Source organism: Pezoporus occidentalis, unplaced genomic scaffold (genome assembly GCF_034315485.1).
Source record: "Pezoporus occidentalis ecotype Australia unplaced genomic scaffold, CSIRO_AGI_Poc_V1 ctg2, whole genome shotgun sequence".
NCBI lineage: Eukaryota > Metazoa > Chordata > Aves > Psittaciformes > Psittacidae > Pezoporus > Pezoporus occidentalis.
This window is the reverse complement of record NW_026913855.1, coordinates 7,115,594-7,403,951: the sequence shown is the minus strand read 5'-3', so window position 1 is coordinate 7,403,951 and position 288,358 is coordinate 7,115,594. Positions and strand designations below refer to the sequence as shown.

The window sequence follows — 288,358 nt, the reverse complement described above, 5'->3', positions numbered from 1 at the left end:
ATCAGCTGATAAGAGTGAATGAAGGCCAGATGGCTTGCCTCAACAGGGTGGAAGAGGGACTGGTTAATTTCACAGTTCTTTTCACCCTGAACAAAGACTCTCATTAGCTCTCATTTACACATCAAAATACACCAAAGTGAGAAAGCCTCTGCCCCACCACCACCACCACTTGTGACAGCAGCAACCAGTGATATGGCTACAGTCTCACCTCCACATCTCCCAAAGTAAATTTGGCATTTGAACTCCTCCATAGCAGGGGAAGAGAATGACCTCATTTTGCAGACAAGTCAAGAGGCATGCTCCTCTTTCCTCCCCAGAGCAGGGGTACCTCTTTGGTAATATTTGCACCTTCGACTATATCAGATGATCAGGGTGAAACTAAGCTTAATGAGTTGATAACCTGGAGGGAAGGAATGCCATCCAGAGGGACCTTGACACGCTGATGCCAACCTCATGAAGTTTAACCATGCCAAGTGCAAGGTCCTACACCTGGGTTGGAGCAATCCCAGGCAAAGCTACAGGTTGGGCACAGAAGGGATTCACAGCAGCCCTGTGGAGAAGGACTTGGGGGTGTTCGTTGATGAGAAAATGAACATGAGCCGGCTGCAGTGTGTGCTTGCAGCCCAGAAAGCCAACCGTATCCTGGTCTGCATGAAAAGAAGCGTGACCAGCAGGTCGAAGGAGGTGATCCTGCCCCTCTACTCTGCTCTTGTGAGACCTCACCTGGAATATCGTGTGCAGTTCTGGTATCCTCAACATAAAAAGGACATGGAACTGTTGGAACAAGTCCAGAGAAGGGCCACGAGGATGATCAGGGGACTGGAGCACCTCCTGTATGAAGACAGGCTGAGGAAGTTGGGGCTGTTCAGCTTGGAGAAGAGAAGGCTGCGTGGAGACCTCCTAGCAGCCTTCCAGTATCTGAAGGGGGCCTACAGGGATGCTGGAGAGGGACTCTTCATTAGAGACTGTAGTGACAGGACAAGGGGTAAGGATTTAAAACTTAAACGGGGGAAGTTTAGATTGGCTATAAGAAGGAAATTCTTTCCTGTTAGGGTGGTGAGGCACTGGAATGGGTTGCCCAGGGAGGTTGTGAATGCTCCATCCCTGACAGTGTTCAAGACCAGGTAGGACGAGGCCTTGAGTGATATGATTTAGCATAAGGTGTCCCTGCCCACAGCAAGGGGGTTGGAACTAGATGATCTTACTTTCCTTTCCAACCCTAACTATTCTATGATTCTATGATTCTAATTGCCGATCAGTTTATTCCATTTGAGCTCAATTAATCATTGGTTAGCTTTGGATATTAGCGCTAATGTAGTACGTGAATATATCAGTGGCAATTCCAAATCTCTATTTCTGATGCTTCAATAAACTGCAAAATTTGTGGATCTGTAATAGTGAAAGTTCTTATTAAACACAACCAGACATATAGTGTTAAATTGGTTATAATCAGAAATTAAGCCTAGCTCACCCAGTCCCTCTGATCTCTAAGGACTGGCTGAAATGCAAAGGGTTTTCTTTTCTGTCAAATCTCTATACTCTTAAAGCAACACCACCTAATGACATGGAAATCATAGAATAGTTAGATACAGTTTGAGTTTTGAGTAGTTTATTCCCTTGCAAAATCTGAACATTACATTCTTGGAATCTTGGGCCAGGATCCTCAGTTAGTGTGAGATATCACTGCTCTTCCAACCACATATGAATTCCCTAGGAAGCAAGAGACTAACTCTTCAAACACTTCCCACACTACCTGCTTGTATAGTCTTCCATTCTACCAGATAGAGGATTTCCTCTCCACTCTTTAACCCATTCCTTAATTTTGATAATCCTAGAAAACTTGGCCTGGGACATAAGAAAAAAAAGATTCTCCCTCCTTCCCCCCCACAATTATTGATACGGTTGTTTCATTTGATCTTTTCCTCTTCCTTCATTAAGTCCTGTACTTTAGCAAAACACTAAAGCATTGAGAAGGAGAAAGTAGTTGCATCCATGTTATTGTAACTGCAGTTAATATATTTTTAAAAGTTTATTATTTTGTTTTATTTAGGCTGATTTGAAGAATAAAAATATCAATTTAATACCTCCAAATCTTGAGATGTTTCTATTTGGAACTATTTTAGGTTGAGAAATTATTTTTGTCACATTTCTAAAGTATTTTTCAATTGTGGCAATTTTTGTGTTGAACTTATAAACGGTATTTTTAAAAAAAATAACTGTAGTTACCTGCCTTCAAAACAGTTACATTGTTGTTTGCTTCTAGATTAAAATTAAAATTCCTGGCTATCTCACTGCAAGCTTTTACCCTCTCTGAAATTCATCCTCCTCTAAACCCTCATCTAAGTACTGTTTTTCCCAGTTCAGTGAGGTTAGAAGACTCCACTGTCTGACACGACCCATAAATAGGTTTAATTACCTTGCTCTAAGTACTTGGAGAAAATATGCCATCTGCTTAAAATTCCCTCTGTCCAATCAGTTCATGCATTTTTTTATTTTTTTTTTTATTCCAGAAAAATCTACTTTATGATAGCGAACACAGGAGCCAATTCTTAGGTAATTTTTTTTGTTTAACAAAAATGGCAGCTAATTTTAAGAGTGTTTCATGATACAGGAGAAACATGATCAAATGGAGGTTTTGATTTAGCAAGTCTAAAGGCATTAATATTTGCCTTTCTGCAGAGAAAGGTGCTGTGTTTCTGATAGACAGACATGTTAAGGGATCACTGTACAGCCTGTTTGTTGCACCTACTGCTTCTAAAAACTATAGTTTACATGCAGTTTTTTGCTACAGAAATTACTTAATTTATGAGCTGTGAGCTATGGCTTGCTGGACTGAAATATTCCAACATTTCAAAGTAATTTTTATTGAAAAGTTACACTGAACTGTGTAGTGTTGCAGAATGACTCTAGGAGCAGGACCATAGAGCCCTGGAGGACTGTGCGAGCAAGGCAGGGGGTGGCCCCCACAGGCAACCGGAGACCGGACATGGGAGGAGAACGTGGAGGAAATTGTTTGGGGCTAACCAATACTGTTGTGCCAAGGAGGAGTGGCTGAATACCACTCCTATATATATGTGAACTGCGTCACAAATAAAGTAGAAGTTGCTTATCACCCATATTGGGTTGGCCCGTCTGCTTCTCCTCGCCGCTTACAAATGGCGCCCGAACAGGGACGCGGACTACAGGGCCCTGGTCACTGGGGACCCGGATACAGGGCCTCGACTAGCGGGGACCCGGATACAGGGCCCCGGTTAACGGGGACCCGGATACAGGGCCCCGGTCACTGGGGAACCAGATTACAGGGCCCCAACTAGCGGGGACCCGGATTACAGGGCCCCGGTTAGCGGGGACCCGGATTACAGGGCCCCAGTTAACGGGGACCCGGATACGGGGCCCCGGTTAGTGGGGACCCGGATACAGGGCCCTGGTTAGCGGGGACCCGGATACAGGGCCCCGGTTTAACAGGGACCCGGATACGGGGCCCCGGTTTAATGGGGACCCGGATACGGGGCCCCGGTTTAATGGGGACCCGGATACAGGGCCCCGGTTTAATGGGGACCTGGATACAGGGCCCCGGATACAGGGCCCCGGTTTAACAGGGCCCTGGATACAGGGCCCCGGTCGATGGGGACCCGGATACAGGGCCCCGGTCGATGGGGACCCGGATACAGAGCCCCCGTTGACGGGGACCCGGATACAGGGCCCCGTCTAACGGGGACCCGGAACGGCGAGTGAGCGGCGCCGGCGGCAGCGGCCGGGAAGCGCGGGCAATGCTGCTGCGGTGGCGTGATGGACCCGGGTGCTTGGACTAACCGAAAGGAATCCGGGGCGAACCAGACACTGCTGCGTCGGGAGGCCGATCCGGAGACCGAGGTTACAGGACGACCCAGAAGAAGACGATCCGGAAAAGGCTGGCCATGAAAATGGACCGAGAGGTAGCCCTGGACTTATTACAGTGCTTTTTATAAAAGCGGGGAACTGAGCCCTGAGCTTTTTACAGTGCTTTTTATAAAAGCGGGGAATTGAGCCTGAGACTCTAAAGCAGCTAGCAGGTCTAGTGGCTGTAGGGAAGGCTAAGGGATTTTTTGTAGATCCTAATACAGTTTTTGAGGAGAGTGAGTGGCGAAAGTTTGGTGAAGAACTATTTGACTCAATGCTTAATGATGATAAAACAGCAAAGAAACTCGTTAAACCATGGAGAGAAGTAATAAACTGTATAAAAAGTTACAAGGTGGAAAAGAAAACTGCCGCTGTAGCAACGGAGAAACTAGGAACAGACGTCCCCGGTCAGTTGAAACCGGGGGAAGATTACAACTCGTTTCCCCCAGCTTGCGGGAGCACAGGGTTTCCCACCCCCCCCTCCTTTTCTCCCCCTCCATCAGAAGGTGCCGCGGAGGAGGTGTAACCCCTGCTCCCCCACCACCCCAGTTCCGAAAGTAGGGACTTTGAAAAGGACAGAGAAAGTATATTAGAAGGTATACGCATGATAAATGTCGAGGAATCCGAAAGAAAGAGGGCGGTGCCTCGGCGCCGGAACGATTGCGGCGCCATTTTGAAGCACGCAGTAGAAAATAGGGATCATGCGCTAGCGGGAGATTTAAAGGAACTGCGAGCCTCTCCAACCCACTCTGCCCTAGAGTGAAAAAATTTTTAACTCAGTCACGGAGGAGCCAGGTCTGCAGATGGCTACATACCGAACGGGAGACATCTGATAAGAAAGACACAGCTGCGAGCAACGGAGACCCTGAGTTTGGCACAGGACCAGTCCCTGAATCCCCTGAATCCGATCCAGATTTATATCCTCTGCTTCCAGACCCTGACTCTTCGTCTCCCGGGTCGGTCTGCTCAGACTCACTGGCCCTGGAGACGCCCAGTTGTGACAATGGGTAACCAAATATGTGATCATTACTGGGGAATTTTCTGCAATGGGCATCTTTGCATATCCTGTGTTTACTACACGGCAGGGGCTAAAGAGTGGGAAGCTCTTGATCTCAAAATAGTTAAGGAGGTCTGACAAACAGTGACCACGTATGCGTTAAAATCCTCTTATACTCAAGCTGTATATGTTATGATTTTTTCTTGCAATTGACAGGGGGAGCCCATACAGTTTCTCTGTGATACTCATGTACTAGAAGTTGGTAAATATAAGTATGTCCAGGTTTATATCAACCCTTGGAGACCTCTGTAGATACTGCTGGCCACTTCTTCCAGCACAGGCTGGCCACCTGTGTCGGAATGAGTGTACATTTTGGTCAGTATAAAAGCCCAAGCCTCATACAATGTGGGGGAGGCAGAGCCTCTGCAGGGACGCCCGCTAAGGTTGAGCCTGCCACCTCGCACTGCAATGATGCTTCTCGGAGCTGGTTTGCTGTTAGTCTCCACAGGGTCCTTGTGCCACGTTCTGTACGTGGGACTGTAGTGGGAGTAATGATGGCTTTTGCAGGGACTAAAAGAAAAAAAAAGGGGGGGGGGAGAGAGTAATGATGCTGCACTTAACCTGTCTAACCTGTCTACTTCTCAAGAACTGAAGAACTGATAACCTGGAGGGGGTATATTTGTGCCCTCCTGCCTACAGGTCCATGGTGACTGTCTGCAAAGTTTGTGAAGCCCTGCCATGAGCTGGACAGACGAATGGATAAACCTGATGCCTCAGCTACAGGAGCTGACCGTGATTACCCCAAGCAGAATGAGATAGAGGAAGAGAAAGAACAAATAACTGCAAAACATCACTTGGGGGCAACTGAAAAGTAACATCCTGAATATGTGTGCTTGTAAAATAGCTATTATTAGAGGCTGTGATTTTGTGTATAAAACCACCTGTATTTACTAGCTAGTTGCTAATAAGAAACTGCACCTTGTATTGTATAGATTTGTCACTTGTAAAAGAGATGTTAGAGTATGGAAATTTGCAGTAGCTGCTAGAAAATGCTAAGGCAAAAGCTAGAAAAAATTTAATACAATGGTAGTGTTATAAAGCAGGTGATGGAACAAATTAAGAGGGGGGGAGAATTCCACTGGTAAGAAATTTCTTTGGCTAGTCCCTCACTGCCATCAGCATCTTCAACATGCTGCTGCACCCTGTAATAGTTACTCTGCTAATGTAAATCTGTGTGTGCCTTGCTGTAGTAGCAACTTGTTACTGGATGAAGCAGGTGAAACTGTGCATTGACAACAAGGTGCAAGGACTGAGGCTGACCAAATGCCTGCTACCACAATCAAGGGCAAGACAGGGTTGGCTTCTGTGTTTGCCACCAAGAAGAACCTTTAGCTCCACTGCTGGCTGCAACCCAGCAGGCATGGAGCGGTGGGGACACATGCCATGCCAGACCTTGATGTGAAGGAACAGAGAGCTATACAGCCTGTTACCAGGGAGCCATACAGCAGAAAAAAGGGGCAGGCCCAGCAGCCTGTAGTTGGCATATGTTGGAGATATAATCTAGCCCAGATCCCCTGCTCAAGTAGGGTCACCCAAACCATATATAAAACATAAAGGGGGAATATGTGGAGAGAGTGTTCTCACGGGAGAACGCATAATTGGTACATAAACTTTGAATAGTCCTGAAAGATACAGCAAGGCCATGAGAGGCCTGAAGAAGCTTAAGCAAGCAAGATAAGAGACTGGAATTCACCAAGTTAATGAGAACTGTGAACTGTTGGCAAGCTTTCAAGGTTGAGTTCCCACACCTGTGTTTAACCAATTATATGTTAGTCACTAAGGGTCTTCAAAACATGTATCCAATCATAATATGCCAGATCACTGTAAGTGCCTCAGCCAGGGCCTTGGCTCAACTAAGCAGACTGGGTTGCTGAGTTGCTAAGCAGACAATTCTACATCGAAGGCAATTTCTGATTTGTTTTAATGTTAACTGTAAGACATGCAACACTGCAGAACCTTTTGTTGCTGGAACAGGGACATGGATGTGAAGAGTTTGATGGAATGTCTTGTATGAGTCTCTCTGATAATGCTAATTCGATGCACGCACAGCTGAGAACCCTGGCTCAGCTTACCCAGCAATAGTAAATGAGCAATATCCTAAGAATAACTAGATGGTTGTCTTCACGGGGCATTACAGGTTGAGTCAAACACTGCTGTTTAAAGTATTGCACTTATGTATATTGTTAGGTTAATCATCGTAGCTATTAGACTTGCTTATAGTTGTGTGATAAAACAGGTGAACAGAATAACCCACAATGCCTTGCTCGCACAAAGAAAAAGGGGGGAATTGTTGCAGAATGACTCTAGGAGCAGGACCATAGAGCCCTGGAGGACTGTGCGAGCAAGGCAGGGGGTGGCCCCCACAGGTAACCGGAGACCGGATATGGGAGGAGAACGTGGAGGAAGCTGTGTGGGGCTAACCAATACTGTTGTGCCAAGGAGGAGTGGCTGAATACCACTCCTATATATATGTGAACTGCATCACAAATAAAGTAGAAGTTGCTTATCACCCATATTGGGTTGGCCTGTCTGCTTCTCCTCGCCGCTTACAGTGTAGCACAATCTTTGTAGCATCCCATCATTTGAGGCATTCTCTGTGGGGTCTGTAGTGATGTTGGGGAACTACAAAAACCCCAAAGCATCAAGGGCTGATTTAAGATAAGATTACAGAGCAGTCAATTTATGCTCTGTAGAGAGAAGGTGCTTGTCAGCTACCTTACGCATGTGGTAGAGGGAGTTTAAAATCCTTTAACCAAAACTGACCTGTTAGACATTCAGGAAACCAATACCGTTAGATAAGGTCCATTTAGGACATTATCATGTGGTACCAGCTCACTTCACTATGTAACTCCAAACAAGTCTGAAGATAGACACAACTCCTAACCAGTAACAAGTATTTACATGGGCTTGGCAAAAGGCTTGTGAGCTGTCTTGTGTCACCTCTGATCAAGAGGATGACACATTGTTTGGAAAAAGTGAACCCAGTTACATGCAAAAATGCTCCACTATCTGATGACTTGCATGTAACTGAAACCTGCTTAGCTTACACTGTTCTATTAGGTGACAAGGCTGATTTTATCAGCGTTTTTTTTTTTTTTTTAGATTTTTACCTGAAAACAGATTTATGAGGGGTACTTTTAAGGTATAGTTTTGCACTATTGCCTGGTAGTACAGCTCAAGGGAATGTTTTCTGCTTTTACTTTAATTAAACCTTCCTATAAGCTTTCTGCCTTTCAATTATTTTAAAATATGTGACTACAACCAACCCAATATAAAAAATGTATTCAATACAGACTCAGTGGACATGACACTGAAGTACTGCTATTTTCTAGTTAAGCCAGAGTCTGTAACAAAACAGTCCTATAAATTTAGCTTAGAATGTAAAAGAAAAACACCCCCCCCAAAAAAAAAAAACAAAACCCCAACACACAAAAAAACCTTTAGGCAGAATTCTGCATGGCTTTTTGGCATTCTTTCTGTGCAACTTTTTTTTCCATATGGCCAAGTCTGCCTGCATTGCAGAAATTTAGGCTATTAAGCAATAAACTACCTTTGCATGCCAGGTTGTCAAAATGATGTTTAAATTAATTATAAACAATGGCTTTGCTATCACCAATGAAGCCAAATGCATGCTTAATTTAATTGAAAACATCAGGAATGAAAAATGGTGGCTCATGCCCTTTATGACACTGGCCTCTGTTTTTTTTTTTCTCCTGCAATTACACTATAGACTGTGAGTGGGCACGGAGAGACTTTTTCAGTCCATTCTTGCAAAAAAGTTCCCTATACAAATGCAAGAAGTTCAACACAGAAGGAGGAATACTTACATGTTCAAAACGATGGAATAAAATTAGTAGACTTGGTCTATGGTCCCCATCTGATACTAATCAAGAACTGCGGTATAGATGAGAAGCCTTATAAACCCCTTTCAAAGTGCATAGGACAGAGTAACATTGCTAACTAAAAATAACCACATCAACAGCCTTACAGAAGATAAAAATGTTATATCACATACACACTCTGCATACTTCTTTCTCCACCTACCCTTTCCAAAGGGAATCATGTATACTATAATATTCAGATTTCTCTATTTTGTTCCTTTTTTTTTTTTTTTTTTTTTGTACACATACTGAAGAGTTAAGAGGATATTTTGATTGGGAAAAAGAGGCAGGAGCATTGCTTATCAAAACCTTAAAAACACTGGCTATTTCCATGAATATAAAATCTTATTCCAGCATCTCCAAAAATAATTAGAACAAGAAAAAACCCCAAACACAAAATCTTTCCTCACAGGAAAGTAAGTGCACACATTGTTTTCCACTGCAATATATTAATGACCTCTCTGGAGTTCCATGTCCAAGAACCTAAGACCTAATTCCAGGAGGGACATAATTTCCTGTTGGTACCAGAGCTAAGCCTGCAACCATCAGTTCTTTCTTCTGTTTCCCTTAGCAACAGTGGAAGTACTTCTCATTAACCCTGGAATTTCTTATATAAACACACTTTGCTCTTTTTCTCCTTTGTATTTGTCCTACCTCTTGGCACTATTTATTTGCTGCAAGAAGAACATATTTGGTAACGCTTTCTAGGACACTCCTACTCTATTCTTACCCATTCCCCACATCTGAAAAACTGGAATTTTGGTCCTGAAACCTATCAAAATACCTTTGACAAAAGCCTGTGTTTTATTCATTATTATTTCATGGAGATAAAAAAAACAAAAACCAAAGAAAATTGGTTAAGGGCAAATATTTAACAAGCCTTATGCCAAAAATATCATTCTGATAAAACAGCAGCTAATATTACAATTACAAAAATGTTTTCTTTTGGGGAGGGTGGGGTTGTATATATACCTATATACACACCCATGTATGTATAGCCATACGTATATGGCAGTTTTATAGAGAATCCACTAAATGAAGATTTTTAGGGTACAAAAATATAGCACAATCAGTCACATACACACTGTAGTTTAGATTTCTTAGGAGATTCCTTGGGAAAAGCTATGTCAGGAGGTCAATTTGCCCTTTGCTTAACCTGCTATGTTCCCTCCTATTTGGGTCTATCAATGCTCTCCAGTCAATAAAATCTTGCACACAGATATCCAGTCCTGGTCAAACATCCTGAAAATATGAATTCCTTTTGTATTAGTCCTGCACCTACAGTTTCGCAGGGCAGAACACAGAGATATTAGAAGTTTTTCTCTACATCAACAGCAGATTTTAATTCAATGTATTTGCAAAGGCATACAGTAATTCTTCTGGGTATCACACCTGTCTAACATGTAAGATTGGTTTCTATTAAGCAAAATGTAAGAGATTAGTATTTTAATGTAACTGTCTACAAATGTTCTGCCAGCAGCCTGAGCAAGCATCCTGTAGGAAGTGAATAGGAAGTGCTTTCAGAGGCTGCTGCTCTTGACTAAGGCTCTCAGCTAACGCTGGCTGCCCTGTGCTGGCAGGGCTGAGGTCTGCCCTGTGCTGTTTTGTCATGCCCCTTGCTGACAAAGGGGCAAGTGGGAATACAGTCAAGAAAGGAATGCTTTAAACAGATGCTGTCCATCACTGTAAAGAACCAAATGTATGACCACACCATGGGTTTATCTGCACTTAATGGTCAAGATAGAGGAGTAATTGCTATAATTTCACTTGCTATAAAGGCTGGTATTTATGGTAACACAGATATCAGAATTTCTGTAGCTGTGAGCCATTCCCAGCTAGACCAATGATGTCAATGTTGTTAGAAAGTTGATTGAAATAATGAGGATGTCCTGAAATGGTAGGTGATTAACCAAATTCTGTCATAAATAGTTTTCTCAGTACAGTTTCTATTATCGTTTGTGATTAGTTAAAAGGATATGGAAATTGATATGGGACACAAGAAAGAGCATGTTTCATGGTAATGTTGGGAAAGACACACATCCCTGAATAAAAAATATCATGGATATCACTAGAAAGTGTTAGGGCACCACTGAAAAATAAAATTAATTTAATCAACTAAATCTAAATTCTACATCAATATTACAGATAAATGTTTGCTGAAGTTATTCACTTTGGCAGGTGTTTTAGAAGCAACTTATTTTCTTTAGAGCTAGAATTCTGTATGACCGTGAACATCTGAAAAAAGGCAAATGGGTTTACATCTTTCTGCTGCTTCCTATGCTGTGCTAAGGACTGTGCTTTACTTAATGCCTGTGTAAATACAGCAAACAAGTTAGCTAAAGATACAGAGGAAAAAACTGGACATGGAAGTCAGCCAAGCCTGCCATAAGCAATGACTTAATGAGGAGAGGGAAAATGAAACAATGGGAAAACCAATCCAGTCCTGCAAAAGCATTATTGTTTCAAATAACATTATCACTAATGAGGGGTAAGTGGGGCATTTTCTTCCTGCATTTATAGGTACACATCAAACTTTATTACCTAAGTAAGGAAGCATTACTTACTTAGAGTACCCAATTTAGAAGCTTTTTCTTTTTTCCATTGACCATGCAGAGACCCCTAAATGAAACACCTTTTTCAGAGCATTATTAACATTACTGAAAATATAGAATTGCCATAAAATATATCTCACACATTTAGTAAACCCCAGATTTTCGCAGAAATCTATATCGTTTTACTGCATTAGAAAGAAGGAAATCAGTTCAAAAGAGTTGTTGGGATTTTTCCTATAAACTTAATAGGGTGAGAGAGACCCATTTTTATTCTCATCATACAGATGCACACAGCTTAAGTCATGTTCAAAAATAATAATAAGCCTCAATATTTTTCCTACTTGAGTGGTACAAATGATGGTGATCATTTTTAAATAGTCTTTAATAGTAAATATTTAATGTTGTTTAATGACATCTTTAAATTTACTTGTCTTATTAGCAGCTGCCTTGCAATCACACCTGTGCTTCTCTGGACAAGAGTGCAGAGCAGAAAATGGTAGGATCCACATGCACACAGTTTTGAATGAGAGAGGTTTACCTGTCTGAACAGATATCCAACACGTACATTTTATATTCCTCATATCTAACGGGTCTGATCTAATGGGTGATCTAACAAGTCCGAGTCATGGGTGGTAGATAAGTGAATAGATGAAATCTGCTTTTGTTTTGCTTTTACTGTGGCTAGAGCTGGTTTTTACCTGTAGAAAAGCTTCCTTAACACCCTTCTTTTCATATCTGCCCCCACCATGTTATGTTTAGGTAAAAAAAGTATAGCGCCACTCATGCGTGATATTAAATAAATATTTGAAAGTGTAGTGTCATCTGTGGCTGAATCTTAAGAATGTTAAGTGCTTTCTGTTCTCAATGTGTTTATCAGGAAGCAAAGATGTTCAGAAATTTTGGGGATCCAGTCCTGCAAAGAAGAATATTCCCATGTTTATGAATATCTCTATTCAACTTCCTGTTCTGCCAGTACATCTCCTCTGACCTCAAGCACGGCCACTTGGATAGGATGGAAATGCTTCACATGGCATTATCTGACTTTTACTAGCCTGACTCCCCAAAAGCAATTTTCAAACCTGAATCAGGTGCCAACTCCTTCTCTAACAAGCGAGAGAAGCTGTTCACTTCAGGTGGCATACTGAAAAGACAAAATACGATGTGGGCAAACAAATAAAGTAGTTGGAAATGCAGTGAAGCATCTGAAGTAGCTCACTTCATGTGCAGACCTATCTAGGTAAAAGATCAGACTTCTGTGATGATAATGAAGATTAAATCAAAAGGTTATATAAGCACAAAAGATGAAACCTCCTGGAAGCCTTAAAATTCTTCAACTCGTTAGGGCTCTGATAAATATCTAGCTTTTGTAAAGTTCCTATTGATGAGTTTATTTATAAAGATAAATAGCTTTCTCAACATGCTAGATTTTTAGTATACCCATGACATCAGTAGATCCATTATCAGGTAGGTATTAAGAGAAGCATATTTACCACTAACCTATAGAAACAGAATGTCAGTTACAAGGCACAGCAATTTATTAAGAGCCCCTTTTGCAGCAACTGCTTTTTGTTTTGCAAAAAGGACTTAAATCTTGGACATGAATGAGGCAAAGATGCAAATAGTGTGCTGTCAAAAGAAACATGCTACTTCCTCCTGAAGCGCATGATTAGTGTTTCACAAATTCAGAGTTACAATCATATTGATACGCTTAGTTCTGTGTCACTCCTTATTCATGAAAAGAAAAATAGAGGAGAATTGAAAAAAAGTTTCATTTCCTTTCCTTCTTTTTTTTTTTTTTCCCTCAGCTTTCTTTTGTGAGCCATATTACTCAATGGAAAATGGAAAAAGTCTGTTGCCATTTACATCTCATTCGTTTTTAGATTTTTTTATAGATGTTCTGTTTACTTTCCCATTGATTTGTCAAATGTTATTAGTTTCTTCTTTTCTTTTCTTTAACTCGCTACAGAGAAGAAATTAAAATTTGCAGACTTAGAATCATAGAATCATAGAATAGTTAAGGCTGGAAAGGACCTTAAGATCATCTAGTTCCAACCCCCCTGCCAAGGGCAGGGACACCTCACACTAAACCATGCCACCCCAGGCCTCGTCCAACCTGGTCTTGAACACCACCAGGGATGGAGCATTCACAACCTCCCTGGGCAACCCATTCCAGTGTCTCACCACCCTAACAGGAAAGAATTTCTTCCTTATATCCAATCTAAACTTTCCCTGTTTAAGTTTTAACCCATTACTCCTTGTCCTGTCACTACAGTCCCTAATGAAGAGTCCCTCCCCAGCATCCCTACAGGCCCTCTTCAGATACTGGAATGCTGCTAGGAGGTCTCCACGCAGCCTTCTCTTCTCCAGGCTGAACAGCCCCAACTTTCTCAGCCTACCTTCATACAGGAGGTGCTCCAGTCCCCTGATCATCCTCGTGGCCCTTCTCTGGACTTGTTCCAACAGTTCCATGTCCTTTTTATGTTGAGGACACCAGAACTGCACACAATACTCCAAGGGAGTTCTCACAAAAGCAGAGTAGAGGGGCAGGATCATCTCCTTTGGCCTGCTCCTTTTTGAGGTCACACTCCTTTTGATGTAGCCCAAAACAGTTGGCTTTCTGGGCTGCAAGCACACACTGCCAGCTCATGTTCATTTTCTCATCAACCAACACCCCTTCTCTGGGGAGTCCTTCTCTGCAGGGCTGTCTTTGCCCAATCTGTACTTGTGACTGGGACTGCTCCAAACCAAGTGTAGGACCTTGCACTTGGCATGGTTAAACTTCATGAGGTTGGCATCAGCCCACCTCACAAGCGTGTTGAGGTCCCTCTGGACGGCATTCCTTCCCTCCAGGGTATCAACCAAACCACACAGCTTGGTCTCATCGGCAAACTTGCTGAGGGTCCACTCAATCCCACTGTCCATGTCACTGACGAAGTTTTAAACAAGACCGGTCCCAGCACCGACCCCTGAGGGACACCACTCATTACTGGTCTCCAGCCGGACATTGAGCCATTGACCACAACTCTTTGTGTGCGGCCAGCCAGCCAGTTCTTTATCCACCGAGTGGTCCATCCATCAAATTGATGTCGCTCCAATTTAGAGACAAGGATGTTGTGTGGGACAGTGTCAAACGCTTTGCACAAGTCCAGGTAGATGACATCAGCTGCTTTACTCCTGTCCATCAGTTCCATAGCCCCATCATAGAAGGCCACCAAATTGGTCAGGCAGGATTTCCCCTTAGTGAAGCCATGCTGGCTGTCACCAAGCACCTTGTTCATTTTCATGTGCCTTAGCATGCCTTCCAGGAGAATCTGCTCCAAGATTTTGGCAGGCACAGAGGTGAGACTGACTGGTCTATAATTCCCTGGGTCATCCATTTTCCACTTCTTGAAAATGGGGGTTATAGTTCCCTTTTTCCAGTCACTGGGAACTTCACCTGACTGCCATGAGTTTTCAAATATGATGGACAGTTGCTTAGCAGCTTCATTCGCCAGCTCTTTCAGGACCCATGGATGGATTTCATCAGGTCCCATGGACTTGTGTACGTTCAGGTTCTTAAGCAGATCCTCTCCTACAGTGGGCCCAAGGTCTTCATTCTCACAGTCCCTGCATCTGCTTGCCAAGACTTGGGTGGTTTGGTCAGAGCCTTTGCCAGTGAAGACCAAGGCAAAGAGGTCATTCAGAACCTCAGGCTTCTTCAAATCCTGTGTAGCCAGCTCTCCCGATAGCTTCTGGAGAGGGTCTGTGTTGTCCCTAATCTGTGTTTTATTCACTACGTACCTATAGAATCCTTTCCTGTTATCCTTAACATCCCTAGCCAAGTTTAATTCTAACTGGGCTTTAGCTTTCCTAACCTAATCCCTAGCTTCCCAGACAACATCCCTGTATTCTTCCCATGCCACTTGTCCTTGCTTCCGCATTTTATAAGCCTCCTTTTTCATTTGAATTTTCCTCAGGAGCTCCTTATCCATCCAAGGAGGTCTCCTGACCCTCCTGCCACACTTCCTTCTGGTTGGGATGCAACACTCCTGAGCTTTGTAGCAAGTGATCCTTGAATATCAACCAACAGTTTTGGGCCCCTCTGCCCTCTAGGGCAGTATCCCATGGAACCTTACTAAGCAGGTTCCTGAAGAGGCCAAAGTCTGCTCTTGTGAAGTCCAGGGCAGTGAGCTTGCTGCACGCTCTTCTCACTGTCCTGAGGATCTCGTATTCGACCATCTCATGATCGCTGTATCCAAGGCTGCCCTGGAGAGTCACATTTCCAATGAGCCCTTCCCTGTTGGTGAGCACGAGGTCAAGCACGGCACCTCTCCTTGTTGGCTCCTCTATTACTTGCAGAAGGAAGTTGTCTTCCACACAATCGAGGAACCTCCTGGATTGCTTGTGCCGGGCCGTACCGTCCCTCCAAAAGATACCAGGGTGGTTGAAGTCCCCAATGAGAACTAGGGCCTGTGAGCATGAGGCTGTTCCTATCTGTCTATAAAGTGCTTCATCCACAGGTTCTCCTTGATCAGACGGTCTGTAACAGATCCCCACAGTAATGTCCCCCATTGCTGTTCTGCCTTTAACCCTGACCCACAAACTCTCTGTTAACTGCTCACCTGTCCCCAGACAGAGTTCCATACTCTCCAGCCTATCCCTAACATAAAGGGCAACTCCCCCTCCCTGCCTGCCAGGCCTGTCTTTTCTAAGGAGCCTGTAACCTTCCATTCCAACACTCCAGTCATAGGAGCCATCCCACCATGTTTCTGTGATGCCTATTAAATCATACCCCCGTAGACGTGCACACATCTCTAATTCCTCTTGTTTGTTCCCCATGCTACGGGCGTTTGTACAGAGGCATCTGAGCCGAGCTCCAAATGAAGCCGGCTCATTGGCTGAAGCAGCTGGAATATCTCTACATTGCTCCGAGCATTTATTATAGGTGCTGGCAACTGACTGGGTGTGCTGGGATGGAATGATGCCCCCCTCCCCCAACACATCTAGTTTAAAGCCTCCTTGACCAGTCTGGCAAGCCTCCTACCAAAACTGCTCTTTCCCTTAGACCAGCTCCACCAGCCCCCACTAGACCTGGCCTACAAACATGGGTCCAAGACACCCAAACCCCTGACTATGGCACCACCCTTCTAACCATTTATTTATCTGGCCAATCCTCCTAGCCTTTTTAGGGTCCTCCCCTGTATCCTGGAGAATTGACAAAAAGACTATCTGAGCTCCAGAGCCCCTAAGCACCTCCCCCAGGGCTCTGTAGTCCTTCTTTATGTTCTCCATGCTACTACCATCTATATCCCTAGCACCCACATGGATCACCAGGAGTGGGTAATAGTCAGTGGGACTTACTAGAGCAGGCAGCCTCTCTGCCACATTCCTGATCCATGCCCCTGGTAGGCATCACACCTCCCTTGAGACGGGGTCAGGCCGACAGACGAGTGCTTCTGTCCCTTTCAATGTAGAGTCCCCTACTACTACGACCTGCCGCTTTTCCCTGGCAGCACCAGTAGAGATCTTCTTTACCAGTGCATCAGCCGGTTGTTTCTGGTGGGAGTGAGTTTCCTCATTAGCCCCCTGCAGGACAGCAAAGCGGTTCTGAGTGGGGACAACAGATTTATGGGGGAAGCCCCTTGCTTTTCATTGTTCTCTTCCTCCTTTTTTTGTTGTGGGGTTTTTTTGGTTTGGTTTTGCTTGTTCTTTTTTTTTTTTTTTTTTTTTTTTTAATTGTTGTTTCCCAGCTGTGTTAACAGCCTCCTTCTTTCCTGCATGAGCTAGACGGGAACCTTGTGGCCCCTGCACAGTTTGGGCCTGGAGCAAGCATTCCTGCTTCCTCTCAGCTTCCCTGACATCTTGCAGCCTATTGACAGCATCCCGCAGCTCAGCCACCTGCTGCAGGAGGACCTCCACCAGGGAGCACCGAGTGCAGCCCTGCCCATTGTGCACCCTCCCCTCACCAGACCAGTGCAGGCACTCTACACTCCGAGCTACGTCTACCCTGGATGGGCAACCTGTAACATATGCACAAACAAAATCATAGCTTTTAGATCCTAGTAGTTTATTCTGTAACTAAATTATCTTGTAGAGATGTCTGTGTATTAGTATGATAATGCTTATTAGGTACACTTGTGCTTTTGAATGGATGATAGTAACAAATTGACTCTCATGCAGTTTTGATTTTCTTGCTCTCTTCTCCATTATAATTAAAGATTACAAATGATTAGAAAAGCACTTCTTTTTCCCTACTAAAAATGTTCAGGAAATTAGACGTTACTTTAGATTAAACTTTTTCTTAAACCCCATAATATTTCTTTTTTTGTTTTTTACTTGAAGTATTGCACACTCCCCTCCATGTGCAGGTTGTTTGTCTAAACTTTAGCTCCTGGAAGATATCACTTTCCTGCCTCATCTTTCCTTGCCTATGGTATAAGTGTATTTACAAGCATTGCCTGTCCTACAGACAATTGCAGGGAGATGAGAAAGGAAAGTGCAGTTTCAGAGAGGAACAATAATATTTTGAAAGAGATTTGGATTTTCAGGAGTCATTTCAAGTTCAGGATGAAAGATATCTGTGAAAAGCAGCTTTCTACAGGAAAAGCCTTACCATTTTCATCCATCTGTGTGGATGAAAAAGATTACTTGGACAAAAGCACAGAGATCCCTTGGGCCAGCCAACATTGCACTTACTTAAGAGCCTTCAGATAATGCCTGAATTAAGCCACAAGGTTTGTTTCACCAGAGTCTTGCTGATATGCCTCATTCTAGATTTGGCTTTATTTTCAAAACATAAACTGATGAAATGGAACTGGCACCTCATATTTTGCTTTAATCAATCAGCAAGTTGGCTGAATTCTTTTTCTGATGGTTTTACTACTGTAAGAAAGAGGTCCTCCATCACTATACAAAAATAAATGAGGTGAACATCTTCAGATGTGCATTCAAATATTTACTTCATATTATCTGTTGGAATCCATTGCCACCTACATACGAATGTGCCATAGATGCATTTTTTGAATGATTTAGTAATTTTTCTTCCAGAGTTGGCTTGGAAAGGACCTGTTTTAAGAAAATTCAAAAATATGAATGTAGAAAAAACAAAAACAAAACCATAAACACTTCCTGTTGCATGTGCAGTGAAAGAGTATGCTGTCAGGCAGAAGTTGCCCATGCATTTTCAAGCCTATGTATTCCACACATGCAGGTTTTATAGACTTTTCTTTTTAAAACTTCGTTCCTCAGCTAGCTTTGCTTAATTTCCATTAATTTTAGCAGAAAATGGGTATATATATCTAAAGATGACATGTTTGCCTTTAATGACTATCTAAAATTAAAACCGTTAAAATTTACTTGAATGTAACCATTGGACTTTACTTTTAGTAAATTTGCTCTCAGTCATTTCTTTTAAAATAAATTTTATATTATAATTAAAACAAGACTTTCTGAACTTTACATTTATTTTTTAATTATTCTTTCCTTGAAAAAAACATATGAAAATCCAACCACTCTTCAGCAAGACATATGCTTTAAGATTATGAATACCAATTTTAATTTTAAACATGACTAACATGGATTTAAAGCAACTGTGGAAAAGGACCTAGAAGTATTAAGTGCCAGATTTTTGATGCCTAGATTACAAAATCTTTGACTTCTAGTTTAATAATTATGAGTTTATAGGCTAAATGGTTGTATAGATTATCAGCAGTTGAAATTCCATGTTATGTCATCAGCAGTGCAACTGATCTCTGCATTTGCAACATAATTTTGGATCTTAACATTGCTTTTGGAATTTGACAAAATTTCAAGAGACCAGACTAGAATGTCCCAGAAGATTAACACCATTTTCGTCTGCGAAGTTAACTTTCATGACGTTTGCACCTCAGCCAGTATATTTACCAGCCTAGAGATCTGACAGCACAGTCAGGAGTCCACCTGGTCCTAAGCTGGTGTGTTGGGTGCTACACAGCCCATTCTTTACACATCCAAGCAAAACACCAAGCAAACAGATGCCTTGAGTTCCCCTGAGGACAAGAACACTGTAAAGTTAGCAGCTGGTCTCTCTAACAGTAGAGAAAGAACAAGGGAAACAGGCATAAAAGGAAGCATGTGCTTTTCTCACATCACTGACATCATTTGAAAGTGGGATGAAGTCTCTCTTTCATTCACTTCCCATGTAAGGCCTTTTCTTCATGGCTTAGGAGATCCTGCTATCTTTACAACTGGAATAATGCATCAGTAGCATACCTGATTGTGTGAAAGACATGCAAAATAACATCAAGAAGCTTTCTTCCCTTTGAATTCATGTGTATAGAAAGAGCTTGGAGAGTTAAGAGAAAAGCACTTAGCTCAAAACACTCTTCAGATCAGACATCATTTTAGAGGCACAGAACTAGCATCCCATTTAACACATTGGAGGGAGGCTGGGAAAAGGACAGGAAGAAAAGCTTTTAAAGTATCTACTTACTTACTTTCAATTTCCTCAGAAAATGAAAAGACAAGGACCACAATAAAGCCTGTCACAACAATTTTGAAAGCTGTAAAAGCTACATTTTCCTTTTAAACAACTCCTTTGAGCACTCCATGTTCTCAACAAGGGTAATCAAAAGATAAAGCTTTTACAGCTTCTAAAATGCTTGTCCCTGTTCCCTCTTTACATAGATCAAGGATAGTAAGGAGGTAATTACTAACTCCCTAGAAAAAAACAGCCTACCAAGAGCTTGAAAATTAGTGGATATGCTGTTTTTTTTCTTTGCCTCCTTCCTTAATTTGCTAAAACAAATGGACTGAAGAGGGCTTTTGAAGGCATTGGCTCTTCACCTTTGTCAAACAGTTATTTTACAGAAGTTAATTTTTCCCCTTGATCTTGCTTTTTAGATTACTTACCTGCAATGCCCTATCAGGACCTAGAATTGACCTACTTGACCATAGGAGAATCATCTCTGCTTAGATATTTTTTTCTAGTTCTTCAAAACTTATTGTAATTGAACCTACCTTGCCTTTTCACTAGGCACCAAGGAGTGGACCGCTTCAGGCCTGCAGTGGTTCAGGCTTCTGCATCACCAAATCTTAATTTTTTCCTCTAATAAGGTCAAACAGTATCTGTTCTGCAAACTGGCTGCTCTTCCTCCTAACACAGTGCCCACCTACAAGCTTCTCCATCGGGGAAACACGGTCTCACCAACTCTGCAATACCCACAGCACCTATCTGCTTCTCTCATTACATCACAGTCCCAGCACTCTTTGCAGAAGGCCATGCCAAATGCTTGATCTAAGTTACTGCACAAATCCTGTCCATTTCTCCTTCTCTTTCTCTTGTTAACAGGGAGGTTATAACACCATGAATGGGTTCCCTTTTAGGACAGAGACAGTACACGGGCAAGGTTTCTTCCTCAGCTCTTCATCTATTAAACCGTCTCCCTTGGAAGGTGTCACAATACTTGCAAAACCATCACTTGTTGCGTTTACCATTTTGTGTAAGCAATGCCCACACAAATAGATGAAATCATACATAATAGACCATACTATTTTCTTTGTCTTAACTGACAACCCTACAGAAACCTTATTGGTTTTGGTTTTTTTTAATCTAATCTGGAACTTGATCTGCTGCTACTTAAGAATAATTAAATATTCAAAGCCTGTTTGCAGAAAACAGCTTCTGCCATGAAATTTGCAAACTGCAATGCAGATAAAATTGGAATCTTTAGCAAGCCATATGAGTGACACACATACAGTTTCAGTTATGATTCAAGCCTACAGATCAAGCCTATATGAAATGTCTTGCTGTATTGCCTTTTATGCTAGTATCCAGAAAACTGTGCCATTAACAGCAGATTGCAAAAAACAGATGATAGAAAGGCTCTTTTCATTACTTAAATATGATCCTCAAGCTTTGATGAGATAATCAAACCTCTTCACTTAACTATGTCCTTGATAAAAACCAGATTAGTCATTTTTGAACTGGTGCTGGGGATGCTATTTCCATAATTCATAAAAGGGGAGTTCTCATTTCTTCACCACAGCCATCTACTTCAAAGCCAAACCAAACAATAAAAAGCATTGAGTGAAAGTCTGAAATATGGAAAACAAAAGGAAGGATGCTACAATTACTGCTCCCCATAACATACAACTCAGTCACAACCCAGAAGCTCTAGAAAAAGGAAATCCCTGGAAAATGCTGAACATTTCTTAATATTTTTCTGCTGAAGTCAAATACTCATCCCATCTGAGGGATAGATCAGTCCTGTGTAGTTTTGACTATTTACCTCATCCGGAAATGAAATAGTTTTGTTATAATAACTGGGAAATGTTCCAGAAACAGAATAAAAATTTTCAAATGAGAGGGAAGGGAGTACGAGGAGAGGAAGAAGAGAAAAAATCTAGGAGGAAAATCAAAGAAAGATCCATACCCAAGCAATCAAAGAGTAAAGTAGAAATTTGGTTGGCTAAGTGGTCAATAAAAGGCAAGATACAAAACAGGGTGCAGATTTGAGTAACAGAAGACCAGTGTATACAGAAGAAATAAAGAAAAAACTAACCTTTTTAAATGCAGAAGGATCATATCTAGGGCTAAATGCATGTTGGACATTTCAAAGCAACAGTGGATTAGTGCTAACAAGGCTGGACTACAAAAGTATTAAGTCAAATAATTACGGTTTGTAGACTAGGAACTACAAGCAGTACTGGTTTCAACAGATAAGCCTTACACCCCAAGGGTTTTTTGTATCTTTTATTCATTCTGTGTGTTTCTCCAAAGGGAAAGAAGCTGTCCAGACTCTTTACTGGTGGCAGCAGAGGATGGGGCACTAGGTACACTCCTTCCCGATGAATAACACATCATCATTATTCCCAGAATGTTCCTGGGGAGCAGCCTGACTCCCCCCTCCCCAAAATCAGCTCCCTAGCTGATGTTATGGATCATGATGCAGGGAAGTGAAAATACTACAGAGCTGCTCTCTCACTGATGCACTTTAACTATTGATTCACACATTTCTGGAGTTTTAAATTATAGAAATCAATAACTAGCCTATACTTGAGTTGGATGTGACAGAGGCAGGAGGTCTTCATAAAAACCATTGGAAAGCGACACTAGTAACACAGTAATTTGGAAAACCAGTAGTGCTTACAAATAGGATGCACATTGGATATCAGTATACATACTTTTTTGCGTGTGTGTATGAATTATCTCAATTCAATCAGCACATACCTACCAGAAACAGCTGAAAATAACAAGTCAAAGCTACCAATCACACATTTACAGAAGTGAAATAGAAATAAAAATAAGTTCTTTATAATAATATGGACTTAGCAGCAACACCAGACAGAGAGATGTGAAACAAATAATAAATAAAACATATGTGCAAAGAAAAACTACACATTTTCCTGGGGTGCTCATAGTACTCAGACTTTTAGGAAAATGTATACATCTTAAGTAAATCACTTATGCCCCTATGTTCCATAAGTAAAATAATTTCACACTTTTTTCCCTAATCATTGGGATGATAAAGCTGTACTTCCAATTACAGTTTTCTTAAAAAGTAAATCCCCAGTAATATTGTGAAACATCTTTTATGCTGAGATTGAAAACACAATGTGCATTGTACCCAGAAATATTCTCCATTCAATCCCAGTAATTTATGCAGTTAAACAACTTTCCTAATACAACAATGGCCGTAACACTTTTGCTTAAAATGCTCTTTGAAATGCAGTTGAAACTAAACAAGTCAGGCAATCTATAGGCATCACAGAATAATGAGTTTCCCAAGCTGTGTAAGGCAGCAACTAGCTTGAATAATGAAAAGATGATGGTGTAAAGAAAAACTACTATTATAATATTTAGGTAAACATATTCTTACTATTTACTATTTTTTAACAGAGTTTTAAAACCAATTTTTAATAAAATTCTTTATTATTTTGTTTGCTTTTGATTTTCCATACCAAATTGAAAAAATACAATGGATGAATTTTCCTCAGCTAATATTTTTTCCTGAAAAACTGAAATAATTTTTTTTATTTAAAAGATCATGATTGAAATTTAAAAGACTGTGCCTTGAATGAATGTATTTTTTCTTATTCTGAAGATGATATTAGAACAAATATAGCAAGAAAAATTATAACAGAAGTCAGAATGAAAAAGTAATAAAATTTGTTTCTTTTTTGAAAAACTGACTAAAATTGTTTGTGTATTTTGACGTATTTATTTCAGTTATGTTATGGTTAAAATTATTTTGTGACAATCATGCTCAATTTGTAAAGAAAAAGTAATTTAAAAATAAATTTGTCTTTTGTTATTCATTTTTTTAAAGCTTAAGTTAATTTTTGTCCCCCTACATGAAAAATGGTTTTAATAATTTCTCATGTGCTTTATCTTTGGTCAACAGCTCTAGTGTTTTCACTGTTTTTTCTCACTGAAGTGTGCTCAAAGTGCATGAAGGTATCTCTGCAATGTTGTTTACAGAAAACATATCCAATTGATATTACAGCACAGAATCACAGAATGGTTTGGGTTGGAAGGGACCTTAAAGATCATCTAGTGCCAACCACCTGCCACGGGCAGGAACACCTCCCACCAGGCCAGGTTGCTCAAAGCCGTGTCTAACTTAGCCTTGAACAGTCAGGGATGGGGCGGCCACAACTTCTCCGGGCAACCTGTTCCAGTGCCTCACCAGTCTCACAGTAAAGAACTTCTTAATATCTAACCTAAATGCACCCTTTTTCAGTTTAAAGCCATTCCCCCTTGTCCTATTATTACATGCCCTTCTAAAAAGTCCCTCACCAGCTTTCTTGTAGGCCCCCTTTAGGTACTGGAAGGTGTACATTTTCATACACTGTTTAAAAAGTATTTTATATGTTTTAAGCTGGCAATACTCTTCTAAGTAATATTGACTCCAAAGAGCACTCAGGATTTCATTTTGCAAGTATAACTGTAGTTTTCTCAGAGTATTAATTTTTAAAATGATACTGCCTCTGAAAATTTATTGAGCCCAGAGCATTCCTTCAGGGACTTTTATTTTTATTGAGTGACAAAATTAAATCAAAAGTTATTTCTTGCAGCCCAAAGCAAAGATGGCTTTACTTTTCTTAATTACCCTGTTTAATAATTCAGGACAAAGTGAAGTGCTTAGCTAGGGATTGTCACAGAACTGCAGTGCCTCCAGAAGAGACTGCAAGGTGATTTAGCTTGGGTTTGCCTCTGCTTTATTCCCTTCCCTGGTTTTATTCCTCGGCTGTACCTCTAGGTAGACTGAAGGAACAATGTCTCAAGCAAGAGAGCCTTGTGTAAGAAACAATGGAGAAGCCAAGAAAAAAAAAAGTCAATGGAGAAAGAGAACTGGAAATCAAGATCATAATGGGTTGCCATTTTCTAGCTCCTTTTTGATCTCTGTTAAATCCTTTGAGATGCATCTAAAACTGTGATTAGGATCAATTAGGACTAAAAAAAAAAAAATAAAATAATCTTTTAAAGCCTAAAGATTTTCCCTCCATTTTTGGAGGATGCCAATTCTCGGAGAAAGGGTTCTTGGAACTGAAACTTGCTGGAAAAGCTTCTCAGATCTAGGCTTGCATTTCTCTTAAAGACAAGAGACAAAAGCACAGCAGCTCACTCATGAAGGCATTCCTTATGTCTGGGGAACCTGTTAGAAATACAGATGCTCTGCAGGCACATTTGTGTGTCCAGTGTTGCTGGATAGGCTGTTTTTCCTATGAGCAAGCATGTCTGTTGGAGGAGAGGAGACATCAGCATAGATTTCTGGGTATATGCCAAACACAACTTGATTTAGCTTTTCATATACATCCCTACAGAGCTTATAAAAAAAGTTGATCCCTTTCCTCATAGATCTGTACCAATAAACAATTCCAAGAGGTTTCTGCTCCAAGAAAAAGTAAAATCAATGCAAACTCTAATAACAACATGAGGAAAACAGCATCGGGGACAGAAGCTGGTCCACTGAAATTTAAAGTGTCTGGAGCCGTTATTCCAACTCTGACATGCAAAACCATACAGCACCACCTTGTGAGCATCTCCTAAAAATACTCTTAAAGAGACTTAGAGGTATAGTTGGGAGCACACTGATCAGACCTAGGGCACAAGTAGCAAAATGAGCAAGGACTCTGAAGCTTGGATTCAAAACACAGAGTGTGTATAGAATCAGCTTAAAAAAGTTCAGTCAAAAAAAACAAACAAACAAAACAAAACACCAAAAAAAATAGGTGGTATTCTAAAATAATTCAGGAATTAATGAAGACCAGAAAAAAATCACTTCTATGTATATTGAATAAGCAAACAAATACTGTGAGTGTTACTGAAGTCCTTCACCATACAGATTACCAGCAGTTCTTCTCAATAATAACTGTATCTTCAAAACTGCCGTATTTCTGACCTCACAGGTTTTTGCACTGTTTCTTTACAGCCTGTCTGACAGAGGAGGTATTAGCAATGTTTTTTTACAAGGGCAAAGCACTTGAATACTCCTTATATCCCCAGAAATAATATGTATCATATAGCCTAGAATGACATTTGCCTCCCCCCACCATGTGCCTCCGTCTGCATTTTGGAAATGACTACCATACATAGTTAATTCCTCAAGTGACTGTCCTCCAGCATCTTACTTTCATTTTAGCAAAACCTATGGTTTTGTCTCCTTTGACCCTTTGTCCAAGTACTTGTACTTCTTCCCATCTTCCATAAACTACTAAGTTTTCATAGTCACACCAACTCCTTTACTGAACTCTGCATGAATCACACTGTCTCAATTCATTTGCCTGGATAATTTGGTTTTTTGAAACACAGGAAAGATAAACAGGCTCCCGATCATGAACTCATGTTCCTTTTCACTCTGTTCTCTGTGCCTTTAAAATAAAATTATAGACATAAGGGTAATTAATCTTTGTGTGCCACTGAGGTCAGACTAAAATGCCAGCAGATGCCCAGAAAGTGCATCAATAATATTGTCTCCTGATGCAGCACACCTTGGAGCAAGGGATGTATTTAGATGCGCTAGGGTCTAGAGGGTGCTGTTGCACTGAGCATCTAACCGCGGTTTTCATACAGCTTTGAAATCAGGCCATGTCCATGCTTTTTCTGGGTCCTATAGCTGAAACTCAGGATATTTACTGCCATTTGTTAACAAATCCAAATACTATTAGAGAAGTATAACTCACTTTCAGTCTTGTAAAAGGGAAGATGAGCTGATGGCAGCTTCATGGCCTTAATAGCAATCCAATTTCTATTTTATAAGCCCGCAAGTAGAACATTCATTTCACTGTCTGCTAGCAGCTGTAAGTTTTAAGCATCATGGGAATTATAAGATCAAGTCTTGTTGTAACAGTCTAGCACTTTTTTGTTGGTCTCATTTTTTATAATCATGAAGCATAAAGAACAAAGTTTGGCATTTTCTGCTTCTCTTACAGGAGCCAATATTATTAATGCTACCCTCAAAGCAGGAAAAGGTGGCAGAGGAAAGTAGTCTGGTTCATAGATGGATGACAAGAAAGAAAGAAACAATTAAAAAAATATTCTTCAATACGTATTTTGCCCTAAATTTTCAAGAAGTAAGTTACTATTTTCATGCTGTCTTGCTCAGGTTTCTGATATAAAATCATAGAATCATAGAATGGTTAGGGTTGGAAAGGACCTTAAGATCATCTAGTTCCAACCTCCTTACCATGCACAGGGATGCCTCACTCTAGACGGTGTCAACCAAGACTGTGTCCAACCTGGCCTTGAACACTGCCAGCGATGGAGCATTCACAACTTCCTTGGGCAACCCATTCCAGTGCCTCACCACCCCCACAGTTTATTTCTTCTAGAAATATATATATAAGCAAAAAGCTTTCTTCTGTTTCTTTCTACCAGTTCTGGGTGGAAGATGGCTTGTAAAGCAGAAGAAATATATATGCTGTAAATCCATGCTGTGCAATATATAGAAGACCCAGGTCTTGGAAGATTTTTTTTTTCTGGAAGGAGATAAGAAGGAGGACGAATAGGTTCCCCTTTCTTCTCCACCTCCCTGCCCAAATAAGATGGTTCTGAAGAAGCATTTGAAATACACAGCTGGTATATCTTAGAGGCTTAAACCAGGTAGTAAGTTAAAAACTCATTTGAAACTGTATCCTTCCCTCCTCTCCCCCTCTAATAATTCATCTAGCTTTATGACAGCAAGGTTAGAACAGCTGTTATCTGTACATTAAACTGACAAGGCTGAAAATCCATCTCTCACACTATTAATGGATTTACATTTGTTTTTATTGAAGAACAAAAGATTCTGTCTCATATATAAACATTTTCTTGTGATTTTTTTGTTTTTTTCTTTGTGTTTTGTTGTTATGTTTGGTGGTTTTTTCTTAAAAGGTGTTCACATCCCCAGAGTCATGAAAGCTTATGCTGCTTTTACATGATGTTTTACAAATTTTAGCTTATTATATTTTGATACTGAAGATTTGCAGGACATACATGAATTCAAAAGAGAAAGGTGAAGACTCTGCACTGCAGTGCTCACAGGTCTTCTCTTTGGAGCCCATAGTGCAGCAATGAGGGACTGAGAACATTCTGGCTACATAAATTGTCACACAAGTGTGCTATGCTGAATTGCTTTCTTGGTAGAGATTTTTGCCATGAAGACATGATAGCATCTGTGTGTTGTTTTCTTAAGAAATGGTAGATGAATGCTAAATGACAAACAGAACAAAAACATTTTTTTTTAAGTGTCAGTTTCATGTTCTTCTCAGTACTGGTCTAGATATATAGGAATAAAAGAGCCCTGTCTGACTGATGGTAAGAAACATGAAGTATGTGAATCTACTACAGTAGTCATTGAGGGACCTCAACAACCATTGTTTTCACATTTATATGAAGGTGAACATGATAACAGCTTGCTTACTCGCTGCGTAATTTGGTCTGAAAAGAACAGAGATTATTTTTTCACACACTTTTCAGTAGGCTCGTACTTCAAGCACAGAGCATTTTATGCTCATTTATTTGTATCCCCTATTAAATGTGGTAATTTAAAGAAAGAAGCTTTGTGGAACATGAACTTTGCCTGTTTGAGTATTCAGCCCCTTTCATCACACATACCTTGATGATGACAGAAATCCTCTGCAAACCATGCTGTACAAAAATGAGTCGATACAAGAGATTCAGTTCACTGAATTCAGGACCAGCACAGTCATAATATAAATACGGTGCCTAAATTAGTACAAATACAACGTCTAAACTTAAAAAACAAATATTTTAACATGTTAAAAAATAAATTATTCCAACAACATGCTCAGCTTGGTAAAAAAATCCAAAGACAACTCTAGATTCAGCACTGAATTCAGAAAGACAGCAATTTCCATTATGACTTTCTGAAGTATACATTTTGATGTCTGATTGCTGGGAATAGGGGAAGGTGAAAGATGACTCAGCTCTAGAGAGCTAGTTTATTAGAAGTTTATATGGGGACAGCTGAAATGATAAGCTACAAGATCAGAAAACTGAGGTTTGCCCATCAAGGCAAAGGACCAGTTTTCCACATAAAGGAAGAACACAAATGGCTGTACAGACAGCAACTCAGTAATAATTTGTTACTGAGGAGCCATACACTGTTCAACATACCAAGACTAGCTTTTATGAGCTTTTTGGGATGCTTTAATTGCAATAAGATGACTTACTAGCACCTATGCATTCTCATCTAAAACAAATCAGAAACAAAGCTCAGGCTAATATAAGGTGCTCTGAAGTTCAGCTGAAGACTTCTAATCATGACCGAGCTATGCTACCCTGCAGTTCTTCTTTTGACAGAACTGTAAGTTCCATTTATAAACACCTCTTTTCACTGATGCATAACTTCACCACAGACAATTCTCCAAGAGCAAGTCAATCCAACTGGTATATTTTTCCAGAGCTCAGCCTGACCCATGCTGGTGACTCTGCCTTTACGGTGAGATAGGCCTGCTTCATGTGTCTGAGTTGTGACAACAGCCAGCCTTGCTTAACATTCTCTCCCAGTTCCAAGAAGTCTTCACAGACTGTCAACATCCCCCTAACCTTTTAGTTGCTCACTGTTTTTTGACCTTGGCTTTGGTGAATAACCAGGTTTGCAATGATGTGTCTGACATCCTATTTTGTTTGAAGTGGTGGATCTTGCCAGAACTTTGACTTTCCATTGAATTTATTTAGCACATTTTGATTGATCTAACTGCATTTCACAGTCTACAATAAAATCGCAGTTCTGTCGTGGTTTAAACCTAGCCAGACAGCTTGTTCACTCACTCCCAGTGAGTGGTGCCGGGCTGGAAGCAATTGAGGCCCCTGTTCCCCCCCTGGGGGCTCTCACCTTCCCCGCTCCCAGAGGCATGAGGGAGGAGAATTGAAAGAATGCAACTCCCACGGGTTGAGAGAAGAACAGTCCAGCAATCAATGTACAACACAAATCGCCACCGCTACCACCACCGACAACAATGGTAAGAGAAAATAACAAGGGAAGAGAATACAATGCCACTCACCAAAAAACGAGTCCAACCCAGAAGACCCCATGTCCTTCCGGGTAACTCCCAGTTACCTCCCCCACTCTGCCCTGGGCATGACGTGCTGTGGTATGGAATACTTCTTTGGCTTGTTTGGGTGAGGTGTCCTGTCTCTGCTTCCTCCCGGCTTCCCCTCCTCCCTGACAGAGCATGAGGCTCACAAAGTCCTTGGTCAGGGTAAACATTACTTAGCAACAACTGAAAACATTGGTGTTATCCATGCTGTTCCCAGGCTGAAAGTCAAAACACAGCACTGCACCAGCTACCAAGAAGGAGAAAAATTGACTGCTACTGCTGAACACAGGACAAGTTCCCCAGAACTTGTATCTGTGGTATAAGCAGTTTCCTTTCATGGTTTTAACTCCTACTTTATTTCATATGTTTTTACATATTTATGCCAGCTATAGGTGTAGAACGAAATCAAAGCATGCATATAGTTATGACCTGTGGTAAAATATTTTAAGCTACTGATAGAGAAACCTATAAAGAAGGAATGCCAAAAGGCACCACACAAGTGGAATTTCCCTTCTCCCTGACTCCGACACTCTGGGATTTGATAAAGAGATACTGTGGATTTCACTGTCCATGAGAAACCACAAAGATAGGATATCTGGAACAATGTTTATAGAGAGTTTTGCTGTGGTATTACATTGCTATAGTAACAAAACAGATACAGACCTAATTTGAAGCACATTTTTTTGTTCCGAGAAAACTTTCCCATCTTCTGCCTGTCTTCCTAACTCCCTGAAATTTATTATATAGTGCATCTGACCAAACAGAATTCCACTAACTCAAAGAAACCTTTCAATATTAGTGTATGAAATTGAAATGGGAGATTATATTCAGTCACTAGACTTCAAGAATGAGGTACAAAATGAAATGATGACTTCAATACATGAGGATACACACTGCACTTCAGAGGATGCCCATCTAGCACACAAAACAATTGCCACAATGCTGAAGCTAAAACATTTGCTACTGTAAAACACAAGTATTTCCAACAATGAAGGTGGATAAACATGAGAACAGATTATGGCAAGAGCCTTACCATTACTCAAAATCTTTTTATGTATACTGAATACCTTTGTAAGACATAGGCTGTAGTGCAGTGTCAAGGTAGTAATCTTAAAACTGAAATTTTATGCTGGTTCTACTAGAGCAAGAGACTCAATAGGAGATAGGTAAAAGTCAAGTAGGCTGTCTGATTTTCTGAAACATTTCATATTTTACCAACTGTAACAGAAAAGGGCTTGTGATGCCTGCTTAGAAGTAGTAGACTGTTTCCTCAGCCCTCACTAACCTCAGCAGCAGAAGGAAGAGTTTGAGACCAGTGTCCTACCAAAATGGAAGGCAACATATTTTATTTAAAAAAAAAACCAAAACAACAACAACAACAAAAAAAAACAAAATCCCAGAGAGAACTCCAAACCCACCAAACCCCCTAAAAATGCCCAACAAAAAAAACAACCAAACAAAAAAATCCCCCCCTCCAACTACCTTTCTCTGAGAGAGCATCACTGTGAGCTGAATAGATTGCTTCCCAGTACAGATGGCTATGTCTGCTGCTCCCTCTCCCAACACCTGCAGTTCACTTGACAGAGCATACATATTCCATACAGAAGTAATCCCAGGAATGTTCTTAGCATGTGGCATGTGAATTTTCTTAGCCTAAGGATGGCATGTGAATTTTTGCAGCTGTAAAATGAGATACTTTTGTTTCCCCTCATTTAAGGGCAGCTCAAAGGCACCCAGAAATAATCCTCAGAGTTAAGTATCTTCCAGTAGCTCTAAGCATTCTTTAACCATATATGCCTTATCTGGACAGGCAAGCCAAGTAAACATAATTCCCCAGATTAAACCCTTTAGTGATTTTTATTCTGGGTGCAGAAGATGGTTTGGATAAAAGGAAGAGGAGAGATACCAAAGGACAAAAAAAAAAAAAAAAAAAGGAACAGGAAGGCAAGGATAAGAGGAGAGAAGAGCAGACAACCTATGCATAGAAAAAAGATAGTCCAGACTTCAAAACTGGTTATCTCCAGCTACAAACACCAGTTTAAATGAGGATAGCTCTATCATTCAAAACTCCTCATCTTCCTTCCTAGCAATTCTGTGTGGGAAGAGACAGTTTGTTAGGGAGTGGGGGGGGTTTAGTGTGCTGGTGGTGTCCTGATACAACCTTCTTGAGCAACTCCTTGTGAGCCTGGGTTACCATACAACTGATGGCAGTAACCCAGGCAGGTCCCTGCCTGTGGGAAGGAGAAAACTGGTGGGAGCTTCTGCAGGCATGGTCACAATGTCACCCTGGGACCACCTGCTTGTCTCAGCCCAGGCTCCTCTGGCAGCAGAAACAGTGGGATCCCTGGCTAACTGCTGCCACTCTTTCTGAATGCTTCCCTCGAAGCCTGTCTATGCAGGTTTCTCTGGGGCTTGTGGTTTACAGTCCCAGTGGTCAGTATGACAGCTTGGGGAGAGTGAATTCAAGCAAAGGCAGCAGTTGTAGGTAATTTGTCATGCATAGAAAGAAAGCAGGGCAGGCAAAGCAGATGTCAGCTCCCACTTCCAAAACACCTATCCTTATTTGCCTTCTTTACACAAGATGCTTCTGCTGTTTGGAGCAGCCATGACAACTTTCATATCTTTTCTGGATAGCTGCAACAACAGCAACTGTCTGTGAAGGTCTGGAGAAGGGCCTATGCTACACATGGAGTTCCTCAAGACACTAGAACACAGTTTCTGAGAAAAGGCAGAATTTTCTAATATTTTTTCTAGAATTTCATATGAGTTTACTTACTCCTGCTGATTTTCCACAGACTGATGGGATATCATCTCCATCTTGCTTCTACAGAGAATCAAAGCGGTGTCAACACATTGAAGCTTTCTCTTTATAACTTCGTCAGTCAGTCTTAGAAGCACTAGATCACCTGGTTTTGATAGCTCATCAGATGCAGCCATCTGCAGTTTGCAAGATAAGACCTGCTAAGAAAGAAGAGGAAGGGATGAGAAATATAATGAACCTCATGGTGCATTTAAATTGTCTCTCTCCCCACATTTGTATCAGGGCATCCTCTACTGCCATTTTCCATCTAGTACTGAAGTAGCAATAAATGGAATGGTCTCAGCTACCAACCAGCAAGAAGGACCCTGTTTTGCTATTGCCTGATAATTTTTAAACAGTCTAAATCTGTTACACACATAAATAGGCTGTCACTGCCACACACTTGCAGAGCAAGCTGTAATCACTTGAGTTGCTGGGAGTTCTGCAGGTTGTCTGCCTCCACCCCTTTCTTGGGTTGCACTTGCTTCTTCCTATAAGATTCAGAGCAAACAAACTAAGCCCTGCAAAGATTGTTGATGAGAGAACAAAAAACATTTACTATATTGTACATTCTTTGGGGCTGTCTGGTTCTTTACTGCAAAGAGCTCATTTTGAGAAAAGTCAGGCCCTGCCTCCTACCCTCCAAGAAGAGTGCCCAAGGAAACCCAGAGATATCAAATGGCAGCCTGCAGTGTTTCTGCTGTAAACAGACTTCACTTTCTTATATGCATTACTATAGTGTGTGCTAGAATAAGCAACTAGAATTCTTCTCAGAAAAGCATCCTTCATATCACCTTGTCTTCAGGTATGCCCCTTTCTTAGAAATAATGCTGATAAATCCCATCTAATTCAATCCAGTTAAATTTTTAAGCGTGCGTCTGCACCCAAAAAACTTCCATTGTTTTTATGCTATATTAGCGGGTAAACTAGAGAAATTATCTTGTCACCCTATGAATTTAACTTCCTGGCTGCAAGAAAACCCCTACTACACTTATATGCACAAACAAGCAGAAAGTGAGCTTGGCATATATGAGGCTGTCTAGTTCACCAGTACTGATCTCAGAAGACATGTCAGCTGGCCACTCTCATTATAGTCATTAGAAAGGCAGGTACTGGTTGTGCTCAGTAGGAAGCATAGAGCAGCACACAGATAGTTATGGAAATTAAACACTCTGCCAAAGGCTTCAGCCTGCTGTCAGCTCTGGCAAGACTAAGCATAAGCATAATTAGATTTTCAGTGTCACAGCCTAGTTAGCTCTCAAGCTACACCTTCTCAAGCAGAAGGAGCATCTGATTGTAACTGTGTCAGCACCCAGCAGGGTGTGAAGTGCAGCACTGCATTTTAAGGATCAAGTAGAGCAAGGGATAGATATGCCTTTCACATATGGCACTGAATGCTCAAAACGTCTTTCTGATGTGATGGAGAATTATCTTCAACAGAATTAACTCCCATGGTTTATGAAGGGAAATTTGCCCGTGTTTATTGGCAAACTTTTTATGGGGCTTCAAAGTCTCTGGTAAAGTCAGAGGAACAGGAGGCATGCATTTTCCTCAGTCACAGATTATTCCTCCCTGTAGACCTAATTTCACAACTGGATTGCCCCTCCAGGTCGCCGCCAGGGTGCAGGCTGCTTCCCTTAGGTGCCCTGCAGCTCAGGATGTGGCTTGCTTATTCTTCAGCTTGTCACAGGAGATGCAGTCCAGTGGGGAGACAGCTGTATTGCCAGCTTCTCTCTGAAAAGGTGTTTGCTCATTAGCAGAGGGGCTTTACCCGCACTCCAGCTCTCCCTTTGCATAAGCTTGGCTTCTTTCAACCAGAACTGAATGGAGAAAAGGAGCGTGCAATGCTGTCAGCCTCTCCTGTCGGTCTCCAACTCATTAAAGCTGTGCTATCCAGTATATTTCATTATAGCATTCGTCTGAAAATGATTTTATTTTTGTCCCTGACATGAAGCTGACACTACAGTTCTCATATGAATGGAACAGGATGCCAATTTCTTCTCTTTAGAAATGTTACAAAAGCCTCTATTACTTTCATATCATGGATAGATTAGTACAGGCTTTTAAACCATTTTCATTAGATTCTGCATTGTTAAAACCAAAGAACTGGTAAACCATTTTCCAAAGTATTTGAACAGCTAGTTTTTATTAAGATAAGGAAATGGGACACAACAGGGCATTCTTGCCATTTGCATCTGAGTACACATAATTAGAAGCAAGATTTATTGTATGTCCTAAAAATGTAGAAATGCATTGATTAAAGAACTTCATGAAGCCTGAGATTTACTTGCCTTAGACCTTTGACATCAAAACATATTGTAAAACATGCATGCTTTTAGTGTTTTAACGATATTCCTCTTCAAAATTTGGCATAAATGCAATTTCCTTATTTTGTGTTTTCTTACTGCCAGTTTCTAACTATCTAAGCAACTGAGAAAGATGCAGAAATTACAGATAAGTGATCTGACTTGCGGTAAAGAGTTCTTACAGAGAAAGCTTAATAGTTTCTACTCTTAAAGTTTTGCAAAGAGAAATCAAATTATAATTTTAAGTATTCAGTATCTGATTTGTAGTAAGAAAATGCAGAACAATTTAGAATACTAAAACTTTAAAGAGTTCTTTAGATTAATGTAAAAGAAATGCAACGAATAAATGGATTTCAATTAAAGTTTCAGTGAAGCTGACTGCCTAATTTGCTTAAATGCTTAAATCAAACAGTATAATAATGATTCCAGCAAATCTGGCATGTCTTGTTTTCACATCAGATGAGAGGCTTGTTTTGGAAGCCATTTAGTTAAGCAAGTTGTTCTTCTGAGGCCAAGAGTAATCAAACTACAGTTTAGAAACCAAGATGCTCAGGAGGTCAGTACCTATTGTTTCCTTTTGTATGAAAATAGTAAAACAAAACCCCACGCAGCTCAGACTCATTTTATTTCTGCTTGTATGGCCTGGTTATGGTGATACATAACTGAATAAAAACTGCATAAAAGCAGGTTCCTCTGACCTGTCTCTAATAATCAGTCCAGAGGGAACCACATTTCCTATCTCTCTTACACAGATACCTTTTTCATCTGTCAGAAACACGCCACCTTTTTGCAATTACAGCTAGCTCCAGCCAGCTCTTTGATGGTAACTGTCTAGTTATAGAATCAAAGGGACAGACCAGGCATTCAAGTAAGTATTAAAATGCTAACATATCCATTCATACAAAGCAAATAAGTCAGATGGCAGTTCATCTCCACAGACACCAAACTCTTAGGTTCCACACTCAGGTTACCTTTGAGCTTGCAAATTCTTACAAAGTTAAACATGGAAAACAAATACTCAGAGAGATAAGGATGTGGCAACACTACGTATCCTCTTATTTAGAAGAAATTAAATGTGCCCTCCAGCTGTTGGCAGCCATGAAGAAAAGTTTACTGCCTGTCTTACTCTGAACTTTTCCCACTGGGAATGTAACAAAGGTTGGGTGGGAACAAAAGCATCCTTTTAGATTTATCATAAAAATTCTGTAGATTATAAATTACTATGATGCAATATTTCTTTCACAGGGTTTCTGTCTCTGAGAAGAAAAACTAAATAAAAATACTTTGAAATAATTTTCCTCAGAATCATTTTTTTGAGGAAAAAAGTCAGCCTGGTCCGACCAGGCTTTTCATTAGCTAAGGTTGTATGAAACTCTATGGTTATATGAAGCATATGAGGTTATATGAGAAGATGTAATTTTTTCCATTCATGGTGACAATGATTTCAGTAAGATGATGAAATCTCGACAAATTGTTTTAGATTAATATCTACATAGCAGGGTTTATATTTTTTTAATTAACCACTGATTGATTTAGATATCAAAATTATCCTGAATTATGAAATGAGAACATTTTAGTTGTTAGAAACTACTTTCTTTAGGCAGATATCTGTATTTTTCTCCTGAAGAAATTTGATATATCACACAAAGACTTTTATAAGTAAGTGCTAAGTTACATTTTCAACAAGGAGAGGAAAGCAGAGAAAGGATAGCCATACATTCTGATGTAGCTAAAGCTCAGCCAGGGGACGACTTCCCCATCACCCCATCCCAGTCTCAGGCCCTTCAGCACTGGTTCCCCCCTCAGATCTGCTGTGTGAATCATCTTCCTTAATGATGTGGGCAAGCTCAGATATATTTCCTATCCTCTGAGTCAAGAAGCCAAAAGGGGAAGGCCCAGTCACCAGCAGGGTACATTTGTCATCACTGGTCCTGCCTGCTGTGAAGCAAAGGCAGAACTGTTTACAGCTTGACTTGTTTTCCTAGCACTATCTTTGCAATATTACTGTCTTATTAAAGCTCACCACGAATTTTAAGTCAGTGCAAGTAATCTGTCTGGTAGACAATTCAGAAATGGGAAAGTGGCCTAAAGCACTCGAATTACTCATGTCTTATTTACTAATTTGGACATGTAGGTCTGATTTGAGACAGTTAAGGCGCATTCTGTCAAATCCAGGCACAAAGAAAAGTCTCCTTGTACTCCAATGACACATTTCAGGGCCAGCTTTCCACACTCTGAACCATATTTTCCAGAAGTTTCCACTCCAGCCATGCATTCAAGATGTTAATTTCTTCAATCTCAATTTTGGGAAGACTAACAGCCTTGTAAACACTGAAAATACTTTTGGAGTGGAAATTCTATATATTCAATTAGCTTTCTCAACTGGAATTATTTCACCCTCTACTGTGTGGTCCAAATTCATGTTTGAAAGGTTATTTATTATGAGTGTCACTTGCATGTAAATAGAACAGAAAGCAGAAAATAGAATCAAATGTGATCAAAGTTTGATAAAAACAGAAACACTCAACCTACAGAAAAGACAGACATTATATTAGTGCACAATTATATAAAAAGGTGGTTAGCCACAGATTAAGACCACTGCAATTAGTTACTGTAAGCAGAACAAAGCCATGAAGCAAAATTCCTGCAGGGAATACTAAAGTTAAACATTAGCAAGGGAACTTCATTCACTGTAAAGAAAGAAACTGCCAAGTTGAATTGCAGACTTGTGATAATTGGCTGGGCCAGACATCCAAGGGTAAATGAGGAGTAATGGAATCAACATCATCCCCCCAACCACCCACATACAAAATACGAGGAAAGAATAAGTAATCTGTTTGCAGCTTCAGAGTGGCAGAGTCAAGATGAGTCACAAAGAAAAAAAAAAAATCTTCCCTAAAATGAAAAAAAAAAAACAGTGAAACAAATCCACCCAAACCCACTTATATAAGTAAATGGCTTTCCCAGAACAACAAAGATGAAAGAGAAAACACAAATGAGTCATGACTTGCATTGTTTACTGAACACATTGGTAGTGAAAGGTGCTGTGATAATTCCCTGGTAAAATATTAACCTGGCTTCAGGCTTGTGAAGGAAGTTTTCACAGTTATGGATTGCTTTAAGCTAAAGCATCACAAGATGAGTGATTTATGACACCTTCAAAGAAGAGAGATATATCTGCATTTTTAATATTGCAAAATGTGATATGCACATTCAGGTAAATATTGAAGACCCATTTTAAGAAATAAAACCTCAAGACACTTCTTTTTCTTTTTTTTTTTCCCAAAGCAGTATTTCTAGCTTTCAAAATATTCTGAGAGTTTCTTGCAGAAGTTAACAAATTAGTAGTTCTTATGTAATACTATAATTTATTCAAATTAGCATTTTGTGTCTAAAGCCTTAAACTGAAAAATTTACCCTCATTCTAACAGAACCAGAGTTCACAAAAATAAATTTGCAAGACCAGAAGAACTCTTTTTTTTTGTTTTTTGTTATTTGTTTTTAAACCACGACAGCAATCACAGAGGAAAAAATAAAGAGTTTTGAAGTTGTGAAAGAATTAAACAGCATTTTGGGAAAAAAAATCCATATGATAAGAAGAAAAAGGGTTAGAGAACAACTCATAACTGTTGCCATTAACAACTGAATGTGTGTGAAGTGGACAGAGGCAGAAAAGAGACAATGCAACCTCTGAGACAGTGCTTGGGATGAGAGGTTCTGGAGAGTGGGAAGCATGCTAAATTAAGAATACTGCTGTAAAAAATGACAACATTCAAGAACTTTACATGTCTTCATAAAAGTTATTTACAGGCTTTCATAAAGACAGAAAAGGTGCATTAAAGATGTCCTAGCCACATATTGAAGTGCTATCCGTCAGTGTTACAACTTCTAATAGAAGCAAGAGTTAAACATTTGTAAGAGTGATCGTGTTAATGAAACTAAATACATAAATAACATATAAAAAAAGGAAATATATAGTCATATATATAACTAAACCAAACTGGATGAGTCTGACAAAGTGAATCTTTCTGGAATTAAATCACAACATTTGATGCTAAAGGTTCAAGCCACAGGGTTCTAGATTGTGGTGGAAAAAATGAAGATGGAATTTCTCCCATGTATTTCAACTAGCATAAAGAAAGATTTTTATTTCTAAAGACATTTAAATAATGCTACATGTTGAAATATAATCGTAGTTAAAAAAAAAGGAAAATTGAGCAATTAATGTTTTTGATATATATTCTCACTGCTTCATAATCTATTGCCATTACCACCCCCACCAACTTCACAGCAGGAACTTGATCTTCATAATTTATCTTAGAATTAAATGGAATCTAGTGTAATAATTCTAAATTTAACTTGATATTCTCAGGGCATATTTTTTTTCTATACCAAACAGTTAAAGACGTTGATTAATAAGACTCAACAACGCCTTCATAAATCCGAACCATGATTTTCCCACGATATTTGATAATTCATCTCAAGTACATTCTTATGTTGATAGGAACCTGAGATTTGGCATTTGTCTTCTACCACATTTGATGAGGCTTGTATTTCTTTTACAAACCTTGCTGTTCACTTTAATTCGTATGGTTGCCGGCATCCATCAAATATACTGCATCAGGTATATTTCCATTAACAGATCTGATTATAGGGAAAAAGTAAAATTAGGTAGACACCAACACTCTATAAAGACAGTGATAAGAAAAAGAGGGATGTTCACAGTCTGTAGAAGAATTTATTTTGTTTATAAAATAAACAGCATGATAATCTTGAAATAACTTATGAGACATGCTCTGTGTTCTTTCTTGGCTCTTCTCAATTATTTTCAATTTCTGGCATTTTAACTAGTTTTGCTTATGACCACAGGTAGTATTTCTTAGAAAATATCAGTTATCTCAAGGGAAAGAGAGCTATGATTATGTAGATTGGTCTCTACAATTAAGGTAAATGTTTCCTTCTCACAGAAACTGTTAAAAGGTACTTTTACAACAGACCATGACTCTCTAGTACTCAGAACATCAGTTCTGCACAGGAAAACTGCAGTAAAAAGTGCAGTGAAAAGCAGTGTAATGTAATTAGGGAGGAGCACACATCTGTAGCAAGGACAGGCAATACCTGGAACTTAGGAGACAATAAGTAACTGACAGAAGACCAAGCAAATAAAACACAGAGTCAGACAGCACATCATGGTTAGCAGCCCCTCATTTGACAGCACAGCTAGAAGAGAGAATCAGGGAAGTCCCAAGAGCTGGCTGTAGAGGACCTCCCCAGTACAGAACAGCTCTCCCAGCTGGGCGAGGTGGCTGGAGAGGAGCTGGGTGAGAGGTGAGGGCAATAGCTGTACACAGCATTGAGAGCACAGTGACACACAGCTCAACAGCTGTTCCTCTACCTCAGCCTCTAAGAATGTGTCTGAGTCCCATCTACTAAGACTTGCTATCAGTCACAGAGATTCCACCAGCTGTAAAAGCGTCCTAGAACTGCGGGGTAAATCACAACCTAGACCTGCACAGTCACCTTTTAGACACTATGTTTTGTTCAGGCTGCTGTGAGCAACATCTCATATCCTCATAATTTGATAGCTGTCAGAAATATGAGCTAGGCCTAGTTTCCATTATCATCAGGTAAAATGTCTTTCATTATGTTTAGGAAGACAGGAACTGAAGGAGTCCTGAGTAACTGAATGATACCCTGTAACAGCTTTTCACTGCTGTATGTACATCTTTTCATCAGCTAAGCGAGTTACATTGTGAAGTTAACTGTGTTTTTTTTGTAGGGTATTTTTTTTCTGGTCGGTTGGTCTCCTGCAATGGTTAAAAATGAACCACAATCTTGAAAACTCATTGGAAAGTACTGCTATGTTGTCCAGTGTTTCACAAAAGATCCAAATAACAGAGAACAAGGAAGATTAATTTAGTTGGAAACACATTCTGCAATATAAATGACATCTGAGATCAGGAAGACAAATTCAGAACAAATGGAAACAAGAAAATACTGTTTGGAGAATAAATACAGGATGATAATGGTTCCAAAAGCAGAACAATACCTAGAGCGAATAAGACTGGATTTATATACCATGTCATAGGGATTGATGCCAAAGGGAGATGTGCTTTATTTTCATATGCTGTAACTGGCACTTAAAGGCTCACTACAGAAACATACAATATCTGAAACTTCAGTGCCCATCAAGCTGAGAAGTTAGACATTATTGGCAGCTATTAGATTTAGATTTATTTTTTTTAAGCCTGGTGTTAGGGTCTTTGGAAAAAATACCTTTCAATTTATGACAGGCTGTAGCAGTTCCCTGAAAATAAACATGTCTACTAAGACCCAACTATCTCACACCAAAATCTTATCTAAGAGGTGCAGAAAGAGGTGCCTCTGACAGGAAATCAATTGTACAGATGTGAGCTAAATGACATCAAAGTTTTCTCAATACAAATATTTGAACGTACTTGATTTTTATGACATTTGTGTAGAAAGCACAATCCATTCTTTTGCTTAGTTCTTAGCAGGCTCAGATGAAAGATGAGTTAAAAAAATCTGCTAGGAATTGATGATTAAAACAAGGCATCTAGGATGAAAGTGGAAATGTTAGAAGAGTGCAAACTGTGTGGAGCTTCAGTTAACATGAACCAAAGCAAAATTGGTTCAGTTAGAAGTGAAAACTAACCAAGCTACAATGATTCTAAGATATGCACAGTGTCACAAGTTCACAAGGTGAATCACAAATTCACGTTAGATATTAAGCCTGCAGAGCAAGATATGTGTCTAGCTGAAGGAAATGAGTGGACTGAAAGTGATGGGACCACTTGATTTTATGCAAAACCTATCTCTGACAGAAATTTGCTGAAGTACTGAGAGTGACATAAAATTGTTATGCTGAGCTCTAGTAAGTGACAGAAACTCTCCTGGTAGTTCCAGCAGCACAGATGAGGGCTGAAAAAATATCAGAGTTCAGATTCACTACTTCATCACAGAGCTCCAGAATGACAAAAAGAGTGTTAGGAACTGTGATGTAGTTCAGTTAAACACATTATTCATCATAAAACAGCACATGGCAACAGAAAAATGTTTGGAACATTCAAATAAAGGAAGAAACGTAAAATTTTAAAAGATGAAATCTGAAAATCAGAAGCAATCAAAGTAGAATGTGATTTGAGTATTTTCTAACTAACAACACTATCATGTCTGTGTGGGGTGGGAAGTTGGAGGGGGGATCCTGAACTGAGTAATATAAGTAAATAAATAATAAAAAACCCCACAAAATTAAAATGAGCCTAATACATACCAAATCGCTTTGTTGTGCATCACAGGAAGTATTTTTTAAGCCAAGCAGACACATATTATGAAAGAATAAGACATCATCTTCTCAAAGTTCAAGAAGAGGTGAAGGCTAAGAAAGGAGTCAACCATTTTGTCCATCAAGGCTTGAGACTAACAATGCAGCCAGGATGTATTGACAAAGAAAAGCCCCAGGTCATGAGATTACCAGCTGATTATTATTATGGTTTTACATATCATAAGAAACTCTATTTTGTACTGACTATTAGTTGTTCCTGAAAGAAATTTGGAGGTCACTGTACTTCCAAAGACCAGGGCTGCATTGTTCAGTGGCTCACAAGTTCACCATCGCAGTCACGTACAGCTGAGGCAGGAAGCAGCCCAGACTGAGTAACTGCAGAACAGCTTGTTAGCTCAGCATAACTCCCACTAGAGCTGGTCTGTGCCTTAGCAATAATAGCATACATGAAGAACAGTCATAGGTGCCGTTTGGTTTGTAACATTAATTTACTGCTAGCTTGACCTTTCAATTTCCTATTTTAAAACATAAATTTGGGTAGTAGATAGCAAACTTCTTAAATTGTTCTTTTTTTCTCCTTCAATTACATGATCTCACAATTGTATCTCCCACTTAAGCCAATGACAGCTTGACTTAGCAATAATAAATTTCTTCAAAAAGACTTTCAAAGGTTCCACCAGCTTATCTGACACACAGATTAATTTCTTCTTTCCTGTCACAAATTAAATGTCACAGTGGCTTAACCAAAAAGAAGAAAAGACTTGAACTTTCTTCTTCATAGCCTCCCCATTATTTCTCCCAATTTGGTCCATTTATTACATATGCCCTTCGCAAGAGCACTGTCCCTGCTTTTAATAGGATACCCCGCATGGGCTAAGGATCACTGGAGCAACAAAAGCAGAAGCTTGTACAGCAGCAAGCTGAATAGATGTCTTACTAAGTCCTGCTCTGGTTTCTTCTCCCCTTGGCTTTGTGTGAAACCCCACTTCACAATGTCTCCTAAGAGGAAATTTAAAAAAGACTACCCACAATATAAAGCATTTGTTTGCCTTTTGTTTGTGCTGCTCAGGGGAAAGAACTGGTCCATTACTTTGCATATTAAGCAGCTGGGTTCATCCTATTTACTGATGGCAGGTTGAGATGTCATAGGCTTATAAAATGGGCATGATGGAGAATAAAAGATGCTGTTAAAAGGTTTTTATATGTATACATTTAATATCTGGGTAAGCTTGTTAGTAAATGGAGAGAAAACCACTATTTACCACTGTTTATTTCAAAATAAATTATAGGAGACTATGATAAAATAGCAACAAAGACACACTGTGAGTAATTTTTCCTAAACATCAAATCCATTCAATAAAAATCGTGTTTGCATCATAGGAAACAAAAGCCTATGGAAGCAGAATAAGTGCACTGGAGGACCACAGATTAGATGGTATTAAACTCTATTTCATTGGAGCAAAAAAAGAGAAACAAACAGCACTCTTAGACTCACAGACAAAAACATTTCCCAGAAATTGCTATTAGATCCTGACCTTCCACTAGGACTAGCCAGTATGTGGTTCTGTGCTGAAGGGACAGTATGACAATCAGATGAAACAGCACAGAAAGTTCAGTCTGTTCAAAAAAGAGGTGCTAGTACCCAATAATCCACCCGCAGCTGAAGGGACAGCTAGGCTGCATGTAGAAAGTACCTGGTGGTGAAAGTGGCCACCCAGCCTGACCTGCTGGCTCCTGCAAGGCTGCAAGCAGCATGCTGCGTGAGAGGAAACCCAAAACCTTACTTACTTGCCTGCAGTGGTCTGCAGATCATGTCTGGGACTATATTGATTTTGAAGATGCTACAAAACTCAATTTATTTTCTCTTTAAATTGAAAAAGAAAACCTTTAAAGAAATATTTTGTAAATATATTTTGTTTTGAGTTCTCATTACAGTGAAAAAGAAAAGTCATGTTTGGTATAAAACTAAAAGGAAAAGATTTCCCTACTGCTTTTCAGTTTGGCAGGCCAAGCTGAACTTATAGAGCTTACTATGGCAGACTGCAGTAGCAGACTGAAAAAAATAAAGACACATCAATTCAAGGTACTGAAGCTTATGCTAAACTCACAGGTAGTCCTATACGCTTACAAAGAATGCATACTTTATTTAAGCATGCATTTAATTTTTTAATTTCTTGTGAAACATAATATGTCCCATTTTCACATTTAAAAAGATTATTTTTGAAATAACAAATGGTCTAGTGGGAGGTGTCCCTGACATGGCAGGGGGGTTGGAACTAGATGATTTTAAGGATCTTTCCAACCCAAACCATTCTATGATTCAATGTTAAAATCATTGCTATTTTGAATTATTTATTTATCAAAGCCTAACATTCTTTTACGCTAGAATATTTAGAGAATTTATTTTAGGTCAGAGTGTTCTGCTGTCTCTGTCTGGAGTCTGTACTCTTGATCAACCTTAATGATCCTTCATAACTGGACTTTCCACCAACAGACTTCATGAATCCAAGCATGTGTTTTTCTGGAAAACAGAAATTTAGATGTGCAAGTGATAAATTGCTATGTTTTTAACCGAGAAGCAGAAAAACTGATGCCAGGAAACTTTCTGGGTTTGAGTCACCTTTTACTGCACAGTCTTGTGAAATCTAATAATATAATCTGGCCACATTAATTGAAGTGAAGTAACAGCAAGATAACATCAAATTATGCCTGTAGGGTTACAGCAAGCTTAACAATCATAAAACATGTCTAATTTTCTGATGGCTTTTGAAATCTCTCAGTTTGCACTGACTTTAATAGGGAGCAAAGTCTGATTAATATGTCAGGTGTGAAGACACCAGTTTTTGTTTATATTTATGAAGCTATGTAATATCTCTATATCCCTCATTTTCATTCTTTCAATTGTAGGGGTGGGGGTGGGGGGGTGGGAAAGAGGTGGGAGGTGGGAGTGGAGTAGAAACTGTGTGGCTGACTGGGTTTAAACCACAACAAGCACCTATACCTGATACCATACTTCATACTTGCCATAGGTTCTGAAAAAAGGAGAACTAAACCGCACGGTGAAGAGAGCTCTGTAGGCAGGCAAAGCTGAGACACGCTGGGGCCCTGGAGTTACAGGTGGAGTCCAGAGCAGCGATTTGCAGTCAGAAGGCATGCAGATGCCCTCAGTGTCAGGATGAAGGGTCAGAGCTGCAGTTCCCAGGGACAGCACATAGCGAGAAATGAGAGAGTTCAGCTGGAAACAGAGATTTTGAAAGCAAGAGCTCTGCAATTTCCTCTACAAGAAAAAATTAGTCAGAAGGACACAATGTACTCAGAAGTATAATACAGTAGAATTGGAACCTCTAGAGGGAGGAAAGGATTTTTCTGTTTTTATTGTGTCCAGGACTAGCAAAATAAAAAGCTTCAGTCAGAGAAAAGCAGCAGAAAACAGCTTAATCGTAATCTCTCTGCTTTTCTGTTATGAACAATCTAATGGTATCATTCACTTTGAAATTCAGCAGCCTTTCATTATACCAAGCAAACCAGGCAGACTGCTATGTTGTGTCACATCTATTTTTGCACAGGACCAGTGGTTCTTCCACAACAAGTGGATTACAGTAGGATATTTCCTCAACACCCTGTATTCCAATTATTCCTGCTATCACCTCAGAAGCATTAGAAGGTTAGGGAGAGGCAATGACATAAAGTATCAATGCTACAGTAAGTATTTACTCCAAAAGGGTTAATCCATCATGCATGATTTTCAGTTTTTTGGCTGTGAAGTGTCATCATTTCCCCTTGACTACTTCTCGGCTTAGTTTTCACAGTTTCCATTCTTAACCTATTCTTGATGCTGGACTGGTCTGAAGAAAAGGGAAGCAGAAAAATTACCATTTTAGCCTAAAATGCCTGGATAGAAAAAATACTTTAGAGATCCAGCAGGAAGGGAGATGCTTCAAGGAAAATCTACATGTCCTTGTTATTTTTGTTTAGTCGGGCTTCCCAATGGCTCTAATTTGCAGCTCTAACTAGCAATAAATCTGTGGTCTGAATTAACCTTGAGCATCCCAATCACATCTCTCTGCTCCTGTGCAGTTCTGTTAAGTGTGTGTGAAATCTGGCTATAAACCCCCTTTATCAGGCGTTCAAAGTCACTACTGTCTTTTGGAAACACCAAGGGAAGCAGTCTGGGCCACTTATTATCCACCCTTTTACCAGCAGAAAGGAAAAAAGACATGGGACAGAATCACAGCCTTGATTTATTGATAAATTAGGGACAAAATAATCCCCAAACTGATTTCTAAATATACAGCTACAAAATTGTTCTCCTGTAATGCACAGGATATTAATCATTAATCATAACAACTATATATATCAGAATCAATCTCTTGCCTGTTCCCCTTCCAGGTAAGAGAAGAGCTCTAGACCTCTGCCAAGATGCTTCATTTTCCCATGGCAGTTTTGCATCTTAGGCTGCAAGTGAGAGCTGGCACATTCAGTAACAGTATATAAAATACTCTTGGGAACCACCATGCTGTACTGCTTTTTGGCTTTTTTTTATTCTTCAACACTTACACGTTCTTACTCACATTCATGCAAGAGAACAAGTTTTAAAGGAAAAAATACTGAAAGAAACAAGGAGTGTTATATTAGCATAAGGTTGATTTACACAACAGCAGAAATGGAGAACCTCTCACTGAAAGAAAGAGAGGAACACCAAACTTACTGGTCTGATACAGGAAGGGGCATAACAGTGGGTGAGCAAAAGCCTGGAGCACTATTGACAGAAAAATCCCTAGCAAGGGGCACAGGAATGGCTCTGGAACAAAAAAAAAAAAAACAAAACAAAACCACCTCTCTTGCCCAATATCAGAATATCTCACTTCCCAGAAAGTAAGTGTGTGTTCAAGAGAGATGATGCAGAAGAGACAGTGATTGCATTAGCAAGCAGATGTAAGAGTGGAGCCATCAAAGGTTTCTCACCAGTGTTGAAGAGACACGTACTGCGGTTCCAAAAGTACCATCAGGGAGCCTAAAATGAAAGGCTGCAGCACTCCAGAAAAGCAGGAGGCACAAGCACACACAAAATATCGATACAGAAACTGAAGGCAAAGCTCTAATTAACCTCTTGTCTGTCCCACTCTCAAAGAAATTCACTATTTTGGAAGCCTAGGGACTACATGGATAGCTCAGTATAATGATATAATGATTTCAAGTAAAAGAGAGTTAACCCCCTCCCTCCAAAAAAAAAGAAAAATAAAAAAAATTTAGTTGTTAAGCATGCTCATGATTCTCATTTGTCTTCATAAAGCACTTTAAATCTTTGTCTTCAGAGCCTCTCCACAGTCATTTACACTCCCTTGTTTCTCTCCTATGGTCTGTATCATTTGAATTTCAGACCCCCTCATGTTCATAAAGAAATCTGTACTTGCAATAGCTCCTGGGTGTTTTGCCCACTTTCTAGTCAGCAGGAAGGGTAGCTTGATTAATTTATAGATTTCTTATGTATTTGAATCAAACAGGAAAATTTAATTATCTTCATTGTACACTTAGGTCTGTAAGTACTTAGTTCAATGATTACTCTTAACCTTTCACTGAAAGATGTTCTGGAGACTAGACAAACTTCCTCTGAAATTGCTGTCTCCTACACTGTGTGTATCCTTACTTCAGGCGATTGCAGTAAGACCTGATGTTCCCCAAAGTCCTAGTTACAGCTGGAGGACAGCCTTCTGAGATAGTTCATATCAGTTGCGGGGGGTCTCACAGTAAATACCTTGTGTCTCTGTGTCTAGAGAGGTTACAGTGCAAAACTTTCCCATGGGATCTGATTATAACTACCAATCAGGTGTTGTATTTTGTGCCAAATGGAGCTTTATCAAGGCATGCTGTTTCAACCCCATATGAAGTAGCCTTAAATACATCTCCATGGCTGCGCATTATAATTGAATTTTTCAAACATCACTGTTCCATTCCAGGAATACAGAGATACTCTATTTGACTAACATGCTTTGCTGCAGCTCTCTTTATTATGGTTTTCCCTCTGTCCTAAATTCTGAGTGTGAACTACACAATATCTGTCTCAAAAATAGTGCTTTTACTTTTCTACTAATGGATAACTAAACCCACCTCCCTCTCTGGTGTTTAACTGATTTCTAAACAAAGCTAAGAAAGTATGAGAAATGGTACAAATCTTATTGTATGCCTTTTTTTTCCCCACATTCTTTGGGTGACATTAGCACATCCCTTGGAACAGAGACTACAGTTTTTGGTGACACAGACCTTTTGTTTATCAAGTGGCTAAGATGTTCAGAAAGACACCACAGAATCATAGAGCCATTTAGGTTGGAAAAGGTCTTTAAGGCTTTTGAGTCCATCTGTTAATCCAGCACTGTCAAGTCCACCACTAAACCATGCCCCTAAGTGCCATATCTACACATTTTAAAATGTGCCTCCAGGCACAGGACTCAATCATTTCCCTACACAGCTTGTTCCAGCGCTTAAGAACCCTTCTGGTGAAGAAGTTTTTCCTAATATCCAGTCTAAGCATCTTTAGTGCAACTTGAGGCTATTTCTTGTCTTATTGCTTGTTACCTGGGAGAAGAGACTGACACCCACTTTGCTACCACTTCCTCTCATGTAGTTGTAGAGAGGAATAAGGTCCCCCTGAGCCCCCTTTTCTCCAAGCTGAACAACTGCAGTTCCCTCAGCCATTCCTCATAAGATTTGTGCTCCAGACCCTTCACCAGCTTCATTGCTCTTTTCTGGATCCTACTCCAGCACCTCAGTGTCTTTCTTGTGGTGAGGGACCCAGAACTGAACGCAGGATTTGAGGTGTCTCACCAGTGCCGAACATAGGGAACAAACACTTCCCTAGCCCTGCTGGCTATATATTTCTGATACAAACAGAAAAGACTCCCTTTCTGGTTCATCTGGCATAATATGTGCCTGAATGCAAAAGCTGATGACAAAAAAAAAAAAAAGAGCCAAACCAAAAAAAACCTAAAAAACATCCGGAGTCATTTCACTCCCACTCATCACACCTGGGAAGTTTTTCTGCGCACAAAGTTTATAGTTCCATTCTTCTACTCCTTCATTGCATATGGAATATTCTCAATTAAGTTTTGCTCATTCGAAAGCTGATGAAGCTCAGACTGTGCTCAGCAGGTAATTAAATTTGTTGGCTTTCAGACTCTGGCAGGCCCTTAGGGGATCAACACAGTAGAGGACTGTATCACCCTAAATTAAGGTACCTGGCCTCTGTTGTGACCTAAAGGTCACATTCTTTAGCTCCATACACACAGCTCACTGGGAGACAAAGGCCATGTAAAAAGGCATCCCAAATAACTGCCAGGTTGAACAGAGCAGCTTGTAGACTTCATCTAGACAAAGCAGTAAGTATATATCTGAATTCTTATTCCTTCACCCAACCCTCTGCCAGAGCTTGTCAGTTTTGTTCCATCATACAGCCAGAGGCCTCAGCTCTGAGTGAGTTTCTGTTTAGGGCATGGCTGCATTTCAGACCACCAGTTCTGAATTCAGATAAACAGAGGGCATTGTGACACAAGGCTTGTGCCCTCTTGACAATAATACCTCCTATGTTTACTGGAACCAATGAACTTCTCAGCTTTCTGGCAGATTGACTATAGAGGGAGCCTGAGACTATGTAATGAAGTCAGACTGGGATTTCTAGGTAACACGTGCAGAGGTCTATCTGGAAATGAGATCAGTTACCTTTCAGAGGCACCTTTCTCTTTCTTCTGCCTGAAGAGGGAAGCATGGATGAGTAATTCAGTCTACAAACCTAACTTTTTAAAGTGTAAAGTTAGGACAGCTGTTTCTTCACTGTTAGTCATTAGCTTCACACACTGCACAGCTGCCCTCTGGCTTCCTTTTTCTTGTTAAAATTTATAGTCAAGCAGACACCCCAAAAGTCAGCAGACTCATACACTTCTTTTAATGCAAAACATTATTTGAAACATTCAATATTGGTAATTACTAAAAAAGTGAAAGACAAATATTTATTAAAAGATTTGCCCCTATCTCAGTCCTTTCACTAGGAATCTGTATTGCTGGTTTGACCTTGGCTGGAGGTCAGATGCCCACCAAGCTGCTCCTTCAATCCCTTACTCAGCAGGACAGGGTAGGGAGAAAATAAGAAGGAGAAAAACTTGTGCATCAAAATAAAGTCAGTTTAATGAAGCAGAAGCAATGTTTGCACATGCAAGCAAAGGAAAACAAGGTTTATTCTCTGCTTCCCATCAGCAGGTGAAATCCAGCCACTTCCCTGCAAACAAGGCCTCAAGTTCATGTAGCGGTTGCTCTAGAAGACTAATGTCATAATAATGAATGTTGCTGCTCCTCCTCCTCCTTTCTCTTAGCCTTTATTGCTGAGGAGGCATCATATGGTATAGAATATCCATTTCAGGTTATTAGTTTGGGTCAGCTGTCTTAGCTGTGTCCCCTCCCAAGATCTTAGCCACCCCCAGCCTAAAGGTAAGGAGACAATGTTGGAGAGACAGCCTTGATGGTGTGTGAGCACTGCTCTGCAGCCCATAAACACTGGCGTGTTATCAACACCTGTCTAGCTATCAGAATATTTACTATTATTTACCTATAAATACAAATATGCTATTGGGTTTGCAGGGAAGGTTTTGGTGGCAGGGGGCTACAGTGGTGTTTTCTGTGAGAAGCTGCCAGATGCTTCCCCTGTGTCCAATAGAGCCAATGCCAGACAGCTTCAAGACAGACCTGGCCAAGACTGAGTCCATCAGCGAGGGTAGCACTTCTTGGCTGCACAACTACAGCCAGGGAGGGGAGTGAGAATATGTGAGAGAAACAGCTCTTCAGACCCAAGGTCAGTGCAGAAGGAGGGCAGGAGGTTCTCCAGGTGTCAGAGCAGAGATTCCCCTGCAGCCCATGGTGAGGCAGCTGTGCCCCTGCAGACCGTGGAGGTCCAGGTTGGAGCAGATAATCATCTGCAGCCCATGAAGGACCCCATGCTGGAGCAGGGGGATGCCTGAAGGAGGCTGTGACCCTGTGGGAAGCCTGCACTGGAGCAGGGTCCTGGAAGGACCTGTGGCCCCTCGGAGAGAGGAGCCCACCCTGGAGCAGGTTTGCTGCAGGACTTGTGATCCATGGGGAACCACACTGGAGCAGTATGTTCCTGAAGAGCTGTAGCCCTGGAAGGGATCCACACTGGAGCAGTTCACGAAGAACTGCAGCCTGTGTGTCATGTTGGACAAGTTTGTGGAGGACTGTGTCCCATGGGAGGGTTCCCACACTGGAACAGGGCAAGAGCCTAAGGAGTCCTCTGAGGAGGAAGAAGCAGCAGAGACAAGAAGTGATAAACTGACCACAACCCTCATTCCCATCTGCCTTGTGCTTCTAAGGAGGAGGACGCAGAGAAAATTATGAATAAATTTGAGCCTGGGAAGAAAGGAGGGGTGGGGAGAAGGTGTTTTTAAGATTTTTAAGATTTGGCTTTATTTACCATTATCCTACTTCAATTTGACTGGTAATAAATTAAGTACATTTTCCCCAGGTTGGGTCTGTTTTGCCCATGACAGTAATTGGTGAGTGATCACTCTCTTTGTCCTTATCTCAACCCAAGAGCTTTTTGATATATTTTATCTTCCCTGTCCAGCTGAAGAGGAGAGGGATGAGCAGCCTTATGGCAGCCTGGTGTCCAGGCAGGGTAAACCCACCACAATATTAACTAGTTGTCCATAGTCTTTTGATCTTTAAAATGCTTTCCAATATATTCAGCAGATGATTCAGACTTTGTTCTTCAAAAAACATCTTTTCCTCTCCTGGCCCCTCCAGACAGATCTCTGCTTAACATTCCAGCTGTCAAATTGCCAGTCACTTTGCTGCGTACTGTTCTCTTTTCAGAAATAAATTAAATAATAAGGTTCCTTGGAGTACATTTTCATACAAAGGGAATCTTCAGAAAGTATGCATGAAACTTAGAGCAGCTGTCCTGTTAGACAGTCTGCAGATTTGAGAACCAGTAGTGAGAATCACTTGAAAAATAACATAGAAAGATATTTGGAAATTACAGACAGGAAGGTTTTGATCAGAGAGGAGGATCAGGAAATTAATAAGTAATAGGAAATCCTACTAATAATAGGATCAGCTCTGAATAAAAGTATCTGATGAAATTGCAAGGCAAAAATTAAAAAAGATTAAAAAAAATGAAGAGACCTCAATGGAATTCTGAGTTTGGATTAGGAAGACTAAAAGAAACTTCTGCAACATGTTTAAGATCACCCAAAAGCACTTCAGATATCATTATCCTGATTCCTCTTTTGTGCAAGTAATATGAATGATTGTCAGTTTCTATATTTGTGAATTTTGTTTTAAATATAAAGCTATTGCTAATTCGCTACAGTAAGTTAGTGAATGTGTAGCAAGCTAGAAAATTAATTAGCACCTGAAACAAACAGGTCTTAAACATTCCAGTTACATGAAGACAGACTTTGGTATCTGGCCCTAAACTCTGGTAACATTCCTGAGCTTTCCTACCTGAGATTAAGGCAAAAGTATTACTGCTGTCAAAATAATATTTGAGACTGTATTTCGCTACCTAAAGCTATATCCATTTTCAGGGTATAATTTGAAGCTTTTGAATTCTTATTTTAATTTTAATTTAAAAGTCTCAGACTATTCAGTTTGTAGTAAGTAAAAAATTATGTGTAATAGACACTTGCCTAGAACAGAAGTTTTTTATCGTTCCCTAGTATTGTTGACAAAGGATCATTCTGGTCCACATTTGTCTTAGGTTTAGTAGTAGTGTAGATCTCTTTTGAAAGCAGTAGATGGTAGAGCCCATTTTACTATACTTCAGCCAGGCCATGCCTTCTCTGTGTTGACAGTTGTTTTCAACTTACCCACGACTGAGACTAAGAATGTAGTCTTGCAATCATCCTTAATTAGCTAGCAAAACCAAGTGACTTCAAACAGTCAATGGGAAGATAAGAAAAAGAAGAGAAGCCTTTGTCTGGTAGTGCACTTCAGTGACACCTTACACATAGTATTAGTTCTTGTACATACTCACAAATTACATGTTTCCAACAAAATTGTTTTGTACTAAACACAGTGAACAATGCCTTAAATGACTGTTATATTTTAGCTCTGCAAAGCTTTTGCCCAATATAGAAAACTTTTAAATATTTCATTTATTTACATATTGTAATAGTAATAAACAAATCTAATACAGGGAACCTACTAGATCACATTTATTTTCCTTCAGTATGGATTTTGTGTTATCTCAGAAGTATTGTAAGTAAAAAAAAAAAAAAATCAACTTTTTTTTCAATACAGAGAAACTGAGATAAATTAACCCTAATAAAGTCAGCATCTGCAAATCAAGCAAGGAATTTAGCCCATTCATGAGAAATCCAGACATTTTTAGAAATGGTTCTAAATTATATAACAAGGTCACGAAACACAGGATTCCCTTAGAATCATAGAATCATAGAATAGCTAGGGTTGGAAAGGACCTTAAGATCATAAAGTTCCAACCCCCCTGCCATGGCAGGAACACCTCACACGAAACCATATCACCCAAGGCCTCGTCCAACCTGGTCTTGAACACTGCCAGGGATGGAGCATTCACAACCTCCCTGGGCAACCTATTCCAGTGCCTCACCACCCTAACAGGAAAGAATTTCCTTCTTATATCCAAATCTAAACTTCCCCTGTTTAAGTTTTAACCCATTACCCCTTGTCCTATCACTACAGTCCCTAATGAAGAGTCCATCCCCAGCATCCTCGTGGGCCCCTTCAGATACTGGAAGGCTGTTATAAGGTCTCCACGCAGCCTTCTCTTCCCCAGGCTGAACAGTCCCAACTTTCTCAGCCTACCTTCATACGGGAGGTGCTCCAGTCCCCTTAATAGAAACTGTGTTAAAAATTTCACAGTTCACCTGTTTGAAAGAAGAATTCTACTGAAACTATGTGAAAGCACCTCCCAGATGGCCAAAGAGGACCTGTATCTGTGGTACTTCATATTCATTGGTGCTGTCTGAAGATTCAGCTTTAAATTCTGAAGCACTGTTTAATGTTTTATTTTCTTATCTCATAAGAAACTCTGCTTTGAAAAATACAACTTCTTTGTCTTGCAAGAACTGGAAATCTTTTTTCCAGAATCTTTGTGTACATCTCAGATCACAAGAGGCAGTGAAAGTCAAACAACATTAATGTACTTACAGAATTTGACAGAGAAAATAATTTAATTTTTAATCAAAAAGCAAGAGTTCATTAAAAATTAGCTAGCTATAACTGTGAAAGTTTATCCCCACACTTGGGTTTATGCAGTTGCAAGTAGACCATGGTGGGCAGCCTTTGGTGAACAACTAGCAAGAGCTTTGAAGTGATGTTATCTGCACCTTTCCCTATGGGAAATTTTTGGAAATACTAAAGAATTTTTCAGTCTCTGCAGATAGCATTCCCTTTATCACACTTTCAAACAATGAACTTCTGGCATAAAGGTCTGCTATACAAGATGCATTAAAGAATTTGCAAAAAAGTACTTCCTACTTTTCCTGTATTTGCTCTCACCAGCACCTTTCTTTGTGGGCTGCAACACAGTTTGCACTATTCCCTCTGCACCTTTAAGAAAAGTGATTAAACAAACAGAAAGCAACCCACCTCTCTTTCTATCACACCTGAGCTGTACGAAATCCCTCCTTTTCCTGTGACAGTTCCAAACTGTTTCCTCCTGCCTGTCCCACCATTCTTTCTGGCTATGTGTGCTCAGCTGCTCCCAGATAAGGATGCCTCTGATGGGATGCACAGGAAAATTGGAGAAAATTTTACAGAAAGGATTTTTGGAGAAAGAATAATATACAGCCTAACTGTATATTGGAAGAAAGAATCATGTGAAGAAAATAAATAAAGGAAGGTTAACGCAGAGCTTTCTGATGACTGTTTAGAATCTGACTTTTAAGATCATGCAAAACTTGGATAAATAGCACCTGGACCCTTGAGATCTTTCAAATGGTCACTCTGACATTAACAAGAAAAGAAAAACTGGTGGGATGTCATAAGAGAATATTGCAATTGGGATTAAAAACCTTGGTGCAAAGGTTATTTTCATTTTCATAATGTACTTTCTGTATTCCCAGTAACTATATGTGAGCAACAGTAGCATTTAAATGTCAGAGGTGAAATCCAGACTTCACTGAAGCCAGGTCAGAATTCATATCCACTTCAAAGGGACCAGAACTGGATCAGAGACTTTTGTAAGGAGGTTTATAATCTCTAATGCATCCTGGTATTCCTACTACTGTTCCTCTACTAGTATTTCATAAATGTCCTTCAAAAACTAAAGATAATCAGAGAGAAATATTCCTTCTTATCATTTTCCACAATGCTTTGGAAATAAAGATGAAGCATTCTGACTTTTATCATTAAATAAAGAAGCCTTCTGTTGTGGTTTAAACCCACTCAGTAAATCAGAACCACATAGCTGCTTGTTCACTCCACCCCCGGATGAATGGGGAGGAGAATCGAAAGAATGTAACTCCCACAGGTTGAGATAAGAACAGTCCAGTAACTAAGGTATAACACAAACCACTACTGCTACCACCAATAATAATAATGATAAGGGAAAAAACAAGGGAAGAGAATACAACCACTCACCACCCACCGACCGATACACAGCCCAATCCGAGCAGTGATCTAACCCTTCCCAGTAACTGCCCTTAGTTGATATACTGGACATGACGTGCTGTGGTATGAAATACCTCTTTGGTCAGTTTGGGTCAGGTGTCCTGTCTCTGCTTCCTCCTGGCTTCCCCTCCTCCCTGGCAGAGCATGAGACTCACAAAGTCCTTGGTCAGAGTAAACATTACTGAGCAGCAACTAAAAACATCAGTGTTATCAGTGCTGTTGCCAGGCTGAAAGTCAAAAACACAGCACTGCACCAGCTACAAAGAAGGAGAAAAATGACTGCTACTGCTGAACCCAGGAAACCTTCTTAGGGTTTCTGTACCAGTGCTTTAATAAACCACCCCCACCACAAAGCCCCAGAGATTCCTGAAACAGGAAGGGAGAGGGAGAGTGAGATAACTTTCAGAGAAATTACATTCATTTCCTGAAAAATTATTGTGACAGCATATCACATACAGAAGAAAATCATCTTCCACTATTTCAGTAATATAACTACTTCGCATTTATACAGAAGCTTTCACCAAATGATCTAGGTATTATTTAGTATAGAAACTCTTTGAGATGGTGTCTACCATACCTTTGTAAAGCACTTAGTACAATGGGATCCAATATGTTTGAAGGATTTAAGAGCTAAAGTAACAAATATTTCATCTCTAAATGAAGTCAAATAACATAAAATTCTCAAAGAGATGCAGAACTGTCAACCTTTTTTAATTTTTGTTTTACAGACAAGAAAATGGGACACAAGGAAAGCTAAAGCAGTTGAAAGAGGTTATCATGATTCTGGGGGATCATTTAAGGAATCTGTTGTATTGCTAGGAATGTTTTGCAGAGCTCCCATTCCTCTGGGGCTAAGCAGAGGAAAAGTTTTCATCAAACCAAATCAAACTCAGACATGCTTGAAAATTGTCAAAGACTTCAATATCCAAAAATGGATGAGAACGTATTTAAATTGATGATGCTTTTGGGAAAAGCATTACACTTAAAGCAATCTATTGCAGACTTATTGTAGTTAACAATGCAGTTCTATAGGGATTTTGTAGCAGAAGTTCTAAATTGCACTGATTTTCTGGGCAAAATTCAAAAAACAAAGTATATGCTTAAGAGCTGAAATATATTTCCTACTTTTTCACTTCTGGCTCTATTGATATCCTTGTGGTTAGCACATGGAAGTATGTTGGGAAGGTTTTACCCTAAAATGCACGTAAGGTTCCTATCCTTAAATGGTGCAGACATAGTGACAAAGAAAATATGGATGCTAATGATAGATAAGTGAATTAACCACTAAATGCAGTGCAAATGACTTTTTTCTTTTTTTTAAAAAAAAAAAATCATTAAACAAGAGAAGTTGCTGCTTTTCTGCTTATTTCTTAAATTCCTTTAAACTGAATTTGTGTTGCTGGCACAAAACATTAAAGACTCCCTCTTCATACTGCCTTAATTGTTCAACATATTTAATTATAAATATTCAACCATTTCAAAGTTGAAATTCTTACTAACTTCAGGCCATTTAATCTTAGAATTCACCTTGGAACTAAGTTTTCTTTGTGTTTCCTATTAAAAGCAACAATAAATGGAAGCTCATCTTAAGCTATTTGGGTTGGTAATGTCAAAGCATTATGTGACCACTGAAGCATAGTAATGGCCTGGAACAATTACCAAGAAGTCCCTCAGGAGCTGATAAACCTACCCAATTTCAGAGACAAATGCTTTGTGCATTATAGTTCATGGGATAGAAAGCTGTGAAAATCATTCATCACCTACATCTCCAAACTGCAGTTCTTTTAAGACATGTAGAGATACCAGATAAGATTGCCAAAAGAAGTACATTTTCAGAAAGAACTGCAGTCTGTTCTGGAAAGATTGCTGGCTATTGGTCTATGCAAAAGAAACCCCCCCCAAAAAAACCTCAAAACCCAACAGTTTTATTGCTAAAAAATGTTGCTACTTCTCATTATTTCATCTAAATTGCAGAGGTTTAGTTCAAAGAGGAATTAACCCCTGACCTAAATTGCAAACTCAATAAACTACTACTGTGCCTGTGGCATATAAAACAGTATCTAAAGCTGCATCAATCGTCAAGGGTCATGCTTGAGAACTTTTCTGTTGTAAGACAGGAAACACAGCAAAAACAGTCTTTCTAATGTTACCTACTGGGGAGGTGGCCACCTTTCTTTTTCTCATAGATGTAGAGCTTGGAGAGGGCAAAACATGTTGAATGGATAGTCTGAAGACGTCACCCATGAAACTAAACATGTAAGCAAAAAGATACTGTCTTTTTACAGACATCTTTTAGAAGTGCAGCTGTTTAGTATTACCAGAATAAAATTATTTACCTAGCACAAAATATAGAAATGCCTGCCTTCCTTTGACGTAACCACCTCTCAGCAACTAAAATGCTGAAACTGCACGGCAAAACAATTGCCAAATAAATGCACGTGTGACATATAGGATTGGTTTTGGGTTTGTTGGGTTTTAGCAACTGTTAATGTGTTAGTCTGCTAGATGGAGAGGTTTGTAAGTTACAGAGGTTTATAGTTCTATTGTCAAAGAGCTGCTTTCATTCCTGTTTGTCAGGCACTGAACTTATGTCCCTGGCCACTCTTCAGTAACCACAGCTCTTCACGTTCAGCTACCCTGAAGGTGCATCGTATGTTGCAGTTAACATCTATCATAAAGACATTTGGCATTTCTAAATCACTTCTTTCCCTGATACTGCTGTTACTCGCATTAATGCTCTGGAGCAGCCATTTTGAGCAAGTGAGACTAAAACATTTAGGGAAGTTCATTATTAGGTAAGATTTATCAGGTACAAAGATTTTTCTGCTCAACACTTCAGGAGTTCCAAGGTAGAGGGACCTGGCCTACAAAAATGCTTCCCTCTCAGATCTGTCTTTGCCTTTTGAATTAGAAGATTCCAGATTCTTTAAAGGCTTTTAAGAGCCTCAGTTAATAAAAGGAAAAAGGAAAAAACAAATGCAAAAAAGGCAGGACCTGCATTCTGCAGTCCCAGCATCTAATACGGAAAACAAATTTCATCTATTTTGAAAGATACACCAAGTGCTACCTCCTTGTGTCAACTTCAGATTTTCCTTCATGAAATTGTATCAGAAAATCTCCTCAAAATGGGGTTATGAGCTGAAGCTGGAGCCATCTGGTCACTACTTGCTGTACAGCTAACGGTTCACTTCGAGCCTAAGTAGCTACCAGATTTAAATAAGGAACATTACCATGCTGAGTTGAGGTTTAGTTGATTCCCCTGCCCACCAAATTGCATCTAATCTTTTTGAGGCTGGTCCTTCATTAGAAAAAGAAGCTGTGAAAACCTCTGTTACAAGAAGACGCATGATGCCTACAAATCAGAAAATAAGTGAAAAAGCATATACCAGTGCCTCTTTTCTTGTCTCTGTTGTCATTATTAGAAAAGTAACGTTTACAGCTGAGATTTCTCTGTCATTAGTAAAGGCACTGCAGTAGAATAGAGCAATGTCAAAGACATCATACTTTCTGTATGTATTTTTAATTCCTGCATTAGACACCAAATATAGTAAATCAGGAAGTTTAACTGATATGCTTTAGGGAAACTAGAATAAGAAAATACGATGTGTACAATGTTCAAGTTGAGAAACTAAATTTCAGAGGACAAGAAATATAGCCCAAGAGGAGCTCAAAGCTCCTCTGCCTTATAGTCTTAATGATTTTGTATTAAATTATATTTTTCCACAAGAAAATTGGTTCTTTATTTCTTGGGGCATCACAGAAAGGTAAGAAAGGTTGTGAATATGTTTTACCTCCTCTTTCCATGGCCTGCAGGAATGATGAGGCCCTATGAACATCCATTTTCACAGTGTCTCATAAGACACTTACTGCTGTATCCACAATACTGTGTGGGAGGGAAAGGCTGTGGCTCCGGAGACAAATTCAAAACTCTACTTTCTTTGCATACCCAGATGCATAGTGTCCTGTTTTTTTTTTTTACAGCTGCTCAATTTCCTCAGTCTCCAAAGCAGCAATACCAAAAGCCCATCGGTACCCTCTCCTGAGGTAGTCTATGCCGAGGATGCATGGAGCCTCTGGACCAGTCACAATAGGATGCTTTTGCCATTCCCTCCCAGTCAGGCTGATTTCAGCCTCCAGCACAGTCAACTCTTGGGATCCTCCTGTCACTCCAGAAATATAGATGGGTTCCACCCCTTGACAGCTTGATGGCATCAGGGTACACTGTGCACCGGTATCTACTAGAGCCTTATACTTCTGTGGGACTGATGTGCCAGGCCATCTGATCCACACAGTCCAGTAAATCTGATTGTCCCCTACCTCCACCTGGCTGGAGGCAGGGCCCCTCTAATAGTCATCACAGCGTTGGACACTTAAGTCATATTGAAAGGTATTATTCTTTGTTCTCACAGGAGCTGGAGTAAAATCAGCTCCTCCACTCCATCTGGGAAACTGCTCACCAGAGACTGAAGCCGTAGCTCTCATGGGACGATCAGTCTTGGCCCTTGCTCCCCTCTTCAGTTCACTCACCCGTTCCTCCAAAGCTGAAGTAGGTTTTCCATCCCACTTTATCATGTCTTCTCTGTGATCCCGCAGGTAAAACCATAGGGTAGCCTGTGGTGTATACCTCCTGTATCTCCTCTCTCAAACAATATGACGCCTTTTGTTAATAGCTGAGACGTGTGTTGGTACACGTGAGGAGCTGGATAAATCAGATAGATCGTCCCTCAATTGTTTGAGGTCCTGGGACAGTTTTTCCACAGCTGAGATGATGGAAGGGGTGAGATTGTCTTTGAACTCTTGGAGTTTATGAACCATTTCATCCACTGTTAGTGGTACTATGTCATTCCAGGTTACTGTTGCCAATGAATGGGCATATGATGATGGTGCATTCCGTGTAAGTTTTCACCACATGGGTTGTATACATTCAACTTCGTCTGGATCTATGGGTATATCCCTGTTATTCAGTTTGATGTGATAGATCATCTCTACGATGGCTGATTCCCTCAGAGACTGGCTGCCTCCGTCTGAAGTAGACCACTTGGCCAAATGACTCATAACATCATCCTTGTACGGAAACCTTTCTTTCACAGCTGCCAAGAGCCTCCTCCAAAGGCTGAGGGACTTTTTCTCTCTTGCAATTGCTTTGTCAATTCCCCCTTCTCTAGCAAGTGATCCCAGCTGCTTGGCTTCTGTACCTTCTAGTTCGTGACCATCGGCCCCATTGTCCCAGCATCAGAGCAGCCAGGTGATGATGTGCTCCCCTGGTTGACGGGCAAAATCTTTTCGCATATTCCATAGCTCGGTTGAGGTCCAAGGTCAAGAAGTCACCTTGTCTTCTCTTCTTTGTCATGTGATGATGACTCCTGATCAGATGCTAGACCAGGTGGTGAATACATTGTTTCTTCATCTTGCTTCACCCTTCTTGCCTCTTTTTTGCTTTTTCTCTTGCATACAGGGGCAACCAATATTGGTATGAATTGGTCCTCTGGTTTGGCTGCAGTGATTATCACTGTGGTTTGAGTAGCGACTGTACTTGTTGCTGGGGGTGGTGTAGCTGCTGTGCTTGGAGCTGGGGTAACCGCGCTGTCTGTTGCAGTTGAAGTTTGAGCAGCTGCTGTAACTGGGGTAGCTGCTCTGTTCATTGAGGCCAAAGTTTGAGTAGCTACTTGTTGCTGGGGGTGGTGTAGCTGCTGTGCTTGGAGCTGGGGTACTGGGCTAGGTGAAGTTTGAGTAGCTGTGCTGTGGGCTAGCTGTGCTGTTCATTGCAGCCAAAGTTTGAGTAGCAACTGTACTTGTCACTGGGGGTGGTGAAGCTGCTGTGCTTGGAGCTGGAGTAGCTGCGCTGACTGTTGCTTTGTCCTCAGATCCACCGACATTCTTTTCCTTTTGAGGGTGCTGGATAGTGTTGAACAAGGCCCTGTAAGCGTAGGCCAAGCCCCAGCACGTTGTCATGATTTGTCTGCCTCTAGTATGGCCAGAATGACCACACACCTCATTTAAGTGTTTTACGAATTCTTCTGGATTTTGCAGTTGTTCGGTGGTGAAATTCCAAAGTACTGGAGGGGTCCACTGACCTAGATACTTGCCCGTACTATCACACACACCCTGCCACTCATGACTGTCCAGCCTCAGGAAAAATCTGTTGGTCCTCCTATATTGTCATTTGGCCCCGGACAAGACCCAAACCTGACTCTGCTTAACTCTTGAAATTAGTCATGGGCAAAATACACTCTGTATGCATGCCAACATGGTGATCCCCATCATGATCAGCAAACAAGTCTCAACAGCATTAAAAGGCCATTCAAAAACTTCAAAACTCTCAAATGATGCTGTAAATGGTCTGGGAGGCCTGGCAGATTGACTACATCACACTGCCACCAACCCGCCAAGGCAAGCGCCATGTGCTTACCATGGTGGAAGCAACCACTGGGTAGCTGGAAACATACGCTGTGCCCCATGCCACTGCCCGGAACACTATCCTGGGCCTTGAGAAACAGATTTTGTGGTGACACGGCACCCCAGAGAGAATTGAGTCAGACAATGGGACTCATTTCCGGAATAACCTTATAGATACTTGGGCCAGAGAGAATTGAGTCAGACAATGGGACTCATTTCACACTGGAATAACCTTATAGATACTTGGGCCAAAGAGCATGGCATTGAGTGGGTATATCACATCCCCTACCATGCACCAGCCTCTGGGAAAATCCAACGGTACAATGGGCTGTTAAAAACTACACTGAGAGCAATGGGTGGTGGAACTTTCAAGCATTGGGATACACACTTACCAAAGGCCACCTGGTTGGTCAACACCAGAGGATCTGCCAACAGGGCTGGCCCAGCCCAGTCAGAACTTTTACATATTGTAGAGGGGGTTTACAAAGTTTTGGCGCCCAACGTGGTGCATATGAAGAATTTGCTGGGGAAGACAGTCTGGGTAATTCCTGCTTCAGGTAAAGGCAAACCCACTCGTGGGATTGCTTTTGCTCAGGGACCTGGATATACTTGGTGGGCAATGTGGGAAGGTGGGGAATTCTGATGTATACCTCAAGGGGATTTGATTTTAGGGGAAAACAGCCAATGAACTTAATTGTATGCTGTTGCCTGCTGTGTAATACTTTTATAACCCATCAACTAGATGTCTCCAGGTCACCAGCGACTAGCCCTGATTTCCCTCCAACCATCATCCCAACAGAGAATGAACTTTGATAGAACCAGATGAGTTCTGCAGTAAAGGAATGATCAGCATCAGCAGGCAACGATCCAATACTGCACACAGTCTTTACTGCCCTGAAAGATTGTTACAAGAGATGGAACTTGACATCATGGACTGAATGGACTCGGCAGCATTATAGGGGTTGGTCCATGCATGAAGAAAATGATGTCTTTCTCTTGGTCGGTGTGTCTATATGGATGTATATATGTGGGAGAGTGATGGTATATTGAAAATGTGGGCTCTGAGCATGACGTGAATGCTATGGAATAAGGGGTGGATACTGTCCTGGGTTTAGCAGTAGCAGACAATTTTTCTCCTTCTTGGTAGCTGGTGCAGCACTGTGTTTTGACTTTCAGCCTGGGAACAGCACTGATAACACCAATGTTTTCAGTTGTTGCTAAGTAAAGTTTACCCTAACCAAGGACTTTGTGAAGCTCATGCTCTGCCAGGGAGGAGGGGAAGCCGGGAGGAAGCAGAGACGGACACCTGACCCAGGCTAGCCAAAGACATATTCCATACCACAGCACGTCATGCCCAGGAGGAGTAACTGGGAGTTACCCGGAAGGACATGGGGTCTTCTGGGTGGGACTCGTTTCTTGGCCGGTGGTATTGTATTCTCTTCCCTTGTTATTTTCTCTTATCATTGTTGTCATTGGTGGTAGCGGTGGTGATTTGTGTTGTACATTGGTTGCTGGACTGTTCTTGTCTCAACCCGTGGGAGTTGCACTCTTTCAATTCCCCTCTCCATCCCTCCGGGAGCGGGGAAGGGGAGAGCCCCGGGGGGGGGGTGTGCTCGATTGCTTCCAGCCCGGCACCACTCACTGGGAGTGAGTGAACAAGCTGTCTGGCTGGGGTTTAAACCACGACTCATTTCCCTGAGGAGCTCTTCCTGGGACTTCCTGAGCTGAGACCATACTTCTAAATGACAGTTAAAAATTAAACTCAGTTTGGAATAAGCTAAACTTTTCCATTGAGCATCTAAAATTGTATCCCTTGAGCATCCCAACACTTGCATAGCAATCTCAAGGTTGAAGTAAAAGATGGATGAAGAAGCCTTACATGTTAAAGATCAAGATCCATGAATGATGAAACATCAAAACCATTCACCAAATGGTTCAAATTAATTCAAAAACAGGTGGCTATGCTGGCTGTGTTTGATTATAAAAATGTGGAGTGATAAGTCTTCCCAATGTACGTCTGGTTGCAAACTCAAATGCCCAGTGATAATACAGATAAAAGTAATGTCACTAACTGCTTTAATACTTGTAGCATGTAAAAAAGTACTGCCACAGCTGTGAATTATTTATTGGGAAATGCCAGCTCATATCGATCAGAAGTTAACTTGAGAGAGGAGATGTGCTTATATCCTAGTTAAGAAGAAGATAAACTTAGAGTTTGGGAGGCTTAGCAAGAGGAAAGAAGGTAATCAGGCAGCCCAGGACACAAGTGAGCTTTCCTCAAGAGCAGTGAAGACTAGGGTGAAGAGCAGAAGTGGCAATGTGTCTGGATCTCAATGGGGTGAGGCAGCCATGGCAATGCTTTGGGAATCTGGTTACTTCCAGGCAGCAGCACTTCCTCCAGCAGAAGATGGGGAGGAGGTTACCAACCAAAGAGACACATGCACATATGTACACACACATTTTATGCTGCCTGCAGAAAATATGCCTGCATATCTTAAGATGTGTAAGCAAACTGGCCACTGCCCTCGTCTCCAAAGCATCTCCCTATCAGGACATCAGGTGGATTCCAATTGGAAAGCAGCTTCTGAGAACAGCCATTGCTGTCCTATGGCAGACCATGGCATTGTCCACATGGGGTTAACATGAAGCTATCTTATCTAAAGCAGTGGCCATCTAAATCTCAAGGGGCCCTATTCTCAACAATCTTCTCACCATGCTGGTTATCCTTAGCACTAGAAGAAGAAGCATGAGGTAGGTGACCTAATAATGGTACAGTTGGTTTCTGTTCCCTCCCCCAGTCACATCAGTGACCAAAATATCATTTGGCATTATCCTTAACTGCACTAGATAACCTAAGGGGGAGGGGTGGGCACAGTCAGGATACTTCTGCTTTCTTTCTCTTTCCAGTCCCATAAAATTTACAGTTTTGATCTTGTAGTTCTCACCCTTTCATCATTCTTTATTATTTCCAGTATTCATTCAGCTTTGCCCAGGCCTGTGTCTTTACAGCTACAGCTCCACACTCCTTTTTCTTTTTTCCCCTTTTTACTTTTTTTTTAGGTGATGGGAAGTGACATTTTATTTAGTTAAGAATGCTTTTCTAACTGGAAAACCAACAGGAAGAGTAAGCCCTTAAACAGCTAGGGAAGGCAGTAAGTATGTATAGCACTGCTCCATAATACTTCTCCCATTTCTAGTTATTTGCAGCTCAGAATTTCTGAACTGTATGCTGATGTCTGCCATTAGTAACAATCACTGCATTTTAGTTCTGACAGTTTGGGCAGTCCTTCCTTGAAAACATGTACGCTTTCAGCATCCACAGCTCTCTTTGACAGTAAGTTTCACAAGTCTACAGCCAGCTTCCATCGCATCTTCTGAATCCTGCTTGAATCAGATCCATGAATTGTCCTGTATTGATTCCACTGAGAGAAAGAGTTTGTTCCTTATCTATCTTTTCCTTGCCATGCATCTATTTATTGACATTCCTCTTAAATACTTAGGGACAGGGTTTATTGTCACAGTAATTGAAAAGAATTAAAGAGCAGAAGTCCAAGTCTGAAATACAAAGTTTGGCAGGTACTTTTATCTATTAATTTTATGGTAAGAGAGTATAAACAAATCCCTGCTCTATGACTTTGAAACATTTTCTGTCTGAGAAATTGATTTTTCTTCAGAAAACATTTTGCTCATTAAAAGTAAAACAACAGCCCTACGCCCTGCCTCAAAATGCCTCTTTCTAACTAAATTTCATTAATAAGACAGCATCTTATTCACTTCATTGATTTTACTCCCACAGACAAATAAAAAAAATTACATTTATATAAAGGAAAAAAATTAACTCCTAGTCCTATTAGTGTCCATGGTCTTGTTTTTCAATATTTATATGCAGTCAATTTGTACGGTGTAAAGCATCACGGTCATTTCAGTTCTACACAATCAATCACATTTCTTTCAGAGCTAAAATAGCTGTGATGAAGGGACTCTACGAAGCTCAGAATGTATCAGGTGGTGCACCATTTTATAATTCTGTATTTGATAACTAAGACACCACATGTGGCAGAGATAACTGAGATTTCATGAAGTGAACACAATATTTGGATACCCATAGGACATTTGAGTATTCAGAATATTTGGATACACAAAGGATCCTAACTGCAGCATCCAAAATCAGAAATGTTAAGTTTTCTCTGGCTCATATTCAGAAGTAGGTAAAGCCTTCTGAAAACGTCAGTAAAATCTGGCTAAAAAAATTTAGTATGGCTACAATTGTTAAATTTGGCTAAATTTGGGGGCTTTTTATGATACGCATACAGTATACAAAACTTCATACTTATTTTAGTGCATATATCTTACTACTGACCAAGCTCTTACTGGGACAGTAGCTCTGATATTACTGGCATAAAAATATATTTCAAACAGGGCCCATAGCAAGGCCTGTAAGACGATGAAACTTTAGCTTATAATTTGAACTCATGTCAAACTAAGTTACTGAGATTTTGCCTCTGAGTTTTGGTCAGTGTCCCATCCTCCTGAGCCAGCCAAGCACTCTCTTTTTCTTTCAGGGAAGGGAGCAGTCTGGGTCACCAGGCTCCAGCAAGGTAGTCACAAATACGTGATTTCCTGCAGAAATGATGGAAGCGTCACAGAGATAGATCCTCCAAGAGGCCAGAACCAAATTTACATTCCAAATCCATACGTAAACCTCCTCTGAATCACCTGGCTGTTGAATATTACATTCCTGATGTGCCAGCAGATCTTCAAGTGTGAGAGGAGTTGTTTGAAAAGCAATGTAGATGGGTCATAACTTGCTTCATCTGACCACTCAAGGATTCACTATCTCAGTCCTTTGCCTTGGACAGTTTGTAAGCGATGAATAGTCCCAAACTGAGCAATGCTCGTGTGCACTGGTACACAGTTCACTAATAAACAGTGATATATTATACAGTGATCTCTCATGGAATACCATCCAATTTGATCTGGAGGCAATTCTTACTGAGACCCATAATCTTTGCCTCAGAGAGGAAAATTAGGCTGCCTGTATTACTTGTGAGCATTGCATTTCCATGGGTGAAACTGAAGACAATAATAAGAAAGAAATTACATCCACCTCATCCCCCTGGTAAAAACTTCAGGATAATAAATAAAGATTTATTTCTACCAAACACAACTTATTTGTGTTTGTCTTCATTCTCAGCCAGTTGTTGTGGGGTTTTTTTTTCAGTTTTCCTGTGTGTGTATCAAGATAATTAGAAGCCTCAGTGATAATTTATGGCACACACTGTAAGATGACTTTCACTGCTTTAATGTAAAATCACACTAGTCAATCAGAACTTGGCATGCTTATGCAGAGGCAGTTAAATCTATGTATAGATTCTTGTTTTCCAGAAAGCTTTCAAACTCCCTTTGCCCGGCCAAAATTGGAAAAGTGTAGAAAGCAATTACCCCAGTAGCAGCAATGTAATTTTGCATTATTATTATTATTTCATACCCCTTCTTTTCTCTCCACTTTCAAGTTGAAAGCCAAGTTTGATTGTTGTTGTTTTTTTAATACACTACCCTTCAGGCTGTACTAAATACAACTTTAGAAAGCTTGCTAGATTTTTTTTATGTGCTTGTGGGGTGTAAGTTGAACTCTGCATGACCTGTATTAGCATAAGAAGAAATCTCAGAAGCACACAGAGAGGTTATCTCAAGAGAAGATATTTTCATAGCAAATATTATCTTCATAATATCATTTAATTCCTCTGCTCTTCAAAATGGTTGCTGCAGATTATTGCATGAATAAAATGTTTTGTTTATGCTCTGCTGATACTGGCTGTAGATGTATTTGGACTTCTGCTGGTTTACTCACCCACTGCCCTTTACAGAGAATAAAGCTCTAACAAACCATAACGTGTTTGTTTCAAAAATATTTAAGTATGGCAAATTGCACACCTATATGATTTCCAAGTTTGGTTTTGCCACCTGGAAACCTACAGATAATATTTTTTATTGATGCATGGCACAACATATGTAAGATTTAAGATGTATCCTTACTTACACCGCCAGCAGAGGCTGCAGGGTCTGTGGGTCCCTCAGGGCTGTGTCAAGAAGGATGTGCAGGGATCAGATCTCAGCGGTAAAAAGCTGACTGCAGTTTCTGCAGAAAGGACTATCTGAAAATCAGGGAAAGTGGATCATTCTGAGGATTGAAATAATAGAAATAGGATGGAATTCAACAGTATGAAGTTCAAAGTCATTAATTCAGAAGCTAATAACAGATTTTGAAGCGCTAAAGTGAGAGCTCTTCAGCAGGGAAGAGCCAAAGAGGAGAACATTTTCGAGTTGATTAGTTCATCACAGGAGGTAAAAATCCCAAAGGAGACACTTCAAAGCTGTGGACATGAAAAAGGGAAGTAATTTAGGTGAGGTGTTTTCTGTGGAATTGAACTAAAATGTATAGAGCAATGGAACGTCACCTGGAATGGTGCTTACAACGCTGCTGCCTGCCATGTTGTACCGGGTGCAGGTGCCCATGTGCTGTCCCCTGTCTGCAGTGGCCGGTGCTGCCCGGTGCCGGACACAGCCGGTCCCAGCCGGCTCCAGCGGCCCCACCGCAGGGCAGAGCTGAACCCCTGAGCCACGGGCGGGCGCCTCGGGGAAAGCCTGGGTAAGGAAGGGCAAACGGTGCCCGGCAGCCAGGGCTGAGGGGAACCGGGTGAGAAACAGCCCTGCGAGCCCCGAGGGCAGAGCGGGAGGAGGGCAGGAGGGGCTCCGGGCACCAGGCAGAGATGCCCCTGAGGCACAGGGAGGGTGGACGGTACGCTGGAGGAAGCTGCAGCCCAGAGACAGCCCACGCTGCAGCAGGTTTATCCCGAAGGACTGCAGCAACTGGGAAGACCCCATGCTGAAGCAGAAGAGTGTGAGAAGGAAGGAGCGGCCGAGAGGAGCTGCTGGCCACATTGCCCATCCTCCTGGTCTGCTTGGGTGACAGGTGGTAAAGGAGTCAGGAACGAAAAGTGAAGTTGAAACTGGGGTGACGGGGCAGGGGGAAAGTTGTTATTTTAGTTGGTGTTTTTGTTTTTCACTAGCTGAATCGGTAATTATTTTAATTTGCCATAAATCAAGTCTGTTTCACCTGTGATGTTAACTGGTAAGCAGCATCCCTGTCTTCAAGACCCAAAAGTTTTCTCATACCTGTTCTTCCTATTTCCTCCCCTCATCCCACTGAGGTGTGGAGTGAGCAAGCAGCTGAGTGGGGATTTTGCTGTTGGACAAAGGCAAGCCCACTGCACAGGCAGTGGCTGATTTAGGGAACTCGGATTGATGGCAGATCAGAAATACAGAAATACACCAAGTGTGAAGAAGAAAAACTGAAACAAGTTAACAGCGTTTGCAAGGGAACAAATGGGTAAGAGAGCAACTGATGAATACATTATGAACTCGAAGGAGGTGATTTTGAATGCACAATTCTGAGAATGTCTTCTTCTCAGAACAGAATGAGCAAAACCAGGAAAAACAGCTAGGACAACAGAACCATTTGAAACAAGGAAAAAGCCCAGCCAGGTAAATTCATAACCTCGCTTACCTGACAGTATCTGTATTAGCAGTAGACAGTTCCTGTGACATGTGAAGTGTCCGTAATGAGTGAAAGAAGTATTTCATCCAAAGAAAAAATCATAGGATACTTGAAACATAATTGAAGGGATCAGAATATTAATTTTAAATATGACATAATTTCTGGACAAACAAGGAAGATTTCATCCCTAAATGTACATTTTCTGAGAGCTCCTTCCAGTGGGATTGAGACTGCAATTTTATTCAAGCCTGTAAGCAATACAGTGTATTACAAGTAACATCGGGACCAAAGTTCTTCACCAGAATTCAGCTTGAAAATAAAGAAGCCCCAGTAACTATGTTGTGCAATAGGATCAGTTTAACAACAACAGCACAGTCATTTTAGAAAGTGTACTCTGCAGATCTATTAAAGGCATAACTGAAGACATTGTTGCTGTGCATTCAACAGTTCCATCAGTGCATTTCTCCTTGATTCCATATGACATGTTTCAGTTGTAAAAGGGATCTTGGATCATCATTCAAAATCCATTCTACTGAGACTAACTATAGCTTCCTAAGTTCTTTTTTGAGTCTTTTTCTTTGTTCAAAAAAACTACTTAAATGATAAAGAAATGCCCCTCTTGAAGAAAGACATTTGCTTCAAAAGTTTTGTGTGTTATATTACAGCTAGTTATGGGGAAAGAGTGGAGAACTCTACTATGAATTCCCAGCTCAAGCAAAGACTGCCTTCTAGGAGCCTGAGCAAAGCCATTAGCCACTTTTCTCCAGCAGAAGTGAAAATGTAAATCCATACATGTGTAAAATGCAGATGCAGGGGAACACACCATGGTTACATAGCATGACTAAAATGCTAAGTGCTAAGATTAGATCCCAGATACTTAAAGAAAAACTAATTTTCTTAGATTTTCAAATAGAAGAACAAAGCTTCAGCAAATTGAGTGTGGAAAAAACGCTCCACTGTCCCCACTCTCCAGCAAGCTGCATGAACTTATTTATCTCCCAAAGTACCAATTTCTATGGCTCTCTGCTGGAAAGCTGCTAGAGCTATAAGCAGACAGAAACTGATCCCGTTACTCAGAAGGAGCAGAGTATCTGAGAACAGGAAAATTATCTATGTAGGAGGTTTGCTGTCAATTTCAATAAATTATGCTGTAGAAGATAATACCAGAAATGAAGAAGTCCTCTTTAATAATAAACTCCATTTTAAAATGTATGTGTATATATTCAATTTTATTTAGCTTTATACAATAAATGTGTAAGAGCTGCTAAGGAGGCTCAGAGCTGCTAAAAATCTGAAGTATGCTATTTTTAAAAATTAGATTTCTAAATTAAATTTAGAGCTTAATGGGGTCACAACTATCTTGGCTAGTCTTTGTCCAAATAAGTGCAAAAGAGAGACACACCATTTTTGGAAACTACATAGAAACCATTGAAACAAATTCTCTTCCCCTTGGGTTGCAAATATAATTGAAATTGTTAGTTTTAAGACAACTGGGTGTTCTGGAAGTAACGTACAGAAACACAGCCTCTTCAGAATTCAGATGTGTTTAAATTAGGTGTTTGGTCCTTATACAGCTTAAGGGGAGAAAAAGAGACTTTCAAGATAATGTTCAAAGGACCTAAGGTAGTATTTGCTCTTGTGCCACTTTCCACTGGAATCTCTCTGCATCCATAGACTACAAAGAGACCATCTGGAGCCAAATACCAGAATTTACAGTCATATAATAGGTATAGAAAGTAAGGCAAAAAAAGACCAAGTGAGATTTGTGTCTTGTTCAAACTGACATCAGCAATTTCTTTCATTATTGCCAGAGTATTTTTGCATCATGTCCCATCTCCCTCTGTGGGAGAGGGAAAGGCCTTTAATAGCATCCATTGGATTTTTTATAGAGTATCAATTTAAGCACTTTTTTTTTTTTTCCCTTGAGCTTTAATCCTCCTTCTTTGACTTTTTTTATTCTTCACCTGGTGGAACCAGGCAGGAATGTATTATTGAAATGTTTATAGTTTCCTCCAGAAGAAAATAAGTAGAGTTAATGTAATAGATGCGTTTCAACATCTTCCACACTGCCACCCTGTGATGTGGCAATATCCTTTACTAAAGCTGAGAAAATGTAACAGTGTGTGTTGCAAGAAGAGTGGTGGATGGAGTGGCGCAAGGGTGTAGGAGACCTAAAATCTCTGCTGCTGGCCTTCCAAGGAACTTTGATGCACAAAGTCAAACAACTTTCTTGTTCTCCCTGTAAGTAAATTGAAGTTAAAGACACTGAGAGCCACCTTCATGCTCTGTCCTGGGTTCAGCAGTAGCAGTCCTCCTTAGTAGCTGGTGCAGTGCTGTGTTTTTGACTTTCATCCTGGGAACAACACTAAAATAACAATAAGGGAGATAACAAGGGAAGAGAATACAACCACTCACCATTCGCTAACCGATACCCAGCCAGACCCGAGCAGTGACCTAGCCCTTCCAAGTAACTGCCCCCAGTTTATATACTGCATATGACGTGCTGTGGTATGGAATACCTCTTTGGCTAGTTTGGGTCAGGTGTCCTGTCTCTGCTTCCCCTTGACTCTTGACTTCCCCTCCTCCCTGGCAGAGCATGAGACTCAGAAAGTCCTTGGTCAGAGTAAACATACTGAGCAGCAACTAAAAACATCAGTGTTATCAGCACTGTTCCCAGGCTGAAAGTCAAAAACACAGAGCTGTACCAGCTACTAAGAAAGAGAAAACTGACTGCTACTACTGAACCCAGGACATGCTCTTTGACAGAAGACCAAATGTTGTCACAGTTTTATGATAGCCTGAAAAGTTAACCACCATTGAAAGATCAGTTTCTGTCTGGAGGAGAATCCCAGGAAACAGACATCAGGCTCTTCATTGTATGTCTTTTTTTTAATGAAGGAACAAGCAGCTTGAGGTAACAAGCCCTTTCCAAGAAAACTAATATTTAATATAATCAATTAATTCACTACTTACCTTGGTAAAATCAGGCATTGAATATTAAAACCTAAATTATTCTTTAAATTTAATTTTGACTTTTTAAATCAGAAATTTCTGGGGCTTCTAACAGTTTTCACTGTGTTTTTATACACCTCCAAAGGTACTAAAATTAGAGACCTGAGGTCCTTTTTATAATCTGTGGAGAGAAAGTAGCATTTCAGACTGAAATGGAGCACATAAGTTAGACACCTGAAAAAGTGAACTGACTTCAAACAGTAGTAACACAGGGGGCTGACAGATACAGAGAAGGGGTTTACAGACTCACCAGCCACATTCTTTCCATGTGATGGCATTGCCCTTGCAAAGCTCATATGCACCTGAGGTGCTTAGGACAAATTAACACAACCTGAGATCTCTGTGGATCTGGAACCTGGCAGTGGGTCCCATCAGCTAATGCCACACTTCAGAACAGAGGACAGTTTGTCTCTAATTAGGATATATTTTCTTCTGAAGCAGAGAGCACTTCTTGCTTACAGCACCCAGCATCTAAGACCAAGGAAGAACTGAACGTTTAAACTGAATTCCTTCTTCATTTACATCAGGTAAATCTCTCAGTGAATCTTTACATTGATGCTGGCACTGTGAATGTTAATACTGTACCTGCTTCAGGCTGGATGCCAGTCTAGAAAATAAATCCATGGCTAACTGATGCTCCAGGGAGTAATTTCAACTTTGCAAAAGGTACTCTCAGTCATCATCTTGAAAAAAATAAAACAACCCAAACCTCAAACATTCAATTGTCTGTCTAGCAGGCGTTTGAAAAATCTTGTTGTTGTAGGCAATAACTGTAACAAAGAACAGAATTACTGCTTGTGGAGTGGGAGGAAAAAAGTTCAAAATAAATGAATACTACTCATCGGTTGCAACAACCTTTATGAAAAATCTGTTTTCTGACTCCAGAGAACCCCTAATCAACTAATAGAGAAGCATATGCTCTATTTTAAGCTGTGCATAATGTAATGGATAGCTATAATTACTTCAATAGAATAAGAACAGTATCAGTGAATACGTACTGTAAGTCATGCAAGTTAGTTATTTTTTCAGCAGTTGGAACAGACAGATGATCATGTTTGTTAATATTTCACATTCATAATTATATTTATTTACCTACTTACAAACTGGTATGAAGTGCTACTTTCCAGCCAAATAAATCACAAACTGTAGATAACACAAACATTGTACAGAAATATGAATTACACGTGAATAGGATACAAACATGAGAGGGATGGGGGACAGAAAGAAGTGCTCACTCTTCATGATTTAAACCAAAATTCGTCCAAAGGCTTGCAAGTCTTTGCTGCATGTTGTATACACTGTAACATATCCACCTAGTTTAATATTTGCCAGGAAAATCACAAAGCCCTCTCAGGCTACAGCAGCATATAATCTCCTTGAATGTTTTCCTGAGCTCCTGACTCCGGAATGCATAGATAAGTGGATCGATGATGGAATTGCACATGATGAGGATGAGGTAGAAGTTAAAGTGGGACATGAAGCACACACAGTAAGGGTTGTAGGGGCAGGAGATGTAGAAAATCAGATGCAGGAAAAATGGAGCCCAGCACACAACAAAAACTCCAATCAGGATGGTGAGAGTGATGGCTCCTTTCATGTTGGCCCCTTGGCGAATAGGGCCAGTCCCTGGAAGAACAGCAATCTTTTTGATATGTGTTCGAGCCATCATAAACATGTGGACGTAGAGGGATGCCATGAGAATGAGCATAGTGAAGAACATGCTAATAAGGCAGATGATGACAACACTGCTGTCAGAGTAAATGATAAACAAAATGCCTGAGACGGTGCAAGCAGCCCATATGCATGTGATGATGACCCCTACGCGCTTCACCGTCATGATATTATGGTACTGGAGGGCATAAAATATAGTAAAGTACCTGTCCACTGCTATTGACAGAAGACTGCAAATTGATGCAAGCAAGGAACTGCAAATCACTGAGTCAATAACATTGTCAATGTTTATGGTAAAGCTCTGTGCATCTGTGTCTGTATTGTTTAGCAGCGTGATGACAATAGTTTCTGATCCATTAGATACACTCACTAGCATATCAGCCACTGCCAAGCTACAGATGAAGAAGTACATGGGTGAGTGGAGGTTCTTGTTCTTGGCTATCGCCACAACAACCAAGACATTCTCCAGCAAGCTGATGATGCCCAGAGTCACAAACACTTCAGGGGATACAAAGAGTTGCTCATAGCAGCCTCCTGAGGAATGGCCCTTTCCATTCAGCTCGCTGGCACTTCCATGCAGTCCATAGCTGTGGTTCCAGAAATGGAGAGGCTGGAGTGTCCCACGGGGCTGGGTGAAATTCATCTTATGGAGATCCACTTTCAGTTTCCTGCTTTTAAAACTCCTGGTCCCTTTGCATTCCTTTGAAAACCTTCTTTGACTTTTCAGCTTGGGAAGCAAATTAAAATAGCTAGCACCAAGGCAGGCAGCAATTCAGAAGACTTTGACTGCTGTTGCAAAATAAGTTTTCAAACACAGAAATTCTGATTTACTTTCTCACAGACGCAGTTTCTAATCATCATCGCATTTACCTTGGTGATCTATGTCACAGAGTCCCAACAGTCTGTTATTTTGCATCAGATTCTTCGCTATGGTTAGATCCCATTTAGTTCACTGGTAAGCTGCAAGACTTTTTTGTTCCCTTCCATTAAGAGAGGCAAACATAAAATGCCCAAGTGACAGCTGCAAAGCAGAAACTAATTTCAAACTGCAAGCACTGGTCTCACTGTTAGACAGTGCATGCCAGCTGCCTGTTTTATGGTGTGTGGAGGAGAAAAATATTCGGGGCAATCCCCGCCTCTGCTTTGCCTTCTAGCCAATCAGGCTGCAGAGCCGCAGAAAGCAGAAGGGCTTCTGATTCTGCAAATCTCTGAAATGTCAGACAGCGCAATAGATTTGGATGCAGCGTGAGCTACCAGCAGCTGCAGGAAAGCAGAGGGGCTGCCGGAGATTTGTTTCTCTTCTTTAACTTATCAGAATAGTATTTTAATACCAATTTTTAGTTAGCAATAATACAGGACTGTACTAGCAATCTTACTGCATTCCTGCAGCTGAACCGATCACTTTTCATTTTTCAGACTGTGATTTACTGTGATTTACTCCTGCCCCTTCTGGGGCACATAGGTGCTCTGCCTTGAAAGACAAGGAAGCAAGAGAATACTTATTTCCTCTCAGTTCTGTCTCCCAGATCTCCTTTGCATTGCTAACTTTTCTATGCCTTAGTTGTCATTTGCAAGATGTGTTGTTACAGGGTTGCATTATACTCTCTAAGCTTCTCATAATTTTAAAGAAATTGAGGCTATATAAGGACCAAAACCAGAAAGGAGCTAAAGTCACAAATGGCGTCATAAATTTTCCAAGAAAGGAGTTTTCCCAAGGTAATAGCCTTCTTTATTGTCTTATTTCCAGGAATGAAAAGATGATGCAGTTGCAGAAGCCCTGTTGCTATCAGGAATTAGAATGTTGGGCAGAAAAAGAAAAGTCAGTATTTAGAGCAGATGAAGGAAAGCAATGGGAGACAAACTTGCATTCTGTAAGAAATGGGGCTTATCCAATGGAAATGACACAAAAGCATCAATAAACCCCTTAAAAATCCACCCAGAGGGATGTCCTTGTGCTTACCCAGAATGAGCTGAAAGGCAGCTTGTGTGCAGTATTTCAGGGAAAGCCCTTGAGAAGAAGGAACAGAATGCCAAATGAATATGAAAAGACAGGGACAAAAGTTGCTTTACTGTTTCCTCTTCAAGCATTGCAATTGAGGATTGAAAAACAAATTTACTGAGCAAAGCCTAAAGTACCAGTGTGTTTTAAAGGTATGGAAGCTATAGGAAAGTCAGTCATTACACCTGAGAGTAATGTTTGCAAGGAAGTTGTTTCAATGAACATTCCCAGTCAACTACCAGGAAGGCTGTGGAGAAGTCTGTATCTGATGCAAGAGACTATTTTCTTCAACTTCTCAAACTTTCTATATCTTCTATGCTTTAGCTGATTTTAAGATGAGCAGCAATTAGGAACATGGCATGAATGTGGAAGCACAACTATCTATACTCAACATCCCAGTACCAGGGTGAATTGTGATTTTCCTTTTACATTTGGATCTGCTATAGATCTATGGTTATAAAGACCTATATGAGCAGAAAAGCCTCAGCCAATTATTTCTGGACCTTTCCCTAGACAGATTGCTTTATAAAGCTGAAACATAAATATCTAAGGCAAACAAAACAACTTGCAGCACAGGAAATCCCATATTTATCAGCTTGGAAAACATCTTTCACCAGCAGCATCCTTGCAAGGAAGGAATAGCTTGCTGCTGAGAGTGTGAAATTTACTTTCCTATCAAGACATAATGTAAGCCAGGATCCAAAAAGATTTATTATCTAGTTACTGATCCCTGGGCCAGTATACATTAACTCCTGCAACAGACAGGACTTACATGCCTAACCCTTAAGCACATAGCTATAATGTGAGATCAGTGAGAAGATTTATATCAAGACTGATGTGGGAGAGCAGCATCTCCCCAGACAAAGTATTTTTCTGTACCTGCAGCCAGAAATGTGCAATCTTCAAGTTATGCCAGGGAAACAGCCAGTCAGTGTCCCTTCCTCCATAACTCCCCTCCATGCTGGAAGTGCCGTGGTATAAGGATCTCTCACCTACTTTGGTGATGCCAGGGCAAGAGAAGCTGGCAAAAATAGAGAGGAACTACCTCCAGCCGATACTGCCCTATTTGCTCCTGATGTCTGTCTGTCTACCCCTCTTTTGCCTTTTCCTTTCTCTGAACATTGTCCCTGTTCCCATCCCCATTTTTCCATTTACTATGTCTCTTCACCCAGAAGCTATCCAGATACTTTTCTGTGCTTGATTCTTCTCTGGATGTGGTCATAAAAATGCAATAGCAGTTTATAACCAAGTAAAGAAAAGGACATTTTCCTACCCACAGCCATCGTTCACCTCAAAAATTTTACTTATGCTCTGTATTCTTGGGTCAAATTTGTTTTGGTGTATTAGCCATTCATATTTGGGGGATGACAGTACATGACTGGAAGCAGTAGACTTATGGTAGCTTAGCAACTCAGTTGAAGAGGTGATATACTATTAGCGTGCTCTGACTAGAAAGTAAAACAAGTTACATGAGCACTTTTTAAAATGAGAGAAGATATATGTACGTCTAAATGTTTCTGTGGAAGAAAATGGATACATGTCTCTGCCTCCCACTTACCAAAAATCAAACCATATAATGTTAAAATCATTCAAAGGATCCTAATTCTCTCATGCCTGAAAATATGTTAATATTTCAGTCTCTTTAGTCATAGATAGCAGGAGTATTGCCTAACATATATTGCCTAAAATGTTTCTTAAATTTTAAAAGCAAAACCTGAGCTATTCTATCTTTCACGAGTGGAGGCTGGCAGTCTTTTCAGCACCATGGAAAACCAGCTCTGGCTGCAGAAAATCATAAACTGGAAAGAATGATAGTAAATATGAGGTCCAGCTCTTACAAGAAATGAAAGATCCATGAAGATTTTTATACCAGCCTCCCCCTTTAACATAAAAAAAATGCCCATTTAAAAAATTCCTCCTACACAATTCCCTCTTGTCCTATGTTCTGTTTCCAGCTACAGCTACTCCTGGATGCCCATCCTCCAAATAGGGTTTAGCTATCTTCACCTCACAACATTTAAAGAGCCTAATTATTTTCTGACAGTTTCTTTTGAAACTCAGAAGAATTCATTCACTGGAATCAATAATAAACAGATAAGATCCCAGTAGTGATACAGGAAGATGGGCACAGTCATAAGCAGTCTCTATAGGTCTACTATGGAAGAAAACGACAAGTAGAGGAAGTTAGCACAGGCACTTCCTGGCTCAAATGCACAGTCTGAGATCTGTTTGAATTCTATGTCTATATTGGTCAAGCAGGGAGATGGTATTCACCACTCCAACGGTTGTCAGTGAAAACAGAAGGGGTTGTGAAAAGCATAGTAGAAGGAGTAGCCAAACAAACAGATTATTAACATTCAGTCATTCCTGAGAGTTGTGTGTGTGTGCCAGCACTGTGCAAAATGTAAATGTTTCATTTACATGTGCAGGCATAATCAAAAGAAGTTTTTGTCACATGTGCTTGATCCAGTTTTTCAGTGTCCATAAAGCAGTAAAAAAGGCTGTAGTATGCTTTAGCATGCCGAATTTGAAATACAAAATGAGCTGAGCAATTTAGCTTTGGAAGCTCCTACGAGATTTTAGGCTGCGTCATATCTCTAAACTACAGCAAAGGCAAATTCCTCCTAACTCTCAAAATACTTACCAAAAATGGCTCAAATAATGCAATGTACTTTTCCATCCTTCCCACAGATGTCATTGGAGGAAACATTTCTTTGATTCTTTCTAGCTCTGGTAAATTAGCATGTGATCGATACAGAGACACTTGTTTGTTCTTGTGATTTGGATTGGTAGGTTTTTTAAAGTAGGTTCTTGAATGTATTGTTTTATTTTCCAGCAAGTCTGATATATGCATGAAAAGACATATCAATACAGACCTGATTATCATAAACTTCAGGTGCTATCCTGTTTAAATTTATGATGTTTATGATGAAATATAGGATACAGAGAGAGCTGACACTGATTTTGGGTGAAGTAAAGGTAATGTCTATTGCAGATAGATAGATAAAAAAATCCACACAGGAAAAGGTCACTAGTTCGGCAGTATAGAATTTGAGATCTCTATGTGTAATGTTACTTCACAGGCAAAAATATGATTGTAGACCAAAAAATTACTATTCTTTGTGCTTGTACATACACGTTCTAAGACGGTGTAATGAATCGGTGGGGTTATTAGTCAATCAAGAATAAATTGTGGAGTCAAGCTTCTGTTCAGAGTCACAAAGATGTTGGTTGGATTAGACTTCTGGAAGTCACCTCATCCAGCCTCTGCTTTGAATGGGATTACCACCAATACTGGATTATATCAGCTGTGGCTTTGTCTATCCAGGTCTTGAAAACTTCCAAGAAAGGAGATCCCACAACCTCCCTGGATAACCTATTCCTGTTCTGCATTGCTTTCCCAGTTAAAAAGCTTTTCCTAATCTGAATCAAAAAAAAGACTATTTTACACACTCTACAGAAGAGGCAGAGGAAACTGCACTGGTAAAGGTTGTTGAAGAGAATGCTAAAGTGTGATCTAATAGATTATTCGAGTTTAATAGCTAATGGAAAAGAAGGTACAAAACTTATAGGGCCAAGCTCCTCTTGGTAGTGCCAGGGAATATAAAAAAAAGCAATCACAGGTTGTGGTTTGGTTACACAACCTAAGCTCCTGCCCATGATGACAGCCCTTCAATGAACCATCTTCAGTTTCTCCACATCTCTCTTGAACTGCAGGGGCCCAAAGTTTAACATTGTTCCAGGTACAGCCTTGTCCATGGCAGGTAAGTGGGGATAATAACCTACTTCAATCTGGCAGCTGTGCTTTTTCTAATTTGGAAAATTATTTCTTATATTCAAGTTGACATCCAATGTAACCCTTCTGCTGTCCTTTTCAGTAACACTGTTACTCAAGCAGTCAGCGCCCATTGCGTAGTGATGCATGGGGCTGTTCCACACATGCAAAGAACTTCGTACTTCTTGTTCACTTTCATAAATATTCTGTTGGCCCAATACTCATGTCTCCCAGCATCCCTCTGGATCAAATCTCTGCTGTTTAGTGTGTCCACATTCATCCTCAACTTACTACAATCTGCAAATTTGTGGATGGTACATTCTTTATCAACCTCCCTGTTAGTGATGAAGATATGGAACAATCACTCCCAGTAGAGACCTGAGGGTACTCAATTTATTTCCAGATGTGCTGGTTTTGGTTAGGATTTTCTTTATGGTAGCTAGTATGAGGCTATGTTTTGGATTTGTGCTGAAAACAGTGTTCATAACGCAGGGATGTTATATGTTAGTACAGTTAGACCTGTAAAGTACTTTCACAGTGTCAAAGCATTTTCTGCCTGTCACCCGGCCACACCAGTGAGTAGGCTGGGAGTGCACAAGAAGCTGGGAGGGGACACATCTGGGACAGCTGACCCCAACTGACCAAAGGGATATTCCAGACCATATGATGTCATGCTCAGCAATAAAAAGCTAGGGGGAGAAGGAAAAGGGGGATGTTCAGTATGATGGTGTTTGTAACCATTCCCCTCAATTAATGAAGACGTACTTTCCTGGAGATGGCTGAACACCTGCCTGCAAGTGGGAAGTGGTGAATGAATTCCTTGTGTTGCTTTGATTGTGTGTGCAGCTTTTGCTGTATGCACTAAATTTTCTTTATCTCAACCCATGAATTTTCTCACTTTTACCCTTCTGACTCTGTCCCCTGTCTCACAGGGGGAGAGTGAGTGAGTGGTGACGCTTAGTTGCCAGCTGGGATTAAGCCATGACACCGGCTATTAGCTGAACTGTTGCCCAGTGTCCGTTACTACCTTTTGAGAGCATTAGTCCAAGCAGTTTTCAACTCATCCGTGACATGCAAATGAAAACAATGGTCAGTGGGAAGCTGGCCCAATATATTTTTGTCTAGCCTTTTATTTTGGAGTCCTGATTACCCTGTAATTTTTGTAACTTAATTTTAACCTTTCTCACCTGAGGTGAGAACAGTTTTTAACCCAAGGAGCTTCAGTTTTGAGAGCAGGAGTCTTTGTAGCTTGCCTCTTTTCCTCAGGTTTGTTAGAAGAGCAAGAGGACTCCTGCCAATCTGTCTCTGAAAGTACAGAAATGTATATTCTGCTGGCAAATGATACATTTGCACTAATTTGAAGATGCTATAAATGTGCAAAACCAGAATGTTTTCCATTAAAATGGCATGAGGAGCACAGAGGGTTTAAGCACTTAACTGCTTAAATCCATTCTCATTTCTATTTTAGGTGATCGTTGTTGTGATCATGGAGATCGTTAATTTGCAGTCAATGCAACAATCACCATCCTTATCCTAGTCTTTTCTCCCCCATTCCCTCCTTCCCAAATAATCAATTTTCTTTTACTTGCTCGTAGATTTACTTCCTTGTCTGTTCAGACTCATCTGAAGCACTTTGTTCAAATGACTACACAATCTCCTTAGTGTTAATATTGCTCTCCAAATAGATTTCTAAAGACATACAGCAGCATGCAGGATTAAGTACAGATTAAACATTGTCACTACCCAGATCAGCAAGCAAGAAAAATATGTAATCCTGAATTTATGATTTCTGTGTTTTTTCTATGGAAAAAAAAAAAAAAAAAAAAAAAGAAAAAGAAAAAAAAGAGCTGTTAACCTGGCATTTCTTTTGTTCATGGCCTTTATATATTAATACAACAGAGGAAATACTTCTAATAATTATATGTTTTTCTTCACTCACTATATGCTCCCAGATTACTTTTCAGCACTACCCTTGATTCTTTCACTTTTGGTCATGAGATCATTTTATATTATGGAGTTATGTAGTTTAGAATGATCTTCACTTTTCCACTTTATCATATCCAGTTTTCTGCCATAATGATATTCCATGTTTTTCTGTGTGAGAGTTGCAGTAGCATTTTATTCTAGAAGAGAAAATAATCTAGTCAGTCTGGCTGTCTAACTATGAAAGCTTGAAAAATGGTATGTCTCATTATAGTTGAATAAGGAGTACAGAACCAAGGCAGAAAAACTGACAGATCATCATTTAGTGACAGTCCAAGGCTGGGAAAAAGCCACCTTCATGGCAAAAAAGCAGCTGGTTTGGATGACATCAAGTCACTTCAGTTTTTCAGAAAAGTCCTCAGGGTGGAGGTATAACTTACATGTGATGGAAAGTTACTAACTAGCTTCCAGTTCACCTCTGAGGGTAATTGTTGTTATTCCAATGGAAAAGTCACATGGCCACTTCCTCAACTCACACTGTAAGGTAACTGGTGTATACATGGAGAAAGACTGGCAGGTTTGAAATTCATTTATGAAGGACCCTCTGTAAATTGGTATTATTTATTGTCTGAGCTAAGGAAGATATCAACAGCTGTGGTCAGTGTGTGCACGATCTCATAGTGCTGGATGGCACATGCTATAAAAAGCTTGTGCCTTCAGAGTTTTGGGGCTGAAATCCTTGGATGATTCAGGTGTGGGGGGTGATGACATGCAGTTAATTCTGAACGTGTGATAAAAGAAGAGGGAATATTACTCCTACAGAAATCACAGTCTGACAGCAGCTTGATGCAGAAAAAATGCATTAAGGAAGTACAGTTCATTTGCTCCAAAATAAACTCCAAGCAACCCAGCATTTAAAATGCAGTGTTGTAAATTTATGCTCCCAATGGTTTACAGTTATGGGGATTACATTTGCATCCAGCTGGTTAGTGCTTACTGTCTATGGCTATAAGAATGACAGTCTTTAGTTCTATACCAAATTCCAAATTCTTTGTATTGTTTCACTTATACATTGATTATCTGATTATGCATTTTCTGCATAGGAAAAGTTCACAAATTACTAGGCTACCACTGTTACCATGACATCATTTCTTTAGTACCTTTAGAGAGAGTTGTGCGCATAGCAACTGGTGTTCAAGATACATACTTTATGTCCAGAGGGGCTTAGATATATACAGTTACTGAAAACCAGATTATTTTAATCCTTCCTGAATGTTCTTCACACACACACACACATGTATATATAAGAATATAAACCTCACCTCTATCCCACCTCCATGTGGTGCAGCCATATTCTGTATTGCCTTGTGCTCTCTCATGTAATACCACATACAGGAGGTAGGAATTAGTCTTCTAAAGAAAGTCTAAAGCAGCTTGTGCTCTGTTAATACAAATGGTCTCCAATTATGTAGCTGCATAGTTGACATTCATGGCTTCTACCCGTTTTGATAGCCCCTCAAAACACTAATTTTTAGCAGAGATATTGGACAAATCCTGGGCAGAGTCTACCAGTTCTATAGGGAGTGCTTAACCTCCTTTTGACTTGGTTTTTTCCATAGGAATTAAATTGTTTGAAAACAATTAGAAATACTGGAGTCATAGTGTGGTGTAAGACATAGAGGCACCAAGTCATATGTCAAATGAGTGAGTTAGCCAGCAGTGGTGTCAGGATAAGATTAGACTAAAGGACAGCCTGAGAGTGCTGTCTTGAGGTAAGAGCATCTTCATTGACATACAATCCAAAACAGTCATTTTTTTCTGAGAACTCATGCAGAAAAGGAAAATACAGAATGTCTAGACTTTTGAAGAACTATAGTGTGTCTGCAGTGACCTGGTTTCTTGGCAATCTCTTTACCTCAGTCATTAACATATGGTGACAAGAATACCCCATTTCATTTTGTGGCAATTGCTGCAACACCTGGAACTCTCTTGAAGACCTCTGATACTTAAAAAAGTCTGAATTAGAAAACTGTATTGATAGTGAAGCTAACTCACTGGAAAGCAGAGATATTTTATTTCCAAAGCTCTTATGAAAAAGTCATCTTAGAAAATGCAAGGACATAAATCAATTCAGGTTTTGAATAGCAGAGGTGGTCTATGCTAGTTCATTACTCAGAACTTCTAGTGAAGGGCCATTTTTATTAAACTCAGGAAGAGCCTCCTTTCTTTTCCTTTTAGGATAAGGAAGCCTGAACTATAAATTGTTTTCCTCCCTACTACTTGGGTAGAGATTGGCTGGCTGTGAGAGGCTGATAATTTTCTGTCATAGCACTTTCAAGGAAAGAAAAGGGTGAATGGCTATATGACAGCAGTGCAAATAGAGTAGCTCTTGCCCTTTTGGTGTTCAAAACTCCATATTCTAAGGTTGTTAGAAAAAGAACAGGAGGGAGAGGAGGCAGTCACATAAGTCACCCACCTTGTCATGAAATGGTGCAAAGCAGGATGGCTGGAATATCAACCTGGCCTAGAAGATGCTTTTTCTTCAATGGAATAGATAGCACTGATGGGGGTCTAACTACTAAAAGTGAATTAAAGATTGATAAAGGCTCAAAGGCAGGTTTTTTTTCTAGAGAACTGCCACTGAAAGTACATCATCTTCAAGACCTGACGAAGAAAATCCCCAGAGGCCTCAAGTTAGACATGGAATCTTTTTATATATTAGTAATATTTCATCTGTCTTTGTACTGTCTTTGTACTATTTTGTTGAAGCTAAATGTTTAATTGAGAGATTAGAGGGTTAACTGAAAGCTTTGGTTGTTGAACAGGAATAGCCACAGTAGTGGTAGTGGATGCTGTGTCCAAACAAACATTGCATTGTTGTTTTTTTTTCCTTTGATTTTGGTCTTGGACCCAGAAATCATAGAAAGAGATCTTGGAGTTTGTAGGTGGAAGGGAGACAAATGAGTTTAGGCTATCCAAGAGTTTATACTTGAAACAGGTGAAGACGACCTTCTAGTTATATAGCAGGGGGTGGGGAATTAAAAATAAAGTCTGTAAAACAAAAAGGAAAAAACAGGGGTATCTTTGCTTGTCTATGAGACCCAGTTTGCTTAGACTTTCCATAGACAGCTGTTGTAAGCAGGGAAGAAGAGGTTAGAATAGTAGGAAGATTTCCACACCCCTTGCTAGAGCCAATACTTTCTAGAAGAACAGGGAAACAGAGAGTAACAGAAGATCCTGACATGCCATATACAGACTCTACAATGAATAAGGCAGTCTGCAGCCATGTAAACTAGGATGTCCAGTGACTTGCAGGCAGATTTATTCAGTTAGCCCTTTACTCCAGAGTGAATTTTACTGTAATACTGTGTGAGCAACAGAGATGAGATTTTTTTCTCACATAATGATGTGCAAGAACAAGCTAGAGAATTGTAAACATGGGATGAAAGTGAAACAATGGCAATTTAAATGTGTGTCACATTTCCTTTCCACTGAAGGAGAACAGAAAACAAGCTAAGATTCCCTCCAGGGACTGCTAGCCTGAACAAACATACTGATAAGCCGGTGTCCTGCACCTTAAGATACTGTGCATTGCTGCAGATAACTAAAAAAGTATCAAAAGAAAAAAAAATTGAAAAGACTTCAGAAATTAGTTAGGTAAAGAGCATCAAAGAAAAATTTCAAAAAAATTTTAAAACTCAACAAAGAGCCAAAATGATTTTTCATCACCCTGGGAAGCTTTTAAAGTCTTACTCAAAATTATCATGGTATATAACTACACCCTGAGAACTGTCTGATCTAGATTTCTTTTTGAGAAAGGCAACAATTTACAGCAATTATCATTGCCAATATTAAATAGAACTTCCTTGGCCTCTTCTTTTTAACAACTTTGAGTGGTTTTACTGGTTGTCTTCAAACTCAGTCAGATACACTATCTACATAAACTCAGACCACATCTTACACGTATTCCTAAAAAATTCTTTTTTATCCTTCTTTCTTTAATAAGTGAAATTCAGAACTTCTTTGAAAGAAATTAATCAAGTAATTTTTTTTCTCTGCCTAGAAAATTTCCTTTGTAATTTTAGAAAATGCTTATCAAAACAGAAGGAGAATAGTAAAATACAGCTGCAGGAGGGAACTAGCTGATTTGTGTTACTAAATCTATCTGCATTATCATATGCTTAGTCACAGAAGAATTCAGTTATAATCACAACTTTGCATCATGGCCAAAAGTACAGAGAAAGATAAAGGCGCAACACTCACCCGAGACAAAAATCACAGTTTCAAGAGAACTTTTCAGCAACATGGAGTACCTCTGCTTACTTCAGATTAGAAAGAGCTGTTCTTGTGACTGGTAGAGCTTCTAAGATCCCATCTCAAACCCACAGAGGCTCTAAGAAGCAAGGAAAGTAAGACAGGGGAGGAAAGCAGCCTTAGCTTCAGCTGAGAACTACTGTGGGAAGGGTGCAACCTTCCCCCTCAAGTTCTCCAGGTGTAGTTAGATGTCTCTCATCTATTGGGAAAACACTGCTAAGTCCTGAAAGACTTTTATTTTAAAATAGCCCTTATGAGCAACTCTCTGTATGGGTAACAAGTAGCATGAAAAAGATTTTCTGCAATTAAAGGAATATAGCAAACTCCTTGTGAGGGCCATCAGCTTCTTTTCCACCTCACCTTGTACAAAGTCCACACAAATGACAGCTAGCTAGGTTATTAAAATTCAAGCAAGTGATTTTCTGCATTAGTGTGATTCAGATCACTCTGAGCCAGAAGAGAATAGTTTTCTGCGCTGGGGTCATGGAAGACATGTAATTACATTTCAATTAATTTAAAGGATGGAAAAGAGAAACAAGGTTGAAGTTGTGTAGGTCTGTTTTAACTATTAGATATGAGAATGTGCTCCCATTGCTTTCTATATGAGAATATCTAAGAATTTTGTATTACACAAGCAAATGATTTAAAGGCCACTGGTGTTTTAGTTCAGTTGAATAGCAGAAATCCTTCTCTCATTTGAAGAAAAGATACTATTTTCTTTAAATTTGCCCTACCTCCCCAAAGACAATCTTCAATGTCACAGAATCGATGAAAGTAGTAAGATGAAACCTTTCTAATGCTTTTAGAAAGTCAGTGGCACGAAGGGCAATTTTTTTTAAAAAGTGTGTGACTTCCAAACAGTCTATTGCTCTCTGCAGAGCAAGTATCTGCAAAATTAGTGGACTGTCACTTTTAATCACTGAATTTGATATGAAGTGTCTGATATGTTTATGTGAAGGAACCAAATGAACATGGAACCCCACTATCCCAGACACTCTGCAAAATACAATCTCTTTCTTTTTCAGAAAATAGTTGGCATCTCAGAATGGATTATTTTTTAAAAAGAAAAGTAATCCTTGCCTGGCATCTACAATCTCCAGCTAAACTACAAATTTTTATTGCACACAGTCTCACGAAATACTCAATATGGTGCAGTTCTCACTATTTTTACCATTTTAGAGCACTTCCCAGGACTAGAGACCAACTTGAATCAAAATTCAACAAGACAAGCCATTTAAAGGAAAGGTCAAACTTCACAGGAGGCCTAACTTTGTGGTGTCTTTTAGTAGCTCCATCACACAGCATATTCTGTCTAAAACAGGGTTTCCAAGCCAACACTGCAAAGGTTAATGGCAGACAGAATTAATAAGCTATACTTCAAAGCAAGAAGATTCTTGAAAAAAACTGTATGTGCTTTTAGGAAGCTACTAAACTCTCATAAATATTCCAGTCTAACTCAGGGCTTTTTATTGATTTCTTTTCATGCTTTCTAACCTAAGGAGGTGTCCCCTTTTCTGCCTTTGTATGGAAAGTTTGTAACCTTCACCGGGGGTTGCTATGCAGACTGCTTTTTTAATTCAGGCAGTAAATACACTTTATGTTTTACTTGTGTGTCTGAATTTCTTTCATTTGGTACATTGAAATGACATAGAAGTGGTAATCTCTGGACAGAGATATCAGCATTTCTCACTTTCCCGTTGTTATATTCATGCAAGAGTTGTATAATCTCCTTTTAAGTTATTTCATGCACAGCAGGTATCATAATTTTGGCTGACACTACCTAGGTTTTCTGCTCAAACAGAGACACTTTCTGGAGCCTGTTACAAATTTTACTTTTAAACTTTCATTTGAATAAGTTCATTTTCTGAAATACTAATTCAGTTCCCTAAGTTCTTCTCAAACTTTTGGCAAGCTTATTCTAAGAAATGTAAGTTAAAAAAACCCTATAAAACTTTATTTGTATTTACCAATAGTAATGCTCTGAAACTTTTCAATTATATACTTTTTAGAAATGCAATGTCTTCTGTTGAATATATTGCTAAAGCTCACCTGTTCAATGGAAATATATTCAGTCACTCAGCAATGGAAGCTGTCCAGAAATTGATGGCAACTTTTTACCAATTCGTTAAAATCTTGCCTTTAGAATCTATCTTACTTACAAATCAATTATCCAAAGTCTGCCTTTGACTGCTATCTTTTGTTCAAGCGAGGACATACAAAACAAAAAAAAGAAAGATCAGATTCTGAAGTGTATGTTCCTATTTATTTTTCCAAATAGCTGAGAAACCAGTAATTCATTCTTAGTGAAAAAGAGTATCATTATTCCTTTCTTTATAAAAATATTAATTTACAGTGAACATGACAAACTTTTGCCAGATATAGTATTGCACTTTCCAAAGCAACACAGGCTAAATGGACTGAAATTATGTGTCCCAAACAACTGTTCAAGCCTGATAAAGCCTAACTTTATGTAAATACTGTGTGATTGATGGTTTGGGATGAACACACAAAATTCCACTAATGCACAAATTATTACCTTCAAATCAGAATTTCAGAGCAATAGACTCTATGATATTTAATCTCTTAGCATAAAGCTGGAATTGTGCACATAAAACAGAGGCTTTGTGTTAAAATTAGTTTCTGCCTCTCAAGGTAAGAGTTTTCTCAACTTGGTCTTGAACTGATTTAATATCATTCCTTATAACTCTTTTACTGCACATTCAGATAATATGGAAAAGTACATAATTTTTTTCAGGAAGGATGAATATTGCTTCATAAAATACTTTATTCACTGAAAAATTCTACCTCAGATTGGCCAAAATTATCCACAAAACTAATGAAGTAACATTAATACTGCCTGTCAAAAACATTTGATAGTAAAAAAAACTACATTTAAATATATTTTCATTTCCCATTTCAAAATTTTCACACTAAAATTGAACAAATTTTATTCTTAAACAGGAAATTAAATTTAAAAAAAAAAAGTTTTTTCTTCTTAACTTGCAGTGTTTGGGCAAATCCTGATTCCTTTTTTTCTGCCTTGAAGTTCTGGTTCAGTCAAAACAACCATCAAAACCCTGTAATTATTCACTGTATAACTCTGAGCTGATCAGGAAAAAGTGTGAGAAGTAGCAAAATGTACCCACATGTTGATATTTTTTTAACTTGCACATTTTAGTGTGCAAACTTACATACGTTCAGGGCATTCAGTAAAAATTTCTGAAGTGGCCCATATCAGCTAATCCAGACAGCATCTCTGAAAAGACGGAAACTAATCTGCTGTGGCTGTGCTTCACTTAGTAGTGACAGAAGACCCATTGACCAGGGCATGGCATCTATAACAGAAACTAAAGCAAGAAGCTGTACGTGCAGCAATAGAGAGATCACAGAGTTTTCTTTTTTTTTTACTTTTTCTTTTTTGCTTCGTGTACAGTCACATGCTGAATGCACTGAATGCTCTCCTTTTCTCTTTTAAAGGAATTCCAAAGACAGAATAGCTGGTTGTGACTCAGGAAAGAGGATGAAATAATAAGCTGTTCAGTCTCAAAATTCATCCCTGAACAAAATCATCAGGGTTTTTTTCCGGATTAAGGTGTTTCTCTGCTAAATGCCACCACACATAAATGTATTTATCCATCTCAGGAATGCATATAGAGTATGGGGACGGCAGTGGTGGGCAGTGGCTGGACACAGTTTAGCACAGACAGCTTTCACAGTAAGATGGCTACCATGTCCCAGATCTGCAGTGTGTTGCTCTTGTAGCACAGGACGCATTAATCTAGCAATAGCAACATAGAGTTTAGAAGGATTTGGCTATCACCTCACCCTCACAGTCAATTTACTTCTCCATCTGGATCCTATGTTTTCTCTGTCTGTGTGCACCTACCATGACCACTTAGGATGCAGAAAAAATATCTCTGATGCATTTTTTGCCAGAGGTAGTGCATGTTAACAAGGCATAGACTCCAGATACTCTTTTGCCTACTATAGGTTAGGTTACTTTAGAAAGCAGACTTAGTGATTATATCCCACTGCAAGATTCTCTTTAAAACCTTTAAAAGCTGCTAGCACAAAATATCTAATAAAAGTATTTTGTATAACACCATGAGCTAGACTGCATGTCACAAAAGCTTCCAACAGAAGCTGATTCTTTAGTGATAATTAACAATAGTTTTATAAAGATTCAGCTATCAAGTTCAAATGCAGTTTTCATGCAGAAAACACTGCCTGGTGGTAGTTAATCACTGCTGTTAAGGTGCAGTCAGACCAATTTTCCCAGCTGTTCTTGGGCTGGGGTAAATGGGTGGGATCAAAACCAAAACAGTCATTAGATTTTTAACTGCTTGAGGGGAACTTAATCCATGACTGTAAAATCCAAGATTTCTTTGGACCGTTTGCTGAATATCAAATACTGATCACCATTGATGGAGCTTTATTACACTAAACAGCCTTAGATCATAGAATATCTCAAGTTGTAAGGGACCCAAAAAGCATCATTATGTCCAACTCCCTGCTCCTCACAGGACTACCGAAAACTGAACCGTATGACTAAGAGAATTGCCCAGAAGCTTCTTGAACTCTGACAGAGTTGGTGCCATGACCTGAGGACCACTTCCCTTCCAGTGACCAACCACCCTCTCAGGGAAGAACCTCTTGCAGCCTGATGCTCTGAGGACTGACTTCAAATGGCTCTATGATGGGGCTCCTTTTGTACCCTGGCTGGCCTGTGTTCAGCAGTAGCAGTCATTTTTCTCCTTCTTGGTAGCTGGTGCAGTGCAGTGTTTTGACTTTCAGTCTGGGAACAGAGCTGATAACAATGATGTTTTGGTTTGGCCAAGGACTTTGAGAGCCTCATGCTCTGCCAGGGAGGAGGGGAAGCCAGGAGGAAGCAGAGACAGGACACCTGACCCAAACTGACCAAAGAGGTATTCCATACCACAGCACGTCATGCCCAAGGATGTAACTGAGAGTTACCCGGAAGGGCTGGGACTGCAGCCACTTGGAGGTGGTATTGGTCAGAGCTTCGTCGGGCTGGGGGGGGTGAGTTGTCAGTAGGCTGGTGGTGAGATGATGTATTCTCTTCCCTTGTTATTTCCTTTATCATTGTTATCATTGGCGGTAGAAGCAGTGATTTGTGTTATACTTTAGTTACTAAACTGTTCTTATCTCAACCCGTGGGAGTTGCTTCCTTTTCGATTCTCCTCTCTGTCCCTCTGGGAGTAGGGGGAGGGCAAGAAGGGGGGGAAGTGAGTGAATGAGCTGTCTGACTGGGTTTAAATCACGACACTGGCCAAGTCTGAGCTGTGGTCAAACATGGCCATGTAGCCCCCATGGGCTCAGGACTAAACTTCCTGACCCTGCACCCACTGACCACCACCACGTAGGTGGGACAAGAGCTGTGCATACAGTAGGCTCTCCAGGGCTCTTGTCTGTGGTGGGAAGCTTTCACGGGCTTTTGTTTGTCTTTGTCAGGGCTTTGGTCAGGGTGCGTGTACCTGCCACAGGCACAGATATGCAAATAGCATTTCTAGATCATTTCCTGGAAGTCAAGCCAAGTACTGGAGAATTTAATGAGAAAATTTTCAAGTTAAAGTTCAGTGAAGCATCTAAAATTAAACATTGCAAGGTTTGCTGGTCATTAAAATACTGATTTGAGTAAGCTGAAGATAGATTGCTGATTTTGTAAATGCTCTAGATAATCCTACTGTTCAGAGTAATGGAGTCTGTACCTGGCAGAGAGAAACAGACTGGAGCTGAAATAAACTAAAAAATCACTTAATTGATTAACTGATACCTAGATTCATAATTTATTGAAACAAAAAATAAAGCTCTTTTTTTTTTTAAGACAGATGACCAGAAGTAAGGGATATAGATGTCAAAGACCAAATATTAACAGTGTTATAGATCTGGGTGAAGAATGTACTTTGTGATACTCTTCAACTAAATAACTCTAAAATTATTGCAATGTGAATAATCACCTACTCCAGCATTGGGCAAGGCGCAAAAAAATAACCCCAACAGGATTATTCTGATCTTCACTTCAATCTACAAATACATAGCTTTTAATTACTTTACCCAGTTAGCATGTTTATAGGTGACTTCTACATAGAAAGAAATATTCAAGGTTCTCTGTAATGATCAACAGCAGCGGTGCTCATTGCAGCTCGTCACTTTTCTTTTGCCCATGAATGATCTCTCTGCACATTGTCCCAGATGGGAAAAAACTTCAGGAATATGAGTGGTGTAAAAAATGTGAAGCTGAAGGCAAGCACTGTTGTGGCTGATGAAAAAAAACAATACAGTAAAAGAGCAGACTCTACCTTCTGAGACCCGAGATCATGTTAACAGCAAGGTTTGAGAGAAAGGGGGAGACTTACCAGCAAGTTATATTTTATGATCTTCAGATTCATTCCTTTTTTTTTTTTTTAAGGTATTAGTAAGGTGCATGTCAGTTACTACCTAAAGGTTCTGTGTATATTTTGATCCCTTAATATATGAGGCGTTGATGACTTTTGTTGGTTTATTCAAGGTTAGGCACATAAACACCGCCTGCTCCACTGAGGACTCATGAGGTAGGAAGGAGCCCTCAGGCATCTTCAATTCTCTCTATGCATCTATATTGTTCCTGACAGACAGCTCTCCAACCTGTGTTTAGGTGGCTGGCAGTGACTGATTGCCTATTCTTACTTATGATTCTGATTCTTATGCAACATTCTTATTGTGAGAATGTTGTTATTCTCACAACTGTTTTCCTAAATCTTTGCTGCTATAATTTATGGCCACTGTTTTTTTTTTCTCACTCTGGACCTGAAAGCAGCTGGTTTAATCCCTGTGCAACTGCCTCGTATGTTTTATATTTACCTATTGGATTTATACCCCTCATTAGCTTTTCTTCTTTAGTTAATTCATTCAATCTTTCCTCATGGGTTATGTTTTCTGGACCTCTGGTCATTCTCATTGCTGTCCTCTGGACTTTCTCCAACTGGTCTGCATCTCTTTTGAACTATGAGTCAGCAAGGTTAATGAAATTTGGATTTATGCTATTGCATGACTGACGCTTATTTCTCTGAGCTTATTTTGCTAATGCTATTAATCTATATTACACTATTCAAAACAATATGAAAGGTTTGTCTAAGAAGCTTACGTTTCTTTTTTGTTTGTATCGTGAATGCATAATGTTTAGAAATCATCTACAACAATCATAAGCAACAATTAAAAAACAATCATTTCATTAAAAAAATAACCAGGAAGCATTTGGATAGCTCTTTTTGCAACTGCAAAATTCAGAACTTTTCAAAATTGTTTAATTACTCACTTTCTATGCACTTCCATTTCTGACAGCCAGGAAAACAGAAACATGGACCTGACTTTTGTACTTTTCATCCATGTATAATGCATTCCTTCATGCCAACAGAAACAGAGCAATTCTCAAATTATTGTCCCAGGCGTCTCTTTCCAAGTCCCACAGAAGCAAACATTTAAAACAGTTTTCTACAAAACTGTAGCTGTTAGTACACTGGTAGCACTAATCTGCATACTGTTGAGTTCAGCACCTTTACTGCCTCACAAGCTTTCATATCAGAAAAAAAAGATTTTTTCCAATGGCAATTTTACCCTGAGCTATAGGACTCATATATCTGAGATCTGGATGAATCTCATTGGTTGTCTTGCTCACAGAATATACTGTAATTTTTCCACTGAACTCAGGGACATTAAAACCTCCAAACAGATTAGTATTTCATACAGAATACTATACTATAGTGCAAGTAACTCCACTGCAATGTTAATACACAGCCAAAGCTACTGATACCTGTAATGTGGAGAGGTCATACAAACTTGAAGTAGCTTTCAGGCAGTAGACTGCACTGAAGGAGAACCTGTTAGTCTCTTGGAAAACTCAATTTACTCAACTTCATACTGCCCCTGGAAGAAGCAAAAAATATCTTAAAACACAGGGTGAGTAACGTAGCTCATTCAAACGCTTGTTAGGAGTGAATAAAAGAGACACTGGGAGGGAATCATTAATATTTCACATTGAACAGATTCAGTACCCAATAACTACTGAAATGAACTACTCATGTTCCAGTTTCCATCAAAAGCCTATTGGTTTGACATCACAGGAGTCACTGGATCATAAACTTCTATTAGTTTTGCTCCTATATGCTAGCAGCAATTGAAACGATACCTGTGAATATGCAAAAGTATTCTCTGGATAGAACTGGAATGCTAATGGAAGGTTGTTTTCATTCTAGCTACATCTTGGCAGCTAGAGATATCAGCCATAGCCCATAACACTAGATGCAGCACAAAAATATCTGGTTCCCAGTGAGGATTGTTTTTTCATGCACACATGAGAAAGCGAAGGAACACCCAGTGCATTTTTTCAGGAATCTAAACCAGAAGCAAAATACATTGTAGAAATGTTTCAAAGTTATGTCATGGTTCTGTATTATTAGTGCATAAAATAAGCCTGACTGATCAACATCTGTCCTGGATTCGTGATTATTTTTCCTGTAGAAATCTTCTACCTACACTTATTCAAACCTCTAGCAAGAAAATTTACAATGCATTTATGAGCACTGCTATCTTAACGGTTTCATGATCTGCAAAAACTCAAATCTTATTCCAAATATCTTCTTCAGTAATACACAATATCACCAGAACAAAAGTGAGTGAAACCAGTGAAGAGTATTTTCTAATTAGGAATGAAAAGTTGGGGAAATTAACTTAGTGCTATAAAGCTGTTCAAAATAAGAAAACTACAACAGGGAGAATTTCCAGGGAAACCTAAGAGCCTGCTTCTTGCTATTGTGTACTTGCAAGACCTAAAGCCTCTGTACTGTGCCAAACAAAATTGGTTTTGCTTTACTTGGAATGGGTAGGTGCAAGTATAAAACAGAGAATGCATTCACTCATTTTACTGTAATAGATTAGAACCACTGAAGATCAATTCAAACTCTATATGCCTTTGTCAAAACTTTTAGAGTTGCATACTCCAAAACTCTAGGTGCAGAAAAGGTCTCAGGAAGACAGACTAAATTCTGCTTGTGTTCTCATGTCTAATATTACCCATTAGCTAGCTGAAAAAATGAAAAAGAGAGCTGAAGCCTTAATGCAAGGGAGAACACTACACCTGAGGATACATGTGGAATTTGGTCTCCCTGAATATAAGCGTAAATATGTAGCCATGAAAGGGAGCATACTTATTAGATAAGAGTTGAGCAAATACAAGTGATTTAAATAGGAAAGCTGGATCTTCCTGCTGCATGTTCTATCTCAGAACTTGAGGCTTGTAATACAGTGCAGTGAATCACCAGAAATAATGTATTGAAAAACCCTTGAAGCTTCTACAGAGTTCAACAACTGTCTCCATTTTCTCTATCAACTCTGTCATGTCTTTCAGACTGTTTCTGCACTTAAAGAAAGTACAGAGAAACAGTCAAAGGGGAAGATTTTATTTCAGTATAAATTATGTTAACTTATAAGAACCTTCTAGAGGAAAGAGTAATATTATGTATCACCATTGTGCAAAGAAGTTCACATAGAAAATTACTGGCAAGTATTAACACATACACATTCAAGAGCATGCACCCTTGCTATGAAACTCATGTAGCTCCTCCCAGTGGGTCTAATTCTTCCTTCTACAGTCAGAATTCAGAGAGATAAACAAAAACATAATCTTAAAACCCTACAATGTTTGAACTCCTAAAGAGCAAGATTATTTTTATTTCAGAATGCAGCTGCATGTGGAGTTATGAAGACGTGAGTTCAAGATGTGAAATAACTCAGTTCCTTGTTTGTTAAAAAAAAACAACAACAAAACAACACAACAGCTATAATGAAGCCTTAATACTGGGACAAATATTTTAACCACTGTTTAACTGAGTATTTTAGTTGAGTATTAAGATCATTAGGGAGATGCAAGAAGTCATCTCTCCATGCTGCAGAATCAGCATATTTTCCAGTCTTACTGTATAACAACCCACTAATGCTCCCCCAAGAAACTTTAGTTACAGCTTTGGACACTCCAACATGGTTGCCTACTTGACATACTGCAATAGATGCTCAGCTTCTGTAAATCAGCAAAGTCCCACCAGCATCACTGGAATTACTCTATTACCAGCATTATAGGCTTGGCTTTAAGGTCCTGAGAAAAAGAGAGAATTGAGAGATAGTGTTGAGCTTTGCAATATTAACCTTTAAAACTTTCATAATGAAATGTATGGTTCCCAGGTATTCATAGTCCTGAGCTGCATGTGGTGGTTTTAGACTAAGATGTAAGACACCTTTAGGGCTGGGTGGTAGCTATGACAGGATTTTGAGGGCAGTAATTTTGTAGGTCACATTCCTACCTTGCTGTAAGCGGGTCTAATAATTCTCATCTGTTTGCCTAATAGTAAAAATGTATTATTCATAAAATGATATTGTGCTTCCTTTTATCTAGCTTCAGTGGTGGTTTTAAGCAGTCTTTTTGTTGTTTTCTATTCTTCGCCTAATTTAAGTATTCTGAGAAGGAATCGTGTATATGCATCCTCATAGCACCTGTCAGCATTGCAGCTCCAGAGAGGAAAAGAATTTGAATCTATGTATCACCAGTACTTTTTAACATGACACATATTTCATCAGCCTAAATTTGAGCTTGCTTTTCAGGGACATTATATTAGCCTTTCAGCAACACTGATTAACGGGCTTAGAAAGCTTCTTTGTATTTCCCAGAGACATCCCATGGGCATTGATGTGGGTTTTCTTCTCTCATTCCTCACTCACTGCAGTACAGATCACAGCCTCCCCATGAGGCCAGGGTGCCGCTGCTGCACTTCACAGGAATGAACTAGCTACCTGCACATTGCATCCAGTCACACCATCTGGGGTGTGCAAGTCCTGAAAAACAGAGAGGGATCAGTAAAACAATGCAAGAATTACTCTTGTTCTGGAAAAAAAAGAACCAGTTTTTCTTTGACTGAGACACTGAAGGAGATCACAACATATATGAGTAAGGGAGGTTAAGAGGTTACTGAATCACGGAGTATAACTGCTGTCATGTAATAGAGCATTTATGTGACTGTGCAGAAAGGGTGTAAGTCACCAAGATTATGTGGGAGGTTAGCTGATGAGGTGTAACAGTTTTCTGGGACCTGACATCCAGATGCTGAGAAAGTTCATACTTTTAGCTTAAAATATTACTGATAATAACATGTCCTGACAAAAAGATATGGAAAATTATCTACCACTGAATCATAGCACTTCTGAGTGTCTTTTGAAAATAATTTTTTTAATGAATTAAAATATCTGGCACACAAAAGGAAATTTTGGGTGGAGCATCTGTCACAAAGATATCCAAGAGGTCAGACTAGAGCATCAACATCAAGTTTTTTCCAGTCTCAAAAGCCTGAAAGTTTAATAATTAGCTGTGGGGTACGCATGCTATTAAATTTTATGGAGAATTGTCAGCAATGCATACTGGATGGCTTTGAAAACACTAATATGCTTATGCATGCAAAATTTGGGCAATATTTTGGAATTTCTATTGCAGATAACAAGTATTGACCAACTCAGGAACCTACTGAATAATACATGTCAGCATACCATCTATATCAACTACAGAAGCTGTTTCCTTTTTTTGTAAATAATGCTGCATGTTTCCCCATATGCATGCATGTGTACAGCGTTCAACCAAACAGTTGCATAGCACTGTATATTCCCAGAGGATTCAGTAGTTGCTTCCCAAAGTTATTTTTAACACCAGGGATGTAAAAGAATGATCCACAAAGACATACAGGCACTTTTGAAATAATTGGAGCTTTGAATTGGAAGCACTCATCTAACTCATGCAGTACTCCAACATCCTTGATATCTTCAGCCACTGACGTGGATCCTATTCATGTGAGTCCGACCTTCATGAGCACACTAAGCTGTTGTGGGGCAACATCTGCTAAACTATCTTAGTGTTCACTGTGGTTTCAAATAGGATGAATATAAATTAAAAGATCCAAGTACTACAAGCAAACCCACCATACTTCATAGAATCATAGAATACTTCAGATATCTAGAATTCAAAATAGCATGCAGAGATGACCTTGACATGATAAACGCAACTACGTAAATCAGACTTAAAGTAAAAATATTATGCAGGAACATTACTTGGAATTAGTCAAACAAAGTGTACTACTTGATTAATACATTCTGTGTTATTTTCCTGAATAATACAGAAAGTTATAAATATAAAATGTAATTAGAGTGGAAACTGAGTAGGTAATTTATCTTCACTGCAGTTTAATTTTTATCTTCAGATGTCATCTAGAAGGATAAGCTTTCAGTTTATCACTGGTGAAAAATACCTTGCTCTGCTTAATAATGGTTAAGCATAAAAGGGCATAGGCTTGCAGCCTGAAGTAGAGAGAAATATTCTTTCCTCTCCAGTCATATCTCAGAAAAGACTAAAAATACATGAACACTTTTATCAAGGAACTCGTCACCGGTTATTTGATAATTCTCAATTTAGGCTTTCTAAATCTGTGGGTAGTATGTAAAATTATCATGGCCATGGCACAGATTTCACTGTGGAAGGAGAAAAATTAATCCAAATAAGAAACCTAAAATGTTGAAAAATTACCAGTGGAAATGTATTAATTCTTTTTTTTTTTTTTTTTCCAATGCCTGCATCCTTTGCTTTCTGTTCAAAAACCAGTGCCTCAGACAGCATTTTCATGGTTAGTAAACCTCATGTTGTTTTTCTTACCTGTTAGTGGAAGAGTCTCTACTAAAAGCATGTTAAAAGTTCAGTGACACATACGCTGTTTCTCATTTTATTTCCTAGGTCTTTCTAAAATAAGAGGACCTGTAGAATGGCTCCCATATGATTTAATATTTTTTTTAATGGATAGCACTTGATTCCTGTGGAATAGAGGTTCCAAGAGTGCTCATTTTAAAAATAACACTATAAAATATCCTTTCCCTAAATAGTCAGTGAACTGAAACACACTGTTTTTTCTAGAAGAATTCTAATGCTTATTTATCCAGGCCTTCACATGCTTTGGCTAAACATTCAGCTAACAGTTTTTCCTTCATTATTCCTTGGCGCTTTAAGAGGGTCTATCTACATCTTGATCAATCATGATTATCAGTCATAAATCTCTCTTCCTTTTTTTTCTTTCCCTTCAAAGCCTCAAAACATACTTGACACCTTTGAACAAAAGCTGATAGATTTTCCAGCATAAAAAAAAAACAACAAAAAAAACAACAAGCATCACTGTGAAAGTCTTGGAGTAAACCAGATGCAGTATTGCTATTTAGTGAGATTGCTAACTTCCCAATAGTAACTAACTTCCCAAATAGTAACTCAGATAAAAGAGAATCTCAGGAAATGCGAATTTTCCTTTTCTTTCAACAAGTGCAGAATTACAGCATGGTTGAAGTGGGAAGGGACCTTTGGATGTCATCTTGTCCAAGTCCCTGCTCAAGCAGGGCCAGTTAGAGCAAGGCCCAGGACCATGTCCAGTCAGGGTTTTGAATATGTCCAAGGATGGAGACCCCACATTCTCTCTGGGAAACCTGTGCCAGTGCTCAGTCACTCCTCACAGTAAAAAAGTGGGGGTTTAAGTTCCAACTGAAATGAATTCCAGTGATTTATGTTTTCTGATTGCCTATAAAATTAAAAGTTAAATAATTTTTGAGGAAAATCAAGGAAATGAATATGCTACCAGGGTGATTTCTGTTATCCTTCCTAATTGTCCTAAATTCCTCTGCAAAAATAAAAAATAATAATAATTTAAAAAAAAATTAGATGCCTCAACTTTGGAGAAAACAATAGATATGGATTTATTTTAGTAATATTTTCCATAAAAATTAATTTGCATTTAAAAACAAATTTTCTCAGTCACAAGATGGGCATGACATTTATGAAAATTGTATTTTTATCTGGCCTGTCTTCAAGCTGCTGTTACTGTTTAGAGATGTTTATAATCGTCTCAAAGCTGATGGGGTTTGTTTTGGTCTTTGCTTCTGATCGCTCTCTGATAAGTTCAGTCTTTACTGCCTTAGAAATTAGCCAAATGAAGTGTGTGAACAATGTTTTATTTCTTGTTCCATGATTAAGGAATTTTTTTTTTGTTCTTTCTGACTCAATTTACCCATATTGTGCACTTCTTTGTGTACGTTACATGAGGCTTGTGTCTATAAACAGGTTAGATGATGCAATCCAAGTAAATAACATTAAGTTCTCAACTGCAACAGTAACCAGTCTTTCAAAAAGATGTAAGTACTATTGATCTGCAATTTTTCTGTGCATTAGACTGGACTTCAGAGTCTCCCCTAGAAGTATTTCTGAACACATTTTTCAAATCCACTTCACAACCTAGTAGTTTTATCACATAATCTGGAAAAGAGAATGAATGTTGTGCACTAGAAGTTACCACGAAAAGCTGTACTTCCCATAAAATTGTCAGAATCTTTATTTTCTTACTTTAACTAATACATTTTTTCTTCACCTATGTCCCTGGTTTGGTCCTTTCACACAAATCTAACTTTTACCGTTTACAGAGTAATCACCTGCTTGAAAAATTCTCATCCTTCCTCAGAACCCTAAACTCATCTTACTTCAAACAGGCAAATATGTATCAGTTCAAGGTAAAGCAGCTTGACTATTTTGTTTTTAACAACTCAAAAGAAACTTGCATCTGTGTAATCAAAATCAACTTTTCTGTAGTTGCAGGTCAGTGAGATTGGCAAAACAACATGTAAGTAGAACTCAGCATGCCCTGTAATGGGGTCTTGAAACGTTTTAACAAGTAAAACAAGCCAAAACAATAACATAGAAATGTATTCTAAGAATACTCATGTCAGGCACAAGGCAACTCCATTTTGCATCTTTATTAAGCCATTTCACAGACACTCCAATCAGTTCTTTCATGAAGACAGTGCGGTATAGTTTTGTTGCATCTGAATTGCTTGGAGTATGTTAAAGCTTCAGGGAAATCAGTAAGAAAGAACACTTTGTGTATGTTATTCAGCCATAATCCTTTTGGGTCATGCTCGTTTCCAGCTTTCATTATGAGTGCAAATGGTGGTGAAAAAAGTGCAAACTGGCATCTTTAATAAACTTCTATTTATAGCAGTCAATGATAAAATGTGAATGAAAAAAAAGGAAAAATTCACAAACTCATATTGTTCTGTTAGAAAGAAAAAGGAATTAAAATTTCACAATACAAAGAGCTTTAGCTTACTTTTAGAGGTTACACAGGAAGATTGTGATGGCTTATTTATTTGCAGGATAGTTGTTACTGAAGGGTTCAAAGAGAAATAAGTGTAGCCCATTCCTGTAGGGCTACTGAGTCATTGGAGAAAAGATCTATGATGACCAAAATGACAAATAATCTTTTAATCAACAAAAATGCAAAGAATGAGAGAAAGATATTGCAAAATATTGGCAGTGATTGAAAAATCTTCTTACACCTCTCTTCTGGAACTTAGATAACAAACTGGCTGGTATCTTATAAGATTAAGTTTCTCTTTGTTCCTTTCATATTGTGTGAAGATCAGTTTATACCAGGTGTTCCCAAGAAAATGGCAAGTGGTGATAATCTGTTACTGATTACCCTAGAGAACTTTAACAATTATCCAATTCTATGAAGCTCTGAAACATATGGGTTTTGACATGATTTTCAGTTCCCTTCTATTATTTAGCTTCCTGATTTAAATCACAAAAAAATGATGATAGATTTTCTAATGCAAATCAAAACACAACTGAAGAGTTACAAGTAACAGTATTACAAAGATGGCATTGTTCAGTTTGTGCATGTTCCCACCATTCTATTATTTATTTTCTGCATGACTCTGCATTAAATATATTTTTTATCAGAGAATCAGGCTAAATCAGTCATTATCAAAAGGTAACAAAAGAAATAAGTTCCTCCTTGTTAAAGGTAACAGATTCATTCATTCTAAACAAATACAAATTTTAAAGATTGCCTGTTCTTTTAATACAGTTCATATTGTAATAGATGAAACGAAAGATAAATCATTTGATGGTATAAGAATGCAGAGCTTTCTGATAGCAATTCAGTGTTTTTTCAGCACAAAGTATTTTCTGTTTTCACTGAAGTTGCCATAAAAAACAATAACAAAACTGTGTATGGTTTTGTATCATTCTTTTTCCTCTTGAAATGTAAAAATATCTTTCTCTTAGTCTGCAGATTAGTGCTTTCTCTTTATTTAAAATTATAACTAATTTGTGCTCTCATTGATCTTGAGGATACACAAGAGAATAATCCAAATCTCAAGTTTCAGTATAAATAATTAAAAACATAAAGCACCAAATCTTTGCAAAGCGAGTACATAAAATCTTAAATGACTAATAGATTTGCCTAGTCACATGCAGATTGAGTCCAGGACCATATATCACATTAAACAGTGAGAGCAGAACCTGAATTTTCTTGCACTGCAAGAACAGGAATAGGGCTTTCGGGACATGAGCTATACTTAAAGGTCCTGCCTAGTCAAATTTTTCAGCAAATGATTAAATTTTCACTTCCTTCAGATGTTTTGCTAGTCCTCCCTATTTTGACTATATGGATTTTATGAAGCAAAGACCATCATTATTTCAATTTTTGCATGGAGCCTAGAACAACTGCTTCTCGAGTGAGCTGACAACACTAAATAATACAGTTTTTTCTTATGTGCAATGAGCCAGCAAAATTGTCATTCGTCTGTGTGTTCCCTGCTCTTCTACATGCACTTCAGTGTTTGGGCAGGGAAAATTAAGGGTACAGAAACATATGTTGAAGGAAGATTTTGCTTGTAACACTTCTTTTGTGTCTACTACAGAAATAAGACTGAAAGATGCTTTTGCAGTTTGCAACTCTTCCTGAACTCCTGAGTTAATAAAACTACAGTCTCTGTCATAGTAGCCAGTTTGGGGGTCATGAGAAAGAATGATAACAGTGTTTCCATTTGTTGTAGGAAACTTAGACACTCTGTAATCTCCTAAAACACAGGGAGATACTACTCTTTATGCATGGATCACCGTGCTCTCCATAGCCGTACAAGTCCAGATCTATGAAATCTTGCAAAGGAAACAGAGGATGTGGCAATTCCTGACAATGTAACAGCCTCCAGCATTACACTATTCAGAAAGAAGAGAGGTTTGCTTCTATATGGCCGTCTTTGAGGAGGTAAATGTGTGGTCTGAAATTCCTGCTCTCCCAGACAAAGGAAATAGGTTCAGCCTGCCTCTTTGAACTAATCTATTCTATCAAAATGCTGAACCTTATATAATGACTCCTTTGTGGGGGTTTGTCCTACGGCAAATGTACTTTCAGCATCAGGAAATGAGGATGATGCTTTCTGAGTCATTCTCCCAGCTGGATCATGTCTGGATCATGTTGTCAATAGTAATTTTAACATGCTCCCCTCCCTGCTCCTACATCACTACCACTAGCAGCATGAGATGTGAGCATTCAAACAAAATGCCAACAACAGATAACTAGCTGGTTTGGCCTTGCATATTCTTCTGCCTTTACTTCCAAAGCAGACAAGAAGCATAACTACTAAATGACTCATTATTTTTTTTCTTTTTTTCCCTCTCTTCTGTACAAAGCAAAACAATGATTTGAAAACAAGCACTTGAAAGCAAGCAAGATGACAGTTTATCTCTGTGTTAAGAAAGAAAACCAACCTTGCAAACAAAGAAAAGAAAAATAAATAATGCCCACCATGAGACTGTCCTCTTGGGATAGCTTTGTAGTGTGCTGTAACACTGAGGCTTGACGGAAGTTCGGTGTTGTCACTCCTGAGTGATGCTGTTAGTCCATAAAACCTCCTTAGACCTGTGGCAGGAAGTTCAAATCCCTTTATAACACTATTGCTGCCAGGAGGAAGCTGCAGTTTATTTTTAATGCTAGTTCTGAGCACAGAGTAAACACAAAACCAAAGCACTGTGAACTAATCACCACAGATGCATCACATAGCTCTGTTAGCCAACACAGAGGGTATCATTTGAAAGAGTATGTTTACTGCATTCAAATCTCAAACAAGGGTAAATACAAGAGATGTGACAGGTCCATGTACTTGACATGAAGGCTCTGTTCCTCACACATGCTATTTCAACATAAGCAGATCTTGCTGTGGTGTCAGCAATTACATTCACCTACATTTCCTTTCTCATCCTCCTCACTGAAGCTTAGTGAGGCATCTGAGCAGAGAGTACCACTGGCCTCCAAAACCTGCTGCCTGAAACTCCAGAATCCTTTCTTTACCATGGCTTTGGGTCTTTATGGTGTCAAACTCAGAGGAGGTGGCCCATGGCACAAAGAGAGGACATGTATTGCTGACAAACATCACAGTATTTGGTCCTTCATACCTGGAAGTCCTGAAGAGTTTGTTTCTAATTCTCTGCTATAAGGATGTAAAATAAATGGCTTGGCTCCTTGAACTCTTTCCTGAGCAGTGTCCTTGAAGCAGAGCTGCTCACTGTAATGGATGCAGGTGTCAAAAATCTGTGCCAAATAAATGGAATTAATCCATTGAGTTAAAGGAAGGGATGCTCTTCATGAAAAATATTGCAGCAAAATATGATTGTCCCTTGTCTTCATATGCTGAATATTCACAAAACAGATTATAAAAAAGTCACTGAATGACATAACTATTCCTTACCTCAAGTAATTCATCTTATGAAACAGCTGCATAATTACTCTAACATACAACATAAATTGATACAGAAGGGGTAAAAGAAAAAAAATACAATAAAGACTACAATTTCTTAGTCACATAGAAATTATTTCTTGAACTCTGTACATACACAGGAAACAGAACTGTAGCCATGAAGGCCCAGCCAGGAATTATGCACAGAAATCTGAGAAGGACCTTCACTGGTGCCCCTACTTCTCTATGGTAAAATGCTCCTTACAGGCTGTTCTTGTTCCTTTACCACTATTTTATTTCCAGTTTTTTTTCTGGATCTGGCTACATAATTCAAATACATTTTCAGCTAAAAGAAATACAAGGAGAAAGGTTCGGTTTCAGTACCCATGAGGCATACTTCCATTTTGTAAATACTAGTGGATGTAATACTCTTGATGAATTATGCATCATACCAGACTTCTCTATAATTTGATAACTATTGTTCGTTGCATATATTGTATTTTAGATTTCACTCAAACTTTAAATAAAGGATAGGGTGTCTAATCCTGATTCAGTTCCTCACATGCCCTTGAACGAGTCTATTTTGTAGACTCATCCTTGAGGGTAAAATTATCAAAGAAACAACTAACTTCACACACAGACAGAGCCAATTGTGAGTATTCTGTTCAAAGAAAAGTCTTATTGTTACATGATCATTCATTTAGCTCTTCATTACTTAGAAATATTTACCACCTTAATCCTGGTTGCTTAGTTTCCAGGATATTTCAGGTGATTGTGACTTTGAAACACATGATAAGATGTGCTAGGCTGTCTGTTGACAAATATGATTCAGTGAATAAACAAGCCTGAAACAGGAAGAATTAGTGCTGGTGAAAATTGAAATGAAAGAATACTCCATTTCCCAAGGTGAAAACACTTCACTGAAAAACTAAGAGGATAACTTCCAGTCATTCATGTAAAGTAATGTAAACAGAAGGTAACATTGGCATTAGGGACCTGCTATCTTGAATCCACATGAGCGTACTGCTCCAGCTGAAAGTTTAAATTTGATTCTTTCAGTTTCAAGAGGGATCAGATCACAGCCTGAATGCTAAGACAGAGCTCATTTAGCAGAAAACAAATGAGATATGGACAGCCAGTTCCATAATTACCAAGTAATTGCCAGCTCCTGTTTCCTGTTGTTAAGGCAAAACCAAAGATCCTGTCTTGCCCTTCCTTATTGGTAAGCTTCCATGTGTAGTATGAGTGTGTATGATGAGTCCCTACAGCTTAGTTACTGGCTTCAGTTTTAAGTTTAAATACAGATAATTGGGTATTAGCTACAATAATCTAAATGCAGAACACAAAACACACCTTAAAAGGCCTGTGAAGTCCAGCAGTTTGCTTTTCTGTATTGATCAACATGCCACAAATTGGCTTTGTATTTTCTCAGAGCTGACCAAGGGTTTTGTCCAATTTTGCCCTCATTTCAAAAGCAAATCGAGATATCTCCAGTAGTGTCCCAAGGGTTTTTCTTGTATGGCCGTGGATAACATTTCTTCTGAACTAATTACACTGTTGAGACAGTGTTGAACATTTTCCACAGCTAAGCAAACTCACTGGCATGTTACAATTTTAAAATGGAACTGTAACTCCATTGAGACAGCAAAGCTTTTCCCTACTGAGTTCAGTAGGGACGAGATGGCAAGAAACTATAGAATGACTTCAGTGTAGATAATGTAAGGTTGTGCATCTTGGGAGATGTCACCCCCACCCAGAATAAAGAATTCGCAACTGGTGGCTGCAACTGAGAAAGGAGAGCTTTGAGGCAGATTACTGCACTAGATGGACTACTGGTTTCATCCAGCAGGGCATTCCTTAGAGGAAGTCTTCCTGAAACAAGGAAAAGTGCTTCCATGCAAAACTTTAAATACCATTCCTTTCCAATTATCTTCTAAAACATTTTTAATGAGTCGATGTCAGAAGTAACACAATTTTCCCCTACAGAACACTAAAACAATCATTTACAAGGAGACTAGGAAGGTAGATTTGAGAATAAGTGCGGACCTGGCATTTCATAGAAAAGACTAATGGATATATGCTGACAGAACTGCCTATTGCCATCATTAGATTTTACAAAACAACACCAGCTTGAATATTACTATCTTTTCACTAGCACAGGATTACATCAGATTTAACATAACATAGACAGCTGCAGTGTATCACACTAGCTATCACAATAAATCTGGAAGTGGGACACAAAATAGCTGACGTTTTAAAATGTGACCTTCCTAAAGATTATTAAATGTCATTTTACATGTGAAGAACATGCACATTTTTTTTCTGTGCAGATATGTTCTAAAATTATGAAGCCAAAATTGGAATAAACAAATTAATCAGGAAAAACTTCCTTTGCTTCTGTTCTGCAAAGATGTTGGAATTACTCCAAGTAGTCCATCTTTCAGAGAAATCAGCATTGTACATTTCAAGAGCAGGAATTTATTAATTCTTTCTTTTAAGATGAAAGCATCCTGTGTGTGCTAAGAGAAATTCATTATTTTAGCTAAAACCATCTCATTGACATAAATTGACAATAGAGATAAAAAATATGAGCTAAAAATCTTTCTTCTGAAATGTTCATCTTTCACAAGAGTCCTGCAGATCTTACATCACGGAAGGATAACTTAGTTATGACATTGCTCAAAGGACAAATGGCGTTTGGTGGCTTGGAATTTGGAATGGAAGCAATAGGTAAGGCAGAATTTCTCAGTGTGAGATTCTGTTACTGGAAGTCACAAAGTATGAATACTGAAACAAGTTGTCATTACTATAAAATGCTCTGAAGCACCATTTTGCTCTGTAACATACTAAGGTGTTCTATCTTTTACAATAGATTTTAACTATTATTCTCTTAATCTTTATTAATTAGGCAGAGATTTTTTTAAAACCTCATTGTAGGCATTTGTCAGTGAATTAAGTATTCAGTGAATTAACTATGCCTTTGAATAAGGCCGTATGAAAATGAGAGTAACGGATTCAATTTTTTCAGCAATCAGATACAAGACAAAAGTTGCTAGTGTGTTCCAAAGAGTGAATCATTAATCATTTTTACCAAACATAATTTTGGAACACACCCTTTGGGATTTATTTTATGCAGCCCATATATTTGATTGCATCTGCCATAATTACTCAAGAAAATAAAACCATTTAACAGGTTTAGAATGCGTATATATGTAGCAGAAATAGTTCTTTTGAATCCTTTAGTACACATACTTTCAAGCTCAGGATTGAAGTCTTTTCCCTCAAGTTCAGTGTCTGAAACAGATCCAGAACAGATCAGTTGGCAAAACTTGTTCTCTATAAGAAAAGCAATGTGTTTTTCTGATATTTACTTGTGTTCAAAAAAGGGACATGTGAGAATAAGCAGCACCAAAGTAACTGCTTAAAATAGATGAAACCAATGTTTCACACATACTCCTGTTTGGAAGAGGGAGTACATTTGAAAAAGTGTCTTTGATTGACCTGCAAACTCATATCTCAGGCATCTCACTTGCTGCTACTAATACCACAGAAATCAGCAGGCACATCAACACATACTTTTTGTGGAAATTTGAAGTAGTATTTCTGTTGGGTACTAGTCCTTATAATCTGCTTTAAAGGCATATTCTTATAAATATTGAAAAGCCATGTGGGATTGGGGTGTATTTTTAGTTTACTCATTATCTCCCTTCTTGACTTAATATTGATTTTGGTTGCTCTTTTATTTTGCTAGAAGGCATCTTGGACTGTAGCCTCATGAAAAAAAACAATATTTTAATTACCTTTTTTTTTTCCCAATTGTGAATCCTTCAAGAATTATTGGCCACCCCCAAAGTGTGTTGGTGCTGTCTGTTTTATTTCTTCACAGTTGTATAGTGTCCTTCAGTCCTCTTTCTGTTGAAACTTTAGTCCCAGAGCTATAAATCACAGGTCTTTACAAGTCAGCTCTGAAGTTTCTTTTCAAAAAGAAATTATTTACTTTTTTTTGCTTCTGAAGATGAAAGTTTGAAAACCGTTCTGTCATAATTTCAGGTTTTTGAATTAAAACCAAAATAGAAATGATTCTCTGACAAAGGTCAAGAAGGCCAAGCTACAAAGAGAAACAAACTCTGTTGAATGCCTTTCAGTAATACAGAAATATACTGCTGATATCATGAGGAATAGAGAAACCCATTACAAAAGGTAAAAGAACTTTTCACTTCCTTTTCAGTTTCAGCAGACAGTTTTACATTGTAACATTGTCAATCACTTTTCATTTCGCTAAAATAATTGATAAACCTGCTCTTCTTATTCCTTCAATTGTATTCATTCTCTCTTTCTTGCTTACACCACATATTACATATGATTCAGTGAAAAGTTCACTAGAACCATACTTCAGACATCAAGAGTGACTTTTTAGAAGAGGTGATCTTATCTCTGTGTGCATGTGTTTTTACTGTTTTGAAGACTGTACTTCTGAAAAGAAGACCAGAAATCTCCTTGCACTAGAAAACATGCTATTTTCAAGTGACATGCTTTCTTATCAGTAAATTGTCTCTTCTTTGATGGAAAATAAAACCTGTAGTTGCATAGAAGGTTCAAGGTATATTAACTTTAATTCCTGTTCCTTGAAAAAATTGTGCATCAAATATACTTTGGTTTTGTTTGTAATGACAGAAAAAGAGTTGTATTCCCTGAGAAAAATCACAGAAATCTCATTCCTTATTAAAGTGCTTGAGCTCAGGTAAGTAACCAATGAATAGAACATTCAAGAAGAGCTACAGATATAAAGAAACAGTCAAATAATGCATTGCAAATAAATAAATGCAAGTATCTGTACTAGGTAAATGATCCATCATCTCTTGTTGCATTATTTGAGCAGCTCCAATATGAAAAATTATGAACACTTACTTTCCACAAATTTTCTTTTTAAATAAGGTGAAATAAGCACACTCCAAAGTAGGTTGAGCAGAAACTCTTGTCTAAGAACAAAAGCACACAACAGATCCAAGAACATGAAATTACATGAGAATGTAATTAGTGTAGTGGTATATGTGAATGTTCTTTGACCATGGTGAGTCTTATAAAAAGGAACTTGCATATGATTTAAAAGAAAAAAAATCAAACAAGCAGTTCTAAACTTAAATTCCATTTTATCATCCTAGTGAAGTTACACCAACTGCTTGGAACAATAGGAGAAAATTAAATCACAAGTCTCAGTACAATGGTTTAATATGAGAACCCATTTCTTGTTTTCTGGCACATGTGGATGTTCAAGGATTTTTCTTCTAGCTATGGGTGTAAAGATGAGTTACTGAATGCATGGGAAGAGCGTTCAATATATAATTGTAAACATTCTCAGTATTCAACAAGATGGGAATTAATTGAAAATGCTTTTCACAGGCATCAGGAACTTAGTTGTCCACTCAGGGGATTCTTCCATTGATTAGTTTTAAAAACCCTACTAAGTTCTATGTTATTGAGCACTATCCTTGTCAGTGAGCAGTGAAAAATGTGATAATTATCCTTAGAATTACTGGTAGCTTTGCCATTTACCTCTACAACAGTAAAAACAAGACCACATTGTCTATATATGCAACCTAATAGAAATCAAGATGTAAATTTTGACACACATTCATCAATTACAGCTGTTTATATGCATATTTATCATGTTTATATCTATATAGATATAAAGTTATATCTATAATAACAGAGTGGCTCTGAACACTACTCAAGTTATATTAGCTTGGGCACAGCAGCATATAATATACTTTCTAGCTCAGACGTTTTATAGAATACTATTATGCATTCCTACATAAATGTACTTTCTGCTGCGTATTATTCAGTGTTTTGCAACAATGTTTCTGTGACAACCTATCTGGAAAAAAAAACCTATTTATTTGATTATATGTTACTACATTGGTTCTTTTGTTAATTTAATTGATTTAAAAGTTTACTGAGACTTTGAAACTTTCCCCATTTCCCCAGCTGAGTTTATAGTTTTGATACATAGAAAATTCCTTCCAAAACCGACTTCAGTTTCTTTAACGCATTTTTCACCTGGCACTTTATTAAGAAGTGCCTTAGGAGGTCATATGTATGTTTGTTGCATTGCTAATTCTAGATTTTCACCTCTTACTGTGCATTAAAGAAGATTCATCTAACAAGAGCAAAGTTGCATCAAAGTAGCAGAAGAAAACACTGTGCACTGATTCAACATTATCACCATGCATCAGAAATAATACAGTAGTAATATGACTTAGTGTTTGCCCAACAGGACTCAGTGAAGACAAATCTTTCAATTGGAAATTTGGACGTATTTAAAGTTTTTAATGGCCTTCATAGCTTCAATTTTTAGCTTTTCTACTAATCACAGAAAGCATGTAGTACTGCAGTGATGCCAGGTGAATAAAACTGTTCAAAGCCACAGTCTACTACACTGAAGAAGAAATTAGTTGCTTCTCAGAAAAGTAGCTTTGCTCCAAAATGTTACAGAAATTAATTTATATTTTTAGGACAAAGTATGCATTTCCACAAATGATGCTTGGTTCTCCTGAATATGCATGAAATCAAGCATCTCCTGATCTTTATTTCTGCTCTTTTTTAATGTTTTGTTACCTTCTTCACTGGAAATAGTTATGAAATTAGTTGTTATCTCATGTTGCAGTCTGTGTCCAAACATGTATAATGTGAGATCCAATCTTGTGACCTTGATCCTGCCTTAATAAAAAAAAAAAAAATGTTGTTGAGCTGTGGCTCCTCCAAGTCTGTAAGCATGGGAGTCCAGAGTGTACTACATCAGCCAAGATGAGAAAAAAGAACACAGAGTACAAGAATGAGTGTGCTGAATTCGTAACAGGTTAGTAACTCAAGGATTCAGAAGTGAAACACCCACATGAAAAGATATAAAAACTAACAAGCAAGTTTGGGGGGGGTCACAGGATGGCAACTCTAGAAGATCAGGGATCAGCTTGCTCCCAAGAACAAAGGCTGGCACATCTTTATCTGCTTGGTGACAACTTGGACAGCAGATAGTGGGAAAGGTAAGCATACAAATATCCGGCCTTGAGGCATGCTGCTTTCAACACAGTACTATGAGCATTAGCTCATAATAATGTAAGAAAATTATGTACTGATAGGCTGTGAGTATAATTCTGTTTTTACGTGTCCATGTACAAGTAAACAGACACCCAAGCAAAAGTGACTCAGAGATCTGAGGATTTACAGTATTATTTGTAAAATATAATAATTTGCCCCTTGACTACATACAAAGTCCAAAACTAGGAGTGAGGTAGAGCAATCAAAACAGAAATTCATGCCAAAGAAACAAGACAGATAACTGAAGGCCAAAACAGGGACCCGCACCAATATTTTAAGAATCGATTTAGAGCACAATCAAACAAAGCATAATGCTTCCAGTGAATCCATAGGCCCTAGCGCTTTTCAGGACCTGTTTGTACTATGAAGCAACATATTCTAAATTTGGTGCACTGAGCTGACACTAGTTTGAGACACAACAGCTAGGAACGGTCATAATGACCTTTCAGCTAGCAGAAGCCTTAAGTCCTAGTGGCATAAATATAATTATACATATGATAAAGCTTTCCCATTTCTATATTAATAAAGTGATGTTGTAGCTCCTCAGAGGAAAGACATGAAAGAAAAAATCATGATGGCATATTTTTAAAACAATAGTGTTTAGAAACCTTCTCTTAATGGATATAAGAAACACTAAAACAGGTCTCTCAAGAACTGTCTGGTTGAGATTTATTCTATGCTTTTAAACTTCATTGCTTTACAATTTCATCTGTAATGAAATTGAAGCCAGTTTAACGAACAGCCTACTGGTGAGGGACAGTCCAATAAGACAGCTACGAACATGGAGGACATTGAATCGCTCTTAAGCAGATGTACTTTGCAGCTGCAACTAGGCTACAAGTGATACGCAGATAGACTCCACAACTCATTAAAGTTGTAAGTAGGTATGCTGTATTCACAGCTGAGGCGCATGACCTCAGCGTCATTTCCCTTTACATTTATTCTCTAAAGTTATACATATGCATGAGGTTGCACAACACGCCTATATATTCATGCCCTATCCCTGCTTCATAGTATAATGAGCTAAGAAGTCCTTTGCGCCTGCGCAGTGCCTCCTAGTGCTTGTGGGCAAGGGTCTCAAGATGAAGTAAATGAGTCTTCCTCTTGTGAGTAGGGGTCCTCAAGATGAAGTAAATGAGTCTTCCTCGAGCCTGAACTTTTCACCTCTAGTTGTTATGCATGCTCCCCCTGGAAGCTTTGTCATTGTCCAAAGCACAGAGCCAATTTCAGCTGGCCTAGGCATCCACAGGACGGGGATCAAGTCACGGTCCCTACCTCTTAACAATACCTATGTCCTTATTTCTTATTCCAGCATACACGGCAAGTACGATAAGCACGAACGAGTAGTAACATTGTTAAGCAAGTGCCTTGACCTACCCGCCCTGTACGTTGGTTAACCCTTCGCATCAGAAGATGATACTACTCAACAACAAGATAATGATTTTGTTGTTTCTGTTTAAACATTATAAAACACTTGTGCAGCTCTCTACTGTTGGAATTTAGAAATAAATAGGACTGAATACCATGAATACCAAAGATGTAATAGAGGACAAAGTCATCCTCCAAGATATTTGAAATAAGTATCTTGCATAAAACATCTTGTCCAGTCAGTTTTATTCCATATGGTTAAATTCCCAAATCCCAGCCACAGACACTGTTCACATCTGCCTTTCCATTCCAAATTAAACGGGAGCGTCAAAGAGAATCCTTGCTGACATCTTCAGTTAATATCCTCTTCTTGGCTTTTAACACTTTTATCTCAGTGTCAGAGTGCCATGGGGGTTTAGTGGGATGACATGTCAGAAGCAAAGTGAGGACTAGACAATTTCTCATAGAGATTTCAGTACTGCAAACGAAATACTAAAATGGAAGAAAAAGATGGAAGTTACAGTGATTGAGACTTGATGGGGACAATTTATGGGGAGTGAGAGAACAGTTGAGAGCATTCCTCTATCACTGAAACTCAAAAGGCAGACTTTGCAATGTGATGGGAAGGGGATTAGTGACAGTAGTTAAGAAGTAATAAATTTGTAAGGGAATTGAGAAGCAATTCTTGCATGCGCTGCTACAAAAACACCAGTAAGCAGTGGTTCAAAGATCTGTAGTGGAAGAAGCTCAGACTTGAATCTTAATGTTATGAACATATAAAGCACCAGCACAGAGAGAAAGACTAAATATTTAAAAAGGCTATTAGTGACTGCACTTAGCAGAACATTGATGGCACTTATGCCATTGCACTACTAGGCGAACAAGCCTCACAGAAATTGCTCCTCTGTGTTTTTGCAGTGCTGAGAACTTGATGCAACTCCTGTTATCACTAATGCCTTTGGTTGGCCAAATAACAAGATCAGAATATGTATCATGAAGTCTGAAATGTGATATGAAAAATGAAAGAGAGTAAGATAAAGATGGTTAGAAGTTACCTAAGAGAGATTCATTGGAGTGGGTCCAAATTGATTAAATAAACTCCATATATTGACAATCATCTGTCAGACTTCACAGATATTGAGGTTTAAGCCCAGCTGGCAAACCAGAACCACACAGCCATCTCTCACTCCCCTCACCCCTTCCTCCACCTGCTCCTGAAGGAATGGGGAGGAGAATCAAAAGAATGTAACTCCCATGGGTTGAGATAAGAACAGTCCAGTTACTAAGGTATAACGCAAAACCAAGGCTGCTACCACCACCAATAATAATAATGATAAAGGAAATAACAAGGGAAGAGAATACAACTGCTCACCACTCACCGACAGATACCCATTGCACCCTGAACAGTTATCTACCCCTTCCGGGTAATTGCCCCCGGTTTATATAAAGGACATGATGTGCTATGGTATGGAATACCTCTTTGGTTAGTTTGGGTGAGGTGTCCTGTCTCTGCTTCCTCCCAGCTTTGCCTCCTCCCTGCCATAGCGTAACACTCAGAAAGCCCTTGGTCAAAGTAAACATTACTGAGCAACAGCTAAAAGCATTGGTGTTATCAGCGCTGTTCCCAGGCTGAAAGTGAAAACCACAGCACTGCACCAGCTACTAAGAAGGAGAAAAATGACTGCTACCAAAAAAGACCACGTCTGTGACACCAGGGAGGCTCAAAGATCAAGCCCTCAGCCTGGAGCAGGATGTGCTCCTGAACTACATGGTTGCAAATCCTGTTTAGGTGGGCAATACCTACTCATGTCCTTGTGATTCCCTCAACTCCCAACCCCACTCTTTCCCCAAATATGACTGTTTAAAAATGCCTGAATTGTTTCTTTTGGAGAAAGAGGACAAAAGACAAGAGCCTGGGAACAACAATGCTCCCTAAGGAGTCCAACTGTCCCGATGTTCTCTGTCCAGTGGCACCCCATACGTGTTGCAAGGAGAGTAGATGAGGAGTGCAGGTCTACTTGTGTCAGGGTCCAGAGGGTGTTCATAAGCCTCAATGCCTGGGACTGGCCTCCCTTTGGGACTTGCACTGCAGATATCCCCTCAGACCTATGTCAGAGCTTGTCATACACAACTATATGTATGACATAGCATAGCTGTTCTGTTCTATTCCATTCCGTTCCGTTCCATTCCATTGCATTCCATTCCATTCCCTGCGCTCTTGATAAGTTGTATGATGATGTGAGAGTTATTTACCCAAAAATGTCAAGGGGGTTTAACAGCAGAAACACTTTCAAAGACACAAAGCAGAACCAAATCAGGTTACAGGTGGAAAGAGTATTTTATTTATTTATAAATCAAGTTGCTTTATTCATCTCAGTTTAGTTGAGTTAACTTCAGTCTAGTTTAGCTTGGATTCTATTTCCTCTTCCTAAATCTGTCAGAGCTGGTGCTCACAAGCCTTAACCCGATGCACATGCATAGCCAGCAGCAGGCTGACGCATTGTTGTGGTTTAAACCCAGTCAGGTAACTCATTCACTCACTCCCCCCCTTCTTGCCCTCCCCCTACTCCCGGAGGGATGGAGAGGAGAATCAAAAAGAATGCAACTCCCACGGGTTGAGATAAGAACAGTTTAGTAACTAAGGTATAACACAGATCACTACTGATACCACCAGTGATAATAATGATAACGGAAATAACAAGGGAAGAGAATACATCACCTCACCACCAGCCAACCAATAACTCGGCCCCCCAGCCCGACCAAGCTCTGACCGATACCTCCTCCAAACCTGCAGTCCTCCAGCCCTTCCGGCTAACTCCCAGTTATATCCTGGGCTTGACGTGCTGTGGTATGGAATGCTTCTTTGGTCAGTTTGGGTCAGGTGTCCTGTCTCTGCTTCCTCCTGGCTTCCCCTCCTCCCTGGCAGAGCATGAGGCTCACAAAGTCCTTGGCCAAACCAAAACATCCTTGTTATCAGCTCTGTTCCCGAGCTGAAAGTCAAAACACAGCACTGCACCAGCTACCAAGAAGGAGAAACATGACTGCTACTGCTGAACCCAGGACATGCATCCTTCAGTTTCTCTGGAAAAAGGCCTCCCTTGCAGGCTGGGAGAGGAAAGCCGGGGCAGGAGTGGTGCTGTGGTGGGGAGCACAGTGGTGGTGCTGTGGTGGTGGAGAGCAGTGGGAGAACCCAGCCAGAAAGGGCCAGGGAAGACCTGACTCGGGGTGGTGCTCAATGCTACAGAGGACAGCAGCAAGTCCCGGGGCCACGCTGGGGCCAGCCTGGGAGTCCCGGGGCCACGCTGGGGCCAGCCTGGGAGTGCTGAAGGCTGCCTCCCCCCGGATGCGGGGCACGAGGGCCAGCTGCGCGGAGCACGAGCCGCTGCCTTTGGGCCACAATGACCCAAAGGAGCCCCGTGAAGGGGCTGTGCTCAGCTGCGGAGGAGGCAAAAAACCCTGGGGACACTTGCTAGCCCAGCCTGGGGGCAAAAAAGCCTTCCCCCCCCAGCTGCAGGACACGAGGTGCCACCTTCGTGTTGCATGAGCACCAGGCGATAACCCAGGGCACCAGGACCACAGGAGCCCTGGCAAGTGGTCTCTCTCAGTGCTCAGAGGAAGGCAAAAAAACCTCGGGGCCGGTGCCAACCTGCCCCGGGGGAAAATTCCTTCCTGACCCCAGGGCTGGCGATCGGCTACTCCCTGAGCACGGCAGCAAGAGCTGCTCCTGGTCCACGGGCTGGTTATGCCTCCAAGGGAACACTGGACCTGCCTTTTCTGCCTCCACCCGGACCCGACTCAGGGACTTCCCACAACAGCAAAATGCCGCTGGCGTCATCTACCCTGGGAGCGAGAGCCCTTGGAGTGCCTGGCACTGCAGCTCCAAAGCGCTGGTGGAGGGCACTGGCCTTATACTGCCCCAGGGCATTGTGATGCTGTGTTGGCGTGTGTTGGCACTATGACACACGGGTGATGGGACCCCCGCAGCCCTGCCCACCACAGCCCCACTGCTGCTGCTGCCCCTTCACCCAGCATGCCTTGGACAGGCCTTTGGCATGCTGGCCTTGAGGAAGTCCTTGTGCCCAGGAAGCCCAGGGGGATGTCCCTGCCCAGGGCGGCCACACACTGGGCACCACTGCTGGGTGGCCCTGGAAATTAATCCCTGTGGTCGTACTGCATCAATAAAGGTGTTTATACCACGTCCAGTCTGTTCAATCTTCTTATCGATGATCTGGATACAGGAGTTGAAAGCATCATTGGAGAGTTTGCTGATGATGTTAAGCTCAGAGGTGCTGTTGGATCTCTTGATGGACAAGAGGTCTTGCCAGGCGTATCAAGACAGACTGGAGTATTGGGCAAACATCAGTGGTACATCCTTGTTGGACAAGGTGTTTATACCACGTACAGGCATTTGGGTGTGGCCATTCCATAGGTCAAAGAAAGGGGTTTTGACTCACTCTGCATGAATTTTGCAGAAATGTAGAGACCATACAGGATTTCCTCACCATTTCTTATCAGTACACCAATTGACATTTGCTACTATGCTGCTTATGGTGAGGTCTTCTGAACAAGAGTAGATGCTGAATTCTGCACCCAGGATGAATAAATGCCAGCTTCTTTTGTTTTAAACCCTGCCGGCAACCCAGAAGCACAGAATTGCTCACTCACTCCACCTCCCCTTCCTCCCCCTGCTCCTGGAGGAATGGGGAGGAGTATCAAAAGAATGTAACTCTCATGGTTTGAGATAAGAACAGTCCAGCAACTAAGGTATAAAACAAACCACCTCTGCTACCACCAATAATGATAAGAGAAGCAACAAGGGAAGAGAATACAACCGCTCACCATTCGCCAACCAATACCCAGCCAGACCCGAGCAGTGAACTAGCCCTTCCCAGTAACTGCCCCCAGTTTATACAGTGGGCATGACCTGCTGTGGTATGGAATACCTCTTTGGTTAGTTTGGGTCGGGTGTCCTGTCTCTGCTTCCTCCCGGCTTTCCCTCCTCCCTGGCAGAGCATGTGACTCAGAAAGTCCTTGGTCAATGTAAATATTACTGGGCAACAACTAAAAGCATTGGTGTTAACAGTGCTGTTCCCAGGCTGAAAGTCAAAAACAGAGCACACTGTACCAGTGACAGGAGGAGAAAAATGACTGCTACTGTTGAACCCAGGACAACAGAGAATACATTTTAAATATAAACTCAGCTCATTTATAGAAGATAAAATCAAACATAGACCACTCTAACAACATATGGATTTGGAGAAGGCTGTGGTTCTTAATGACTTCTTTGCCTCAGTCTTCATTGGTAAAGGCTCTGACCACTCCACCCAAGTCTTGGAAGGCAGACGCAGGGACTGTGAGAATGAAGACCTTAGGCCCACCATAGGAGAGGCTCTGGTTCGAGACCATCTTAAAAAACTGAATGTACACAACTCCATGGGTTCTGATGAGATCCATCCGTAGGTCCTGAAGGAGCTGGCAAGCGAAGTTGCTAAGCCACTGTTCATCATATTTGAAAAATCATGGCAGTCAGGTGAAGTTCCCTACAACTGGAAAAAGGGAAATATAACCCCCATTTTCAAGAAGGGGAAAATGGATGACCCAGGGAATTACAGACCGGTCAGTCTCACATCTGTGCCTGCCAAAATCTTGGAGCAGATTCTCCTGGAAGGCATGCTAAGGCACATGAAAATCAACAAGGTGCTTGGTGACAGCCAGCATGGCTTCACTAAGGGGAAATCCTGCCTGACCAATTTGGTGGCCTTCTATGATGGGGCTACAGAACTGATGGACAGGGGTGGAGCAGTTGATGTCATCTGCCTGGATTTTTGAAAGCGTTTGACACTGTCCCATATGACATTCTTGTCTTTAAATTGGAGAGACATCAATTTGATGGATGGACCACTTGGTGGATAAAGAACTGGCTGGATGGCTGCACACAAAGAGTTGTGGTCAATGACTCAATGTCCAGCTGGAGACCAATAACGAGTGGTGTCCCTCAGGGATCGATGTTGGGACCGGTCTTGTTCAACATCTTTGTCAGTGACCTGGACAGTGGGATTGAGTGTGCCCTCAGCAAGTTTGCAGATGACACCAAGCTGTGTGGTTCGGTTGATATGCTGGAGGGAACGAATGTCATCCACAGGGACCTCGACATGCTTGTAAGGTGGGCTGATGCCAGGTTTATGAATTTTAAGCATGACATGTGCGAGGTCCTACACCTGGGTCAGAGCAATCCCAGGCACAGCTACAGGTTGGGCAAAGAAGAGATTCAGAGCAGCTCTGGTGTCCTCAACATAAAAAGGCCATGGAACTGTTGGAACAAGTCCAGAGGAGGGCCACAAGGATGATCAGGGGACTGGAGCACCTCCTGTATGAAGACAGGCTGAGGAAGTTGGGGCTGTTCAGCCTGGAGAAGAGAAGGCTGCATGGAGACCTCCTAGCAGCTTTCCAGTATCTGAAGGGGGCCTATAGGGATGCTAGGGATGGACTCTTCATTAGGGACTGTAGTGATAGGACAAGGGGTAACAGGTTAAAACTTTAACAGTTTAAATTAGATACAAGGAAAAAGTTCCTTCTTGTGAGGGTGGTGAAGCACTGGAATGGGTTGCCCAAGGAAGTTGTGAATGCTCCATCCCTGGCAGTTTTCAAGGCCAGGCTGCACAGACCCTTGTGTGACATGGTTTAGTGTGGAGTGTCCCTGTCCATGGCAGGGGGTTTGGAAGTAGATGATCTTATGGTCTTTTCCAACGCTAACTATTCTATGATTCTATATCAGAATAAAAATTAGAATGTCTCTTCCCTATTTGCTTGCTGGTGGAAACTATCAACAATGAAAATTAGAATGCCAACTTGTAAATGATCAGTTGGAATCTGATTCTTCAGGTTTGTTTTGTTGTTTTGTTGGGTTTTTTTCTTAAATGGCTCAAAGAAACCTTTCATCTAAATTTCTCTTCAGAATCCTTTGTTTTTGTTTAGACATCTATACATCTAAAAGGCAGATTTAGCAAAAAAAATTCATGAAACCTTAAAGATCTCCTGAGCTACCTAGGAGATTCCAGTTACTGATTCTGTGCTCCCTGTCCTCTGGGGGAAAAAATGGATTGAGTGATCATTTGAAAACAGATCATTATATATAATTCAGAATATGATGCATACTTTTTATGTTTAGGCTAAGAAAAGTGCAAAAGAATAAACTAGAGTACCAGAAAAAGCTTACCACTTAAAAAAAAAAATCAAATTATGTAAATTGAATCTTGTACTTGTTTTAAGATGCTTCTGAGCTTTCATTGTAAATATATGGCATTGTACTGTTTCAAGTGTAATCATTAGTCCCTATCTGTCTCTTGAGATGCTAATATGCATGATTGTTCTTTAATGTGAATACAGCTGTGACTAGATTAGGAATGATTATTCTTTTGTTTACCTCCTCTGTTTAGTGCACCACTTCTAAATTACAGATACAAGTAAGCAAGAAACTGATTAATTATTAAGTAAACTGGGGAGAGGAAAACGAGAAATATCCAGTGTTATTAGTCTTGATAGAGCCAGATTGTTCTTAGCTGGTTTACTGAAGACTTTCATTCATTTTACTAAATGCTGTAAGTAGGTAACCAGAAGAAAATTACTTACTGGTATCTGTACCTTTGAAGACCGAAATAGCTCTCTTCAATTTGGTCTGAACTGCAAGAGTTTCTGATTCAATGGCTCGCATGAAAAGATACTTATTTTGAATTTATGAAAAGAAACCAAAAAAAAAAAAAAAAAGCTCCACAACTGATCTACAAACCAAAACGATCCAAAACACACCTTTCCAACAAGATTCTGAGAGGCAAGATGTTGGATTTTCTAGCTCAGTGATTTCAGTCAGCTTAGCAACTCTTCAGCTCAGTGATTTCAGTGGTTCATGATTCAGCCTTGCTGGGTACTGCTGTAAATGATTTGAAGAATGCTCTTAGGTACCTGCTCTGCCAAAACATACAAACGGACTTTAACTGTAGTATAATGAGATTAGTAAATAAGATATAAACTCAGGAGCAGAATGTCACAGGTGGATTGCCTTGGATATGTTTGTCTCTTGTACCCAAGTATATCTCTTTAAGTTGCAACCCAAACTTACATTACAGGCAATTTACCTTCAGATTTAGGAAGGTAGTTATACTTTCTTTTTTAACAAAGAGGAAGAAACCTGCTCCATACCTTAAGAACATGTGCGTTCAGCCCTAAAATTATTCTTATAATTTTGTACAATATTTCAAAATGTTGTTACTACCCTGACAAATGATAAACACGTTTTCTTTGAAAATTTCTTTCCACATTATATAAAGACATAATCATACCATACATCACAAATATCAAAAGCATAAGTTTTCCTTCCTTCTCCATTGCCACAGTATTTTGACCTAAAAAATATCATTAAATATTTATTGACTGGCCTAAATCACTGTTTGTAAAACACAGTCGATTATTTCACAGTTCATTGATTTCTGTAACTCTGGCTTATCTTGCTATCAGAGTTTTCTCAATTTTTCTATCAAAGCAGGGGGAAGAAGAAATATCTTTAAGTAAAGCACAAAGAATATACGAAGCTCCTCCAGTTTCTGTGCTATTAATCAGAGTTTGGTAGGAGAGCTTCTGTTGGAAGAAAACCTGGGAAGACTAAGAGAAAGTAACCCAAAAGGAGTGGGACATGTAGAGGGTATATTCAGCAGTGGCTCCCTGTTAGTGTTGTAGTGATTAAAAGTGCTAAATCAAGGGGGCCGTTCTAATCTGGCAAGTGACTCACTCAACAAAATTGGTGATTGTGAAGCTGTTTCTCATCCCTGTTACCTTTTTGGAGGTATTGAACCAAGTCCTTCTGGTTAAGGGTCTGTGTCACTGGAATTAACACTTGGGTTCCTGACAGGCCCAGGACATGTACCAGATTTGTTATTTTCTCTCCATAAAATCAATTTTGCACATTCTAATAGATATTCTCAGCTTTTTGTCTAAATTGATTGTATTTGAGTTTTGTAACACATAGAGCCTTTCATTAGGTTTTGGCCCAGATCTTTAATTCATATCACCCTAGACCCTTCAGGTGTGTCAAAGAGTAATTACTTTCTTATCAATACAGAGCTAGCCTGGATTATAATCACTGACTTGAAGTTAAAAGGCCTAGTAACTCATTTACAACTTCTTGAATCCCTTCTCTTGCCACTCTTCAGTTGTTTAGTTCTTTCTCCACTAACATTTTCTTATTTTCCAGAGCAGTGAATCTGTCTGTTAACAGTACCTACCTGTCTCCTAAGTGGAAACACAGAAAAATTTTATATCTTTCTCTCTCCTCAGCATATTTCTCTCAATAAATGACTTAAGAGATGCTCTGAGCATAAAACTTGTAATTCAGAAGGTTAAATAATGACATTATATCTCTGAGGCACAGAAGACCCTTTCCCTTTATCACACTCCCCCCTCCAAAGCAAGAACACTGTTTATTTAGCATTTTGACCACATACAATGAATTAGAGGGCCTCTGGGCCTGTCCATAGTATTTACCTGTGTATCTGGAAAAGTCTGGTATTTAAGAGTCTGATATTAACCTACAAAACAGATTTTTGTAATTGCTATCATGCTCACTAGACTCTTTTTCAACAATTATCTCTTCCACAGCAGTTTGGCTATTACAGCCCATAGGTTAGAAGGGCTTACAAAACTTCTTCAGGTTAGTAGCTGGGTAATTAGCTCTAGCAGGCACCAAATTTAATAGTGTCTCAGCTCACCCTAGTGCATTTCAACCACATTTATGTGATCACAGAGTAGATGCACCCTTTGCCTTTCAGTTATAAAAATTGTGTAAAAAAAACTATGAAATTTGATTTAAAAGTGTGCAGCAGGTGGTAAAATCAGGTTGGTTCCTTAGTTATACCTGCAGTGTTGCTTTGACTGTATGCAGGCCAAATGTATTTCAGCCCTTAATTCCCTGGGTGGTTCAGTGATGCCCCAGCCACTTCTCTGCAAAGATAAAATACTGGGCTGACCTGAGGCAATTAGGTGTCTCCAAACTAGGTCACTGAACCTTCACAATCAAGTATTTGATCAATTGTTACAGGACCTCAAAGCTGGAAATTTCAGGTAGTACTAGAAGCTCCCCCTAGCAGTTCCTGCTGCACCTAGTCCAGTTTGTGTGTTTAAATGTGTTAACAACCCAGGTGGAGTTTCCCAAAGACTCTCCTACATGGCTCTGTTGAAATATCAATCAAATTGTACATAGAAGAGACATTTAGAAATCATCAACAGAAACTGTTCCTGCAGAAATGATCACATGGGACAGTCTTTTGTATACAGGAATGATATTAGAGGTGTTTTGTTCTTAGTAGTTAAGATATGGCAACTGGTGAATTATGCATGTGCTGGGCTGGTCAGACATGGCTACTGCTGCCTGGTTTATCAAAATTGAGCAGAACAGTACCTCAGGGCATCCCTTCTTATCTTCTTTCTACAAGAAACCATGCTAGCAGAGTTCCCATCAATACTGAACAGTAACTGATCACCCTATTTGGAAGATTTTATTTCCTCCTGAGAGTGTTACCCTAGGCCAAGATCCCAATAAATTAGTTTTCCCTTTTCCCTGTCCTTCAGTGTCTGTGAAACATCACCTTTTTCTTCTACAGCTAAATCAAACATAATCTTTTGTTAATATTGATAATGCACCAAGCTTTTGTAGGTTGTCATGCTGGAAGGAAAGTTGCAGAGAACCAATGACAAGCACAGTAGATTCAGTATTACGTACCTCTTCTTCATAAATCTTTCATTTCCTCATGCAGTTCTAGGTCCACCTATTTACTTTGAATAGTGTATTTTCATGGTACATCGAGGGAGATGTCACAAAATGTAGGTAGAATCATAGAATAGCTAGGGTTAGAAAGGACCTTAAGATCACCAAGTTCCAACCCCCATGCCACGGGCAGGGACACCTCACACTAAATTGTGTCACACCCAAGGCTTTGTCCAGCCTGGCCTGGAACACTGCCAGGGAGGAACATTCACAACTTCCTTCGGTAAGAAATGTACAAAGAAAGAATATATACAAAGAAAAGTTCTTTTACAGTCAAACTCCATTCTTTGAACCCCTGTGGGTGAGTAAAACATTATGAGATGGAATTTGATAGAACCCATTAATTCTAAGAAAAACATTCACAAAACAATCCACTGGGTCATTGGTATTAAAATTAGCAAATTAAAGGAACAACAAAGGCAGTATCAAACACCTCAAAAATTCAAATGCTTAGATTTAAAAGAGCAGCTTGAAAGAGAATTCAAGTAAGTTTGGCCAAAAATGATATTTTGTAGTAGTAAAACCTGGTATATTATTACAGGGGTAATGGAATCACCAATACCAAAAAGCCCCTTCGTATGCACCAGAACTCTGCTATGCTAGCAAACAATTAAGAAAAATAGACAACTTGGAAAGCTTGTCAGTATCTTTAGGAGCCTTCAGCTATTGAATGTGATAATTCAAGTAGTTTCAGCCAGATGATGGATGCTCGGGGTCAAATTATAGCCTATTGTTCTGAAGAAACTATTTCAGACATCTCGAAGGAAGTGCGCTGATTAACTGCCCGGAAGAATAACTTCACAAAAGTGTTAGTTAGAAATCCATGAAATAAGACTGTCTTTTCTCTTTTTTTTTTTTTTTTGTAAAGATGTTATGGTTTTGACACTGAATCAGGTGGTGTTGCAGTAATTGAGACATGATACAAGAGCACAGACAAGAATTTTTATATTTGTGACAAACGCTGCCAATTCAGGCAGAATATCAAGATTTCAGTTGCTTTATATAAAGAAAAGATTCTTCAAAATGAAAAATAACTGCCCAACAAGAGTTTTTCCTGTAATGCTTGTTCATTTGGAAAAACCACTTTGCTTTCATTGAGAAACAGAATGTCATGGAGAGAAAATGTCTGGCAAAGAGAAGAGGAAGCAACAGTTGTTGTATCACCCACTGGAAAAAGCGGATGACCAATATTAGCCACACAACAAAGATACAACAGCTATTAGTAGCCTTATAGATTTGTGATTTTTGTAGCCCTGGTAGTCCACCTCAGAAGTGAATCAGTAATGTCAAACCAATTCCTAATTTATGCATCCATGTTAGTCTTTAGAAAGCAAACAAATTTAAACAAAATCAACCTCTTCTCTCAAAAGAGAAATGCGCTTGACATTGGTTCAGCTGGGTAACCAGAGTTTGAATATATAGTGAACCTACATAGAAAACAATACTTTTTCTGAGTATCTCTTCCAGCTTTGCTTACATGGATATGTTTAATAGTTTTATTTTGGGATATTTTATCATGCATTAAAGGTCATTTGATTTGCTGCTCATACTGCAAGATTTCCCATCTAACTTTCCTCATGCATTGCACCAAGTGAGGAGTGAAGTAAAAACAGGATTTAGAGACTGAGGTTTTCACTGAATTCAGTAGGAACCATCTTAATGACTGGGCTGCTATGAATTATACTCCACCAACCATTACTTCAAGATGAGGTCCCTTCATTCAGTTGTACCTCAGAAACGGTATGTCTTAGAGATTTTGAACTGCAGAAATAAACCACTTTTCCCATTCTCAAAATATATTACAGCAAATGAAGCACTTCCTGTTCTCTTGCTTTAGCTGCTGTGCTGCGACCTCATTATCACAACATCACTGAACGTGCTGATAACATTTCTTATGTCTATATTGGTGGAAAATCCTGACACAGGTCAAAGCACCAATGTCTCTGCCAGCTCAAGAACTGCTATTATTTCAGAGGTGTGCAAGAGAAAGTACAGAAAGCTTAGATATAACATGTAGCTCATTTGATCTAAATATCAGGCAACTACAGAAGAGGAAATAGAGTCTGGCCCTGGTGTCCTCTGAAGCATGGAGCCTCATATTTTCAAAATGAAAACCTTGCTCCCTGCTGCCACAGCCTCTTTACAAATCAACTGCTGACACTACATATGCTTGCAACAGTTCATTTAACTCTTTGCAGCTGTACTTAGCAGACTGCTGCTCTCCAAGGTTTAGTCAAACACAGATTTCTGCTTTCCTGCTGCTATCATGCTTTTGGAGTCAGTGCTTCTATATTAAATTAAAACTGGAAGAATATATTTCTTTCAAAACCTGATGTCCAGGTTTGAACCAGGTACTGTTAAAAAAGCTTTTTTATGGAATCTTAAAATCTATGGTCTAGCTATTACCTCTATTGATTTAGATTTCACCTGGAAGTCATGGATGGTGAAAAAGGGTAACATCTTCAACTACCAAAGTCATCTTCAAAGTCAAGATTTGTTCAAGAGCCTAGCATCTGTGCTCCTGATACAAAAGCAGAAGTATGACACAAGTCAGTCAGAAGTACTGACTTTTAATATTAATTCTTTTTCATTTCTTTCTAGATTAACAAGTCTGACACACACCTCTTCTTTTGCCTTTCCACATAAGGTGCCTTCTCACAAATATCTTGCTGATGAGCATATGAGATAGAAGTGAGGAAAAAGGCACGACTGATTAATCAGTAGGCACTTGTGTTTTCCAATTACATCTGATTTTGAAGGAGACCTCAAACATCACACTGAGGGATGAGACTGAGAAAGTTGCGTTCAGGAGTATGGTCAAACCAGCTCAAACATTTAATTTTCCCAGTGAGCCAGGCGAATGAACTTTCTAGGGAGCAGTAGTCAACTTCCCACAACACTTCTGTATAAAGGCATCTGGGGCACCCACAGAGCCAGGAGGGGCTGTTGTTTTAGGTGGGGATTTGCATATTTATGCATAAATAACTCTTGTGACCCATCACTACTCTGGGCAGTGCCAATGGGGAAGATACATCCTTTTCTGCAGGGCTTCTTCATCTATTTGTGCATTTACAGAATACAGGCCTTAGGTTTCTCTGGGATTAGGTGGTGGCTCAGCAGTCACTGGGCTGTCAGTTGCTTTTAGCAGGTGTCTCATTTTGAAGTCCTGTAACACTCACATGCCCAAGCTCATCTTGGATCATATCAAAGAGGCTAATTATTTTGAGCCTGCTGCCGAAAAAAACCAACAAAATCCATCTCCTTCCCCTCCAAAACAATGAGTAATTTAAGAGGTGCCAGTGGGAGGAACTAGTAAATTCTTCCTTTTGGGTTGTTGCAATGCACTCAACATCTACACTAGTGAGCTGAAGGGGAGCTCTGTTATGTGGTTTATTCCCTCGTACATTGGCCAGCCATCACAAAGCAATATCTCATTCACTGGAGTGAAAAGAAAATAGTCTTGTCTACTACCTGAAGAGTTAAGGACACTTTAGAAAAAGCTGAAGAAGGTTAATATGTTTGTAAGTGTTCTTTTGTATACAGCAGATGGAAACAGAACATGATTATTAACAAAAATAATTTGTTTGCATTTAGTTACACCAGAGAATGAAAGACAGCAGGAGTTAATAATGCAGAAACTTCCAACTATATGTGTGCAGAGTTTCTACAAACCTGACTGACTTCTGTTCAGTACAGCTTTCTTATGTTTCATCTCCACAGAGGTAGCTCTGCTGCTAACTTATACATTAGTGACGGGACAACTGCAAACCTTCGTGCAGCTCCACAGACAGTTGAAAATGATTAGTAATGGAAATTGCTTTACCTCCTTCAGAATTCTTGTCTTACTGAAGAATATCTAAACTACCACAGGAGCTTGACCCCTTCATATTGATGGGCCTTGACACTATCCACCTGAGGGTGTTAAGAAAGCTGGCTGACATTGTTGCTAGGCTTCTCACTGTATATGGAACAAGTGGTGGACATTGTTCACCTGGATTTCTCAAAAGCTTTCAGTGTGGTTTGCCACAGCCACTTCCTAGAGAAACTGGTGCATTTTGGTCTAAACAATTGGTGTGTGTGGTGGTTGGGGAACTGGCTGACAAGCTGCATTTAGAGGTGGTGGTAAATAGCTCCAACAGGTGACCTGTCACTAGTGAGGTCCCCCAGAGATCCACATTGGGCCCAATGCTTTTACTATCTTCATAAGTGATTTGCAATATGTTGTACCCTGACCAAGTTTGCTGACAATACTAAACTGAATGGAGAACTGGACACTTCAGAGGGGAGAGCCACCCTGCAGGATAACCTGGATAAATCAGAAGAGTGACTTAACAAGAACCTTATGAAGCTCCACAAGGACAAGAGAAAGGTCTTGCACCTAGGAAAACCCAATCCAGGAGTGAAGCACAGACTGCAATCTACCTGGCTGGGGAACAGCTCTGTGAAAAGGGACCTGAGGGTCCTGGTGGACAACAAGCTCAGTATGAGAGAACAGTGTGCAGCTGCAGTGAAGAAAGCCAACAGGATGCTGGCTTGCATTAAAAAGGGCATCACCAGCAGAGATAAAGATGTCATTATCCCACTACTCAGCACTTATTAAGCCACACCAGGAATACTGTGTTCCGTTTTGGTTCCTGCTATACAAAATCAATGTGGACAGGCTGGAGATGGTTGGAAGAAGCTCTACAAAGATGATCGAAGGACCTTGAAGCCTGCCTTATAAGGTAAGGCTGCAAGAACTAGGTTTGTTCAGCCTCAAGAAAAGAAGGCTTAGGGGAGACATTATCACCATGTTCAAGTATTTAAAGGATGGCTATGAAGAAGATAGAGACTCCCTTTTTACATGGAGTCACATGGAAAAGATGACAGGTAACGGGTACAAGCTACTCATGGGGAGATCTCGACTGGACACAAGAGGAAACTTTTTCACAATGAGAACAATCAGGCATTGGAATTACCTCTCCAGGGAAGTGGGGAATTCCCCAACACTGGACACTTTTCAGATCTGGCTGGACAGGGTGCTGGGAGATCTAGGGCATGCATTGTTAAGAAAGGTTGGACCAGAAGATCCTTGAGGTCTTTTCCAACATGTTATGATGGAGTGCAGTACTTTTGCAACAAAGCAGACTTGTTTTCATTTCCACTACTTATCTGGAGAAATATTTCATTGTACTTGAATTTTATTTTGAAACTTGGCTGGAAAGTCAGTGACAGAATGAGAAATAATGCAAAATGTTTGAGAGAAAATAAATTGGAATAAGGTGGGAGTAGGCTACTTGGATTAGATATTCAAAATAAAGTAGCACAGGAGTCTCACCCCTGAAAAAAGAAATTTTCTTAGCATGTTTCCTTCAGAATATACACTGAAGGGCTGTTACATCTCTGTTATGTAAAGAAGCTTAAATGAAAACAGTGATTTTTGCTATGTGCCAGTAAATGACACATCACAAACTCTGCTGCAGGATGTTGGTAGAGAAAGTCACTTCACACACACTCCTTTGGAAATATGAACCCAATTCTCATACCTTGTATCTTGTTTCCTTCAGTGAGAATAAGCACTTGGTCCATTCCTGTTTGAAAGCCTCTGAAACTCTTTCACAATACCAGGAAACACAGCCTACTTTCAGTTCTGCAAGACTGAAGAGCAACTCTTATTTGGTATAGTAAGGTGACAGCAAACAAGTAGCATTGTCTTAATACCCAAATGTAAGTATGAAGCCACAGTTACCCAGTCTTTGTATATCACTTTTGGGGCATCAGGAATGGAAATCCCTCCCTCAGTGGGCCAGCTCTGGACATGCTTATAAGGACTTCTGTACCTGGGGAACAAACCCAAGCAGCTGGCTTTGTGTTCTCTGGGTAGGCAGAAGTTGAGAAGACACTTTCTGTCAGTTTTGATATGAGCATAGATACATCCTCTTCCTGTCAAGACTGTGCCAGTGAAGACACCTTCAACTCTGTGTGCCTCCAGCTGCCCACCAGTTTTCCCACTCAAAGGACAGCTGCTCTCCACAGGCTGAGCTCATCACTTCCCTAAATTAGCCAAGTCAAAAAGAACTAAATCACCAGAGACCCCATTTGATCCAATCCTGCCAGTTTTTGCTTAGGTGTGTTAAGACAGGCTCACACAAACAACTGCATTAGCAGATAAGTGTCCAGGGTCAGTGCAAGCCACTGGGCAGAGGCCAGGTAGGGCAGCAGGTGCTCACGAGCCAGCAGGACCATACCTTCTTCTCTCCTCTTCCATGAGGTGCAGTCCCACCACCCACCAGAAAGCCAAGCTTCAGGAGGGCTGGTACCTCAGCTGGCACCCCGGCTTGGTCAGAGTCCAGCAATAGCTGGGTAAAGCTGCAGCCATGAGAGAGTTCTTAAGGCAGAGTGGGAAATTATGAGGGCAAGACAAAGTCAAGGTCAGCAATGCAAAGGCAGGGCACAATGTACCTGCAACAAAGCTTGGGGAAGGGCTGCTGCCAGGCAGCAGGGAGAGCAGTTCTTTCTGCTGGCATAGCTACAACAAGAACTGGCTATGGTCAAATCCTAAGTCTTGAACTAACTTGGCCTTCCTTCCCAGGCAGATAGAGCCTAAGGGAAGAGTCTTTTTCTTGTAAGAGCACTCTGATGAGTAAGCAGAAGGCAAAAGGGCTCTACTGTGCAGCAGGATCCTTTACAGACTGGATTTCCTTTGCCCAGCTGTGCTCCTCCCCAGTAAATTCTCACCCAGGTTGAACCATCTATTAGGAAGCCAGGCGAGAAACTTACGGTGCTCCCTGTAATAGTGGGGAGTGAGGGTTTAACTTCTACCTTGATAGTGTATGTAGAGGAGCATGTTCATGTATGGAAAACTTTTCAAGGGAGAAGAGTTTCAAAGATTAATAGACAATTTTTACTGATTGTCTGTTCCGCTACACAGACTCTTGATCTGTCATTTAAGAACACGTTATCTACTGCTTTATTGCAGACTTCTTCCCACGCAGTGAATTCTCATCAGCTCACAGAAGCAGTATGTTCCTCATCAAGTCTGTTTTTTTTAATGAGCTTTAATAGGCTTTGTTTCTTTACCCAAACCTCATCCCCAGTGCCTCCTCCACAAGCTCTATCAAGGTAAAAAGGAGTTTCCTTTTCAAATCAATTCAGTTAGCACAAACTCCTGAAAACTGGAAGTACCAAAATCAATTTGGACTCTATGCAACATTTACAGTATTAGTTACAGTGTGTGGTTTTCAGCAATGCTCAGGCATGTATTTCCATGCCTCTTGCAAGCAGGCCATAATCTCTGTGAAATTAAAGATGAGATCCTGTCCTGGAACAGTATTACTCTCTGGAATAGAAGAGAGTAAAAGACTGTAAAGGACTGAGCGCTGTTTCACTTGCAGTAAGCCTCTGCTGAATTGCAACTCATTAGAACATACCCTCAGTCTGTGTCATTTAGATGAAACTTGCTTGCTGTTCCTGTTCTTCTATACGTTCATTTTTATCCTTGCTCTTGCGTCATTTTCAGTAATGATACATTACTATCCATTTCTGTGGTGTTCTTCTATTGAAAAAGCAATTGAACTTCGTAAGGTCTGTCTCAGACAAACACACTGTTATATTTTATATAATAGCTCAAAGACACAGGCTAACTAAAGTGGATACAATGCTATATAGACTCGCTAGACAGAAAAAGATTAAAAATCACAAAGTCTGTTCCACCAGGAAGGCTGTTGTCAGCAAATTTACTTCATTTTCAGTCGTCTATCTCTTGGTGCTTTGCACTGGCCCCATGAGGAGCAGGAGCTCCCTAAACCCATGAGGAGCAGGAGCTCCCTCAGTGGCTTCACTCAAATCCTTCCTCATCACTCTCCTTGGAAGCAATGGCTCTTCCACACACAAGCGGGATGAAGCTGTTGCCTTGTCTACAGTTATCTCACTTCTCCTGGGTAACCTTTTTCAAAGTGTTTATTTATTATCTTCTCTTAGTCTCTATACATGAATTTTCAACTGGCATTTGTTTATTTGGATGGCATTTTGCATACATTTTGCCTTGTGATGAAGATGTAGACAGTACCAAAAGAAAAAAAAAACATCCCAATAAGAGGAGGCAAAATAAAAGCATCTCTACTTGAGTGACTCTAGCTGTCGTCAGTGTAGGATAACACTTTAGCTCCAAAGTATGAGATTTGTTAGACAAATCTGGCTATTTGGTTCATGTATTGCAAACATGAATTAATAAGCTCAGTGCCACATTCACTATTAGCTGCAGCTCTTGGCTAGATGTGAATGGAGATTAATCATGTTCTGTATACCAAGCTCAAACAGCTCAATACATTGATTCATCGAGCAAAAAGTGCCTGATTAATATTCAGGAGACTTTAAGTGGGTTAAGAGACTAGTATAAAAACAAGCACAAATGGAACAACAGAGCAAAAATGGGAAAGCTTTTGTGCGATCAACTCCCTTCCTGGTTCCAGCACCCAGCGAGGCCAGGCTACTTATGGTGTCAAGGACTGCTTATTGAAATATTTTTCTTCAATGGGATAACTAGTTCTGTAAAGAGAGTATGGATGTGTGGGGAACAATAAATCAGATAAAATCCTCCATACCTGTCTGTTACAAGAACCCTTGACCCTTCAATACAGTTAAACAGAACGCACTCATCCTGCCAATACCTGTGTCTCCCTCTGACGCAAGTTACTCAGAAACACACTGAGTAGGTTTCTGCCTGAAACAAACTTTAAGCATGATGCTAAACAGGATCTATAAATAAGCAGTCATCCCAAGGGTTCAGATTTGTCCTTCTCCCTGTTTCCAGACTGCTATTAGTCTCTACATTGCTCATTTCACCTTTGGTCAGTAAAGAAGGAGGGGAGAAGGTGCTCCAGGTGCCAGAGCAGAGATTCTCCTGCACCTCTGGGTGCAGACCATAGTGAGGCAGCTGTGCCCCTGCAGTCCACGGAGGAACCCAAGCTGGAGCAGGTGGATGCACCAAAAGTGATCCCATTGGAAGACCATGCTGGAGCAGGCTCCTGGCAGGACCTAAGGCCACATGGGGAGAAGACATGCAGGACTTGTGACCCTGTGGAAGTGACCCATGCTGGAGCAGTTCATGAAGAACTGCGCCACTGTGGGAGAGGAAGTAGAGAAAATTGCGAGTGAAGTTGAGCCCAGGGAGAAGAGAGGGGTGGGGGAAAGGTGTTTTAAGATTTGGGTTTATTTCTCATCATCCTACTCTGATTTGATTGGTAATAAATTAAATTAATTTAGCAGAGTCTGTTTTGCCCATGACAGAAATTGGTGAGTGATCTCACCATGACCTTATCTCATGGTGTTGTTTTGTCTCTCCTTTTCAGCTGAGGGGAGGGATAGAGTAGCTTTGGTGGGCACCTGGTGTCCAGCCAGGGTCAACCTGCCATATACTTAAAGCAGCACATTATGCCTCACTCTTGCTTTACAGTCCTCAGCTTGCAAGAAACGAAGTTTCCTTATCAGAACTGTAATTTCTCAGCTGTCATTACCAGTGAGAATTTGTCCTGGGTTCAGCAGTAGCAGCCATTTTTCTCCTTCTTGGTAGCTGGTGCAGTGCAGTGTTTTGACTTTCAGCTTGGGAACAGAGCTGATAACAATGATGTTTTGGTTCAGCCAAGGACTTTGTGAGCCTCATGCTCTGCCAGGGAGGAGGGGAAGCCGGGAGGAAGCAGAGACAGGACATCTGACCCAAACTGACCAAAGAGGTATTCCATACCACAGCACGTCATGCCCAGGATGTAACTGGGAGTTAGCCGGAAGGGCTGGGACTGCAGGGTTGGAGGAGGTATTGGTTGGAGCTTGGTCGGGCTGGGGGGGGCGAGTTATCGTCAGCTGGTGATGAGGTGTTGTATTCTCTTCCCTTGTTATTTCCTTTATCATTATTATTGGTGGTAGCATTAGTGATTTGTGTTATACCTTAGTTACTAAACTGTTCTTATCTCAACCCATGGGAGTTGCATTCTTTTCGATTCTCCTCTCCATCCCTCTGGGAGTAGGGGGAGGGAAAGAAAGGGGGGAGTGAGTGAACGAGTTACCTGACTGGGTTTAAACCACGACAGAATTGGATCTCTCAGTATTAAGTGAAAAAAAAAAACAGATTTCTGACTCAGATGTGTGAGCTTACATCTTAAATGTTTCATCGCAGATATTGAAACTCCATGGTACGAGAAACAGATTATCTGGAGAGATGTCACCAGGACTACAACCATGACATCACATGCTTCTGCACCCGCACCTTAGCCTTTGACATACCCCTCTTCTTTCAGACTTACATTACCCAATCACAAGTTGAATTTGCTATCATTTCCATAAACTTCACACAAAAATCCAGAAGTAGAAGGCATCAAAATTGAGGCCTACCTAAAAACAGCTTACCAGCAGTTACCAGTGGCCTTAGAGAAGGGCATAATATGAAAGTCATTTATTTCAATGATTTTTCTTCAGATAAAAAAGCTGAACCTCCCTTACTGGCTTGTCAATGTGAGAATTCTTTGGCTAATCTAGTTTCTGTTGTTCATACTTTCATTATACGAACAGAAGTCTTTGAAGTTAAATAACATCCATTTGCAAATTTTGAATGAAGGAGCACTAATAACCTATCTTAGTGAATTCCTCAGTCTTTTCACTTCTGTTTCATGCCTTCCCTGTCCCTGTAACCTTCTGATCACAGATGTCACTTTTCCTTCACCTAGCCAAAAACACCTCCCAGAACCATCTTTTGTCCCCAAACTGGCATTCAGTTATTGTTCACTCAGATGTTTAGAGTTCTTCTCTTGTTATCCATGCCCAATTTTTTTCTGAATCTATTCAATCTACTATCTATTTAATTAGGCAAACCAAATACTGGGCTGCATTAGGAGAAAGATGGCCAGCATACTCAGGAAAGGTATTACTCCCACTCTGTTCAGCACTAGTGAGGCTGCCCTGAGATACCAAGCCTAGTACTGTGCCTCCCAGTTGGAAAAGCATGTGGAGAAATGGGAAAAGGTTTTACAGATAACAAACACCTTGGACAGAGGCTGTGAGCAGGTGCTCTGTAGGGACAGGTGGAGTGATCTGGACTGGTTAAATTTGTTGAGAAGAGACTGAGGGATGTGTACAGCTAGCTACTTACAAAGCAGTACCAAGACTATGGAGCCAAATGCCTCCTAGTAGTGACAAATAGTACAACATGAAGCATCAGTCACAAACTGTTCCTTCAGAGGTTCAGTTTTGAAGAAACTTTTTCACTAACAGAGTAGTGCAGCACCAGAAAAGGTTGTGCAGAGACACTGCGGCATCTCCTTTGTTGGAGGCTTTGAAGACCTAGCTAGGAACAGCCACAGCTGATCCAAGGTCATCAGTGCTCCTGGCTTTGAGCAGGGGGTTGCTCTGAATGACATCCAGTACAACTATATGATTTGTGATTCAGCCACCAGTCAGCTAGAAAGTTTGTTTAAGCTCCTAGGGAGCAGATAATGCTATGAGCCACAAAGACCCCCCCAGCTCAGCTTTAGTGATAGACTCAAGAGTCCAAGGAATGAAACAGCGGAACAGAGAGAATTAAGGTTGAAAAATATTCATGGTGGTAACAAACATCTCAACACTTTGTCAGCTATTTACTTTCATGTTTCTTATAGAAAGGGAAAGAAATTTATCTTTTGCTTTTTTTCAGTTCCTTGTTCCAGTTCTTTAAAGTTTTGTCTTGTGATTTGTCTTTGCCAACAGGCTGCCTCGCTCAGTTCCTTTTGATGAAGATATTAGGGTGATTAAATACTTCTTTGTAGTGATTTATGCTCTCTTTTGTTTTCAGATCAGGCAAGCTAACACACTGTAGTGTAAGTAATTGTCATGGTTTAAGCCTAGCCAGCAACAAAATACAATGCAGCAGCTTGCTTCATCCAGTGGAATGGGGACGAGAATTGGAAAAATGTAAAAACCCATGGGTTGAGATGAGAAGAGTTTAATAATTAAAAGGAAGTAAAATACAATAATAATATAACAACAGCAACAGCAATAATAATAACTGGAAATAGAGAGAGAAAAAAAGACAGAAAAAACCCACAAAAAAAGAATACACCCCTCTCAAATAAAAAAAAACAAAACCCACAAGTGATGCACAATACAATTGCTTAACACCTGCTGACTGATACCCAGCCTGACCCAAGCAGTGATCTGGGCCTTCCAGGTAACTACCCCCAGTTTATAAACTGGGCACGACGTGCTGTGGTATGGAATACCGCTTTGGTTAGCTTGGGTCAGGTGTCCTATCTCTGCTTCCTCCCAGCTTCCTGTGCCCCTCCTCACTGGCAGAGCATGAGACTGAAAAGTCCTTGATTGGAGTGAGTGCAATTTAGTAACAATTAAAAACATTCGGGTGTTGTCAGCATTGTTCTCCGACTAAAGCCAAAACACAGCACTGCACCAGCTACTAGGAAGGAAATCAACCCTATCCCAGCTGAAAACAGGACAGTAATAGCCACACATCCTCTTTTTATTGGCTGGATTTATTGGGGAAAATCTTCTTCTTCCTCTATTTCCTCAGGCTAGTACAACATATGCTCTGGATTATTTGATGGAAATCAAGCATTACACTTCAGTCTTTTCCAATAAATTCTTCAGCTTTCCGCCCTGCCGTACAACCTTCATCTCGCTGATGTTACAGGGAATTCAGTCACCAGCCAGAAATGGGACAAAACAGGAGAATTGAAACAGCTAGATCAACACTGGAGCAGTAAAAGAAATTAGAACATGTTCAATTCATTCTGTAGGTTAATAGACATAGTTGTGGTGGGTTGCTCCTGGCTGGACACCAGGCATGCACGAAAGCTGCTCTATTCCTCCCCTCCTCATCTGGATACAGGAGACAAAACATAAAGAAAGGATTATGGGTTAAGATAAGAAAAGGGAGAGATCAGTCATCAATTACCCTCACAGGCAAAACAGACTTGTCTTGGGAAAAAAAAAAAAGAAAAAAAAATGTATTTATTACAATCAAATCAGAGTAGGATAATGATAAATGCCCCCAAATCTTAAAACACCTTCCCCCACCCCTCCCTTCTCCCTGGGCTCAACTTCCCTCATATTTTCTCTGTCTCCTCCCCCATAGCAGCAGAGAGGAATGAGGAAAGGGAGTTGTGGTCAGTTCATCACTCATCTTCTCTGCCAGTCCTTCTTCCTCAGGGGCAGGATTCCTCACACTCTTCTCCTGCTCCAGTGTGGGACCCCTCCTATGGGAGACAATTCTCCATGGACTTCTCCAACTTGAGCCTGCCTATGGACTGCAGCTCTTCATGAACTGCTCCAGCATGGATCCCATCCATGGGGTACAGTCCTTCAGGAACAGAATGCTCCAGCATGGGTTATCCCCCATAGCAGGATAGCGGCAATAATCCACCAGCTGTCTACAGAATTGAGTTCCTTTAATATAATGACTTGTGACCTTGTGTGGGTCATGCGGATACCTGCTCATTTGTGGATTTCCTTGGGCTGCAGGGCACAGCCTGCCTCACCATGGGCTGCCCCATGGAATGCAGAGGAATCTCTCCTCTGGTGCCTAGAGCAGTTCCTCCCCTCCTTCACTGACCTTCATGTCTGCAGGGCAGTTTCTCTCACATATTCTTGCTCCTTTCCCCACCTGCAATTGCTCCTGTGCAGTAACTTTTTCTGCTTCTTAAATGCATTATACCGGGGGAGCTACCACCATTGCTGATGGGATAGGTCTTGGCCAGCAGTGGGTCCATCTTGGAGCTGACTGGCACTGGCTTTATTGGACATGGGGGAAGTTTCTAGTAGCTTCTCACAGAAAACACCACTGTAGCTCCTCCACCACCAAAACATTTCATTGCAAACCCAATACAAGAGTAAATAAAAAATGAACTGCCATTGCACCCTCCTAACAACACGACTGTATTAGATAACACTGTGTAAGAATTTCCAGTAAGTAAGGGTAATTTTCAAGCCCCATGAGTAAGTGCTCGAAGAACGGGTTATATGTCAAGAGATAAGCAGTGGTCTGGTCTACCAGCTAAGATAGCAATGCTAGAGATAACTCAGCACCTTCCAATGATAAGCAAATGTGAGTAAGATTTCTAAACACATGAGAAATGTGATACACCAGCACCAATCAAAACTGCCCTTTTCAGCAACATTTTTACAAAGTAGTATTTTAATCATTTTTTAAGTTTCTTTAAACTGGGACTGGAGTTAATGCACCTAGAAGCCTAACATTTACTGCGTTTTTTAAGAAAATATGTCAAGCATACTTCTGCACACTTAACTATGTAATACTCTGGTCACTTTCAGCTTAAATTTAATTTAACTCAAGTATTAGGTTCCCAGAACATTAAGACAATACTGAAATAAACACTTCCAAGATCAAAACTGACTGAAATCACAGGGAGGATTAAATGGCAAAGCAACCTTTTCTTCTTCTCCCGTAAATATGCTGTCCACCTGCCCCTGCTCTGAATACTTGGCCAGCTATATTGGCATTTCATGTTGCTTTTTCTATGCAATTTGGCACTGCACTTTTCTGCTATAGTGGTTTTTCCTATTTGGCCAAATGTGAGCCTGTGCCTGGGGTCCATTATATAGAAGGAGATCAATTCTGTAGACAGCTGGTGGATTATTGCCACTATCCTGCTGCAGGGGATAATCACGAAATGGTTAATGGTCTGGATTTACAGTCTTGCAAAGATTTTTATGTAAGAAGACAGTCAGAATTGTAAGTTATTTCCAGCTACATTGAGAGAGTTAATTCCCTCTCTGCAGCTGAGTTTTCCCTCTCAGGTATGCTTCCATGGCAACGTATTCTTAGCTACTACAAGGGTGAAGTTAACCTCAGAAGTTAAGCTTTCCATTTGCTAATTTTCTGCATTAAGTCTTATTTGAGATCCTAGTAGCGCGTAATACAAGTCTTTGTGTTACTTTTTACTTTCTGATCTTTCTAATTATCTTCTGTTTCAAGTAACATTTTTTAAAAAAAGACTGCTGTACAAAAAAGACTAGTATTAAGAAAAACAGCTTTTGAATTATTTTTAGGCCAGGTTGGACGAAGCCTTGGGTGAGATGGTTTAGTGTGAGGTGTCCCTACCCATGGCAGGGGGGTTGGAACTAGGTGATCTTAAGGTCCTTTCCAACCCTAACTATTCTAAGATTCTATGAGTCTATAAACTTAAAGGTAAATAAGTGAAATTAGATTAAATCATACTTTATAGTTAATGCACCACATAAATTTAATAGTAGTGGAGGGACACCAGTTGAGTTACAATAAGTGGATAATATCTTGAAAAAAGAAAGACTGCACAATCAGATGTTAAAGCATATTCTGACATCAGCATCTGTGGAAAATTTCAACCAACACCTTCTTGCTCACATCAAGGTAATTCTTTTTTATTGGGAGGACTTCCACAAGTTCTTCGCTAAATAGCTTTGTTAATAAGTGAGCTATATGATTTTACTATTGAAAACAGGATATTATGCGAGGTGTCTGTTTGAGCGTCCATCAATGTTGATGTAGAACATCCAGAAATAGCTGGATAGTATAATACTTCTTAAAAACATTAGAGATGTTTTATAATTGTCAGTCTAACAACTTAGAAAAATCTAATCTGTTAGATTTTTTGCACATTTTATTTATTTTACAGGCATTCTAGGTGGAGCCTGTGATTGATTGCAACTGCTTTCCCACTAAAGGACTATGCTCCCAGCACTAGCATAAATGAACACTTGCATTATGTAAAATGTGATTTTGGTTTGTTCAAACGCTTTCTAATTCTGGAGAATCTCAGGTTAGCATCAATGTGGTTAGATTAATTAAGTCATGTACAGTATAGGAATTTTCACCAAAAAGACAAATTCTTGAGGAAATTTCCCAACACCTTATAGGAACTCTGCAGCAGAATGAGGATCTCCAGAGGGACATTCAGCAATATCTTTAACAAAAAAACTTTTTTCCTTCTTGCCTTACTGTAGATGGTTTTCAAAATAAGCATCAAATGGGAACTGCAACTGACATCTTTTTTATTGCAACTCCCTTTTTTTGTATTCTCAACAGGTGCACAACAAGCCTGTGGTCCTACTGAAAGTAGGATTTGACCAGTTTATTTTAATAACTGTAAATAAGGATCCATTGGATTTGAATGGACAGTCTTTTTTCTGGTACTCTTAACTTGCAAGCGTCTGATGTTATATAAGTATTGTCACTTCTCAACATGTAAGTATGAGAGAGAAAAACACTTGTCTCTTTTGGTTGCAAAGACAGCCTTCCAAACATGAACACAAGTAAATGCTGAAGTCCATTTATTTAAGGAATTATTCTCCTCCCATCCCTTCTCTTCAGTTGACCTTACATGGCTTTCTTGGGTAATCTGAGATCAAGCATTATGATTGTAAAAGGTAATTCATTTCAACCATATTTAACAGCTAAGCAGAAAAGCAGTTTTTAGGCTCTTGGTACATTATACTACTAATGGATTTTCATGTTCTTAGGTATAAGTAATTGAATTTCCCAGTACAATTTAGAACTGTAATAACCATATCAAAGAATAACTACCTAAAAATGACCAAAAATGCATTACACATATGCTCTTTTCATTTTTACAGATTTGGTTAAACCTTCTCCCTGCCTCTCCATTTATTTGGTCACTTAAAATTGTATGCTTATGTAAAAAAAGGATATATCCATTTTTCATAGTTAAATCTGCGTCAGCTGTATGAAAGTGCTTAATAAAAGGGAGCAAAATAATCTTTGTGAAGTTATGAACTCCGTTAAGTAAAAAAAAAATAATAATAATTTCTCCCCTTTTGCTTCCTTCTTTTCTCCTTCTCAGCCTTTCTCCCAGCAGGAGCACTCCAGAATACATTTCAGGCCCAAGAGAAGATACTGTAGTTTCCAGACCAATTTGATGTAATAAGCAAAAGAGGATGGAATAAGAAAAGAAGCATGCAATTTAACACAGATCTGACCAACAAAGTATCATAGCAGAAGCTGGGAGCCTTATCAGTAATACCAGCTGGAAGTTCTAGATTTTCCCATACACAATGTTGTTGTGCTAGTGCATCACTCTTAATTATGTCTACAGTTTTAAGAGCAAAAGGAATGTGTCAACAAAACTATTCTATAATTTGATGAGTCTATAAATGATAAAAATAACAGTGAATGCTTGCAATCATTTTGCAGAGGTTTGTTTTGTTCAGCCAGACTGAGGTATTCCAAGCATCCATATTCTATTTAATAAAGTCAATTTTCAGTATGCAATACTCCTTTAAGGAACACCTCCAACAGATCTGTCTCTTCAAGAAGCTTTTACAAAATTCTTTTAGGAGACTTAATAAAAAAATACCCATGAGGTTTTCCAAAGAATGCTTACTGGAACATCATAGATGTGATCCATCAGTTTTCTACTTGTTTGCTATGGGAAATGATTCTTGACTTTCTGATCACTAGGCTTGAAAAATCAGTCTTTAAAGAGAGTCTCAAAACTTTGAGGAGGAAAGAAACAGGGCATCTTTTTCTCATAGTGGAACATAAAAAGATGATAGAATTTCAGTATTTTTCAGTATCGCTCTGCAAAGCAGTAGCTGTTTAATAGCTATCCTCTGGCTGTAACTGATGATACCAAATACTAGCAGCAAATGTTTTATTAGTGGGCTTTTTTGTTTTTGGCAGCCAGTTCAGCGGTGATACTGTTCAAAAGCAGAACAATTACTCTCCAGCAGTTTGGGTGTTCTGAAATGCAGACTCATAGAGTCAAAAGGGCAATTGTATCTGGACATTTGAGTCTGAAACCTTAGGAAGAGTTGCAAAGCTGTAACGTGTGCTGACAGCACTTCCTTTAGGAAGTGTAATTACTGGCATTTTTCTTCCACAGCAGGGAAACTATTTTTTTCAGCTTGTGTCAGCATGCATCAGCCACACTATTTCCATTCTTCTTCAGCTGGTAGTTGAAAAAATAATTTTCTTTCTTTTAGTTGTCTACTTGCATGTGCTCAGTGACTGCAATTCAGTTGAAAAGGCAATTCACATGTACAAACAATGGTCAATCAATCACTGAAGTCATTGATAAGGAAACAACAGGAACCTGTTCTCCCATCCTGACTTTTAAATAACGGCCATAAAATCATGTGTCAGATACCTCTTCTGGATCAAGTAACTCATGTACTTTTTATGTCAGAAGTTAGAACAGCAGCCCAGATGTGCTGGAGACAAGACCTTCGCACCCTCCAAGCTGGCACGGAAAGAAGTTAGGATGGCATTTTCCCTCTGATTCTGGATGGTTTCTCTCTGACATATGAGAAAACACACCCATTCCCACTGTAAGAAAGTGGGAATACATCAGCTGACCACAGCCAGAGTGTGTTTCCAGTGAAATAACGAGTTGCGTATTGTGGACTTTGTGAGTATTACCCAGGCAGGAGAAGAGAAAAGACGGTGAGCTAGAACAGATGATTTCCTTAGGAAGATTTACCAGACTCCAATCACCAGACAAAAGCAGAGCTGCTTTTTTCCTTAAAGTCCTTTCCAGCAGAATGCAGTTCAGCACCTTTTACTCACACAACACTCATGTTGGCCTTTACTGTTTGAGGGGCACAGGGGACCATGGGCCGGTGATGTCCAGGAGAGGTGACGGCACAGCAGGTGGCCGGGCAGGCTGGGCAGTCAGGGAGGATAGCGGCCAAGGCAACTCCCAAGCCTGAGGTGAATCCCCCACCAAAGCCTCTCCTGGTTATTCCTCAGCTGGCTCCTGTCTGGCAGCCACAGCCTAGGTCCTGCCATAGAGGGGAGGCAGAGCCCGCTGCAGCCTGCAGGGCCCTTCCCTGCCTGGACAAGTTTGGCCATATCCGTGTTGCTCTTGGTCACTAATGGGTGAGTGCCTGTGAGAGTCCCCAGGGATAGGGAAGAGAAATGCGACAGTAGTCTGATACACAATGACATGCCTTAAGTCCAGATAGAGCTAGAGTATGAAATGACAGCTGCTCAGAGGGACTGAGACAAAGGAGGAAGAGATTTACATTTAACTGAGAACTTAAACAAAACAGGCTTGAGAAAGCTGTGTAGCAGCTTTTCACAGTTAAGGCTGTAGCCAGCAGTGCAACTGTGATCTCCACGGACATAAAACACAGAGATCATATTCTTGTCAAAACTAGCCTGTTAATATAAGCAGTTAGAAAAAAACAAACCAAAACCCCAAAACCTAAACCACACACTACAAACCCACATGAAAAACTCCAGTTTTGTTTTGTTTTTTTTTATTAAGAGCAGGCTATATTTGTGTTTGCTGAGATGATTTTAAGCTAGCCAGTTTAGGAAATTTGGGCATTTCAGCTGCAAATTTTGTTGGCCATCTTGTTGCCACAAAATCCATCAGAGATCTGAATAGCCTGGACTGAGTCTTAGCAGCCACTGGGCAAGTGACTTGTGTGAAGGATGTCACAACTCCATTGATGTCCTCGGTGCAGGGAGAATGTGCAAAGTAGAGGAGTCTCACGGGAAGATTAAGATTTCGTAGATTTAATTGTAGCTTTTTGGTAACACTTTCAGAAGAACATATCAATTCAGTTGCGGAAGGATTCCTTTTAATCTCCCCTCCTGGTTTTCACCTATGTGGTAAGGAGTAAATCATCCATAGCCCTGAATGACAATTGACACCTTGGAGCTACTGAACCTGAAATAATTAGTTTTTGTGAACTGACCTATGTTGCCATGTGAACAGGTTTACAAATTCAAACTATTACGCAGGCAAGAGGATTTAGCCTGTAGAACTGAACTCCAGCAAATGTTGGTCTCAATGAGAGTTCATTACCATCATCACAGTTTGTTAAACAGTCACACTAATTTTGGCTGCCAGAATGAAAGAAAGTAGTTGGAATCACCCATGCTGCAGTGCAATGAAAATGCACATTAACAAAGCTGATACCATCCATGGTTACTAAAAGCAGCCTTTGCTCCTACAAGCTTCATGTTTGCTATCAAGTCATTGCAATGCACCCAAGAGATAACATACATACCTCCTGCAGAGACTGAAAGGTGAATGACAGTCTGGGTTTCCAGTTCTCTATTTAGACTAATCCCTAAGCTAAATTTACTGCTGTTCACCCAGAGCATCTATTCAAGGTAAATAGGTAGCACTACCTTGGAGAACCAATATCAATTTTGTACCTTTGATTCTGAAATTTTGAAGTTACATCCATCTTACTGCACATAATTTTTTTTTCACTCACAACACAGCTTTTCTGGTTTTATACCTTCCCAGATACAGCTGCATTTCCAGAACTGCTCTGTGACTATCCAGCTTAATGTTTATTCATTGTGAAAGAAACTGTTTTTTGCCAAAATCTGCTTCACAGGCTTGAAAAATTCCCAAATACATTCCTTATCCGTTCTGAGAGGGATGGGATACTTGCTATCTCAGCTCAGCATGTTCAAGCCATAGCTAGGCAATTCTTTTGAAAATGTTAGACATCTGGCTAGCCCAAATTTTGTAGATCTTTGAAGAAAATTCTCAAAGCTTTGCATTCGGAGTGGTGTTTGAAGTTTGAGTAGAAAGTATTTTCCTCACCCTTCAGCTAGCAGTCATCAAGCTCTACAAGAAAGAGCATACAGGAAAGAATAATAACAAAAATTCTTTTTCCTGAAAAATTGATACAAAGTTTTCTTTGAACAATGTAAGGTCTTTTAAAATAAGTAAAAAGAAAAAAAAAAAGAAACTCAAACCCAACTACTTGCCATTACTAGCTGTGTCAGACAATAGTAAGCTACATTTATTCACATGCATTGTAAGTTTTAGATCTAAAAAAAAACCTCAGATAATAGGCTGAGATTAATCATTTAGATCAACAGTTGTCACACCTTGTCAAATGCTGAGGTTTACATGGGACATGGATATATAGATAAGTCAGAGTAAATGTACAGATTTTTTAAGTTATAAAGTAGTCCAAATGTGATACCTGTCGGCTATGACTATATGATTTAGAGTGCTGAAGGATTATGATTTGAAGACTTGGAGAAGTGATTTTAGTTCAAGTCAGTTTCAGGTATCAAACAGCTAGGTTTCCTACACAATACTTTTCTAATCCACATGTCTATGCCTTTGGAGCCTGAGCAGGCAGACAGATAGGAGCTGATAATGACAAGGAGCATCATAACTTCCTCATTTCTTAATATGTGGGTTTTTGACACAGATTACCTAGATTAATCTGAGAGATGTACATCCAGTGCAAGAACACAGGGAAAGTATGCCGTGAGTGTTTGTGCTGGGGCAGAGTTAATTTTCTTCATAGCAGCTAATATGGGGCTATGTTTTTGACTTCTGCTGAAAACAGTGCTGATAACACAGGGATGTTTTAGATATTGCTGAGCAGTGTTTACACAGAGTCAAGGCCTTTTCTGCTTCTCACATCACCCCACTAGTGGGTAGGCTGGGAATGTGCAAGAGCCTGGGAGGAGACACAGCTGGGACAGCTGACCCCAACTGGGTAAACAGTTATCCCATACTATAGAATGTTATGCTTAGAATATAAATCTGGGAGAAGAAGAAGGTAGGGGAAGATGTTTGAATTGATGGCATGTCTTCCTCCGTAACTGCTGGGAATGATGGAGCCCTGCTTTCCTGCAGATGGGTGAACACCTAACTGTCAATGGGAAGCAGAGAATGAATGCCTTGTTTTGCTTTGCTTGCATGCCTGGCTTTTGCTTTACTTATTAAACTGCTTTTATCTCAACCCATGAGTTTTCTCAGGTTTACCCTCTCAATTCCCTTGCCTGTCCCACCAGGGGAGAAATGAGCAAGCAGTGATGCAGCGCTTAGTCACTTGCTGGGGTTGAACCACAAAAGTATTGACACCTGCAAGGCCTATAGCAGAGTCCTGAAAATAATTTGCTCTCCTGTTACCATGTGACTGAGAACCTCTATCCTTGAGAAATAATATTTAATGAAAGCCACAGATCTTCAATATATTTTAATCAAGTTTTCACTACATGCCATTGTTTATCTTCCTTGCCAACTCTTCTGCATTATTGTCACCACTTGAGCATCTAACTAAAGTGGTGTTTAATATTAAACTAGAGGGTTCATCGCTTTCCTTGTTGTCATATCCTTCAGCAGTCAAAAATATATTTTCATCAGAATTAACACTAACAGTTCCTTTAATTGATGTTAGGTATGTTAGGTCACTAATGTAACAGTCTGCATTGTCTTCTCAGTAAGGTTTAAGCTTCATGTATTCATTAACAAATTCTTTTTGAACTGAAGGGGGTTTCACAGTCACAGGACATTAACTGTGAAGCACTTACTGATTTGTTAGGATCGTTATGAATGCATCTTTTGTCAGCAAAGTAATATTAGAGGAGATTTTTAAAATCTACCCAGCATACAATTGTAAAGGCAAATCTGTACACAAAAATGAAACATGATAACTTCATTTTAATTCTACTAAACCCAAGAAAATAGGTTCTTACAGTTGCACAAAAGGTGTATTAAAATGTATCAGCAAACTGATTCAGACAAATTTGAACTCGTGTTAATTTGTGGTTTGAAGTTATATCTGAGCTGGGTCTTAAGAACAAAGACAGATCTTAATAGAAGCTATTTCTTATGGTAAACTGACAGATCTATAATCAGCCTCATTGGTCTTCTATCTTCCTGTACAGAGGTGTGACATTTAAACACTACTTAAGAGCTTGTTACTGTTCACTAAAATGCTCTGAACTGTCAAGAAAGACCCACAAAGATATCTAGATTTGCAGATTAGAGCAGCTAAAAATCTTCTGGCTGGTAGAATCTGCAGCAGCACAATGCTTCACTATGAAGCACAATCAATTGATTCTTAAGTGGCCATTATTTGCGAAGTAGACAGTCTGTTCATTAGTGGAACTGATGAAGAGTGAGATGTTAAGAGAGAGTATTTTACTTTCAGCTTTTAGACCTGCAAGGGAAATATGCAAGGGAAAGTGAGCCTCCAGAATCTCCATTCCTCATCATCACAGCCATATCCTTAGAAATGCAAAGAAAGCAGAGGAACAGCTTTGATGACTTGCCAAAGGCTGCCTTTTACAGCAATTCAGGCCTCAGATAGTTTAATCATATCATGGTGCTTTTCCTCAGATATTAGTTTGAGAGAAGTCGAGTCATGTGGGTGCAAGAGCCTAGTCCATTTAGCCTTGATTTGTCAGAAATTTGTGATTCTTCCTCATACAGGAAAAAATCCCAGTCTTTCAAAAAGTGCAGAACTACAAACACAAGCAACACTACTGTCTTCTAGTAGTGTACTTCTTTCACAGTCCTACACAAAAGTGGAATTGATACTACTTGTGAAGGTTGTCAGGATGCATGAGAAGTAGGTTACCGCTTGTAGTGCCCAAATATAACCTCTGCCCTCACTGCAAAACTCCACTGCAATCAGGCTTTGACCCTGAAACTTTAAAAGTATGGTATGAACAGCTACACTTTAAGAGGACTACTTACCAAAGATGGTAACAGTAAGACTTGCTTTTAAAATGTTGATAATTGGTCTTAAAGGTTTTGTTCTGAAGCTCTTGGTGAGAGAGAATAAAACAGCCAGGTATGGCTTCATTTCTATCAGTTCTGCTCAGAAACTGGTGAATGCAAAGGACAGGACAACAGACCTTTCCATGTTAAATGTATGACACGGTCATACTCTTGTTCCCCAGCTTCAGAAGGGAGTTTCAGCTCCGGCAGAAAGATCATTAGACCTAGGTGTTTGTCAAACAGATATTAAGACAGGATTTTCTTCTATTCCACGAGGTTCTAGAAATTCCTAGTGCTTTTGAATGTCATGGTGACAACATGAGTCAAATTGTAGCGTTTGTTTATTCATTTGACAGACTGCCACATGTCTCAGAAGTTCAGGCAGAAAGTTAGAAGGCCCATTACAATAATTAAGATCCACAGTCTCAGTAAATTTGAGATACTTGGGGAACTGATGTTTTGGGGTGAGCTTTTGTGTCTTGCTGACGAGAACCTGCCATTTAGAAAAGGCTGCAACAATCTTTTAATATTGAAAATATTAAATATATATATATTTATGTAAATAGATATATATATATTTAGGATTTGGAACTAGATGATCTTAAGGTCCTTTCCAACATTAACTATTCTAAAGTATTAGGTAACTGAGCTGTTATGCTCTCAGTGAAAAACACTCTTACCTTTTCAAGCTTGATATATCTCCATTTAAGGCAATAAATTTTAAACTCCATTATGACATCTTGAAAATCATAATAATTTCTTCTGGTTACATCTTTTTGTTAACATGTCACCTGCAGAATTTATAGTACTGCCACAGGGCCTGTAGTACAATTGTTTTCATTTCAGATTCTTAGAGACCAATGAGGGACACTATTAGCTCCAAATACCGCCTGACAATAAAAAAGAAGTTCTAACATATCTAAATATTATAGCTGGCAATTTTCACTTCAGATATCAGTAGTGTTTTCTGCTATGTTTTACATCTGTTTATAGCTTTGGCTTCTATCTGTGCTGCAGTTTTCTTTGATTTTATATCAAGAAGTATATGTTGGAAAATATTTACAATTTATTATTTATTTAAGGAATCTTGGCAAGGCGAGTTTTTTTGGTTGGTTTGTTTTTTTTGTTGTGTTTTTTTTTCCAGTTCAACAGTGTATCACAAGCCTTCCTTCTGTTCTTGTAATAGTCGGTTTGAAATGTGAGAATTTGGTTAAAACTGAACAGTTTCTTCTCTTTTCTCTTAGTCACACTTTGTGGTATATTCCCAGAGGTAGCTGTAAAAATACATTACAACTGGAAGCAAGTATGTTCAGAATAATTTATTTTGTCTGAAACTGGACATGCTCTATGCATAGTGATAATACAATTTTCTTTTTTGGTGTATATTGCATACAATGATGAAATATATATTGCATCTGATGATCCTAAACAACTAAGCAGTTGTCACAGCACTGGCAAATCACTGCATAGCAGAACATTCAATGCAGCTGCTGGAAGCCTACATTCTCCTGCAGCAATAGTAAATAGGTTGCAGACTCATCAACTCAGTAAGCCTCAGATTTTTATTCCCAAGGAGTTTCTTTCAGTAAGACTCAGCACATCCATTACCCAAACATATTGACCTACAGTTATTACTTCTCCATTAAAAATAAAAAAAAAAATCAATGACATGACCTTTCTCAGTCTCTTCACACTGAAATACTATAATGTAAATTCTTACTTCTGAATGAACCAATTGTACTGACGTAGATGAGAATATCTTGCTCTATGCTTGTGACATCCTACCCAGTAAAGACAACAGAACCCTTTCTGTCTAGGACAATGAGTGAAAAATTAGGTTCTATTATGCATGAGTAGCTCAATAAATTTATTATTTTCTAAAAGAGGCTTTTGAACCTATACAGCCATCTTCTAGGAAAAAAAGTTCACATTGATACTCAGCTGCCTTTGAGGATTATTCTAATTTTGTTTCTGATGGGTATATGTGATTCTTCTATAAATCAGGTGACAGTACTGCATGATAAATGGAAGATGACCTGTACATTTCAAGGGAATGCAGTGGCCATGTAATGGAGTCACTTCTGCCTGGAGATTTGAAGTGCCACTTGATTAAATCACCCTCAGGCAGACTTGGAGGCTGGAGTTCTACTGCCTCCAAAGCAACTAACAATGCTAAGTCTGCAACTGCACAACTTAAAGCAAAACATTATGTAGCTTCATCTCTGTGCTGGCCTTGCACACGCTACTGCCAACAGACTTCCTCTGAACAAAAAAGCATGTTTTACTCCTATGCCCCCTTCTGCAGTTTCCATACTCTGACTCCTCTTCCTCAGGACCTCCAGTTTATGTATCTTGCAGCCTCCCTGACCTCCCCACAGGCAATCAGTCCTGTCCCCAGCCTCTCTCTCAAGGACCTGTGGGAAGGGAATTTGTAAGGCTGATATACTTGGACCCTTATTACCTAACACTTGACAACACAGTCCCTTTCCCAGATGCCTTTTCCTCTCTCCAGTCGTGGAGTTCCCTTATATTCCAACTGTAGCAGCCAGCAGCCAATAATCACAGTCACACTGCCACAGTAGTAGTAAAGAAATAGTATCACCTGCTTGTCTTTGAAGCCTCGAGTTGTTCTGGCAGTAGCCTAACCTGCTATTTTCTCCATAACAAGAAGCATGGAAGACTACTTTCATTCCTTGGCTATGACAATTTTGGAACCAATGACAGTCCTTGATCTATGATATCTCAGTTATAGCATCAACATTCCTGTAGCAATCTTGGACTTAATTGTCTTGGGAGTTCTACTCAAGAGACTAAACACTCCTTAATGTACACTGTTGTCCTGGGTTCAGCAGTAGCAGTCATTTTTCTCCTTCTTGGTAGCTGGTGCAGTGCTGTGTTTTGACTTTCAGCTCGGGAACAGAGCTGATAACAAGGATGTTTTGGTCTGGCCAAGGACTTTGTGAGCTTCATGCTCTGTCAGGGAGGAGGGGAAGCTGGGAGGAAGCAGAGACAGGACACCTGACCCAAGCTAGCCAAAGAGGTATTCCATGCCACAGCACGTCATGCCCAGGATGTAACTGAGAGTTACCTGGAAGGGCTGGGAGACTGCAGGGTTGGACAAGGTATGGGTCGGTGCTCAGTAGGGTGGGGTGGGGAGAGTTATTGGCCGGCGGGTGCTGAGGTGTTGTATTCTCTTCCCTCGTTATTTCTTTTATCATTATTATTATTGGTGGTAGCAGTAGTGATTTGTGTTATATCTTAGTTACTAAACTGTTCTTATCTCAACCCATGGGAGTTGCATTCTTTTCGATTCTCCTCTCCATCCCTCCGGGAGCAGGGGGAGGGCAAGAAGTGGGGGGAGTGAGTGAACAAGCTGTCTGGCTGGGTTTAAACACAACCGTGAATAATGCTTTTCTTTCCCTTAAAAGCACATGTATGCATAAACCAAGATACATAACCTCGAAGATTTAGACGTTTTCTCACTACTGTAAGCATATGAATTGAATGACATCATTAATATTTAGACAAAACCATTCACTTTTTATGCTCTTTGTGATCAAGAAAAGCCCCTGATGATGTTGAGAAATTCTGCTCTGTAATTTCTAGTTATGAAGCAGAATTCACAATACTCTATTTTTAAATTGAGATTAACATGACTTTTGACAACTTTGATAATTTCTCTAGTTATACCATTATTTTTTATGCAGAGCCAAAAATGTGAAATAACTTTCAATCATACGTGCATCTCCTAGGCAATAGAACCTTTGAGGCGTGCTTGTACATCATTTCCCAATGTATGGAAAGAAGGGGAAGTTAAGTGGTGACAATCAGTTCCTCCCAACACTGTTTCACATACATTTTAGCTACCCTCAGCTTTAAACCCTGATTGATCGTTTGCCTAGTTAAGATAATTAAAAAAAAGAAACTTTGCAGGTATTTTTATTTCATGAGAGCAACAGAAGCAAGGACACATTTTAGAATTATAACCAAAATACATTGACTTTTTTTTTTTCCTTGCCCCTTCCAACTTCATAAAAAATGCAGCATCCCAAAGGTATGTTCTCTATTGCAAGAAGACCCCTACTCAGATGGACTCTGTAGAGCATAAATAACCTTTTCTAGACTGGTGTTTGTCTCTGACATGAGGCCTGTCACCCGCAATAAACAATAGTCTCTTCTTAATGCTCGTCTTGCAGCTTTGTCAGGGCTTGCAGCATGGCTTTGTTTAGTCTTTGAAGAATTTTCTGTAAACAGTGATCAATTTTTCTCTTGATTCATGCTACCATTTAAAATTAATTGTGGCAAAGTTTAAATGACAGCATAACAAATTAAACAAGAAGAGTCCCTAGGCATTTATAATGTTAACAGCTGGAGCACTATAACAAATATTTTTCCAATTTAAAAAGGTCTAGCTCATTAAGTGTAAAGGAAAGATCAATTCAGATTTTCAAATGCAGCAGGCTACTAAATAGTCAACTAACTTTTGAGTCCTGTCTTGCTCTCCAACATGAATGTTAATAGAACTTTATTAATTGATCATTATATCTAAAAGAGAACAAACAATCCATTTCAGACTTAGTAATTGCTTAAATGAGCCCAATTACAGGACACTCTTAATGACAAGTATTACATTCACAAATTCAGCGTTATGTACAGTCTGCATTATATTGTCTGCATTTGAAATTTAAGTTCTGTGCAGTAACCAAAACAATGATTATGCTGCAATATTGACAGTAATGGTTACAGACAGCCAAGGTTACATTTTCACTTTCATATAAGCAATTTTATCATTCACCACTTTTATCCATTGCTTACTATTTCCAGTCATGCATACTGCAGTTGGTATACATGTTGCTGTCTGGGTTGATTTTTTACATTCTTAAGGACATCTTAGCATGCACAGAGTCCACATGTAAAAAAAAATATATATACTTGGGGAAAAGAACCACAGGTTGAGCTGCAGCTTGAAGTACAGAATGTTTTTTATTCTGCCAAACCGTATGCTTCACTCTAAAGAGAGCATTAGAGATGGCAGAAAAAAAAATCTATAAGTTACTCAGGAAAAAAGAAATCCCCAGAAGTAGGAGTAGGGAGATGATAATTTGCAAAGAAGTTTTTAAACAGAAAGGTACAATGCATGGAGTTTCAGCTCAGATGAACCACTACAAAGCAGGAAGTAGCTTCTTGTTGTAGGATAAAATTAGATGAAGTGACGTGACATATCTAACTGTATGCTAGAGATCTACACAGCCAAGTTCAGAGACTGAGTTTGTAGAGACAGAGCTCTCCACACTCTATCATTTCTCCTAATTATGAAAGAAGAGATACTAAGACTTTAATCAAGAAGACATAGTGAAGATGGAAACTACAGATTTGAAGTAGGAAGATATTTGCACTAAGAACAGGGAGCTCACAGAAATGTTCAGATTCCATATATATGTACGCAATATTATCTTCAAAAGCAACCGCTACTGCTTAGTTTTTAAACCAAGATAATGTTTATCACAGGTGTTTCATGGATATGCAACAGGGGACATACATTTTGAAGAAAAACTTCTTAAGCAGAAAGTAATGAAGAAAACCCTGTTCACCAAAGATAACTGCAGTCAGTTATAACCCTCCGGAGAGGTGGGAGGCAGGCAGATCTGAGTCTGAACAGAAAATCTGTTTAACAACTTTCCTCAGGCTTGGGAAGACTGAATCAACTTCAGAAGATCTTGTTTTCATCCTCTTTAGTTTCATTTTTAGTGTTCTTAGAGAAGTTCTACTTGCGTGCAACTGATTCTTGAGAATTCCAGTTTCATGAAACAAGAAGCCCCAGATCAGAAATTCCTAACCTCACTTGAGGTGCAAGGATCCAGATCAGGGCCACCCTGAGGATTTAACACTCAAGAATGATGAGCTGTATCTAGCCTGGGAAATAGCCCCCAGCTCCAGCATGTTTAACTGCTTTTCATCTGAAGATAGTCATACTATGCCTAGAATCTATTTCTATCCATGTGGCAGTGAATTCTGATTTAGATAGAAGTGCTCCCACTCACTATTTTGCCACAAATCTCAGAAAGCATACCACATTTTGAGATTGCATGCATAACCATATAGAGAGAAAGCAGAATCCATGAAGCTATTTTGCCCAGGACAAGAGCCGCATTGATTTATGCCTTGGAAAAATCAAAGTTTGCAGTTGAATCTAATTCCAGTAGCTTGACAATTTACATGCACTACCAGCTTTTACAAAAAAAGAAAGAAAGGTTGGAAAAGGGCAATAGCCCATTTTTCTTTTTTCTCTGCAGTACATTCCTCTTTGTTTCTACAGAGCATGTCTTCAAAATGTTATTCCCTTCTGTATCTATTTCTGAAGAAATATTTATTTTCATTCTAACATTTAATTGCTATAACCTCTCGCTAGATGCCATGTCCCTCCAAACAAGGAATACAGGCCTGCATTTCTGTTTCTTTTATGAAAGTCTAATCCTACTCTCTAAAGTTTAAAGATTACACTGGTATTTTTGTATCTTTTCTGTTTTGTATCAGAATGTAACCATAGTTTTAATTCCTTTTACTTGAAAGTGAGTAAGAATCAGTAAGCATTAAAGGCAGATTCATCTTCATCCTGAAGAATGATTTATTTCAGGGAAGAGAATAAGATGGTACAATAAATGTAGTATTCTGACATGTCAGTTTCATTCAACCCGTCTCCACAGGGGAGATTCAGTACAGATGGATTTCAAAACAACAGTGAAAACGAAATTAATGTTAAAGAGCAATTCACTTACTATGTGCAATCTCAAGATACTACACTCTTTACATTCCTATGTGAATGCAATTTGTTGCTATTATTCTAGCATATGCAATTTTCTTAAGAACTAAGATCACAGCCTCTTGAGGAGTGAATGAAGATAGCAGGAGTAGTTTAACCTGGAATACTAAAATTATATCTGAAGCCGTTACCTCCTAAGGAGACAACTGCCTCAAAAAGTAGGCACCATGAGAGATGTTTCCCAGAAAAAATGTTTTTACATCACGACAGTTCTTTCCCATTCTTGAGCTATTTCAGCTGAGAGAAGTCTGAACAAGTACTTACATATATTTAAAAAAAAAAATGAGTGCTACCATCTTTCCTGGTGAGTTTCCTTGCCTGTTTTCTTGGGCTTTTCTTTCTCTCAGAGTATCATCATTTTATACAAGATGGACCGGGATGGGTTAGTATAAGATAAAATTTCTTTAAGATAAGTAGGCATCTCCTGAGATTTTTAAATATCTCTGGTTTATATTATATGAGAAAATGCATTCCAAAAACATTTTGAAGTTTCACTCAGAATAATCTCCTTTGAATGCTTTATGCTGCCATTCACATCCAGAAGGAAACTTGAGCAATGTAAGAAAACAGGAGGAATAATCATTGTCTCAAGCAAAGAGTCTTAATATTCAAGAAATTAAAGACATTCCAAACCCAATTAAGAAGTCTAGATTATAAAACCTAGTAAGTAAAGACTTGACAGAGTGATATATCTTTGCAAATCTGTAGAGGTGTCTGCTTTGAAATAGATATTAACCCCAACCCTGCCATATTACTGGCATTTTCATACACAACTTAGGAGCCCCTCCTGTACATCAGTCAGCAGAGTAAGACACAGGACTCACCTGGGACATTCACTGAAAAAAGCACTGCACAGTCCATTAAAGTCTAGTATTAGGAAGAGCCTTTAGCAGGTGACATCATGGAATCAAGCTTTTCCCCAAATAAATATTAGGTCCTTTTAAGAAAAAAGACCAAGTTATTTTACACGGTGTATCAGCCTATGTGAGCTCCTTCCAAGCCCACAGAGAGGAGTTTTTGACAGGACAAGAGGCAATGTGTACAAACAGAAATACAGGGGGATCCCTCTGAACATCAGGAAACACTTTTTCTGTTGTGAGGGTGACAAAGCACTGGCTCAGATTGCCAGGGGTGATGGAGTCTCTGTACTTTGAGACATTCAAAAGCTGATTGGACATGGTCCTGGGTGCCGTGGTTTAAGCCCAGCCAGCAACTCAGAACCACACAGCCATTCGCTCACCACCCACATACACTTCCCTTCCGGGCAGGATGGGGAGGAGAATCAAAAGAATGTAAACCCCACTGGCTGAGATAAGAACAGTCCGATAACTAAAGCATAATATAAAATTACTACTATTAATAATAATGATAACAGAAATAACAAGGGGAGAGAATATAAAACTAAAATGGGAAAAGGAAAAGAAAACAATAAACACAAGTGATGCACAATACAATTGCTCAACACCCACCAACCGATACCCAGCCCAAGGCCAAGCAGCATTCGCTCCTTTCCAGGTAACTCTGCCTAGTTTATATGCTGGGTATGACGTGCTGTGGTATGGAATACCCCTTTGGTTAGTTTGGGTCAGGTGTCCTGTCTCTGCTTCCTCACGGCTTCCTGTGCCCCTCCTCACTGGCAGAGTATGAGACTGAAAAAGTCATTGATTGGAGTAAGTGCTACTTAGGAACAACCAAAAACATTCATATATTATCAGCATTGTTCTCTGACTAAAGCCAAAACACAGCACTGCACCAGCTACTAGGAAGGAGAAAAACAACTATCACAGCTGAAAACAGGACATTGGGCAACTGGCTCTAAGTGGCCAGTTGAGCAAGGGGTCAGACCCAGTGGCCTCCAGAGGTCCCTTCCAACTTCAGCCATTCTGTGATTCTCTTTTTACTACTTTTGGGGTATTTCCCATGGCTGTAATTCACCTGGAGGCAACCTGACTTCCATTCCTAGATCCTAAAACTTTGTGCAGAAGATATAAGCCTTTATGGAGCCTGTAATTTTCCAGTCTTAGCACTTCCAAAGCCTAGGGTTTATATAATAAATACTTATCTTCATGTAAAAGACAGGCTGAAATCCTGAAGGCTTAGTAAGCAGCAAAAGAGAAATTTTAACTCATTTGTTTCTGGAGGATCTGGTTGGAGTCAATAACTTCTCTTGAGCTCTTCCTGTGTGAAATGACAAATTCCTAAGTCAGAACTTTTACTGATATTTTACTTACATATTTAAAAAATATGGTTTGCTAATGTCTTTCTATGGAAGCTTGAATCAATCAGTGCTTCATAGGGCTTAGGTCTTAATTGCTTTCAGGTTTGTGAAGTCTGCAGGCTGAAGATTCAAGCAGTCAGGCCTTCTGACCCTTCTTTTGATTCTCCCTGTTCAAAGACAGTGAAGATCCCAGGTAGGTAAGTAGCTTCATTCAGAGTAGAACATTACTCCCTCTTTTGGCAATTTTGCTTTCACTGCTTTCATGTAACACCTGTGACATCTTGAAAATGTACTTCCCTGGGCCTTTTATTTATTGATATGAAAGCTGAAGTAGTTCTCCTCCCAAAAAGGTATTCTTTGTTGCAAAACATGAGACAGAAAAAGTGATTAAGACCCATTTCCTTGGCCAACCAATAGAAAGCATGGATCAAGATGTTCCAGATAGCACCAGAGCTTGCTTAGTCTAAGAAAAGCTCAGATATGCATCAGATGCAAGGCAACAGTCATCCCCCTATCTAGCTGGGGTCCTCTGTCAAGGCTGAGTTGCTAGACAAGGAAGCACAACTACAGAGACAAGTGGCCTGAAGGAAGGTACTTTTCCAGACCAATATTCTCAATAGTTAGGGAGGAGGATGCATGGGCAAAGAAAAAGTTTGAGCAGCATATACTTCCATTGGACAGTACATGCATAGACAGGCCTACCTTCATAGAAGTGGAAGTGTTTAGTTTAGAATAGTTCAGCATATTTCTCACAAATACAGGTTAGTCTGCAGAGAATGATATTTAGTCAGAGAAACAATTACTATTTCAAGTACAAAATGAGGAGGAGACATTATTCAGTAACTGTGAAAAAAAAATGAATCATATTTATGCGTTTTATAGGCAATTATGCAGAAGTATCAGAATAAAATGTTATTTTAGCTTATGCTGACACACGATTTCAATAGGCAACTTTATTATACAAAATACGCATAACAGATCAATGTGAAGTTAATTTTATTTTAATTAAAACTTTCTTCATATTTATTATGAAATCCAACTCTCATTCACTACATCCCTTTTGTTCTCAGTGACTCAATGAGTACATCCTCTAAGAAAGGGAATATCATCAGCCAGGAGTTCACAGATCAAGGATATCTGCTAATAGCACAGTACTTCTTTGGGCTGAAATACACGAGTGACTTGAAGTTTCTTAATGTTAAAGTTTTCCCTAGCCTAAAGTACCTCCAATCATAGGACCCATGATGATGCCAGCTGCACTTTGTTGTTGTTGGAGGATGGCACTTTGAAAGGATTAAGTAAAGATAACAAGATCCCACTGTTGCAGCGGTTGTGCTTTTGGGTAGAGGAAGGCAGGGACAGCCTACTTTTCCACTTTTCTACACACATGACAATATTACACAGTTCCCATTGTCAGCAATAAGAGAAATCCCTGGGTTACATTTTCATTACAAGGGCACACCAAAAAAAAGAGATACTGGCTTAAATCCATTTGGGAACCAATGCTGTTTACCTAAAGCTACTAAGATTAAACAGTATGCACTGCTCCTGGTTATTTTGGTAGCCCGTCTAGTTTCAGCTATAAAATTCAGCAAAGAGTTGGGAGTGCCAGCTAATTTAATCGATAGAGTAGGGTTCTTTTCATAAGCAGAGGGTAACTCCATGTCTCACTCTAAAACTCTAAAACTAAAAACTGTGTTTTTACTGTCTCACTAAAAACACTACCTATATTTTTAATGATCCAACTTTTCAGGAAGTACTGTTCCCCATGTACGCACAACCAACCCCAGGTATGCTTCCCAAAGCCACCCTCCAGTTAAACTCTCCAGTTTCAGGTCTTCTCTCACCCACTAGTTGATTAAAGAGAATAAACCCAGTAATGCCGAGTCCCTATTTGTTATAAATATGCACATCGCAGACCACTTTCCAATACAGCCTGACTTTCAAGCAGCTCTCCAGACCCACCTCACAGCTTCTTCACCCTCTTCTGCTTTTCTTTTCTCACCATGTCACACAGTCTCTTCACCAGCTACCATCTGCCAGAGCCACTAAACACCACTTGTGACTCATTACAGCTACCAATTCACCCTCTGGAGTCACTGGCTCCTCAAATCGTATCATTTCCCTAGTAGAAGTAGAGCTTGTGGCATCTCCTTTTAAACATCTGTCATCATTCCCAGCATTCTTTCTATCTCCTTTAGGTAAGAGAGTTATAACTAGTTACACTGAGTTGGGGAAAACTGTTGCCCTTACAGCAGGCAATTTAAAGATCAGAATTACCAAATAACTTGACATCTCTAAATGGCACACTGAGCTCTGCAAGTAAAAGTAAATGAAGCATTAAGCTACGCACAAAAGCCTTTCATTTTCTTACAACAAAGAATTATTTGACTGTATAAGACCAGATGATGTAATTTTATTGACAGATCTAGAACCTTCCAGGTGACTGAAAGAACACCCCTCAGTAAAGACCTATGATAAGCTGCTGCAGCAATTAAATACTCCAGGAGAAAAAAAAAGAACGAACTAATTAAAAAAAGAGTGTATAATTTTTGTGATTATTCCCTGAGTCTTGTGTCTGGGTATGCACTTAAAGACTAGCAGGAATGAAATCTGCTGTACGCATTTATCACTGATTACTTAATTTTTATAGGAGATAATATCCAGACCTTTTAAATGTCTTGAGGTCCCAGGATTCACTTCTTAGAATGAGGAAGTGAGACTACCTTTAGCAGCTGTTTTATTTTCCAATAAAAAGCCTTCTAAAGTACCAAAAGGGCTCAACTTTCAAAAGGGTTGAAATTGTTATAACTTTCCTTTAACCCACAGAAAAGGGAATAACTACAGTTTGCAGTAAATGGTTAATTTAGATATTTTTGGCTTTGATGCTGCTGTTACTTTCTTGATTCTCCTTGGACTGTCAGGCAATTTCTACTCAACCTCCAGCAACATGAAACTCATCAGTTTCAGATTACCTGGAAAACACTGTGTAAGAGCTCACATTTGCTTCTAGCATCCCCCTTTCCTGTTGTTAGAAAAACCTCCAAAACCAGTAGATGTCATCATAGCCTCTGTCTTTCTCCCAGCCTCAGTGCTGCACAGAGGTTTCTTATCTTGGGCAAACTGTGGTGCAAAGAGCAGCTGTATCTATTGCACCCTGAGTTACTGAACTTGATTTTAACTGTGTTTTCCTTCTGCAGCTGTTCTGGAGCTGTCTTTGGTCCCAACAAACCTCTGGTTTGCTGAACCATCAGTTTTCTCTTCATCTTTGACTACTGCATTGTTTCTCATGGTTGTGTCCATACTTGATGTGTTTGACTCTAGATGCACAAGAGGAGACTCCTGGGGTAGATAGCTTTAGCCCAGACCGTAGCAGGCTGGGTGAAGACCAGAGAGATTCAGATCAACCAGAACTAAGGAGGCTTCTTTCTTTGGCAGTTACGTCTTCTGTGTGTTGCCATTGTGTCAGAGAGACTGAGCAGGTACCAGACCTCTCTTCACCACTGGGGGGGTCCAGAAATGTGTACGTGGGTGAACACATGCACTCTCTAGAATCTAATAAAGAATGGGCTTATGCTGCTGCCTCACTGGGACCATTTTTCATGTCTCCTTCCAGTCTGTCTGTAGAGTTTGCTTTAAGAAGATCAACATAATTGGCACTTATTTGGGGGAAAGGGAAGATGGAGGACAACAGTAACATTCACTTTCACACTGTGGTGATAGATGTCTCATTTCTTTAGTAGGTTACACATTTTGAGAACTTCTCCACCTCTACTCTTGGCAAAATTGTTTCTCTGTCCTCTATCGACATAATGGTTAGGGTTTAAAGTGGTAATCTAGCTCCTTTTGCTTGACAGCTTATTACAAAGTGCTGGTAAGAAAACTGTTTTGTCCATAAATTTCTTCTCAGGTTTATGGTTTGCAGCTGGAAGATCAATTTTCCAAATGTGGCAAATACAAAAAATACATTATTTTCCTTGTATGTTACATGCTTTTCTTTGAAGAAGAAAAAAGTTTTCCCCTCTTTCTAGCTATCCCTGTTTGAAAATATATGTACAACTTGACCTTTACCAGCAGACAGCTGATATCTAATGCTGTTCCATCCTTAGGAAATAAGTAATTCTGAAAATCAAAACTATACCTTCAAAAGATAGCCACAGTATTAGCTTTGCTGGGCACAGGGAGAACTCTCAGAGAAAAAACATTTGAGATAATGTCAAAGGCACTTCATATACTAACAGTCACCCTTTCAATAACAACTTACTAATTCCTGTTTTCACCGGTCAATCAGAAATACACATAGAATCAGGAAGATAAAAATTCTGCAGTAACAAATATGACAAATGACGGGAAAAGAATTCCTTCTCCTTTACTCAGTGGAAAACTCATGGTGAGTGAGAAGGCTCAATAAAGTGTAGGTTGATTAGAGTGATGCATGTCTAAAGTCTTAATAAAACATGAACTGCTACACACTGCATAATTACAGGTTATAACTGTGTGTACAGTTATAAGCATGCACTAATGAACATATAAGGGATTGTACTGTTCAGATTCTGCTACAGAATTTAGCTACAAGTTCTTCTAAGACCAGAGACCAACAGGCTGTTTGTAACTCTATGTAATGTTTTCTGTGGGTAAATCTCAAGACTCATTGATGATGTATACCATTTATACATGCCTTATATTTACAAATTAAATCAAATATTAAGTGATTCTTTATATGCCATGTTGCAAAGTGTGATCAATACAATGATCACTTTGTTTTTATACCAATGTAGGAAGCTGAACATAGGATGCTCATAATCACATGATAAAATAACTTTTCTGTTGGAAACAAGTAAATACTGGCCTAATTTGGAAATCATCAAAGCTAAGAAATGTGCACAGGCAAAGGAACAAAGCTATCAGGAAAAAAAATACATAAATATAATTGCGAATAAATAAACTCTATAGTGTAAAACCCAAACATTTTGGAAAGATATCTTTCATTCATGCAAAAAAGCAAATAATTGCACATAGCAAACCAATCTGCAAAATCCAGAAGAAGGTCCTGTTTTTTTTTAAGAGGGGAGAAAGCTAAATGTAGTAAATAAATTATTTACAATAATTAATCTATCTGCTAAAGCCCCTGCATCAATTTTATTGATTAATCATGTGGAACTATGGACGTCACTAAAAGGAGGGTCTTGGAAGCAGACTTGGAAGTTGCTGTGACTTGCAGACCACCGTGGTGGATTTTTAAATGAACTTTTTTTCTTTCACATTACATAACGGCACATAAAAATATGACAAGGACTGCTTCTGGAAGAAAAACTACAGAAGAAATTAGGTACAATAAATCACCAACCCATAAATGCTATAGATGGTATTTTAGCATCCTGGTTGACAGTATTTTTCTTGATTTTAGCTACAGTCAGTTTGTTTTGGGTTTTTTTATCAGAAAAATGTATTTTCCTTTTTAAATATGTAAGTTGGAAAATGCTTATATTTTCATTAAACCTTTTCAATTTTTAAAAACTTCATTTTTCACATTGAAGCAAATTAAAAACATGAACAGTTTTTTAACAAATTGGCAAAATTTTCACAAACTAGTAAAATTACAGATAAAAATGATGAAGTTTCATTATTGCCAGTGAATCAAAAGAGAGGAAGATTTTTTTATAATGATTGGACCAATATTTACCAACCATGAGTTATAAAACTAGGCATCAAAATTCCAACATCAAAACACAAATGGAGAAATGGAAATGGAGGGAGCATCGTTGGCAAGGTAGGGAAGGACAGAGGACACAAAAGAAGTGGACAGTACAGCACATTTATATTTGGAATTTCCTCTTAAAAATATCTGTGAGTAGCTTCTCTTCTGTTTCCTATCACTGTTTAAGAGGTTATTGACATGTGTTGGGTATCTACCAGGGTTTCCTCAGACACCTGAAGAATCACAAGCAGCACCAAAAATAAATATATTAGTGGGAGGTTGTCACCACTAACATAAACCCTAACCCCAGCAGTGTTTTAGTAAATATAATAAACCCTAACCCCAGCAGTGTTATAGTGCTTCGTTTCTTCTCTATGCAGCCAGTCCCAGGCACTTTGTTCAGTGACCAATCCCCCTTCCCAGCTGATGGACCTAATTATGAGGCCATTTTGGCAAAGGGCTTAAGCAGCACAACTGTATAAGTAGATACCCTTCCTTTAATAAGGATTATAGTTGGATGATTTGAGTCTTACTTAGTCTGTATTGTGCACAGGGTTGTGACTTAAAGTAGGATATTTAATACTATGGCATTCAGGGCTCAGACGTGTCTTGTGCCTTATGTTTTTTTAAGGCTGAATGTTGGACACAGCTCTCAGCTGCAGCACACCAGCCTTTCCTCCAGTAACAAAGAACCCAGGCAAAAGAAAGAGCCTGGAAATTCAAGGCAGTAGGAGCAACTTCTCCTCTTGTGTGAATTGAATGAAAGAAGCTTTATAATTGATTAATACAAAGGCAGACAAATAAAAAAGATGTTTTGCAGAGTAAGTCATGAATGACTTCTCTAGAGTCATAAAATATCAACTGAATTAAAGGCTTAGAAGTAAAGAGAAGAGAACCAATGCGAAGGAAGCAAAAAAAAGATGAGCAGGTGAGAGGGGAAGGAACAGAGGTTTTGTTGCTGGGATTGCTTGCCTCCTTGAAATCCGAGCTACAAAGGAAAAAAAAGGAACTACTTCTATTCTGGACTAATGATACATGAAGTGACTTGTTAGAAAAGAAGGAATAGCATCCTCTTCAAAGGCAGGAATTTTGACTCACAGATTTCATTCTATCAAAGAACAGTATCTCTTTTATAGAGACTGAGGAATTTGCTTCTTTTGGTGCCAAGCACCCTATAAAAACTGTAGCATATGATATATATTTTACAAACATATTTCTGTTCTTCTTGCAATTTGTAAATAAGGAAACAAAAAATCCTGTAGGTGAATCTCTGACGTGATATTGTTGCCTGCATTTAAACTTTTGGGCTACTTGGGAAACAGAAGTCACTAATGCCCTAGTGTTGATTTGCGCTTCTGAGGAGTTTTAATGAGCTAATTGAGAGCAGTCTCCTATCTATTTGAAATGAAGTAGCACTTAGAGGCATGGAAGCAGAATCCACCCAAGATCTGGTTTTAGCTACAGGATTTGCAAAATGCCATACTTAAAAAAAAAAAAAAAAAGTTGTCTTTTCTTTCTTTTCTTTTACGGTGTTCAGGGTGTGGGGAAGGACAGAGATTTATCACAACAGAGTTGCTTTTACATGAAGAATTAGCCCTGTGTACTGACTGAGAAGGACCAGCCACCTCCCAGTTTAATGGCTAGCCTGAAGGCAAGGGAGAAAGGGGCTCAGAGAACAGTAGGCTGCTAGAAGCAAGGAGGCATTCGAGTTTGGGCAGTTGGAATTACACAGATGATAGCAGAAATTCAATGTTAACTGGAATTGGGTAGCTGGTGAGCTGTACTACCTTAAGTGAAAAGGTAAATACAGCTGAAGTAAAAAGAAGAAAGCCCCAAGGCAGGTTCTGAAGCATTGAAGTCATCAATGCATCAGTTCAAGGCATTTTAATTACTTTGGACGTTAAGCTTTCAGAGCTCACTGAAATCAAGCAGCAGGGAAGGATCACTTTGTGTGGGGCAGTGTTCCAGAAAGCTTTCATGCACCCTGGAGTACTGTTAAATCTGTGTTTTCCCAAACATGTTTATAGCAATAATAAGAATAGGTGGAAGAGATGCTGGGCAGCAAGCAGAGTACAAAGGACATAAACATGGGAACAGAACATAGTACAGTGACAGTCAGCACATTATCTCAGCTTTATACTAATAACACTGCTGTGAGATGTTTCTTGCCTGACACTGTACATAGAATAAATCTAAGACTTACTATCAATTAGAGCAGGTGAGGGATGGGCATGTGTTAGGCCTGGTTTAGGAGGTTCAGCCCTAAGTTTGCACATAATGGACCCCATTCTGTAACATAGTGAAAACCAAACACAAACGTAATATTATTTTTCTTCGTTTTGCCAAGGGCCTTGAGTAAAATTATAGGCTAACGATTCAGCTAAAGGGAAGCAATGCCATAGGAAAGCTCCCTAGTAGACAGTGCAGGTCTCCGTGGCAGATGTGCAAAACCATTTGGACATTTATGGAAACTGCTGAAAATACATAAGTAGCATTTAGCGAGGGAAGGTTGGAATGATTGCATCTCTCCAGTGAGGTGGCTCCTTCCTTGAGAGGACTAAATATCCCAAATATTTGAAATTATGTATGTTCAAAGTGAATTGAAATTAATCTGTGAAAACACCCAAAACAGAACTAGATGAAAATTCAGACCAAAGCCATTTCTTGAATGTTTGGGGAGATAGTTAATAGCAGCTTTTCCTTGCAGAAGAGAGGTCCCTTATCTTAGAGAGGATGGAGGTGGGAGCTGCTATAAGGCTGAGCACTGGCAGAGAGATCCAGGACCTTCATGAGCTGTGCTTGTGACAGAGAAGTGGGGCAGCCAGGGGCTCACAGACTGAAAGAAAGGCAAAGAATTAATTTGCCTTTGCAATGGTGTCAGGATATCTACCTGTGCTCACTGTGTATGTGGCCAGACTGCCTCTCTCCTGAGACAGATCTCAAGCTGATGAGGGTGAGGGAGGAGGTCAGTGCCAAGGCAGGAGCTGGGACTGGGCTTGTTGGGTCCGTGACTTCCTATCTGCACTAGGACATGGGAACTGCATCTCTGCTGTGGGGACAGAGTTCTTCCTGCGACAGACACTGAAAGCTGCCAGCAGAAAACTCTTTTGTCTTCCCTCCTGAGAGAGGATAGGACACATAAAAGGTTTGCGGCACTTATGGGAACCAGACCAGGCAGGCCGGAAGGGGCTGTCACAGGCAAAGCCGTCTGGAGGCATAAGGAGACAAGACCCTTATTCTGGGTCTCCTAGAAACAGGTCTCTTCCCACTAGATTGACCTTGCTGAAGCACAATTTTCTTCCTCAACAACAGCAGCAGAAGGAAAATGTTTATGCAGCTGACTCTTCAACCCCACATTCCAGCTCTGTCCCTGACTAGAGAGCTCAACTCCTAGTGCAGGGGAAGACAGAGCTACCAGAGACAGGAAGCCTACAATAAGGGAAAGAAATGGTAACAGAAGGTGCAGTAACTCAGTCATCTGGCTCATCCCTGTCCATTTTTCCTGAAAAAAAAACCTCTTTTCATTCCACTGTGACAAGAAGGAAAACTCCAGTGCGGCTGGGGTGGAGAGCTGGTGATGCACAGGGAAGATAGTAGCTCCTCAGTATGTATCTCGATCAAGACATTATTTCATATTGCACACAAATGCATGATAGTTTCAGTTTGTACCAAGATCCTCAGGCTGATGGTCCATCTTGGAACCTGAGCCACAATTCAGATAGCTCTGCATACCTCTGCTGCTGAGGAATATTTCTAAATGCCCTCCAAAGTGGGCATCCTCATTCTCCAGCACTGCTGCAGGAAGCAAAAGAACTGACAGGGACATCTAGCTACAAGCAACAATGCGAAGCTGCTGTCTCACTGCTGCGCCAATATCATAGAATCGTTACAGTTGGAAAGGACCTTAAGATCATCTACTTCCAACCCCCCTGCCATGGGCAGGGACACCTCACACTAAACTGTATCACCTGGTCTTGAACACTGCCAGGGATGGAGCATTCACAACCTCCCTGGGCAACCTATTCCAATGCCTCACCACCCTAACAGGAAAGAATTTCCTCCTTATATCCAAGCTAAACTTCCCCTGTTTAAGTTTTAACCTGTTACCCCTTGTCCTATCACTACAGTCCCTAATGAGAGTCCCTCCCCAGCATCCCTATAGTGTGTTTATTTCTAATGGGCCTTCACGTCCCATCCTTACAGCACTGATTAGAGGTGTTAACTTTACAGTTTTGCTATCTTGCTCTGCATAATAGGTATTGAAATAAGCTGAGAGGAAATTGATGTAGGCACAGGTAATGGAGGATTTGTATATGCAGTCAAATAAATAAACCCTATCCAGCATAATCAATAAACAGAGATACCTGTTTCTGGTTTATTACCTTTGCCAAGGTGGAAAACAACCCTGCAAATGTCCTTGAATTGTAGGAATTAATATCTTTGTAATTATCTAAGACTGACATTTTCTGGAAAATACTGAACACCGTGCGTTAGTCATAGATTTCAGATGATACTAATTCAACATTCATGAACAAAAATTGTGCCTGAAAGGAAGATTTCTTAAATAATTTGGCTAACACATAGACAATTCGTGTTGCTCCTTTAATTCTACAGAACCATAGTGAATCTGTGTGTACGGGTCCAGAACGACAAAGCCACAGATGAAAAGCAGAGTAAATTTATTTTCATTACCTTGCCAGCCAGAGGATTCCCGCAGTAGCATACGAGCAGAGGCACACAGGCAGGGAATGCAGCTCAATCCATGCTAGGGGATCTCCCAGTTGGATCCCTGAGCCCTGGCTGCCAGGCACCGTTTGCCCTTCCTTACCCAGGCTTTTCCCCAAGGTGCCCGTGGCTGAGGGGCTCAGCTCTGCCCTGCGGTGGGGCCTTTGGAGCCAGCTGGGACCAGCTGTGTCTGGCACCAGGCAGCACTGTCTGCTCCGCACACGGGATGCCTGGGCAGCGCCTCACTGCTGCTGGTGCTGACAGCACTTGGGCACCTGCACCCGGTACATGCTGATGTGCTGCAGGTGCTCTGGTTTGTGACATGGAATAGGGTATCCGTTAGCCAGGTAGAATTGTGCCATCACACCCTGCACTCTCCTCTTTATGGGGCTAACATAATTCATAGAATCACAGAATGGTATGGGTTGGAAGAGACCTTAAAAATCTCATCCAGTTCCAACTCCCCTGTCATGGGCAGGGACACCTTTCACTAGAGCAGGTTGCCCAAAGCCCCATCCAGCCTGGCCTTGAGATTCTCCGCAGCGTAGGAGTACACCTCACACCTTTGATCCAACAGTGTTTTTTTGGTTTTCTATAACCCTACTCAAACTCCAGCAAAGAGCATCTTTTACTTTAAAGAAACAAAATGTACACAAGCAGTACGTGATCTGACTCCACTTAGTTTCTGTATGCAGTGTATGCCTATTAATGAAGTATTAAGGATCTTGGATCCAAGGCTAGCCATGCCTTGGTACGAATACATAAGCACAAAGAAAATGGGTCCATGGTCATGGAATTTATTCTACTGGGAGAAATGTTTTAAAATAATTATATATTTACAATCTATAATATTGTCATATCTACAGCAAAAGTTTAAAAAAAACTGTAAAAGTGCACAAAATCTCTGTTAGCAAATGAACTTAACTACTTCAGAAGAAATTACAAGCAAAATTTATTCATAATAGAAGACAATAATTTAGGTGGTATTTTGTCTTTCCCATTTTAGTATCATTCCCGAATAAATCCTGTATGGTTTTGTTCTCTCTCTGCAAGTGGCAGTTTTCTCTAGAACCTGCTACAGGTTTTACTGCTGACTTCAGTAAAGCTAAATCTTTGTTTCTGAAGTAACCATCAATTTAACTTCTTACAGTATTCAACAGATAACAGCATTCACTTCCACTCATATTTTTTACCCTCAAAAATATGCAAAAATGAAAATACCAAACCCATATCTGTACATTATATTAGTCACCAAAGGAATCCTCTAAGGCAAAATAAGACAATATTAATGCAACAGAGTATAAATACAAATGAAATGCTATAGAAGGGGCAGAAGCCATAAGCTGCTCTAGAAAAATGAGAGGTGGATGCCTGATCATCTCAGGCACAGCAGTTAAGAAGTATCACTACGCAAACCTAATGTCTTATGGCATTACTGAGGTAATGTTTTAAAAGGTACAGTGCGGCAGGAACATGTCTGTTACCAAACTCCATCAAAAAAGTTTAATTACAGAAAATAAATTATTTTAAGTTATATATAGTAATTTTTTTATTTTTTTTTTTTACAGACACTTAAGGAAATCAGGTGACAAAACACATTTTATGGACAAAACCAGTTTCTCTTGAACCAGTTTATAGAAGCAAGACAGTAAAAATAATAACCACAGAACTAATCTGAACAGAGCCAGTTCAGATGCAGCTAACTTGGAAAAAGCAATCTGACTCAAACCTGGCTCTGGGTCAGCTTGGGTTCTAGTGCCACCTGCTGAAATAACAGCATTTTCCCACTTGCAACCACAGGTAATATGCAATTTAAATTAATCCATTGCATTAGAGGGCAATACATGAAGAAAAGTCACACAGAAGATGAGATGCTTGAGTAATCTAAGTGCACATCAAGAGTGCCATACACTGAACCCAGTAAATTGAGAACCTTCTCTTGAATGATGTCAACCTGCTCTGAAGGGCAATAGTCATCCAAACTTGATCTGTAACAAGGAATTGAAAAAAGCATGAGTACAGGTATCACCACCATGACCACATTTTGTATTCTTCTAATGTTCTTCATCAAAGCTGAAGCTACTTTCAAACCGTGATGAGTCCTGCCTTGCAGTATCCCTTCAAAGCATAGAGCTCCTCCTCAATACTTTCAGTGGTAACCATTTGCAAGTTTAATATAAAGTCTGTAGCAGAGCAGGAATGTGACCTATTCATCCTTCCAATTCTACTCTCTTCCTCACTCTGACACAGAACATGCTGGCAGTCAAAGTTAAAGCAAATGATGTATTAATGGACTGGTGAAAAGTTAAGATCAAAAAATTCAAATGCTATTAGCAAAATAGGTAGGAAAACTTGGGAAAAAAAATCTTCACAATCCTTGGGATATAACATTATTTACAGTATCTATTAATGAACTGCAAACAGCAAAAAAACAGAGCTGACATTTCTTGGGTTTTATGTCTGTCAAGATCTACATAAATGATTCTGCTTTCCCTGCAAGAGTGGATGATAACCATGCAGCTGGCACAGGAAATACAGCTTTCTTTTATTGCAGGTGTTAGTCATATTAAATCTTGTTGACAAGAACAATTTCATGTCAGCTTCTGCTATTGCTGACTTCCCTTTAAGGGCACACTTACTATTTTTTAAGTGATTAAATTACAACAATTTGTTAGCAGATACACTGTTGTCTTCAAATTAAGTTTTCCCAGGACAGATCCCTAGTTATCCCAGGTGCCTGGCCTCAAACTCCATCCTTTTCTCCCAAATAAAAGCATAACTTTTACCCCACATAAAGCTTTACTAGAGCCTTCTAGAATATAAATTTCTTTCAGCCCAACAGATGAAAGCCACTTCCATTAGAAATTTTGGCAAAACCAAAAAACCTATCTGTAGTACAGTAAGCCCTCAAGCAATAGAAAAAAGAATGTGTGATTTCAACCCATGCAAGCTTGCCCAAGCTAGCTTTGCTCTAACTAGCACAATACAAGTAGTGGAGAAGTATGAACCTCAGTGACAGCTATCAATCTCAGCACACTCAAGGCCTCATCACAGGCTTTGTACAGCCTGTGTTGAAGCTGATTAAGTCATCATGTTTTTACTGCTTTTGCAATCTGTGCTAGCTATTCTAAATCCCAGTAAAATTGGCTGTCAGAAGAGAACCTTCCCTTAGCTGTACATATACTGTCAATGCTTTATGTCAAATTGACAACTTTATCAGATATCAATTTTCACTACACTGTAAGGTTTACATTTTAAGACAGAATATAAGACGTGCCAACCATTGCTATATTGATAAAATCATTTAGCTATGTAAGCACAGTCTGAGAGTTTTAAAGTAGAAGTGTCTATGTAGTCTTACCGAGCAATTGTCACAAGCGTGGGCTTAGGCATATCTTTTAGCAGAACTTTAATGGATTTTATGAGGCCTTCGATCTCCTCTTCAGTGCTAACATGGTGAGGAAGCTCCATATAATCACAGGTCAGACCAGCCTGATGGACCTACATGTAAATTAAACAGAGATCCAATTTCTGATGATGAATTACTGATGTAGCTTATGTGTGCAGAAAGCCTCTAAAATAACATCCCCAGCCTAGTAGGTAACTTACTCTCCAGGCAATAAGAGCCGTTTTTTTTTTCCCCAACTTGTTCTTTAAAGAAAAAGAATAAAATTCAGAGGTTATACTGATTGCTTCATTATCTTCAGTACACTGGACTTCTCCTACGAATTCAGAGTACGCTGCAGTCCTTGAAACTGACAGGTCTGACCTTTTACAAACAGGTAACTTAAGTTCTATAAGGTATATCAACACATTCTGGTAAAATGAAATCATCTTCACAGGAAGCAGTCTGAGATGTCACAGTCCTGAGAGATCACATTAATGTCCTCTAAATATAAACAAGAATACTAGAATTTTAGAAGCTTGAAATAGAAAAGCTGGCCTAAGTAACAAGATGTATAAAAAAGGAAAACTAGCAAAATCTCACAAATTCAATGTGAAAATGAATCAAAAAGCAAGCTTTACATGAAGCATGATCTTTTTCCTCCCTTTTGAAGCTACACTTTTGAAATGTGTCTATTTTCTGGTCTTTTACCTAGTCACCTACCATTTCATAGTCTGGGCTTTCCATCCTGGTTTTCAAACTGTGAACTAGTTGAACAAGTGGCTTCATTCTGGAGTTAAAACAAAACCAAAACTTCTTAGAGAAACAGCTGGAAACATATAATTACCTTAAGCGTAAAAGAGAGGGATGAAAAAAAAAAAGGAAGAAAGGATTTGGCTTAGGATATGAAAATGAACTTTGCCCCTCTGTCATCTGGCACCTGAGAAAAACGAAAATTATCAGTACTATTGTAATGTCTCACCAGTTTTGGGGTTTTTTTTTTTAGAAAGTCCCTATATTCATAACTGCCTCTGGCAAGGCCTCTTTGTACTTCTTTTAACACAGACCTGCAGAGAAGCTGCTGTAACTCAAAAGTCACATGAACCTGATACAAAATGCTTGTGGTCACTGTAACACAGGTCTGGCAGTAACAGCTGCATTTGATGGGGAAAATGCGTGATTTTCCTATGAACGGAAAGCTTGGACTTTTGTTGTTTCTTTTAAATTGAAAACACTTAGTTTAAAAGCATGCTGGATGCTTCTGAGACACTCTGTGAACACTGTCACTCAGGTGCAGCCTTTCATCCACTTACATTTTTCCACAGAAAGCAGAACCTTTGTGAACCCCGTTGAAGTCTTTCACTATAGCCTCCATAGTTTGGTGCTTTTTTGAGAGCTCTGCTTCACACAAATCACTAAATTTTTAGTCACCAAACATGCCTCCCTCCACAGGCAACAGAACTTGCATGAAGCTTTACAAGGCTGATCTTGGAAAGCTTACCATGGCACTGAAGACAACAGACTGCCTTTTCTTTTGTTTTGACTCTCCTCTAAAGGAAAAATGGTAGCCTTGCATAGATCCTATCCAGCCTCTCTCCTTTTCTGTTAGCAAAGTGGTGGGAAAAAAATTCAGTTCCCAAAGTACTGTTTAGATTTTAAGACATTTAGAAATCTCTTACCCAGGATATGAAGCCCACTTCTGTACGGTTTCTTCATCATCACTGTCACACAGATCTGCAAATGCTGCTTCCAGATCTTCTAGCTGATGAACACGGTTTTCAACACAATCCAGCAAGCCCTCCTTTATGTAAGCACACATAAAAGTATGTTAGGAAAAAAAGAGGGAAGAATGTCATGGCTTACCCTATGATTTAAATTCTGAAATTACTGATCTACTGGAAGTAGGGCATCAGAAAAAACTGATTCATTACTACAGAACATCTTTTCAAGTGAATAAGAACAAATACCTGAAGAAGCCTTCATAACCTTCAGAATTAAACACCTGCATTGGCTCTGTCTTTCCCACAAAAATAAATAAATAAAAACCCCAATAAAAAGCCACAGCTAAATTCTGGCAGAATACAACAGAGAGCTAAGAAACTGTATACAAGTAATTACTGAATTTGTTTCTATAGCACTTAAATGCTCAGATGAGTACAACCTTTACATTTTTCTAATGAAAGGAGAATTTAATTTTTTCGGTAAAAAAAAAGAAGACTATTACTAAATAAAAAGCATTTTCAGGGAAAGAAAGGAAAACACAACAAAACAAATTATTTGATGCTTTGAGGTTGTATCAGCTCTGTGTGCCTGAAAATACATGGAATTATATTAATGTCAGTTATTGCTCTGATTCTGCAAAGGTTTATGCCCTTAAAAAGTTCAGAACACATAAAGAGACATTCTTCTTGACGTGAAGCTACATACATGAATACAGTTGTATATGCAAACATTTGCAGAAAAAGATCCTATATAACATCAAATGAAAAGCAATACTTAGCATTTGGTATAAAAAAAATGTATCAGGGTGTAAAAATTATTAAAGAGCACACTGGAATAGAACAGTAGAGGGAGTGCGGTGAACAGAGTGGGTCGAGGCAGTTTGTGCGGGCAGGCGAACGGGATGGTGAGCACTCGTCATATGACTGGATCCCCATCTGGGAGCTCTGCTCTGGCTGCCCCGGCGGTGGCCGGCGTAGGCACCCAGCCAGAGCCGATGAGAGTGGAGGCTGCAGTGCAGAGCTCAGGGTGTAGAGAGTGCCTGCACTGGTCTGGTGAGGGGAGGGTGCGCAATGGGCAGGGCTGCACTCGGTGCTCCCTGGTGGAGGTCCTCCTGCAGCAGGGGCTGAGCTGCGGGATGCTGTCAATAGGCTGCGAGATGTGAGGGAAGCTGAGAGGAAGCAGGAATGCTTGCTGCCGGCCCAAACTCTGCAGGGGCCTCAAGCGTCCCCTCTAGCTCATGGAGGAAAGAAGGAGGCCGTTAACCTGGGAAGCTGGGAATTAGTAACAAAAAAAAAAAAAAAAAAGGAGGAAGAGGACAATTAAAAGCAAGGGGCTTCCCCCATTAATTTGTTGTCCCCAGGCAAAACCACTCTGCTGTCCTGCAGGGGGCTAATGAGGAAACTCACTCCCACCAGAAACAACCGGCTGATGCACTGGTAAAGAAGATCTCTACTGGTGCTGCCAGGAAAAAGCGGTGGGTCATAGTAGTAGGGGACTCTACTTTGAAAGGAACAAAGGCACCCATCTGTCGGCCTGACCCAGTCTCAAGGGAGGTGTGATGCCTACCAGGGGCACGGATCAGGAATGTGGCAGAGAGGCTGCCTGCTCTAGTAAGTCCCACGGACTATTACCCACTCCTGGTGATACATGTGTGTGCTAGGGATATAGATGGTAGTAGCATGGAGAACATAAAGAAGGACTACAGAGCCCTGGGAGAGTTGGTTAGGGGCTCTGGAGCTCAGATAGTCTTTTTGTCAATTCTCCAGGATACAGGGGAGGACCTAAAAAGGCTAGGAGGATTGGTCAGGTTAATAAATGGTTAAAAGGGTTGTGCCATAGTAAGGGATTTGGGTGTCTTGAACACGGGACCCAAGTTTGTAGGCCAGGGCTACTGGGGGGTGGTGGAGCTGGTCTGAGGGAAAGAGCAGTTTTGGTAGGAGGCTTGCCAGACTGGTCAAGGATGCTTTAAACTTAGATGTGTTGGGGGAGGGGGGCATCATTCCATCCCAGCACTCCCAGTCAGTTGCCAGAACCTATAATAAATGCTCAGAGCAATGTAGAGATATCCCAGCCCCTCCAGCCAATGAGCCGGCTTCATTTGGAGCTCAGCTCAGATGCCTCTATACAAACGCTCGCAGCATGGGGAACAAACAAGAGGAATTAGAAATGGGTGTACGTCTACGGGGGTATGATTTAATAGGCATCGCAGAAACATGGTGGGGTGGCTCCTATGACTGGAGTGTTGGAATGGAAGGTTACAGGCTTTTTAGAAAAGACGGGCCCGGCAGGCAGGGAGGGGGAGTTGCCCTTTATGTTAGGGGTAGGCTGGAGAGTATGGAACTCTGTCTGGGGACAGGTGAGCAGTTAACAGAGAGTTTGTGGGTCAGGGTTAAAGGGAGAACAGCAATGGGAGACATTACTGTGGGGATCTGTTACAGACCGTCTGATCGAGGAGAACCTGCGGATGAAGCACTCTATAGACAGATAGGAAAAGCCTCACGCTCACAGGCCCTTGCTCTCAACCACCCTGACATCTGTTGGAGCAATGGTACAGCCCGGCACAAGCAATCCAGGAGGTTCCTCGATTGTGTAGAAGACAACTTCTTTCTGCAAGTAATAGAGGAGCCGACAAGGAGAGGTGCTGTGCTTGACCTCGTGCTCACCAACAGGGAAGGGCTTTCTGGAAATGTGATGCTCCAGGACAGCCTTGGATGCAGCGATCATGAGATGGTCGAATACGACATCTTCAGGACAGTGAGAAGAGCGTGCAGCAAGCTCACTGCCCTGGACTTCAAAAGAGCAGGCTTTGGCCTCTTCAGGAACCTGCTTAGTAAGGTTCCATGGCATATAGCCCTAGAGGGCAGGGGGGCAAGACTCTCGGTTGATATCCACCTGCTACAAGCTCAGGAGTGTTGCATCCCAACCAGAAGGAAGTGCAGCAGGAGGGCCAGGAGACCTCCTTGGATGGATAAGGAGCTCCTGAGGAAAATTCAAATGAAAAAGGAGGCTTATAAAATGCGGAAGCAAGGACAAGCGGCCTGGGAAGAGTACAGGGATGTTGTCCGGGAAGCTAGGGACCAGGTTTGGAAAGCCAAGGCCCAGTAAGAATTAAACTTGGCTAGGGATGTTACGGATAACAGGAAGGGATTCTACAGGTACGTAGCAAATCAAAAACAGACTAGGGAGAATGTAGGCCCCCTCAGGAACTCTCAGGAGAACTAGCTACACAGAATTTGGAGAAGGCTGAGGTTCTGAATGACTTCTTTGCCTTGGTCTTCACTGGCAAATGCTCTGACCGTGCCCCCCAAGTCTTGGAAGGTAGACGCAGGGACTGTGAGAATGAAGACCTTGGGCCCACTGTAGGAAAGGATCTGGTTCGAGACCATCTTAAAAATCTGAATGTGCACAAATCCATGGGACCTGATGAAATCCATCCGAGGGTCCTGAAAGAGCTGGCAAGTTGCTAAGCCACTGTTCATCATATTTGAAAAATCATGGCAGTCAGGTGAAGTTCCCAACGACTGGAAAAAGGGAAATATAACCCCCATTTTCAAGAAGGGGAAAATGGATGACCCGGGGAATTACAGACCAGTCAGTCTCACCTCTGTGCCTGCCAAAATCTTGGAGCAGATTCTCCTGGAAGGCATGCTAAGGCACATGAAAATCATCAAGGTGGTTGGTGACAGCCAGCATGGCTTCACTAAGGGGAAATCCTGCCTGACCAATTTGGTGGCCTTCTATGATGGGGCTACGGAACTGATGGACAGGGGTGGAGCAGTTGAGGTCATCTACCTGGACTTGTGTAAAGTGTTCGACACTGTCCCACATGACATCCTTGTCTCTAAATTGGAGAGACATCAATTTGATGGATGGACCACTTGGTGGATAAAGAACTGGCTGGAGGGCAGCACGCAAGAGCTGTGGTCAATGACTCAATGTCCAGCTGGAGACCAGTAATGAGTGGTGTCCCTCAGGGATCGGTGTTGGGACCGGTCTTGTTCAATATCTTCGTCAGTGGCATGGACAGTGGGATTGAGTGCGCCCTCAGCAAGTTTGCTGATGAGACCAAGCTGTGTGGTTCGGTTGATACGCTGGAGGGAAGGAATGTCGTCCAGAGGGACCCTGACATGCTTGTGAGGTGGGCTGATGCCAACCTCATGAAGTTTAACCATGCCAAGTGCAAGGTCCTACACCTGGGTCGGAGCAATCCCAGGCACAGCTACAGGCTGGGCAGAGAAGAGATTGAGAGCAGCCCTGTGGAGAAGGACTTGGTGGTGTTGGTTGATGAGAAAATGAACATGAGCTGGCTTCAGTGTGCGCTCGCAGCCCAGAAAGCCAACCGTATCCTGGGCTGCATCAAAAGGCACATGACCAGCAGGTCAAAGGAGGTGATCCTGCCCCTCTACTCTGCTCTCCTGAGACCTCACCTGGAGTATTGTGTGCAGTTCTGGTGTCCTCAACATAAAAAGGACATGGAACTGTTGGAACAAGTCCAGAGGAGGGCCACAAGGATGATCAGGGGCTGGAGCACCTCCTGTATGAAGATAGGCTGAGAAAGTTGGGTCTGTTCAGCCTGGAGAACAGAAGGCTGCGTGGAGACCTCCTAGCAGCCTTCCAGTATCTGAAGGGGGACCACAAGGATGCTGGGGAGGGACCCTTCATTAGGGACTGTAGTGACAGGACAAGGGGTAACGGGTTCAAACTTAAACAAGGGAAGTTTAGATTAGATATAAGGAGGAAATTCTGTCCTGTTAGGGTGGTGAGGCACTGGAATAGGTTGCCAAGGGAGGCTGGGAATGCTCTGTCCCTGGCAGTGTTCAAGACCAGGTTGGATGAAGCCTTGGGTGAGATGGTTTAGTGTGAGGTGTCCCTGCCCATGGCAGGGGGGTTGCAACTAGATGATCTAAAGGTCCTTTCCAACCCTAACCATTCTATGATTCTATTCTATAACAACTCCCTCTTCTGAGTCTGCTGGCTACATCATATAATAGATGCTGCTTCTTTTGGCCAGTCAACTGGGGCTAATCTTTAAGAATAGTTGAAGGCATCAACTCTTCATGAACTACAGATTTATGATCCTATTCTGGGGTATGAATAAAATACTTTTCTATACATCACCAGTAACTAACCTTATAGACATGTCCGATCCCTCTCCATACTACATAAAACCCAAAACCAACCGACCGACCAAAACCAAACAACACATTATTATCTTATAGTATGACAGAAATGTACATTGAACTACAAAACCAGATTTTAAGAGACTAGATATCTAGGATATTTTCTGAACCTTTGAAAAACACAAAGCTCACACACTTTCTACCTTCAAACCCTTTAATTGACTATCTCACTATAAACCCATCCATGAATCTAGTCTTGACTTGCTCAGTTCTATACCTATCCACTACTCACTGCTAACCATTTTAGTTGTCTCCTATACATTTGTTGGTTTTTATAAATAACTTATGTCCTGAAATCATACTCAGCACTTAAATCACAAACGTTTATCATTTTTATGTTTAACTACCTTTTAAATAGGTTTATTGCTGATTCACTATGAAATGTGAAAATCAATTTGACAATCTTCCATATATCTCAATCTCAATTTCTTTATACACACATTAATTAAGTTTCATTTATCTGTGATAATTATGCATGTTGAATCTCCCCGTAATAATGTTAGGATGAGATTATGAAAGCAAAGACAAGATCTTGTTTAGAAACTACTTGGTGTAGTGACTATTAATATGGCTGTCTCCATGATTTGAATTCAGGGCTAAACAACTATTTTGGCAGCTACAGCAGACTTACATTTCCACGATTCAGAAGCACACAACACATAAACCAAATAATACATTACAGAGTGTAACACCTTCCTTTCCACATATAAATAGGTTTGAAAATAAAATAAAACAAAACAAAGAAACACACAAAAAGCCCCAAAACAACCAACCAACACCAACCAAAAACCAAAAAGGCCAGGCTGGATGGGACTTTGAGCAACATGGGCTAGTGAAAGGTGTCCCTGCCCATGGCAGAAGGGTTGGAACTAGATTCCATGATTCTATGAAACCATGCTATGATTCTATAAAAATACTAGCTAGGCATTGTTAAGACATTGAGCACAGCTCTGAATATCAAGGAACAGCAACTAGGGCAGGGAAGGGGAAAGGTGGGTGGAGGAACAAACAGAAAAAAACAAACCACCAAAACCAAACCAAAGCCTCACCAAAGCAATGCTCTGTTGAGACATAAAAAGAACAAGACTGCAAATGACTTACTATGTTTTCATTTCTTCCTTGTCAATTACCACTTGTTTACAGAAATTAATTTTCACACTCATGCTAAATATTTCTGCAATTCACATGTTTAACCAAAATGTTTAATAAGAAAGAATTCCTAAGTTGCTGCTAATTAGCATTCAGCCTGCTGCATAGCTTAAATCAAGGCCACTTCATTAAGCACCTTTCACAGGTTCCTTCCTTCTTGTAACTCATTGTTATTGGGTAAAAGTAAAGAGAATCATACCCTCAAACATCCAACAAGGAAATACCATACCTCTGTCGCATTTCTATGAGGCTTCTTGAAACTGTACAACTCTTGCAAAAGCTCATATTCTGTCTTTAAAAAAGAAAAAAAGAGGCAAAAAATTAGACTCTTCAAATAAGAAACAAAACCTTAAAAGCCTTCCTTCTTCAAAAAAAATAATTTGATCACCAAGATCATTCCCCTACTCTGGTACTGCAGATAGCGCTCTATAAATGCAGGTGAGGAAGAGGTGGTAAGGCTTGAGAAAACAATACTTCATGGCCTCAGCTAAACATTTTGCAATTGTTTAACTTCAAACCTGACTTCAAAACCACAACTTTAAAAACTAAGTATTTACAATCTGATAGTTTAAAAATCTCTGAAATTAATCATACATGCTGGTGAACTAAGGTCCCAATGAGATGCTGAGTAAAACTGAGATGGCAGAATTAGGCAGACAAAACCAACAGGAGAGTTATGGTCATAAAGGAAAACAGGACAGGTAAAGGCTTCAGGGTAGTTGGACAACAAGTTCACACCTAAACTATTACAGGGGTTTGTCAGCCCTACTCCTATTCAAGTTTAATTAATCAAGGATAAACAGATCTTGTTATTTAACGGCATTAAAAAGGTGAACACTCAACTTTTCAGAACAGAGGTAGAAAGGAAAGGTAGACTATTCAACATTTATAGAAATACAAAGCATCTTTAGGACAACATTTTGGATTTTAGTCTTTTTTTTTGGTGCGGAACACAATACTTTTCTGGAATGGTGAACTATATTTGGTTTTTAGCTTTTCCTTGGATTCTCACATTTCAAGTGTTAACCTGGGAAATTTTTTGAGAATGGAATTATTGCAACTTAGAATAGGAGGAACATAGTTAAGAAATATGAACTACAAATGAAATCATTATATAAAAAAGATACACAGGGTGCTCTGCGCAAGTCCACTTCCAAAAGTGGCTCCTAGGACTGGGAAACTATCATAACACAAAACAAACAAACAAAAAAGGTACAAGAAACAAAACACCCACCCCCCTAAAAGAACAATGAACCAAACCCCCCACCCCCTTAAAAAAAAACCAAACCAAACCCTCCTCCCAAAACTCCTCCATTATTTTATTCAGAATGTATTTCAAGCCCTAAGAGGGGTATTGTCTTATATGGCAAGACCCTCATGGTGCTTTCCCTGTACACTTCTCTATGCGATTCAGAACAACTGGCACTACACAATGTCTGAAGATACTGTAGTCATAAATACTTAATGTCAGAAGCTAACAGAAGTCAAGGGAAACTATATTTTCTTTTCCTGGTGAACAAGGAAGCAGTAGCCCAGTTGAAACTCAAAGATGCTGTATGTTCTTTAGCATAGGCTGAAGTTAAAACAATGTTAAAAACTAGATTTAAATGCTAAAACCATTAAGGATATTGCAGAAGAATTTGTAAACCTAAATGCCACACCCAACTTTCAGGGCAGATTAGTTAGTTCCTAAAAATCCTGTTCACATCAAGAAAACTTCAACAGAGGAAGGTCAGGGTAGATATAAGGAAGAATTTCTTTACTGTGAGGATGGTGAGGCACTAGAACAGGCTGCCCAAGGAGTTCCATCCCTGGCAGTGCTCAAGGCCAGGCTGGATGGGGCTTTGAACGGCTTGGTCTAGTAAAAGGTGTCCCTGCCCATGGCAGGGGGATTGGAACTGGATGATCTTAAGATCCTTTCCAACCCAAACCACTCTATGATTCTATAAAACCTACAAACTGCTTTGCTCCTTTGAGGATCTATATATTTATGACTCTATACAGATGACCTACCTTTGCTGAGCAGCCAAGTTATAAATGAAATAGAATGCAGAGTCTTAAGATTTAAGTGATGGTATCAGAGACAACAGCTGCTTGCTCATCCTTATAGTCAGCACTTCGATAAAGGAAATGAGCATTAATAGCTTCTCATCAGGACAAGCTATTACTGTTTGGATAATCAACACCACCATTCCTTTTGAAACACAGAAGCATGCCAATAGCATGCTGTAGGAGATAAAAAATCATACAATCTGTCATCACTCTCTGATAAACCTTGTGGGTATTTGGAACATTACCTTTGGAAACCCAAGCATAATTTATGTCCCAAGAAACAAGCAGAAGCAAGCCATTCTATATACCTCTGAGCTTGAATATACACTTGATACCGATTTCAAATATAAGGATCTACCCCTATTAAGCTGTTGTAATTCTTGCAGCATACACTCCCTTAGAATGTCTCTCTTTCAAATATTACCATGAATCACAGAATCATGATTAGCTGATCTGCTAATTTAGCTTAGATGAAAGTTTCCCCATAGACACAAACACTAGGACTGGTACTCTTTTGTGAATGGTGAGGCCTCCCCATTGTCATGCTTACCTGTGTGTACATTTCTTTGAATGGATTTTTAACTGAAAAAAAATCTAAGTCAATGTCTAAAACATATGCATCCCCTTTCTTCAGTACTTGGCAAACATCTTTAACAACATTCCTTATTGGGCTTTCACTTTTTCTGAGAGAGCCTGAAGCTGAGCACTCTAAGGTTTCTGTCCTGTTCAGGGCGCTTGTATTTTGCACTTCCTTTTTCTTCACATTTGTTGTGCTGTAATCAAGGTTAGGAGCCACTGATGAAGAGGCAGAAGCAGTGCTTGCTGTGTCATCTGTATTTAGCTTCAGTCTCTTAGCAGATGCTACTTCACCATTTTCTTCCCAGTTGTTTGATGCTTCAGTAGGATTGATGAGAATGACGTGTAAATTCAAAGGCTTCTGGTTTTCCAGCTGATCAGCAGGGACATAAAGACCATCACTTAAAAAGTAATTATCTGTACCTGTTACCCTACAATTGACAAAACCTCACAGTTAATATACATCTTTACAAAGAGCTGGGAAAAAAGCGTGTACACTTTATGGCTACTGAGAAGAAAAAATAGATGTTTGATGGGTAACAAAAGCAATAAAACTGTGCACACAAAATTATTTATTTTAGCCTGCAGGTTTTTAAGTTGAAGGTTTTTCTACTTCTACTTCTTTATTGCTGAATAAATATATTAAAATATCACTCTATATTTTTTATGATAGCCCTGCAAGGTTTTAATGAATAAAGAAAAGATTCTCCATTATGTGCTGCTAAGATTAATTTGCCATTGAATTGCATTTTAAAGACACAATCCAGAATTTAACAAGATACTGTCAATATAAAGCATACAACATTTCAAAGCTATGATATTTTGTGTTGGATTGTGTTGGTCCTAATTTTTAAGGAAAATTCTGTTAGTTGTGTTTGAGAAGTACCCTGAAAGCCACTGATAGTGATTTAGTAAAATATTATGAATTTTGATTTAATAGGTAGCACTTAACATTTTTTTACCACCAATAAGATTCCATAGTCTAAGTGGGGGAAGCTGGTAACTTGAGAGTGAATAGATACGTATCAATGGAATCCACTTAATTAAAAAAAACAATCGCCCAAACAAACAAAAGCAGCAATGTTAAAAATGTCTGCTTACAGTGAAAAATGAAAGAACCTACATTTTCAAGCCACATTTCAGTGCATTAATCTTCAAGCATCATAAATTCAGTTTTAAAAATAAGCTTAAGAAGAAGCATGAACTTCCGCTCACTCGTGTTAAAGCCTCATTTGATTACTAGGTATCACCATCAATAAACAAAGACAAATAATTTCTTAAGCAGCAGAAATTTGAAGCTTAGTTCCCCAGTGTCTCATGGCTGGATTATCCTGAGCATGCTAAAATGAGAATATCTATTGCCTATCCAGCCACTTGTTGCCAACAAAACTTTTAGGAAGTTAGTATTTCTGAGGACTCTTTATCTTTCTTCCCTCATGATTTTTGTAAGCCTAGAACCTAAAGAAGAGGCACCTGACCATCTTCAAAAGGCATCTTAAAATGTTGTTTTCAAGACTGCTATGGTGATCACAGGATCTGTGGGAGATCTATGCAGCCATCATGAAGTATTTCTACATGTGTGCTAGTTCTCTTGGTTAAATGTAACTGAAAGCATCATTTTTGTCTTATTATTTATGTTTATTTTAGACCTCAGATTCAGAATTTTAGAGCTTTAGTGTTTTATTTAAGGTGGTAAACCAAAGCATTTTTCTGCTTTCTTCTGTTAAACTTGCTTCAAAAGATTTATTCCAAAACGCTGGCAAAACCCCACTATTTGTACATGCCCGTTCAAGCTGTACAAAATCATAATTCAGTGAATATGGCACATGTGAAATTGCCATGGACTGCACGAATCCCACAGGTCTCTGATCAGCACTTGAATCACAGATTGACTAAGACTGGAAGAGACATCTGGAAGTCTCTAGTCAATCATCTAATCAAAGCAGAATTAACTTCAAAGCTACATGAGGCTGCCCAGGGCCTAGTCCAGGGGACCTTTGACTTTATCAAAGAATGGAGAATTCACCACCTGCCTGTGTACATGATTCAGTGCTTAACTAGTAGTCTGAATTCAAAACCAAAAAAAAATCTAGAAAACAAAAAAAAACCCCAAGCCCACACCAGAAAAATAGAATCATGGATGATACCAAACAAAAATTTTGCTATCAAGATCAAAGACTAAACAGACAGAAACTGAACTGCTTTTTCCCATCCCCACCCCCTAAAAAAAAAAAAAAAAAAAAAAAAAAAAGGAAAACTTTACATGCATTAAATACCCAGATGCCCAGTTTTGTCACAATGAACATGACAAACTTTGTCCTGACTGGTACATTTAGGTTCTATTTAGAAAATGAAATAAAAGCTGTCTTTCATCTTCTGTCCAGTGTTTTGCTATAATTTTACTGAACACAAATCTCTGAACTTCAAGGGTCAGTCAGTCCTAGTGCATTTAACCACGTAAGCACGCCCTGAAGGGAAACTTATCAAAGGAACTAGATGAATATAGCTGGATATGAGTACAGAATCAAAGCAGACCAAGTGATTTTTTTCCCACACAGCCCTAATGTGACTCCTCTGCCTGTTTTGATCCTGAACAGTAAAAAACAGTTTGTCTTAGAACAGTTTTCTTAAGTATGTTACTATGTTATGCAATTGCGTAAAAAGTAATTATGAATTTTGTAACATTTGTATCAGTATCCCCTTTTATTTCAGGTCAGTTTTATCGAAGTGATCTCATTTACTTAATTATATCTTATTTTTATACTGTACTATGAGTTAGGTTAGAATTTGGCATTCTGTGACTTATTGGTAAAGCAAGAAGGATATCCCATCAATAATTCTGTTTTAGCTGGTAGAGAAAATAATGGATGCACTGAAAAATTACAATTTCCTTATGTTTAAAAGTATTTAATATCTATTATCATATGATCCTCTGTTTATAATCCTTGATATGTACTCACTGGGTGCAGTACAAGGTGGGTGAAAAAACGGCTGGACCAACAGATCCATGGTGATAATCAATGGTTTGAAGTCTCGCCAACAGCTAGTTACCAGGGATTGTTACTGTTTTGACATTTTCATTAATGCCCTCAGCAATGTATTCTTAGGAAGTTTATAGAAGCACTGAATCTTGGGGAGTAGCTGATACACTAGAAGACAGGTTGGCCTCCTGAGTGACCCAGACAGCCTAGAGGAACAGCCTACAGGCATCTTATTAAGTTAAAATAATATACATACAAGGTCCTGCATCTGGGAAGGAATAACATGCAGCAGTACAGGGTTGGCACAGACAAGTGAAAACCTGAAGAACAGGAACTGGTAATCCCAGCAAAAAGCAACTTGAGCATGTGTGAGCAGTACACCCCTGCAGTGATGAAGACTAATCACGTAATTTCATTGTATAAGCAAAGGTCAAGGGAAGAGATTTCTCCTCTTATTCAGCAACGGTGAGGTCACATTTGAAATAATCTGCTCAGGTTTGGGTCCCCAGGACAAGAGAGACACCAATAAGATGAAAATCTAACAAAGGGCTGCTAAGGTGTCATGGTTTAAACCCTAGCCAGACAGCTTGTTCACTCACTCACAGTGAGTGGTGCTGGGCTGAGAGCAATCGAGGTCCCCCCCAGCCCCCGCCCTGGGCTCTCCCCTTCCCTGCTCCCATGAGGGATGGGGAGGACGATCGAATAAGTGCAACTCCCACGGGTTGAGACAAGAACAGTCCAGCAACCAATGTACAACACAAATCACCACCGCTACCACCAATGACAACAATGGTAAAAGAAAATAACAAGGGAAGAGAATACAATACCACTCATCAAGAAACGAGTCCCACCTGGAAGCCCATGTCCTTCCGGGTAACTCCCAGTTACCCCCCACCCCAGGCATGACGTGCTATGGTATGGAATACCTCTTTGGCTAGCCTGGGTCAGGCGCCCGGTCTCTGCTTCCTCACGGCTTCCCCTCCTCCCTGGCAGAGCATGAGCCTCACAAAGTCCTTGGTCAGGGTAAACATCACTTAGCAACAACTGAAAACATCGGTATCACCAGCACTGTTCCCAGGGTGGAAGTCAAAACACAGCACTGCACCAGCTACCACGAAGGAGAAAAATGACTGCTACTGCTGAACCCAGGACATAAGGTTATTAGAAGGCTGGAAACTGAGGGAACTAGGCTTGTTTTGTCCTGATAAAGGAAGGCTGAGGAAGATCTAATTGCTGCCCTCTGTTACCCAAATCCTCTCTTAACAATGACTGTTTTCTGAGATTTTTTTACTTTAATGAGACCTAATTTAAAACCTGGGTAGCTGGAATGAAATGTGAATAGCTAGAATTCTTTCTACAAAAAGAATTACCTATTAAAAAAAAAAAAAGGCACATCTTCACTGTGCCCATTCACACAAATAGTCACATTAGGTCCTAAGGAGATCACAAATACAAATGAAATTTATATCTTTATCCAAGAATTTATTAAAAAAACCCTCCTATGAAAAGCTATAGAGATAGCTTTTATATTGCTAGTATAAATCAGCAGAGAATTTACCTGATTGTAGTTGTTGATACGTCTTTCCCAATTAAAAAATTGTGTTTTCCTTCTGAGATCTGCTGAGCCCAGGGTGGGTGAAGCCAAACTACCTGAGAAATATGGCCAGCATAAACAGCAGGCATAATCCAGTTCTCAATACTTAATTCACTGTAATGAATGCAGAAAAACAGGAAACAACACAGTTACTTTCCCTGTAAAACATGGTCAAGAACACCACAAACATCTTCAATATCTTGAAAGCCCCCACGCAAATTATCTGGAATTAGAACCCTGTGTAAGGATCACATCATCAAAGAAAGAAAAAGGAGATCTTTATTCATAAAACAGACCAACAATGTCTATAGCAAATTTTTAAAGGTTAGGATTATGCAGTGCAATCAGCTTCATTCTTAGCATGTATGGCACTTTGATTATAAACTACATAGCTTTGTTGTCCTTTTTCTCTTGATCCATCAAACAGAGGAAAGTGCAAGGAGAATCATCAATGCTATTCTTAGTGACTTCAAACTGATCTCCTAAGAGTATTTTACTGTAAACTGATCTAAGTAAATTTAAATATAATCTCAGTAATTAAAAAGAGTCAATTAGTGTCTATAGATTAATCTTTTCTCATTATCAACAACCTTTTTTTTCTTCAGGTGTACAATATAGCCCACAAAACTTTTTATTTATCCAACAAAGAGAACAAAATCTTGACTATGGGTAGGATGACATAGGTACCTACAAGCATCACCTTGTTATTGCTGTAAAGTACCTTAACATGGAAGCAGAGAAACACAATAGCAGGGATCACTCTGTGGCTTGTTACCTACCTACCTAAGAAGTCAGGGAGAAATACTGATCTTAATGATCTTAGCAAGAAAATCTTGTTCAGTCATAGTCACCATGTCAACATAGGATATATTATTTCAATTTCAAAGCCAATTTTTCAGTGTGAAGAAAGAAAGGCTATTTTTAAATTACAGCTCTTCAGCCAAAGCATACACTGAGTGATCTTCCGTTACCCAGAGGAACAACTTGGGCTAATAACATGATATACTACTGAACGACTGAAAAAAGGAAATTCATACATCTTAAATTGCTTGATATGCAATGTAACCATTTGACTGCATTCACAAAACACAACTTTTTCCAATTAAAAAAAGTTTTAGACATAAGTGAAAAGGAAAAAGATACAACTTGAACCTGACTTATGCCTCTTTGGTTCATATTTCCTACACAGTCATACCAATATTCAGTGTAAATCAAATGCAGCAAGAACTAGACTCAGAAGAACTCTGATGCAGTATCTGGGACTTACCTAAAAAGAGCTTCTTTGTCATATACAGTGTCTGCAGGCATATTCACAGGAATAAGAAGGTCTGGATGGGAATCGAGATGAACAAAGGTGATGTTACTGCCAGGAAGATGCTTTGAACCAATGGCACGATAGATGAAAGGCAGCACCTGAAACACCACAAATAAAAACACTTCAATTATAACCAGTGGGCTGAAAAATGTGACAGCTTTGACAGCAAAAACACCAGTCCCACTTTTATTTCTTTAGAATTTGGATTAGAGGGATGAGGCGATAGAAGACAATACAAAGGGGAAACAACTCCAGTGGCAAGAAAACTCATGAACTGTAATCATTATGAGCCCAAGTGTTTCACACAAGAAGGTGCTGAAGAATCAGCACTTTACTCCCTCTTTCCTTCTTTATAGGAAGTCTTGTTCGCAGTAGCTCCTCTCACTAATCATTCAACTCAATTCCTAGTTGTTTTTTTTATTTCATTTACAACTGAACCCCAGGAATTCCTTTCCTCCTCTAAAGAACATTGCTCTTGCATTGCCTTATCCATGCTATCAAGCTTCCTCGCCATGTGGAGAGGAGATACAAACATTTCATTACTAAATGTTCTAAAAGTTAACTGATATAGGAGTGAAAACTGTCCCCACCATGATTTAAACTTCAGCTGATCTTTAAAACTATCCTCCTTGCAGAAAGGGCTTAATTCCTAATTCCTACATGACTTAGTGGCTACAATAAAGAGGCTACTTTTCTCAACTGCCCAAAGTCATTCCATGCAGAAGGTCTTCATTCAAAGGTGAAAACCCAGGAGATAACTCATCAATCAATAGCATAGCAAACCACTGAAGTTAAATAATGTAGGGTAGTAAAAATGTGAAAACTGATGGCTGATTCCCGATACCTCTTAGACTGGACTGCAGTACATGAAGTGTCTCCCACAGCAACAGGACAGTAACTGCCTTAGCTGCCAGAGCAAATCCAGCCAGGATTGTGCATCACAGGGAATGTGAAGACTGTAAAGGTACTGGGCAACAAAACTTACACATGATCTCTACATTACAACAGAAATGGAGCTATGTTGTTTTTTGGGGGCAGAAAACTGATTAAAACGACAAATCCCTCATACTGCATGGACATACCTTTAAACATGACTGCCAGATGAAATGTGACTGTATTCCATCTGTCTAGGAATAAATTCCACCTTCTACCCAGTACATGTGCAGTAATATGTATACTGCTGTAATAGTAGCTAACACAAGATAAAAAATATCAAGTATTCCCTCATCCATGACTTTAACTTCTTCAGAAAAAGGAAGTAACCTGAACAATCTACAACCTTTGCAATTAAAAGTAGTTTCATCTCAGGTAACTGTTATCACAGATTGTGAGACCTTGCTACTGCCTGATTTCAGTACTTGTAGAGAATAAGGTCTTTTGACTTTCCTTTTCTCCAGGCTGAACAATCCCAGTTCTCTCAGCCACTCCTCATCAGACTTGTTCTCCAGACCCTGCACCAGCCTCATTGCCTTTCTTTGCACATGCTCCAACAACTCAATGTCTTTCTTGTAGTGAGGGGCCCAAAACTGAACACAGTATTCAAGGTGTGGCCTCACCAGTGCCAACGTCCTGGTTTTGGCTGGGATGGAGTTAATCTTCTTCCAAGTTGCTATTATAGCGCTATGTTTCAGATTTAGGATGAGAATAATGTTGATAACACATTGATGTTTTAGTTGTTTCTAAGCAGTGTTTACACTGTCAAGACGTTTCTGCTTCTCACTTCATGTGAGAAGGCTGGGAGTGCACAAGAAGTTGGGAAGGGACACAGCTGGGACATCTGACCCCAACTGACCAAAGGGATACCCCATACCATATGATGTCACGCTCTATATATAAACTAGGGGAATATCTGGCCAGGGGCCACTGCTCAGGAACTGGCTAGGCATCAGTTGGCAGATAGTGAGCAATTGCATTGTACATTGCTTGTCCTATGTATTGTAATCCTCTTACCATTATTATTTGCCCTTAGTTTCTGTCCTATTAAGCTGTCTTTATTTCAACCCACAAATTTTACATTTTTTTCCCCGTTCTCTCTCTCATTCCACTGTGGGTGGGAGTGAATGAACAGCTGTGTGGCTTTTAGCTGCCTGCCAGGTTAAATCATGACAGTCCTTTTTGGTGCCCAATGTGGGATATGAAGCATTGAGATAATGACACATCTGACCAAAGCTTGTAAAAAAAAAAAAAAAAAAATGTTATAAGCATTCATTATACTAGTTTAATGGTCACTGGTCACAATGTCAATTTATTTTCTCTCAAGGGTTGCTGTGAATGTTCTCAGATTTGTGTTCTGTAACACTTTAATTGCTGCATATGTTCCCTTTTGTGTGCTGTTTTATCACTTCTGGGGGCCGTGGCAAGGTTATAATTTGGTTGCACTTTGTAACACTGGTTTATGATACTATTAAATTGCTGGTCCTGAGACTGATCTGGTATTTGTACTTAGCACTGCCACAATCTTGTACTTCGGGAGCCATCTATTGGGTACTATCAATAATTACACCTTCCGCCTTTTCTTAGAGAGTCAATCGGCAGGAGGGATACTTTCCTCCATCTTCTCCTTCTCCCTCAGGCTAATTACAATCACTCCTGAAAATTTTTAATATCCTCAGGATATTCAAACCGGCACGTTCCTATTGCTATGTGTCCTAAATGTGTTTCAGGTCTTGTTACAGTTAAACAGCTATCTAAGAATACCACCCAGGGATCTGCCCAGAGACTGGACAGTTATGAGTGGCAGGGTGTGTGGGATAGTATGAGCAAGTACCTAGGACAGTGGGCACCTCTAGTGTTTTGAAATTTCACCCCTGAACAAGTGCAGAATCCAGAAAAAAAACAGTAAAACATTTGGAAAAAAATGATGCTATTACCCTAGCAATTCCAGAGACAAAAATCACTGCTACGTGCTGGGGCCTGGCCCATGCCTACAGAGCCCTGCTCAACACTCTTCAGTACCCTCAAGGAGAAGAGATGGTCTCTGGATTTGATAACAAAAGGACAAGCACTGCAGCTACTCCAAACCCCAAGTCAGACACAGCAGCTGAACCAAAGAACCAACCTGTGCCAGTATCAGTTGCCCCTGTACACAAGAAGAAATACTGGAAGAAGTCAGCCCATGTAGTAACGGATGAACGAGCTGCTTCTAAGAGGGAGCAGAAGGAAGCGGACAAGGCAGATTTCTCTGAAGTAGGACCTTCACAAAAATAGAAAGAGTAAGACAGTGACTGCGTGGGGAGAAGTAAGGGTTATAAGTCATAAATGAATGGTAATCACCTGATCTCTATTCCTGAGTGAGCTGCAAGATACACAAAAAGATTTCAACCATTGTCCAGGCAAGCACATTGTCACCTGGCTGCTCCAGTGTTAGAATAACAGGACCAGTAGTCTGGAATTAGAGGGCATGTAAGCCAAATAGGTGATGGGATCCTCTTCTAGTGAATACTGGATTGGAGAGCAAAGGAGTGATCAGCATGACCCACTCACCATCTAATAACCCCATATGACCAGTGCAAAAGTCTAACAGAGACTAGAGTCTACCAGTAGACTATCATGGCCTGAATGAAGTCACACCACCATTGAGTGCTGCCATACTGGAATGAAAGGTAGCCAAGTGGTATGCCACAATTGATATTGACAATGCATTTTTCTTAATTCCTTTGGCAGCAGAGTGCAAACCACAGTTCACTTTTACTTGGAGGGGGGTCCAGTATACTTGGAACCGATTGCCCCAGGTGGAAACACAGCTCTACCATCTGCCATGAACTGATCCAGACTGCACTGGAACAGGGGCAAGCTGTAGAACACCTGCAATACATTGACATTATCGTGTGGGGTGATACAGTGGAAGAAGTCTTTGAGAAAGGGAGGAAAATAATCCGAATCCTTTTGAAGGTCAGTTTTGCCATGAAACAGAGTAAGGTCAAGAAGGGACCTGCAAAGGATATCGAGTTTTTAGGAATAAAATGGCAAGATGGACATCATCAGATCCATGCAGATGTGATCAAGATAACAGCAATGTCTCCACCAACTAATAACAAGAAAACACGAGCTTTCTTAGGTGCTGTGGTTTTTAGAGAATGCACATCCCAAATTACAGTTCAACTGTAAGCCCTCACGTGACCCAAAAGAATGATTTCAAATGGGGCCCCAAGGAACAACAAGCCTTTGAACTAATTAAACAAGAGATTGGCCATGCAGTAGCCCTTGGACCACTCCAGAGCAGGGAAGACGTGAAAAATGTGTTCTACACCACAGCTGAAGAGAACAGTCCTACCTGGAGCCTCTGGCAGAACGCTCCAGGGGAGACTTGAGGTCAACCCCTCGGCTTTTGGAGTGGGGGATACAGAAGATCTGAGGCCAGCTATACCCCAACTGAAAAAGAGATACTGGCAGCCTATGAAAGGGTTCGAGCTGCTTCGGAAGTGACTGGCACTGAAGCACAGCTTCTCCTGGCACCCCAGTTGCCTGTCCTGGGCTGGTTTTTCAAAGGCAGGGTCTCCTCTACACATCGTGCAACCCATGCTACATACAGTAAGTGAGCTACACTAATTACACTATGAGCTTGAATATGAAAACCCAGTAATCCAGGCATTCTAGAAGTCATCAAGGACTGGCCAGAAGGCAAAGATTTTGGAATGTCACCAGAGGAAAAAGTGACACGTGCTGAGGAAGCCCCACTGTACAATAAACTCCCAGACAGTGAGAAGCAATATGCTTGATGGGTCCCACCATATTGTGTGAAAGCATCAGAGATGGAAGGCAGCTGTATGGAGTCCCCTACAATAAGCTGCAGACACTGCTGAAGGAGAGGGTGAATCGAGTAATTTTACAGAGGTGAAAGCCATCCAGCTGGCCTTGAACATTGCTGAACAAGAAAAATGGCCAGTACTTTACACTGACTCATGGATGGTGGTAAATGCCCTGTGGGGTGGTTGCAGCAACAGTGCAGAATCTGGTGGTGAAGGTACGCCATGTAGATGCTCTTGTACGCAAGAGTTGGGCCACTGAGGAACACCAGAACCAACCAACAAGCGGATAAAGCTACTAAGATTGAAGTGGCTCATATAGACTTAGATTGGCAACATAAAGGTAAATTTGATATAGCCTGACAGGCCCATGACACCTCAGGCCAGCAAGGCAGAGATGCAATGTACAGATGGGTTTGTGACCGAGGGGTAGACTTGACCATGGACACTATTGCCCAGGCTATCCACGAATGCAAAACGTGCTGCAATTAAGCAAGCCAAGAAGTTAAAGCCTCTTTGGTATGGAAGATGGCTGAAGTACAAATACGGGGAGGCCTGGCAGCTTGCTTGTATCACACTCCCACCAACACGCCAAGGCAAGTGCCATGTGCTTACCATGGTGGAAGCAACCACTGGATGGCTGGAAACTTATGCTCTCATGCCACTGCCCGGAACATTATGCTGGGCCTCGAGAAACATCTCGTGGTAAAACAGTACCACAGACCCCAGAAAGAACTGAGTCAGACAACGGGACTCATTTCCGGAACAACCTTATAGACACTTGGGCCAAAGAGCATGGCACTGAGTGGGTATATCACATCCCCTACCATGCAACAGCCTCGGGGAAAATCAAACAGTACAATGGGCTGTTAAAAACTACACTGAGAGCAATGGGTAGGGGAACTTTCAAACACTGGGATACACATTTACCAAAAGCCACCTGGTCAGTCAACACCAGAGGATCTGCCAACAGGGCTGGCCCACCCCAGTCAGAACTTTTACATACTGTAGAAGGGGATAAAGTTCCTGTGGTGCACATAAAGCATCTGCTGGGGAAGACAGTCTGGGTTATTCCTGCTTCAGGTAAAGGCAAACGCAGCCATGGGATTTCTTTTGGAGAAAAGGAACACCAGTGTCAGCAAGTGACTATATGATTTTTTTGTCAAGTTCTTACAGTTTGAGATGAACAGTCATTTATGTTTTATGCAAGACAGACATACTTATACTGAAAACACAGTGTATACATTTAGTATGAGCAGACTTGAAGCTAATTGAAAACATTAGTAGACAGTAAAACAAAGAAGGACCATTAGTAGTCATTATCTCAGTATTCCTGTCACAGTAACACTCCTTAAGTCCTTGGTTACCATGAAAAATCAGCTATCACAGCATCATGTTTTGCCAAGTCTTAGCAACAATCATCTGCATTAAGCTACTTACTTGCAAATTCAGTACATTATTTTAAATTTCTTTAATAAAGTTTTTTTACACTGAAATTTTCTGTTTGCGAAGAATCTAGTTCAGAATCTGCTTACTTAGGACTAAGGCCTCAGCATATGCCTATAAAATCATATGGGGAAACAGAAACAGCAGTTCAAAAGCAATTCCTTCTTTGCTCCCCTCTTAAATGACTTAACTAAAAAAGTTTCAAATTTAAAATTTCTCATCAAGTAGCAATTAATCTGCTTGTTAGGATATGACTGTATTTACTAATTTGCTGTCAACATGTCACATACTGAAGAGCTGAGTTTCCAAGTACTGCACTAATGCCCAGCTAATTTTAAGAGCAGTGTAATATAGGCATTATTTCCTTTTAACTACAGCAATCACAGCCCAAAGACTAATGATTAAAAACATAAAAAGTCAGCAATAATCCCTTAAAAAGATGCAAAAAATCCCTTAATGGGATTAATTAGCTGAACCCGGGAAGGAACCCAGGTCAGGTGGGCACTGAACTTCATTTATGTTTCAGCAGTGACAGCGAACGCAGTTTTAAGGTCTGTGCACGGCTGTGGAAGCGGGGACTGTTCTTGTTCCTAAAGAAGAGTCCCGAGCCGGGAGAACGTGGCTATATGGCAGGAAGAGGCTGCCGGCAGAGTACAGGGGAGCAATCCACCGGACACCTCCCTTCGCCTCCACCTACCAGACTAAGCCTCCATGCCGCACAGAAAGAAAAGAAAGAAAGAAAAGAAAGAAACGAAGTTACTCCCTACACAGCCCCCGAGGGACGCCCCGTTCCGCCGCCCAGTCCCACCGCCAAGCGCCAGGCACTCACGTCCTGGTGGTCCTCCACCACCCACACGGGCAGAGCCGGGTAAGCCCGGAGGCAGCCCCCCTGGGGCTCGGCCCCGCTGCCGGCCATCGGTCACCCGCCGTTCATGTCGCGGCGGCGACGGGCCGGATTCGGCGAGGCCTAGGTTTCACGCCCCACTCTCACCCTCCTTCCTTTCCTCCCTCCCGGCGGGTGGTACTTCCGCCTGGAGACCCCTCCCACAACCTTCCTGTTCCGGAAGCCGCGGCGCTGCAGGCCCGGTGGCCTCGCTGGCGGGGCGCCAGGTGGGCTCGGCGTGCCTGGCTACCTGCGGGGAGGGGGACGGGGTGCGGGTGGGGGGCTCCTCTTTCCCCGTGGTGCCGCGGTTCCCCGCGCGGCGCGGGGGCCCTTGTGCTAGCGCGGGGGGGAAGGTTCTGGGGGGGAGGCCCCGCGGCGGTGTTGATGCTAGCTGGCTGCTAGGTGTTGGAGAGGTTCAGGGTGGCGGGGCCCAGGCGGCCGCTGCCCGCAGCGCACCGCGTGGCGGCTGCCTGGCTGGCCTGCGGGTGAGGAGCCTTCTCCGTGTGGAGAATGGAGCCGTGCGGCGGGAAGGCAGAGCCCGGGCGGGTGCCGTTGTCATCTCCGGGTTTGTTTCCGCTCTGTTTACCTAGATCCTTCGGTGGCCGTTGGAGGCAGTTACAGACTGCTGGGAGGCAGTGGTTGGATGAGGTCTTTTATAAGGAACCTGTGTTGCTTTTGTGTGTGGCGGCTTCACCATCGTAATACATTTCTTCTCCTGTGTTTGTCCTTTCCAGTGTTTTTGAACTTCCTTAAATTTAAATGAAAACCAGATGTGACCAAAGCTTGCAGCGGAGGGAACTTTAAAATAATTGGGGTGTTTATAGTCATTCCATATAGCTTTTTTTTTTGTATTTTTTTTTAATTAGGATTAATAATAACAGTTGCCAGCCAAAATAATGGCAATAGATTCTCCTCTACCCCTTGTTGTTTCTTTTTGAGAGCCTTTGCAAGGTTCGCGGGTACAGAGAAGGCACAGACTGACTGGAAGGAGCAAGTGGCTTTTTACCACTGTGGCTCCTACCTCCTAAAAACTTGGTATTCTCACTTGCTTTGGCCTTTGGTTGTTCTGGAGAGGGAATGAATGTCACTGCCACCAATTCCAGTGGCTTCCACTGAGCTGTGTGTGTCTGAGAGACGTAGGTCCTCTTGGTTCCTGCTTCTTGATGTCAGTCCTTTCGCCCCTTCATCTCTTTTCCTTTCTTCCTCTGGTTCCAGAAGTTGTCTGCTCTCTCTCAGCAAGCTCCATCTTTTGCAGCAGTGGCACAGAAATGCAGCTGAAAGTAGTGCTCTGAGCAGTCTGGTTGGGCTGTGTTGCATGGTAGCAGGCAGGAGAATAACCTGTATGTGCACTTTAGCATCAGCAAAGCCTCAGTAAAAGTGAGACTTTATCTGGTGATCTTTCCAGTTATGTGTGTCTTTCTCCTTCTCTTCCTCCCCCTTAAAACAGGATTTGACTTCTGTGACTACTTAACTTTTTTTTCCTCTTCCTCCATTCCAGCCAAGACACCATGAATGATTTCTTAATTTAATTTTTGAAACCTAACATTGTAATTAAAAAATTAACTTTTAACTTTAATGAAGCACAGTGGTTTTCATTTATAAACATAAATACAATGCAATAAAGACATGTATAGTTTTGAGCAAGACTTAAGCCTAGTTGAAGCAGTGGCACTTGCTGGAAAGGTAACAGGACCAAACAGGCAGCTGAGGGACTTTTTTGGAACTATGTATTTCAGTGGAATTGAAGTAGCAGCACAGTCTACATAATTATTATTTCTGTAACCTCTAAGATTCTCATTCCACAAAAATATACCTACCTAGTATAAAATACTTTGAAATATCTGTAGTATTCACTCCTTTGCTAAATTGGATCTCAATTGTGAATGTAGATTGCTATTATCTCATTTAAACTTTACAAGATTTGTTGGACCAGGTAACTTGCAATGAGGTGTTAGTAAAGTCATTCTGTTTGAAGTGTAGAATCTGTTCCAGAAAGGACTCCTTATTTCAGGGCTTTGGGTGACAATAGCATTTGTTCAAATGAGTGGTTTCTTTGGTGTGGGGTGCCTGAAGGCTTTATGTCAAAAGTGTCTAGTTGTGCCCCAAGTGATAGAGCATGCTCCAGTTTGGGTTCTGGATTAAAGACAGTAGGGTGCTTTCATGGCTTAGAGGCTTAAAGGAATCAAAGGGACATGTATGACCTTCACTAGAGGTCTGAGTAGCGCAAAGCTCCCAGTGAAAATCAGTGGACGTTGTTCACCGCTTCTGTTAAAGGAAGCGGCAGGAGATGTCATTTCAGCACCCCGGGAGTAGTTCTTGCAAATGCATTAAGGACATTCTACAAAAATTGTGTGGCACTGAACTTTTATTTTCCTCATTAAAGGTGAGCCATGTCTTTCCATTCCGGGCGAGGATGTCCCCGTGGTCAGGGGGGACCAGGAGCAAGAGCTTCAACACAGACCTACCGCCCTCAGAACCTACGGCAGCTTCACCCACAGCAGCCCTCTGTACAATACCAGTATGACCAGCAAACTGCCCCTCCAACAACCTATTCAAACCCTCCAACCACTGGTTACATGCCTCCCAGGCCAGACTTTGTGCCCTATCCTCCTCCAGTGCCCCCTTCCACACAAAATCCCATCAGCCAGTGTCCCATGAGGCCACCATTTCCAAACCACCAGATGAGGCAGAGCTTCCCGGTGCCTCCGTGCTTCCCTCCTGCTCCTCCACCAGTGCCAAATCCTAGCAATACTCCTGTGCCAGGAACTCCTGCTGGGCAAAACACCTTTCCTTACATGATGCCTCCACCCACAGTACCGCATCCTCCTCCTCCACCAGTCATACCACAGCAAGTCAACTACCAGCCTGTATACTCCACAGGGTATTCGCAGCAGTCATTCCCACCACCAAATTTCAACAGCTACCAGCACAACTCTGGCTCCTTTCAGAACAGCACTACCAACAACAGTGGTGGCAGCACTCATTTTCGGCACACGGGTCAGTACCAGGGAGAGAAGTCGCAAAGCGATCGACGGTCTCCAGACAGGAGCAAGCACTACGATGAGCACAGACATCGTGAGCACAGTCACATACATGGTGACAGGCATCGGTCCACTAACCATGGGGATCGTCGGGATCGCGGACGGAGTCCAGATAGGAGGAGGCAGGAAAGCAGTCGGCACCGAACAGATTATGACAGAGGAAGGATATCACCTCATCACAGAAGTTATGAGCGTAACAGGTAACTTGGGGTATTTTCTGCTTGCAGAGAGAGAGCTGTCATCATTGTCCCATAGTAGTATGGCATCAATGCAATGTTCTTCTATCACCCTTGTTTTCCCCTCTAGCTGGGGAGGTTGCCAATATTCGGATGTCATGGAAAGAGCTAGTGTTTTGGTGCCTTTTAGGTATGATGCTTCTGCCTCACCTTTGTGAGCTGGCAGATTTGTTGCCCTTTTTTTGGGCATCTAGTGATGTAGGCCAGAATATTCAAAAAGATACTGGAAAGGTATGTATTTACATACTTACCAGGGCGCCCGGATCACATGCTTTTATTAGGAAACTGAGCTTTCTCATGTCATGTATGAAACACTAATTCACACACAGTGTATGTGGAAATGAAGCCACTTTGATTTAGATATGCAAAGATTTAATTGCAGAACCTTACACAGCTGTATTTCAAAAACGAATAAACAAACCCCTCCAAACAAACAAAAACAAAACCCCAGACCTCATATTCAGTAATTTTTACTTTGATTTCCAAAAGATATTTGTAGAGAGCAATAAGGTCTCCCTGAGCCTTCTTTTCTCCAGGCTGACCAACCCCTGTTCCCTCAGCAGTTCCTCATAAGACGTGTTCTCCAGACCCTTTGCTAGCTTTGTTGCCCTTCTCTGAACCTGCTCCAGCACCTCAATGTCTTTCTTACTGTGAGAGGCCCAAAACTGAACACAGTATTCAAGGTGTGGCCTCACCAGTGCTGATGTCCTGGTTTTGGCTGGGGTAGAGTTAATTATCTTCCTAGTAACTGGCATAGTGCTGTGTTTTGGATTTAAAATGAGAATAATGTTGATAGCACGTTGATGATTTAGCTGTTGCTAAGCAGAGTTTAAACTAAGTCAAGGACTTTTCTGCTTCTCACATGAAGTGAGAAGGCTGGGGGGTGCACAAAATGTTGGGAGGAGAAACAGCTGGGACACCTGACCCCAACTGACCAAAGGAATATTTCATATCATATCATGTCATACTCAGTATATAAACTAGGGGCAAATCTGGCTGGGTGCCACTTCTGGGGAACTGGCTGGTTATCCGTCAGTGAGTGGTGAGTAATTGCCTTATACATCACTTGTTTTGTATATTATAATTATTTTCTTATTGTTATCATTATTATCTTCTTCCTTTTCTATCTTACTAAACTGTCTTTATCTCAAGACATACGTTTTCTCAATTTGATTCTTTTGATTCTCTTTCCTCACTGAGGGCTTTTGAGCAAGCAGCTATATAGTGCTTAGTTGCTGACTGAGGTTAAATCATGACATTGGACTACGAAGGAAGGATCACTTCCCTAGTACTGCTGGCCACACTATTTCTGATACAAGCCAGAATGCCATTGGTCTTCTTGGCTGCCTGGGCACACTGCAGGCTCGTGTTCAGGTGGCTGTCAACCAACACCCCCAGGTCCTTCTCCACTGGGCAGCTTTCCAGTCATTCTTCCCTAAGCCTTCAATTAATTTAAAGGTCTTCTGACCCAGAAATTTAAGTGGTCAAGTTCTCTGTGTCTACCTGAAAGTTGAGTCTTGTAGATGAGATTCATAGTTTCCGCATGTGGCAGGATTTCTGTGTCTGTCAGGTTTTTGTGTGTACTTGAGGTGGCTGTCAGGAAGAGATGGCTTGCCTGAAACACTTGAGTGACTGCTGTGCTTACAGAGCAATTGTGCGTGGAATAGGTTTTCTTTTCCTTCTTGAGGCACGAAGAATGGTTAAAGGTAGAATAATCTTAGTCTTTGCCATTTGTAACAGGAGAAAAGGAAGAATGTCAGCAAGTCTTGTGGTGAATTTATAAAAGGTACCTCTGTATGGTATGAATTAACCCTTGTATTGAGATAGATGGCTTTATGACAAAGGTGGAGGAGCTAGGTGTCTATCTTTTACAAATTTTGTGAAGGTCAGCATTCAGAACGTCTTGTGTGTTATTTTGAGTAACAGTCTCAGCCTACTTCTGTGCTCCTTTCAGGTATGGAATATATGAAATGCCAGTTTACGTATTTAACTTATTTTTTGAACTCCAAGGGAGAGGGAGAGAGAGCGGCATAGGCACCGTGACAGCAGAAGATCAACATCACCGGACAGATCCTACAAAAAAGATTACAAGAGAGCAGGAAGGTAACAAAGCTTACATTCAGTCTTTAATGTATTTGAGGCTCTGTGCATCCATGCATGTGGGTTTTTGTGTTTTCTACATGTGTATTTGTGCCTGCTTTGAAACTCAGAAAAGATGAGTGTCTTAAATATATAGCCATCTGTGTATACATGCAAATGTCAATTGTCTCAAGACCTTGCACAGTTAAAACCAGGATTCATCTCTGGAGAGGGGGCTTCACTGCTGTGTCCTAAAAACTTCCTCTTGCATCTGCTTCCAGTCTGTAAAGTGCCAAGATTATTTAAAGTCGTTCTATGTTTAGCTCATCTTTTAGGATCTTTTCTTATATTGGTGCTCATTTCTTTCTGAATCCTGGGTAGTTGAAAACGGTGCAACATTATTGGCTATGTAGACAGAGGAGATCAAAAAAATAAAAGTAGCTTTAGTAGTTTTCCTACATTCAACTTTTAAAAACAGTACTCTTGCAGTACATAAGGAATATCACAGGTTGTGTGTTTCGAAGGAGTGCCAGAGCTAGAGTAACACAAGCAGTTTGGCTTCTGTATAATTCTTCTAATAAAACCCTCTTTTATCATGCGGATAGTTTGTGGGCTATATATGAAACCTTCTTTGTATTATAACTTTTAGTTGAGAGTGATGTGACTTACTTTTTTGTGATAAGGTTCCAAACTTGGAACAAAATTGAAAGTCACCTGTAATGCAAGTAGGAATTTTAATCTGAAATAGCTTTGCTTTTTTTTTTTTATTTTAATTCCTGAGTAAGGTTTAAAATACAGAAGCACTTTCAATTTCATGTAAGTTTTTTAATAGTAAGAACTACAAAGTACTGTACTCTTTACATGCAAGTTAGGAGGAAGAGGCAATTGGATTTTGCTGTAATTTATATGATAGAATATGTACTGATCTGAAGCAGTTTTTCATTAGAAAATTGCCACTGTTAAAATAATAGAGTTTGCTTTTTTGTTTGCTTTCTTGCATTAAGCCGATCTCCAAGCAGAGAGAGAAAGAGACCCCGATGGGAGGAAGACAGAGAAAGGTGGTCTGAGAACCAGAGCTCCAGCAAGGAGAAAAATTATGCTGCTATCAAAGACAAAGAATCGGAGGAGAATGCATCTGAAAAAAATGAAGAGGAAGATGAGGAATTACTTAAGCCAGTCTGGGTTCGCTGTACCCATTCTGAAAACTATTACTCCAGTGATCCTATGGATCAAGTGGTATGTTTGTGAAAGAAGTCTAAAATTACTGTACACAGTTCTTTTATTATTTGTTACTTTATTAATGTGAATCCTTCAGCAGGATCATGTGTTGTGTCATTTAATCCTTCTCTCCTCCCAGACATCTTATTCCCTTAACCCTGTTAAAGGCTTTATTTATTAGTATTCTCTGCTTTCTTTAGTTTCTTCTGTTTGCATTGAGATTAGCGGTACATGGATAAGGGCTGTTTTTTTGTCTCCAGGAGGGATGCGTTTTTTTTTTTCTGTTACACCTGTACTTGAGTAAAAGTGCCTCAAGCACCATATATTCCCACAACCTTGGAGAAATTTTGTACAGAAGCAGGAAGTCTGTATTCTTTGTACTTCACAGTAACACTTCACAATAACTACGTGGTGTGGTGATAGAGCTGCATTTTTTGGTTTGTTTGTTTGTTGGTTGATTGGTTTATTTTGGCTGTTTGTTTTGTTTGGTTTTGTTTGGTTTTGTGGTGTGGTTTGGTTTGGTTTAGGGTTTTTTTGGAGAATGACATGGAGAGTGAATGACATGGTAATTCAAACCAGGCAACAAAATGGGCTGGGTTTTGTGTTTCATGTATCTGATAAAATTCTTTTTAATTGCGAATACTTTTACAGGTCTCTTGTTTCTTCTAAACCTGTTAAAAATCAATGCTTAGTTTTACTGAATATTCTTACCCATAGTTCTGCATCATTAGGTCAACGGTTTGATGATAATGCATCAGCAAATTGAGTAATTTCTCTGCTCATTCACCCAGTGGACAATGTGATGGTACACTAGAGCCTTAACTAGTATTGCCATGTTTCACTGAACTATACAGATCTGAATTTTTTGCCCTCTTGCTTTTCATTGTGAAAAGCTGGTTCATGTGCTATTTTAACACCATCTTTTTTTTTTTGTTGTTGTCGTTCTGTTTTTTAATTAACAGGGGGACTCTACTGTGGTAGGAACAAGCAAGCTCCGAGATCTGTATGAAAAGTTTGATGATGAGTTAGGAAAGCGACAGGCGAAGGCCAAAGCAGCCAGGCCACCGTGGGAGCCACCAAAGACGAAGCTGGATGAAGATTTAGGTAGGCAGAAATGATGATGAAGATCTCAAATGGAATAATTCATAGTTAACCTGGTTTTGGCAGTTGTGTGTTGGTAGGGCAATCTGTGTTTCTTAAATCCTTCCTTTGTATTGCACATCCATGGCATTGTTGCTTCTGACTGCAGAACAACTAGATTCTTTACCCAGAAAGCATAAGGGAGAATGGAGAGTATCCAGCATTTGTCTTATGCTAAAGTCTCTTCCATGACATGAAACATGCTGAGCATGATCATATAGGCCAAAGCATGGCACAGAAGAGGCTTTCAGGAGCTCATTTCTAAAAATGAAGCAAGAGTAGTGGTAATAATCTATGTTTTGAAACCTGAGACTTCTGCACAAGATGATAGTAAGCAGAGCTGCACAGCCAGTATAAATGATGAACTCTGTGCAGTAACAAGCAGCACCACCCATATGGATCTTCTTGCAGTGAAATAAATCTAATAGCCATATCAATTTAGGGGCAAATACTGGTTGAATTAGCAGAGCATACTTTTTGATAACAATTTGCCTACTCAGAAGTCAGCGAAATCTATTTTTCTGATTTTGTTTTGTGAGAAGCATTAGCTGTTCTTTTTGCACTTTAATTATTTCATTCCAGTTACATTAGTTCAGGAAATTCTCAGGCGTTTCACATTAATTTAGATACTCTGTTGGTATTGCTTTTTCACTTATGCTTCATTTTTGCCTGCTGAACTGCTTCAGACTCACATCTCATGTTAGTAACTGTTAAAAGTCATATATCAAAAATTCTAAAGTTAAAATGCAGGTATATAATGACTTGGTCAGCTACATGGTGGCAGTATAAAAAGGTATAATAAAGATGAAAGAAAAATAAATACAGGTGAAATAAAATGTGAATTCACAAGAATTATTACCAATTTTAACTGTAGGGTTTTTCAAGAGGTATATTTTCACGTGGGTGAAGCAAGGACAAAATTGCTACATTCAGCATACCGGCGTAAAGCTTTACTTTCTCAGATCTCTGCAGAAAGCTTTTTTGTTGCTCCAGTTTAAAATATGATAGAGCCAAGAGCAACTTCTCTGGGTTTTTTCCCAGTCTTTCTGGAGTACCCAAAGGCCCTGCATCTGCATTGGTCCTCTGGGCTGACTAGGTGTCTGTGCCAGCTTCTGCTACAGCTATGGTTCTAGCAGCTAATAGTGTCTAATAGCTTGTCTTATTTTGTATTTAAGTAAATTCTGTCTCTGTTCTGCCTTTGTTAGCCATAATTGTGTATTGTAGTGAGATAGCAGTGCAGTCCAAGAGCACTTTTATGTCATGAAAAGCTGATTTCAATGCATGAAATCCAGCAGTTCTGGACTGGTTTTTCAGAACTCCAGCAGACTGTCATAGGTCCCACACTCCTTTTGCACCTAAAATTAGACTTGTATAACCGATTAATGGTTATCAGAGAGCTTTTAAGACTCAAGTGTTTGTGAACATTTGTAGCACATCTAGATGAAACTTGATTTCAACTGAGCATATATGACCTATGTAAACCATAGTGCCAAGCCAAGTGTGTATTTTAATAACACTTTAGGCTGAATTATGGACTGTATAAAATATATCTTGATTTATTTAAAAAAAAAAAAGAAACATTTTACTAGTAATGTTTTCTCATTGTCTCTCTCCTTCTCTTGTATTCAATAAATACACATATTTTTAACCATAATTTCACAGTATTTCAAAGCACTGGCAGTTTTTTTCTTTTAAGTCAAAACTTAAGAGAACAGTGCTTTTTATCCCTCTTAAGTCAAAACTTAAAAATGGAAGAAATGTTGCTCCCTTCCAGAAATAAACCTTAGTTGCATCATGGTATATGTCATGGCTATGAAGGCATTTAAATTGGAGCTGAGGGGATCCATGGAAATGAGTGACATTACATGCGTAAGAAAGGGAGTCACTTGTATGTAGCACAGGAGGTTAGAGATATGTGAGGTCAGGGTCTGGGTGTTCTTTTTTTAAGTCCAGACACTTACTACTTTGATAATACCACAAAGGAGACATTATAACCAGTTTAAGACCACCTGTTCCTTCAGTTAATACAAATATCTTTTAAAAAAAGTAAGTAGGGAGGAAAACTCAAAGAACAAGGCTTCCGAAAATCTTGTGACTGACTTCAAGTCAGCTAGTAGTTAAAGTTTGGTTGTTGGTTTTATTGTTTTTTTTTTTTCCACGTCTCTGATTTCTAATATGTGATAATGGATTTATTAGAAATAACTGATTTTGAAAAATGAGTCTAACAGTACATGTTCTATAGTCTGTACGTATGTGCTGTTTCAAAACAAGACAGTACCTAGCAACAGGCAGGTTTTTTCATTTAGGTAAAATGAAACTACATATAAGAACTTTGCTCATAGCAAACAACTGACTATTAAGAGGTTCTGTTCAGTCATGCTAATGACATTATGTGTATTCTTCTCTCATGTGTGCAAACAGGTGGCGCAGTTGTTATGAGCATTTAATATCCATAGCATTTGCTGTCATTTTTAATTAAAATTACAATTACTGTCCCTCCTTTTTTTAGTAACTTTCAGAATGCCACAGTTAGCTATGTCATGTTAGAGAATGAATTACTATTGGAAAAGAGAGTGCCTGCTGGTGTTTTTCAGCTGACTTTATTTTTCCTGTGTGAATTAGAAAGCTCCAGTGAGTCAGACTGTGACTCTGAAGATGACAGCAGCTGTTCTAGCAGTTCAGATTCAGATGTTTTTGACGTCATTGGAGAAATTAAGCGTAAAAAAGCACACCCTGATCGTCTCCATGAAGAACTGTGGTACAATGATCCAGGACAGGTATAGTGAGAGGAAAAAAGTACTGTGTACTTGTAAGTCATTTTCCCCTGAAGACTGAAAATACTGCATTGTTGTCAAACATGCTGAGTGACATCTATTTCAGTATGCATTTTTTTACCCCCCTTTTCCCTTTTCTCTCTGATCTTCTTCTTCAAAGCACTTTGCTTTTTGATTTCAAGACTGTGGTTCCAGATCATGAATCCTGGGGATTATTGCACTGTAATCATGTCTGACAGTGTTAATAAAACCTGAATTGCTAACAGTGTACTAATGCTGTCCTCATAGCCCTGAAATAAAGGTACACAGATGAACTCTGGGATGAAGCAAACACAACATGTTTACCTCCTTTACAAATTTTCCACCGAAAAGCTCTCAGCTCATAATGATAAATAATGTTTTAAATATGCAGTTAATGCTTCCAATTTCTTGTCTAGTGGTTCTTTTGTAATTGCATGGAGATTATAGTTTTCATTAAATGTAATTGCTAAGCTCATGAAGTGCTGTTTTGAATGTATACATTGCACAGAAGACTAGTTTTTGTTTGCAAATTTGCCATCTTCATCTTTCTTAAAAATTCTAACTCATTGTCACATGGCATCTCAGTAAATTTATTTTTCTGGCATTTTGTTTGATGCATGAGTTTAGCATGCAACAAATCATAATGCGAAAACATACTGTGATGCTTATTGCCACTGTGGTAATTCAAAGGTCTGTTGAATATTCTATTACAGACTCATATTTATCCTTCTAGTTAAAAAAAATAATACTTTGAGCACTGCTAGCTGTTTTTATTTATATGGAAAGCAAAATAAATGAACTGCTTAGATATTTAACTGAAAAAAATGTGTAGCTCTTGGGCACACTTCAAAGTAATATTCTAGTCAAGAATATTAGCTAAATAAAAAGAAGTGGAATAACTGTAGGATGAGTAGTTTCAAGAATGCATGGTTTATGAGTTTCCTACTGAAAAACTTTCTTTCCCAAAACTTCCTTGAGATTGACTCTTCATCTTTCTCAATGGGAATGAAATCTGAACATGGTGAGCTTATCAGTGCTGTACTACTTCTGAGTAGGTTTTATTTGAAAGCATTCGAAGTTATCCTAGATATTTATCTGGTATGCCAAAATGCTTTCTAACTATCACTACAGAAAACAGGAATGATTGCTGTGCACACTAGTACATACAAGTACACCTTTTGACATCAAACCAGCTTTTTAGGACAGATCTTCCCAACCCTTTAATCTGAGTAGTGTGTTTATTACTTCGAACACTCTCCAGCAGTGCTAGCAGTTGCCAGAAAATAAATTGCTAAAGTCAATGTCATTGCAGTGGCCCTTTTCTTGCGTTATGTGCTTGTTTGTGTTGTCCTGTTGGTCAGAGAAAGAAGTCATTGCCTGTGTAAAATTGTGATCTTTCAACATTATTTTATCATTATTTCATGATTGCTCTTCTGCGATTCTTTTCCAAGAGCAGTGTCATTAGGGACACGATAGATAGGTGTCTGACTTGCTTCTCATGTCCTGGGCTTCTACAGGTACTTCACATCTCTATTTTGGTTTGCTCTTTTAATATAAACAGAGGCAGTGTTACTGCTGAAGTGTTCTAAGAATTAAGGGTGAGATTTTAAAATAATACGTGATTATTATTTTGTTAGCCTCAGCTGATATTTTGGGGGGAATGAAGAGCAATTTGACATTGCATTTTTTAACTCTTCTGTTTTATGGCTGCATAAGACAGTGAGGAAGCATGCTTTTATCTATGAGCATGAATCAGTTTCATTGAGCCTGTACTTTTCTTCAGGGTCTCAGAATGTGGAGGGGAAAAAAAAACAAAACCAGAAACTATATGAACGAAAAGCTCTCATGTCACTCTGTTGTTAAGATTGCATGACTAAGTTCCCAAAGGAGTCGTGAAGTGCCCTACTTCTTAAGTTCCTTTGTACATATGCTTTGTGCCAGTCTGAAGAAATTAAATTGAGATGAATATTCAGAGAAGTAACATAAAAAGTAAAAAGTTGTGTCCCTCTCCCAGCTAACAACTACATTAACAGCAGTTTGGTGGTTTTTTGCTTTCTGAGATATCTTCACATTATATTTATTGTGTGATCATGATGTTTAGCCCCACTACTGACGCTGTTTACATTTTCAGAGAGCTTGTAATAGCATGGAAAGTTTTGCTTTTTGTATCGCATTGCAGGGTGGTTGTTTTTTTTTCCCTGAGTCTAAGAATATATTTCAATTCTTGGATTCAAGCTTTGGAAAACTCTGTTAAAGCCTGGGGTTGGGAACTTAATTTGTTTCTCTGGTTTGGTTCTGGGTTTCTTCAATGGGTGTGATGTTAAGAGCAGAAAGCTTTAGCGTATTGCAGTAATTGATAGTCTGCATTGAACCTGGTCAGGAAAGTGAAAAGAAAGACAATAGCTTTATACCGTGTGCAATGGCCCTTTTCAGTATAGCTACTTCATGCACCCATGCTGAATACTGAAGAGTATTTCTCCCCTTCTCCCCCCCCCCCCTTTTTTTTTTTGACTGATCTGTTCACAGGATGGATTTGAAGTGTTCCCATTAGCTCTTTAAAGTACCAAGTGAAAACCCTCAAATGGTCTGCTTTGGATACCTTGGGTGATAGCCTTAACACATGGCAGAGGGGTTAGTCAGGGATGGGATTTCAGTGAACTTAGTGGAATTATTTGAACATGGAGATTTCAGCAGTTAAATATTTGCATGTGCCTGTTTAGGGCCTGAATTTTATTTTAGGCAGACAGTGTGCTATTTGTATGTATAAAAAATGAAAAAGATGTATATGATAGTAGAGTGGTACAGTTCTGCTGAGAGTGTTTTTCCGTCTTGTGCTTCTGGAAAGAGTGGTGAAGTTGAGTGCTATTGTGCAGTTTTCTTACACTAGTCTATACTGTTTTAAATTTTATTGGCTTAAGAACATCCACTTAATCTAAGCATGACAGGCTTTTAGAAGCATCAGCACTCCAGGCATTAAAACTAACATACTTTTCCAAACCCATTTTTCAATAAAACAAAATCCTATTTTGGTTTTGACAGATGAATGATGGTCCTTTGTGCAAGTGCAGTGCTAAAGCCCGGCGAACAGGAATAAGACATGGCATTTATCCTGGTGAAGAGGTAAGTAATTCTGAGAATTGCAATTATGAATACAAACTTACAGCTGTAAACCCATACTTGGGTTGATTTAAGTTTTTTTTTTTCACATGATTTACAGGCTGAGTAAAAAATCCTGTGTGACTTTAAATCATTTAGTTATATAACCTCATATTTAAAATTCAGTGCTGGTAATGAAATCCAGCTGAAAACGATGGAAAACTTTTGCCTGCATTTATTTAGTTCAAGGGTTTTGAAAAATGGTGTTGGAGTATTTTCCTTAGAAATATTCATTTGTACAGAGTATGCTTTATGATGAGTAACATTTTTGGAAATAAAAACGGTGCTTGGATGACCTCAAGCTTTGTTATTCTAAAAAAAAAAAAAGTTTGTTCTGGTGAAAGGATTTGAGGACATTAATATGTAGGGTTTACAATTTACCCATGTAATTTTTCTTGAATAACTTTATTTTTCAGTATGCCTTTTCACTTATATTTACTGAAACATTCTTTTATTTCTCTGCAGTTAAGGATTTATGAATGCTTCTGTGAATTATTCCAGTTCAGAAAATTGGCTTTGGTTTGAAGCTTATTAATCACACCAGTTCAGGATCAGTTCCTCCCCACATTGTCTGTAGTGTGTTTTTTGTAAAGAAGAAGGGAGAAAATTTAGGAGGAGAAAACTGATATATAAAACTTGCTGCATGAAGGCAGCTGCTCCCTGAAGCACAGCCAGTTGGGAAATTTTCTGAGGAGATTATCTGAAACCTCAGGATATACTAGTTTTAGAGTGTCCTGTAGATAAAACTGCTTAGCTTCAAACTGGCTGGTTTGTAACTGTCTTTTTGCAGCAGTGAGAAGCTTAATTTGGAGCTGAACAGCCAGAGTAATTAGCCTCCTTGCTGGATGGGTTATGCAAAGTGCACATTGCTGCATGTCACTATCTTGCCATCACAATCAGGCCAACTTTTGTAATACTGTTTGGAGTAGTACCCATTTGCTGCAGTGATTTTTTTTTTTTATTTTTTTTTTCCTCATGCAGAGAGATGTATTCTGAACAGGCTGTTGTTAGCCTCTAAACTGCAGCAAATTGGATATATGCCACATGAGAAACTTTCTGTCTGATTGCTGAGGAATTTTAGGTCTTTAAACTGGATGTTTCAGAACCTGGAAGAAAACACAACTTCCAGGCGTTTGGTGTGTCAGTTTGCACAGAGGGCTGGCTGCCTTTGAATCTCTCAGGCTGACAGACTGGGGTTACCAGAGCTGTCTCTGTGGTGATAATTGTTCTCTTCAGGACCCATATTTGCCCCAGGCAGATGAGCTGATATTTGTCTGTCTTGATGACATTGAGATCTTCTTATGTGAGGTCCAGGTTCCTTTTTGTAAGCTTTTAAAATCCATTTCCTGAAACAGATCTATATAAAAGAGGAAATTATCATGGTATGTAAGCAACTAACTGCTGTGTGTAAGAAAGATTGAGTCAAATGGAAAAGGAAAAAATTAAAGCAGTTTTTCACTTTTTTTTTTCCTTTTGAATAGCTTTAAAAATATTTATGAAAGTGAAAATACAGATAAGGCCTCGCTTTCCTTCTTCCCAGATTTTATTTTTTATATTTCTAATCTTCACAGATTTTATATTTTATTTAATTTTTCTTAATGCCTGTTTCATGGTTATTATAAATGCTTTATTCTCTCTTTTAATCTAAATTTGCCTTGACTCTGCACATAATTCTATTTATCTCTTTCTTTAAGCCCATTAAACCATGTCGCCCCATGACCAACAATGCTGGAAGACTATACCACTATCGAATTACTGTGTCACCTCCCACAAACTTCTTAGTAAGTACTCAATAAATAATTCTAACTAGGACTCTAATTTTGTTTTCAGTGATGGGAGTAGTACTGCTTCTTGCTTACTCTGTGGTGGTTTTGTTTGCTTTTTTAAGACAGACAGGCCTACTGTTATTGAGTATGATGACCATGAATATATCTTTGAAGGGTTCTCAATGTTTGCACATGCCCCACTAACAAACGTAAGTATGTTCATTACTATATATGTGGGATTTGTTTGGAAGGTAATCTTTTTGTGCCCTGAAGTAGAACTTCTCTAAAACAATGTGTGTTACAAACATCTTTCCAGCACTGTAGACAGGGTAAAGACATTTGTGCTAATGAGTCTCAAGTTTTTAAAGGCAGTTAGTTTCATTTTGAAAGGAAGGAAATATAAGAAGAAAAGGACATGATTGGTATCTGACTGCCCTTTTCCAATAAAAGCTGTTAGCGATATCTGAATGAAAAATATGCAAGTGCTTAATTTCTGTACACTTGAAGATTTTTTGTTATCTTAATGCTTCAAAAACTGTTTTTTCAGATGCCATAATGTTTCTTTGTTTCTTTTAGTTTTATTCCTCTTACTAGCTACAGCACCACTGCCAAAACCTGGTACAAAAATGGCTATCAGTACAGGACTGGGAAGTAAGAATACTTGAACTGAGAGGCATTGAGAAGAAAATATTTTTTTCCCTGAAAGTTTGCTTACATAGTGTATATGGCAGCAGTTTACTTTTGGTGAGCAGGGGAAGGGTCTCTCATTGACAGGAAGTCATGGAGAGGGTGGAATTCAGCCTCTGGCATGGCAGTGTGAAGCATTCCTGCCCAGTAGCAGTAACTCAGCCTTGGGATTCAAGGCAGATTTGTCTCAAGGCTTTACATTTTCACTTTGCAAATGGTTGAAAATGAACAGTTTTGGCTTACTCCCATTTAGAGGACAGAGAGAACACTTTATATCTGTGTGCTTACTGCGTGACAGGAAGGCAGAGAAGTATGGCAATTTTTAATACACAGAGAACAAAGAAGACTTTTCTCGTCTGACACAAATAGTGAAGCCATTGAGCTTACTCTTACTGTAAAGTACATGTGTGTTTTTTCTCATTCCAAATTGGGGAAGTGATAAGCATCATTTTTACAGAGTTGGAATAGAAAGCAATGCTGTCAGTTCCGGTTACTAACGTGTATAGAGCCCTTTGGAAGGAATCTCTTGGTGTCCTGAGATGATTATTGGCAATATAAAACCTACTGTTTGAGAGACATTTCTGTAGTCTATTAGAAATTTAGCCTTTTTGTGTTAAAACATGCCATTTAAACAAACATACACACCTTCAGCAGTATGTGGGCTTTGCAAATGAAGGCACCTTTTTTCTGAGGAGAAAAGAAAGGAATTAAATGGTTGTCTTGCTAGTTAGTTGAGTGAACTTCTGAGAATATTTATCTGATGAAATTAGTGTAAAGCTATAGATTTATTCTGAAGTTCTTACATTGTGCTGCTATGACTTAAAGCTGTTTTTTTTAAGACAGTATAGCTAACAGAATTGGCAGTGTGCTAAAAACACCTTGCCTTCAGGTCACTGTATCAATCTGACATATGTCACCAACAATAAATTCACTTCCAAATATACAAGTGAGAGAAGATACGGGTTTCCTAAGCTACGCTTTTTCTTCTAAAGAAAATTTTATCTCCAGTAGATGGCATTATTTAATCTTCCTTTACCATCCCTCCTGTCAGCCCTGTGTTACTACAGAAGTAGCGGTTAGAGCTGTTACTTCTCTTTTATGAGCTTGTGTTCCCCCATCTTTGCATGATTCCCCAGAGCAGCTGTTTTAGTGCCCTTTTCACTAGACAGTAATACCCCTGCATACAAAATTGTATTAACTATACATTTTATGCTGTATAGTTTTTCATGCTATTTCATTTTCCTTTCAGATTCCACTATGTAAAGTAATCAGATTTAACATTGACTATACAATTCATTTCATTGAGGAGATGATGCCTGAGGTAAGAAGGATAATTAGTCAAAAAGTCAGGGTGGGTTATGAGTTGTTGATATGCTTAATGGATTAAACTCTTTAGAATCCCACCCTGTGAAGTCTCTAAGAGATGGGCTGTGATCTAAGTGAATAGCTGAATAGGAACTTGCACTCACAGGTACTCCATCTACCTAGACTATTAATATATTAATATTATAGAATCATAGAATAGATTGGTTTGGAAGGGACCTTCAAAGGTCCTCTAGTCCAGCCCTCCTGCAATGAGCAGGGACATCTTCAACTAGGTAAGGTTGCCCAGAACCACATCCAGCCTGGTCTTGAATGTCTCCAGGGATGGCGCATTTGCCACCTCTCTGCACAACCTGTGCTGGTATTTTACCACCCTCATTGTGAAAAATTTTTTCCTCGCGTCCAGCCTTATCCCCTCTTTTAGTTTAAAACCATCACCCCTCATCCTATTACAGCAGGTCCCACTGAAAAGTATCTCCCCATCTCTTATAGACCCCTTTTAAGAAATGAAAGGCTGCAGTAAGGTCTCCCTGGAGCCTACTTTTCTTCAGGTCAAACAACCCGAGCTCAGTCAGGTTTTCCTCATAGGAGAGGTGCTTCACCTCTCTGGTCGTTTTTCTGGCCCTACTCTATTACATATTAAAATCAAATAGTAGGAAGTGCTTATATCCATAGTTTCTTTTCATTTAAGTTGTATACAATATATATATCAGATACTCTTATCTGTACTACTGAGTTAGGCATTATCCTTCTCTTACAGATGACAAAAATAAGGCAAATGGAAGTACTTCCTTGCCAGGACCACATAAGTCAATGGCAGAGCTGAAACTTAATGATAAGTTTGAAGGTCTGAAGATTGCTTATCAGTACTTAATATAAGTTGTTACCAAAACAAATTTCCTGTGGATACAAACAAAGCCCATGCAGTTAATAATAGAAATTAATCCCTGGTGAAACCACTTTGTGAAGTAAATTGTTGCAGTGGAACAGCATATGTAGGCACAGAAAAACCCCTGCATATTAACTACAAAGATAGGATCAGTGTTTAATTTAGTCACATACACTTACATTTCTTTTTCTAGTTCCTTCTTTTTTTTTTTTTTTTTTTTTGTGACTCAACAGCATCTTAATGGATGCGGGAGCCCTAAAATTCCTCAGCAAGATTAATGTGATCAAAGCAATTAATTTCTTGTTAGTGAATCTACTGTGTTGTCTCCAAATCTTGTTCTAAAACAATAAATGGCCACCAAGCAAAATAGAAAATAGGACATTTTTTGAACTTAAACGGCTACAGCAGTTGGCTGCAGTGTTATTTGCAGACTGTCTTTATTAATAATTACTTCCAAAGGAAGTTGTGTTTGGGGTGTGGAATTTGTGGCCGGTATGATACATGTAGAATTTATATCCTGATTTTGTTGTTGTTCAGGAAAGCTTCTTAAATTCCTTCATTGCTGAATGAAAGCCCCTTGCTTTGGAGGAGCTGCTTCCCCACTTGATGAGAATCACCCCCCTGCCTATACCATGTTGATTTGAACATTGAATAAAGAGTCTTAATTACAGTGGTTTCTGAAGAAACCACTGTGTTATGTTGCAGTAGATTATTACAGATATGTCAGTATTGTTTCCAAAGCCCAGTGTCTAGTGGTTGGCAAATATGAAGACGCTGGGTTTTTTTGGTTGGTTTGTTTTGGTTTTTTTTCATTTAATTTTATTTATTATTTCATGTCATATGTGGGTGGCACTGTATGTATTGTAGTATTATATAATTCTTTTTTATTTCTTTTCCCAGAATTTTTGTGTGAGAGGTCTTGAGCTGTTCTCTTCATATCTATTCAAAGATATTTTGGAGCTGTATGACTGGAATCTTAACGGTAACTTATTTAGGGGAAAAAACGCAACAAACCAACATACCCAAATGCCAATTGATTGTAGCCGTTGTAAATTTGATTGTTTTATTAGGCTCTTTGGCATAAAAAGAAAAAAAGTGGAGAGTCCTCAAAAGAACAAAGTCATATGCTGTTTTATAACAGAGGGACAAACGTACCCTTCCCCAAGAAGATAAAAACTTTTTGGAGTTCATTAATGTGGACTGGAGCAATTAAAATACGCAAACTTAACACTGTATTCTTGCATATAAACTAAATTTCTTTCTTAATCCAAACCTGATACTTTTAATCAAACAGTAAATACTGTGTGTTAATATTGCATAGTATCGTGTGCATGGTCTTTTGAAAGTTAAGGTGTCAGGCAGACTATTCTCTCTGGTTTTACGAGCTAACAAGTTACGTGTATGCTATTTCTCTACAGTCAACATACAAGGCAGTGTCATAGACAGCTGTAGAGGGCTAACATGTCATTATAGCTGAATGGTTTTGACAAGATGAAAATACATGTTTCTGTGAAGACTGCAACAAAGGAACTTCAGGGATGATACTTCCCTTGGTCTGAAAGAAAACAGAGTATCAAAGGAATTTCATTTCAGAATCTGTAGCTGTGTTTTGGTGTCTTGACTTTGTCTAGGGAGTTGAACTCTGCACTTAGTGCAGTTAAACTGAGCAGCATATGGGTAACATTTTGTGTATCAAACCAAAGGCTACTAATATCAGTGTTGTCTTTTATATCATTGGTTCTGATTATTCTTTCTTTTTTAACACCAGGTATTTACTGGTTTTGTTTTTCTTTTCATGAAAAGCTTTGTGTGATGAAATAGGAAATGAAAAAACCGTCATAACATCATGCAAATTTCCTTATTATTTTATCTTTTGTTACTGTAACCAAAAAACACCCCAGAAATAGGGAGGGACTAATAAACTAGTGCTAGTGTCTGTAAAGCTTAAGCAAATTATATAAAACAGCTTTTATCACTGTTTTAATTAAAATTACTGTGTTTTTGTTAGATTCTTTTTAAAGTTATTGTAGCTTTCTTTGAAATTGTGCATGTAAAAGCTTTCACTAGAAGTTGTTATTCTGTTCCTCTCTACTGTGCATTTTGTTATTTTTCTCATTGAGATGCAGCCCTATCAAATGTAATCACCATTTACTGATTCTGTTTGTGGCAGGCTTGCATTCTTTTTCTTCTTTTGCAAATATTTTATTTTTCATAAATATTCTTTTTTTTTTTTCATATTTAAGGTCCTTTACTTGAAAATGATTCTGTTTCCTGTCCCAGATTTCACTTCATGCCGCGATTTGTGAGATTTCTTCCAGGTAATGTTTGCATTATGTAGCTTTATGGTAATTAGATCTAAAACTAAACAAAACAAAAAAAAAGGAAAACCAAACCACAAATGCCCCCAAAAGCACATCCCCCCTCCCCACTCCTCAGAAAAAAAAACGGACTTACTGTAAACAGTTCAGTCAGTATAGAGATATGGTGCTTTCACCTCAGGTCTGTAGTGCTTGCTGGCAGTGTGGATAGCTTACTCAGAACTAGGATCAGGCAAGCAGGCCAAGTCTCAGCTTTTGTCTCTTGTCATGGTGAGTTTAGGCAGTGCTGAGTCATCCTTGTCTTGCCTTGTGATGGAGTTGTGGCATTCAAGGAGTGCTATTACCTAATGTCCCATGTGAAACTGATTTTCATGTCCCCTCTGCTCTTCAGGGTACCATGAGATTCTATAAAAATTCTTGATGTGCAATTTTGAGGGTCAGCATGACTGGCATTCCTGAGCACATGTTGTTCTGTTTGTTTCTTTCTTGATGCAAACTGAAACTTTGAAGCAAATGGTGAAAGACATAAAAACACCATTCAGTGCAATTCCAACCTTAGCCTGCCAGCCAAGGACAAACTTTAGCGTGGAGCATTATGTTTATTTTGAGTGAACAGCTAACGCAGGCGTTTAACATGTCCCTGAGATACTAGGGCAGTCATTCAGTTGATACAAATGTCATGGCTCCATTGAAAATGTGTCCTGCTGAGATCTTGCCAATGATTGCACCGTAAGTGTTGTGTGGGCAAGAGGATGCATTTCATCTACTGGACTGAGGGAGCAGATGAGACATGGAACAGTCTTTGTCAAGAGGACTGTGGCCTGGAGGTGCTCTCTGCTCTGGGCTTTGAAACTTAGTTGAGATATTAATTATTGCTGCAGCTAAATGAGGTTTGGCTCATTACTGTGGAGAGTACTGATGGCTAGATGACTATATTTCTAATTGTTGTTGCTTCCTGGATACACAACACTGTTCAATCAGAAGCAGAGCTCTGGGGCTTGCTAGCAAACATTGATTTGCTTTTGCTGAAGCAATTTACGAAATAAGCCATCAAGCCACATGTGGCTGATTAACTTGACCTCATCACAAAATGAGAGCAAGTTTGACCTGCCTGGTTTGTGTAGCTTGAGGGTGTTTTCCTGTTAGTTTGGGGGTTTTATACTAGGATTTATTTTAGTTTAGTTTAGAAGTCGGCTTTTTTTTGTGCTTTTGGATTGTTGTAGAGAGAGATGAGTCTCTATAGCATATATTTCTGTGTGCTTTCACTTTAAGTTCCCAGCCTTCTAACTCTTTATAAAAATGTCTTCTTTTTTTTTTTTTTAATATTGCTGCATATATAGTTGCCTTTCAGCGTATTTATGGCAGGTTTCTTTTTAATCAAGTTTGCATTTTGTATTGATTATTTTTGAGATATCCTTAGATATTTTTAATTTCCAGGGAGTGGGAATCTATTTCCTTCAGGTATGTTTGCAGACACTATCTGTGTCTAATCGAAGGAGGCAATGGTACAACAGGTTTCCACACATCCATCAATTGTCTATTTAAAGATAAAAATGAATTGCTGTTTTCCTATCCCCTTTGCTTTTCTTTCTTATTTTTCTAATGCGGTCTGAAAATAAGAGGTTTGGGATGTCAGGTTTTCTATGTAGATTACTTAGGACAGGCCTTGGGGTAGCTCTGAGCTTTAAGCTAATCATACCAGGTTTACTGAGTGTCAGAGATGTGTACCGTGCAGAATAGTTGATGTATTGTATTCATAGTTGTCGATTTTTATGGTGATTGAGAGTAGAAAATTAGGAAAAAAATAATAAATCTGTGGTCCCAAACACTGCATGTTCTGACCCAGGAAAGGTCAGGTCTCTAACTGCTATTGAGCACACTATTTGCAATGACTTGTACCCTTCCTGTACATGGCCTTCAGTAAGGATACACTTTTTTTTTTTCTGTATGTGTGATTGGTGGACATGGGCTACCTCTTGTGTAATAGTATGATCTGGCTGTTGACAAAGACAATAGTCTTGTAAACTGAATCCCTCTTTAATCTGAAGGAAAACTTTGTATATTTAAAAATTTGCCTGTGTAGCTATTTAGAAGTATTTTTTGTTTCCAGTGAGGTTTGGAGTATATTTTCCCCATTTAAGATTGCCTCTTGGAGTTTGAATGAGGTTAATTGTTCTGAGAGGCCAAGTTATATCATTCCCTTTCATCTTTTCTGTACCATAGCAATGTAATCCCAGCTGAAATAAGAGAAGTGCTTGTTCCCTTGTGTGTCTTGTAGAGGAAATCACCTTACACAGCACAGCCGTTATGCAGCACTTCTGTGAGCCTTTTCCTATGTGCCTGTGGTCAAATTCCCTGTGCTGTGGCATCATCTTCAATACTGCTATAAGTCTTTACTTCTATCTTTTTCCTCCATTACTTTTTTTGTGTATGTAGTGATAGAGAGAATGTACTCGGGGGCAGGTATCAGATTGCTTCTGCTTCCTGGGATAGGGAAATCAACATTTGTGCTTGGTGGGGATGAAACTTCAAGATGCCTCCGTACCTACAGATTAATACTCTGTTGGTGAAGGTGGGGGTCAGAGAGATGTGTGTCAGAATTAAAGCACTGTAGTAATGTGTCTATCTTTTTACTCATATGAGCAGACATACTGAATTTGAATAGTCAGTGGGTAGCAGTCTGTCAGGACTGTCACTCATCTTCCCTGTTTGCATTTTCATATCTGTAATTGGCTACCTGGAGCCAGTCAGGTGTTTGTTATACTGTCTTCCTTTGTTATAAGCACCGTTTGCTGTTCACGTTTCCTGGGGTTTCAGAAATATTTAGGAGTTTTCACATGCCCTTGGTTCATTTAGTGACAGAAGACGGCATGTGGCTCTTTAGTCTTCATTACTACAGGTACAGAATGTAAGCACTGCAGATGAGCTTAAAATGGAAGGATAACTTGTTTCATGAATCTAGAAGTATCCTGTAAAATTTTGAGTGTTCTTTAAAAAAGCTGCAGAAATGCCTAAAGGCTTTTTAAACTATTGTTGTAAAAAGAATGATAAAAGTGTGAAAAGGAAGATGTAACTGGACAATATAACTGATTGTTCTGCCTACTCATTTTAAAGTTTTTTCAGGCAAGTTAGAAACTTCAGCTTTACAGTATGATGAAACTGTTATTCTTGCTTCCATTACCGTTACTGCTTCCAGTTTTAGCTAAGTGTTTATATGTGCAGTATTCATCAATAAAACATTTGCCTTCATATTTGTCAAGTTGCTTAAGCATTTTGCATTTCATTTTGCTCATCCAAATATTTCATGTGTTCTGCATATTTTCTGTTTTGCTCGTGCTTTAGGAGAGTAAATACCTGAAATGTGGTGTATTTATTTATGTTTTTAAGATGGAGGGAAAGAAGTACTATCAATGCATCAGATTCTTCTCTACTTGTTACGATGCAGTAAAGCTCTGGTGCCGGAAGAGGAGATTGCCAACATGCTTCAATGGGAAGAACTGGAATGGCAGAAATACGCAGAAGAATGCAAAGGGATGATTGTTACCAGCCCTGGCATGGTAGAGCAAATAATTCTGTTCTGTGAACAGCCCAATGACACATACATGTCTTGTTTCAGAAAGATTGCTGCAAGCTGAATTAGAAAGGGAAAAGATGACCGGTGACAGTTGCACATTGCTATAGGAACACTCCATTGACTTTTTCTGACCCTGAGAAGAATTGCACCCTCTGCTGCTCTGCTTAAGGGCAGATTTCCAGATGAGCACTGTTTCAATGTGCATGTTAAAAGGAATGGCTAAATTTTATGTGTTTGAAACTGCAGTTTTCTCCTCTCCTGTCTTATTTTCTCAGACTGTGTGATCTCATTTTCTTTTTCCTGACACAGGACCGGAGAATTAGTAACTCTTTGCTATTCTCTTTCATCTTCCTCTTTTGACCCCATAGATCTAGATAGAGTACTCTATCCAGACTCTGCCCTGAATATGGAAAAGGTCTTTTCTGCCTATGTGTCTTTTTTCCACATTTTCTATGTTGTTCTCACTTACACTGAGGAATTCTGTGTACATTAATGAATGCATCCATTAATTTACAGTGCCAAGCTTGAAATCCCAATGGCCTTATTATTTGTGAAAAAAATTAGTATTTTAAAACATAATTTCTCTGAACACAGCTCCTTTGAACTGCAGTGTTATGTGAATTTAGCCCATTTTTCTAACCTTCACACTTAAGAAATGTGGGTCACAAGAATAGATAATGTCCACCAAAAGCTGCAGGGTTCTCTCTGCGTGGTTTCATCAGTATTGCAGTGGTATCTCAGCACAAGAGGCATGTTTTGGACTTATATTATAGGCTGCCATGCAGCTTTCTTTGTTGTAACACCTTTCTTCCTCTGACTTAATTTTCCTTCTTTGCTTATAGCTTAACTTCTTAGTTCCAGCAGAAAAAGTGTGACTTGGTATCAAGCATATGGGGAGATTTTGTTTGCTAACTAATAAACCTGTCCCCAGACTGCAGCCATGATGAGCCCTAATTATATTTTTCAAGTTCATATTTTTAAGTATGGCACCATTATATTTAGTAAGCTACTTTAATACTTTATAAGCTAATCATAACTTGGGCAGGTTAATTTATTTTTCCCTTTAATTCTGCGCAGTTTTGCACTGGCTAAAACTTCCTAAACCAAAAGGAAAATAAGATGATCTGTGGGAACATGAAATACAGAGTATACATGAACTCTTGCTATGAAAAATTCTACCTGATCTGGTTAAAACTGAGGGCTAACCCAGAATCTCATAATAGAAATTGTTAGCCTTAAATGTTCACCATTGCCTGTGTTTTTTGTGATACAAGATAGATGCTAGTGCACAAGTTGTCAGCATCTGAAGGGTGTATGCTAACGTAACTTCAGTGGTCTTGATGAAAATTTGCTGATTTCATCTAGCTGAAAACTTGTTTTTTTTGTTTAGCATGAAATGTTCCATCCCTGGCAGTGTTCAAGGTCAGGTTGGACATGGTGGACATGGTCTAGCGTGTGGTGTCTCTGTCCGTGGCAGGAGGGTTGGAGCTAGATGATCTTAAAGTCCTTTCCAGCCTTAACTGTCCTATGAAGGAACATATACATGCTTGTTCCTTGAATCACTGAACTGTGAATGTCTGTATTCACAAGGCTGTGCAGTTTGTGAGTGATATTGTGAATTTTGAGATTTTCTGTGATTTTTGCTGACAAACTTTGCATTCTACAAGACAATGTTTTTAGAGATGCGTGTGGACATCAAAATAGGTAAGTATAAAAGAAATCTGCAGCACTTTGAAGTGTTGTCATGTTATAATGCCATCATTAGAACATTTTTTCTCAAGAAGATTGCAATGACTTTCTCAGTTTATGGATTTTTTGTTCATTGCAGCATATTCTACTGAGTATGAAAGCATTTTTTGTTCATTTTACAGTGTTAGAAGATAAAACAGTTCTGTTATAGAGACAATGTGAAACAGTGTGAGAAAATGACAGCTCCTCAATTCAATTTCATGCACTTGACACAACAAAGTAAACCAACTAAATTTTATTTTGCTGCTTTCCTCCACAACATCACTTCAGAAATAATAATTCCTCTTGTGAGCAGATCTAGGTTTTATATATGTATTTTAGTTTAAAAAAAAAAAACAAAAATCAACACAAAACAACCAAACCAACAAGGTGCATATTTGCATGATGGAGAAGGGAAAAAAAACTTTGATAGGCATATAAATCCTATGTGCTTAAACAACTAACAATAGTTCAGAATTATTTAAGTTACTCATGGTGCTTCTTTAGTTCCATGAAACTTGTGTTGGAATAGATTTAAAGATTCACTAATTTTAATCCTCTTTAATACTTTATTCCTCCTAAAATATTGCTGCTTCTCTCTCTGGTTCAAATACATGTGTATTTTATCATCTTTTGTACTACATCTGCATGCAATGTCATCCTGTCTTCTAATATCAGCAAAGCCTTGATTGATGAGGTTTAGAGTAGGAAAGAAAGGTAGTGGGCGTCTGTTCTGTAAGAATTTCCTTGGTTTTGATGAAATTTTTAAAAGCAAGGTTATAATTACTAGAAGTCCTCTCACAGCACATTTGAAAGAATGCAGGGATAAATTTCCTTGCATCTTGTTTTGTGGTGCATGATTTATACTGTATGTTTCTGTATGGTGCTATTTGTTCAATTAAACTTCAGAAACAGCACCAGAGAGGAAGCTAGTGTTTGCCTGCTAAAGGAAAAAAGCATAGTCTAGCTACAACCCTTGTCTTAATCATCAGTGAAGGAACAATTGTGATTAAATTTTAAAGGAGTTCCTTTGTCCTGGTTGTTATCGGCCATCTGTGGATGACAAAACCCCAAGGCAGTGTCATAAATAGTCTGGTTTTGAGTAATCCTGAAGCCACACATTTCACACAGACCCTGCTATAGGCATATTGAAAACTCTTCTCCCTTTCATGCTCTTGAGGATCAGTTTACTTCTATTTAAGTATCAAAAATATGAAGAATGTTGTCTGTATTTTAAAAAAATATAAAATTGGTGTATTGAATATAATTATTGTTTCACATTCTGCTAATTATATTTTGCCACTTCAATTCATAGAGTAGTTGTGTAGGAAAGCTTCTTTTGTGAGGGGGACAGGGATGGGAGAAGCTCCTCATTGTTAATGTTAAAAGAGGGGAGAACCAATGAATAGCTTTCGTGTAGATAAAAATTTCTGAAATTGGCTTTGTTCAAACGCCACAAAACCAGATGAACTTAAATTTCAGGACTTTAAGCTGTGGTTTAGAGAACATCATTCTGCCTGCTACAAATCCTCCCCATGTGTTTCATTACATTTTTCTGTCCCAACCCTTTTATTGGAAGTGCTGTGGGAAAAGCATTTTCTTTTTTAAATATGTTTTTTAGGCCAGGCAGCATGAGGTAACTTTTTTTTTTCCATGTTGTGCTTTGGCTGGGAAGGTATAACCTTATGTTCAGTCATCATGTCCAGAGGGAAGCTAATAAGCATTTTTCCCTTGGAAAATGTTTCTCTATCTGAATGTCAAAGTTTTAAGTAAGTTTTTGTTTTTCTAGAATATATTGGAAATGTGGCCACCTGATGAGGCTTACTTTTATTTGTAGAGTTGGCTTTGCTTATCCGTGCAGAACATAATTCCTGTGAACAGTTCTACCAAGACGGTTTGAAAGGTGAAGGATTTATTCCTGACACAGTTCTTACTGTTTTGTGAAGAGAATGGTGGGAGCTGTTTCTGTAACTCTGAAACACATCTTCAAGAAATTCACAGTGTTAAATTAGAAGTTTTGAGATGCGGGTAACTAGAAGTAATGGCCTTTTTCTGAAACCTTAGGCAAGCAGAAAATAGTGGCCTCATCTAGCTGATTGCAAAGTGGGGAGTAAGCAGGCACATAACAAAGCAGCTTGCCAGGTAATGGAGATAATGTTTACTTGGAGACAAGCTGTGCAGCTTCAGCTGAGTTTTTAAATATTTTACAAGACCCCTATTAGGAGCAGTTACTCGTTTTCTGTATTTTTAGAGGTATTTTTAGCAAAAGTTGCTACTTTCTACACTGTCCTTTTTAACTAAAAAAAACCCAAACTTGTGTTTGGAAGTGTAAAAAGGACAGAAGTCCCCTCATCATACAAGACTGTATTCCTGTCTGTACACATCGGCTAAGAACCCTTTCTAAGAGTAGCATGACAGATTTTTTTAAATTCTGTTTAGTTGGTGTGATTGAATGGATCTAATAATGGCTTCACTTGCTTGGGAAATCAGGAACAGAACTAAAATCAGAGAAGGTAACCTGATCTTAGTGAACTACTCAGGCATGTGGGAGCTTGGATGCCAGAATGCTAATCCTGATTTTATTTCCTGTGTGATGTTTGACTGAAGAAATTTGCTTTAAGTTCTTAGAAATAATCTAACTGTAAATTTCCTGACTTGTAAAATAAAAATGCTTCCTTTTTTCACTGAAAGTGCTAAGTTGATTAACTTCATTTCAGACATTGTCATTGCCAAACATTTATTATAATAATAATGATTAGTTTTATGTGTATTTTAGTAAACTTGAAATATTGTTGCTTTATGGTTCTTGGATAGTGTCAGCTACAGGCAGTTTATTTTCCATGGAGCTATTGTCAATTAAGTGTATTTTTTTTTTCTCCTAGAAACCCAGCTCAGTTCGTATTGATCAACTGGACCGCGAACAGTTCAATTCTGATGTAATTACTTTCCCTATTATTGTCCACTTCGGAATACGACCTGCTCAACTCAGTTATGCTGGAGATCCTCAGTAAGATGCTTTTCCTTACATCTTTTGTTCACAAGCTCATTACTGCTGTCATTTGTGGCTTAAATAGGGTTTGTTTATGTGCCTAATTGAGTCCAATGTACAGCTTAGTGCTTCTGACATTGGACACAAGCTTTTGTAAATTAGAGAATATAAGGTGTAGCTTCTTCTGGCATCATTTAGGATCTGCTGAAGTAAATTCATGCGTGTGCAGTATGCAATTTCTCAACCTGAAAACGGCTTTTCTAGGTCAGATAAAAGATTTCTCAAGCTCCATGTTATTTCTCTGAAAGGCCAGTTGCCAGTTCTTCAGATAGAATAGTGCAACAAGAAGTCAGAGGGGAAGAAATACTTACCCAGGCTTCCAAAATATATGGACTTCTGTGCTAGAGAATGTATTTAGATCATTTTAACAACCCTGAATGGAACTTCCTTTTCAAAATTTCACAAATTACTGTTTGAATCTTTTTATGCTAATGACAGTGTAATCACTTTCCCAGCACCATTGTGAATTGTATAAAAAAGGACTCACTTGTTTCAGAGCTGCTACTTGATCATTTGATTTAATGCTTTTCAGGTCTTATAGCTAATAAGGAAGAAACCAGCCATTTTCTGTTTGCTTTCTTAATGAAATTTGTTTCTTGCGCCCTACCATATCCTACTTAGTTGTCTCTTCCTGTGCCTTGAAAAATTGAGTCTATGTAACTGTTTCCTAGCTTGGAAGCTGTTGCATCCATGCTGCTTTTCTCTGTACCTTTTATATCCTTATAGAGATTGGGAGGAATGTAGTGAAGGAGTGGAAGCGGAATTGGAACTTCAGGCAAAGCAAGCAATACTGTTTCACTGTGGGTTTGTGTAGTGGCATAAAAGTGATTGCTGGATTTTATTCACAATTCTTTTCTTAATTTCTGACATTTCACAGGACTTTTTCAGTGATTTGGAGATCTGAATAACGGGCAGTATAAAACTTCTAATGCATGTATGGTTGCAGTTGCCTTTTTTTCCTCATACGTTCTTGTGTCTTTCAAGGACATTGGATTTCACCTGTAGTTTTGAGGCCCTAACAGTTATAATGTGCATGTATGACAGATGTATTCTTCTACAACTGCCTGCTGAGAATTTTAGATTTAGTATTGTGGGAAATGAGAAGAGTGAGTGCTTATCCAAGCAACGTATTTTCTTTTGGCTTTGAGCATGACTTTTAATCTTCCTCATCTTTTAGTTTTCTTACCCACAAAAGTAAAATAATTAAAGAACATAAGAACCACCTCTATTTTGATGCTAAATCACTTAATACCGGTAAACTTCTAGTGCCTTGCATTGAAAACAGTATAAAGACACAAAAATTGTTCTTCCCACACTGTATTTTAACTTTCTTTAAAATTTCATATTTTTTTTCCTAGAGCTGCTTACATAATTTAGGTGTGCTTCTTTTCATCAAAGTAGTTTTTGTGAAAGGCCTCTTCATAAATCTCAGTCTGAACTCTGGTATATGTGTGAAATAGGTAATGCCAAGAAAAGATTTTCCTCCAGTGTGTATTTTTTTTATGCAGTTCAAATACAAAGTTTTTGTTATTGTAATCTGACTATTAATTCTCAAATTTAACTGCAATAACAAAGTCTTTTCCACCCACGTTAGCATTAGTAGTAAAACATAGATTGTATATAATAATTTCAGGTTTTGGAGTTTGGGTTGAAACCTCCTCATGGCATTTATATCTTCTGTGTAGCCAATTCATTCATTAGCTCATTTTTCTTCTTTGGATGGGAATTTGTCAGAAATAGATGTGCTGTTCTGCAGATTGCAGAAATGTGGAGAACAGAACATAAGAAAAATCTATGGCGTGACCATTTCAGACATGTCTGTAGACTAAAAAAAAATCAACATCACTGGAGGCAGAGTATACATTCAGTAATGCTGCAGAGAAATAGCTGTGGAAAAAAATGCCAGTAAGAAAAGATCCATTTGTGTGCCTGAGAATGTGGGATGCTGGGAAGATTATGAAATCATAGAAGAGCTGCTGCTTCATTTTCTGCTTTGCCTTTGTAACTTCCTACTAAAACCACTTCTAAGGTGAGGCTGAGGAGGGTCATCTGTACAATGTAAATATTAAAGGATATAAGTTACTTGGGTAAACTTTTTCCTTCTGTCCTCTGCTTCCCTGCTTCTTCTTAGAAGTCTGGGCTTATGGGTTTTCTTTAAAAAACTCTACAGAGATGATAGTTATTCTGAAGATAGCATTGTTTCCGAAAGACACAAGGTACTTAGGAATGTCATAATCCCCTTGGTCACTCCTCCCATAGTAACTTTTGAACCTGTTGGTCAGTTGCAGCTGAATGTAAAGGTGGGGTGTTGTGTATAATTATAATAGAGTAAGTTCTTACAAGTTTTGTGAAAATCTGTGCTAGAGCACAGAGGAACTACCACCGAGAAAAAACTTCTGTTACTGAAGTTCATGTGTAATTAGGTACCCCCAAAATTAGAAAAGGCTAGACAGTTGGAGAAAAACAGAAACCTTAAGTATGTGCTAACCACAGAGGAAACTTGACTTGCGGTTTCCATTCAGCACAAACCCATAGGGAGTTAAGCTTTTATTTCACAGTTCACAGAATTATTTCATGTTGCACATGATTTATAGAGCTCTTCCTCATGTGCTCCACTGAAATGTTTCAGACAGTGTACAGACAGACGCTTCCTGGGAAAGTTCACTACTGCTTTTCAGTGAATGGTAAGTAAACCTTGTTGAGAAAAGAGAGAATAGAGAGTTTTCACCTAGAACGTGGGCAGATCTTATCAACATGTAGAGGTGGCCCTTTGGAGAGGATGGGTGGGTGTCTAGGAGACCTGGGTTCTGCTCTGAGTTTTGCTGTTCACCTCACTGCACACTATTGCCTCCTGTCTGCTCCTGTGTCTGCCCCACTGGAACAGCTGCAGAGACACTGTCAATGTTCTTGGAAGATACTTTGAGATCTTTTTCTGGAGCAAAAAGATACTTGTAGGCAATGTGTGTGTATATGGGTGCATTATTAACAGCTGGTGTGTTCATAAGGACAAAAGGTGAGAGACTGTTGTATTGACCAAAATATTTGTTTTCTGGTTTTGTCCTTCAGATACCAAAAGCTGTGGAAGAGTTATGTGAAGCTGCGTCACCTGTTGGCTAATAGTCCCAAAGTCAAACAGGCTGATAAACAGAAATTATCACAGAGAGAGGTATGGTGGGCCTTCCTATACTGATAATGAATACAGTAATTCTGGATGGAACAAAGCCGTATGACTGCCCTGTTTATGGAAACAATAGAAATCCTTCACGAAAGATTTCCTTTTCGGGCTGTTAACACTGATTTTATTTTTATCTTTTCTTGTTAGTGAATGGATTTATTTTTTCCCCTTTTTTAGCTGTCAAATTACTGAAAGCTTTTTACCCTATTATAGAAATGATCGTTATAGAACTGTAATTTCTTTCTAGCTATTGCCATGAATGGTTTCAAGAATTAGCTCAGAGAAGGACTTTTTATTTCTAAGTGCACTTTTAACTGGCTCATAATTTTAAACATTTCTCTGCTGAGATAAAAACTGCCATGCTTGTGCATGTTTTAAACTGTAAATTATTAGGCAGTCTTAGTGACATTCCTTAAGATCTTTGAAGCAAAATCATCTGGTTATTATGTTCAACAATCTTTAATGAAAAATGAGGTTTTCGTTGAATTTTTGTCTTTCGTATCTCTCTCCCCCCTGCCCCCTTCCCTTCCCTAAAGGGATGAGCAAAAAACATTTCCTAAGTGCAGATGCTCAACCAATTGGGAATTAAAATCAGAAAAATAAAGTAATCTAAATGTAGAATAAAGCAGTCTTCTCTCAGGTATCTATTTGGACTGAAGCTTTGAATTTGTCTGGTGCTTGTCTACTGGGCATTAATTGGACAACTTACATAAAGAATGAGTAGAGGAGAAATTAACTTTTTTGGTACCGGATGGAATTAAATTAAATGATGGTGTATTTTCATCTGTTGATTGGAAACCCTGATGATTCATAAAATCATAGAATATTCTGAGTTAGAAAGGACCTGTGAGGATCATTGAGTCTTACCCTGTTTGCTAATTGTGTGGCTTTGGTTGCAGCAAAAGTTTGATACATTTGACATTGCACCTGTTTTTTATTACTACTGTAAAGCATAGTATATGCTGTTGCATGAGCAAGCATCTTGGTTAATATTTTATTTATGCTGATATTAAATAAGCCATTGGCTTGCTTACTTGTAAACAAGGGAAAAAGCACAGTGTTGACTTCTTTGCCTCGGTCTTCACTGACAAAGGCTCTGACCGTGCCCCCCAAGTCTTGGAAGGCAGACACATGGACTGTGAGAATGGGCCCACTGAAGGAGAGGAACTGGTTTGAGACCATCTTAAAAACCTGAACGTACACAAATCCATGGGACCTGATGAAATCCACCCCAGGGTCCTGAAGGAGCTGGCAAATGAAGTTGCTAAGCCACTGTTCATCATATTTGAAAAATCATGGCAGTCAGGTGAAGTTCCCAATGACTGAAAAAAGGGAAATATAACCCCTGTTTTCAAGAAGGGGAAAATGGATGACCCGGGGAATTACAGACCAGTCAGTCTCACCTCTGTGCCTGCCAAAATCTTGGAGCAGATTCTCCTGGAAGGCATGCTAAGGCACATGAAAAACAACAAGGTGCTTGGTGACAGCCAGCATGGCTTCACTGAAGGGAAATCCTGCATGACCAATTTGGTGGCCTTCTATGATGGGGCTACAGAACTGATGGACAGGGGTAGAGCAGTTGATGTCATCTGCCTGGACTTCTGCAAAGCGTTCGACACTGTCCCACACGACATCCTTATCTCTAAATTGGAGAGACATCAATTTTATAGGTGGACCACTCAGTGGATAAAGAACTGGCTGGATGGCTGCATGCAAAGAGTTGTGGTCAGTGGCTCAATGTCCAGCTGGAGACCAGTAACAAGTGGTGTCCCTCAGGGATTGGTGTTGGGACCGGTCTTGTTGAACATCTTTGTCGCTGACAGGGACAGTGGGATTGAGTGCGCCCTCAGCAAGTTGCCGATGACACCATGTTGTGTGATTCGGTTGATAGGCTGGAGGGAAGGAATGCCATCCAGAGGGACCTCGACATGCTTGTGAGGTGGGCTGATGCCAACCTCATGAAGTTTAACCATGACAAGTGCAAGGTCCTACACCTGGGTCAGAGCAATCCCAGGCACAGCTACAGATTGGGCAGAGAAGAGATTGAGAACAGCCCTACGAAGAAGGACTTGGCGGTGTTGGTTGTTGAGAAAATGACCATGAGCAGGCCGTGTGCGCTCGCAGCCCAGAAAGCCAACTGTATCCTGGGCTGCATCAAAAGGAGCGTGACCAGGAGGTCGAAGGAGGTGATCCTTCCCCTTTACTCTGCTCTTGTAAGACCTCACTTGAAGTATTGTGTGCAGCTCTGGTGTCCTCAACGTAAAAAGGACATGGAACTGTTGGAACAAGTCCAGAGGAGGGCCACGAGGATGATCAGGGGACTGGAGCACCTTCTGTATGAAGACAGGCTGAGGAAGTTGGGGCTGTTCAGCCTGGAGAAGAGAAGGCTGCATGGAGACCTCCTAGCAGCCTTCCACTGTCTGAAGGGCGCCCACAAGGATGCTGGGGAGGGACCCTTCATTAGGGACTGTAGTGATAGGCCAAGGGGTAATGGGTTCAAACTTAAACAGGGGAAGTTTAGATTGGATATAAGGAAGAAATTCTTTCCTGTTAGGGTGGTGAGGCACTGGAATGGGTTGCCCAGGGAAGTTGTGAATGCTCCATCCCTGGCAGCGTTCAAGACAAGGTTGGATGAAGCCTTGGGTGATATGGTTTAGTGTGAGGTGTCCCCGCCCATGGCAGGGGGGTTGGAAGTAGAGATCTTAAGGTCCTTTCCAGCCCTTACTATTCTATGATTCTATGTTGTGACATAACTGTGCCACAGTTGTAAGGAAAAAACATTTTGTCCATACAGGAGACTTGTTTTGTCTGCTGCAGCTTTCTACACTCAGAGCAAGTAGAAGGGAAAACCATCGTTTTATGGACTTCTTTTCATTAGATGGCTAATGGCTGTAAAATTGTAGGGGATTGGATGTAGAAGGGTGATGACGTTTTGCTTCAAAAGATAAAATGCTTCTTTGTTATTTATCACTTACTGTGCAGTGTGCTGATTTTTGTTTCTAGACCATGTTATCTAGGATAATGCGTTTATCAAGTAGTTTGCCATCAGTCATATCAGCCTGAAGCGGAAGGTTTATGTGAAGATAACCTATGCATTTTGCCAGTGGAAGTACCAGTAATATAGGAGGAGCTGTAGGGCTGCACCTGATTCTTACATGGGCTTTTAAGGACTATGAATCTTATGAGTAACTGGAGTGCTTCTGAGCTGGTGAGCCTGAAAGTATGGGCATGTTTTAGCAAACATTGTAGTATATGTCTCAGAAAATACCCAATGACACAGCCTCAAAATGCAAATTTCAGACAGTGCACAAGGGCTGCAGAGCTGTAAGCACCTCTGTTCCCTCTGTGAATGCCATTCACTACTGTGAGATTGTAAGATGTTACTTGTGACAAGGTCGTGCTGGGGGCTTTGTTCCTCCAACCTAACTTTGAGCATTTACAGCAGGTGCATAAGTTGGGATCTGAAGGCTCACTTTGAAGTCAGTGAAGAGAAATGCATTTTTTTTTAAAGCCATTTATTGCCCTTCATTGAATATAAAAGGAGCCAGGGCTAACTAATGTCCTGCCCTCGATATCTTAGTGTTGAGCTGTCTGAGATTTGATGAATCTGAATCTGGATGGATGTTCCTCTTGGAACCACTCTTGGATGTTCCTCTTGGAACAGAAGACGGAGCCTGTTCCTGCCAAGAGGTGCTCACAGGCTTCAGATTTTAAGCTTGGAAGAGACAGCTTTGAGCAAATGCCCTGTAGTGAAAATGAGGAAGAGAGGAAGGATGTAGCTTTGAAAAGTTTTGTGCTCTGAAGAAGGAAGAGCACTAAGGGAGTCTTTACCATTAGTGCATGCTGCGTGGGGAGCTTGCATCCCTGGGGGGCTGTGTAGTATTGGAACCAGATCCTGATCCAGGGATGATTTATTTTAGTTGGTTTTCTTTCATTCCATTTTTACAGAAAATTCTTTTAATAATTCTGTGAAGATCTTTTAATGGTTCTGTCCCTTTCATAATTTCTTGAGGCAAATAAACTTTTTACACAATAACCAAACAGCCAGTGGTCAAGGTAAAACAGATTTTTATTTTATTTTTTGAATTGAAATTGTATTAGTAGATTTCATCATTATAGGCTCCAGGACTAGTTTTGGTGTACCAAAACTGCTGTCTGTGCTGTATTCCAGCACATTCATCAAAGTCTATGGCTTAGCAACTACAAGACTTGGTCTAGTCTTAGAAACTGCTCACTAAAATTGAACCTTAAAAGGATATTGTGGAGGCACTCATGCATTAATACTGCTTTGTTGTAGAACGTCCTTCGCAACAGGTCCATTCTCTCCCTGTTTAGGAAGCACTGCAGAAAATTCGTCAGAAGAACACAATGAGACGTGAAGTGACCGTCGAGTTGAGTAGCCAGGGATTCTGGAAAACAGGGATACGTTCTGACGTCTGCCAGGTGACTAAACTGAGAGATGTTTGATCTACTTCCTTGATAGCTGCCATTTATCTCTTGAAAGGGTTTGCTGTGATTCTGTGCTGAAGAATGGAATTAATACCCTTGCCTGAAGATGTATTTATTTAAGGAACTATTCTAGTCTCCCATCCACACACAGAAAAAGTTATTTAAAAATATTAGATTGCTTGCCACTGGTTGATCAGAACAAGGAAGAGAGGATAGGAATGGTCATCTGGATGCTGGTCATTAGCCAAATGTTGAATCTTATGTAGAGCTCCTGGGGCTTCTTCATCAGCTGGGTTAGTTTTAAATATTTTTATTTTAATAAATTTTTATATTTAGATTTTTTTAAAAAACAAATTTTACATTGAAACATAAATATCTTTTTACTTGAAAGAAAAGAAAGAAAAAACTCCACGATAACTAACTTCTGGATTAAAACAGGTGATCATCAGTAGAATGGTCACCTTTCAGATATTACATTCCATATGCATGACATCTCCAAGGTACAGATCTCTGGCAGATCCTATTGTGAAGTAGTTGACAGCCACCAGCTTTGTGATATGGTAAAAATAAGTGCATTTTTAATATAATATTTGATTAGTAAAATTCAAGTTGTTACAACAGTTAACTTCAAAATCTGATAAGGCCAAAGGGGAAATTCTTACAGGAGAGGAATGCTAATAACTAAATTGCTTTTCTTCTGTCTGAACCATTTCTTGTGATTCTGCTATTGCTTCTGAAGTTGAAGAAAGAGAATAGTGTAACAGTATCTTCTCACATTGCTTAGGAAAATTACAGTCCTTTTCTAATTTTTATCGTGAACTCTATCTATTTTTACAGGTTAAGTAAGCAGTGTAAATTTCTAATTTAGGAGCTTTGAAACAGTTCTGTGTTATTCATAATATCTTCTGTGATTCATCTGTTAATGTCTTCTTCGATTCATTTTGTTGTTGAAGGACAGCAAAACATGAGGGAATGATGAAAGTGAAGCTATTTCACATTTTTGTTCCCATCTGCAGCATAACATCTAAATCAGCCAGTTCTGGTATGAAGGTCCTTTGATTTGATTTCTTTGAGAGGCCAAGAGTAGGCAAACTGTGTATCTGTAAAATTAAAGATTGCTGCTGTTGCTACATGCTTTCTTCCAGATTAAAGAAAACTAAAACTTAATATGCATAAATCAACTCTGTGGGCAGAACTAAATCTCAGTGATTTAAAATTAATACTTTTTAAAAGCATTGCAGTTTGGAAGATTGAAGCTCTTTCAAGTCACTCTAACAGCTTATAGTTAAGCTCCACATAGCAGTAATGACATTGGTCTTTGCAGTCTCAGAAGTGAACCACTTGCAGGGTGAGGAAAAACGGTGAGTGAAGTATTCCAAAAATGTCAAATCACTGTTACCTGCCAGGCTCACTTGAAGTTGTCCAGTAGATAAAGTGCACTACTAGCCACTAAGCTGGGCATCGCTTACTATGCAGTCTGGCCTAATGGGGCCATGCTGAGAAGATACACCTCACACACACCCTCCCCCACCGCCACCCATCATTGCCAGTATTGTTACTGGTGTGCTCTCAACGGCAGTGTTAAGTGTTCAGGTGAGAAATCTGGCATTTCAAAATATTTCAGCTCACCTGGTTCTTCTTAGTAGCTTCAGGTCAGGATTGTCTTCCAGCCTTGGGGGATGGTGGTACTAGCTGGGGCACCTGAGAGAGTTCCTGCCTTGCCGTGCCAGCTGCAGCAAGAAAAGAACATGCAGCATCATAGTTAAAATTACATATGTTTAAAAAGAGCAGAAAAGGAAAAAAGTTACTTGTATGTTTATAACCAGATGCAAATACGGTATGGGATGTGGCCATATCGTTTCAGGAGACTTTTTTTAATCACTAGTCATTCTTCAGCCTAATGGAATTTTTAAAGCATGTATTTTGTTTTCTCATAAAGCTATAAATAAGTAAAACATCAGAAACATCAAATAGCTATAATCCAGTTTGATGCACATTGACTCAATCCAGTATTTAGTGCCATGAAAGCAGCACTTGGTCAATATAACTGCAAGAATCAAATTAAAGGCCCTCTGTGTGCTCCCAGAGAGATGTCAGTTCTTCATTCAATGCACCACAGCTGATAAAAATCTAAAACTTTGTATTTCAGTCCTCAAACTTAGGGCTACAAGTATTGGTAAAAATAGTATTAAACCTTGCTTGGGGGACATTTTTTTTGCCTAGTGTAGTGGAATATATAAACAGGCAGGGAAGCAGAGTTCCCATGAAACAAGTTTTGGGTTGGCTTTTTGTTGGGTGTAACCCATCTCCAGCCCCCAAATTGCTTCTCAGAAGGAAAGCATAGGAAGCATACCTGTATAGTTTATATGGAGTTAAGAAGGATGTGCCCCTAGCTTACAGATTACCCTAAGAAAACTCTAAATGAGTAACATGCTAACAAAATAAAATTTCTTTACCTGGAATGTTTTTGCATTTTTCAGCCGCCATTCAGTGATCCAGACAAGTGTTTTGTTTTGGTTTTTTTCTTGCTGCTAATTAGTTAGTTCCATCTGCCAGAGAAGGACCTGGGGTGCTGGTTGACAGCCAGCTGAGTACAAGCCAGCAAGTGTGCCCAGTTGGCCAAGAAGGCCAGTGGCATCCTGGCCTGCATCAGCAGCAGTGTGGCCAGCAGAGCAAGGCAAGTGATCATCCCCCTTTACTGGATGCTGGTAAAGCCGCATCTCAAATACTGTGTTCACTTCTGGGCCCCTCACTACAAGAATGACACGGAGGTACCAGAGTGAGTCCAGAGAAAGGCAGTGAAGCTGGTGAAGGGTCAGGAGCACAAGTCTTACTAGGAATGGCTGAGGAAACTGGGGTTGTTTAGTCTGTAGAAGACTCAGGAGGGATCTTATTGCTTTCTACAACTACCTGAAAAGATGTTGTAGCGAGGTGGGGGTTGGCCTCGTCTCCCAGGTAACAAGTGATAGGACAAGAGGAGCCTCAAGCTGTGCCAGGGGAAGTTTAAATTGGACATTAGGAAAATTTTTTTCACCCAAAGGATTGTCAAGCACTCGACCAGGCTGCCCAGGGAAGTGGTGAAGTCAGCATCCTTGAAGGTATTTAAAAGACATGTAAATGTGGCACTTGAGGACATGGTACAGTAGTGGAGTTGGCAGAATTAGGTTAATGGTTGGACTCGATGATAAATGATTCTGTGATTACTTTCCAACTGTTTTCAGCTCTCAAGAATTTTTCAGTCCTTTCCTTAAGCAGAAAGTATTGCCGTTGTTTATTCTTAACTTCTCAACCCTGTAACATTCACCAGATTTTATTTTCTGTGGTTCTTTAATGACATGCAAAAATCCGTAACATCATTTATTCCATAAATTATACATAATCTGCTTTATACGCTTGCTTTTCTTGATTCTGCCCACAATGAACCTTCCTCTTCTGTAATCATACACATTCCTTTTTCTGCAATTAATAGTGATAGCCCTCAGATTTTGATTCCCTTAGAACACATCATTCTTTTGAATATATTCCTGTCATGTCAGTAGTTGGAATGATAAGGAGAACTTAAATCTGATGTCAGTGTCGCAAAAATGATCGTATGCATGAAATTCTTTAAACTGACGTTTTTCCTATAACTCTTACTTTTCACTCTTACGCAGTATTTTTGATGTTGATATCATACTTGCTATACTGCTATACTGATAAACTGTAGTACTTGCTTATTTCAACCCAGTTCCATTTGAAGTCAATATTAGTGTAATATTCCTGCTTTAAAACACAGGAAAAGGGGAGAGTTTTGTTGTTGCAACATAGACTTAGTTAAATTTTTATGAAAATTTCCCTAACAGAAAAACATTATCTGTTTCCTAGATGATCAAACAGCAACCTTTCAGATATTATTTTTTTTTTTTAGCACATTACGCTTGGAAATGCCAGACTACAGCATTTCAGAAAGCCCTTAATTCTTCCTCAGAAGGAAATGAAACAAGGCACTAACAACTGTGCTTGAAAATCAAGTAGCTACTATTGTTTGGTGAAAGCTGGTTAAAGTGATGCATCTTCCTTAATTTTATGAGGCAGAGGGGAAATGATCTTTCTTCATCTTTGGTACTAACCTAAAACCACAGAGCATTAAATGAGAAGGTACAAACATACATCATTGATTTCAGTAATGGCTTATTGAAATTTGAAGTTACTGGTGACCAGATATTTTTTGCTTCTTTCAAAAGACTTCAGTAGAAGACTGGTTTTATGTGTTTGGATGGGGCTTTATGTATTGGATTTTATGTATTTGGGAAGGGCTTTGAGCAGCCTGGTCTAGTGAAGGATGTCTCTGCCCATAGCAGCAGGATTGGAACTAGGTGATTTTTAAGGTCACTTCCAACTCAGACCATTTTGTAGTTCTGTTTATTTATTTAGTCTGTGTCGGGTGGTGTCTCCATTATGATTATACAGATGGAGAAATGTGATTTAGTTAAGTGCTCTGATGATGAAGGTTGGGAAATAGCGGTTTGTTGTTTTTTTTTCTCATTTAAACAAGCCAGTAAAACTTAGTGTTGTGACAAATGGAGAATGTTTGTATTCATAGGTTAGTCAAAACTGAATACTCTGTATAGTGAAATTGAATGCTTTTTTTCTGTTGATGTTTTTTAGCATGCGATGATGCTTCCTGTTCTCACCCACCATGTCCGCTACCATCAGTGTCTGATGCATTTGGACAAATTGATAGGCTATACTTTTCGAGATAGATGCTTGCTGCAGGTAAGATATATAAAAAACCCTACTTGCTGGTTTGTCCTCCTAATAATATAGAGTTTATCCATAACCCTGACTGCTGTGTAAACTGAAGAAATGCATTGCATTGCCACAACTTGGATGTACTCGATTGCACTGCAATCTTTCAAAAGTTTCAATTATTCCAAAGACTTCTAAATAGAGACATCTGCTGTGCAGGTAGGGATACACCTACCTTTGCTCCAGTGGCAGGTCTGGATTTGCTTGTAATGTTTAGAAAGACAGAAGTATGCTTACTGAAAAGATTGTCAGGTACATTACTATTTCTAAGTTCTTTATTTAGATATTTATGAAGAACATGCAGATGATCATACATGCCTTGCTTCTTCCTTTTATAGTCTGCTGTTCCAATTAATAACTTTAGCATTGCCTTTTATTTTGCATTTTAGCTAGTGAAAAGGAATTTGCAAAATTCAGCTCTTGACTTCTGCAAGTATGTGATGAAATTTTTGCATTTACAAACAAGGGCAGGAACCGAAGAGAGGAGAATTCCATATTTAAATACACACATGTTACATGACCAGTCATTTGTCTAAGTGCTTATTTGTAAATGATCAGGTCTAAAGGCTGACTTTTGGGGTGGTGGCCCCTTTCCCTTGTGTGCTTTCCTGAAGTTACTGAACGAAAATTGAGACTTCTGTTCAGGATTTCCCCCTGAAATGAGCATCAGCTCTCTCCACTGACTGGGGCTGAGAAAGATGAATTTTCTCTAAGTTAAAAAGATGCAGTTTCTGTATGCGTGTAGGGACTTTACTCCTGAGCTATATTAAGCAGAGGCTTATGGGAAAATGTGTTCTAATAGCTTCTCTGTTTTCTAGAAGTTGTTTCTAGAAATAGAACCAATTTTACAGGGTTCATCCTACTGCAAGTTACATTAGACATTGAGCATCTAGTGGATTTGATTGTCTGCAGCCTGCCATAGTTTTAATATGAAAGATAAAAATGCAGTGATGAAAATCTTCAAAGTGTTGAGACCAAACATGCAAACCAAAAAGCAAATTGCAATTGAAAATGGAAGAAACCATAAAATCAAGTGTGCCAGCATTAGTAATTTTAGTATTTAGTTATAATAAAAGTACTTTTTAATGCTTGATCCCTATGCAAATTTATTTCAAACCTATAAACATGTTCCAGAAGAGAATGAGCTTTTTAAAATGTATATAACATCAGTCGCCTATTTAAGCATATTGCTTATAAGCATAAGATTATTTGATAATTCTGCATTGATTTTTACCTGTTTCATCAGGATGTATACTTTCTAAAGTACAGACTGGGCAACAAAGATAACACTAATTTAGCTATTCAGGGAAATGTTTCATCCACTTCAGATGAAGCAGAAGTTGAGAATGTGCATATATGACAAACTTATTAGTATTAGCAAGGAATTAAAAAGGACTTGGAGAAAGTTCTTATTGTTGATTAGGTGTAATTTTACTCTCTAACGAAATTAAAATAACCTTCCCTAAGTACTGTTTTGGAAAGCCGTAGACAATGTTTGAATGAACTACTGTAATGTCTTTGCTCACAGCCCACATCACTAGTCCTTCACTTGTTTCAGAAGTAACTTTCTGCAGCTTGAATTTGCCAGTGTATCTCTTGATTTATATATAAGGTGTGTGTACACATTTATAGATGCATGTTATCTTTAGGTGTGCCTGTGTGAAAGAGAAAATACATGATTTTACAGGGTGGAGTCATAAAAGCTAGCTGTAGTTCTATATACTGCTGCCATTTTTGTAGTGGTGAAGTCAACAGCAGAGTTAGCTTTGATAATGCTAGATGGTATAAATGGAAACAGGTGGAAGAATGATACAAATGGGAACAGGTTGCCCAGAGAAGTTGTGAATGTCCCATCCCTGGAAGTGTTCAAGGCTAGGTTGGATGGGGCTTTGAGCAACTTGGTCTAGTGGAAGGTGTCCCTGTCCATGGCAGGGGCCTGGAACTAGATGAGTTTTAAAGGTCCCTTCCAACCTAAACCGTTCTATGATTCTGCAAAACAGATCAGTCCTGCCATTGCTGTTCAGTTCCAGTTGAAGAGTGGCCACATACAGTCATGAAAAGTTCTTCTGTAAATAACCATGTTAGACATACTTTTTTTTGTTTGTTTGAAGTAGGAAAGTTTTATAGATATTTAAGTAACCTAAATCAGTTATATGAATGGTGGAGAAGCTCTTACTTGTTCATAGTTTTAATATGAATATTTATCCTGCAATGTTAGAGTGAATATATGTTTAAATAAGCAAATGTATTAAAATCAGGTCAGCAAAGCTGCTAAGCAAAATTCTTAGGGCAAATTGACAGTTCATGCTTTTTGTCTTCTAAACTAATTTTTCTTTAAAGAAGAAAACTTGTTGAAAGTTAATTAGTTAAACTGATGATTGGGCATAAATATTGCTTCTTTCTGACATCTGAAATAGTATATACTATGTTTAAATTACTGGAACCAAGCTACTGATGGATGACATCACTTTGTAGCCTTTCTTCAAGCTAAAAAATAACAATTATTAGCTACCTGTCTGGGATATTTTTTTTTTCCTTTTATTTGCAAAAATATACCTAAGACTTCTTTTTCCTGTTTGTGCTTCACTACAGCTTGCCATGACTCATCCAAGCCATCACTTAAACTTTGGAATGAATCCAGATCATGCCAGAAATTCATTATCCAACTGTGGGATTCGACAGCCAAAGTATGGAGATAGAAAAGTTCACCACATGCACATGAGGAAAAAAGGTATGCTGTTAACACCACTACCGTTTTTCTCTCACCCTCAATCAGTAAGAAAACCTTTGTTTATTTATTTGGCCATTGTTTTTCTGAGAGATTCCCCTCAGTGGAATATGTCTATGGTTATACACTGACACCAGTGCGACCCTTCTAAAGAAAAAAAAAAATATTTTGCAAATGAATCAGCAGCTAAAGAGCTGAGAAAAAGCAAGGATGAAAAATGGGAGGATGTATTTTCTTTGACTTTTGGCAAATATTGTTTCCTTAATTTGCTGCTTGGCATGGCGATCAAACTTGAGGATATTTTGTAAAAATGTCTTATTAATGTGGTCTAATTGCTGCAGAATATTCCCCTTAATTCACAGAATATATTTCTTAGAAGTATACTCAGCTGTAATGAAGTATTTTTTCGTTGTTGTTTATGTAATGTTTGAAATGTCTTTTTTATGCAAAAATGGTGTTTTTATCTGGCTCTCTGAATGCACAAATACAATAGTACTGTAATGGGACTACGATCAGTTAGGCAGAGATCGTCTGTAAGGATTATTTTTGATGTGAGTAAACCCTGTAAATAACAGGATGATCCATGTGCAGCAGTTACAAAGTAACATTTTGAGTAATTGTTTTCTAAGCCTATTCAAATTGACTTAGTGGTTGTTTATTTAATAGTGTATTGTTTATATTCCTAGGGATAAACACCCTGATAAATATTATGTCCCGTTTGGGACAGGACGATCCTGCTCCTTCCAGGTAATGAAAATAATGTTTGCAAGTAGGAAGCTGTTGCAGAGAGAGATCTTTAATAAAAGTAACCAACTTACTGTCAGTAATAGCTTTTGTAAACAGTTGAAATGAAAAGTCATTTTGAATTGACTTTATATTATGAAGATATGCTGAACCTCCATTAGCAGTGACATAATAAATGTTTAGTCATGCCTGCAGAAAGCTCGTGAGGAAGGATTGCACGGATAATTCTATCATTTTTGTTTATGCTTGAAATGAGGAGGACTTTTTAAAAGGCTACCTTAGCTTTCTGCAGAATAAAAAATAAGAATTTTTTGTTATTGTTATTATTGCTATAAATTGGATTCTCCATCATGTTTCCTCATAGTAGTACCTTCCTGTTATGGCATCTTGTCAACATGAGTGTGATACTGAATGTGAGTTTCGCTGATTTACTAGTCCAATTTAAAGACATGTGCAAAACCCATTAATGATGTAATGTAATAATCTTCAAATGACCACTAAGAATTCTGTGTGAATATATAATGTTTAAGATGTGGTTTATAGCCACAGGCACCATGTTTATCCAAAGCGAATAAACAAAGCTCATAGGACTAATGCACGAAGCAGCTGTATGTGAAATCTCATAAATGAACTGGAGGGCAGAGTGTATTTCAGTTAACTAGTGTTGTAACCACGCCTTTTAAGAGTGATCATTTTGGAGGAAGCTTGGGGATGGGAGAAGTTCAAATCTGAATAAATTATTGTTGCAGTGTTCCCCGAATGCTGTTTCAGCTAGACCATGCCCTTCTCTTCAACAGTCCACTTCAAGCTTATTTCACTCCTCTTAAGATAACATGACATAATGCTAAATCACATTAATTCTCACAAAATAACATAAAAATATAAAATCCCACTTCTGAGATCTGTGTAGGAGCTGTAGTTTTGCTCACACTTTATTGTTTTACACAGCAGAGGTATTTGAATTCTTTCAGCCCATAACAAAGGCCTGCTATTTCAGAAATTAGATTTACTGTATAATTGCTGGGGGAGTGCAAATTACAGTAAAAGCTGTCAACAGTTGCGAAGGATCTTCTGAATTAAAAAAAAAAATCTTGTGGCAATGGCCTTGATTCTTTTACAATCGTGTGAAGTCAAAATGTTGCTACTTAAATGCTTTGATGTGTAGAGCAGAAATTTGCATATATTTGAAGACAAACTCACGTTCTTTTTCAGCTGCTGTGTCCTGTTAGTCCTTTGTTAGATAAGCAGACTGCTTGGAGGAAATGAAACTTTATGCAAAACAAAGGGAAATCAGGAGCAGTGATAGAAGAGAAAGAAAACATAGGAAATACATTATTCTATTAGCTTAATGGCATCTTCAAATGCATCTTCTTGTACAGCCTTTTTTTTCTTTGGATCTCAAAGGAAGTTGCAGAAAATAGGGCATTTAAAGGTGCTATGATGAAAAATGAAATTACTTACTCCCTTATAGCTTTGCCATACCAATGAATCAGTTGCAGAGTCTTCACACTCTGCAGGTGTTGATATTAATTGCATACACTACTCTATTTGCATGTACAAGACTGAAGCCAGGCTGTTTCAATCACCTGATGCCCTCTGATGGACAAAAGAAACCTGACCTCAGTGCCAGTCAGCGTTACTGTTTCCTTTCTCCATTTGTTAAGTTTTGACAACAGCTCAGAAAGGAACATATGAAAATTTCAAAGGTGGTGGTGTCAGTCCTCAGTTTCAAGATTTATGTAGTGGTTGTTCTGTTTTGGACAGGATTGTAACCCAGAGAGGGTGGGGGAGGCCGCAAGAATGTCTGTCGTGGCTGATTAGCAATCAGCTCTGATTTGCTGTCTTTAATTGTATTGTGTAAATAACCAGAATATGTCACTTAGCTGATAGTAAAATTTTAAATTTTTTTTTTCAGGATTAACCACAATGAGCGTTTAGAATTTCTGGGAGATGCTGTGGTGGAGTTCTTAACAAGGTAAATAGGGAATTCTTTAACAGTTTTCACCTTTGTGCATACCATTGAGCTTATTAAGCTTTGCACCGTCTGCTTTATGACTGTGTATGTTTGCAATCCTGCCTGATGGTTGGAGCTGCATGCAGCTCTCTTCAAAATTACTTCAGTGCTGAAGATACAAGGAGGATTACAAAAGGAAAAACTAGAGCTTGTTTCGTGGAGTGCAATTTTAATTTGATTGGAGTTAGAGATTATTCAGCTACAGACGAGTTAACTTTGTACCTGTTGTGTTTTTTTTTTTAAAAAGGAAAGATATTTTTCCTAGCATGCCATTTTGCTTCCATGGGTTCTTTTTTCCCTAGTTGCAAGTAAAAAGCATTGAATGGTAATATTAAATGTGCTGGAGTTCTTATATTTCCAGTTATTAGTGCTACAGTCTACATGTAGGCTTTAATGTCTGTATGTAAAGAAAGTAGTCAAATGCAAATATAATTTATTTTAAAGTAATAACAAAAACCTATAATTTGTCAAAAATTGCTCCAGTTTTGGTCTGGTTTGAGTATTCTGAAATTGATGAAAAATACAGGGATATTATCAGTTATCTCCATGGGCCTCTTTCACCTGAGTACTAGAGGCAGGCATTGTCCACACAAAAAAAGATTCTAATCCATTTTGAGGTGCTGTGTTCTGCTGTTTTTAATAGGGGAGTAGTCTTGTTTGCTGTAAAGCTTCTCTTAAAGCAAGTTTGTTATATGAACTGCCCTTATATCTCAATTCTCTGCTAGCCTCTACTAGCCATTAGCTACTCATTATTAAAAGTCTATAAAGGTCTCCACTGCCCTTAAAACCCATGGCCTTTTCTCTCATACAACAGTACAGGCTGGAGGTTGTTGAGTTCTGTTGGCTCCATCCAGCCTAAATCAGTAGTATCATTTTAAAGCATTGTGTGCCTGCAACACACAGTTTCTCAAGGCTAATTGTTCCCTTGTGCTTTATTCTTCAGCATCCTCTAGGTGTCAACCTTGCTGAACCCACTGCTGCTGCTATGTAGATGCTTTCAAATGAGGGAACTGAATTGTTGTTGCAGGAATTTGGAGAATATGTGCTGCCCAGTAGAGAAACAGCCCCCTGCCTCCCCTACTGCCAGTGCTATCCAGTCAAATATTCCTGAGCATTGTTTTAATGTTTGATCATTTACCTTATTAGAAGCTGAGTTGTCACCTTGGGAAGGGACCTGTGTTACCAGCTAGGATCTGAGAGAAAGGCATTGTTCCCTAGAAGCACACATGATGCATATTTAACCAAATGCTGACAGCACCTGATCTGATATTTGTTTTGCCAGTGTCCATTTGTACTACCTGTTTCCCACTCTGGAGGAAGGAGGATTAGCAACATACCGCACTGCCATCGTACAGAACCAACACCTGGCGATGTTGGCTAAGGTACAGTTTTATACGTCTCTGTATTTGACACCCAGAGGTAGGATACCATGGATCCTAGCACTAGGGATATACCTGCTTTGAACATCAGTATCCTTACCATGTTTTGTGTACAAGATTTGGGATACAGCAACTCTTTTCAGTTTGAAAGTAGATTCTAAAGATAAGTAGGACTTAGTGTTTTCTTCAAAGGCAGAAGGATAAGTTTTTAGGGTGCTTGAAGGTGTGTGTATGTTTACCTTCATATTGCACAGGTAATGAAGCTGATGGTAGAAATTTAGTGAAGAAAAAGAAACAAGCTGGTCGTTCTATAAAAGGACTTCCTGCTAGAAAACATAGGGAAAATATGGCAGCAGGTGGTAGAGAAAGTAGGGAAATAATAATTTTGCCTGCTCCTAACCACAGTAATTTTCAGATTCACTGTGAACTATGAAAGAGAAATATGTTAGGCTTTTGGTGAAAACTGTATTATCTCATGGGGAAAATTGAGATGCCTCAGAATTTTATTTCATCTAATTCTGTGAATGACGGAACCTTTTTCATTTCTGCATGATACAGGAGGGTGTGAATATGATGTAGAAAGTTTATTAAGTCTCTGTTTGTAGGTAATCTGGTATTCCCTTATTCATACTTGATTTTGCTGGAGTGTTTTTAAAGAAAACAGTCTGACACTTACTGATGTCATGTATTAAGCTGTGCATGCATGCATACATGTCCACTGCTGATAGTTTTCAAGTGCTCTTTTAATCTTCTCTGTTCATGTTCACTCAGTAATTTAAATAAGCATATCCAATCTTGAGATTTTGGGGGAAAAAATATATGATTTCTAAAACATCATCTTTTTGCTTGATTCTCAGGAGAGGCACAGCGTAGGGGAGCAAACACAATAATTTTCTTCCAAAGCTTTCTTTAATAATTTAAATAAGCATGAATTGATTGAAATTTTCAGATTGGGGTTTTGTTCTACAAATATGGTATTGAACTGCCTGACATTTGAATTCGTGCTACTACTGAAAAACCTGCATCCAAAAGCTCACATTTTCTTAAAGTCTGTTCACAGCCTTTATCACTGTACATGGAGAATTCCTGATTTTTTTTGGAACATTTTTTAAATTGTATTTATTTGTATTAGATGTAACTGTAAATATTAGCTATCTATGTATTCCTCATTTCTGAACTTACCCTTTTTTCCTCTTGTATATCTTACACAATGTTCCTGGTTTCATCCCCTTTAATTATTCCCTCCAGTATCATGTTGCGTTCAGTTTACTTAATATAATCCTCAGCTCCTCAACTTCTCTTGTGTGTGGAATGCTGTTTTAATTGAGAATCAAATGATAAATTTCTGTAGCTTCTAAGGGGCATTGTAGCAGAAATTTTAAAAGTAATCTGAAACATTTTCTGATAATAAAATGAGAAGAAAAACACATGAGGAAAAAAAAGCTGAATGCAAGCTCTGGAAATAGCAATAAGCCACTGGAGGTGGGGGAGACAAAGCAAACTCTCAAACAACATTTGTTAGCATGAGCAAATGACAATAATCTGTGAGAAGTTTAAATTTGATATAAACCAGCTAATGTTCCATTTTTATGTTGACTATAACAGGTGCTCCCCACTCTAAAAGTGCAGTGGAACACAGTAAGAGCTAATGTCCTGTGTTCTGGATCAGTGAATAGGCTCTCATTAATTGAAAATGGAACACTCCTTTTTTCCAATTGCAGCGTGTCTGAACCATGCACCTCAAACAACATAGTCTTCCTTTTTACATCTTAAATATACTTCAGGAGGATGCAGTTGAAAGTTGATGAGAAATTCGTCAGTAGAAACTTACACACGGTTGTGAAGACCCTACTCTCATACAGACTTTGCAAGATGGAGAAATCTCTTCTTTAAAAATCTCAGTAATGATTTTGTGTTATGAAGATGACTATGTAAAGAGAATCTAGTGGCTTTTGCCTGCATTTCTATAGCAGGATTATCAGATAATATGTAGGATATCTGACTCACTACCTGAGATTCTGACTGGCAGGAACAACTATGGTATAGGCAACAGATGAATGTCAATGATGCACATAGGTGGCACTGTGGATTAAAATATCAAGTCTTCTGCTTGCAGTGCCTAGAGGCCATTGTTACTGCCACTTGTTGACACTCTTAAAGGAAAAAACAGATGTTCAGTGGATTGTGTCTACCAGAGTTCTTGTTCCTCACTATTCTGCTTTATCTTATTCTTGTAGACAGAATCTTTTTCCTTAGTGTTAACTTCCCTCCCTTTGAATGTCCCTTTGGTATTTCTGAAAGGAAATTGCATGAGGGCAAACTGCCAGCAAGAAACAAAGCACATTGTACCACCCAGTTGGTATAAGCCTATTTTTCTGTGACACCCTCAGCCCCCATCGTGAACTCATTCCTAAATCTCCCTAGTAAAATTTTTTGATCTAGCTTCCCTTGAGAATTTGGTTTGATAATTCCTAGCGTTCCCATGCTATCAAACTCTAGTTGCTTGCCTCTGATAAATATGAAGTCTTCTAATTTTAGCATATGTGTGTGAATTGAAACTATGGAGAAAAGCTTCAAAGTTCCCTCAAACCCAGTTGATGCATAGTAGTGTCATGAACTCTGGTGACTAGACCTGGTACTCTTGTACTTCTAAAACCATGGTTTTATCTCTTTCCACATATTCTGCAGAAGCTGGAGCTAGATCGATTTATGCTCTATGCTCATGGGCCAGACCTTTGCAGGGAATCGGATCTCCGCCATGCTATGGCCAACTGCTTTGAAGCCCTAATAGGTAAGGCATGTGTATTTGTGTGTGCAGAGTTGTTTTAATATCTTTACATGCCATGTTGACTGTGATGGAGGAGACATGGGTCTGTCTTGATTAGTGTTAGTAAGGGTAGGCGATAGTAAAGCTTCTTAAATCTTCTTTGTCTCTTTTCCTGCACATATACTGAGTGTGTAACATAAGTGTGAAGTATTACAAAGGAAATCTCATCTTCCATACCCTGCCTCCCATGTGCTGAAGACGCACCCATTTCATAGGGTTGTGGTGCAGCACTGCTGTCCACCACCACAGAACTCCACCTCTCATGAGCCACCACCCTGCCACCCGCAGTTATCTGAGGGGAGTAGTTCAGTCACTGTGAAAAGTCACAGCAAAAAAAGGGCAGGTTCACTGCTTCCAGTAGGACTTGCACAGAACTCCAAAATGCAGAGTTGCATTTCAGCCCTGCATTTTAAACTGCAGCTTGCTTTCTGAATGCACCAGGCACTCCCAACCAAGTCACCAACCCGCTTCCAGCCTGCCCTGCTGACCTCCTGTGAATTAAATGTAACATTTGCCAAGAGAATACTTTTTGGTCTTTGCATTCTCCTTACAAATAAAAAGTAAGGCAGTATGCCACAGCTGGTGTAATAGAGCTACTAAAACTCTAGCTGAGGGTGAAGGGGAGTTGTGTCAAATTTGCTGGTGGACATTAAGATGCTGATTAGTGACTGGCTGTGCTATTTGATAAATTTATGTTGGAGGAGAAATCAGGAGTGCTTGACTACAGTTACCAAATAAGGCAGCAGTATGGTGGAAATCTGATCCATTATATCCACACAAGCTCTATTTTAAATAGCATATATTTATAAAACTTCTTTGAATGCACAAAGCAAGCTAAATCTCACTGATTTGGCTTCATATTCATGCAGATGTACTGTACACAATATTAACTATGGCAATGGTTTATTCCTCATCCAGGTCTTTACATACTACAGAAGCTCCTAAAGCATTTTGTCCCACTTTGAAAAACAGATGATAGTTGGCTTACACATCAGCAGTTCTATGCATTCTGCCTTGGGCTAAATTGCATTTCATCTTATCAAGAAATAAGAGTTTTCTTTTTAACTCTGTTTTTGCTTTCCATGAGTGCTTTGATCTTTAATTTAAAAATAAATAGAGGAGGAACACTAGATATGTATCTGTGGCTTTGTTCATATACTTGAGCTTGTCTAGGATGTAATGACGAGGACTATTTGGCCACCACTGAAATCTGCTAAAAGAGCAGGCTTGCAGTTTAACCTCCTATACAAAGTTGTTCACAAAATTAATTGAGCTAAATTGAGTTAAATAAGGTTTTGTCAGGCCCATACCTTACATCTGGGAACTTGTTAAGGGACTATAAAAGTATACATGGGATCTGGAGCTCCTACTTGAGAACATTTGTAGCAGTCTGGTGCTTCTTCCCCGAGATGAAGAAAATAACTAAAAGTATAGGCAGGTTGTCTTGGGCCTGTTTGAAATTCTGTGCTCTCATCATATGTCTCTGGCAAGATAGAAACCCCAAAACTTCTCTCCTTCAGAGAGTCCAAAGAGAGCAACTGACCTACTGAGGAATTAGAAGGGGAGAGGGGAGTGAGGGTAGGGAGGGAGAGTTACAGAAGGCAGACCATGTTCCTTCTGTATGTATGTACTAAAGAAAGTATGCTTTTAAAAATTGAATGTATTGAAGAAGGCAGAGATTTTCTAAGTATTAACGCCTTATTGACCTTTGAGGTATTGGTCCCCTCATGCAGGAGCTGTTTATCTAGAGGGGAGCCTAGAAGAAGCAAAACAATTATTTGGACGTTTACTCTTCAATGACAAGGTATTTATGAATATATACGATTTTTTTTCATTTAAAAAATAGCTGAAGACATGATTTCTTCTCTTTTGTTTTACTTGAGAATCACGAATGAACAGATACATAAACCTTTTGTACTTAGCTCCTGGAAACTGAATGTGGCATAGCATGCTTGGGACAGCAAGCTGCACTGGCTCAGACAAAAAAAAATTGGTATTTCCTCAGGTGTGTTGTTTGTTGGTTGGCTTAGGTAGGAATGGACGGGTGGCATGGGGACCCTGCAGACTTCCATTCAATATGCTGATCTAACAGGAGGCATGCTTTGGGAAGGGATGCACATGTAGAGCAACTGTTCTTGTTTCATCATTTAAATCATCCCACCACTAAAAGTTTTAAAAATATATTTGAAAAAAAATACAGGGGATTTCATCCAGTGTTTACTCACTTGTGTAATTAAAGTCTGATCCATTCTTGCATACTGTGTCTTAGGTCACTGTTAGTTGGAATTTAACCTAAGAGAAGTAACCAGTACATACTGCTGGGACAATACACATGGCAGTGGTGATGGGGTGAATTATATAGTATTTTCCTCTTGAAAGTCTAAGTCTATGAAATGACAAAGCTTATTAGAGATAAAAACGTTTTGAAGCCTATTGTAACTCAGTGCTTATTTGCTGCTCAGTGCCTGTAGTGAAAAAGCCTATACGAAATAGAAGGAAATAAGTGGGTATTTTCTTTTCTAGTCCTTGCCTTTGGTGAAGTCAAACTTGCTACTGAAGAGTACTTGCAAATAAAGTTAGTCCTGAGGCTTAAACGAATCTTTTTCTTCCTTTAATCACTTTTTATTTGGTTCAAGGTTTTTTCCACCTCTTTGACACAAGCTAATTGGGAAAACTACAGGCAGTTTGAACAGCAAATACACAATTTTAAAAATTAGTTTGCCACCACTATTGAATTTGCAATAAGCAGGGTCAGCATCTGAAACAGTTCAGTATTTCAAGTAATGACATTTTATTTAGTACTGTGGAATTTGTTAAATGACTCCCTTGAGCATTGAAGGCATTTCTCTATGTTTGCAGGACCTGCGGGATGTATGGCTTAATTATCCACTACATCCACTCCAAGTAAGTGTATCCCTTTTTGTAACAAATTTTATAGCTCAGTTTAATTTTCTGGGATGCTTTCCCATAGGTTTCCATTGTAATGACATCTCAGAAATTTTGCTACACAGTAGCCAAAGGGTATCTATATTTGCCTTTGTGTTTTGTTTTTTCCCGGGGGGGGGGGGGGGGGGGGGGGGTGGTGAAAGTGGGTGGTGGTGTTATAGGTAATGAGTGTCTGCCTCTGAGGATTAATCACTCACCTTCCCTTGACTTGTGTTTGATATATAACTGTATTTACACCACAAATCTAGTGAGAGGTAATGTTTTGGTGTCTTTTTGTTCATGTTCTTGAAGTTGCAGGAAAACTGGTACAAAATCAGTCTGCATACATATTTTTTTTACCCGAAATTAAGACTGAAATCTTAATAGTAGGAAGGCAAGTTAGTTGAATGGAATAAGAGTGTGATTCTGATTTTTGTGTGTGTGTGTGCAATGATATCATGGCTGTTTTGGTGATTCCAGTAGCTTTATTACCAAGTAAACACTGAAATTATGAAAGTATCTGAAGGCTGATTTATCCTCCATGTATTGAAGGATACAAGTTTACAAGGCTAGAAGTTGGGAGAATGGTTTTCCAGTCCTTTTTCCCTGACTGAATTCTGGGGTAGACCCAGAGTAAATCACAGAGGCCATCTGCGCTGTAGCTTCTTGTTTTCACAGCAGACATGGTAGTATTTTCTGGCTGTTCAGGGGTGCTGCAAGAATAGCTGTATTCAAATCATCATCCAGTCAGTAAGGTTTTCAGGGTCATACGAACATCTGAGAGGTTTCTTTTGTACAACCAAACCTCTGATGTTTTGTGCAGTCAGTTTGACTTCTTTGAAACTTTTTATGAGCACACCCTTTCAGCAGAAGGACACTTTGAGGCCTCCATCTGAAATGTCATATATATTTGTACGAATTGTGCAATGGGTACATAGACCAAGTCTTCAGCCACAAGTCAGTGCACATGAAGTGTTTTTATGACTCACTCTCTTAAGTGTAAATAGAAAAGAGTCTTAATGGGAAGATAAACTTCCGAGATCCAGCACTACCTATCCTGCATGTAAAGACAAGTCCTACCTCACAAATGAAGAGGAGATTTTAGAGGAGACAAAAAAATATGTAATGTCGCAGATGGTACTGTATGCTGGATTCCTAACTGGCTGTTGGAAAGGCACTCACAAAAAGCTTTTAAAAATGTGGTGGTGTTTTTAAAAAAGCAGAGAATAATTAAAAAGAAGCAACACTAGCAAATACTGTCAGTGCTTACAAGATTTAAAGGAATGGCTGAAACATAAGAAATGGAGGAGTCAAATGACACATCTTACAAGGAATAGAGGTCACTGGCAGATTTCCCTAGGGATCTCTGCTGAAGTGCAGGCTGTTCGCATCAACAGTCTGGGGAAGAGGATGAATAGTGAGGTAGCAGTCTGTTGACAATACCAAATTATTCAGGTTAGCAGTGACAGTAGGAGGCTGAAGAATTGCAGTCTGATTGTGAGAATGCAGGAGTGCCTAACTATGGAGTAAGAAAGCATATGAAGTTCTGTGTGGGTAAACATAAATGACTACATAAGGAAGCAAAAAAGCAGTCACAGCTCCACATGCAGCTGAACTCCAAACTGACCATTATCACCTGAGCGTGGGATTTTGATGCTGAACTCAGGACACCACGGTATGTAGTTCTGTGAAAACGTCAGCTGAAAGCTCAGTGGCTTTTAAGGAAAAAGACAAATTGAATGTAATCAGTTAATAGAGAAGGGGCAGGCAACAAACCAAAATAGATCTTAATGCCACTTTAGAAAGCTGTGGCTATTCTTATTTTTCCTTTAGGCATCCTCATCTGTATGATTGCTCCTATAATGCATTGCTATAAAAGAGGGGTGCCCAGAGTGGCTGGAGGAAATGCCTAAGCAATTTCCCAGATCCAGAAAGCCATTTAAGTGTCACCACATCAAGGACATCAGAAAAGAAACTGATAAGATGCTGACCCAAAGTGACAATTTTAGTTTTCTTGTGTTATTGTGCCCTTCTGAATTTCATATACTAAGTATTTATTCTTGATTTTTTGATACTAAAAGAAAGTAGGAGAAATAGATTTGAGTTTTTGTCTCATCTTGACATGCTGTCAGTCTGCCAGCGTATTTTTGAAATTTTTGAATCTGTTGCTCAGTTGCAAGCAATGTGATACTAGAAAACTCAGACATATCTGATTGTACATGTTTTAGCAAAGTAAGTAGTAGTCCTTGCTATCCAGATGTAGAGACAAGACCATATAAGCAATATGTTATAAATGTCTCAAATGGTAAAAAAACATTTATCAGAGCAAGCACCTTCTTTGAGTACTAATTATGCAAGACAAAAAGCCAAAGGAAACTCAGTTTTCTTAGTTAATCTGTCCACAGAATGACGAGTTCACTGTATTCTTTGCCCTTGGCTTACAGAAGACTTCCTCTTCTCTGAAAAGTTCTGAAACAGTGTCAGTTTGTAATTATTTGGACTTCATTTTATTTACAGCTGCAGGAGTCTAACACTGACAGGCAGCTCATTGAGACCTCTCCAGTTCTTCAAAAGCTGACAGAGTTTGAGGACGCAATTGGAGTCATCTTTACTCATGTTCGGCTACTAGCACGCGCATTCACTCTGAGGACAGTAGGCTTTAACCATCTGACTCTGTGAGTTTGCAGCGAGTCCTCGTGTAGCTCTTGTAGCATGTTGGTCCTTATGTTAATATCCCAAATAGTTTTCTTTGTAAACAAACTGTAGATGGTATATTTCTTCTCCAGAAAAGAATAGAGCAGCTATGGCTCAGTAAAGCCTGCCTAGCTCAGTATCCCATCTCTAACAGTAGTCAGTAGTGGATACCTTGGGAAAGACTATAGAAAATGTTAGACAGCCATCCTGTTGTTTCTTCTGAGCTTCCTGCATCACTGATATTTGCACATCACTCCTGAGACAGTAGCAAAACATACTTGGAGGGTACATTTGGATAGAGGAAATAAGTAAAATCATGCCCTTGGTCCAGGTGCAGCCCTTGTGTTCTGTGGTGTGTAGAGCTGCCAGGCCCCATTTTAAAGCAAACAGTAGAGCTGTACCAGTGGTTACCCACTCCAGGATCACATGAGTTTAAATCCTGATACTGTTATTTCTCATGAACGGGCAGATCTTTTTCTCTTTTGATGTTGTTTCATTCATTAGTTCACTTTCTTCTAAGCTGCAGGTAGTGACCTTATCTCATTACCAACTTGATGTCAGCTGCTCTTCTCCTTCATTTAATCCCAGATCTGTGATCTAATAATTGAGTTTATATGTAGCTACCCTGATTTGCTTTCTCCCTGAAAGTTGGTGTTACAACAGTAATGAACTGTGTTTTCATCTCACCTGGTTAACACTGTAAGATTGTCTTAAATGCATTTGGAAATGAGCAATGCACACTTTCACATCACTATTTTAATTTGCATGTGCATGCTGGTTTTGTTTCTTCCTCCGTGAGTGCTTATTGATTTTGCTGCATTGATGTCTCATTTTTCAGAGGCCACAACCAGAGGATGGAATTCCTGGGTGACTCCATAATGCAGTTGGTAGCCACAGAGTATTTATTCATACATTTCCCTGATCATCATGAAGGGCACTTAACGGTAAGACTGCCATCAATCATGCTTTCCAGAAGAGCATGAGTGGGATGGAGACTGAAATTATGGGAATAGCTAGTGAATTATTCTGGATTTGATTAACAAAAGAAGCCTCAGCAACCACTGCTCTTAATAAGGCTTTGTTCATTTTAAGTCATGAGCCCTGCAATGAATAGGAAACAGTGATTTATGAGCCCAGTGCAACAATTTTTGTTCTGTCTGTGAAATGGATTAATAATTTAAAGGATGTCAGTGATGAAATTGGGACAGAAGACTAGTTCTTTTTTAAAGATGGGTGTCTTAAACTGCTTATTTAAAATAGGCACATGACATTTTTTTATTCATGACGTCTAGTCTGTTGAACCTGCAACCAGGCAGGGTTATGTTTGCTAATTAAGAAGTTTTTACAATCTATTTTAGACTTTTTTTCCTGTTGTCTTCAACCTGGAGCTCATCTGGTAGCTTTTGAATTTAATTTTACTGTTGATTACTGTAGCCTTTCTGCCTCTCACATCTAGACTCTGAAAAAAAAAACAGTTTAGGGCTCTTTCAGCATTTCACAGTACTTCAAACATAGGGTGGTATTATATGGAGGTTTTTTCCTGATTGATTCATTTAGTACTCCAGCTAGACAGCTGTGGCTTTGTGTTAGAAATTTTCTTAGCCTTACAAAATTTTCCTCAGTTATCAAGTCTTGAATAAAAAAAAAACAATACAGGTATCAGGAATGTGAGTCGTCTCCTAGTTAAAATTAGGAAGTGACACTGTAGGTTTCTTAGCTATTTGGAATGTTTTTCTCAGATCAATAAAGGGATGGTGATGCCAAGTCTCTAGTAGGCAATGTGTTTTCAAGAATATGCTTCTTGGGTCGTTTGGGGTAAAGCTGTTTACAAGAAAAAGGTACGTGCTCTGACTAAAAATAATTTTAATTTTTCTTCACCAGTTCTTAAGTTTAATTTACCTCTGTATGGATCCTTCTACACGATTCAGGAGATAGAGTAAAGTCTGAGCTTTTGAAGTAAAAGTTAAAAGGGGAAGAACCTTGTCATATTCTTCACAAGAAACAAAAGCCTAAGGCAGAAATCCAAGACTAGTGGAGTTTTTTACTTTATAGGGGACTTTTAACAATGTAGGCATCAATGTGGTTATAGTAAGGTAATCTTTCAAGAACTATTAGGCAGGAAGGATATGAAGTGTTGCTATTAATGGGTGCAAATACGCAGAACAAGGATAAGATCATCTTCATTTTGCTTAATTTAATGATTAGAGCATGTAAGAACAAATTGCACAGTCCACAGTTCATAGGGGAAACTACAAAGCTAGAGCAGAATGAATGCTGAAAACACGTAAAGATACTAAGAACACTTCAGAAAATAAATTCAACTCTGGGGATGTGCATGCAGTGAAAAAAAAAATTGTTATTGAATATTTTTAAATGAAAAGAGACTTGTGATAAAGGAGACTAATGATGGATCTGAAGAGAAACAGTAAACACTGAGCTCTTTTTTTCCTGTCATCTGGGAATGTACTTACCTTTGAAATAATAACAGAGCATCCCCTGAATGGTGTCAGTAGTACTGAGGGCAATTTTGGCTAAGGATAGGAAGATTTGACTAGCAACGCAGTGGTTTACCAGTGTGCTGTGATTACATGTTGAGAAATGACTGTAAACTAACTATATTTAAAAAAAAAAAAGAAAGGAGAACATAGTCTTGTCTACACATTTTGAGAAAGTCAAGTGATCTACTAAAAAAGAGGATGAAATTTTGTTAGCTGTTGGAAGATAGTACTGGCTTATGCTACAGTCATGGGTAGTAGTAAGTTGCGTGATGATGGAAGGATAATTAAAAAAAAAATTAAATTGCTTTGTAATTAGTTTTAAGCTCCAGTTGAGCATCCGTCACATATTACAGCATCTGCAGTGATGCAGGCTGTGTGTTGTCAGAATTGAGACTAGCTCTAAAAAAGTTGCTGAAAAGGCACACATACTGTGTCTTTGATGTATCAGTAACGGGAACTGAGTTTCCTGCAGTAGAGGACACACTTGTAGAGGAGTCAAATTCTAATACAGAGCAAGTTGATAACCACAGTACTAGAAGTATAACTGGTTTGGTGGGGTTTTTTTCTTTACATCTTTAGTTAACTATATAGTGTATACATAATTGCTCTTTGTTTTAGGATACTACTTACCATGATTAGGGGTCCCATCAGAATGAATACTCTGCAAACAACACCTTAGAAGAGATCCTTCTCCTGTTACAGGAAACAGATTTTTGTCATGTTACTGCACTTCTTTCTCTTACGTTGCATATCTAATTAGGAATTTGTTGGGGAAAATATTGTTATTTTATCTTAAGGGCATAAAAGGGTAGAGCTTTGGAAAGGAACAAGTAGAAGGTAAGTTTAAGCAGAGCTGAGGGAGGCAGGTAATAATCCTGTCTGCAGTCTGCCTAGTTTGTGAAGATCAAGTTGTGAGTATGGGCTTCATACATCATTGCCAAGCAAATTATGAACATATTGTTCTTTATTTATCTGTTGTCAGAGATGAAGTATCAAGTGCAGCAAATAAATCTTGATTTTTCGTAAGCTCAGTTGACATGCTGGAGCCAGGTAGCATATAACTTGTATCTAATAAGCTGAGCAAATGTGATATGGAAGACAGCGAAAAAATGTTCATGCAGCTTCTCAACTCTAGATTACACATAAATGGTGGGAAGGAGGGACATTCTTTCCTTTTCACCCCCACCTCCTATAATATCCCTGATTTCTTAAATTAATGTTGTTTTATTTAAAGCAAAAAGGAACAGGAAAAAATCTCACCTTAGCCAGTGGTTCAGAAAGTTTTTCGGAGCTGTAATATTCCAAAATATTCCTTTAAGGGATTGTATCTTTGGTAGAGCTCCATGTTTATTTAAGTAATCTGCCTAGAGCCAGGGTTAAGCATTTTGGGGAGCTCCGCTGGACAACCAGGTGTCCTGGATGTCTTCATACATTGAAAATGTTAGAGCCAAGTCTTTGTCAGGGATGCAATAGCTCAGGTATACTGCCTTCAGTAGAGCAAAAAGTACATACAGGCTGCCCAGCTATGCATTTTGTCTTGCCAAAAACGAATGGAGTGGCTTCCTCACCTGCTTGTCCTGAAACACTAGACTGTCTTGCTTTAATGCACATTTGTTTTAATTGCTGCCTATGTATTTCTTATTTGTTGGATACTAGGGACTGCTCTACTGACTCCAGAAGATTATATGTTTAGACTTTCTGTGAAAAAATACATGTAACTGTGTGTTACTTAAACTAGAAAAATGCAGATTAGCTGAAAAAGTACAGGACTGATTAAGCTATGGTATATGATTACGAAGAAGCTCACAAACAAGCGTTTTAAATGCAAGACACATCTATGGAAGTGATATGGCCATAAAATAAATGACATTTGGTGAGAAGAATTGAAACAGAAGGAAAAATCAGCAGTAGAAAGAAGTGTGTTTGTGTATTTATGTAAATTACTTGAGGTGGGCTGAAACAAAATGTCAACAAGCTGAGAAATGAGAATCTACAAGGATAAAAGTAACTTTTCTCCCTGCCTCTCCAAACCTTTCATAGTTTGATATTGCTAATTGTTACGACTGAGTGGAACCTTTTCTGTTGCAGTTGTTGAGAAGTTCTTTGGTGAACAACAGGACGCAGGCCAAAGTGGCTGAAGAGCTGGGTATGCAGGAATTTGCCATCACTAATGACAAGACAAAAAGACCTGTAGCTCTTCGAACTAAGACTTTGGCTGATCTCTTGGAATGTGAGTTAATTTGGTTGTAACAGCCAACTTACGCAATTTGTGCAATTTCTTCTTCCTCAGGGCTTGGTTAAGGAAGCCGTTAGAAATCCCCCAAATCACTATTAAAAATGTATGTCCAGGTTTACAGATGAATTATACCTATATCTCTGAAAGCCGGATATTTCAACGCTAGCCTATGTTTTTGAAGTCTGTATGAAAGCATGAAGGAAGCATAGTTGCAGATACAGAGTTGTAGGCTTAGAAATTTAGGGGTCATCATCACCAGGTCAAAAGCATGTCAGAAAGCTAAAGTTTTTAATCTGAGCTATTTAGCAGCAGTTTCAATGTTTCATTAATATGTTCTTGTTACTGGTTTAAGGTCAAGTAGTTCCTTCAACAGGTGAATATTTCTGGGGTTTGACTGCTTTTTAGGAGGATTCAGCCTTTCAGACCCTTTGGCTTTTGCCAGATCCTCTAAGCAAATAGGAATAGCACATGAACCAGACTGATTTATATCTAATTTTTTTTTTTATGGTATCTCTTAGTGATCTATTTGTAAGTACCCATCATCTCCTGGTTAAAATGTGAGATTAGGAGCTGACTGTTGTTTCTAGCTCTTTAAATGAGTGGATTTTGGTAACTCAGTCTCTTGGTCAACTTTATATTTTCCTGTATATGCAGGATAATAATACCCTCATCAGATTACTGCTGCGAAATCTGATTGAATATGGCTTTAGAGTACTCAGACTTGTTTCTAAATGTGCAAGCTATTAACATATGCTTTGAATGAGTGACAGCACCTTTTTTTGTTTGTTTGTTTCCCCAGCCTTTATTGCTGCCCTGTACATTGATAAAGATTTGGAATATGTTCACACTTTCATGAATGTATGCTTTTTTCCACGGCTAAAGGTAAGATTAGTAAGGTTCCTACCTTCCTGCCACTGTGTTTTAATACATTCATACATTTGGGAATCTTACTAATTTATTGTGGTTTAGACTCTTACAACAATCTCTCAATCATACAAGCATCTTTGTGAACTTCTTACAGGAGTTTATTTTAAATCAAGATTGGAATGATCCTAAATCTCAGCTTCAGCAGTGCTGCTTGACTCTCAGGACAGAAGGAAAAGAGCCAGACATTCCTCTTTACAAGTAAGAGCTAGCATCTTATGATCTAATTATTAGTCTGTCCTGTATATGGACGAAGATATGATCTGATACCCTACTTTTTTACCATAGTTTAATTTTGCTGTAGTTATACAAACCCTTCAGACTCTCTTTGTCTGAAGATGAAAATGTTGAACCAGTGTTTTGCAAGCTTTAGGTGTTTTAAGCTATCACGTGGAAGAATTAGCAAGCATTTTATCTTGTAAGGGAAAATAATTTTTTTATGTCTGCATGGACTATTTAATTGGCATCATTCTACATTTATTCTCATTTTATTATAAATGAAGTGAATGGAACAGTGGCTGTTTGGGTGTGAAGTCAAGACATTTCCAGTCTATTTTCAGTAACAGTATAAAGTTTCTCTACATTCTACATTATTATGCAGACATACTAAATGCATTGTATTACACATCTTGATTATAGGCTCCTTTTCTAATTCACAGTCAGGCGCTGGAGGGCAACACAAGTTTCAGACATTTTTGCTGCGCAATTCAGCCCACATGTGTCTTCCTTTTTAGTCATAGAATAACTCAGGGCACTGAACCTCTTAACTTGTACACCTCAGTTAGGTACCTGAAGCTGGATGGGAAGGATCTCCCTTCTCTCAGTTGTAGTTGCAACATAATAGTTGCTTCAAAGAGGCAGTAATAAACTTCAAATTGTATATTGTATCTATATCCATTCAGTTAAGATGGGAATCGGTGCAATATTAGCCCCCAGAAGAAGAGATAAAGGCTGTGAAAGTTCAGGGCTTATCCTGTTTGTATTGTTACATCAAAAATGTATGAAGAATGAAAGTCGTAAGTGCATTTGTCACATTTACTGAAGTTAAAGTTTTCAATGAAATGTAGCAGTTCAGTTATAGTGACAAACAGTGCACTTCAGAAATATGGTTGCGTTGACACTGCAGCTGATGTTCTGCAAATCTGACTCCTCAGTGTCTTGTATGAGGGCTCACAGCTTTGTCTTGAGTGATGGAGATGAATACAGTAAAACCAATGCCTGATTCTTGTAAAAACCACTGAGTATCAAGTACCAAATGTTTGTTTTGTTTTGCTGTGATGATAAATTGATTTTTATAGTACAGCTTAGAGCTAGTGATATGCTGTTATCTTCCTATTACTTGTTAAATTCCTTTTCTTGGGTTATCTGTTTCATTGCAGTCAGTACTATTGCTTTTAAATTTGGGGTGGGTTTAATCTGCTCTTGTCACAGCACATGGAGACAGAGCACTATAGTTAGATACATCAAAAATTGATGTGAGATTGGTCCTCCTTCCAAAAAGAAGCAAGGAAGTGGATAGAACTCAAGCTGACCGGGGGGAGGTTTGGGACAGCAGGAAGAAACAGCAGAAGCAGCAATTCATTGCATGTCTAGGGAATTACCTTCCTTTACTGCTTTAGATGGTTGTTGATGTACGTCATAGACTTTATCTCAAATGGAAAGTTTGTTTTGTGACATACTGTAACTTTTCAGAGCTGTTGGAAAATTTATTTTTACTGTGATCATTCAGTATATAGTAAGCTATCATGTCCAGTATAAAATCCTTTTAAAACCTTGCTAACTGTTCAGCTCTCAAGGACTAAAATTTTTTGTGCATTCAGTAGTCCTGTTGGTGTGAGTAGTTGTAGTTGCACAGCTATGCACAATTTATATAACCTTTTTACAAGTGTTTTCACAGTGTTTAAGGTTAAAGTTTTAATTCTCATATGGTGCTCCTGAGTGAACCTGGAGAAATAAATATATCCAATATAATTAAGGTGTGTTTTATGTAAATTTCTCCTTCTTATTGCTCACTGCACTGGTAATCTCTGGGTTAATGTGATTTATGCAGGCAGCTGTCAACACTTGCTCTATGCTTTGCACTAATTCCACTGTATGTATTGACCAGACTGACAGCTTGGTGATGTGTGTGCCACAAGCAGATTCTGGTTTTTAATACTTCCTGCTTGAATAAATCATATCTTTTTATTTCAGGACTTTGCAGACAGTGGGACCATCTCATGCTAGGACATACACAGTAGCTGTTTACTTCAAAGGAGAAAGAATAGGATGCGGTAAAGGCCCAAGGTATAGTGAAAAATTAATCATCTGGTTTTAAATTTTGAGTATGGCAGTGTCCAAAGTGACTAGTCATGGAGATAGACAAGTGTGTGGTTAGCCTTAGAAAAGGAAAGCTATAGAGCCTTTTTCGAGATACGCTGAATTTCTCCTTCAGGAATACCTGAAGGGTTTCATATCTGTATAGTTTTGGGTCTTAAGCTTTTTTTGTGAACTTGCCTACAAGGTGGCTAGCAGTGCTAACCATTTTGTGTCTGTCAGACTAGAAACTGCAGAGCAGCTTCTAGGAAATAGCAACTTTATCATTGGCTTTGCTACTGAATTAGAGTCCAGCTTAACCTGGCAAGTTAAGAATGCAAGGCTCTCAGGGTTATTTTTTTCTGATGCTGTTAGTTGTTGGCATTTTAGAATGGTTTCTAAAGTTGCGGAGACGTCAAGCATGAACCACAAAGCCCTCATCTTACTTTCTGCTACCAAATCTGACGGTGATTATTAAAATATCATTAGTTTTACAGCGTTCGCACCTCTGTGATTCTGTTCCCTTCTTTTCCTCTCAAGAAAAAGCAAATGCTTCAGTGAAGAATGGACTAGAATATTCTGTTATTGATCTAAGTTTAAAAATATTCTACAGGAGCTGTAGTGCTATTGCTTACATATTTATGGAAAGGCTGATATATACTCTGGGAATTACTAACTACTGGTTATCTAAAGAGTTTTATTACAAAAAAATAAAAGTAGCTAGTGTTTCACTTTGTCAGAAACTTTAGTTTATACTGTACAACGCAGATCTCGTAACATGGTTTTGTTTTGGTTTTCACAGTATCCAGCAAGCGGAAATGGGAGCTGCAATGGATGCACTTGAAAAATGTAAGATATTTGGGCAACGAAGAAAATAATGTACAATTAACGTCCTTGGTCTTTAGGGAGATGAGGTGCAGGTTTTGTGAGGGGATAATATTTGAACAGAACACATATGCTGAATGTTGTCAGCTTCTAAGCAGCAGGATTTTCTTTTAGTACTTTCAAGACAATTTTGTAACAGGTGAAGTTAATACGATACTGTAGGCATTTTTTTTAATGGGAGTTGGTCAACTACAGAGGTTGCACTTTAGAGGGAAACCTGTGCAGTGAAATCTCATTGAGATTTTCCATTATTAAATATGCAGTGGGATAAGACTGCTCAGCCTGTGATGGTGAGGTTGTCTAGTCCTCTAATTTAGTGGAGGAGGAAAAATTACTTTTCAGTTACCAGTTTAGAAAATAAAACTTGATCTCAGGTTATACAGTAGAGTAGGTTAAGTCTAACAGGCAGATCTGCAAACATTGTAAGTCAATATTTATCTGTTAGGAAGAGTTTATGTCAGCTAGGATCCAATGATCTATGTGTGCACCTCTCAAAATTATGCACACAATAGATAGCCAGCATGGGGGCAGTCCTTCATTGCAGTGGAGTCTCAGGTATGAAAGGAATGAGTGTATGCGAGCTTCTTACATGAAATAACTTTGGTTAGGTAAGTCAAAGTGTCAGGTGTGGATGTACTGTAAGCAAATAGATTGCAAGCATTTTTGTGCAGCAGAAGCAATCTGTTCAGAAGAACATCAAGAGGTATGCTTTTTGTATTCAATTCAAGAAAAAGACATACAGTTCCTCAGATGCCAAAGGTTTTTTAAGCCATTATCTCTGCATGTGGAAATCCCAGGGCTTAGAAGCTTCAGAAGACAATGAATACATGTAATTCCTAAATTTTTTTATATCGATCTGCTAGGTATATATTTCTTGCCACCAGCGAATTTGACAAGTAGAAAAATGTAACTTCCCTTCTCTGCTGAATATCTGTAAAATGTTACTGAATTTTTCTTCGTGTGTTTTTTCTTGTGACAGTATCATCACTCAGAGCTGTGAACTCCTATCAGTCCAAGGATTTCACAGCTCTTTTCTGACATACATATTTGTTTGAACACTGCAGACCTCTAGAGGTCTTTGCTCCAGCCACCCTCAAAACAGAGCCAACTTTCAAGTTAGGTCATGTTTCTCAGTGCCTTACCAGTCAAGGTTTGACTGTCTTTAAGGATTAAGGCTCCACAGCCCCTGTGGGCACCTGTTCTATTATGTAAATGTTTGTGGATTTTTTTGGTTTTGTTTGGTTTTGACTTTGTTGTTGTGGTGTTTTTTTTTAATGTATAAATAGTTAATTACAAGTAAAAGTAATTTTCATGTACTTATTTATGATAGCCATGATGACTTTATTACATAAATGTCCTCAACATCTTTAACACTTTATAAACAGATTGCTACTAAGCTGAGTTCTAAAGGAATCATGTTACAGGCACAGTGCTGTAAACCAGATTTTCATTTTGTGGTGCACATGAGCAACAAGATATCTCAGAACTACATTAAACAAAGCGCTAGTGTTTTTAAAAAACAAGAGCAATTTAAAAACAATTTTGTTTAGATTGCTTTCTGGTTTAAATAAATATACCCATCTGTGACAGAGTTGTAAATAACTGATGAATAAACCTTTTATTCCTTTAGTATATAATGAAAAGCACAAATTTCATTGGCCAATAGCACAAAGCAGTCATTCCGCTTTACCACGAACTCGTGCAGAATATAGGGCTTCTGCGCAGTGTTGTCTGGCTGAACAAATCTTTGCTGTCTGGGACACAGAAAAAGGAGGAGAATGCTTGGTGCCAAGGGACTCCTCCAAGAGGAGTCTCAGCTGAATTCTCTCTCAGTAGCCAACTAGAGAGAGAGTCATCCTTTGCCGAGACATCTTACAATTATTTTTTTATGGCTTTAAAGGTCAGTGCAGTAACATTTTGCATTCATCTCAGACACAGATAGGTAGCCAGTGCTGATCCCAGAGCTCTGTGTGATCACAGGATTTACCACCATCTACAGGCTGCCATGCACTCCACTACCTCTTTGTTTTCTGGAAGGTGCAGGTCTGTGCAGCACAGACACACAGATGAATGTCAGCACACTGGTGATGCAGAAAACGTCGTGCTCTTGTCATCTGAGCACTAAATTGAGAGCAGTCCTGATCAATTACGTAAGCTGGTTTTACAGCTTCAGTTCTAACTAGCATATAGATATACCAGCCAGTGGAAAAAATGACTGAAATCAGAAGCATCTGTCCCCCTAGCTATTTTTCCATCACTAAAGCCTCATCCAGTCTGTTTTAGCCAGTCCTTCACTCATCCGTGCTCTTAGACTACTCTTAAGGCTGTATTCTGGTACATAGCCAAGCATTAGCTTTCTCAGGAACAGATTTTACTGCATTCCTTTTTGCTACACTATTACTTTCCCATTAGGAGCCCTGCCATAACATGGGACATCTAGTGGATTCTGTGTGGTCCAAAGCAATAATAATGGAAACATCTGTACAATGCTTGGAACCAGGGGCTTTTTTAGGAATAAGAACAAGACAAAACCCCTGACAGCATTGACAGTAGTCTCACATTCATTTTTCAGTATCGACCACCTGTTGGTAAGGGAACAGAATGTAAAATCCAGGTAATACCTGGCCATGTTGCTATATCAGGATTTTATATTTTATTTTTGTGAGTGTATTAGATATGGCAGTGCTTTGTAGCAGGGGAAACAGATGTGGAAATAGTAAAGAAACCGAAGTCGTATGACACGCAGCCCTGGTTTACTGTGGAATTTTAGAAATAAATGAGTAAAAATGATAATAACATTATTCACCACTAGCCCTACTCTTATCAAAGTTAAAAAAAAAAGAAAAAAATAAAGGAAAACCTGAGGATTTCTGCGTTACCAGTTTGTTTATTAATGTAAAATATTTCTTTTTGTGTCAGATAACTTTCCTCAGATGGCCCATCAGAAACGGTTCATTGAACGGAAGTACAGACAAGAGTTGAAAGAAATGAGGTGGGAAAAAGAGCTTCAAGAGAAAGAGCCAGAGGAGACTGAAGAAGCAAGGAAATAAAAGGAGGGCACAGAAGCAGTGGCATATTTACTTACTTAATAACTCTGTGGCCTCTGGAGACCTAACCTAGTTGCTTGCAGATGATGAATGAAGAGTGCCTGTTGATATCAAATAGAAAATCATAATCTGTACTTTAAAAAAATGTGTGTGTATATATGTATTTCTTTAGTTTTAAGTGCAAAATTTGTTTGGCTTTTTAATAAGGTATGGTTTAAAATCCCTTCAGTTTTTAAGAGAACTTGTGGGATTACTTTTATTATTTTTACTGTCTTGTATGAAGTAATAAAGTATTAATTTCAAAAGCCTGTAGGAGAAAAACGTGATTAACTACTGTCTTCTATGTCCAGATACTGTTTTCTAGTGACCAGCAAAGTTAATGCATAAACTCTGCTCTGAAGGGGAAGGTGTTACAAGAAACTAATTCAGCAGAGCACTTAAGCTACCTACTTTAAGTTTTGCAGCTAAATGTACTTCTCGACTCTGCTAAACCAGAGCCATGAACTTCTGGCCCTTTATAGAAACTGGTACAGTAATCTAAGCAAAGGAGATACTCATTTTTGTTTTAAACAGTGGACCACATCTGGAATGTGACACAGGTGTGTGTGGAAGGTTGGGGTTTTTTTTGTCTTTAAATCAGTATTATAAAACTCTTAATGAATATGGTAATTAGAAGCAAGAAAATGACAACTCTTTTCATAGAGATTGTACTGAGTTTACAAGTTTAATTTTATTCTTAACTTCTTGCTTCGTCAAAGTGGTGTCTTTGTCCAGAAGATACGACTATGACCATAATAATGAAATGGTGTATTAGAAACTCCATACAGGTGCTGTTCCATATAGGTCCATTGAAAACTGTTTGTATCCAAAGGAGGGCAGAATTTATCCCAATGTGCAGTTCAAAAGTAGCATACAGTTTTAAGTGACTTAGTTTTCTTGATTTTTGGTGTCTGTGGTTTGTATTACAGACAGATGTTACTTCTATAAAAGCTCACAATGGTACCAGAAGTGGAGCATCCACTGTATCTGTTGGTGATGTTTCCCACTGACAACCAGTTTCAGTGAAGATGTTGGTGCTTGTACTTTTAATTTGCCTGCTTTAAACCATTCATTTCAGTTATGCTGAGTTCTAAGTTAAAACAATCCCTTAGTATGTACGGTCTGATCAGTTCTCTATCTTTTGTGATAAATGAACCAGATACAAGTCTTATTTTCCTTAACTGCACATTTTCTTCTTGCTTCATATGCTTTTTGGTGAGTCATTTATGCATCTTTTCTGATGTAAGCAGAAAGGGTGTATGTGGTAAGATACCCGGCAGCTTCATGAGCTTGGATACACAAGTCTAGCCCAAAGAATTCATGCAGACTCCTGAAAGAAAACTTTTGCCCAATGGCCACACTGCACTGAGCAACTAGTTTAATGGTTGTCTGAAGCACCTTTCTCTAGGTGCGTGATGGGCATCCATGAAAGCACTTTATTGCAGGTGCCAAAGTAGATACAAATGTAGCTGAAAAGTTCAGACTACCCAAATGTCTTCCCAAAGTTTCACTTCTGAGCTAATCAATATGCGTATTTTCATAAGCACATTTTTGTACGCATACAATGTGAGATGTCCTTAAATACGTTTTTTTTTAAACCTTGGCCCCACAGCACTACCTCACTTCTTCCAGCTTCTATGATTGCCTTTTCTTAATGGTTTGACCCTTTTTTAATCCATTTCTGAGGATGAGAGGAAAAAAAATACACAAGTTCTGTAATTTAGAAAGTGATAATAAACCATTAAAACATATAGTAGGGTATTAAAAACAACAAAAAGATAAAGGCAAGGAGCTGCTCTCTGCTGGATGCTGCTGTTCAGTGACTTTTGAAAAGTGATTGTAACTCCTTATAGCTTCAGTCTGTAACTAAAATGCTGAAATGCCTCTGAACAGCAGCAGGCTTGAAAAGCAAGCAGTGAGAATTTCCCTGCCTTCAAGGCTTTTGTATTTCAAATTTTTTTTGTATAGTTGCCCATCTGCTTTTAGCGATAAGTTGAAATGGTACATTGACAGAGGGTTAAGGGTAAATGTGTACATCATTATTTTACTTTTCCCTCTTAACTGAGAGCAGATTCATGTGTTTAACAAGTAGAACGTACAGTGACTTCATTTTCAGGTGTATGGTTGCTGTGCAAATTTCTCTCATCATGTCTTGTATCGCCAGAGTACTCCAGTGGAATCGTTAGCTCACAGTTTAACATATCTTTAATGCTTCCTATACATCATATCACTTTTCAGCCTTAAGAAGACTGTGAGCTTTGTCATAAACATTTGCATAAGAATAGATTGAATTTATAAGATAACGTTGTTTGGGGGGAGTAATCCAGAACTGTTCTCTTATCTTCTTTGACCCAGGAATTCCTTGAAAATGAGAAAAACCTTAAAATTATTTCTCCGTTCCACTACTACAGTTAATGAACTTTAGGTCTTTCTAAATAAAATGTAGATTATAACTATTTTTTCATGAGTAGGCTATTTTTCCTTTTTTTTTTTTTTTTTTTCCAACGTATAAGTACAGGCTAGGATGATTCCCTTTGATTTTGTTTTCTGCCCTCAAGAAAAGGAAAACAAAATTTCTTCAGGCAAAGAAAGTAATATTTCCTTTTCTGTGTCAAAACTGAGTTGTCTTTCTGTGTACGCACTGTCTAAAAACAGTGGGTATCAATGTTTGTGATAGTTTAAGGACATGCAGAGAATGTATAATGTGAGTGCAGTCCTTTATAATACACACTGAGGAGAGAAGTTTTTTAAGTTGCCTTAAGTTTGGGAAAAATTATTACTGAGTTCATGCTAATCAGTGGAACAGCTGTAGTTCATAACTAGGCAACTTTGGCTGCTCTTTTTAAAATGTGAAAGGGTGTCTGGCTTAAAGACTTAAAGTCCTTTTTTGATTGCTCCAGAGTGTGCTGTGTTCTCATGTAGAGGTTCTCATGCAAGGTTCTTCATTTGGGTACAAGCAGATGAATGAAAAACAAGACCAAGATCTATGTGGCTTCAGCAGGCCCTGTGAAAGCATATATTTATTTTTCCTTTTTTTTTTTTTCTTTTAAATGTATGTATGTACAGAACATTGAATTGTAGGTCATTTGATTAGGAATTTTTATTGCATTTACATAAAATTCATCATTGTTATTTGCAGAGCCTAAGTTTGCTTTGTAAGTTTTCAGTTTCTGGAAGGTTATTTAACAGTGAAACTAAGTTAATCTTGGTCTCCATGACTGCTGGTAAACACTGTTGCTAATAAAGTTTTCCAGAAAAGACTCCAGGCATAGTTGTTACTTGCTAAAACAATTTGGAAAGATCAAAAGGCAAATCCTGATCATCTGTCTCCCTACTTCAAAGACTCTGATTATACAGGCTATGTAAAAAGTTTTTGTTTTGTTTTAGGTTTGCCTAAATGGGGAATAATAACCAGAAAGTGGTTCCTGTTTTGAAGTGTAGTGAAAACTTGTAGTCGAAAAACTTGTAGTCTGCTGTCTTCTGTTACCTGCAAGCGTAAATATTTAGCTCTTGGAATGATTGATGTCTTACTGTGAACAGGCTTAGAAATGAAATGTGACACATCTCATTGGTTGCTGGTAATTATTCTTGACCAGTAAGCCATGGTGTCAGGGGACAGGTGTTCTGGATTCTGCTATCTGTTCTTTCATAGTTAAGCGAATATAGTAAATAACTTAAAGAGGAGCTGATAAAATAAACTGGTGGTCACATAATGAACTTGCACTTACTTAGACTAGAATAAAATAATAAAAAAAAACAGTTGCCATAACAATATGGTGGGTAGAGCAGGGAATCAGATCTCTCATATGCCGTGGACACATCTCAGTATCATTTATTATTGCAGAGGTGCTCAACAGACTATCTACCACTGGAAAATAGGTTAGCTCCTTGTATTTTGAAGATGTAATTTGTCTTCATATAAAGACTCCAGTTAAAATGGATTGCAAAGCTGGAGGTGTACTTATGGCTTCAAATTATAGGCAAGGTAGAGATTTTTATTTTAGCAAGAATGGCCTTTTTAAAGTACTTTGTTACTTTTTCTTCTCTCATATTCTGGTAAGTGTTCCCAGCTTGAGCAACAGATGGTGTGTTTCTTAGCAAATTGATCATGTTTGTGGATATACTATTGTCGTGGTTTAAACCCAGTCAGGCAACTCGTTCATTCACTCCCCCCCCCCCCCCCCCCTTCTTTCCCTCCCCCTACTCCCGGAGGGATGGAGAGGAGAATCGAAAAGAATGCAACTCCCACGGGTTGAGATAAGAACAGTTTAGTAACTAAGGTATAACACAAATCACTAATGCTACCACCAATAATAACAATGATAAAGGAAATAAGGAGGGAAGAGAATACAACACCTCAGCACCAGCTGACCGGTAACTCGCCCACCGACCCACCCCGGCCCGACCAAGCACCGATTGATGCCTCCTCCAACCCCGCAGTCCCAGCCCTTCCAGCTAACTCCCAGTTACATCCTGGGCATGACGTGCTGTGGTATGGAATACCTCTTTGGTCAGTTTGGGTCAGGTGTCCTGTCTCTGCTTCCTCCCGCCTTCCCCTCCTCCCTGGCAGAGCATGAGGCTCACAAAGTCCTTGGCCAAACCAAAACATCCTTGTTATCAGCTCTGTTCCTGAGCCGAAAGTCAAAACACAGCACTGCACCAGCTACCAAGAAGGAGAAAAATGACTGCTACTGCTGAACCCAGGACAACTGCATCTACCTAGCAATGAAATGTTAGGTAAAACTATCACATCTCCTTAGTGTTTCTCTGGATTCCCCTTTTAAAACAGTTCTGTGTCTGTAGAAGGAAGTAAAAATCAGCAACTTTGCACTGGACTTTTCGTTTTCCTTTTTTTTTTAATCTTCATGGTAGCCTACCTTGTTGCTGTTGCAGTGCTCCAAAGCTTGCAGAAGAGAAGATTGTCCCAGGTTCTTGTGTCTGTGCTTTCTGCTCAGAGGCACATTCTTGATGTGAAAGGTCACAAGACGGTAAGGAGCATTGCTGACTAGAGCATTGGTATCAGCATGCTGGAAGATCTGATAGGGAGTCATGGAAGCAGTGCAGTCAGAGAGGCTAACCCTACAGCTGCAGCTGTGTGTACTGGCCAGAACAGGTGGTCTGAGTCTGTGAAGAGAAAATAAAGGAAATACCTCCCGCATTTTTAAAAGTCCAAAGACAAGGGCTGCTCAAAGACAGAGAGTGATAATCTTCCCCAACTGGTTCCATGCCTGGTTTTTCAGGTTATTTCTGAGGTCCCAAGATGAAATAGCACTCCAGCCACTTGGGTTTCCCTATCCATCAGAGAGCGGTTTTACCTCAGAGGCCCTCTTCACCTGCTTGCTACAGATAACAAAGAGAGCACCAAATTACACCCAAAACCTCACTAAACTAGCTATCTTTCCCCTTTTCAGGATGTCTGTGGTAGGTCAGTGTTGCCTTGTCCAGTGGATGTCTTACTCTGTGGATAAATGATCTTCTCTTTGAAAGTCTGCTACGTTTCTCTTCCCTTGCCCAGGACTGCCTTGGAGGCATGAAAAGACAAGTTAGATGTGCAGGCTGGGCACCATCACTCTCATCCCATTTTCCTGTGGAGTCTTGGGAAACAATGATTGAGAAGATCTCCAAAACTGGGGATTCTGCTGTGAGAAACCAGAGCCCAAACAGTGTGTAGCCTATACACATTTTTATAAGTAAGTAAATAAATAAAAACCTCCACTTACATCAGACATTTCAAAAGTAATCCATTAGCAAAGGACAGACTCTTGAGCTGATAAACTGTGAACTTTTACTCGTGGCAGTAGCAGCTCATACATCAATGGTCCAGGAGCGATGCAGCAGTGATGGGTGAGTGTTTGTCACTGGAGGTAGCTTTTTACTTTATTTAAAGATGCGGATGGTGGTCATGGGAACCCATGGGACCTCACAGAAGCAAGCTGAGCCAATGTTACTTCCCTGCAGATTTCTTCCTGTCATTACTTCAGTCATTTACTGTGTCAGAGCAGTTCTGACATGGTGACCAGTTTTTGCTGCCAACTAGAATTACAATTCAAATACTGCAGCTCAGTGTCCAGAGGGATACTTGAACTGGCAAACATAAAGCAGCCACTTCCCAATCCAGCAACACTTGGAAATGCTAATATTATTCAGTATCCACATATAAATCTATTTCTTCTGAAAAAAAAAGAAAAAAATCTAATTAAAATCCTCTAGAATAAGAATTTTTAAAGACTTCATTGGACAAGTCATCCAAAATTGCTGCTCTTAACTTTTGGTCTTGTGATGATAAACATTGTCAGATACATGAAAATCTTTTACCTTTGTCATCATTAAGAAAAAAATTGACATCATGCCATCCAAAGGAAAAAAAAAAAAACCTAAGTTTTTTTTATTATCTTTATTGTTTTAAATTCTTGTCAGTCAACAGTTGTCTTCTGCCTTTTTCTGAAAAACAAGCCAAATATTTTAAATATGTTTTCCATCTGTCAGAATGTGTCAGATCTTACAACCAATATCCTGTCTCAGGAGGTGTCTGTATACTAACAATCGAAAGCAGTCTAGGTGACTTGGTTTTTTGGATCAAAGCTTGACCAGGCATCCAAAATGGTGGGATGCTGCCGACCTTACAAGCTCTCAAAACTAAGAGAGAACTCAATTGCTTTACCCAGCAACAGGTTTTCAAGACTTCTCATCTTCTTGTGACTTTTTCACCCATTGCTTTCAGTGTTTGGTGGTGTTTCTTTGTTTTTAGTTTCTCAATGTTTTCATTGATTGAGTTTTGGTTTTTTGTTTGTTTGTAATTATGTCTGTAGCACTACTCTCTCCTATTTCAGAGTTCTTACTTTTGGTTAGCAGATAGGCATCAGTTCCTCACCTGCTGTGAGAAAATAAAGTAAATGACCTTAGACTCTTTGCCCTTGCAAGTCATACCATAACATTTATATTGGAAATCAAGTGCCAACAGCAAGAACAAAAGCTTCGCTGCACCTCCATGCAAATAAAATACTGAATCATTCTAGCACAACTAAGGGGGAGAATTCTGTCAGACATTTTAAGAGAGACTGTGAAGTCTTCAGGCATGTAGTGATGCACTTTTTTGCAGCTTATATTGTAGATTTATGCAAGTTTGGCATCTATTTCAGCTGTCAGCTTATTAAATGGACATTTATACATGTAAGCAAGGAGAGAATGGTAACAAAAGGCAGAACTGTTACCTGAAACACTAGAAACACTGACGGCTGAGAAGCAGATTGATTTGGACAGAAAAATATTTTAACCACTTCTAAATATATACTGAAAAATATGGGGTTTCATTGTAATGTGAATATAAATCTATGCCATGTGTTTGGGATAATGATGGCTTTGAAAAAACGCATTTGAGTTGAGTTTTACATGAAGCCAGAGTATAAATCTTAAAGATGAGGTATAGCAAATCAATACTTTTTATTAGAAGTAAAAGTGAGGTGCTAAAGCTTTACTATCTTAAGATACAAAGGTGGGAAATAATCTAATAAAATTGTAATAGGTGTCTAGAATTTAATTAGGAGCATTTTTGAATATGTGTGGCTGGTGTAAATGCAGATATATTTATTTATTTATGAAACATCTGATATTTTTACTCATTGCAACATGACACTTTTTTACCAAGGGAAAAAAGTCTCTTCTCTTTCACTGTTTGTTTAACAAGTATTTAAACATTGTTTGTATTGTAGTAGTATCCAGAGATCTTCACTATCACTGAGGCTTTTCATGCCAGCCAAGATGAACACAAAATGACAGGCAGTCCCTGACCCAGAAAAATATAGAAAGAACGCAACCACTTATTCAAAGTCACCAAGCAGGTCAAGGGTAGAAATGAGAACAAAACCTGAATCTGTCAGGCCCCAGCTGAGATTCATCCTCTCTTCATACCACATAGCTACTTATTTACAGCATTTAGCTTTGGATATAGTAGTTTTGGTTTTGCGTTAATGTGGGCATTTTAAATTTTATGCACAGCAAACTAGAATGCAGTTTTGCATGATCTCTTTCATACAAAAACTCCATAAAAGTAATGAAAAAAGTGAAAGAAAAATCAGTGGCTGCTGCTGTGTGGCAAGAGTTTCCATAGCCAGCATGTTCATGTTTCCCTGCCTTTGCTGTTGAGCTCCTGCTGTGGCAACTCAGGCTCATAGCTCCAAGGTCCACTGCTCAGCACATCATGACAGTACGTGTGACAAACGTCACTTGGGTAGTAACAAGCAGTGTCGTTGTGCTGTGGCAGAGCTGGCGCAGGATCCGTTATACACACACAGGACAAGGCAGGCCTCTGTTCTTGCTTCTCAAAGTCAGGAGTTAATGGTTGTTGGTTTTTTAAACCCATTAGAAGTTAGTATGGCTCTGTGCACATATATATTTCCAGCGTGGTTATAAAAGAGAATAAGCATGCAAACAGCTGTGCTCTTTTTTTATGCAAAGTACTTGATTTCAAAGTGCCTAAGTGCGTTCCTTGGTTCCCTGAAAAGAAATTGCTTGAGAACTGTTTGCCTTCCAGTAATAGCCCCAGATAGGTAGTGGGGGAAAAGGGCTAACATCACTAAAAGAGCGTACTATCTCCTTCGTCTTGTCCTGGCATGTGTATTTACTCCTGCAGGAGGATTAGTGGCTTCCAACCCCCCACTGCAGTATCGGAGGAGGTTGGGGAGGGAGGATGGAACGTGGAGGTGGGGGGGGGGGGGAAAGCAGTTGCCAAGTGCTTGAGTATAGTCCCCAGACTGGGAACATGGGGCACCAGTGCCATGACAGGCTAGTGGAAACACATGCAGTGCATTTGCAGCTAGTAAGAGGCAGTCAGAGAAGTGAGCATGGGTTTTAGCCTATCCTTGGCTGGCAGAAATTGGTGGGATGGGAATGTGAGCTGAATTATGAGCAGCACCTCTCTCTTTACAAGCTGTGTAAGTCTTTACTCTGACTGAAATAGTAAAATAGTATTTCTTGCCTGGCCGTGAGGAGGAAGACTAGAGGTTCAGAGGACAGTACACATAGTTTGATCAGCTGTTGCTGCCATACGGTTTGGTAATGGCTTATCTCATGGCTTCCTGTGTTTTGAAGGGATTTTTACCTGGTCCCACACGTGCAAACGTTGTACAGGCATATGTGTATGAGGTTAAACAGAAAAGAGTGTGTTGGTATATGAAGAAGCTTGGGACTGTGCGAGTGTGGGAGTGAAGGGGGCCCAGAGAGACAGCTGCATGATTCCTTCGCCTCCTAGGCAGATCTGTCATTTCCAGCTATGGGATTGGTTTGTTTATACTGCTTAATGATGCTGACCTTTGTGTTGAATAGGTTGGCCTGTTGCAAACTAGGATTTGTGGCCTTTTGGGACTTCAGTTGTTTGGAAGACAGGATATTCTTTACTACATCGGGTCCAAAGAGAACAACTTCTGATGACCCAGCTGATAACTCATTTGCCCTTTACTTTTGACAGACAAAATGACTTCAGATTTAGTCATATGTTAGAGAGTGTGTAAGCTTGAAGAACATGCTGGAAATTAATTATGTCTTATGGAAAAGGGAAGTTGAAAGTTCTTTTGAAAATTCCTGTTTTTACTATGTATTGCATGTACTTTCTTGGGGGAGACTAATCCTGAATTTGTAGTGTGAGTTTTAGAAAGGATTTATCTTGAGAAGTAAAAAAAAAATTATAATTTGCATACACTGCAGGGAGTATTGCTTCAGACGCTATTGTCTTCCACAAGAGAATTTACACCAATGTTACTTTATCTGTCTCTGAAAGAGCAATCAGGTTCCCTCTTACAATGTAAGAAACTGTCATAGAATCATAGGCTAGTTAGGGTTGGAAAGGACCTGAAGATTATCTAGTTCCAACCCGCCTGCCATGGGCAGGGACACCTCACACTAAACCATGTCACACAAAGCTCTGTCCAACCTGTCCTTGAACACTGCCAGGCTTCCCTATGCAACCCATTGCAGTGCTTCACACCCTTACAGTAAAAAGTTCCTTCCTTATATCCAATCTAAACTTCTCCCGTGTAAGTTTTAGCCCATTACCCCTTGTCCTGTCACTACAGTCTCTAATGAACAGTCCATCCCCAGCATCCCTATAGGCCCCCTTCAGATACTGGAAGGCTGCTATGAGGTCTCCACGCAGCCTTCTCTTCTCCAGGCTGAACAGCCCCAACTTTCTCAGCCTATCTTCATACAGGAGGTGCTCCAGGCCCCTGATCATCCTCGTGGCCCTCTTCTGAACTTGTTTCAACAGTTCCATGTCCTTTCTATGTTGAGGACATCAGAACTGCACACAATACTCCAAGTGAGGTCTCACGAGAGCAGAGTAGAGGGACAGGATCACCTCCTTCGACCTGCTGGTCACACTCCTTTTGATGCAGCCCAGAATATGGTTGGCTTTCTGGGCTGCGAGCGCACACTGACAGCTCATGTTCATTTTCTCATCAACCAACACCCCCAAGTCCTTCTCCGTAGGGCTGCTTTCAATCTCTTTTCCCAATCTGTAGCTGTGCTCCGACCCAGGTGTAAGACCTTGCACTTGGCATGGTTAAACTTCCTAAGGTTGGCATCAGCCCACCTCACAAGTGTGTCAAGGTCCCTCTGGATGGCATTCCTTCCCTCCAGCATATCAACCGAACCACACAGCTTGGTGTCATTGGCAAACTTGCTAAGGGCGCACTCAATTCCACTGTCCATGTCACTGACGAAGATATTGAACAAGACTGGTCCCAACACCGATCCCTGAGGGACACCACTCGTTACCGGTCTCCAGCTGGACATTGAGCCATTGACCACAACTCTTTGTGTGTGGCCATCCAGCCAGTTCTTTACTCACCAAGTTGCCGACCTATCAAATTGATGTATTTCCAATTTAGAGACAAGGATGTCGTGTGGGACAGTGTCAAACGCCTTGCACAAGTCCAGGTAGCTGATGTCAACTGCTCTACCCCTGTCCATCAGTTCTGTAGCCCCATCATAGAAGGCCACCAAATTGGTCAGGCAGGATTTCCCCTTAGTGAAGCCATGCTGGCTGTCACCAACCACCTTGTTGATTTTCATGTGCCTTAGCATGCCTTCCAGGAGAATCTGCTCCAAGATTTTGCCAGGCACAGAGGTGAGACTGACTGGTCTGTAATTCCCCGGATCATCCATTTTCCCCTTCTTGAAAATGGGGGTTATATTTCCCTGTTTCCAGTCATTGGGAACTTCACCTGACTGCCATGATTTTTCAAATATGATGAACAGTGGCTTAGCAACTTCATTTGCCAGCTCCTTCAGGACCCTGTGGTGGATTTCATCAGGTCCCATGGACTTGTGTACGTTCAGGTTTTTAAGATGGTCTTGAACCAGATCCTCTCCTACAGTGGGCCCAAGGTCTTCATTCTCACAGGCCCTGCATCTGCCTTCCAAGACCTGGGTGGTGTGGTCAGAGCATTTTCCACTGAAGACTGAGGCAAAGAAGTCATTGAGTACCTCAGCCTTCTCCAAATCCTGTGTAGCCAGTTCTCCTGAGAGCTTCTGGAGAGGGCCTGTGTTGTCCCTAATCTGTCTTTTATTTGCTACGTACCTATAGAATCCCTGCATGTGATCCTTAACATCCCTAGCCGAGTTTAATTCTAACTGGGCCTTAGCTTTCCTAACCTGGTCTCTAGCTTCCCGGACAACATCCCTATATTCTTCCCAGGCCAGCTATCCTCGCTTCCACCTTTTATAAGCCTCTTTTTTCATGTGAATTTTCTTCAGGAGCTCCTTATCCATCCAAGGAGGTCTCCTGGCCCTGCTGCTGCACCTCCTTCTAGTTGGGATGCAGCACTCCTGAGCTTGTAGCAGGTGATCCTTGAATATCAACTAAGAGTCTTGGGCCCCCCTGCCCTCTAGGGCTGTATCCCATGGAACCTTACTAAGCAGGTTCCTGAAGAGGCCAAAGCCTGCTCTTCTGAAGTCCAGGGCAGTGAGCTTGCTGCACCCTCTTCTCACTGTCCTGAGGATCTCGTATTTGACCATCTCATGATCACTGCAACCAAGGCTGCCCTGGAGCATCACATTTCCAATGAGCCCTTCTCCATGGGTGAGCACGTGGTCAAGCACGGCACCTCTCGTCGGTGCTTCTATTACTTGCAGAAGGAAGTTGTCTTACACACAATCGAGGAACCTCCTGGATTGCTTGTGCCGGGCTGTACCATTGCTCCAACAGATGTCAGGGTGGTTGAAGTCACCCATGAGAACAAGGGCCTATGAGTGTGAGGCTGTTCCTACCTGTCTGTAGGGCGTTTCATCCACAGATTCCTGTTGATCAGGCGGTCTGTAACAGATCCCCACAGTAATGTCTCCCATAGCTATATTCCCTTTAACCCTGACCCACAAACTCTGTTAACTGCTCACCTGTCCCCAGACTGAGTTCCATACTCTCCAGCCTATCCCTAACATAAAGGGCAACTCCCCCTCCCTGCCTGCCAGGCCTGTCTTTTCTAAAGAGCCTGTAACCTTCATTCCAACACTCCAGTCATAGGAGCCATCCCACCATGTTTCTGTGATATCTATTATATCATATCCCTGTAGATGTGCACACATCTCTAATTCCTCTTGTTTGCTCCCCATGCTATGGGCGTTTGTATAGAGGCATCTGAGCTGAGCTCCAAATGAAGCCAGCTCATTGGCTAGAGTGGCTGGAATATCTCTACATTGCTCTGAGCATTTATTATAGGTGCTGGCAACTGACTGGGAGTGCTGGGATGGAATGATGCCCTCCTCCCCCAACACATCTAGTTTAAAGCTGCCTTGACCAGTCTGGCAAGCCTCCTACCAAAACTTTTCTTCCCCTTGACCAGCTCCACCAGCCCCCAGTAGACCTGGCCTACAAACTTGGATCCCGTGTTCAAGACACCCAAACCCCTGACTATGGCACAACCCTTTTAACCATTTATTAACCTGACCAATCCTCCTAGCCTTTTTAGGGTCCTCCCCTGCATCCTGGAGAATTGACAAAAAGACAATCTGAGCTCCAGAGCCCCTAACCACCTCCCCCAGGGCTCTGTAGTCCTTCTTTATGTTCTCCAGGCTACTACTATCTATATCCCTAGCACCCACACGGATCACTACAAGTGGGTAATAGTCAGTGGGACTTACTAGAGCAGGCAGCCTCTGTGCAACATCCCTTATCTGAGTCCCTGGTAGGCATCACACCTCCCTTGAGACGGGGTCTGGCCGGCAGACGAGTGCCTCTGTTCCTTTCAAAGTAGAGTCCCCTACTACTACGACCCGCCACTTTTTCCGGGCAGCACCAGTAGAGATCTTCTTTATCAGTGCACTAGCTGTTGTTCATGATGCAGGTGTGTTTCCTCTGTAGCCCCCTGCAGGACAGCAAAGCAGTTCTGGGTGGGGACAACAGATTTAGGAGGAAGCCCCTTGTTTTTAATTGTCCTCCTTTTTTTGTTGTGGTTTTATTTTTCTGTTTTGGTTTGGTTTGGGTTTTGGGGGTTTTGTTTTTGTATTTCTTTTTTTTTTTTTTGTTGCTGTTTCCCAGCTTTCTGTGTTAACAGCCTCCTTCTTTCCTCCATGAGCTAGAGGTGAAGCTCGAGGCCCCTGCACAGTTTGGGCCAGGAGCAAGCATTCCTGCTTCCTCTCAGCTTCCCTGACATCTCGCAGCCTATTAACAGCATCCCGCAGCTCAGCACCTGCTGCAGGAGGACCTCCACCAGGGAGCACCGAGTGCAGCCCTGCCCATTGCGCACCCTCCCCTCACCAAACCAGTGCAGGCACTCTCTACACCCCGAGCTCTGCACTGCAGCCTCCCCTCTCATCGGCTCTGTCCGGATGCCTACGCTGGCCACCGCCGGGGCAGCCAGAGCAGAGCTCCCGGACCGGGCCCGGGTCATACGCCGAGTGCTCACCATCCCGCTCGCCTGCCCGCGCAAACTCCCTCGCCGTGCTCCCTGGGTCAGGTTTTTACCCAGTCAGGGCTGGTGCCGCTCCTCCTGGCTCCGCCCCCTGTGGGTTCCTGCTCGCGCCAGCTGAGCTGCCGGCTCCTGGGCACGTCCTGTTGAGGACTTGAAGCTCCCTCGGTGGCTCTGCCCGCTCCGAATTAAGGCTCCTGGACGCTGAGCTTCCCCCCGCCTCTGAGCTTCCCCCCCCGCCCAGGTGTTGAAGGCGTTCTCTCTCGAGCTACTCACCTCAGCAATTCAATGTCTGCAAACCTTGTGATTCCACAACCTGCGGAAGCTAAGCAAATCTGTCAGGACTGGCACAGAAGGGTTCACACCTGAGATGGTTTGCAGCACATCAACAAATAGCCCCATTTGGTTTTTAGCCCCTAGACTTGAAGTGGCCCTGATCCTGCAACGTTTATGCCGAAGATTAATTTAAAGTATGTGACTATCTGCTGAGTTGAGCACTTCGCTAGGATTGAGAGCTTGTGTTGGTCTGACTTGCGTGTTATCAGTAGCAACGGCTTTGTAAGCTCTGCTTGTAGGTACAGCCCTCCACTGTCTACAGCAGGAGTGTAACAGTGGTCACAGTCTAGAGACCCGCAGGCTGCCCAGCTGGCCTGGAGTTTAGTTAATAATCCCATAAATATATGGGCCAAAAATCCTGTCCTGTGCTTCCCCTTAGCTGTATTGGTTCTGGTGGGTGGGAAGCAGAGAAGGAGGAGGTAGTGGAGAAAAGACTGAGGGCTGGTGTTTTGCTGAAGGTGAGTAACAAGAGACCTGTGAATGTATCAGGCTCAGCAGAATAGCCTCTGTTTTTTTCAAGTACCTTAGCCAACATAGTGGAGGAAGCATGCAGATTTGGCTTCTGCTGCTCCAGGATGAGTTTTCAGTAATATTTGTCTTCAGCTTGCATGCATGTAAGCACACAGGGCAGTGGATCGAAGCACAGTCTGGCACAACAGGCTTTTAAGGGCCATGCCTGAAGTTGCAATCTCCAGCAAGTTGTATACATAGAAAAAGAAAATGCCCCAAACGTGGGAACTCTAGGCAAGTTCATCTACTGTACTAGACTCTAAGGTTGAAACTCATCCTTCTGAATAGCAGACACTGAAGTCATAGCTATGGCCTTTATACCCCTGCAGTGGTAAGTAGAGAGAGAAAGCGACTAGCTCGCAGCTTAGGCAGGATGAATCACCCACTCTTGTCTGAGCACCAAAGGGTGACACCTCTTTTATCTTTAATTAGTCCAATGCCCACAGTTAGATTAGTTGAGTTGAAGAGTAAACATTTGTGGCATGTAGCTGTAATAAGACATTAGAGCTCAAATTGAGCCAGCATGGCACATCCTCCTGAACACTTTACGTAGGCATTGCTATGAGGAAGACTCTTCTTTGTCCCCAGATGACTCCTTCAAACATCCCCTTATGTGCAGATGTGGAGTGACAGTTTCTCCAAAGTGAGAGTATTTTCAAATGTCAAGAAGCTTTATTTTTTTAATGTGTTAAACCATGTAAAATCCCCAGATAATATGCCTCATAAATGAAATGAGACTAATTAGTAGGAAGGTAATGAGAGAGCATTTACAGAGGTTACATCCCAAGGTCCGGTAACTGCTAGGAAAATGTGGGAGAGGGGTGAAAACTGTAATCTGCTTTGTTCCTCTAGTACTGGCATACATAGATGTTAATTAACCCTGGCAAGGGCAACTTGACAATGGGAAAATGAGAATAAAACTGTCAAGGGACTATGAACTTCATCTTTCCTTTCTCTCCCCTTTACCTCCTGTCAGTGTCCCTAGAGTGGCAAGAGCTCCTTACTGCTACACCAGCCTGCCTGTGTATCCGTAGTGGTGCGGTGGCTCCATCCAGCTTTCCCTACATTGCAGCCCCACACTGAAAAACTTTAGTTTCAGGTGTTTTTCCCAGGAAAAGTTTAAGGGCTACTGGGACACCACAGAAGTCCTTTTGGCATAAGTCATCAATGTTATGTAGGTGCCCAACTCCTTTTTAATTGACAGGCAATTGTCCATCTGCAAATGCACAAAATAGCACTTCCTGACCTTGCAGTATTGGAAGTATAAGTCTAATGGGTTTTTGAGCACTTGCAATACAAAGGTATGGAGAATAGTGTGTAGACTTAAAACAGACTATTGAATTAGAATGCTGTCTATGATAGCAGAAGTAGAGGCTATTATACTGACTGCACAGTAAAGGATCCAAATGGCAAATTTATGTTCTGAGTTACTTAAGCTTGAATAGAAGTAAAAGGTCTCATCCTAAACTCATCTGAGTTGATAGGATCCTTTCCCTTGACTTACTAAGTGTCTATATTGAGCTGAAAGTTGAACCTTGAAATGAAATGTTGGCATGCAGGCAACTGAGATTTTAAAAGCATGAATTTACAGTTTGTCAAAATATCAAGGAGATACTGCTGATGAAACAACATCTGCTGTGTACTAAATCCTAATGCACTTAGTGAAACACAGATGTCTCCTGAAAGGACAGACCTATTGAAAACCTGCCCCATGCTGAACAAGGGTCATCCATTTGCACAGCTTTTAACAGTCAACACTTACACCTGAATCACTACAGGCTGTCTTGGAACATGGCAGATCCAAAATATGCTTGAGGTAAGTGTAACTGAAGAAACTTATGGTCAAATCAGTACTCACTGTAAAAGAAGCATCTGTGTCTACGTACTGATTGAAGGAGCTGGGTGGAAAGGGAGCAAAATGATGAGATGAGGAGATGCGGTGACTCAAGTATAACTAATGAGAAGTCAAATAAGATAAAAAAAATAGAGAAAAATACTGATGTCAGCTGTCACAAAAGAAGAAAAAATACAAACCAGCAGGTGTAATGACTAAACAGGTATATTGCATGTAACTGTGCCAATCTGATGCTCATCAGACCATTGTGGAGAAAAATCAGATAGGGTGCCAAGGAAGGTTTTCTTCATTGTTTCCTCTCAAAACTTAAATTTTACAGATCTGCAGTCTTCATCATTTTATTCTTGGTCCAGTATTCTTAAATATGTACGTTAGTTGCATTTCAACTACCTTTGATTTTTTCACTAGCCTAATTACTCTTAGATTTTTTGCTCATGTTTAGCCTAAACTTTTCCTTCCTTTGCTTGTGGCCATTACTTCTTTTTCTGTTTTCTTCTGAGACTTGGTATAATTTCCTTCCTTCATTTACATTGTTACCTTGAAGATATTTACAGGCTATGTTCATTTTCCTCCTGAGGTTTGTTTCTCCTGTGTTGCTCTTTTCAGTCCCTTTCTTTTTTCTTCTCTTTCCCTAATTTGTATGCTCCCCATCTGTTTTTATCATTAGTACAGCTAAGTGTTGTGACTAATTTTTCATGTGATCTTTTTCTCATATGTTAAAAACTAATAGTTAAATAGCAGAACTGACCTTAAAATGCTGAAGGACAATTGCACAAAAAATACTGCATAATAGTCTCTCTTTTATCACACTCTTTTGTGCTTTTAATGTCCATCAAAAACAAACTACTTCTATTGCTAAGCTAGCTGCAGTTATGCGCAAAGCCCAAAAAAATAAAGCTATAGCCTTCATTTTTTTTTCATGTAGCACTTTATATACCCATTTAATTTCTTATTGATGCATATCTTGTTTGCAAGCTGCCCAGATTGCATATATTCTGCATATATTCTGCATAACTTGCAGTACATATCTGCGTGTAGTGCGTGCATTTGAGCAAGCAGGCAGTCTGTGCTCCACAATTAAAACACAGGAATGGTATTCAGTGTGCATGTCCTGCTTTGGATGCTTTTCCACTTAAGAAAGACCAGGCCAGGTTTACAGCTGTATTTAAACACATTGACCTGTATGTAGATGTCTGACAGGGTTTTCAGAAGTGGCTAGGCAGGCTGAGTTCCTAATCCTAATTTTCCTGATTTTACTGGTTTACACCTGAATTTCTTCAGCTATCTGCTGCCTGTTCTTGGTAAGTTTGCTGGGTGGGAACTGCCATTTCTCTGTGTACAGTGCTGAGAAAAGCAGAGCCCTGTCCTCACGAGTTAGTAAGCAGTACCAATCTGAAAATACCTCACTGCAGCAAAACAAAAACAGAGCTATGCAGTGGGAATTACTACAATGTACAAGGAGCCAAGAAAAAAGAAAGCATGCAATCAGTTCATCTGATGATGAGAGTGAAGAACTGGTGATCCAAACACTCTCAGTTCAAGATGAGGCATTGCTTTTCTGTTCTTTGCGTTTGAAGTGATTAATAATATCCCCAAATAAAGAAACAGGTTAGATGTACAAAAAAAGTGCAAGAATATACTTTTGCAATCTTTGGCCAAATACTCGTTTATAAATAGTATAAGGATAGATGCAATCTGAGAAGACTGCTTGCGTTGGCAATACAGTGCTAGGGAATGGGCATCTCAAGTCTGTCAGAAAAAGAAATGTGTATAGTAACCCACAAGCTTGAGAAGATACAGCTCCTTTGCCCTGAACCCTCTCTTGTCACTGACTGCTGTCAACTGGAGGGTTTGGTTTCAATGTTTTAAGAATCCTTAAGCAATCTCACGCAATGCAAGTGAGAAAATGACATCCCTCTGATGATGCAGCCAGTTTTCCTGATCAGCATGATTGTATGAGAGCGCTGTACTTAGTTATATCGATTTGTCTCTGAGAGCTCTTTCTGCCACATAAATCTCATCGAAAATCTTTAAAGATCTTGCCCCAGAAGGCCACTACGTTTTCTTTCTCAGAAAAAGAAGCAGAGCCAGGAATTCATTTCTCAAAGTTTTAACTAGAGTGGTCCATTTATGAGGCAGATCTGAATGCAGCTCTATTTTACATTTTGAAACATTTAAAATAACTGCTGCACTTTGTGATTAGCCTTCACATCTAAGCAGTGCTACAAAGAGTTGTATCTATCTCTTCTCCCTTTCTCTCTTAGTTTGAGAGGCTTGAATAAAGAAAATCACCTTTCTGTTAGATGGAGGAATTTGAAGAAGCATTGTGCTTAAAAGCTCAAGCTTTAAGTACAATAGACACCGCATTATAAAGATTTTATTTGTGCCACTCTAGCTAAAAAGACTGTTAGGGCTTCTCTGATAAAATTTTGCTTTTTGAATAACTAAAATGATTTTTTTTAATAGATAAATATTTTAAATTAAGAATCAGGTCTTTCAACTCATTTCTTCCAGCATGTATATAAGTAAATGCAAGAAAACATAAGAAGTTTGACCTTTCTTTTTCCCTTGAAAAAGAGTAAAAAAAAAAATAAAATGAAAAATGTTTATTGGGTCTGAATTGCTAGCAATGCAAAAAGAGCCTGTTTGTGTAAACACATACATGTGTGACTTTTATGCTGTTCAGGTACAGAATAGCTTGTATGCTGGGGCTATAAATGTTCCAATAACTCTAAACGTTTGGTAATATTATTTTTTTCCTCTTTAATAACCTGGTAAATGATTCCTTGCCTTGCTCTGTCACTCTGAGTTTGTCTGTCCCATGCACTGTCATAGGAAACGGGGGACTTCATTTCCTTCTCCTCTTTTTTTCTTCTGAGGAAACTAGTTCCAAGACCTTTTACAACCAATATATGCCAAAGCAAAATATCATTTGTTTATTCAAACTGTGCAGTCCAGTGCAACCTAAGTGTAATTGCCGCAGAGCAGAATGAAGCTGACATCATAAAACCAGGCGATGGCAAGCAACCTCCTACAGGTGCAGCACCACTGACAAGAAAGGAGGATATTGCATTAATCCAGGAGGTAATAAGAAATTAAACAGGCCACCATTTTGTTATTTATTGCAGAGAGATACACTAGGACATTTATATGGAGACAGTTTCAAAAAAGTGAGCACTGTACCTGTCCCATCAATGGAGCAAGTTTGTGAACATGGCATTAATTGTGCTCATGAACCCTGGCCTACTGTATATTCACATTTTTGTGAGTTCTTTCCTAAGCTTGTGTTGTGGTTTAAACCCAGTCAGGCAGCTTTTTCACTCACTCCCCCCCTTCTTGCCCTCCCCCTACTCCCAGAGGGACAGAGAGGAGAATCGAAAAGAATGCAACTCCCACGGGTTGGGATAAGAGCAATCCAGTAACTAAGGTATAACACAAATCACTGCTGCTACCACCAATAATAATAATGATAAAGGAAATAACGAGGGAAGAGAATACAACACCTCACCACCAGCCGAGCTATCACTTCCCTCCCACCCGCCAGACCAAGCACCGTCCAATATACCTCATCCAACCCTGCAGTGCCCCTAGCCCTTCTGGGTAACTCCCAGTTACATCCTGGGCATGACATGCTGTGGTACGGAGTACCTCTTTGGTCAGTTTGGGTCAGGTCCTGTCTCTGATTCCTCCCGGCTTCCCCTCCTCCCTGGCAGAGCATGAGGCTCACAAAGTCCTTGGCCAAAACAAAACATTTGAGTGGTAACTAAAACATCGGTGCTTTCAGCACCGTTCCCAGGCCAACAGTCAAAAACACAGTGCTGCACCAGCTACTAAGGAGAAAAATGACTGCTACTGCTGAACCCAGGACAGCTTGTCTAAGTATTCTGGTTCTGACTTTATGGTAAATTAGTGGAATTTGCTACAGAAATGGAGGAGAAATCTGACTCAGTGAAGCAGCAGGGTTTTTAAAGACTGGAATGGACAGTTCCTGACAGAACATGTGGTAATTTTGTCAGGAGGATCAATTCTCATACCTGCAGCATATCAGCGTGTCTTCATAAGTGTGGAAGCGATTTTTCAAATAACAGTTCAGTCTGATTAGAGTGTGAATCCTTGTCTGAAACCTGAAGCATATAAGGCACCAATCTTTCCCAGATTTATGCATATATTTCATTTTATGTACCAGGACAAGGGCCTTTAGTTTCACTGAAGTGACTGAGTGAATAATCACAAAATACAAAGAAATTCAAAGTCAATTTCTGAGCCACCAGCAGATTCTAGAAACCAACTCCATGTTTTTTTAAGCAGTCTTTGAATTTTTGAGCTCTCCTTCATCAGCTCTTGTGTGCCTGCCATATTAATGGTTCATGTTTATGGGAGAGGTGTAAATATGCCCACTAACCCTATATGACAGTCCAAGTTATATTTCCATCAGGAGCAATGTTCCTCCAGCTGACTTTCAGCACTCTTTTACATTTCCTGTAGTGCCCTTTTGTCCTTAGGTGAGACAAACACAGACAGACTTGTCTCCCTTTTCCATGGTTGGTACCAAGAGGATGGAGAGGTAGGAAGAAAACACTATCTGGCCACTGTTTTCATAGGAAAAAAAGGGCTTCCTGAAGCTACTTTCTGGGCCTTTCTTTCAGCGCTGGAGGAAAGATATTTGTATCATTTCCTGTACTCAACACCACACACAGCAAATACAAAAATTTGCCTTATTTGCTAAAAAGCCTAGAAAGACTTCTGGTGGCCTCTCACTCACTGCTGTCTCAAAGAGATTGGGCAGTGTGGGAAGGCAGTCTAGGTGGAAAGTAGTCCAGTTATCTTCTGGACTTTGCATTTTCTCACTTCATCACAATACTAGCTCCAGTGATGATAGAAATAACTTGAGTGCTGAGAGAACTGCACATATAGAAAAGGTCTTTTGGACTTTACCAATGATTGAAAGGTACCTAGTGAGTGCCCAGAACTATGTGCGTCAGTGAAATGTGAATAATCCATTCACATTTGTAGGGGTAGACCAGAGTATGGGACAAGTCCTTGGCAGAGTTTCAAAAGACAAGGTGGAGTAAAATGATAAGACTGCATTATCATTAGCATAACGGCTTTATACATATATAGTTAGTGTATAGCGTAAACGTTTATGAATGTAGGTAGGCCAGAGGATGAAAGAAAGAAAGAAAGTGCAAGAACAAGAGCTGAATGAAATAAAAGTTTGCAGTTCAGCTGTGGTCTGGTTGGTCTAGAGGCTAGGTGTGCAGGAGAGGTGGCCAGAGCTGCCACAAAGCAAGCACTGCTTGCAGCAGGGACATGACCTTCCAGTGAAAGGAAACCAGAGAGAGCGGGGAGACAGCTGACAGGATTTGATGATGTCTCAGCTGACATACAATGGGGATTGTTGTTGTTGTTTGTTTTTTTGTTTGTTTGTTTTACAAGGTAATTGTTAGCAGGCAATAAAATGAAATACTGAAGATTTGGCACAATGTTTTATATATTATGATCCTCCTGCTAGAGATCTTTGTTAGCCTGTGGTTCTTTTATTTCATAGTCCTCAGGAGTATCATCTTTAACCTGAATCCCTTTGTCCTCTGCTGCACTTCATGCTAGTCATGAAACAGTTAACCTGTACTGTCTTTCAGGAGTCCCATTTCACTCCTGCCAGAATCAATGATAAAATTCTGACTGCTAAAGCGAGTGAGCCTATGGGCCAGATGGATATTTGGTATCAAAACATTGGAAAGACTCTTTCTGCAATAAAAAGGTATATGAAGCATTTGCTCTAAAGACAAGTACCATTCTCTTGTCTCCAGGGTATTTGTAATCAATATTATATTACAGGTTGATTAAATACCAAGATATTGGAATGGTGAATCTCAAAATGTAGTTTTGGCTTTTCTTTGTTTCTCAAAAACAGTTGTAAAAAATGTTTAGAAAAATGTTGACAATACCAGAAAACAACAAAAACAAAATAGCAACATGGCTACTGCTTCCGAACGTGCAAACTTGACAAGGGGGAAACACTCATCACTGGGTCATTTCCCAGCAGATGCTGTAGGTGGGCAAAATATCATAACCTTGTGGGCTAAATATTTTGGCCATTTATCTTGCATTATGTGCAAGTAGGCAGTAGAACATGTGAAATAATCTCTACACATAGCTTCTTAGACTAGAATCCATTATGTTAATAAAATGTGGGTGCCTCTCAAAAAGTCAGTGACATCCACAGGAAGAGAAATGTTGAAATCTGTTGTCTTCATGTTGAAATATGGGATGTGTGTGGAAATAAAAATTCTGGATTTGATATATTTGACACTGTCACAAAAAAATGGGTAAGCAAGAGAATGAAGGCCATGTGAAGAGGCATGGCTAACCCAGCTATAATTTGGAGCAGTAACACATGGCTTGGCCCTCTTGTTCCTTTTTATCCCTTTAGGCTTTCTGTCTTTGGCAACAGGTATTAGGTTCATGTCCATCTGAACATGAGTAATAAAGTCTGAGACTGTGAGAAGGAGGAGGCAGAGAGAACCTGGCTCCATACTCTAACTATAGATAAGTTGGGCCATCAAAATGCCCAACGGGGGGGGGGTAAGAAATGTAATGAAATGTAAACAAAATGAGTAACAAGGTGAAGAGTGCTCCCTCTGTGAGTTGCCAGTAAGTGGACTTACAGAAAAGCTGGGTTGGAGACTGAGTCAGTTGGACCCCCCACTTTCTCTTGCCCCTCCACCTGCTTCTTCACTCTTTCACTTTCTAGAGCTCTTTTATTCAGTCCTCTTTTCAGTGACTTGTTACCAAAGTTTAGGTTTGTTCTTTGGGGACATTTTTTGTTTTATTTTGTTTTATTAAAGGAGGTTTGAGAGTTTGTTTGTTCCAATAAGCAGGAGCTGTAATTGGGAAATGGGTTAAGCTTGCTTCCAATTAAGATAATTGACATGAAATACCCAATTGCATCCTGAGAGAGAGAGGGAGAGAGAAAAATAAGTTCCCCAGCTGAGCTGCAGAAGAGAGCAGCTTTGTCTAACAATGTAGGTAGAAGCAGATGTTTAGAAAAACATGTAAAAGCAATCAGGAGGGGATTTATTAATTTGTTTATTAATTAAGATGCATGCATGAGCAGACAACAAAGTTCTGAGTTAAGAAAGTTCCAGCAGGGGTTATAAGGAAAGGGCGGCTTTGATTGGTTTTATATATATATATGTATGTATATATATATATATGCATACATACATACATATATATACACATATTAAGGAGGAACCACCCCAAAGTTTTTTTTAAGATTTAGGTCAGCACATCCCCTTGATCCTTGTAAGTTTTTTCTCTTTTGTTTAAATACAGTAAGATACATTATAAGGTCCTATCAGGCCATGAGTATCTATCTATCTCCACAGCTAGTAAAAATACACATGGCTTTGTGCACTGTGTGGTTTGCCAAGTTTAAAAGTGCATGATGAGTACTACAGTGATTCTGAATAGCAATGGAGCACTCCTGACAATGCTCATGTTTGCTTTTAAATTTGTGGGGAATAAGGAAATCAGCTTTTCTGGTTGGAGGGACAGAGATTCTTGGGGATCTGATGTGGGGACAAACAGCCACTGTGAACCTGCTAGTTAGAGTGGTCAGTTCTGAGAATAGAAAATATAGAGGGTGCTTAATTGTTAGATAGCTGTCTGTGCTAAAAATGGGGAAATACGTACTAGTGCTGATAAGAAAAAGGAAAGGCTTCAAAGGCTTTAGCTGAGAATATGTACTTTTTAAATTTTAAAACGTTTGTACCTTATCCAAGGAATTTGGACTTCATGTACAACATCAAAGGTAACACTATCAGAGATTAAAACTGGAAGGGCCAACACAGAATTCACTTGTCTGCTCATGTAAGTGATCATTCCTGCAATTTTTCTGCAAGTATTAAAGCATCAATTAAATGTATTGTTCTTCAGTTTCCTTGCACGAGCTGTCCTTGAAATTCAACAAGGACTGATTAAGTGTTTTTAAAGAAAGAGACTATAGACTTGAGTGGCTAACTTGCCTCTGTGGTGACTTTAGGAGCATCAAGGAGAGATGAATATGGGGGTGGATCGTGTTTTGTGTATTGTTTGTTGGGGGAGAGTTATATAGATAAATCTGGTAAACTAATGTCTGAGAATCAAACATGTTTTCTGGATGAAATGCTAGCCTTTAGGTAACTTTTCTTTGTGATTGAGGTGCTTTTTGATAGTCAAATAAGAAATACAGCAGATTCCTCTTTCATGTAAATAGAAGTGGTAGTGTCCTTCTGTTCTGCTTCTGGCACTCAGGGCCTCAATAGACGTGGAGGGTTGCAGAGCCTGGACCATGATTCAGCAGGTGGATAACCAGGATTCCTGCTGCTGCACCTGTCTTCATTTAGAAGATGAAAAGCCTAAGCTGATGTTTTGTGAAATTTTGTAGGGCTGCTCTAATGCAAAAAGTAACAGATCCAGGAGATGGGGTAACTGCAGGCTCTCTATGCTTGCAATTTTAAGGGTGTGTGGGGGAAGTACATGCATCCTCCATAGTGTATAGTGCAGTGTTTAGTTTATGTGATTTGGTGTTCAGATAATGAGATTTTTTTTGGGAGGCATCGCTTATCACAGAATAGTGATCCTATTGCTCTTACATGTTGCAAG

The 288,358-nt window shown here is 39.7% G+C and overlaps 3 protein-coding genes and 1 long non-coding RNA gene across 10 annotated transcripts; 1 reads left to right on the top strand and 3 right to left on the bottom strand.

The window, feature by feature from the left end:
* Positions 1-27,651: 27,651 nt before the first annotated feature.
* LOC134163086 (uncharacterized) lies at positions 27,652-32,870 on the bottom strand. The gene is made up of 3 exons (XR_009964560.1): positions 32,650-32,870; positions 28,426-28,458; positions 27,652-28,019 (listed from the first exon to the last, which is right to left on the bottom strand). It is a non-coding gene; the product is annotated as an uncharacterized LOC134163086 (long non-coding RNA).
* Positions 32,871-73,754: 40,884 nt separating this feature from the next.
* On the bottom strand, positions 73,755-75,684 carry MC4R (melanocortin 4 receptor). Its single transcript, XM_062617699.1, has one exon. It carries the CDS (start codon positions 75,219-75,221, stop codon positions 74,226-74,228), a length of 996 nt encoding a protein of 331 aa, XP_062473683.1. The 5' UTR covers positions 75,222-75,684; the 3' UTR covers positions 73,755-74,225.
* Positions 75,685-144,689: 69,005 nt separating this feature from the next.
* Positions 144,690-194,558, bottom strand: CUNH5orf22 (chromosome unknown C5orf22 homolog). 5 transcript variants are annotated; one of them, XR_009964584.1, is made up of 10 exons: positions 194,411-194,558; positions 187,343-187,488; positions 186,040-186,189; positions 181,475-181,931; positions 179,102-179,164; positions 172,501-172,622; positions 171,545-171,611; positions 170,798-170,937; positions 165,990-166,140; positions 162,609-162,944 (listed from the first exon to the last, which is right to left on the bottom strand). XR_009964584.1 is itself a non-coding variant. In XM_062617698.1 (9 exons), exons 1-9 carry the CDS (start codon positions 194,495-194,497, stop codon positions 145,065-145,067), a joined length of 1,239 nt encoding a protein of 412 aa, XP_062473682.1. In that variant the 5' UTR covers positions 194,498-194,558; the 3' UTR covers positions 144,690-145,064. The 5 variants fall into 5 exon arrangements, 4 of the variants coding, with proteins under 4 accessions (XP_062473682.1, XP_062473681.1, XP_062473680.1 ...); XM_062617698.1 differs by lacking the exons at positions 162,609-162,944; positions 165,990-166,140 and adding an exon at positions 144,690-145,071; XM_062617697.1 differs by lacking the exon at positions 165,990-166,140 and having other exon boundaries at positions 162,610-162,944.
* Positions 194,559-194,567: 9 nt separating this feature from the next.
* On the top strand, positions 194,568-266,371 carry DROSHA (drosha ribonuclease III). 3 transcript variants are annotated; one of them, XR_009964582.1, is made up of 33 exons: positions 194,568-194,691; positions 196,848-197,705; positions 199,752-199,844; positions 200,825-201,056; positions 202,001-202,142; positions 204,801-204,955; positions 208,013-208,093; positions 209,824-209,910; positions 210,018-210,104; positions 211,832-211,903; positions 213,695-213,776; positions 215,038-215,112; positions 218,500-218,669; positions 223,297-223,421; positions 226,530-226,629; positions 230,974-231,081; positions 235,735-235,842; positions 238,468-238,606; positions 239,290-239,350; positions 241,263-241,322; positions 242,644-242,743; positions 245,429-245,531; positions 247,301-247,371; positions 248,427-248,471; positions 251,010-251,167; positions 252,025-252,130; positions 255,773-255,914; positions 256,720-256,802; positions 256,942-257,045; positions 259,038-259,130; positions 259,942-259,988; positions 260,470-260,579; positions 262,944-263,076. XR_009964582.1 is itself a non-coding variant. In XM_062617693.1 (32 exons), exons 2-32 carry the CDS (start codon positions 196,855-196,857, stop codon positions 263,072-263,074), a joined length of 4,011 nt encoding a protein of 1,336 aa, XP_062473677.1. In that variant the 5' UTR covers positions 194,568-194,691; positions 196,848-196,854; the 3' UTR covers positions 263,075-266,371. The 3 variants fall into 3 exon arrangements, 1 of the variants encoding a protein (XP_062473677.1); XR_009964583.1 differs by lacking the exon at positions 262,944-263,076 and adding an exon at positions 261,655-262,889; XM_062617693.1 differs by lacking the exon at positions 260,470-260,579 and having other exon boundaries at positions 262,944-266,371.
* The last annotated feature ends 21,987 nt before the right edge of the window (positions 266,372-288,358 follow it).

Excerpts from the sequence above, each read along its gene's own strand:
- MC4R (XM_062617699.1), bottom strand. The coding sequence starts at position 75,221 with ATGAATTTCACCCAGCCCCGTGGGACACTCCAGCCTCTCCATTTCTGG.
- CUNH5orf22 (XM_062617694.1), bottom strand. The coding sequence starts at position 194,497 with ATGGCCGGCAGCGGGGCCGAGCCCCAGGGGGGCTGCCTCCGGGCTTAC. Across the intron at positions 172,623-179,101 it reads CTCATAGAAATGCGACAGAG|GAGGGCTTGCTGGATTGTGT; the intron begins GTATGGTATTTC and ends GCTTACATAAAG. Across the intron at positions 169,425-170,797 it reads ACGCTTGTGACAATTGCTCG|ATCAAGTTTGGATGACTATT; the intron begins GTAAGACTACAT and ends TCCTTGTTACAG.
- DROSHA (XM_062617693.1), top strand. The coding sequence starts at position 196,855 with ATGTCTTTCCATTCCGGGCGAGGATGTCCCCGTGGTCAGGGGGGACCA. Across the intron at positions 231,082-235,734 it reads TACGTTCTGACGTCTGCCAG|CATGCGATGATGCTTCCTGT; the intron begins GTGACTAAACTG and ends GATGTTTTTTAG. Across the intron at positions 238,607-239,289 it reads CATGCACATGAGGAAAAAAG|GGATAAACACCCTGATAAAT; the intron begins GTATGCTGTTAA and ends TTATATTCCTAG.